A 288,358-nucleotide genomic window follows, 5' to 3' on the forward strand; every position below is an offset into this window, starting at 1 on the left:
ATGATTGGGATGTGGGGCCAATTGTAATATTTCCAAATTTGCTGATGAGACAAAACTCGGTGGGAATGTAAGTTATGAAGAGCATGCAAGGAGGTTTCAAGCAGACTTGGACAGCTAAGTGAATGGGCAAGAACATGGCAGATGGAATATAATGTAAATAAACGTGAAGTTATTCATTTTGGTACAAATAGGTAGACTATTTAGAACACAGAAAAACTACAGCACAAACAGGCCCTTTGGTCCACAAGTTGCGCTGAACATATCCCTCCCTATTAGGCCTACCTACAACCCTTAATCCTATTTAGTCCCATATTTGTTTAATGATTGGAGGTTGGGAAGTGTTGGTGTCCAAAGGGACATACCTGTCTTTGTTCATAAGTCACTTGTGGGTGCAATAAGGATGACAAATGATCTGGTGTTCTTCATCACAAGGAATCAGAGCACAGACATAAAGGTGCAATTGTATAAAGCCTTGATGAAACTTTATTTGGAGTCCTGTGTACAGTTTTAGCTGATTATCTAAGCAAGGAGCGAGTGCAGAGTTTCACCAGACTAATCCCTGGGGCAAGATGATCATCTTCTGAGGAGAGTTTGAGGAAACTAGGCCTGTATTCTCCAGAGTTTTGAAGAATAAGAGGTGATCTGAGACTTACAAAATTCTCACAGGCTATGAGAGGGTAGATGCAGACAGATGTCTCCCCTGGCTAGTGAGTCAAAAACCAGGGAAATTAACCTCAGAATAAGGAGCAGGCCATTTAAGACTGAGATGAAGAAGAATATGAATTTCTTCACTCAGAAGGTATGGAAGCTTAATCATTGAGCATGTTCAAGACAGAAACTGATATTAGTCTCCAGAAACCTAACATCAAGAAAACAGAAAATGATCATTGGGAGATTTAAAAAGAAATTTAAATATTTTTCATCTCTTTCATCTTTCTCCCTCAGTCAATCTTTATTTTCTTCATATTTAAAATCAAGTGCTTCATTGTTTGGATTTTGTGCGTAGCCAGAGAAGATTCTTCAATTTGATTGATAGAAAAGTCTTTCTGTTGTGGCCTGATCACAATCACTATCATTATCTCAAAAATAGTAGTGTTGGGCAAGCTAATAAGGCTAAAGGTAGACAAGTCTCCTGGCCCTGATAGAATGCATCTCAGGGCATTAAAAGAGATGGCAGGGGAAATAACAAATGCATTGGTAACAATTTACCAAAATTCGCTGGACTCTGGGGCAGTTCCAGCAGATTGGAAAACAGCAAATGTGACGACACTGTTTAAAAAAGGAGATAGACAAAAGGCGGGTAACTATAGGTCAGTTAGTTTAACTTCTGTAGTGGGGAAAATGTATGAATCCATCAAGGAAGAAATACCGAGACAACAGGATAGAAATTGTTCCACTGAAAAGATGCAGGATGGATTCATGAGAGGCAGGTCACATTTAATTAATTTACTGGAATTCTTTAAGGACATTACAGGAGTGGTGGAAAATGGAGAACCGGTGGACGTGGTTTATCTGGATTTCCAGAAGGCATTCAACAAGGTGCCACAAAAAAAAAAGCTGCTGCATAAGATAGTGGTGCACAGTGTTACAGATAATGTATTAGCATGGAGACAGGATTGGTAACTAACAAAGCAAAGAGTGGGGGTAAATGGGCATTTATCTGGGTATCAGTGACTAGTGGTATGCCTCAGAGATCAGTGTTGGAATCACAATTGTTTACAATTTACATAATGATTTGGAGTTGGGGATCAAGTATAGTGTGTCAAAGTTCGCAGATAACACTAAGGTGAGTGGCAAAGTGTACAGAGGACACAAAGTCCGCAAAGAAATATAGATAGTTTAAGTGAGTGGGAAAGGGTCTGGCAGATGGACTACAATGTTGATAAATGAGGTCATCCATTTTGGTAGGAATAACAGCAAAATGGACTATCATTTAAATGGTAAAAAATTGCAGCATGGTGCTGTGCAGAGGAACCTAGTGTCCTTGTGCATGAATTGCAAAACGTTGGTTTGCAGATGCAGCAAGTAATTAAGGCGGCAAATGGGATTTTGTCCTTCACTGCTAGAGAGATGGAGTTTAAAAACAAGGAGGTTATGTTGGAGTTATATAAAGGTGCTGGTGAGGTCACACCTGGAATATTGTGTACAGTTTTTATCTCCTTACTTAAGGATATACTGGCACTGGAGAGAGTGCAGAGGAGATTCACTAGGTTGATTCCAGAGTTGAGAGGGTTGTTTTATGAGGAGAGACTGAGTACACTGGGACTATACTCTTTGGAATTCAGAAGAATGAAAGATCAGCCATGATCTTATTGAATGATGAGCAGGCTCAAGGGACCAGATGACATATTCCTGCTCCTAATTCTCATGTCCACCAAAAATCCTGTAGAGTGTCCTGTGGTAGCAAACTAGGGGAAATTTCCACTGACAATCCCGTAAAAAGTTGTAGGCAGTTCTCAACGAGGTGAAGGGCAAGTGCAGATTCTTCCCCACAGAGAAACTCTGGGCTAATGTAACTTCAGACAAACTATTTCAGGTCTTACCAACCTTTTACTTAGAAACAGTGTACAGTTCTGATTACCCTATTATAGAAAGGATATTATTAAACTAGAAAGAGTGCAGAAGAGATTTACTAAGATGCTACCAGGACTTGATGGGTTGAGTTACAAGGAGAGGGTGGATAGAGTGGGATATTTTCCCTCTGGAGCATAGGAGACTGAGAGGTGAGTTTAAAGAAGTCTATAAAATAATGAGGGGCATAGATCAGCTAGATAGTCACTATCTTTTTCCAAAGGTAGGGAAGTCTAAAACTAGAGGGCAGGGATACAAAAGGGTCCAGAGTGGCAATTTTTTCCATTCAGAAGGTGATGAGTGTCTGGAACAAGCTGCCAGAGGTAGTAGAGGCGGGTAAAATTTTGTCTTTTAAGAAGTATTTAGAGAGTTCCATGGATAAGAAGGGTATAGAGGGATACGAGCCAAATGTTGACAACTGGGACTAGCTTAGGGGTTTAAAAAAAAGGGTGGCAAAGACAAGTTGGGCTGAAGGGCCTGTTTCCATGCTGTAAACCTCCATGACTTATGATTCTATAACAGAGAATCCCTACAGTGCAGAAGGTTGTCATTTCGCCTATCAAGTCTGCATTGACTCTTACTCTGGCTTTCCCTGTAACCCCACATATTTATCCCACTAATTCCCCCAACCCATATTTGGGGCAATTCAGCATGGCCGATCAACCTAACCTGCACATCTTTGGAGTGTGAAAGCTAACTGAAGCACCCGGAGGAAACCCACGCAGACACAGAGAGAACATGTAAACTCCACACAATCACCTAAGGCCAGAATCAAACCTGGGTTCCTGGTGCTGTGAAGGCAGCAGTGCTAATCACCTTGATAATGGCATTTAAAAAATTGCCGTGCTCTCTATGGGGCCACTTTTTTGGCAGTAACAAGACTGCAGCGCAGGGCCTAATTCCCTGATCCTGTCTGCATTTGGCGTGCTGTAACTCATTGAATCATAGAAACCCTACAGTGCAGGAAGCAGCCATTCGGCCCATCAAGTCGGCACCAACCACAATCCCACCCAGGCCCTACCCCCATATCCCTCGAACCTACACATCTCACGACATAAGGAGCAATTTTCAGCATGGTCAATCAACCTAACCCGCTATCTTTTGGACTGTGGGAGGAAACCGGAGCACCTGGAGGAAGTCCACGCAGACATGAGGAGAATGTGCAAACTCCACACAAGCAGTGACCTAAGGCGGGAATCGAACCCAGGTCCCTGGAGTTATGAAGCAGCAGTGCTAACGTGTTACCCTCTGGAGGAGTTGGGGATATATATTCAGTACTTCTGTCCAAAAAACCACTGGGGGCTCACCTCCTTAGAACAGAGTTGAGGATGAACTCCTTCACTCAAAGGGTGGTGAATCTTTGGAATTCTCTGCCCATTGAAGTGGAGGAGGCTACCTCGCTGAATATATTTAAGTCACGGGTAGATAGATTTCTGATAGACAAGGGAATTAAGGGTTATGGGGAGAAAGCGGGAAAGTGGAACTGATCCACTTCAGATCAGCCATGATCTTATTGAATGGCAGGGCAGGCTCGAAGGTCTAGATGGCCTACTTCTGCTCCTATTTCTTATGTTCTTATGACTCCATGACATACATAGGATCTAGAGAAAATTTACAAGATGTAGCGTGCATTAAGCCATGCCCCAACAGGCAGAATGCAAAGTAGCTAGATCTGCATAAAGCTTTTTTGACAATGCACTGGGAAAAGTTTTCTAAAGAATGTGGATTCAGCTACATGAAGTTTATTCCTAGCCCCACAAACATTTTCCTGTCCATTTCCCCTTCCTTGCCATTGTCTGACCATCATCCTTGCTCTATTCTGTGGAGGAATTCAGCCTCACATTCCTGACTCCCAAATTTTCTGATACCTTTCAAGTGAGGTTTAACCACAAAAACAGGTTGGGCCTTTCGTGAAGCTCGTTGGACAGTTACAGACTGTACTTTGTCCACTGTCCTTTGGGTGAACACGGTAAAGGGTCACAAAAATCTCAACGATAAATCACTTTATACAAAAAAAATGGTTTGTCCTTCATATTAAACTGAAAGCCTCCCATTGCACAACTAGTTTTATTTATTCTCTTGCTGTTAACAGAGCCAAACATTCTAAATGGGAACATTCTCTTTTGAAATTTATAACAACTAGTTCATTCTACGTGGTTTGACTAGGGCAGGTTTAGTGCAGTTTTAATAGGGAAAATTATTATGCACCAGTTGTAAACAACCTGGGACATCCATCAGTGCTGAATTTATTTGTTGATGAATAACTCTACTTGTGTTGACCCTGTAGAGTCAAGGTCCCACAGTCTCCTACGAGTTGGGTTCCAATACTCAATATTTCCTTAAAATCTTCTAGTCACGAATTAATGAAAAATATTTTTCCATAAAAATGTGTAATTGTGCAACCAGTTCATGATTGTATGAGTCTATGTACTTCTTCAATCAATTCATATTTAATCCATTAGCCAAAGAAAGGTCCAGCACCAGTTTCTCATCCCTCCCATAGATGAGACAAACTTGCTCTTTGAGCTATGCTCAACTATGAATACAAGTGAAGTTGAGATTTGAAGTCTGGATCTCCTGGCTGAGAATGTAGGGTTTGTTCTTTGTTTGAGAGATAGAATTTGTCTTCACAATGCAGGTGGTAATCTGCTGGAATGGATTACCTGTCTTTATATATGAAACCTGACTTATTTTCATCCTATAAAGTACAATGATCTGCTCCATTGGATTACCTTTGGTGATTAAGGTAAAAATCTTACATTGGAATTATTTTATATATTTTCCAGTGATATGTCTTGCTTCAGATTGAGATAGTCTTGTAATAGTGATAGTTATGGCAATATCAAAGTGATTTGAATCCAGATATTGTTCACTACTGCTATCCAAAGCAGTAGAGAGACAGCACTTAAGGTTGAGGACAGTGCAAAAGTTAAAGAGAGCACACTTAATAGTAAAGGGAGTGTCAGTAATCCCAGTACTAGACAGATCAGACAAAAGCAGGGCAGAGAGCAAGGATGTCCAGATTAAATTGCATTTATTTCAATGCAGGAGGCCCAACAGATGAAATCAAGGCACGGATGGATATGTGGGACTGGGATATTATAGCTATTATTGAAACATGACTGAGGGATGCACAGGATTGGCAACTCAATGTTCCAGGTTATAGATGCTATAGGAAAGATAAAACAGGAGGTGAGAGAGGGGGGGGGGGGGAGGAGGAGGGAGAGAGAGAGAGAGAGAGAGAGAGAGAGAGAGAGAGAGAGGGAGAGAGAGAGAGAGAGAGAGAGAGAGACAAGAGGAGAGTTGCACTTTTGACTAAGGCAGCACTGAGGGGGGATATTTCTGAGGGTACACCCACTGATTCTATATGGGTAGAACTGAGAATTAAGACGGGGAAATCACTGATAGGATTATACAATAGGTACCCAAATAGTCAGCGGGAAATTGAGGACCAACTATGTAAGGAGATTACAGATAGCTCCAAGAAAAATAGGATGGTAATAGTAGGGGATTTTAACTTTCCCAATATCAACTGGGACATCCATAATATTTGGGGCTTGGATGGAAAGAAACTTGTTGAGTGTATTTCTCATTCAGTATGTGGATGGCCTGACGAGAGAGGGGGCAAAATATGACTCCTCATGGGAAATAAGGAAAGGCAGGTGGTAGCAGTTTAGTGAGGGATCACATTGGGACCAGTGACCATAATTCCATTATTTTTCAGATACCTATGGAGAATGATAGGTCTGGCCCAAAAGCCAAAATTCTAAATTAGGACAAGACATAAGAACAGAAGAAATAGGAGCAGGAGTAGGCCATCTAGCCCTTCGAGCCTGCCCCGCCATTCAATAAGATCATGGCTGATCTGTCGTGGCTCAGTTCCACTTTCCCGCCCTCTCCCCATAACCTTTAATCCCCTCTCTTATCAAAAACCCATCAACCCGCGTCTTAAAAATATTTAGCGAGGCAGCCTCCACCACTTCAACGGGCAGAGAATTCCAGAGATTCACCACCCTTTGAGTGAAGAAGTTCCTCCTCAACTCCGTTCTAAACTGCCCCCCCTTTATCTTGAGGCTGTGCCCCCTAGTCCTACTGTCTTTTTTGAGCGGGAAGAGTCTCTCCACCTCTATCCTATCCATCCCATTCATCATCTTATACATCTCAATGAGATCTCCCCTCATTCTTCTAAACTCTAACGAGTACAAGCCTAGTTTATTCAGCCTCTCCTCATAGCTCAACCCCCTCAACTCTGGCATCAGCCTAGTAAACCTCCTCTGCACTCCCTCCAAGGCCAAAATATCTTTGCGCAGGTGCGGCGCCCAAAACTGCACACAGTACTCCAGCTGCGGCCTCACCAATGCCCTATACAGCTGCAGCAAGACCTCCCTACTTTTATATTCAATCCCCCTCGCTATGAAGGCCAGCATCCCATTCGCCTTCCTGACCACCTGCTGCACCTGCAAGCTGGGTTTTTGCGACTCATGCACAAGGATCCCGAGGTCCCTCTGCACCGTCGCCTGCTGCAGCTTTTCGCCACGTAAGTAATAGTCCTTCCTACCATTCTTCCTACCAAAGTGGGCCACCTCACATTTGCCAACATTAAATTCCATTTGCCATTTCCTGGCCCATTCGCCCAGCCTATCTAGATCCTTCTGTAGACTCTCCACACCCTCCGCACAATTTGCCCTTCCCCCAATCTTGGTGTCATCAGCAAATTTCGACACTCTACACTCGGTTCCCTCCTCCAGATCATCTATATAAATGGTAAAAAGCTGAGGCCCCAGCACCGACCCCTGGGGCACTCCACTAGTCACCATCCGCCAATCCGAATAGCACCCGTTGACCCCCACTCTCTGCCCCCTATTTGACAACCAATCCTCTATCCACGCTAACACCCTACCCCCAACTCCATGTCCCTCGACCTTCTGCAATAATCTCTTGAGGTACTTTGTCAAACGCCTTCTGAAAATCCAGAAAGACCACATCCACCAGCTCTCCTCTATCCACCGCCCTAGACACATCCTCATAGAACTCCAGTAAATTTGTCAGACACGACTTCCCTTTAATGAAACCGTGCTGCGTCTGCTCTATCAAGCAGTTCCCTTCAAGATGCCTCGCAATTTCCTCCTTAATGACGGATTCTAACATTTTACCTACCACAGACGTTAAACTAACCGGCCTATAATTCCCCGCCTTTTGCCTGGCACCCTTCTTAAACAACGGCGTAACATTAGCCGTTTTCCAATCCTCCGGCACTTCCCCGGAATCCAGCGACGTCTGGAAAATAACCACCAAGGCATCCACTATCACCTCCGCCATTTCTTTCAGAACCCTCGGATGCATTCCATCCGGTCCTGGGGACTTGTCCACAATCAGCCCCTCCAGTCTGTCGAGCACCGCCTTTCTAGTAACAGTAATGTCATTAAGACCCTCCAGTCCTACCACCTTTCCATCACTAACACCCGGCAAATTATTCACGTCCTCCTCCGTGAAGACAGAAACAAAAAAGTTATTCAATACCTTAGCCATATCCCCATCCCCTACCACTAGGTCCCCTTTCTCATCCTCTAAAGGACCAACATTCACCCTAGCCAGCCTCTTCCTTTTTATATATTTATAAAAACTCTTGCTATCCTTTTTTATATTAAGCGCTACCCAGCTTCATAGTTTCTCCTACCCTTCTTTATCAACTTCTTTGTCAATCTTTATTGACATTTAAACCTCTCCCAATCCTCTTCTCGCCCACTACTCTTAGCTACTCTAAATTCCTCCACTTTTAATTTAACACTTTCCTTCACCTCCTTCGTTATTCACGGCTTATTACCTCTCCTCCTACTGTCCTTTTTGACCATCGGAATAAATTTCCGCTGAGCACCAAGAAAGATCTCCTTAAAGATCCTCCACTGCTCCTCAGCAGACCCTCCCTCCAACGCGCTCCCCCAGTCCACATTCGCCAATTCTTCTCTCATCCTACCGTACTCCCCTCTATTCAAACAAAGTACGCGCGTCCGGGAACCCACTTTCTCCTCCTCCATCTGCACCAGAAACTCCACCATACAATGATCACTCTCCCCAAGAGGATCCTTCACCACAAGGTCCCTAATTCTACCCGCCTCATTACATAGCACGAGATCCAAGATAGCTCTCTCCCTCGTCGGCTCCAACATGCACTGTTCCAGGAAACTATCCCGGCAGCATTCCAAGAACTCCTCCTCGAGCCCACCGCGTCCAACATGGGTCGACCAATCAATATGCAGATTGAAATCCCCCATAACTACGGCCGTCCCATTCCTGCGCGCCGCACTTACTTGCACGTTAACAGCCCGCCCCACCTCCAGATCATTATTCGGGGGCCTATAGACGACACCCACCAGCGTCTTCCTCCCTTTGCTGTTCCTAATCTCCACCCACAACGATTCCACCCTCTGCTCCTTGGCTCCAATATCATCCCTTGCTACCACCTTGATGCTATCCTTAATCAGCAGAGCTACGCCCCCACCCCCCCCCCCCCCTTCCCTCCTGCCTATCCTTCCTAAACACTTGATAGCCCTGTACATTCAGCTCCCAGTCCCTGTCACCTTGCAGCCACGTCTCTGTAATGGCCACCAGATCGTATCCATTTGTGTTGATCTGCGCCACCAGCTCATCCACTTTATTCCGAATGCTTCGTGCATTCAGATAAAGCGCTTTCATCCCAGCCAGACACGAGATTGTTTTGGCAGATAAGCAAAGGAGAATCCAAAGAGATTCTGCAAATACATAAAAGGACAAAAGAGTAACTAGGCAGAGAGTAAGGCCTCTTAAGGATCAACAAGGTGATCTATGTCCAGATCCACAGGAGATTGGTGAGATCCTAAATGAATATTTCTCATTATTTACTATTGAGAAAAACATGGATATTAGAGAACTTGAGGAAACAAACAGTGATGTCTTGAGGAATGTACATATTACAGAAAATGAGGTGCTGGAAGTTTTAAAGCGCATCAAGTTCGATCAATTTCTGGGACCTGATGAAGTGTATCCCAGAACCTTGTGGGAAGCTAGAAGTAAATTGCGTATCCTTGAGCAGAGATATTTGAATCATCAATAGCCACAGGTGAGGTGCCTGAAGATTGGAGGGTGGTAAATATTGTGCTGTTGCTTAAGGACGGTTGCAGGGAAAAGCCTGGGAATTACAGGCCGGTGAGCCTAACACCTGTAGTGGGTAAGTGGTTTGAAGATATTCTGCAAGACAGGATCTACAGGCATTTAGACAGGCAAGGACTGATTAGGAATAGTTAGCATGGCTTTGTGAGTGGGAAATCATGTCTCAAATTTGATTGAGTTTTTTTGAAGGCGTGACCAAGAAGATAGATGAGGGCAGTGCAGTTGATATTGTCTACATTGACTTTAGTAAGGCCTGCGATAAGGTACCGCATGGTAGGTTTTTCCATGAGGTTAAACCTTACGGGATTCAGGATGAGGTAGCCAACTGAATACAAAATTGCTTTGATGACAGAAGGTGGTTGTAGAGGGCTGTTTTTCAAACTGGAGGCCTATGACCAGCAGGGTACCTCAGGGATCAGTGCTGGGTCCACTGTTGTTTGTCATTTATACTAATGATGTGGAAGAGAATTTAGGAGGCACGGTTAGTAAGTTTGCAGATGACACCAAGATTGGTGACGTAGTGGACATTGAAGATGATCATTTAGGATTGCAACGGGATCTTGATCAATTGGACCCATCAGTTGGGCTGATGAATGGCAGATGGAGTTTAACTTGGATAAATGCAAGGTGATGTATTTTTGTAGATCAGGCAGGACTTACTCAGTTAATGGTAGGGTATTGGGGAGAATTATGAAACAAAGATCTAGGGGTACAGATTCATAGCTCCTTGAAAGTGGAAGTGGAATCACAGGTGGACAGAGTGGTGAAGGCGGCATTCAGCATGCTTGGTGTCATTGGTCAGAACATTGAATACAGGAGTTGGGGTGTCTTAAGTTGTACAAGACATTGGTAAGGTCACACTTGGAATACTGTGTACAGTTCTGGTCACCCTAATATAGAAAAGATATTAAGCTAGAAAGAGTGCAGAAAAGATTTACTACAATGCTACCAGGACTTAAATGGTTTGAGTTATAAGGAGCAGTTGGATAGACTGGGACTTTTTTCCCTGGAGTGCAAGAGGCTTAGGGGTGATCTAGAGGTCTATAAAATAATGAGGGGCATAGATCAGTTAGTCAGTCAACATATCTTCCCAAAGGTAGGGGAGGCTAAAACTAGAGAGCATTGGTTTAAACTGAGAGGGGAGAGATACAAAAAGGCACAGAGGATGGTGAGTGTCTGGAACAAGCTGCAAGAGGTTGTCATAGAGGCAAGTACAATATTGTCTTTTAAAAAGTATTTAGACAGTTACATGGGTAGGATGAGTGTCGAGGGATATGGGCCAAACAGGCAATTAGGATTAGCTTAGTGATTTCAAAGAGGGCAGCATGGACAAGTTGGGCCAAAGGGCCTGCTTCCATGTTGTAAACCTCCATGACTCTATGCACTGGTATCTCATATAGTAGATCAAAGCACACTTAAAAGGATGTTCAACCTTGCATTGAGAGTTGAATATCCAACACTGAAATGATATTGCAATATAAATATTTACATTATTAGAGTTACACATAAATGAACTTGGCAGTACCTGCTATAACGGTGTCTCCTTCTTGTAGTTAAAGCTAGGGTCTGTCCCTTCAATTTGTAATTTTAGTGCTTGCTTCAGACTCAGTTCAGTCTCTGCTAATGGATAACCTTCCAAACATTCAGTATGCCCTCTCTCCTGTCCACTTCTTGGAACTGCAACCCTGCCCAGGAAAACTGGATTCCCTTGCAAATAATTTGGATTTGTCATTATTCCATTTCTTTTCTTTTGTTCACTGTGTTGCTGAATTAAGAACTGTTGCTGAGCCCTTGAAGTTTCCTGTGGACTGTGTGGAATCAAAATTTTGCATTGTGACTCAGGGGGTACTTCTTTTAATGACACTGCATTATTCTGTACCATTTTATTTATGGTTGTTCGTTTATCTAGTTGTGTCATTTCATATTCCAAAACCTTTGGCTGAGATGAGCTGTTTTGCTTGTTTTGAGCTGATCTCTTCCCAGATGAACTAATTTTGGTGGAACCTTCACTGGGCTCAATGTGTCCAGTTTTGCTACTTTTATTCGATCTCATATTGGGTTTCATTTGTCCCCATTCACAGTCACTCGCTGTAGAACCAGCATGTTGCCCTATGGAACGTGTAGTAGATGACGGAGATACAATAGACTGCCTGCTTCGACTACGTGGCAAAGAATGCTGCTGTATCTGCTCTGTGAAGGACATGCCATGGAAACTGTCCATGGGTACAGTTTGGGCTGTTGCTGTGGATGATGTTGTACGAAGAGAGGAGTTTTTGGAACTCTTCAGTGAATTATTGGACAGTGAAGACTTTTGTCGATCAACTGTTGAATCCGGAGATTCGGAGGGTGAACTGAAAGGATGTTGAGGGCCATTAGAAAAACCACGCATGGCAGACTGCAGATCTCCTCCACCAGTGCTGCCAGAGCTATTGGATTTAATTGTCAAGGAGTGCATTTTCACAGTGACAGATTGAGGGGCTGTCTGTTCCATCGTGTGAACTGGAGACGGGCTGCATCCATTTAGACTTGATGCTCCATACTTTTCCAATAACTTTATAATCTGCGTATGGCCACCTTTTGCTGCAACTCTCATTGCAGTGCGTCCAAATTGGTCTGCATGGTTTGGATCAGCACCATGTTCCAGCAATGTCTGAACAACATCCACATGCCCTTCCTGGGCTGCAATACAAAGAGCAGTAGCACCCTGGTTACATGTGTGATCCACCAATGCTCCATGGTCAATCAGCAACTGTACAACCTTCACATGACCCTGCCATGCAGAAGATTGCAAAGCTGACCGCTTCTCATTATCAGCAGAATTGACATCAGCATGATAATTTATCAGAAGTTGGGCCATTTCCAAATGTCCCTGCCAGCAGGAGACATGAAGAGCGGTTCTCCCCTCTGCATCTGTGCTTTCCACGTTTGCTTCATTTTCTAGCAAATACTCAGCCATTGCTAGTTGATTTTCAAGTGCCAAGATGTAGAGTGTTGGCCGGCTGTCAGCATCCTTGTAATTCACATCAGCCCTATGGCTCAAGAGTAGTTCTACTATATCGCGATGACCTTCTAATGAGGCAACACGTAATGCATTCCTACCATCGTAGCCTCTCTGGTCCACATTTGATTTGTTTTCAAGCATAACCTGCACACAGTCATAATGGCCCTCCTGACCTGCAAGTATTAGTGGGATTCGACCATCATTGTCCACCTCATTAGTTCTAGCACCTTGTTCAATAAGTGCTTCACAAACTAATCGGTGACCCTCAAATGCTGACATATGCAACGGAGTCCAACCAGCATCATCTCTGTGATTCTCATCTAGTCCTCTGTCCAGCAGAGTACGCACTACCTCAACATTTCCTTGTGCTGAGGCTATGCTCAATACTGTTCTTCCTTCACTATCAATAGTATCTACAGCTGCACCCCAAAACAACAAAGTATTTACAACAGATGCATGGCCCATGGACGCGGCAGCCAGAAGAGGAGTACGACCATTGTTGTCTGTGTGATCCACATCTGCCCCTCCTTCAAGCAGCAAATCAACAACATCCACATGACCTTCATAGGCAGCTACTAACAGTGGAGTCATACCATCTTTGTCACAGTGATCAACTTCTGCTCCTCGGTCAATCAGTAAGCTAACTACTGATGCATGACCTTTACTTGCAGGGACACACAATGCAGCTACTGATAGAGCTGTTCTTCCATCCACATCTTCATGATTGATCTCTGCACCATGATCTACCAGGTGTTCTACTATCTCTCTATGCCCCATGTATGCTGCTGCGATAAGTGCAGTTCTTCCTTCATTATCTGCTTTGTTAACTTCTGCTCCATGTTGAAGCAAATTTAGAACAATGTCCTCGTGTCCTCCCCATGCTGCAGCCCTGAGAGCAGTTCGACTGTCTGCATCTGCACAATCCACCTTGGCTCCAGCATACAAAAGTGCAGATACTACCTCCGTATGCCCTCCCCAGGCTGCTGATCTTAATGCTGTCCAGCCATCTTGATCAGTGTGATTTATGTTGGCGCCATGTCCAATTAGGCAATTAATAACCTTGGTATGACCTTGCCTTGCAGCAAGTGTAAATGCTGTCTGCCCATGATTATCTTCAATTTCCAGATCAGCATCCCTAGATATCAATAGGTTAACAACATCCAAATTGCCACTGTAGGCTGCACTACCCAACAGTGTTCTTCCATTCGAGTCACTCTGATTAACAGAAGCACCATTATCTAGTAAAGTTCGTATGGAGTCCTCCCTCTCTAGTGCCTGCCGTACAATACATGATGTACGGTCATCATCACTGTTCACGTGAGCCCCTGCTTTTATTAAAAGCTGTAGTATTTCCTGTTCTTTAGGAACTATTGTTGACAAAGCTCCTTTTACAGGTGTGCTGTTCCAGATCATCCACAAAGCTAAGTGATATGGTTCCAGCTGCAAGTTAGAATTAAGCAGGTGCAGTGCAAACTCCTGGACCTCCAAAGGGGAGAGTTCTTTTGCATGACATGTGTAACTCATAGCAAGCATTCTATGGCCCTCTGCTGCATTACATAAATATTTTTGTGTGCAGTGCTTCACATCAAGCAGCCACTCTGCGAAACTGTAATGAAACAGAATTTTAGTGCTCCCCAAACCATCCACAAGAACCTTCGATAATATATCTAATTTCCGTTGAAATTCTTCAATTGTCATGGTCATGTTTTTTGTCCAGACTGCATGATACAATTCTAAAGTAGTTAATGGCCTACAAGCAGCCAAAATTACATTTAGAATAGGCTGCACTTTTGCAAACTGTTTTCGCACAAAAAGCCTCTGACAAAGCCAGAGATACAGTCCATTCAACGTTCCTGGAATATCCCTAATCTCTCGAAGCATAATAAAACTTTCCACCACTCCATCAAGGACACGTTCAAGATAAAGAAAACAGCCACTGCTTTTAATATGGAGCTGGTTTAACATTTCAGCTGTTTCTTTTGTCAGATGTTGTCTCAATGCTTCTTCCTGGTCCAAACGATACAGGATATACTGCTGTACGTCTTTTACAATGTAGGCTTTACGCAGATCATCCAAGCTAATTTTTCGGAAGCCTGAAAGAAAGAAAAAAAAGATTAAGTAAATATGCTGCGTGTAGCTATATAAGAACATAAGAAATAGGAGCAGGAGTAGGCCATCTAGCCCTTCAAGCCTGCCCCGCCATTCAATAAGATCATGGCTGATCTGTCGTGGCTCAGTTCCACATTCCCGCCCTCTCCCCATAACCCTTAATCCCCTCTCTTATCAAAAACCCATCAACCCGCGTCTTAAAAATATTTAGTGAGGTAGCCTCCACCACTTCAACAGGTAGAGAATTCCAGAGATTCACCACCCTTTGAGTGAAGAAGTTCCTCCTCAACTCCGTTCTAAACCGCCCCCCCTTTATCTTGAGGCTGTGCCCCCTAGTCCTACTGTCCTTTGAGCGGGAAGAGTCTCTCCACCTCTATCCTATCCATCCCATTCATCATCATATACGTCTCAATGAGATCTCCCCTCATTCTTCTAAACTCTAATGAGTACAAGCCTAGTTTATTCAGCCTCTCCTCATAGCTCAACCCCCTCAACTCCAGCATCAGCCTAGTAAACCTCCTCTGCACTCCCTCCAAGGCCAAAATATCCTTGCGTAAGTACGGCGTCCAAAACTGCACACAGTACTCCAGCTGCGGCCTCACCAATGCCCTATATAGCTGCAGCAAGACCTCCCTTTTATATTCAATCCCCCTCGCTATGAAGGCCAGCATCCCACGTTGAGCTATTGGCTGCCTCTTTCATAAAACTCCCTTTTGCACACCTTGATACCCAACAACTAAGTACAATCCTGACCATCTAATCCTTGGACTCTTTGACCTTGCAAATTACTGCCCCATCTGCAATCTCTCTTCCAGCTTCAAAGTTTTTGAACATCTTTCTACAGCTCCATCTCTTAACATGTCCCATCACATTTCCTATCCTTCCAAATGGCTCTGATAAATACCATAAATAACATCCTGTGATTGTGACAATGTTGCACTCTCTCTCTTTATTCTTCTTTACCTCGTTGCAGACTTTGACACAATAAAAAAAAGGAAAAGCAGAGTAAAATAGGGGATGGAAAATGAATCAATGGAAGAAATTAAAATAAATGGGGTGAACATGGAGAGTTCACAGTCTGAATTTGTTAAACTCAATGTTTAGTACAGAAGGCTGTAACATGCCTAATTAGGAGGTGAGGTGCTGTTCTTCCAGTTTGCATTGGGTTTCACTGGAACATTGCAGCAGGCCAAGGACAAACATGTGGATATGAAAGCAGAATGATGTGTTGAAATGGTAAGCAGTAGGAACATCTAGGTCCAGCCTGTGGACGGACCAAAGATGCTTTGCAAAACAGTCATTCTGTGTTAAATTTCTCCAATGTAGAATAAATGGCATTGGGAACAGTGACTGCAATTGAAGGAACTGCACGTGAAGTACTGCTTCACTTGAAAAGTTTGTTTAGGCCCTTGGATGATGAGCAGGTAGGAGGTTAAAGTAGCATGGGTGAAGTGTTGGATATGATGGAGGAGTGGACCAGGGTATCCCGAAGGAACTTGAAGAATGCTGACAGGAAGTGAGGGGAAGATGTTTGGTGGTAGCATCATGCTGAGTTGGGGGGAATGGCAGAGGGTGATCCTTTTAATGCAGAGGCTGGTGGGGTGAAAAGTAAAGTCAAGGATGTCCTTATCCTGGTTCTGGGATGGAGGGGAAGGGGTGAGACCAGAGGCACGGTGGATGGATCAAGCACTTCGAGTGCCCTGTCAATCGCAGTGGGTAGGAAACCACGATTAAGGAAGGAGGACTATATGTCAGCAGCACTATTTTGGAAAGTGGCATCATCGGAACAGATGCAATGGAGGCAAAGGAACTGAGAGAATGGGAGGGGGTCCTTGCAGGATGTGAAAAGTTGTAATCGAGGTAGCCATGAGCTCGTAATGCATTCTAGTGGATAGTCCAGCTCCAGAAACAGAGGCAGAGTTCATGGAAAAGAGAAGTGTTGGAAATGGACCATGTGAAGATGATACAGAGGTGGAAATTGGAAACAAATTTGATATTTTCACATTCATATGAGAACACGTAGCCACACCGAAACAAGTCATTGATGCACCCATAAGAGTTGTGGGAGGAGCTGGGATATGACTGGGACAAGGAATATTCCACATATCCCCATAAAGAGGCAGGTAAAACTAAGACCCATACAGATACCCTTGATATCATCTTTTGTTTGAAGGAAGTGAGACACGTCAAAGAAATTGTTCAGTGAGAAGACCAGTTTAGCCAGATGGAGAGTAGTGGTGGATGGGGATTGTTCCAGCCTCTGTTCGAGGAAGAAGCTGAGAGACCTTAGACCATCTGGTGGGGAATGGAGATATAGAGATTGGACATCCATGGTGAAGACAAGAAAACACGCTTCCTTTTGCTTGAATTGAGAAACTACGGGTTATCAAGCAGCACGACACAAGTAACCTTCTGGCTGAGCTGCTAACATACATCAAGAATATGGGCAATTCCAACAGGCAAGGCATGCCATTGGGAACAGAATGTCATATAATCAGCCATGAGATGTCTATACTGTGTGGCATCAAGTAATTCTTTCCCTTCCTCAAACTCAGGGAAGCAACTCAGCCATATACAAAAGAAAAAAAATGATCCCAGGTCCAATTCCCGAATTGTGTTCAGGTAGTCCATCAACTTGAAGATAGACAGGTACATTATGCATAACCTCAATGCCCACATTTAGGGCGGGGAAAATTAACTATCACCCGAAATGCTTTTCCCTGTCTGGTAAGCCCCTTTGAAAACGTGTAAATGTGTGGGTGAAGACAATGCTAGGCTTCTCTGTGAAGCAATCTTCCTGCTCACTAATGATTGTATAACCTGCAACATTTACTAGATAGCCTCACAAATGAATAAAAGCCACACAGCCAAAATAGCGTTTGATACCAGTTGCTTGTAGTTCTATACACAGCAAGACGCCAAAGGAGAGCATGAGGAGAATGAAAATGCATATCCCTTCTATATTCTATTAATGGATCACTTCCGATTCCAATGGAGCTCCACAATAAGGCAATCACTAGTGATCCTAAGATATAAAGTAACTTCATTCTCAAGTGTACTGACTTTATTATACAAATATACCCATCTTTAAAATCTCAGATTGGATGTGCCTATATTTGAACAATTTTGAAATACTGCATTTTGACTTTTCCAAAAGGAAATAGTTTAAAATGTTTCTACCCCAATGTTTGGCTCCCTAGACCGTTTCAACTTTAGAACTAATAATAGCCGATTTGATTTTTCTGCTGCTGCAAATCATTACAAGACTCTATTTAAAACTTTTATTTCAAGTTTTTTGGTTGTGAAGCTCCCCTGATTTTTTTTAAACAATGTAGTTTGACTTTATGGCAAATCAGGACTAAAACATGACAGCTTAAAAGGTTTCTCTCGAAATAGGATTTGAAGTTTTGTCCAAATCAGCATGAACATTGACTCAAGAATAGGAGGTTCTTCTATGTATGGCATAAGTCTCTTAAAATCATGCACCAGCAGCAAAAAGCTCCTCACACCACTACTTGATTCACCATTCTAGATTTACAAGACATAAAAACTTAAACGTGATATGCATCACATTTTCATAACTTCTGTGATATATTTAATTTCTTTTTAAAAGAAAAATATCTGGCCGACAGTGTTTTGAAAGAAAATACTTCCTTACCATTTAAATGTCAGCTTTAGAGCATACTGTTCACTGGTCAGTGCATCACTTTAGCCATTTACAGTACCAATCAACAATTAAGTGCACACAGACTGCTCCAATAAGTCACTGATTACCATCTAAAAGCAAGACACCAAAAGCGGCTGTACAACAAAAAGAGAGATGTATTGTGAAAAACTCAAAAGCAATTATATCCTGAAGGGTTTGTCACAGTAAATGTGCTTATCCATGGATGTTACATTCTTAAGTAATCAGTACCAATAAACCATCTAGTGTAACACACTAACGCTGTCATGTAACGGGCTAAAGCGGGACAATACTGCAAAGGATTAGAGCTATTGACAGTGCTGCAATGGTAATACAAATAAAGCAATGCTGGGCACGTTTTTTGCACAAGAGCTGACTAGCTCAGAAAGCAAGCATAGGATTTTCTTTTATATTTTGTGTACTGAGTTATAAAAAAAACTTTGCAAATTTGGCAACAATGTGCATATTTGAATTAGATGTGACAGTAAGAACAATTATCTGATTCTGTACTTCTCTGGAAAGAATTTTGCATCAAACTTTAATCAATCAAGGGATGAAGCCTATGTGTGGAAATGGAAGTCTTTTAAACTAGTCAAACACATTCAAAATGAGTAAGCAGAAGGAAGAGCTACTAAGTCTCTAGTGGTTTCACACAACAACTTCCAACTCTCAACAGGAACATATTTAATAATCAATACACAGTGAAACCTATCTATAATGACTACCCTTGGGACTAGCGTCACTGTGTCTTTTTGGACAGATGGTTTCAATGGGAAGGTTCAAGTCTGAATGGCTTATTTATACTGTCAGGGTGGATGGAAACTGCTCATTAGGCACTTCTCATGTTGCATTCCTTTTTTCTTTTGCTGTCTTTGAAGATTCTTCCTACCTCATACTTCACCTTCCGCCGAAAGATACTAAAAATGTGTGGTTTATGAGATAAATAATTGATTACAAAATCAAAACTTTTTTTGGTTAAAAGTACTGGCTTATGCTGAGGTATAATTCCAAGAGTTTTAAGTACATAACACTTTTAACCATATGCCACCTAGATGCATGAGTCAAACACAAAAGCAGGGGAATCATGACAGAGACCAAATATGCACTTACCAATTACAGTTATTAAGCGCAAAAACGTGATTTACTGTTCGTCTACATAAATGGTGAGAATGTGGAAATTAGGGCTACATGAAATAGCTGAAGTAGATAACAATGGTGTATTTAAGGGGAGGTTTATTGCATACATAAAGGAGAAGTGAATGGAAGCATAAATGAATACAGATCAGTTGGGCCAAATGGCCCAATTCCATACAACTATCTAGCTTGGGAGTGCCATGGACGTTGTTGAACAGTTGTCAATGGAATCCTACTATGAATGCATGGCTGAGCTTCAAACCTCACGACTGTATTCCGTTTTGTGAAGGTTGTTTACACACTACAAAGCTCTTTTTGGTTGACTTTTATGAATTGAGATAATTGTCCATTTTTAAAGTGTTTTTTGATTGCTTTATGACTAAGCCTTTTTTGTGGGCAGCTTTAATGGATGTTTATTAATTTTCATGATTTCATGAGCATTTCAAAGTCAACCCAATGTTATTGTATAGCTCATGAATCCTGTCCATAGTGGATCCTGAGTGAGTGAACATAGAGGATGCATGAATAGTTTGGAAATGGAATAAGGGTGGGTGGGTGAGGGCTCGGACGCTTATTAATATTCATTATCCCTTGTTTCTTTAAATCTTCTACCATTGTCTCAATAAAAAAAAAAAATCAATTCTTGAACCTAGGTGATGTTGCAAACTATCACATCTCTCTCCAAAGTACTTGGGTATATTTTTGTACGCCCCAATCCAAACTGATCTTTGCTGGGATTTTAAAAATTTATTTGTCCATGGGATTGGGTGTCCACTGCTAGGCCAACATTTATTGTCCACACCCTTAATTGCCCTCGAGGTGGTGGTGATTAGATGCTGCTATGTGGTGCAACTAAACAAACAGTACTGTGAGGGAGTGAGTTCTGGGATTTTGACTGAGTGAGTGAAAAAATGGCAATATAATCCCAAGTCAGCAGGTATTTGGCATGTGCGGTAACTTTGTCAGTGATTGTGTTTCCAGGCATCTGCTGCCCTTGTGCTTCTAGGGGTAGAGATTGCATTTGGAAGGTGCTGTTGAAGGAACCTTGGTAGTTGCTGCAGTGCACATTGTAGATGGAAGAAAGGGTAGGAGGGATAGCCCAGGTAACTATAGGCCAGTGAGCTTAATGTCAGCGGTAGGTAAGTTGATGGAAAGGATTCTTAGGGATAGGATGTATGTGCACTTGGAACGTTGCGATCTGATTAAGGATACGCAGCATGGCTTTGTCAAGGGGAAGTCTTGCCTTACGAATCTGGTAGAATTCTTTGAGGAGGTGACAAAAACAGTCAACGAAGGACGAGCCGTTGATGTTGTCTTTATGGATTTCAGTAAGGCGTTTGACAAAGTCCCTTATGGTAGGTTGGTACAGAAGATTAAAGCTCTGGGATATGTGGTCAGGTATCTACATGGGTAGAGAACTGGCTTGCAAAGAGGAGTAAAAAGTCTGACAACACCAGGTTTTAGTCCAACCTATTTATTTGATAATATACTCACAAGCTTTCGAGGGACACCATATTATCAAATAAATAGGTTGGACTAAAACCTGGTGTTGTCAGACTTTTTACTGTGTTTACGCCAGTCCAACGCCGGCACACCCACATCATTGCAAAGAGGAGTCAGAGAGTAGTTGTGGAGGGGTCTTTTTCTAGCTGGAGGTCTGTCACTAGTGGTGTGCCGCAGGGCTCAGTACTGGGACCTCTTCTCTTTGTAGTGTATATAAATGATTTGGAAGAGGGAGTAGGTGGTGTGATCAGCAAATTTGCTGATGACACCAAGATGGCTGGATTGGCGGGCAGTGAGGAGCAGTGTCTGGCAATACAGCAGGATATTGATAGGCTGGTTGATTGGGCAGATACGTGGCAAATGGAGTTTAATCTGGATAAATGTGAGGTGATGCATTTTGGCCGGAATAATGCAGGGGGAAGTTACATGATAAAGAGTAAGCCCGTAAGGAGTAGAGTCGCAGCGAGACCTGGGGGTGCAAGTGCACAAGTCTTTGAAGGTGGCAGTGCAAGTGGAGAGTGTGGTGAAGAAAGCCTATGGTATGTTAGCTTTTATAGGAAGGGGTATAGAATATAAGAGCTGGAGTCTAATGTTGCAGTTGTACAGAACGTTGGTTAGGCCGCATTTGGAGTACTGCGTACAGTTCTGGTCGCCTTAATACCAGAAGGACGTGGAGACTCTGGAGAGAGTACAGAGGAGGTTTACCAGGATGTTGCCTGGTATGGAAGGACTGGGGTATGAGGAAAGATTGAAGAAATTGGGGATCTTTTCCCTTGAAAGACGGCGACTGAGGGGGGATCTAATAGAGGCATATAAGATTATGAAGGGTATAGACAGAGTAAACAGAGGCAAGCTACTTCTTATAATAGAGACACGTAGGACAAGGGGCCATGGACTTAAGGTGAGGGGGGAGAGGTACAACACAGATATTAGAGGGAGGTTTTTCAGAGGGTAGTGGGGGTATGGAATGCTCTGCCAAATAAGGTGGTGGAGGCAAACATGCTAGAGTCCTTTAAGAGTAACTTAGACAGGCATATGACTGAGTTGGAGATGGGTGGATATAGGAGAACCTTTTAAATAAGGGTGATTAGCATTGGGGCGTCCCTGGTAATGTAAATGGGTATAGTATGATAATAATGTTTTTTTTTCTCTTTCATTCACAGGTTTTAAGTCGGTCCACCTCATGTCCAATGGGGGGCATACAGGCGATGGTCATTCTGGGGCTGCTCTTGGTTGTTCGAGATTGGCCTAGTGCTTCATGTTGTTAGTGTGTGCCTAAACTGGACAAGATACTGGGCAAGACGACAGCTCAGTGACTATCGCTGATTGCTGTGCAGACACATGGATTTGGGCCGGTGTCTGTGGGAGTTTGCGCATTCTCCCCATGTTTGCGTGGGTTTTCTCTGGGTGCTCCGGTTTCCCCCCACACCCCAAAGATGTGCTGTTAGGCTGACTGGCAGGAATAAATTGTCCCTAAATCAGTTTCCCTCAATCTGGATGGCCATAAAACATTAGATAGGGGTCATGAGTAGAGAGGTGGACTGGTGGTGTTGAGATGGCAGCGTGGGCTTGTTGGGCTGAAGGGCCTGTTTCCCGGGCTGATTTTGTTCTTTGTTTCACCCCAACATAGTACTGAAAAAGCACTTATCAAATTTCCATCTGACATTCTATGTGATAGTGACAAAGGTAAATATCCATCTTCGTCTTTCTTGACCCATCTGCACACTTTAACATGGTTGACTATATCAGCTTCCTCCAACAGCTCTTCACCATGTCCAGCAGGGTCAGACTGCACTTGTTCCATTCCTATCTGTAATTGTAGTCAGAATCTCTCTTGCAATGTCTTCTCTTCCTGTCCCCATATTATCATCCTTGGACCCCTCCAATTTCTCATCTTCATGCTACCCAATGCATCATCATCTGGAAGCACAGTACTGTTTTACACATGTGCACTGACAACATCAAGCTCTACTTTACCCTTGTTGCTAAATTATACAACTGCTTACCTGATATCCAGTACTGAATCAGCAGAGGTTTCCTCCAATTAAATGCTGAAAAGGCTGAAGGCATTTACTTCGGTCTCCTGTCCAAACAGTGTTCTGAGCGACTGTCTCCACCTCTCTCTCACTAATAACAGTCTGAGACTCAACCAGACTCTTTGTAAGCTTGAAGTCATATTTGATCCCCAAATGAGCTTCGAGCCACATATCCGCATCTTCATTAAAAATATAATTTCTATCTCCATAACCCGACTTTGCTCCTGCCTCAGCTCATCATCAGCTGCTAAAAACCTCAGTCATGTCTTTGTTACCTCAGGACTAGATTATTCCAATATATTCCTGGCTATTCTCCAATATTCTACATTCTGTACATCTAATGTCATCCAAATTCTGCTGCCCATGACTTACAGTACCATTCATCAATCATTCCTGTGCTCACTGATCTGCACTGGCTCCTGGTCAAAAGTTCTGCCTAAATTTTACATTTTTCATCTTTGTTTTAAAGTTTCTCCATGGCTTCATTCCTCCTTATCTGTGTAATCTACTCCAGCCCTACAGCATTCTGAGATATCTGTTTATCTATTGGTGGCATTTTGGCATCTTCAAACCTTCAATTTCAACTGCTCCACTACTGGTGGTGAGGTCTTCTGTTACCTAGGCCCAAAGCTCTGGAATTCCTCCCCAAAAACACTCCACCACTTTACCTCACCTTTCTTCTTTAAGCAATCTTTAGAAGCTACTCTTTGACCATCTTCCTTAAAATCACTTTATATGGCTCCATGTCTAATCTCGCTTTAGAAGAAAACAAGAAATGAAGATAGCAAACCATTTGATCCTTCAAGATTGCTATGCCATTCAATAAGATCTTCTCTGTCAACGTCACCTTCCCACACCATCCTCACACATCCCTTATTTCCTGAGTACTAAACTTCTATCAAACTTGTTTTGGGTACTGTCATGAGGATAGGTTTTCTGCCAAATTATAATTTTTAATCCACTAGCTGGAAATGTGAACTGAACTTTTAAAAAATTAAAAGCAGACTAAAGCGACTTGAACATTCAACCAAAATGGTTGCCTAATTTGCATTACTCTACATTCACATTCCAACCCCACTGACAGGGAGATGATATATCTGGAAAAAAAAACCCAAGATGCAATTGAAACACATTTCCTATTCTATTAACACAATGTTCAGATATTCAACTGGGTGGAGACAAACTATCAAACCCAATTACATGAACAATGGTCCCCCAAGTAAGAACAACCCAGGCCTGACTTAATCAAATTAGGTTTGGAATACAATCATCTTCAAATCACTAGTTGGCTGTCACATGACAAGCCAACACTATGTTTTAAGCATGGTTTCTCAGCAGAACTGTGTATAAACAGCTCAGAAGCTGTGATCCTTCCTCTTTCTCCACCCAGCTTGCAAGTTTTTGGACTCTGTCTGCTGTTGTTTGACTCTGTTGCCATGTAGAGATTTTAACGAACTAACTCAACTCTCCAGCTGTACTTCCAGGACAGATAGATCACCCATCTGTAACTTTAAACTGCCTTGATTCTGAAAGCAGAGGGCAATTGAGTGAAAATTGCAAGACCTGAAGCCAGCCAAATCACCAAACTACTCATCTTGAGTCCAAACAAGTCATTAACAATAGAGTATATGAAGGACTTTTTACTGCAGCCTTCTTCAACCTTTTAACTCTTGTAAGTCTCCAATTTGACTGGCCAATCCTTTCCCACTATATAACCTGTACGTGTATGTGTGGATTTTAAGAGAGTGTATGCTTGTCTTTTGTAGCAATAAGTGGGTCTTTTTTTTGAAGTGACAAACAATGATGAGTAGGGTTCTGCAGGGGGTCAGCCCCAGCTATCCACAATACACATCAATGGTCTGGATAAGGGAACCAAAAGTAATATCTCCAAATTTGCTAATGACACAAAACTTGGAGAGGTGAGTGGTAAGGGATATACTAAGACGCTTAAAAAGAACGCTGTCAGGATAGTTTGCAGATGGAGGATGAGAAAGTAGGGTCCTGAACCTGTGTCCTCAGTTTGAACAGAGGGGAGTACGATAGGATGACAGAGGAATTGGCGAATGTAGATTGGGGCGCAGATTGGTTGGTAGGATGGCTGAGGAACAGTGGAGGATTTTTAAGGAGATCTTTTTCGGTACTCAGCAGAAATATATTCCGATGGTAAAGGAGGAATGTAGGAGAAGGGATAACCAGCCATGGTTGTCTAAGGAAATAAAGGAGAGTATTAAATTAAAAGCTGATGTGTTCAGAGTGGCTAAAAGTAGTGGGCGATTAGAAGATCGGGAAAAATTTAAAAATCAACAAGGAATGACCAAGAAGGTGATAAAGAAAGGAAAGATAGATTATGAAGCTAAACTAGCACTAAATATAAAAAAGGACAGTAAAAGTTTTTACAAATATATAAAGAAGGCTGGCTAGAGTGAATGTTGGACCCTTAGAGGATGAGAGGGGGGATTTAGCAGTGGGAGATGAGGAAATGGCTGCGGTTTTAAACAAGTTTTTTGCCTCGGTCTTCACGGGAGAGGACACAAATAGTTTGCCAGATCTTAAAGATAGAAGGATGGTAGGAGTTGAGGGCCTGAATGCGATTACTGTCACTAGAGAGGTAGTGCTTGATAGACTAAGGGGACTGAAGGTGGACAAGTCCCCAGGACCGAATGGAATGCATCCCAGGGTTCTGAAAGAAATGGCAGAGGTGATAGTGGATGCCTTAGTAATTAATTACCAAAATTCACTGGATTCCGGGGAAGTGCCGGAAGATTGGAAAACAGCCAATGTTACGCCGCTGTTTACAAAAGGTAGCAGACAAAAGGCAGGGAATTATAGGCTGGTTAGTTTAGCGTTTGTAGTTGTAAAAATGCTAGAATCCGTCAAAGAAGAAATAGCGAGGCACCTAGAAAAGAATGGTTTGATAGAGCAGACACAGCATGGATTCGTTAAGGGGGAATCGTGTTTGACGAATTTATTGGATTTCTATGAGGATGTGACTAGTGCGGTAGACAGAGGGGAACTGGTGGATGTGGTGTTTTTAGATTTCCAAAGGACATTTGATAAGGTGCCTCATAAAAGGTTGCTACAGAAGGTTAGGTTGCACGGAGTTGGGGGTAAGGTGTTAGTGTGGATAGAGGATTGGTTGTCTAATAGGAAGCAGAAAGTTGGTATCAATGGGTGCTATTCTGATTGGCAGTTGGTGACTAGTGGAGTACAGCAGGGATCGGTGCTGGGGCCTCAGCTATTTACCATTTATATAGACGATCTGGAGGAGGGGGCCGAGTATAGGGTGACGGAATTTGCTGATGACACGAAGATAAGTGGAAAAGCAAATTGTGTGGAGGGTGTGGAAAGTCTGCAGAGGGATCTGGATAGGCTAAATGAGTGGGCGAGGACCTGGCAGATGGAGTATAATGTTAGCAAGTGTGAGGTTATCCACTTTGGCAGAAATAATAGTAGGAGGGATTATTACTTAAAAGGCAAAAAGCTGCAGCATGCTACGGTGCAGAGGGATCTGGGGGTCCTTGTGCATGAGTCGCAAAAACCCAGTCTGCAGGTGCAGCAGGTGATCAAGGCGGCGAATGGAACGTTGGCCTTTATAGCGAGGGGGTCAGAATATAAAAGTAGGGAAGTCTTGCTGCAACTGTACAGGGTGCTGGTGAGGCCACAGCTGGAGTACTGTGTGCGGTTTTGGTCGCCGCACTTGCGGAAGGATATATTGGCCTTGGAGAGAGTGCAGAGGAGGTTCACTAGGCTGATACCGGAGGTGAGGGGGTTGGACTATGAAGAGAGACTAAATAGACTGGGTCTGTACTCGGAGTTTAGAAGGATGGGGGGGGGGGGTGGATCTTATAGAGACATAGATAACGAAGGGGATGGATAGGGTAGAGGTAGAGAGATTCTTCCCGCTTAGAAAGGATAGCAGGACTCGAGGGCACAGCCTCAAGATAGGGTTTGGGGGGGGGGGGGGGGTGCAGTTTAGATCAGAGTTGAGAAGGAACTTCTTCACTCAAAGGGTGGTGAATCTCTGGAATTCTCTGCCCATTGAAGTGGTGGCGGCTACCTCGCTAAATATATTTAAGTCACGGGTAGATAGGTTTTTGATAGACAAGGGAATTAAGGGTTATGGGGAGAGAGTGGGAAAGTGGAACTGATCCACTTCAGGTCAGCCATGAGCTTATTGAATGGCAGGGCAGGCTTGAAGGGCTAGATGGCCTACTTCTGCTCCTATTTATGTTCTTATTATGTTAAAGTGATTTGGACAAGTTGAGTGAGCGAGAAAAAAGTGGCAGGCGGTAGGTGCAGTATAACAGATAAATGTGAAGTTACCCACTTCAGAGGGAGAAGCAAAATGGCAGATTATTATTTAAATGGTGATAGATTGGGAAATGTTGAGGTACAAAGGGATCTGGGTTTCCTGGTACACCAATCACTGAAAAAAAGCATGCAGGTAACAGGAAAAGTTAAGGTGGTAATCTTAGCTTTCGTTGCAAGATGACTTCAGTATGAGGACGTTTAACTGCAGCTGTACAGGGGCTTTATGAAATCACACCTGGAGTATTGTGCAGTTTTGGTCTACCTAATTAAAAAAATTATATTCTTGCTACTGAGAGGGTACAATAAAGACTCACCAGACTGATTCCTGGGACAGAAGAATTGTGGTATGAGAAGTAGGGTGAAATGGGCCTGTATTCACTGGAATTTAGAATGACAGGCAATCTAATTGAAATGTATAAAATTCTGACAGCTGGGCAGACTAGATGCAGATACGTTGTTTCCTCTGGCTAGCTCTTGAATTTCTTCTCACTGCACCAAGAGGGATGGTGGTCATCTCTTGAGTACAAACAAGCCAGGTCACTAGAAATAGAATATATAAAGGGCTTTTTACAACAGCCTTCTTCAAGCCATGAAGAAATAACGACTTGCACTCCTATCTGGATTTCAAGAGCAAGAAAATCAATGTCACTCTTTTTCAGAGAGATGACTTTGTTTAATTGATATCAACTTGCATTGGTTTTTCTACTGATGGAGTTCTTTTCAATACGTTTGTGGCCAAAAGTCTCATAAGTGCCTTCATTATGGTGTAAAGATCCAGATAAAAGGAATGCTCATAATTCTGGTAATTTCAATGCTGGCACAACTGCAAAGACTTAAAAAGTGAAAGCTCTTCCTTCAGACTGCCACTTAGATCCTTGCGTGCAAATTACTTGCAAGTCCCATCCTGTTTTAATGAGTATGTTCCCTCCTGTTAGTTTACTTATTTATCTCTCTTCTGTCCTGCTTGGTCCAGTTTGCATCACTTCTCTCCCATTTGTCTCACTTTTATTTCTTCTGTTTATGCTTCTGTGAGGTGGCACCATAACAGTGGTTAGCACTCTGCTTCATGGCACCAGGGACCTGGGTTCAATTCCCAGCTTGGGTCACTATCTGTGATGTTTGCATGTTCTTCCCATGTCTGCATGGGTTTCCTCCGGATGCTCTGGTTTCCTCCCACGTTCTGAAAGACATGCTGGTTAGGTGCATTGACCGGAACAAGTGCCAAACTGTGGCATCTAGGAGAATTTCACAGTAACTTCAATGCAGTTTTAATGTAAGCCTTACTTGTGACTAATAAATAATAAATAAACTTTAACTTTATTCTCATTTCTTGTGCCAATATTTTTACCCTTGCTACTGCAATTCAATTTTGTTGACGCCGATCCATTGTTTTTAGCCAGTTTCTTCTTACTGAGTCCTTTGATTTTCTAATTCCAAACCCTATCTCACAGCATCATAGAAATCTACTCTGATAGCAAACAACTCAAACTTTTCACTAATAATTCTGTATAAACAGTGGCATTCACTGAAAGTTTGCATCAAACAAGCAAACAGATATTTAAGATGATCAAATCAGAGAGCTGAGGATTGTATGTACTTTTAAACTAACTTGGTAGGGGTATGGGACACAGTAGCTGTACCAGTTGGAGTGAGGTTCAGTCAGATATAGAAGGAAAACTAGATTAGTCCATCAGGCAGAGAAGGCATGGCCATGATAAGATACATGGGAGGACTGGAAAGCTAATTGCATCTACTTTAATGCAAGGAGTCTGTCTGGTAAATCAGATGAACTTGAGTGTTAATCAGCATGTGGAAATGAGAGATTGTTGCAATCACTGAAAGGAGGGCAGGACTGGCAACTGAATTCCAGGGTATAGAAGATTCAGGCTGATGAGGAGAATGTAAAAGAGGGGGATTGTATTATTGATAAAATAGACCTCAGAGAGGATATCTTAAAAGGTTCTTCAAATGAGGCCATATGGGTGGAGTTTACAAATAAAAAGGGGAGATCACTTTGTTGGGATTATAACACAAAAAGGCCTCCCAACAATGAGAGAGAGAATGAGGAGCATGCATGTAGGCAAATCACTGAGGTGGGTGCAGGAGTAAGGTTATAGTGGTAGGAGATCTCAGCTTTGCCAACATTAACTGGAATCACCTTTTTGTGAAAGGATTAGATGGATGGAATTTTTAAACTGCATCTAAGGGAGATTTTTGTACCAGTACATAGACAGTCCTACTTGGAGGGGGCAGTGCTAGAACTAATCCTCGGAAATGAAACTGGGTAAATGGTTGAAGTGTCAGTGGGTGAGCATTTTGGGGATTGTGATCATAGCTGAAGTTTCAAAGTCATTATGGATAGGATATTATGTATAGTCCAGAAATCAAGTGTCTGAACTTGGAGGGGTTCCTCTAAGAAGGAGAAGGGTGGCAAGTCTAGGGACCTGTGATGTCAAGGAATGGAGAGTTCAATAAAGAAAAAAGGATGCCTACGGTAGTGCAGAGCATTAAAAGTGGGACCCTTCAGAAGTATGAAGTGTGTTTGGGGCAGGAGAGGGCATTTAAAAAATTAGGAAGACAAAGAGGAATATCATTGGCAGGTAAGATTAAACAAAACTCCAAGGCATTTTATAAGAGTAAGAGGATGACCAGGGAAAGAGTGGGGCCATTAGAGACCACAGGGACAATGTGTACATGGAGTTGAGGACATGGTCGAGGTCTCAAATGACTATTTTTCACCTGTATTCAGAGGAAAAAGGCATTACAGCTAGAGATTTCAGTTGGGACAGTGAAGTTCTAGAACATGTTAAGATTAATAAGGAGGTATTAGATGTTTCAGTGGGTGTAAAGGTGTATAAATCCCCAGTTTCTGATCAGATGTATCCCAGGCTGCTATGAGAGGTAGGAGGAGATTGCAGGACCCCTGACAGATAGTTAAATCTTTGCTGGGCAGAGGTGAAATGTCTGATGACTGGAATATAGCTAATGTGGTACCTGTATTCAAGGCAGCAGCAGGAATAAACCAGGTAATTACAGGCCAGTTAATCTGTCAGTTGTGGGAAATTATTAAAAGAATTCTGAGGGACAGCATTAATCAATATGTGGAAAGGCAGGGATTGCTCAGGAATAGTCAGCATGGATTTGCTGGTGGGAGATCCTGTACTCAAATTCAATTGAGTTTTTGATAAGGTAACTAAATAAATAGCACAGGTAAGGTGGTTTACACGGACAAGACTTTTGGCACGGTCTCACATGGAAGGCTGGTCCAAAGGACTCATGGGATCAAAGGCATGTTGACAAATTGAATCCAAAATTGGCTTGTTAACAGGAAGTAAAGGGTGATAGTGGAGGGCTGCTTTTGTGATTGGGAGTTTGTGATCAGCAGTGCTGGGACCCTTGCTATTTGTTATATACATTAACAACTTGGATGTGAATGTGGAAGATATAATTACGAAGTCTGCAGGTGACACGAAAATTGGTGGTGCTGTTGATAGTCTTAGGTGACAGACTGATATTGATCAGCTGGTAAATTGGGCAGAGCAATGACAGATGGAATTTAATCCTTATAAGTATGAGGTGATGCATTTGGGAGATCTAATAACTGTAGGATATACACAATGAACGGTGGGAGGTCCTTAGGGAGCACAGAGGAACAAAGGGACTTCAGTGTACAAGCACATAGATCCCTGAAGGTGGCAGCACAGTTTGAGTGGATGATGAAGGCATATGGAATGCTTGCCTTCACTAGCCAGGGCACAGAACATAGGAGCAGGGAGAGATGAAGTACTGCATGCAGTTCTGGGTGCCACACTATCAGAAGGATGTGATTGCACTGGATAGGATGCAAAAGAGATTCATCAGGACGTTGGTTGGGTGGTTGGGTGGGGGGGTGGGAGGGTGGTTTAATAGAGGCATAGAAAATTATGAGAGACATCGAGAAGTTAGACTGTAAGGATCCATAACATCTTAAAGTTATGAAAAGTCACTATATAAATGAAGGTCTTCTCTTTCCATAAATTCTGGTACATATCTTTTAAATGCAATACTTATGGCTCTCATCAACAGTTATACATACTTGAACATTCAAAGTAACTTGTAAAGAATTGTTGAAAGCAGAACTTAAATTAATCTGTATGTGTAATTAGATGCAAAAAGTTCCACTTCCTACATTGCCAAATCTTCTCAAATGTACATAATTCCTTTGTAAAAGACATACTAAATTTAACAAAACAAGCTTTAAGATTGGCACAACTCACTAAGAAGTATGTTCAATGATCTCTACAATCCAATTCTTTTCAGGCGATTCCAAAGAACCCAAATACGAGGTATACTTTTAAGAATTTTAACTGCACAAGTATTTTTGTAGCTCTTCTCTAGCTCTGTGCCCATGCAAAGCATACAGCTGCACATAATTTTAAAGACAGAATTTAAATTCAATGCACAAGTTACTTCATGTAAAAAAATATAGTTCATTCCTACTCCAGAATAAATCTTAGTTACTTAGAACTCTGATTCAGTAGAATTGAACTGCAAAATTGTATTGAATAAGCAAATAACAACAAACAAAAACATATCAAACAAATGTGGACGGCACGGTAGCACAGTGGCAAGCACTGCTGCCTCAGTGCCAGGAATCTGGGTTCAATTCTGGCTTCAGGTCAGTATGTGGAGTTTGCACATTCTCCACGTTTCTGCATGGATTTCTTCTGGATGCTCCGGTTTCCTCCCACAGTCCAAAGATATGTGGGTTAGGTTGATTAGCCATGTTAAATTGATCTTAGTGTCAGGGGATTAGCAGGGTAAATGTGAGGGGTTGCAGGAGTAGGACGTGGGTTGTGCAGGCTCAATGGGCTGAGTGGCCTCCTTCTGCACTGTCGGGTTTCTGATTCTATTGGTGAAGATTTTCCATGTCTGCTGCCTTCCTGCTGCCACACAATTTTGCCAGGGGCCTATCTAGAGCTCAAGTGAATTAACACCAAGGTCTCTTCCCACCTCTACTGGCATTTTACCATGGCAGGAGGCACAGCCCTCAGATAAGGAGATCAAGTAAATCCTGGCATTGTTTGGCCCAAGAAAGTGCTTCTCCAATGCACAGAATGCCCCTCAGCACTGGCACTAGCTGCACTCAGCAGCCCCTCCTGTCCCCTTCTCTAACCCAGCAAGGCCTGCCTGACTGCCCTCAGCACCTCAAACTTACTTATTTGACTGAGTGCACATGCCCATTGATGCATCTTTGTCCTCCAGCTACAACCCTAGCAATGGCCACTGATCCTGATAGCTAAACTGACTCAGTAGCACTGTGACTGGATTGTAATTAAGAGATTGCCTTCCTTAATTGAATGGCAGCCCCAGCAGCAGCCACATAATTGGCTGATACTTGTAAAATGTTGCCTTATGTCCTCTACCCACTGAAGCTGGTTCATCACATCCCTGCCACTCATCCTGTTATCGGCCTAGGTGGCAGTATCCTACAACAAAAACTGGCCACTGAATTTATTTCCTTGAAGCAATTTATTGCTTTCGATTATTGTATTTGCACAAATTATTGTATTTGCACAAGCTCAGATAATCCCATGTCAAATTTGTTTGCAATTTCAAACAAATAACAATGATTATGTTTTTTAAAACTTAATGTCAATAACTGAACACAGGAAAACCTCAGGAAGTATATTATAATGTTAGACACAAGAGTCCAACAATCAAATTAACTATGTTCAGCTACATTTCAATTGAAATGCATGTAATGGGTGAAATTTAATGCCTTCTTCTGAGGTAGATTTGAGGAGGGTGTTCATTTATTGGGTGCGAGTGTACCAGATTAGGGTTGTGCTGTCTTCCTGCCTGTACAGGACAGGCAGGCTCACGGTCAGTCATGAATGTCAACTTAAGAGCCTGAAATTCAATGAATGACAAGTTAAATATCACTAGAGATCTGCATTTATATTGCAGCACCAACATCTGTTATACAAAGTCCCACCACAGGATGGTTGCCTTTTGCAAAGAGGTTTATTTTTTACATTTATTTGCACTTCCTGCAATGAAGCATGTAATGATAAACTCAGGGCTTAATGGTCACTGTATTAACCTAACCCAGGGTTTAGATGATATTAGATCCTGACAGTGGTTTATAATGGTCAATTAAGCTTCAATTTTTGTGTTTCATAAATGCAAACTTTCAGTAGTTGCTAGAATTATCAACTAACAGCACAGTTCATGGTTAACAGACTGGGACTAGACATATTATTGCATATTTAGAATCACAAAGCATTTTGAAGCTGCTGAGAAATTTCCAAAGCTCAGTGATCATATGTCAGAGAAACCAAATGCAAAGCCTTTGTTGCACTGGGATGAGTGTTCCTGTGCAACTGAGCTATATCGCTTACATCATTATGGAAGTCACACCTCAAGATTTGCTTGGGTCGTATGCTGAATTTTATCTATAGCACTTTGGTCTGTGGAAGGAATGAGATTCCTCCTCCTGGAGTTAAAAATACTTCCATATTTGCAATAGGATGACTCTTTAACTGATATCCCTCAGAGCTCCTCAAGGCAAATACATGCTTTATTTTGCTAAACATCTATTCGTTGCAGTAGAGTTCCCATTGTTTTGTGCACATCAGCAGACAATTGCATGCCAGTCATAACTTACAGGTCTGTAACCCTGCAACTTCTACATAATTATTCAGTTTTTTTATTAAGCACGCCATTTCAATATTCAAAAGGAACTCATGCTGACAGATCTATTAATTTCTTTTGCTTTTCCATAAATAATCCTTACTCAAATGCATTTTCTGGTTTCCCTCGGAGGACCTTGGATATCAGAGAAATGCTTTCAATCACAATACTCCAGGGCAAGGCATTCATCTCATGAGGACTCAGTCTCTTACATTCCTCTCCAAAATAATTCCATTGCAATAATAGTTACTTTAAAGTTCCCAACTTTGCCTTGCATCTAGGCCTTCCCAATCCCTCTACATAAAAGAAAAAACATAATATTTAAGCTTCCATCAGCACCACCTCAAAATTATAAAGATATGTGGCGTAAAATGTAATAAGGCTTAAGACTCAAAATACTGGTATGTTTTGTTGGGCTAAGAAATGAAAACGTAGGTCACCATTTTCCCATCCCACTACACCATTTAGTGCAGCGTGCCAGGGGAATCTCGCAGTAGGCGATGTGTGGGATTCGCACATGCTCCCACCCCAATAGCACTGGATTTCCGGTGGCGCCTGCTCTACGCCAGAAATTGGGAGGGGGTGCGGAAGTAAGTTAAATATTTATTTAAATATATTTTAAATGTGATTAGTGGGCCAGGGACTGAAGTCTCTGGGCCCGCTTGCCTCTTTCTCTCCTTCCACCACCATCCCCCCAACCTTGCTTCCCCCTGACCCAAGATTGGTTTACTGCAGTGGGGTTTAGAGTCACCCCACCGCCCCGCCCCGCCCACCCCGCCCCCCCCCCACCCCCCACGCCACCCCCACCCCCCACGCCACCCCCACCCCCCACGCCACCGCCTAATAGGGAACTAGTGGCCTGACCAGAGTGAAAGAGGGATGGGGTGCAATTAGGACCCCCAGACAGTTGGGCAGTGGGGGAATGGTACACCCCAGCATTGGTACTCTGGCAGTGCCCTCAGCCATGGGGCAATTGGTGGGTCCCGCTGTCACTCTTTATAGTGATTGGCGGGGAAAGGAGGCCAGCAATCAGGGTGGGCCACTGCGCATGTGCCAATGTCAGTGCATGAGAAGTGGCCTATTCCATGCACTGATTTCAGCCTCTCCAGCAGGAGGTATCTAGTTTTTAATGATGCTCATGCTTGTGGCCTCAGCAGTGCAGATGTGGGAGATCCTTCTCTGAACTCCATTGAAAAAAACTAGCATGAATTACTCCAGTTTTCATGCAAATTCGACACTTAGAATTTTTTTGAGGCGAATTTCAACTGTAGCCTTTATTTGTAATAAAGTACATCAACAAGCTGAAGCAAAGCAAATTAAATTCCATCTATGTCACCCATGCTAATATAACAAGATTATATTCTTCCTTACCACATCAGTTTTCTTTCCTCTCCTTAAAGTGGTGACTCACGATACAAAACAACTCTGCAGATGTTGACAATGTTTGGCTTCAACTAATATTCACATTTAAGTCTGGATAGTGTGTTGAATTGCTTTTGACTCAGTATTGTGTGGCTGGGGTTCATTTTCACATTACTGAGCGAGAAGGTTGTGTGTTCAAGTCCACTTCTGAAACTTGAGCATAAAATGTAAACTAACACTCCAATGGGGGTGCAAGTTTTGGATGAGATTTTAAACCAAGGTCCTTTTAGGTGAATATTAAAGATTCCATGATATTATTCTGAGGAGAAGGGGAGTGAATCTTGATGTCCTGGCCAACATTTATTCCATAGTCAATATTTGGTCATCTGCATGATATCTTGCTGTGCAAAAAATGGCTCCTATGTTTCCTACAATAGAACAGTGGTTGTACTTTGAAAATATTTAATTGGATGCAAAACACTTTGGGACATTCTGCAAAAGGTGCTAAATAAATACAAATTTTTGTTTTTATTATTTTGGGTGGAAGGGGAAGGTATTATAGTTTAGGCCATTCATATTCATAACCAGATATCCACAGTCTCAAATTCTTCAACTGAGATTACTCAACAGTAATAACTAAAAATAATAGTTAACATTTCTCCTCATCAATATAGATGTACTCAGCATAACTAAGACAAGTCATGCCACCAGAAATAAAAGCAGCCAGGCCAGCACAGATTAACAGCTGTATATGGAAGTTTCCTGGTCAATATAAAATCACATAGATGGAAGCATTTACTCAGAGCTTTTGGAGAAGTTTCAGATCATAATTCTTTTCTCTCAAACCTTGACAGACAGTATAGCTTATGATCAGATGGTTAGCAAAGTCAAGATCATTGTTATCCCCTCTAATTCGCACACGTGGGCTGTTTCAGCAAATTATGATGGACCATTATCCATTACTGTGCAATTAACAACAGACTGGAGGCTGGATATGGAGAAGTAGAACAGAAATTCAAAAAGCACACCAGGAGTTCAGACTGAATGCAAAATGAATGGGAGCCAAATCAAAGGAAAAATCAAAAAGTAGAATTCAAGTAACATCAACTCAACAGTGCACAGAAACAAAAACAGGCTGGGGATAAGTATAATGTTAAGCTTTTAATTTAATGTAAATTAAATATAAAGGAAGACTAGATTAATTTATTTGTATAAAAGCTAAAATCTAAGCCAATTTCATAATTTATCACAATTAAAATCAGCACTCAATCAAATCCAGGAGATGACATTCAAATTAAATAATAGGAGATAGTAAAACAAAAAGGGTATGGATTTTTAAATGATTTAAGGTTTTAGGATTGAAGGTGGCAGGACAAAAATGTGGTTAATAAAAATGACAAACTGTGTTTTACAAATAGGGACAGACAGAATACAAAATCAAGGCAGTAACTGAAAAATCAACATAAAATACTGGTTCAACCTCAACTGGAGCTTGTATCTAGTTCTGGACATGGCACTTTGGGAACGATGTGAAGACATGCTTTTAGTTCCGACTTCACAAAGGAGGACACAAATAATGTACAAGAAGTGTTTTGGAACACAGGGTTTAGTGAGAGGGAGGAACCAAAAGAAATCAATAATTAGTAGGGAAATGGTGTTGGGGAAATTGATTGGATTGAAGGCTGATAAAACCCCAGGGCCTGATCATCAGAATATTTAAGGAAGTGGCTCTAGAAATAGTGGGTGCATTTGTGCTCATCTTCCAAGTTTCTATCATCTCTGGATCAGTTCCTACAGATTGGGTGGTAGCTAATTTAACCCCATTATTTAAAAAGGGAGGTAGGGAGAAAACAGAATTACAGACCAGTCAGCCTGATGTCGGTAGTGGGGAAAGTGCTAGAGTCCATTGGAAAAGATAGCATTTCTTTCTGCAAAATTACATTTTTACGCACTTTGTAATGCTTTTTCAGGAGAAATAGTGTGTGATGTTTTGAATCCAGTACAAACAATAAAACTATTCTGACAAGAGTAAAAGAGTAATGAAGGCTAAAATTTACCTGTGGCAATAGTAATAGGAAGCTCGTCTTTTAAAATGCTTAATGCATCCATGAAAATTATGGACAGAGATGTCATGTGAATTTGTCAGTTGTACATCCATGTTGGATACATAGTAATTTCTAGCCTCATGTCTTAAGGTTTCAGAAACATGTGTTGATCAGCATTTAAAGACAGACAAATAGGTTTACTGTGATCTTGCCAATGATACTGATTGACCCTTACTCCTACTGGAGTTATTTAAAATTATTTGAAACTGATTTAACATACCCACATTCAAATTAAACACCCAAAGTATGTTGCGCTGGGATATGAGAACGCAATGAGGAACAAGAATAAATAAAGGCAAAATACTGCAGATGCTGGAATCTGAAACAAAAACAAAACACTGGACAATTTCAGGTCTATAACAACATTGGTGGCAAGAGAACAGAGCCAACGTTTCATCCAGCTTTAAAACATTGGCTTCATTCTCTCTCCACAGATGCTGTCAGACCTGCTGAGATTTTTGTTTTAAGTAACAGGAATAAATATATAGATTTTTGCCTTATGTATTCTACATTCACAGCTGGCTAGCATAGCAACTGGACCCTGCACTCAATTATATTTATATCACAGCTTTCATATTCATAACAATTAAAATATTTGTAATCCTACGAGGGGAATACTTCTTTTGAAAGACAGAATTATAGAAGGCTCCAAATGCAGAGAAATAGACTATCAAAAATAACACTGCTGCAGCTGAGACTTCACAAATATATATATAATGGAAGTTGCCCATTTTAGTAAGCCTGTTTCTTAATGACTTTGCTCCAACAAGATAGAGTATCTAATGAGGTGCACCAAATTGAACAATTCACTGAGGAGGCATAGTGGTAATGTCACTGAATAGTAATCCAACAGGCCAGGTTAATGTTCTGGGATCATGGGTTCGTTCCAACCACAGTAACTTGTGAAATTTAAATTCAATTAATGAATCTGGAATTTAAAAACTAGTTCAGTAATAATGACCACAAAACCAGTCAACTGTCAAAAATTTATCTAGGAATGTACTTTAGGGAATGAAATCTGTGGTCCTTTCCTTGTCTGGCTTACATGTGACCCCAGCAATATGGTTGACTCTTAAATGACCCAGTAAGCCACTCAGTTGTATCAAAGCCTCAACAAAGTCTCCAAAAAGGAATGAAACCAGTTGGTTCACCCAGCACTGACCCAGGCGCTGAAAATGACAACAGCAAACCCAGCCCTGTGGACCTTGATAAGTTGTTCTTAGTCCCAAGGCCTAGTCAAGCAACAGCCTGACATAGCCATACTCATGGAATCATATCTTACAGACAATGTGCCAGATACCACCATCACCATCCGTGGATACATCTTATCCCACCGATTAGAGGTGACACCACAGTTGCATTCAGTCAGGAGCCCCATCTTCACATTGAGGCAGCCACCTCCTTTGCAATCTTTAGCCTGCCACCAGAGGTGGTGGACCCATAACCCAACTTCCTTCTTAGAAATGAAATATGGCAGGCAGGACATCCTTAGTGGAGTCGGTTAGTGGGTCGAATAGGATATACCCAGGGATGATAGTGGTGGTGACTGGCACATTGTCTGTAAGATTTGATTCTATGAGTATGGCTATGTCAGGCTGCTGCTTGACTAATTCTTGGGACTAAGAAGGACTTCTCAGGTTGACAGGGCTAGATTTGCCCTTGTTATTATCAGTGCCTGGGTCATTGCTGGATAAGCCAACTGGTTTCATTGCTTTTTGGAGACTTTGTTGAGGTTTTGATACAATTGAGTGGCTTGCTAGGTCACTTGAGATGGGTGTGCAGAGTTGGGAACTTTCCAGATTCACACCTCCAGTCGCTTTCATGACAAAGATCCTATAAGGAGGACTTGGGCAAAACTGTATAACATCTTGTAATGTAAATGATTGAGAAATAGTAGTTTTGGGCATTATAATTTTTTTTGTATTTTGAACAGGATATGTAAAGCGATACATAAATAAAACAAATATCTACAAGGCATACATGTTTCAGTATCAGTAACATGCAGGATAACATAAGCATGGTAGCCAGCAGTTATGGCATTGGACCAGTAGCCTAGATATCCCACTGACAAACTGTTACATTCAATAAATCTACCAATTTATAGTACAGAAATTGATGAGGTGAGCTGTAAGTTTGTTCTGAAAATCTAACTGGTTCACTGATGTCCTTCAGGGAAAGGAACCTGCCAGCCCAAAGCATCTAGCCTACAAGCACAGAGGACACTGGGAAAACTCAGTAGGTCTGCCAGCAACTATTGAGAGAAAAAAAAGAGTTAATGCTTTCATCAGAAGAGCCTAAGTGCTCTACCTCATCCAATGCCACATTAAATGCTATTGGAGAAGTCCAGGATGGGTTTGGAAAAAATATGCTCCTTACCAAAAGTTAAAAGACATTTTTTTTTACTTTTACTATACATCAGGTAATAAGTTGCCATCTTCTTTTACCTGTCTCTATAGTCTTCATGTTGCTGTTTTTTTCTATGCATTGTGTTTTTTTAAAAAACTGAATAAAAAAATGTTCAAATAGATTTTTCTTCATTTTTTTGATGCCACAAACCATCACATCCTACTTTAATGAAGGCCGACCTAACTATCTTTTGTCAGTACAAAGACACTCATAACAGGAAGCTCAGCTGTAAATAAAATGTAGGAAAAAAATTTGCCTCTTCCTCTATTTTTCTCTGATATGTACAGGAGTTGAATATAGGAGTTGGGATGTCTTGTTAAAGTTGTACAAGACATTGGCAAGGCCACATTTGGGATACTTGTGCAATTCTGGTCACTCTATTATAGAAAGGATATTATTGAACTAGAAAGAGCGTAGAAAAGATTTACTAAGATGTTACCGGGATTTAATGGATTGAGTTTATAAGGAGAGATTGGATAGACTGGGACTTTTTCCTCTGGAGCATAGGAGGCTGAGGGGTGATCTTAGAGGTCTATAAAATAACGAGGTGCACGGATCAGATAGATAGTCAATATCTTTTCCCAAAGGCAGGGGAGCCGAAAACTAGAGGGCACAGGTTTAAGGTGAGAGGGCAGAGATACAAAAGGGTCCGGAGGAGCATTTTTTTTCCACAAAGGGTGGTGAGTGTCTGGAACAAGCTGCTAGAGGTAGTAGTAGAGGCGGGTACAATTTTGTCTTTTAAAAAGCATTTAGATAGTTACATGGATATGAGGGATATAGGCCAAATGCAGGCAATTGGGATTAGCGTACAGGTTTTCTTAAAAACAAAAGGGACGGCATGGACAAGTTGGGCCAAAAGCCCTGTTTCCATGCTATAAACCTCTTTGACTTTGTTACCAAACGTGATAATCAATCAACTTCAAAAACACGTGCCGTTTTAAAAACTGTTCAGTCCCTCACTTTTGTACAACTTGTATCTATCAGATCCCAGTCTCTCATACTCCCTTCTCTGATCCCAGAATCATACATCTTTCTCTCGATCAATCCCCAGTTTAATACACCATCTTAAGTTCAGAATACAAAAAGCTGTAACAGTTATATAATCACTACAGTAGAAAGTAATTCATGTTAATGAGAACGAACACTCTTTTCTCACACAGCCTCTATTCATAAATTTGAGCCCAATTAATCTTTCGAAATTTATCATATTTATCAGTAGTTGATTGAATTGTGCCAGGTAGATTAAAATAATTAGGCTAATAAAAAAAGAAATATTTAATTGTATTGTGAAATATGTCATCATTAAATTTTTTTATTTAAATCTTAATTTCAGCATCAACATTTTTAACTACAGAGGAAATATGCATTTTATATCACCTTCCATATGAAGAAACATTCTAGATGCCCCACAAAAGGTTTGCTTTTGGTAATGACAGTGCGGGAAAGGTGACTTTAGGGTTGCAGGCTAAACAGGAACGTAAGTGGCAACGGGGAAGATGATTGAAAGCACAAGAGTTTACTTAAGAGGCAGCTTTCAAGGTAGGGAGAAAATAATCAATATTGAAAAGAAAATTAGCTTTGTCCAAGGATGAGGAGGAGGGTGATGGTAGAGTGAAAGAAGAATATTGCGTTACAATCATGCATGTATTGGTAGAAGTGCTTTGAGGATTAAGAGCTTTTGCAGGATCACGCCTATGACTGTGTGGCCAAATTCCCCTCCAACTCAATTTTCAAATTTGCTGATGATATTACTGTAGTGGGTCAGATCTCAAACAATGAGCCAGAGTATAGGAAAGAGATAGTGAATCTGGTGAATTGGTGTGATGGCAATAATCTCTCCCTCAATTTCAGTAAAACAAAAGAGATAGCCATCAACTTCAGGAAGACATGCTCCTGTCTACATCAACGGTGATGAAATGGAAATGGTCGAGAGCTTCAAGTTACTAGGTGTCCAGGTTAATCATCACCATCTGTCCTGGTCCCTCCACTCCAACGCTATAGTTAAGTCAGTCCACCAACACGTCTACTTTCTCAGAAGGCTAAGGAAGTTCAGCATGTCCGCTTCGACTCTCATCATCTTTTACAAATGCACCCTAGAAAGCATCCTTTCTGGTTGTATCACAGCTTCACATGGCCCCTGCTCTGACCAAGACTGCAAGAAACTACAAAGGATTGTAAACAAAGCCCAGTCTATCTCACAAACAAGCCTCCCATTCATTGAGCCTGTCTACACTTACCACTGCCTCGAAAAAGCAGCCAGCATAATCAAGGACCCCATGAACACTGGTCAGGTGCCAACCAACTCAGGAACAGCTTCTTCCCTGCTGCCAGACTTGTGAATGGACCAACCTTGCATCAAGTTAATCTTTCTCTAGGCCCTAGCTACGAATGTAACACTACATTCTGCACTCTCTCCTTTCCTTCTCTATGCACAGTCTGCTTTGTGTACTGCAAGAAAAAATACTCTTCAATGTATACCAATACAGGTGATAAAAATCAAATCAAAATCTCTGTTGGACCTAATACTTTGACTGCAATGTAGTTCACACCTATTTATTTTTGAAGTCTTATTTGGTTTTGATTTTGGTTCATAGAAACAGGTCAAAACCTGAGGTAGAAAAGGTACATGCAGTCACTCTGATTAGTAAGTTTGCAGATGACACAAGGTTGGATTTGCAGATAGTGATGAGGACCATCAGAGGATACAGCAGGATATAGATCGGTTGGAGTTTTGGGTGAAGAGATAGCAGATGGAGTTTAATCTGGACAAATGTGAAGTAATGCATTTTGGAAGGTCTAATATAGATAGGAAATATACAGTAAATGGCAGAACCCTAGAGTATTGACAGACAAAGGGATCTGGGTGTACAGATACGGAGGTCACCGAAAGTGGCAATGCAGGTGGAGAAGGTAGTGAAGACAGCTTTCATCGGCCGGGGTGCTGAGTTTAAAAATTGGCAAGTCATGTTGCAGCTTTATAGAACCTTAGACTGCACTTGGAATATAGTGTTCAATTCTGGTCACCACACTATCAGAAGGATGTGGAGGCTTTGGAGAGAGTACAGAAAATATTTACCAGGATGTCGCCTGCTATGGAGGACATTAGCTATGAGGCGAGGCTAGAGAAGCTTGGTTTGTTCTCACTGGAGCAACGGAGGTTGAGGGCTGACCTGATAGAAGTCTGCAAAATAATGAGGGGCATGGACAGAATGGATAGTCAGAAGTTTTTTCCCCAGGGTGGAAGAGTCAATTACTAGGGAGCACAGTTTTAAGGTGCAAGGGGCAAAGTTTAAAGAAGATGTACCAGGCAGATTTTTTTTTTTAAACACACTGGTGGGTGCCTGGAACGCACTGCCAGGGGAGGAAATGGTAGAGACTTTTAAGGAGCATTTTGACAAGTACATAAATAGGATGGGAATAGAGGGATATGGTCACTGGAAGGGTAGGGAGCTTTAGTTAAGTCAGGCAGCATGATCGGTGCAGGCTTGGAAGGCTGAAGGGCCTGTTCTTGTGCTGTAATTTTCTTTGTTCTTTGAAAGCCTTGCACCAAAAGTTTCTTTCTGACCACAATTAGAGATTAAATCATTAACAGCATTTCCTATAATACATCTGAGCTCTGAGAACAAAAGTCAGTAAAATCTTCTACAAGATATCTGGTTTGCTTTACTCTTCCTTCCCAGAAAAAAAATCACTTTTGTTAAGAAAACCTTTTGTATAAAATGCTAAAGTGATAAATAACAATTTTGCCTCAGTTAAAACAGCAGTAGAGAACTAAAAACTGTGTTTTCTTCACCTATCAAGGATAAGTAATTCAAAAGGTAGTATTTTTCTGCTTTGCTAGTAACTATATAGAAAGAACAAACTTAATAAAATACTTAATGAGAATAACTGTAAAAATCCATAAACAACAGTAGCAAAAAGATTGAAGCACAATTGCTTCTGTTACACATCACTCTGCACATCTATTGCAATCTATCCACAACAGGGCTGGATAGAATATGCACTGAGTATATTAATCTTATTCTTAATTCCTCCATAGAAGTGAGCATCCAAACCACATTAGAAAGACATCCACTCAAGTGTCCAAGCTGGCTGAGCCTCATTCTAAATCAACTGCTTCGACTGCATAAACTGGAACAAAGCCAAAGGTGCCAAGATACAATAAACGCTCACAAAATAAATTCCACACAGTTCAACTAATTAATCTTCCAACGATAAGATGCATGCAATTTTACATTGGTATTTTATAGTACTATGCTCTAGTCACTTCCACCGACTGTAATATCATTTGCACATGCCCAACTGCTATTTCATCCTAATGATAAAATAACCAAGCACAGATTGAATAAATGAAGCCATTGCACATGTTGCCAGGCACTAAAAGAACAAGACAACAGCTGAATTATCAATTTCTGAACTGATGTATTGTTTTAAAGTGGCATAGATTAGGAATAACTAATTTTTTTCCTGAAACACTCACAATGCTTACACTGCATTCACACGTAGCATCTTAAAATAGTACCTTCTGTCAAAATGCACGTGTTATTAACAGCATTTACAATATTTAAAAATAGAAAGACAGAGAAGCCCAATGAAAGCAGTTCAGCTGGAACTCAATTTAAACAAAGACAGATTAATCACAAAATAAAACAGTGATACTTTGTTATTAATGCTAGAAGCCACTGTTATATAGCATGCTCAAACTAAGAGATTCAGGAACTTGTGTTAAATGTGAGCTATTAATCTCTCTGGTAGCCAAGGCTTGCAATGGCTGTATTAAAGGGAATGGAGTTTAAATAAGGGGCAGGTGGGGGTGAAGTGGGGATGTTCTTTGCATTACACTCAAGCAGTTCAATCGTAGTGTACTAAATGCGGCGTTAACACCATGAAGAAGTTTCGAGGATCAGTTCTCAGGTTAGATTGCACTGTAAAACTCAGAACTGCTCAACAGATCCCCAATTGCTGTTTGAACTTTTACAATGCATGCGTTCTATTCACCTGATATTTTTACTAAGAATCAAATGTTGAATAAAATCACTAAAACATGTGTATAAATTTGGTAATGTTCGTAACAAGACTTATTTAACACTAATGGGTCTCTACTGGTATTGGAGGAGAGTCAAACGTTACATTATTGCAATGGAGGAAGCACATAGCTATTGAAAGGATTTCAAAATGAATCCCGAGTAACGTCCACAGGCCACAAACCAAGCAATTTTTGTTCCAGGCATGGGAGAGAGAATCTTCCTTACCGTGTACTCAGATTATACTGAAAAAAAAAGTCAAGTAAATAATCACACCTTCTCACTCTGTGAAGTATTGGATGGAATTTTATCAGTGGTGTATTGTTTTGCCAAACAGTAGGAAAGATGGAAAGGAACAAATTTGCAAGGAAATTGCAGATAGGTGCAAGAATTATAGAGCAATTTATAATGGGGACTTTATCCAAATATAGACTGAGATAGCTGTGTAAAGGACAGTGGAGGTAAGAATTCCTATGGTATGTTCAGGAAAATTTTCTACAGCAATATGTTTCCAGTCCAATGAGAAAGGAGGCATTACTGGAACCAGTTCTTGGGAATGAGTTTATAAGGTACTTGCATGCAAGGATACTGAGGGAGTGGAAATTGTAGAGCACTAGCTATAATATTCATTAAACTCAGGAGTACTATCAGAAGACTGGAAATTGCAAATTGCTTCCAGTCTCTTGCTCAAAAAAAAGGGCAATGGTAAGCCCAGAAACAGTCAATTTAACTTTGGTGGTGGGGAACCTTCTAGAAAATTATAATTAGGGACCACATTAATAGTCATTAGGGCAAATGCAAGCAAATTAAAGAAAACCAGCATTATATTTTTAAGGGCAAATCATGTTTGACTTGCTGGAGTCTTATGATAAGGTAAGTGTTGACAAGGGTAATGCAATTTGTGTTGTACATCGATTTCCAAAAGACAATCGATGAAGTGCCACAGCACATTTGTGAGCAAAGTTACTGCTAATGGAATGAAAGGGCCAATAATAACATGGAAATGAAATTGGCAGGGTGACAGGAAACTAGTGTTTACTGTATGTTTTTCAGATTGGAGGAAGGCTTGTCATGGAGTTCCCCAGGTCAGTGTTAGGATACTTGCTCTCCCTGATATATTAATGACCTAGACCATGGTGTACTTGGCACAATTTCAAAGTCTGCACATGCAATTTGAAAGTATTGTGAAGTATGTAGGGGAAAGTTTTGAACTTCAAAAGGATGTAGACAGGTCGGTGGAATGAGCGCAAGTGGCAGACGAAACTCAGTCTAGCAAAGTGTGAAGTGATTTGTTTTCGTCAGAAGAACATTAAGAAACAACAGAATGTAAAGGATGCAACTCTAAAGAGGATGCAGAAGCAGAGGGATCTGGGTATACACAAGGTATTGAAGGTGACAGGACAGGTTGAAAAAAAATATAGTAACCTAGGTGGCAAAAGAAGATGTGAAGACGTTAGAGTGCTGATAAGATTCATAAGAATGGTTCCAAGGGAGGGGAAACTTTAGTTAAATAAATATATCGGAGAAGTTGAGAATTTTTCCTTGAAGTGAATACTGAAAAGAGATTTGATAGAGATAATCAAAGTAATGGGATACCTGGGCAGAATAATTGGATGAAATTGTTCTGATTGGTGCAAGGATTGAGAACAAGGGAGCACAGATTTAAGATTGTGTGCAAAAAAAGCAAAGAAGACATGAGAACTACTTTCACTGTGATTGGGATCTGCTTGAATGTGCACGGCAACAGATTCATTGAAGGCATTCAACAGGGAATTGGATTATTTATTGAAAAGGAATAATGTACAGGGCTGCAGAGAAGGCTGGGAAGTAGTGTTGTTTTAAATTGCTCCTTTGGAAAGTTGGGAAAGACACAACGGACCGAATCATGACCAGCGCTGCAACAATTCTGTGATTTAATTGTGCAAGTAACATTGACATTTCAATAAGACCAAATATTTTAAATAGTAAAGCATCACAATTTAGTTTCCAAACACTTTAATCCAGACCAACTGTTGAACTTGAGAGTCCAATTTGAATTGAATTTGAGCCAGTTGCAAAGGACTTCATGGAATGAGTTTGGGCCACCTTAACACACTCCAGCACATGGAGCCAAGGCACAAAACAGCTTATTTGAGAATAAGTTGGCAATCTCACTTAGTCTGCAGACAGCTGGTGAGTGAAATGAAAATTTCCACACTAGTGCAGTATCAAGTGATATTTTCAAGCACTTTTTAGGATTGAGTATCTAATGGTGTCAGCTGGTCAAAATAAAGAAGTGCCTCACCATCTAGCATTTGTGCTTTAACAGTTGCAATTTGCAATTCAAAGACTGTTTGCATAAGATAATGTCTGAATAAAAAGAGTGGACAAATAACCCTACATTTCTAGCATGATTTCTTGTTAGGACTGCATCACTTTGCATTGAAATAGGAATAGGCCATTCAGCCCCTTGAGCCATTTAGTTACGTAATGGTTGACCTGTATCTCAACCTCAATCCTTTTCATTAAAATTAGCTCTCTACCTTCGATGTCTGAGGAAATGCAGCCAAACTTGTGAAATCTCATTTAACCCTTCAAGGCTTAGTTTGAAAAAGGTAAATGCTCAATACATTTCTTTAAGATTAATTATAATCACTTGTAACTGCTGCATTATCAGCTAATGGTGGGTTTCGCCAATGAAAAACAATTCCTGTCATGAAATTGCATGTCTCTCGTGCACACTGCTAGCATTTCAAATATCTTAATTACATGGGAAGTTGGGAGAAAGCAAGAAAGCGGAAGCTTGCAAATAGATTCTGCCTTAACCACTCTGGATATGCTGCCATTCCTTCACTACCATATTCTCCTTAACCAACACTGCTGCCCCTTCCCTGAACACCTTGTACCCGAATATTTAATCCTACCCTTCGAGCCAGGCTTCTGTTATAGCTAAATCATATTTCCAGACGGCAATCTGCATCTGTAACTCACCGATGTTATTTACCACACCCCACGTATTCATTTATATGCACAGTAAGTTAATTTAGACATTGTTTCTCACCTATTCTGAAACCACCTAATAACTTACTATTTCCTCTCAGTATTCTTTTTTACTTCCTGGCTCCCACATCTCTCCCAGTTGGTTTAAACCTTTCCCAATCGCACTAGCAAATTGCCTTGGATGAAATTGGTGCTAGCTCTGTTTAGGTGCAAACCATCAGCCCATACAAGTCCTCTCTCTCCCAGAGTCAAACCCAATATTCCAGGAATCTAAAGTCTTCCCTCCTGCACCATCTTTCCAGTCAAGTATTCATATATTTCACTGTTGTATTTCTATACTCATGTGATGCTGGGAGCAAACCAGAGATTACTATTTTTGAGATCCTATTTGTTGATTTCCTAACTAGCTCCCTAAATTTTGACTACAGGACGACATTTCCTTTTTAGTCTGTCATTGGTATGAATGTGAAACATAACGGTTGGCCATCCCCTTCTGGATGCATCTACAGCCAGTGACATCCTTGATCCTGGTACCAGGGTAACAGTGCACCATGCTGGATTCACATCTGTGGCTACAGAAATGCCTTCTATTCCCCTATTAAATCTCCTATCATTATTGCTCTTAATTTTTCTTAATGCCTTCCTTTCAGCTCAGCCAACCATGGTGCATAGACTTGTTTCTGGTTGCAATCCCCATAGGAACCATCAATTCTGGTTGCAATCCGCAGATGAACCATCAATTCTATCAGTGTTTCTTTTTTCGACAGTCTAGTGGTCTCTCCCAGTATAATCTTGAGCTGCGGGGTAACCACACTTATAAAGATAATACCCATAAAGCTTTTAACCTCACAGATGATGTGCTGCAACGATGTCAGCCTCTGCTTGTGATGCTGTAACCACAACACTTCCTACACGTGGGATGCAGAAAGTGTGGAGTTCCCATCTTGCACAGGATATACATTTAAGGTCAGCACAGCCCCACTATTCCTCTAATAAACCTTCCCACTACCAGTAATGTAGCTTCTATTAATAAATCTTACTTCTACTAATAAACCTTAAAGCAATAATAAACACTACTACTACTAGTACTACTAGTAGTACTAGTACTAGTACTACAACAACATTCTTTTAAATTAAAGAAAAAGGAAGACTTCCTTCTGTTGGTGTCATTCAAATGTAGGGAAGCTAACTGTTTGCCTAACTGATATTTTTAATGCTTTTAATCCACCAGCTATTTAGACTCATTCCCTAACTTTGGAGCAAGGGAAACAGTGCAATAATCATCAGCCAGCCAATCAATTCATTGCTTTCCTGTGATGTTACTGTTTTATTTGATTATAATCTCCCAGAATATTTTTTTCCAAGGCATTGCATTAGTTTTGTTCACTACTTCTCAACCTTAGATTTTTGAATGCTTTCAGCATGAAGATGTTGTACTTTGTTTAAATTCAATCAAATGCAGTGCTATTCCTCATGTAGAGAATTGTAAATGTGTATATGGCTGTTAATTCATTCCATTATGTATGTTATAGATAGAAACATAGACATAGAAACCCCTACAGAACAGAAAGCAGCCATTCGGCCCATCGAGTCTGCACCAACCACAATCCCACCTAGGCCCTACTCTCATATCCCTACATATTTACCCAGTAATCCCTCTAACCTACACATTTCAGGACACTAAGGGCAATTTTTAGCATGACCAACCAACCTAACCCGCACATCTTTGGGCTGTGGGGGGAAACCGAAGCACCCGGAGGAAACCCATGCAAACACAGGGAGAATGTGCAAACTCCACACAGACATTGTCCCACGCTGGGGAACTGAACCCAGGTCCCTGGAGCTGTGAAGCAGCAGTGCTAACCACTGTGCTACCGTGCCGCCAGTTATACAGCTGGTAGATTTGTGAGCAGTCTATAGCATAAACAGGTATCACAGATAGATCCAAAACCTATATATAGACTGGGAACCAATACTGGCCTCAGCTGGGATGGTTGCCAGGGTGCATCTCATCCAAACATTCTGGGATTCAGTACATTCTTGACATTTTAATTTTTCTTCCCCTAGCAAGTATTCAATTCACAATGAATTTGAGAGAATTGGCAACCTGACAATTAAAACAGTGAACTTCTTTGGATGGTTTATTTCTTCATGGGTGAAAAAGACTCAAAAATGGTTTTGTTGCTCAGTGAAGCAGTTTTGCAATGCTTGCATAGACCAGAATGGAATACTGGATTGCAATCAAGCAAAAGGTATCTCATTTCACTTACTGACTGACTGTACAGCTTCTCAAAGCTTAGGAATAAAATTAATGAAATGCCAATTTTAACATCCCCTGGGTCTCTTAAGAGTTTGATTTTTTAAAAAATAAGATCTCCACAGACTCCCTACCACAATAGGCATTTTGTGTCGGCCTTGATACTATGCAACAAGGCGAACAGATGAAATAGCCTACATACAAGAGGCTACACAAGCTCAGAGAGAGTTAATTGGGTATTGAATTATGCTGAAGTCCTTTTAAAAATATTAAAGCTGTTTTAAAAAAAAATGTTTTTAAAATAAAATTTATTCTTCAGAAAATCGTTTAAACATCCACCTTGGCAGAAAAAATAGGTTTAAAATCACTTCCATGGAATCTGGGGGGGCGGGGGCACTGCCCTTTTTCTTTTTTGAACATCCATCCCAAATAGACAATTTCCAAATTATCCACCAAGCAGTAATTTAAAAACTATTCTTATCAGGTAAATGATAATTGGGAGAAAGAATAGAACCCCTGCGCAGGAGGCCATTCAGCCCATCAAACCTGCACAGACAACAATCCTACCCAAGCCCTATTGCTGCAACCCATGCATTTGCCCTGCTAATCCCCCAAATTTATGGGCAATTTACCATAGCCAATCAACCAAACCTGCACATCTTTGGACTATGAGGGGAAACTGGAGCACCCAGAGGAAACCCACGCAAACCTGGGGAGAACATACAAACTCCACAGAGACAGTCGTCCAAGGCCAGAATTGAACCCAGGTCCCTGGCACAGTGAGGCAGCACTGTGCCACCCCATAATGTAATGATCTCCTATAAATAATGTCAGACCTGAGTAGTCACAGAAATCATAGAATCTACAGTGCAGAAGTAGGCCATTGGACCCATCCATCAAGTCTGCATTGACTCTCTGGAAAAGCATCTTACCCAGGCCAGGCCCACCCCCCATCCTGTCCCCTTAATCCCATGTATTTACTCCATTAATCACCCCCCTAACCTACACATCTTGGAACACTAAGGGGCAATTTTAGCATGGCTAATCAACCTAGCCTGCACATCTTCGGACTGCGGGAGGAAACTCAACCACCCAATAATAGTCCCTCCATGAGAAGAACTTAAAAGTGAAACCAAGGCGCATGCAGCAAATAATGACCCGAATCACATGTAAACCATGGGCAGCACATGTTAACCTCCCTATTTAATTCTTATCTATTGGAATTCAGGTTTCTAATGGTATAGATAGGGGCCTGATAGCATTTATCCTAGGTAGCTTAGGGAGGCGAGAGATGAAATTGCTGGGCCTCTGACGCAAATCTTTGTCTCTTCTTTGGACACAGGTGAGGTCCCAGAGGACTGGAGGATAGCGAATATGGTAGCGTTGTTTAAAAAGGGTAGTAGCGATAACCCTGGTAATTATAGACCAGTGAGTTTGACGTCAGCGGTAGGGAAGTTATTGGAAAGGATTCTTAGGGATAGGATGTATACGCATTGAGAGTGCTGCGATCCGATTAGGGATACACAGCATGGCTTTGCTAAGGGGAGGTCGCACCTTACGAATCTAGTAGGATTTTTTGAGGTGACAAAAACAGTCGACGAAGGATGAGCCTTTGATGTCGTCTATATGGATTTCCGTAAGGCGTTTGACAAAATCCCTCATGGTAGGTTGGTTGAAAAAGTTAAGGCTCCTGGAATACAAGGTCAGGTATCTAGATGGATTGATAATTGGCTTGGTAATAGGAGGCAGAGAGTAGTAGTGGAAGGGTCTTTTTCTAGCTGGAGGTCTGTCACCAGTGGTGTGCCACAGGGCTCAGTACTGGGACCCCTTCTATTTGTAATATACATAAATGACTTGGAATAGGGAGTACGTGATGTGATCAGCAAGTTTGCTGATGACACGAGGATGGCTGCACTGGCAGACACGGAGGAGCTGTGTCAGGCAATGCAGCAGGATATAGATAGGCTGGTATATTGGGCAGATGAATGGCAGATGGAATTTAATCCTGATAAATGTGAGATGATGCATTTTGGGAGGAATAATGTAGGGGGCAGTTATATGATAAAGGGTAGACCTATAAAGAGTACAGAAACACAGAGGGACCTGGGGATGCAAGTGCACAAGTCTTTGAAGGTGGCAGTACAGGTGGAGAAGGTTGTGAAGAAAGCTTATGGTATGCTTGCCTTTACAGGAAGGGGTCTAGAGTATAAAAGCTGGCGTCTAATGTTGCAGTTGTATAGAATGTTGGTTAGGCTGCATTTGGAGTACTGCGTCCAGTTCTGGTCACCTTACTACCAGAAGACATGGAGACCCTGGAGAGAGTGCAGAAGTGGTTTACCAGGATGCTGCCTGGTATGGAAGGACTTGGTTATGAGGAAAGATTGGGTAAATTGGGGCTGTTTTCCTTAGAAAGACGGAGAATGGGGGGAGATCTAATAGAGGTGTGTAAGATTATGAACGGTATAGATACAGTAAACAGTGGTAAGCTTTTTCCTAGAATGGAAATAAATATTACAAGGGGCCACGGGCTTAGGGTGAGGGGGGACAAGGTACAATTCAGATGTTAGAGGGAAGTTTTTCCACTCAGGGTTGTGGGGGTATGGAATGCTCTGCCAAGTAAGGTGGTGGAGGCAGGCACACTGGAGTTGTTTAAGGGATACTTAGGCACATGAGTGGGATGGCAATGGAGGGATATAGGAGACTGTTTTAAAAAAGGATCACGAGCCTTGGGACATCCCTGGGAAACAAATGATTCCTATGGACCGCCCATCATATTTTCTGGCTCACTTGTTTTACTTTTGAGCTTCTGGGGATTCCCTTGAAGGTTTGCGTAATGATGTGCTTGTTATTGAAGTTTTTCTCTTTCAATCCACAGGTGCTTCGGTCCGCCTTGTTGTCCAACATGGGGCATACACGCGGCGGGTCATGCAAGGGCTGCTCTTGGATGTTTCGAGAGTAGCCTAGTGCTTCACGTCGTTAGTGTACGCTTAAACTGGACCAGCTGATGGGCAACACGACAGCTCAGTGACTATCACTGTTTGCTGTGCAGATACATGGATTTGGGCCAGTGTCTGTGGGAGTTTGCACATTTTCCCATGCTTGTGTGGGTTTTCTCCAGGTGCTCCGGTTTCCTCCCACACCCCAAAGATGTGCTCTTAGGCTAATTGGTGTAACAATTTGTCCTTAAATTAGTATCCCCTCAATCTGGTTTCCAATGTGGAGTGCCATTAGCGTAGGTAAGGGTCATGGGTAGAAGAGGGATTCACAGTGTTGAAATGGCAGCGCGGGCTCGTTGTGCCGAAGGGCCTGTTTCCCGTGCTGTGTTGTTCTTTGTTCTATCTATACACCGAATAAAAATGCTGCATGGGAGGGGTTGGGAGCTGGGGCCTTTTCTCACCCATTTCATTATGCCATTAGTTCTTATTCTACCACAACTATGGTATATTCTCAGACAGAATAAAACTTGGTCTCTGTCACGAGTTAATGTCAGTTGGCAGCTTTAAATAATTTCCAGACCTGAATCCAACTGCTTTTTCAGACTATACTGTAAACTAAAGCTAATGCTTTCTGTGATTGTGTAACGCCACTGTTGAGAACAGCTTCAAGATGGGAATAATCATATGCTTCAGGGAGAAGTAATGACAAATTATGTAATAAAATCTACAATTAATGAAGGACTATAACTGTTAAAATGGAAAACACCTTTGAGAAAAAACAGTATTCAATGCTTCAGAATTAAGCCCTACAGTGACCGTGTGCGCGCTTGACAATATATCCTGTGATCGGAAGTAAAAATAAGAGAACATAAGAAATAGGAGCAGGAGTAGGCCATCTAGCCCCTTGAGCCTGCCCCGCCATTCAAAAAGATCGTGGCTGATCTGAAGTGGCTCAGTTCCACTTTCCCGCTTTCTCCCCATAACCCTTAATCCCCTTGCCTACCAAAAACCTATCTACCCGTGTCTTAAATATATTTAGCGAGGTAGCCTCCACCATTTCAACGGACAGAGAATTCCAGAGATTCACCACCCTTTGAGTGAAGTAGTACCTCCTCAACTCCGTTCTAAACTGCCCCCACCTTATCTTGAGGCTGTGCCCTCTAGTCCTGCTGTCCTTTGAGCGGGAAGAATCTCTCCACCTCTACCCTATCCATTCCCTTCATCATCTTATACGTCGCAATAAGATCCCCCCTCATCCTTCTAAACTCCAATGAGTACAAGCCCAGTCTATTCAGCCCCTCTTCATAGTTCAATCCCCTCAACTCCAGTATCAGCCTAGTGAACCTCCTCTGCACTCCCTCCAAGGCCAAAATATCCTTGCGCAAGTGTGGTGACCAAAACTGCACACAGTACTCCAGCTGCAGACTCACCAGTGCCCTGTACAGTGGCAGCAAGATCTCACTACTTTTATATTCAATCCCCCTCGCTATGAAGGCCAGCATCCCATTTGCCTTCCTGATCACCTGCTGCACCTGTAGGCTGGGTTTTTGCGACTCATGCACAAGGACCCCCAGGTCCCTCTGCACTGTAGCATGCTGCAGCTTTTCGCCCTTTAAAGAGGTGCAAGTTGTGTTTTTAAGGACCGAACAACAAGCCACCAAACAGTACCAGTTTTCACTTTGCCCCTTCACTCCTCTTTTACAATATTCCAAGTGGTTGAAATTCAATGACATAACTCAGCATTTATCCATCCAATTTACAGAAATACCAAGATGAGAATTCTAATAAACTCTCCTGTGATGAGCATTTTTAAAAAGATTTCAGAGGTATGTATTTTTCAAAAGTAGCAGTTTTATAGAGGCAAGAGTGCTACCCACAGCCACTATCACAGTTCAAGTCCCACTATAGGACTTAAGCGCAAAAACATCATGATTGAGTTCTATCAGAGGTGCTGTCTTTCAGATGAGACATTAAACTGAGATCTCATCTGTCTGCTTAGGTATAAAAGATCCCACGCTACTATTTCTAAGAGCAGGCCAATATTTATTCTTCAATCATAAAAAGGAGTTATATGGTTATCACCACATCGCTGTCAGCTTTCTGTGCATATCTTTGTTGTCACATTTCCTATATGAGTGACTATGCTTCAATGAGTACTTAATTGACTGCAATGCATTTGATATAGCCAGTGATGTGAAAAACACTTCATAAATACAAGTCTTTCTTGCTTTGAACACAATGCAAGTTTCTTTAAAAAAAATGGATAAATAGAGGTCTTATGGCAACAATAAAATGTGATCAAATAATCACCAAAAAATTGCTAGGACGGAGAAATGAAATTGGTCTTACACAACAACACCTGATTTTTCTTTTCAAAAGATAACAGGACATGGTGCAAAATAGGTTATCAATTTGTTATGAACCCATGTGCCACTACTAGCGAAATTCACTTTCACCTTGTCATGTAATAAGCTACCAATCGTACAATCAGTACCAATAAAAGCCAATGTGACCATTAGTCTTAAACTGATGCATGCACCAACCCCCCCTCCCCCATAAGCAAATGGATATCTAGGATATTTAGAGGGGCAATATTTGAGGGTGTATGACACTGAGGGATGATGGTCCAGTTATATTATGCAGTAGCCATGATCATGAGAGTAGATTGACTCATTTGTTAATAAGCATTGGTTCAGTGTGGAAATTAGGTTACAACAATTGTGAAAATTAAAGTTCCACAATTATCAATAAAAGCTGTCAAGTATTGGAAAATGATTAGCCAAACACAACCTTCAGTCATGCCAACACTGAAGTATGCAGGATAAAGTGAGTATATCTAAAACCTTGTTCCATAAACACTGCATTCCAGGTTAGGACAGCAGGATGAAAACAATGAACAAGTTACCATGGCGCTTACCAAATAGCAAGATATGGGGACATATTATGTTAATGAAGATTGGTTTTCTATTGAATTAGAGAGGGCGAAAGGCTATGCTATGATTGGTAGATATGTATGTCAATAAAAGATGTTATTTGCTGTAATTGACTATAATGGCTGAGCTGTTTTTCTGTAATCTCAGAACTGCTCTGGCCATTCTGCGTTGGCCATAGCGAGTTCTCCTTGTGCACAAATAATTAAAGACCTTGCATTGGATGGATGGTATCCAGCGCTGTTTGTGTAAGGAGTTGACAAATTGCCTTTAGATTACTCTTGACGTCTACCATAGTATTAATTACTTGTGTATCCTGTGTTGTATCTTCGTGATTTCTGGCTTAAAATAAACATTTTTTCTAATAATTGGTCTCCCATCAGTAAAATGTTCCAAGTTACATCAGCATTAAACACAAGCAGAATCAGGAGTGCTAGACCTGTGAAATCTTTTCTTGATTTTCATACTAAACAACTGTTTCTCCTTTAGCTTTTCAGTCTGATTTCATGTTTCAAGGATAAAAATCAATAATCTTCACTTCTTGCTTTCTGTTGGAAAACTGATTTTGAATACAGCTGTTGTATTTACCAACAGAAAACTTCCAGCACTTCACAATTAAAATTTCCCATTGTGCATTGGAGGATTTTTTTATATTGAGCTTTGTTTGCATATTTAATTGCCATCAACAATCTATTCAAGTTACAAAAATGCTCCAGCAGCCTCGAACAACAAAAATTAGATATTGTTAGGGTAATACCAAGCAAAACTGGAGGTCTTGAGAAGGGGAGATTCTCCGCCACAATCCTATCAAAATCAGGCAGGATCTTGGTAGAAAATGTAGGGGATAAGGTTGACCACATGCAAATTGCAATGCAAGGAGAGGTAAGGTCCAAGTTCCCAGCAAATGCTCACATTTACTGTCAATTTCCAAAGCTGCTACATGGGAAGCGATGGTGGACCTGAAGAAAGGGAACAGAATTCTCCAGCCATGTCTCGGTAGGTTTTCCCATGGTGGATGTGGATCACCATTGGCCGACAGTAGGGTCTTCTAGTCCTGCTGAAGCCAACAGCGAATTGCATTTCACGCGCATGCTGCTGTCAGGGAACTTGCAGCGAGGGTCAACTTTGACAGGATCGGAAGATTCCACTGGAGAGAAGGCTAGGAGAATTCTGCCCATGGTGTTTAAAAGCCCTACACTATCCATTTTCCCCAATGAAGGGAGAAGGCCATGTGCAGAATCCTCACCTATTAAAATGGGCCAAGTATATACTTGCTAAAAGACTCTTTGTTGGTATCTTTGCAATGCTTCTGCCCCTCTAATGTCCTTGGCACCTTTTCTGGAGCTACAACAGTATCCCGACTGGGATTTTAATTTTGCAAAAGTGCACTCCTTTGTGACAATGGAAATCCCTTGGGAAGGCTCACCTGTCATACAAATTGAACTCCAATTCAAAAAATAAGACAACATTAGGGTAGATCCAGATGGATGGGTGAAAATCCATATTACTGGAACATAATCCAAAAGAAAATTTACTTATCTGAAGAGTTGCATGCTTGGCTAAGATCAAGTACTTAGTAACTATAGACCTGCATACCAAATTGACCCATTACATATAAAAGTAAGCCCATCAGTGACAACACAAATGAGTCAGTATTTCCTGAGATGAAAAGGAAAAGTAAAAGATTGAAAACTAGGTAATCTGGCTCAGTTGTCAAGTGCTATAACGAGCTGGATAGCAGTCTTTTCCTATTCATGGAGGGCTGTTTAAAATTACATTTCATCAGATACCACATGAATATAGGTTTACTGTTACTCAGAAATTTCAAGAATGTATTCATAGGTGGAAACTTGGACTCATTTCCTCTTCCATTTCAAACCTAGAACAATCATGAGTAATGCACTAAACATGCATGCAATTATTTGCCTTAGTTCTATCCTAAATTTTGTACTTCTAATTCCTTCAATTTTGGGAAGAACTACAATGGGGACTGGGTGGTTTTGACCTATGCTACCACTAAGACCAAATGTCTGCAATGATTACATGTATTTGCATTCTTGTTAATGTTTATGTTGCTGAAAGGTCAGGGAGTTAGGAAAGTAAACCAGCTCTGACAGTTCTTATATGTTTATTGAAACTGTGGGTGGTTTTAATTTAATCATTACAAGTAGGATTTCATGATAGGTTTTCAAGCTGGGAGACCATTCCCTCAAAAAAATTCCAAGTGTTGAATTTGTGTAACTGGAGTAAATGATGCTAGTTTTTTCAGCAGGAGTTTCAAAATGAATCTCAGTGCACTGCAGACTGCACTAGCATGAATCATGCCAGAAATTAGGGCTGCGACCTATTCTTGCCAGAGAGGCAGGCAGCATAGCATTGAGTGGGCCACCGCTCATGCTTCGAACTGCAAATGCCTAGATCAGCACTTGCGCAATCGCCCGTCAGCCTTCCGAATGCTAGACAGCCCCGCGACACTGGCTGTGTGAACTCTTCTCCCCCCCCCCCCCCCACCCACAGACTCCCATGGCCTGATCACTAGCCCCAGTGTGTCCACGCCCAGCCCTGACTCCCTCCTCCTCCCCTAACCAATGCCCCCTGGGCATTGGCAATTTGCCCCTTGGTCAGTGGTGGGGGCCCAGGCTGGCATTGCTTAGGTGACACCCCCAGTGCCCAACCCTCTGAGGAGCCGCAATTGCCCCCCTTTACTCCAGCACGGTCAGGTCACCAGCTCCTTGCAAGTGGGGAACTATAAAAAAATTCCCCTGGAGTGAATCACTCCTAATCGGGCGGGCGGTAGAGACAGGTAGGTGGGTCTGGAGACTTCAGTCGTGGGCCGCTAATGATATTGAAATATTTGACGTGGCTTCTGATCATATTAGGCAGCTCTGCGCCAATTTCTACAAAAGCAGTGAGATGGGAGAATGACAGCACACCCCATCTTTGCATCAAAAATGAAAGACATAAAAAGTATTAAAAGCAAATTTCACATTCACAACAATCTAATACAAGTAATTTGTGGAGGGAAAGGCTCATGATATAAATGCCATGTTCAATGATAAATTGCTGATTAAGAATTTAACTGCATGCCTGAATCAAAATCTATGCAAAAATTATTTGAACTGTTCTATCAATTACTTCAGTTAATTCTGTATTCATAGGCTCGTCACTGAGCAACGTTTTGTGTATTACTGCACCTTCTTATTCTGGTTAAAGATTGCAACATTCCCATATATTTTCTGCACAAACAAACTTTATAAAATAGTCCATTACAGATTGGGCACAGGTAAAGTCCAGACTATCACTAGCCACTGCCTAGAACACATGCAAAATCATCTCATATATATGCTGAAGACAAGCTTTCCAATATTATGTGTTGAAAGCAAAACATCTCAAAGAGCTAACAGTCACGGTACAATGAAATATAGCACAGGACTCACCTTGTCAATTAATAACTTAATATGTATTAGTGTTAACCAAGTAAGTTTTGTGACACAGTGGGTAACATTCTTGCCTGTCACCAGCTCCGGTTCAAGTCCCACTCAAGGACTTGATGGCCATGGAAGATGTGTTTGTAATGTGATTCTTCAAATATGCCTATGGCAGTGGGTGTAGAGTAGTACCTTCATGCTACAGATTGGCAACCTGTTCCAGGAAAAACAAGCCATACAAACACATATGCTCTGTCTGCCTCACGTGCCATAAATAAAGATAAACCAAATAAAGAGACAAGATACCAAGAAAAGTTACACCAAGGAAAAGATAGAGAAACAAAGCAAAGTGAGAGGAAAAGAGGTTAGTAGAAAGTAATAACTGAAGAAAATAGAAACATGTGACAAATTTAAAACAAATGTCAAGAACTTAGTCTCCATGAATCAAGACTTTGGATCAAGACACCAAGCCTTGAAGCACCCTCTCTTGAAAGGCCTGGCTTTGAACATGTCCCCTTATCCTAGGCTCCCCCACTAGTGGAAATATTCCTGTCTCTTTATAAATTCCTTTTGCTATCTTAAGGGCTTCAATAAAATCACCCCTTAACCATACTCCAGGGAAAACAATTTATGTAATGTCTCAAAATCTAATCTTTGGAAGCCTAGTAATATTCTGGTAGATCTTCAACTTGCCCTTAAGTTGCAGTGCTCAGAGCTACATATTTAGTCTAACCAGGGCCCTGTATAGTTGTAGCAAAATTTCCTCCTTTATATTCTAGCCCTAAAGCTAGAAAACTAACTTCAATTAGCCTTTTTAATTTTTAAAAATACCCAATTCTTACATTTAGCAAGTTGTGCACGAGTAACTCATCTCCTGACTCCCCAAAGCCTATCCACCATCTAGAACGCACAAGTCAGGGCTAGAATATAAAGGAGAGGAAATTTTGCTACAACTATACAGGGCCCTGGTTAGACTAAATATGTAGCTCTGAGCACTGCATCTTAAGGGCAAGTTGAAGATCTACCAGGATATTACTAGGCTTCCAAAGATTAGATTTTGAGACATTACATAAATTGTAAATCTCTTTGAATTGCCATTGTTCCTAGCTATTCACTATTTAAAACCAGGAACTACCTTTCTTTGGTCCAAAATGGATGAATTCAGACTTGCATTGAAACTCAGCCTATCAATGTCTCTTCATAATGTTATGCTCCGATATCACTATTTAGAGATTTTAGGAAAATAATTTTAAAAATACAGCTGAAGTTGTTCCATTTTTATTGAGCAGTGCTCAACCCTTTTAGTACTTGAGGCAACACTGATGTCAATTTGCACCAAAATATGTCACTATCATATTAACACCAAAACAAAAGAACTGACTTGCAGGTATTCACTTTCTGCAACTACAACAATGCTGCATAGTTGAGATGGGTAGCTGTTAGTGGTTTGCGGTATGCACCTTAAACTATTGTGCAATAACTCCAGAGGGAAAGTGATCTAACAAAGTAGTTCAGCAGGAAATTTCGCCTTTTTTGTATATTTTTATTTCAGGTCATTAGAACCGTCACCCCTAAGGTTCATTGAATCTTTTAATAATCCTACTTTTTGGAGTTTAGCAAATGCATCTGACGTGTGATATACCCGGTTAGGAAATCTTTACAAATACTGGGCATACCATAAGGAAAAGCTTTCAATTGTTAGGACAAACATCTTATCACATGATTAGAAGTATTGTAGAGATGTTGTAAGTTAAAGGATGTATAGATTCTGTACAGGCTACTGAAATAATTATCGACCTATAACTAGAATTTTCTGGATCAGGTTGAGTCCAGTTAGTTAGACCCTTCAGCTCTAACATGTTTATGCCTGGCAAGTTGGAGTGAGTTACACAACAAAGGCAAATGGGCATTTCGGGCTTGGTGAATGATAGGATCGGTGTATTTCATTATCCAATTGAAATTAAAAATTTGGTGAGGACTTGATAAGGTGAGTGAATTAGAGTAGATGAGTTCAATGTCAAATCAAGCACAGAAAGGGAAGCATAGATATAGAGAAAGATTAAGAGGTAGAAAAGGAGGCAACATAAAAGAAAACAATTAGAATATAAAATTTGATATTTTAAAATCTCCAACAGTAATCATTTAAAATGAATGAAACATCACACTTTCAATTGTTCATTTACTGGGTCAGAGATTGAAAGTCTTTGACAATGTCATTAAAACATTGCACAATTCGCAGAATTTTAGGCTTAAAAACTTTCTGTAGAATGTTAAATGGGAAGTTAACATGCACCATACAAATGCCAGGTAATGACCATCACCAACAAGAGACATTCTAACCATTACCCCTCGACATTCAATGGTGTAACCATCACTAAAGCCCCCACTGTCAACATCCTTGGGGTTACTATTGACCAGAAGCTCAAATAGACTCACCACATTAACAGTGGCTACAATAAGTCAGAGGCTAGGAATACTACAGCGAGTAACTCATCTCCTGACTCCCCAAAGCCTATCCACCATCTAGAACACACAAGTCAGGAGTGTGATGGAAAACTCCCCACTTGCTTGGATGGGTGAAACTCCAACACCATCCAGGACAAAGCAGCTTGCTTGATTGGCACATCTACAAACATTCAATTCCCTTCACCATCAACGCTCATTAGCAGCAGCGTGTACTGTCTCAAAGATGCACTGCGGCAATTCACCAAAGATTCTTAGACAGCACCTTCCAAACCAACCACCACTTCCATCTAAAAGGATAAGGGCAGCAGATGCATGGGAAGACCATCACCTGCAGGTTCTGCTCCAAGCCTCTCACCATCCTGACTTGGTAATATATCACCGTTCCTTCGTGGTCGTTGGGTCAAAATCCTAGAATTCCCTCCCTTATGGCATTGAGGTTCAACCTACAGAAGATGGACTGCAGGGATTCAGGCAGCAGCTCACCATCACGCTCTCAAGGGCAACTAACAATGGGCAATAAAGCTGGCCAGCCAGTGACACCCATGTTCCACAAATGAATAAAAATACAGGAACTTCACGTAACTCAACAGGAGATTATGATTAAGATGATGTTTTTGTGAAACTAATGGTGAAGTGGTGTAAATCAACCAACTTGAGCTGATTCACAACCCACAGGGTATCCCTGCCTCACAGGATGCTGACAGATTTGCATATTAACAGCAGTGCACATAGTTTACACACGACTATTTTTTCAACAAATTAAGTACATTATATTTGTACAGTAGATAGAATTATATTGCATTACAACAGAAGTTTTCTGTAACATTGAAAGTTTAATGTGTCACATTGTAACCTAGGGTATTCCTAGAATTCTAAAATTTGCACCAAATCAAAACACATCTTTTACTTAAAAAAGTATATTGAAAGGTACAAATGCTGGTGAATAGAGCATGAAATTTCATGTCCAGTATCAACAAATATGCAATAGATATTATTTATCTAGGTTCCCAAAGGCTTTTAATAAGGCAGACATAATAGATTAACGAGCAAGGTCAAAACTTGGAGTCTGTGGAAAAGTAGCAGAAAAGATAGCCAGCACAGGAACCAGTGAGTGAGAGTAAAGGGTAAGTATTTGAATTCAGTGAAATCCCATAGCAAATTCAATATTGAGGATGTATGCAGTAAATTACACGAAAGCATTAATAAGCTTACCAAACAGGCCTATAACTTGTTAGCAAATTTCACCACAGGTAAGGTTGCGAGGTAATAGATTTTGGTAAGAAACGTAAAGTGGTCACACCACTTGGAGAATGAATCTAAATCAGATAGAGCAACAAGTAGCAATCAGGTTAACAAATATAAGATTTGTTTCTAGATGGATCAAAATGTGGGAGGAGCTAACTTAGAGACAATGGAAGATAATCACCAAAAATCAAATAGGGAATCGAGACTGATAAGAAGAACTTACTATCAGTGGGAATAGTTGAGAAAGACAAGATACATGTGTTAAAGACAATGTTAGATAAGCATGGAGGGGGAAGAGAAGACAGGATTATACTGAGAGTTAAATAGGAAAGACAGCACCATGAAGGCAGATTGGAGGATATCTCCAACTACTGATTAGGTCTTATGCTCTTCTGCATATTCTATTTAATAAGCCAAGTAAAGTACAGGAAGATGTGAGTATTGCTCCTTCAAAATAAACAAAACACTTCCTGCATTTTACAATTTTTCACACCAATCTTTTGGAGAAGGCATAATCTAATGTTTATTTGAAGTTGAATTTGGGTCAAGTGAAGTTTTCCCTGTGTTGCCACATGCATGAATTGCACAACCCGTTATAGGCAGAAAAGGGCTAGAGCAGGTACCAATCAATTGCACCATTTAGCCCTGTAGCCTTTTTAAAAAAATTACAGTTTTGATTTGTTGACACGACTTGAAAAGCATTTCAGTCAACTGATGTTGTGCATCTCCAGGATAAATTATTGGCAGGTTATTAGCTCCTGTTTGATTTACCTCAACATAAACAATGAGATATTCTGTAAGAAATCACTTCTTTCTTTTAAGTTATTAACTCATGGCATACAGTGTTCTCCAATTCAAACACCCACCTACAGAGTGGATTCTAGCATTTTCACAATGACAGATGTTAAGCTAACCAGCCTATAGTTTCCAATTTCTTTCTCCATCCTTTTTTGAATACATTTACATTTGTGGCTTCCACAAGCTAGAGAATTTTGCAAGATTACAACTGATACATCCACCATCTCCGTAGTGACCTCTTAAGACTCTAAATGCAGGCCATCAGGTCCAGGGGACTTGTTAGGCTTTATTCCTATTAGTTTTCCTTCTATTTTTTCCTCTAATGGCTAGCTTGTTACAAGTTCCTCTCTCCCTTTTTCCCCTGCTTTTTGTGTCTTTTACTGTACAGACGGAACACAATACTTGATCAAAAAGTCTTTGCCATTCTTTGTATCCTGTTATTAATTCCCCAATCTCACCTTTAAGGGACCAACTTTCACTTTCATTGCTCTTTTCCTTTCTACATAGAGTAGCATTTACTGTCTGTTCTTATATTCCTTACTAATTTTCTCTCACTCCAATTGTTCCCTCTACTTTTATCAAGATTTGTTGGTTTCTAAATTTTTCACAACCTCCAGGCCTACCTCTAACCTTTGCAGCATTATACATTGCTTTTTCCAATTTGATACCATCCTTAGTGAGCTGCGGATGGTGCATGCTTCAGAGATATTTTCAATGGAATATATTTGAGTCATAAAATATCTCCTAAAATGTCTGTAAATCTTCATCTACCATTTAACCTTTTAACCCATTTTCCCAATCCACTTTAGTCAATATTTAAGTTTCAGACACAAGGTTTCAAACTCAAATTTCTCACTCTGACTGAATGTGAAAGTCTACAATGTCATGATCGCTCTTACCTAGAGGATCCTTTAATCACATCATTTATTAAGCCTGTCTCATCACACATCACAGCTCTAAAATCACCTCTCCCTGGTTGGTTCCAGATGTATTTTCTAAAAATTCTTCCAAATACACTGAATTCACCCTCCAGACCACCATTGCAAATTTGATTTGCCCAATGAAGATTAAAATCCTCAACAATTCTTGCAGTACCTTTCCTGTAAGTACCAATAGTTCTTGATTTATACTTTTGAGCTACAACATAGCCATTGTAGGGGATTCTATAAACCAGTGATGACTTCTGTTTGCTACTTCTCATCTCCAAGCAAACTGATATGATATTTTGATCCTCTGAACCAAAATCATTTCTCACTACTGTACTGATCTCATCCTTAACAAAAAACTTTCCCAAATCCTACATAAAAACTAAGAAATAGGAGTAGGCCATTCAGCCCATTCGAAGGCCATACCTAATCTTCAACTTCAACACAATTTTCCTGCACTACGCCCATATTCCTTGATGTTTTTAAATATGAGGAAATCTATTGAACTCAATTTTGATTAGATAACGACTGAGGCTCCACAGCCCTTCTGAGCAGAGAATTCCAAAAATTCAACATTAAAAATTCCTGCTCATCTGAGCCCTAAATGGCCTGCCCCTCATTCGGAGACTGTCCCCCCGGTTCTAGAACCTCCCCGACACAGGGACACATCCTTCTTGCATCTACCCTGTTCAGCCCTGTAAGAATTTTGTATGTTTGAATGAGATCACCTCTCATTCTTCTAAACTCCAATGAATAAAGTCCTGTCAATTTAATCTTTCCTCGTAGGACAATGCCTCCATCTCAAACTAATTTGATGAACCTTCAATGTACACCCTCTATTGCAAGTAGATCTTTCCTTAGAAAAAGAGATCAAAACTGCATACAATGCTGAAATGTCTTACTAAGGTTCTATACAATTGCAGGGAAATATCTTTACTCCTACTCTCAAATCCTCTTGCAATAAAGGCCAAATTCCATTTGCCTTCTTAATTGTTTGCTGTGCCTGCACGTTAGTTTTCAGTGTCTCATGGTCAAGGGCACCAAAGTCCCTTCAACATTTCCCAGCCTGTCACCATCTAAGAATTATCCAGTATTTCTGTTTTTCCTGCTGAGGTGGATAACCTCACATTGCATTCCATATCAAAATTTGTGCCCACTCATTTAGCTTTTCCAAATCCTGTTGAAGCTTCTTTGCATCCTCCACACAACTCAGATTACATCATTTGCAAAATTGGAAATATTACATTTAAGCCTCATATGTCCAAATCATTGATATAGATTGTGAGTAGTTGGGCCCAAGCGCTAATCCTTATGATACCCCATTAGTCGTAGCCTGCTAAGCTTGTGGCACAGTTGTAATACAGAGATTACCTTTGAGATTCTGCTTTAGTCCCTAGCTTCTCAAACTCCAAGTGTGCCTCAGTCACATCCGCCTGTCTCAGACTATGGACCAAATCTGAAATACCCAATATAACAGGTGTGACTGTCTCCTGGAACAATGTGTCTAGGTAAGTTTTACCCTCCATGATGCATTGCAATGTGCAAAGCTCAGACTCCAGCTCATCAACTTGCGAGTAGATGTTCCTCAAACTGAAGACAATTATTGCAGATGTGGTTACCATGGGTCACAAAGGTATCCACCAGATCCAACATGCTAAGCCGAAATACATCACTTGTCCTGCCTTTTTATTTTTAGTTAACAGATTTAAGTTTCAAGTTTAGATTATCACTCAATGTTTATCTATAATTTGTGATGATACTCTGCCCTCAAGAAATGTATTTGTACCATGCTTCTTATGCAGGATTTTTTTTTAAGAATCAGTTCTAATTACCAGTGCCATTTTGTCTATAATTGGCAGCCTACAAGTTGATACTGAGAACCACAATTGATTTTAATTACTGGAAATTTTGTTTTAATCTGTGTTAATGTAATTTGGCTATTTTTGTGTTTTCCCCTGGGGTTTCAGAGTGGAGCTTGATTATATTGATTGACAGGAAATATTATGTGGGCAGGGCTAGGCTCACAGAGACACACAAGCTCAATTACTGCTTAGGATCTTTAGAGAGAATTAGTTTTGTGCGTCACTGTCTCTCTCTGGACATTGGGGACTGGGACCTGACAGAAAATAGGTCTCTTCCTCTAAAGATCTGTTTGAAGATGGATCTTTCTCTGAAGGCTGCTGTATGAGAGTCAAAAGACGTGCAACTTTCCATATCGCTGTCCAGCAGGGTAAAATGATTGGAAATTTAGAACCACGTGAGCATATCTGTTTTCGTGTTAACTGATTCTGAAGGATGTATGTCTGTGGGAATGTTTTTAAATTACAACTACAGACAGCTAGCTGTTAATTATAACTTGTCATGTTTAAGTTTTTTACTCTGTAAAAATCATTTTTATTTATTAAATCTTTTTATTTAACAACACACTTAAAAATATAACTGTTTTAACAAAAGCTTTCTGCATGTTAACAGGATGACACCTGGAGCAAAATATCTTATGCTTGCACTAATGTCAAAATCATAGAAAGTTGGGTCTAGGCTAACTTAATATACCTTGGAGTTTCTGATCAAGTCCCTAACAAGTTGTATTATGGAGTTTATCTAGTTATGCTCTAACTTTAATATAATATTCATATCTCCCCAATACTATTTTAAACTACTGTCCCAGGTTATAGGGAAAAAATTACCTGCCTGAAAATCTACGAATGGGCTGGGCTTTTCAGCTTTCGGTTTTGCTGTCTCTGAACAGCACCACCTTCCTTACTACCAAATTCCCAGATTTAAGTCCTCTGATCTTGCTGTATTCAGTATTCAACTGCACCTTCAAGCAACTTAGTTTGTCCAAAATTTTGTATGCTCATACTAGATCAAATTCCAGTGAGATGAGTTAACCACTACTGGTTTGGGAGTTCTAACAACCCTGCAGGTTCCTCTAAGCAAGGACCTTGTTAATCACAAACTAAGACTGAAAGAAACAACAATTTCCCATTACCAATAAGTTAAAGGCCAAACACAAATTTGACAAGATTTTAGAAACAGGTCAACCTCTAACTCCTTTACTAAGCAAACTCCCAAACTTTGGTTTCACTGAACCAGTGTGTGACATCATTGATCTGAATAAATAACCAAAGATGAATGAAAACCTAGTCACCTTTATGGAAGATATATTAACACTATTTGCCTCCCATTATGTAGAACTCAACTGTCAATTATCTTCACACCTCATCAACATGAATAAATAATTGAAGAAATTTTTTTGGAAAATCATAAAATAATTTCATTCAATAGTAGAAAATCAAACAGTCATCACTGAACCAGCCAAGCTACATAACATCTGCATTCTAACTATTTGAGATTATAGGCTTTTAAAAAAAGTTTATTCAAAAAAAACATTTAAATTAGATTCTTAGTAACAGAAGGTGGGAGGGACTGAGGCACTAATGGCACTACACCATACGGAACAAGCTTTTTTTTTAAATAAGTATCAAACCTCTCAAATCTAATGAACAGAAAAATTTGAAATCTTTCAAATCGGTCTATAGCTAATTTTTTCCCCATGGTCAATATTATGTTTACGAGAGAATATGCATATTTTATCAGGCTATTGTGATTGTGTAATACTTTCCAGCACTTCATTAAAAAAAATAAATATACCCTGTTGTGTTAAGAACCACAAGGCAGTGTACAGTGGTTAGCGCTGCTGCCTCACAACACCAGAGACCTGGGTTCATAAGAACATAAGAACATAAGAAATAGGAGCAGGAGTAGGCCATCCAGCCCTTCGAGCCTGCCCCGCCATTCAATAAGATCATGGCTGATCTGTCGCTGCTCAGTTCCACTTTCCCGCCCTCTCCCCATAACCCTTAATCCCCTCTCCTATCAAAAACCCATCAACCCGCGTCTTAAAAATATTTAGCGAGGCAGCCTCCACCACTTCAACGGGCAGAGAATTCCAGAGATTCACCACCCTTTGAGTGAAGAAGTTCCTCCTCAACTCCGTTCTAAACAGCCCCCCTTTTATCTTGAGGCTGTGCCCCCTAGTCCTATTGTCTTTTTTGAGCGGGAAGAGTCTTTCCACCTCTATCTTATCCATCCCATTCATCATCTTATACATCTCAATGAGATCTCCCCTCATTCTTCTAAACTCTAACGAGTACAAGCCTAGTTTATTCAGCCTCTCCTCATAGCTCAACCCCCTCAACTCCGGTATCAGCCTAGTAAACCTCCTCTGCACTCCCTCCAAGGCCAAAATATCTTTGCACAGGTGCGGCGCCCAAAAATGCGCACAGTACTCCAGTTGCAGCCTCACCAATGCCCTATACAGCTGCAGCAAGACCTCCCTACTTTTATATTCAATCCCCCTCGCTATGAAGGCCAGCATCCCATTCGCCTTCCTGACCACCTGCTGCACCTGCAAGCTGGGTTTTTGCGACTCATGCACAAGGACCCCGAGGTCCCTCTGCACCGTCGCCTGCTGCAGTTTTTCGCCTCGTAAGTAATAGTCCTTCCTACCATTTTTCCGACCAAAGTGGACCACCTCACACTTGCCAACATTAAATTCCATTTGCCATTTCCTGGCCCATTCGCCCAGCCTATCTAGATCCTTCTGCAGACTCTCCACACCCTCCGCACAATTTGCCCTTCCCCCAATCTTGGTGTCATCAGCAAATTTCGACACTCTACACTCGGTTCCCTCCTCCAGATCATCTATATAAATGGTAAAAAGCTGAGGCCCCAGCACCGACCCCTGGGGCACTCCACTAGTCACCATCCGCCAATCCGAATAGCACCCGTTGACCCCCACTCTCTGCCTCCTATTTGACAACCAATCCTCTATCCACGCTAACACCCTACCCCAAACTCCATGTCCCTCGACCTTCTGCAATAACCTCGTGAGGCACTTTGTCAAACGCCTTCTGAAAATCTAGAAAGACCACATCCACCGGCTCTCCTCTATCCGCCGCCCTAGACATCCTCATAGAACTCCAGTAAATTTGTCAGACACGACTTCCCTTTAATGAAACCGTGCTGCGTCTGCTCTATCAAGCAATTCCCTTCAAGATGCTTTGCAATTTCCTCCTTAATGACAGATTCTAACATTTTACCTACCACAGACGTTAAACTAACCGGTCTATAATTCCCCGCCTTTTGCCTGGCACCCTTCTTAAACAACGGCGTAACATTAGCCGTTTTCCAATCATCCGGCACTTCCCCGGAATCCAGCGACGTTTGGAAAATAACCACCAAGGCATCCACTATCACCTCCGCCATTTCTTTCAGAACCCTCGGATGCATTCCATCCGGTCCTGGGGACTTGTCCACAATCAGCCCCTCCAGTCTGTCGAGCACCGCCTTTCTAGTAACAGTAATGTCATTAAGACCCTCCAGTCCTACCACCTTTCCATCGCTAACACCCGGCAAATTATTCACGTCCTCCTCCGTGAAGACAGAAACAAAAAAGTTATTCAATACCTTAGCCATATCCCCATCCCCTACCACTAGGTCCCCTTTCTCATCCTCTAAAGGACCAACGTTCACCCTAGCCAGCCTCTTCCTTTTTATATATTTATAAAAACTCTTGCTATCCTTTTTTATATTAAGCGCTAGCCCAGCTTCATAGTTTCTCCTACCCTTCCTTATCAACTTCTTTGTCAATCTTTGTTGACATTTAAACCTCTCCCAATCCTCTTCTCGCCCACTACTCTTAGCTACTCTAAATTCCTCCGCTTTTAGTTTAACACTTTCCTTCACCTCCTTTGTTATCCACGGCTTATTACCTCTCCTCCTACTATCCTTTTTGACCATCGGAATAAATTTCCGTTGAGCGCCAAGAAAGATCTCCTTAAAGATCCTCCACTGCTCCTCAACAGACCCTCCCTCCAACGCGCTCGCCCAGTCCACATTCGCCAATTCTTCTCTCATCCTACCGTATTTCCCTCTATTCAAACAAAGGACGCGTGTCCGGGAACCTACTTTCTCCTCCTCCATCTGCACCAGAAACTCCACCATACAATGATCATTCTCCCCAAGAGGATCCTTCACCACAAGGTCCCTAATTCTACCCGCTTCATTACATAGCACCAGATCCAAGATAGCTCGCTCCCTCGTCGGCTCCAACACACACTGTTCGAGGAAACTATCCCGGCAGCATTCCAAGAACTCTTCCTCGAGCCCCCCACGTCCAACATGGGTCGACCAATCAATATGCAGATTGAAATCCCCCATAACTACGGCCGTCCCATTCCTGCACGCCGCACTTATTTGCGCGTTAACAGCCTGCCCCAGCTCCAGATCATTATTCGGGGGCCTATAGTGTGCATATACACACACGCGCACACAATTTTAAATTACATGAGCTACATATGCTCAGAATAAATTTTCCAGTCCTTTCCACCAGCAAGATCTTCTGGTCTCACTGAAGGCGACCTGGTGACACAGTGGTTAGCATTGCTGCTTCAGTGCCAGGGACACTGGTTCAAATCCAGCCTCTGATCAATGTCTGTGTGGAGTTTGCACATTCTCCAGTGTCTGCATGGGTTTCCTCCCACAGTCCACAGTCCAAAGATGTGCAGGTTACGTTGATTGGCCATGCTAAATTGACCCTATTGTCAGGGGAATTAGGGGTTCCATTCCCAGCTTCGGTCACCGTCTGTGCGGAGTCTGCATGCGTTTCCTCCAGGTCCTGCCGTTTCCTCCCACAGTCAAAGCATGCTGGTTAGGTGCATTAGCCATATTAAATTCACCCTCTTTGTACCCGAACAGGCACCAGAGTGCGTCAACTTGAGGATTTTCACAATAACTTCATTGCAGTGTTAATGTAAGCCTACTTGTAACATTAATAAATAAACTTTAAAACTTTTATTTAAGGAATTTAAATCTCCAAATTGATACAATATGGCTATTTGGGAAAAATAAAAATTAAGTGACAAAGGAAGCTGAGAGCATAGTTCGAGCAATTAACACTGACTAAATTACACATCATCTCCACTTCCAAACATAGTCAACCTTATTTTTAATAATGTGCATATACACACACGCACACACAATTTTAAATTACATGAGCTACATATGCTCAGAATAAATTTTCCAGTCCTTTCCACCAGCAAGATCTTCTGGTCTCACTGAAGGCGACCTGGTGATACAGTGGTTAGCATTGCTGCTTCAGTGCCAGGGACACTGGTTCAATTCCAGCCTCTGATCAATGTCTGTGTGGAGTTTGCACATTCTCCAGCGTCTGCATGGGTTTCCTCCCACAGTCCACAGTCCAAAGATGTGCGGGTTACGTTGATTGGCCATGCTAAATTGACCCTATTGTCAGGGGAATTAGCGGGGTAAATGAGGAGTTAAGGGAATAGGGTCTGGGTAGGATAGTGGTCGGTGCAGACTTGATGGGTCAAATGGCCTCCTTCTGCACTGTAGGGATTCTATGACCCTTTGCAACGTGTTCCTTGGGAGCATAACCAACGTGCAAGACAAATGGCCATCGACTTCAGCAGGCCAGAAGATCCTGGCTATAATCTTTTTTCCCCTCAACATCAATACATCTTAATCAGAATTTTAATTATGGTACACCACCAAAACATTAGGATGTTACATACATTAGCTGTTCTAAAATATTCTGTAGATTTTTTTTCTATTTCCTGTTCCTCCTGCTTTGGTTAGTATTGGATTATTCAAGTATTCCAATACCTTAGGACATTAGTCTCTGCAATTCTGCCAACAAAACAACTAACTTGCATCTTCAACTCTCCCTTTGACTCTTCCAAGTACTGACTGTCTCTACTTACGAAAAGTGTAACCAACTGTTGCCTGAATTTATTGAACAGTCAATGAAACTCAATCAGGTCTTTCATTTTCAAGTCTTTTTTATGAAATAGTATTAGTTCTTTGAACCTTTTCCAAAATCATCTCGCTCAAGAAAGATACAGAAGGCTGTCTTCCGAGTCTGTAAATTAAATAATCTCTTCCAGTGAACTGAGATTCAACTTTCTCAAATAAGTACATAATTTATTTCCAGCATCCATTATTTTTATTCTACTATTCTTCCAATGTAAGATTAACTTGTATTTGTTTTGATTCTCAGGTTTCCACTGTGTTCGAAAGAACACATTCGAAAGGCATTTTTTGATGGGAACTGACTAGTTTGTTTTCATTTAATTCACTAGAAAATGGTCTTCAACCATTAAACCATAAAGTAAAATAAGTTGTAAATTGCGTCTTGCTGCTGCTCTACTGGATAGTGACAGCTTTGGAAATATGTTTCGCAAATATGGACTAGTATTGATTCAAGAGCAATCAGTTGCTCTTGTTATTGCAGATCTCCAAACATTTGATGCTCAGTCAAGCAACTGTGAAGTGATGAGCAGAACCAGCTAATAGGCTACCATAATGTCATGTGATGTGCAGGATAGGTAAGCAGCTTTTATCATGCCAAATCATCTTTATTTTATCTGGGACAATATTATTAAAGTGTAACTATGGGCTGTAGAAAGGCAACAAGGAAAATGCTTTTCTATGAATTTGAAATCAGTCATACTACTTAAAAACTCTATTTATGTTACAGGGCTTCATGAGAAGCAAGTGATGTACATTGACATGGCACCTTTTATGACCTCAAGGCCTTCCAAAATGCTTTACATTCAATGAATACTTCTGAAATTTAATCACTGGTGTAACGTACAACTAGTCCATCATGCTTGCATTAATCTGCTAACCTGACATTTTCAATGCACTTGTCTTCTATTTGTCTATCCAACTTTGTAAAACTTGATTGACTTGGCTTCTGTAGTTACCTGTAAATGCATGCCATATTCTAAAACCTTACTATATTGGGGAGAGAGATTCTTTGTACTGCTGTAATTTCCATAAAACTGTCTGAATGGTGTAAATTCTAGTGCCAAGTTTCAGTCTGTTATTTTAATTATAAAGCTGATAGCCTAGAATAGGGGTTTTTAACTTTATTTAACTAAAGATCACTTTTAGTATCAAAATGCAACACAAGGTTTACTCTTAAAAATTCAATTTTACTAACCCACACCCCCATTCCACATGTACATATGTATAATACTCACCTATTCTTAGCATGACACCTGTGTTTGCAAACTGAGTACTGTGAAGTCTGGGTCATAGTATGACATAGTCAATCTTATACAGCCCATCAGATGGACATGTGCGAGATGAGTGTGATGCTTGGACTTAGTGATTTTCATCTGGGAAAAGAGGTACCTGGAACCAAAGTAAGACTTCACCTTGAAGGCACATGTCAGACAAGGATGTTTTTCTGTTCCAAAACATTTGCCCCTTGACCTCACTTTCAGCTATATGCCATTTTGCATGGTAATTATTTCCACGTCCACTGCTTTGTTCAAACATCTACTGAAAGTTTGCTGTCAGTTCTACAATGTCTATTTGAAAACAAGGATTTGAGGCAAACATTGATTTGTACCACCTCATCTAACTCCCGAAATCTGTTCAATTCCTTTCCAATTTATTCAGGTAGTTACAGAATTTATTTGGATGGAACTCTGTTTGACCTGGCGTTGCATTTTCTCCAGATTTGGGAAACACTCTAATTTTGTTCTTTAACTAGGAGGGCCCCAGGCCCAGTTTCAACTTGAATACATTCACTACACCACTCCTTCCCTTGCAGTTCACGATTTGGCTCATTTAATTTTGGACTCAAGTCTAAGAAATAACAAATCTAGCAATCACAGATTATCTGACAGCTCGCTGTACACCTCATTTCTTGAATTAAAAAAAATGACAATTTCAGACAGCAGATCCAAAATCTCCAGAGGATTTTCCCTCAACTTAACCACCTCACACGTGGAGGATTAGCTTACCACAGAGGGCATCAAGCTCAGAGTAACAATTTGATCAGTGATGCTGCATAGTTCAGGTACAAATTACTTTGCCAATCTTGACAATAACTGTCATTACATGAAACAAGTTAATAGCCTTGCTAGCTACCGGTTGTTGGTGGATAACAATGATAATTGATAAAGAAAGGGAATTCAGGATCATTTCTGCAAAGTGCAACAAAGCCTACATTGGCACCAGCATTAATGATGCACCATCAGTTGTGATTGAAACTAGTACCTTGACTGGAATGCTTTTCTTAATCAGATATCTTTTAAGTTCATTGTACACACCCTCGCCTCTTGTCCACTGAGTGGGCAAAGTGAGGAAGTCCTTTATTTTTGCACCTTCGAATGAACAAAAACCATCAGCTGGTCCTGAATACCAACTCAAATTGCAGTGAGAAATATTCACAACCTGATAAATCTTATATTTGCTGAGACAATCCTCAGACAACAATTCCACCCTTCTGGCTGCTGCTAACACACCAAGTGGCATGCCCCTAATGGCTGTCATAATTTAATCTTTATTCTCAAAATCTTTGAACAAGGAGGCAGCAGTAATCATCATAGCTTCCTTGATAACCATCTGCTGGTGAAACAAACTGTTCACCAATGGCAACTGCAAAAAAATGCCTTTTTGCTATTCTTGCCTTTAGTCACAGGTTTTGAAAACAGTGACTTGTAAGCTTCCAACATTCCCCTTTAACTGCCAACTTTCTTTCCTGAATAGCACTATTTTAAAGCAAATATTCTTGAAAATTTGCATGCATCATCTCATGATAACGTTCCAAATTACCTCTTTTAGTCAAGACTACACCGACAAATAGTCTTGCTCTTGACATTTGTAAAAAAATTCACTTTCCCATTCCAGGTGGAAATTGTAGGTTTTTGCCCTCTTGGGGGTCCCTGGGTCCTTCCACATCATTTTGTCTTCATCCAGCTTAGTTCATGTTTTTTTTTGGTGTCTGCAGTTTGGCAGTCAATGAGCTGTTTCGCAAGAAGACCAAGTTCTGCACATTTCTGGCACGATTTGGCATTCAACAAGCCAATTAACTTGTTATGAGGAGCCAGAAATCTACTTTGGCTGTCATAAGAACATAAGAAATAGGAGCAGGAGTAGGCCATCTAGCCCTTCGAGCCTGCCCCGCCATTCAATAAGATCATGGCTTATCTGTCGTGGCTCAGTTCCACTTTCCCACCCTCTCCCCATAACCCTTAATCCCCTCTCTTATCAAAAACCCATCAACCCGCGTCTTAAAAATATTTAGCGAGGTAGCCTCCACCACTTCAACGGGCAGAGAATTCCAGAGATTCACCACCCTTTGAGTGAAGAAGTTCCTCCTCAACTCCGTTCTAAACCGCCCCCCCTTTATCTTGAGGCTGTGCCCCCTAGTCCTACTGTCCTTTCTGAGCGGGAAGAATCTCTCCACCTCTATCCTATCCAAAACTGCACACAGTACTCCAGCTGCGGCCTCACTAATGCCCTATACAGCTGCAGCAAGACCTCCCTACTTTTATATTCAGTCAATGAGCTGATTCACCTGACATCTCAAGAAGCCATAGTCCTGCGCAATTTCAGCAGTGACTTGACAGCCAATGAGCTGATTCGCCCCTCATCACAAGATGACCGTGTTCCATGCATTTTTGGCAGCCAATGACAATTGACTATTTGGACAGCACTGGACTAGAATCACTATCAAATAAATTTAAAGGTTATAATTGCCATCCAATGTGATCAAAGCAAGTAGCAATGAGTTAAACGACTAGATTATTTTCTTTAAGAGTTGTTTGAGAATAAGTGTGAGCCAGCACCATTGGAAAATGCATCTGTTCTTTGAATAGTGCCATGGGATTTTTCAGTTCAACATCCAAAAGACAGCACATTTGATAGTGCAACGCTCTATTAGTACTGCACTTAAGCGTCAACTGAATATACCTGAGGCCATGTATGCATCTCTGGTTCTGAAGATGTTATACTGTTCATAATAAAAGTAAATATCTGCCTTCACCAATACAAAATAGATCAGTAATGTGACTTTGATATTAATGGCCCTTTAATGGATCATTTCCCAAGAATCAAGAATGGGAACATCGGAATCTTGACTTTGTAGCAATTCTGCATGCACACAATTACCTTCTAAATCACAACTTTTGGGCAAGTATGCAGCTAAATTAGTCTCGCACCATAAACAGGATCAGTGCAACTATGTAGTATTTAGTCATAGAGTCAGAAGTTCACAGTGTGGAAACAGGCTCTTTGGCCCATTCCGCCTTTTTATTTTAGAAAACCCCTAAGCTAGTCCCAATTGCCTGCATTTGGCCCATATCCCTCTTACCCACGCAACTGTCTAAAACGCTTTTTAAAAGACAATTGTACCTGACTCTACTACTACCTTTCGCAGTTTGTTCCTGATCTCATCACCCTGTGTGAAAAAATTGCCCCTCTGCACTCTTTTGTATCTCTCCCCTCTCACCTTAAACCTATGCTCTCTAGTTTTAGGACTCCTCTAACTTTGGGAAAAGATATTGACTATCTAACTGATCTATGCCACTCATTATTTTATAGACCTTGAGAAGATCACCTCTTAAGCCTTCTACACTCGAGAAAAAAAAAATCCCAGTCTATCCAGCCTCTTCTTATAACTCAAGCCATCAAGTCCCGGTAACATCCCAGTAACTCTTTACTGAGCTCTTTCTAGCTTAATGTCTTTTCTGTAATAGGGTGACCAGAACTGTACACAATATTCAAAATGTGGCCTTACCTTCAACAAGACATTCCAACTCCTGTATTCAATGTTCTAACCGATGGAACCAAGCATGCTGAATGCCTTCTTCACCACTCTGTCCATCTGTGACTCCACTTTCAAGAAGCTATGAACCTGCACCCCTAGTTCTCTTTGTTCTGTAACTCTCCCCAGTGTCCTACCATTAAATGTGTAAGTCCTGCCTGGTTCAATTTACAAAAACGCATCACCTCACATTTATCTAAATTAAACTCCATCTGCCATTCGTCAACCCACTGGCCCAACTGATCAAGATGTCATTGCAATCCAAGATAACCTTCTTCACTGCCCATTATGCCACCAATCTTGGTGTCATCTGCAAACCTGCTAACCACGTCTCCTATATTCTCATCCAAATCATTAATATAAATAACCAACAGTGGATCGAGCACCAATCACTGGGACATACCGCTGGTCACAGGCTTCCAGTTTGAAAAACAACCCTTTACACCACCTTCTGCCTTCTGTCATTAAGCTAATTTTGTATCCATCTAGCTACCTCAGCATGGGTCCTATGGATCATATTTAAAACTACTTTCATTTAGCATATAAAGAGTGTAGCATGCTCTATTCCTAACTACATTTCAGAAGTAAACAATAAAGTATTTTGGGACATCCATAAGCCATGACAGATGCAATATCAATTCTTTCCTGTTACTCTTTATATTGCTTTCAGTCCAAGCTGTGCAGTAAAAATGGGAACCAGGAAGCTGCTTTTTAACTTTTTTCCAGCAGACCACTGCTGTTGGAGAAATCACAGGCAACAGCTTGAAAATAATCCTTCATGACGCATTTTGATCACGTTCACTTGGAACAAGGTTAGGATGTCATGTAGGGAATCATAACACAATGATGAAATTTTAAGCTTCGGTGTTTCGAATGAAGAGGAGGAGACAGAAAAAAGACAGGGTCTTGCTCATGATCACGGCGTGGGAGGCTGGTGCTGTAAAGTGCACTGTGATATGTCTCACATGGTCAAATCATCCAACACATGAAAATGACTATTTGAGTGACATACTGGTCAGTTAATATGCCTGTGGGAATAAGTTCCAGCGTGTGCTCTCAGAAATGAGAAAATTAAAGAAAATTTCAAATATTTGATTAAATTTTAATGTTGAATGTTACCAGATCATTGAAATTTTGTGTAAAAACTGCTGCCAAATGCATTCACTTGGCATTGTAATTAGGCTGCAGTGCAAATTTATTAATACACCAGAACAAAATATCCAAAAGAAATTCACTAACATTGAAAAGGAAATCATTTTGGTTTCTCAAATTCAATTTTGAGAACTTCTGAGATATTTCAGCAAGCACCTGAGAGAAGCTTTAAGTGACCAGCATTCCCGTGTCTGCATGGGTTTCCTCCAGATGCTCCAGTTTCCTCCCACTGTCCAAAGATGTGCAAGTTAGGTGGACTGGCCATGCTAAATTGCCCCTTAATGTCAGGCAGACTTGCTAGGGTAATTGTACGGCGTTATGGGCATAGGGCCTGGGTGGGATTGTGGTTGGTGCAAACTCGATGAGCCAAATAGAACATAGAACATTACAGCGCAGAACAGGCCCTTCGGCCCACGATGTTGCGCCGACCAATTAAAAAACAATGACCCTCTAACCTAAACCAATCCCTTTTCATCCATAAACCTATCCACGGATCTCTTAAACGCCCCCAAACTAGGCGCATTTACAACTGCAGCAGGCAGGGCATTCCAATCCCTCACCACCCTCTGGGTAAAGAACCTACCCCTGACAACCGTCCTATAACTACCACCCCTTAATTTAAAGCCATGCCCCCTCGTGCTAGCTTTCTCCATCCGAGGAAAAAGGCTATCACTATCCACCCTATCTAAACCTCTAATCATCTTATATGTTTCAATAAGATCCCCTCTTAGCCGCCTTCTTTCTAGCGAAAACAACCCCAAATCCCTCAGTCTCTCCTCATAGGACCTCCCCTCCATACCAGGCAACATCCTGGTAAACCTCCTCTGCACCCTCTCCAAAGCCTCCACATCCTTCCTATAATGTGGGGACCAGAACTGCACACAATACTCCAAGTGCGGCCGCACCAGAGTTGTGTACAGTTGCAACATGGCGCTGCGACTCCTAAATTCAATCCCCCTACCAATAAACGCCAAGACACCGTATGCCTTCTTAACAACCTTATCTACTTGACTCCCAACTTTCAGGGATCTATGTACACATACACCTAGATCCCTCTGTTCATCCACACTATTCAAAGTCCTCCCGTTAGCCCTATACTCAACACATCTGTTATTCCTACCAAAGTGAATTACCTCACACTTCTCTGCATTAAACTCCATCCGCCACCTCTCGGCCCAGCTCTGCAACCTAAGTCTCCCTGCAAACTATGACACCCTTCCTCACAATCTACCACACCTCCGACTTTGGTGTCATCAGCAAATTTACTAATCCACCCAACTATACCCTCATCCAGATCATTAATAAAAATTACAAACAGCAGTGGCCCCAAAACAGATCCCTGAGGCACACCACTCGTAACTGAACTCCATGACAAATATTTACCATCAACCACCACCCTCTGTCTCCTATCTGCTAGCCAATTCCTGATCCAATTTCCTAGATTACCCTCAATCCCATACATCTGCATTTTCTGCAGAAGCCCACCATGGTGAACCTTATCAAACGCCTTACTAAAATCCATATATACGTCAACTGCCTTACCCCCATCCACCTCTTTGGTCACTTTCTCAAAAAACTCAATAAGGTTAGTAAGGCACGACCCACCCGCTACAAAACCATGCTGACTATCTCCAATCAATTCATTACTCTCCAAATAACTATAAATCCTATCCCTAATAATTTTTTCTAAAATCTTGCCCACAACAGAAGAAAGACTCACCGGTCTATAATTCCCGGGGAAGTCTCTGTTCCCCTTCTTAAACAATGGGACAACATTCGCTATCCTCCAATCTTCCGGTACTATACCTGAGACCAACGACGACCTGAAGATCAGGGCCAGACGCTCTGCAATCACCTCTCTTGCCTCCCAGAGAATCCTAGGGTAAATCCCATCCGGACCAGGGGACTTATCTATTTTCAAACCCTCAAGAATATCCAGCACATCCCCTTTATCAACTGCAATACTGTCTAGTTTACACCCCTGCAACCCAGTGTTCTCCTCAGCTACATTCATGTCCCCCTGCGTGAACAGCAAAGAGAAATATTGGTTCAATGCCTCTCCAATCTCTTCCGGTTCCACACACAACTTCCCTCTGCTGTCTGTAACTGGCCCTAATCTTGCCCTAAATCAACCTTCCGTTCTTAACATACCTATAGAACGCCTTAGGATTCTCCTTAATCCTATCAGCCAAAGTCTTCTCATGTCCTCTTTTAGCCCTTCTTAACTCACTCTTCAACTCCCTCCTAGCCAATCTAAAGCTTTCTAGTGCCCTACCTGAGCCCTCAAGTCTCCTCTGAACATAAGCCTCCTTTTTCTTTTTAACCAACGAATCAACTTTTTTTAGTGCACCACGGTTCCCCAGCTCTACCAATTCCTCCTTGCCTGACAGGGACATACCTATCAAGGACTCGCAGTAGCTGCTCCTTGAAAAAAACTCCACATTTCGGACGTTCCCAGTCCCTGTAGTCTCCTAGTCCAACCTATGCTTCCTAATTCTCTCCTAATAGCCTCATAATTACCCTTCCCCCAGCTAAAACTACTGACCCGAGGTTCATGCCTATCCTTTTCCATCACTAAGGTGAACTTAACCGAATTGTGGTCACTATCACCAAAATGCACACCAACTTCCAAGTCTAGCACCTGGTCTGGCTCATTTCCCAGCACCAAATCCAATATAGCCTCACCTCTAGTTGGCCCATCTACATACTGAGTCAAAAAACCTTCCAAAATGGCCTCCTTTTGGACTGTAGGATTCCAAGATTCTAGGAAAGAAACAACCTGTTAAGCTTTTTGGCAAGGTCCCATTCTTTCCAAAGGCAGGGTTTCTGCCAGGTATGACAGAAATACTGCAGCATGTTCAGAGAGTGTCCTGTAATATGCTTTCTCTCCATGTAGATTCCTATAAACACTAATTTTTAAAGATTGTCACTAATTAAAATTGACACTTAAAACAGAACCTCAGTAACCCAAAAGTAGTGGAACAAACAACTTTGCATCTCTGGATCAGATACTGCTTTGATTCAGCATAAAAACAGCTTAAATATCTGACTAATAGCTTCTTAAAAATAAAATATGTGTTGGATTAGCAGAATTAAAATTTGCTCTTTTTTATGCCAACATTAAAAGACACGAAGCTTAACCAAGCCTCGTGGAAATAAAATGGAGCATTTTGCTTTGGATGCTATTGTTGCAATTAATGCAATTTTATACACAATTATATTTTTGCAATTTTATACACAATTCCCATTAGACTCTATACTTAAATCAACCTAAATTGTATTTTCCTGCTTAAATTCAGCTTATTCCCTTAATCAGAGATAAATAAATTCTCAACATTTCTCTTCAAACAGTGGCTAAGAAAATAATTTCACACAATTATACATTAAAGAGTTTATTTAATAATGGGAGTTAGTTCCTGCTCCAAGTACTGTAAGTGACTCTTTCCAACTTGAGTCAGGTCTTTGGCCTATAATCCTTAAAATTCATGTATAGTCTGCATAATGATGGTTGTAGATATTTCATTTCAGCTTTAATGTATCCATAGAGTTTTAGATTTGGAATTCTACTCATAAGAATTAAAATTGCTCCAAATGCACCAAGTAAATTGGAACAGGTATTGATGTTAATTTTGTTAATACATCTTTGGTTGCATAATTACTTATTCATTCATTATGAATATCAAATAGTCTGCTGTGAATCAGGATGCTCTGTGTCCTGAACACATTTTTTATTACGTAGGAAAATCACTTTTGAAGAGCTGATTTACTTTTATTCTCTCCTTTTGGTATAGATAATGTAACAGGGCAAAATGCTTTGCCTGACTTGCCCGATCAAATGTGCCAAGCTAAGCTGTTATGAAGATTCCACAAAACTAGATGGGCTACTCAGCGTCAACTGAGGCACAAGATATAAGTTGACCTTGCAAAGGCCTCCTCACCAAAGCACAGGGGACTGGTATCAACACTGGGGAAGGTGTTCCAGAGACTAGCCAAGTAAAGGCCTAATTTAGTCATATTTACAGAAGCGTACCTTGAGACTCCATCATCATGACCCCTAGGTACGCTCGGTCCCATAGACAGGACAGAACCACTAGAGGTGATGTCACAGTGGCATACAAATCAGAAGTGAGCGGCCCTTGGAAGTTCTCAGCATTAGTTCCAGGCTCCATTAAGTCTCATGGCACCAGATCAAATACAGGAAGGAAACCTTCTGCTCATTAATACCTACCACCTTCCCTCAGCTGATTAATCAGTATTCCACCATGATGAACACTACTCAGAAGCAGCATTGAAGGTAGGAAAGGTACAGAATGTATGCTGAGTGGGTGACTTCACCATCCATCCCCAAGATTGATTGGTAGCATCACTACTGACTGACTACATCCTGAAGGACATGGCTTCTAGACTGCATTTCGACAGGTGGCCTGTGTACCAATATGAACAAAAAATATGCTTCTGCATGTCCTGACCAATCTACCGATCACAGATGAATCTTTCCACGGTTATATTAGTAGGGTACTGCACAGTTCTTGGAAGGCAAAATTCTTCATTTATACTGAAGACACCTCAGTGTTGAGTAGTATTACCATCGTACTGAGTAGGATAAATTAACTATCTTGCAATTCAAAACCATCCATAAGGCATTGGGAGCTCAGGAGCAGAACTGTATTCCCCACATCTGTAACTTCACAGCCCAGCATATCCTTCCCTCTCGTGTTATCATCATGTGAGGGGATAAACTTTGTTTAAATGCAGAGTGTAGAAGAGGAGCCAAAAGCAACACAAGGCAAGCAGCTGAACAGGATATATAATGTTAAATAAAGGAAGATCTATGCAAATAGACAGGACTTGGTGATCCCACAATTAAGTGATTAGATCTTCACTTTATTGCCTTACAACATTAAGCCTTGAATGATCAACAATTAAACTACTACTGGGAGGAGGGACATACCCACCCTCAGCCTTGGCAGAGCTCAGAACCACTGCAAAAATCAAGGCTGAAGTGTTTTCAACTAATTTCAGTAAGAGGTGAGAGTGGATGATCCATCACAGTCTCCTGAGATCTCCACCATCAATGAGAATAGTCTTCAGCCAATTTGATTCACTTGACATGTTAAAAATGACTGAGTTCACTGGATACAGCAAAGGCTATGAGTCCTGATAGAACCCAGGCTACAGTGCCAAAGATTTCTGCTCCAGGACTGGCTGTGTCTTGACCCAGCTGTTTCAACAAAGTTGCACTGACATCTATGCAAAAAGTGGAAAATATCCGAGGTAGAGTAGGCAATTCCATACCAGCTATGTTATACTTCAGAAAGTAGGAAGACTCACAACACCAGGTTAAAGTCCGACGGGTTTATTTGGTAGCACAAGCCACCAGCTTTCGGAGTGCTGCTCCTTCATCAGGCGATATCCCACTCACTTGATGAAGGAGCAGTGCTCCGAAAGCTAGTGGCATTTGCTACCAAATAAACCTGTTGGACTTTAACTTGGTGTTGTGAGACTTCGTACTGTGTTTACTCCAGTCCAACGCTGGCATCTCCACATCATACTTCAGAAAGCCAGTTGAAGGAGGATAGAACTGGGATCAATCTTTATACACTGTTACACATTTCTATCATGCAACCGCTAATCCAACAGCTGCTATTTATAGTAGCAGAAGTGAATCGACAGTTAATGTACACCACCTGCAAATAATTGAACACCGTTAATGCACAACTAACAGTGTGCCCATAATCATGAAAACAGTAATGAAAGATACTGCCACTGCTACCAAATGCCACTAACCAGCATTAAGTTTGGATTCCACCAGGACCACTCAACTACAGGCCTCATAGCAGCCTTTGTCCAAAAATGGATAAAAGAGCAGAATGACAATGGTGAGGTAAAAGGAAGTGCTCCTGACATCAAAGCAGGTATTGTCCGAATGTGACATCAAGCAGCCCTAACAAAATTGAAGTCAATTGGAATAAGGGAAATCAGGCACAAAGTAAGAGGGTTGTAGTTGTTGCTGCAGGTCAACAATGTCAGCTCCAATACATCATTTCAGAGTTCATGTTCTCAGCTCAACCATCTTCAATAACTGCGTCTGTGATCTTTCCTCCAACATGCTGATGGTGACTGCACAGTGTTCAGCTCCATATGCAAATCCTCAGATAATGAAGCAGTCTATGCTCACATACAGAAAGACCTGAACTCTGTTCAGGCTTGAGCAGATTTGCACCACAGAAATAGAGAGCAATGACTATTTCCAACAAGAGAGTTTAACCAGCTCAATGGCATTTAAAAATCACTAAACCAATCCCAACCCACTCACTTCCATTTTTAACAGAGTACGGGGACTGGCCATTACTTCTCCAAGGTGGTGGATTGAGCATTTAAACACTATAAGCTGATTGCATGCCTCAGGTTTTACTTGTCTTCCAAGTTTAATGCTAGGGAAATCCAGCAGATAAAGAGAAAATGATTATTTTGTGGAAGTGGTAGATGTTCTCACAGTACTGCTTTTGGGCCAGGAGGGATACTTTCCCCATGTTCATCTGGCCATGTTAGGATCAAGGACTCCCAACACTCCGCCTCTCGAAAAGATATTGAGCACCCTCCCACTTCCTAAACCTACTCTTGCAACTATGGTCTCCTTTTCCCCACCTGGCAAGGAACCAAGCCTGTGAATCAACTGGCCTCTGGGTGAAGACCATGTTTATGAAAAAGGTGCAAACTGACATCAAAACACTACAGCTTGCAAGACACCCAACTCCCCATCCATCCATCTAGAGTCAACTGCTTTTAGAGGCAATACAGGCAGAGACTGAAATCAACAGAACCTGCATGCATGCCATACAACATACTCTTTTGGTGGATCAGAAAACATCTTTCAGAGTTAAAGTTTAATTACTGTAGTTCAAGATTTAAAAATGATATTTCATAGCATATCTAGTTACTATTCATACCACATTAAATTTCCAGAATTGTCTCAGCATGCTAATACTGTTATCTTTAGGCACAAACTCACTTGATAATAAGCCATGCACACCACTGTGCGTATATTTCTGATGACAAATATTTGCTTTTAAATCCTAGTGAGGCAGAAGTGCACCAAGAGGTTTCTCACTGCAGCGTGGGCAGAGCAGAAAAGTAAACTACGTGCAGTGTCTTCTCCACTAAATCAATTTTGCCTTGTCTTGGCAACAATAGGACACAATGTTCGAATACTGAGTATTGTCTTCTAATAAGGCTTTGTTCAGCTCGAGGCAACATTGAGGTAAGTACTTTTGAAGTCTGGAATGTATATCCAGAGTCTGGGATGTGCTTGAATTTATTCATGAAGTTCTGGAACTACCCAAAGCAAAACATTTACTTATGCAACTGCATGTAGGTTTATATAACTGTCAACGAACTTCTATAAGGTAGAAAACTGCTAACAAGTGGTTAGGATAATATAAATGAAGATGCAATAGGGAAAACATCCAAAGGTGCTATCAGTGCTTAAATGTTAAGATCACACCTAAATTAACTATACCTGAATTCCAATCATTTGTACTGATTTGCCAGTATTTTAGAGAAAAATAGGTGATGATCCAATTTGGTTCCCTTCTCCAAAGAATGTACATATCCCCATGAAGGGTCAACTTGCAACATGTAAGTCTCAATGCACTGACAGCAATTCCCCAGTGTAAATAATTTGATCTTCTCATTCTAGCCATTATCAATTTTATGGTTCTTTGAATATGTCATAGGAACGACTAGCTCTGCAGATCCAAACTGGTACACAGATTTCAAATATAAATGGGAGCATATGTAAGCATTGCTCTCCCCCAACCTGGACTACACTGATGAATGACAATGACATCAGTTTTTTTTTAAGGCATGACTAACCCCTCAATAAAACAAAAAATGAAAGGACACAAGGAGGAGGAGTTTGGAAATCAGAGCAGATGGAGCAGAAAAGATAACCTATGACAATTCTGTAGCGCTAATCTATTTTGGGGAATTATGAGCAGATGGCATATTATGTTAAAATTTGTGTACTGGACAATAATGGTCACAGAATTGTTATAGAAAAAAGTGTGACATTTGTTCTGTAGTGTTGCTGTGAATGAACAATTCACCTAGTACCATTCCCCCATCTTCTCCCCATAACCTTGTATATTGTTCCTTTCCCACAGTCCAAAAGACACACTGTTTAGGTGTATTGGCCATGCTAAATTCTACCTCAGTGTACCCAAACAGGTGCTGAAGTGTTGCAATAAAATTTTTTACAGTAACTTCAATGCAGTGTTAATGTAAGCCTACTTATGACTCTAATAAATAAACTTTAAAGCTTTTCAGGTAACAGTCCAATTCTCTTTTGTAGATTTAATTATCCACATCTACCACATTCTCAGGCAGTGAGAATGCACATTCCATAACATTGGTCTGTGTAATAAGCAGGATTAAGTGGGAGAAATACCTCACCTGTGAACATTTTTGTCACCATTTTACTCTGCTTCCTGGCAGAGCAGATAAGCAACAGCCATGGTGGGAAAAATTCATGATGACTTGCCAGAAGCTCCGCTATAGTCCGCGTCAGGCCTGGTTGCCTTTGTTCCCCTTCTGCGTAATTGCAGCCTTCATCAACAGAATCTACGACAATGAAGAGATTCTGTGAAGGTGGTTTTATTCCCAACAACGGCAAGAGTACACATCTGAAAAGAAAAAAAGAGAGATGTTACTTGAACCTCATACAACTTTAAAGACACACCATCTTTACACAAAGAAACGATGGACTTAAATCAGCTTTGATTGTAACATTGATCAAATCTTGCACACATATACATGCACCTTCCTTTTTATCTATAAACACTCCTTCCTCTCTTACACCTGCATGAACACAAATATCTTGTATTCTGTCACTCATATCCCTCTCTGACCATGATGCTAATGTAGGATTTGGGGAGAAAATGGATATTCCTGCATAGTTCCCATCCCAAATTTTTCTTTAACAAATTATTTTTCCTTGCTAGTCTGGAGGTATGTTCCCACTTACTGTAATTATCCTCAGCTAGAAAGGGGCTATGCTTATGGAAATAAAATGAGGACAGGATTAATCTCAGTTGCGAATCCACTCAAAAATGTTATACTAATACCAAACTACTAATACCAAGCCATACTCACATTTGAAAAGAAAAATGGCCACTTGAACTACAACTACAAGAACCTATGAAATTTATGTCAACATATTGTAAGTCACTGCTAATGAGCTTTTGCCATCTTTTCACCATCTTACTAAATAAAGATTTGCGCCGCCTTCACTGGGTAGCTCTATAAGAACCAAATTGAATTGATTTGATGTTAGCTTTCTTAATCCCACATTTTAAAACCACACTTGGTTAAATATATTCATTAAAATCATAATGCACTAAAAAGTTTATACATTTAAAAAAACCCTTGCAACAGGGAAACAGAAATTGGCACGAATGAATTTTTGTTAGAAACATCAAGCCGGAAGTGGCCACAACCTCGGAATCATTGGTATATAGTAAAATCAAGTTAACTGAATGCCTATACTTAGAAGTTTTTTTTATTATTAGTACTAGCCCAAAAGTTTACAACATGGTTTTCAGTACAGTATAAAACATTTTCCAAAAGATTAGTCAATCTTTACTGAAAACCAATTTGTATGATTACATTGAATGATGGAAATCAGACAAGCAAAATTGAAGTAAATGAAATTCAAACAAGCTTGGAGTTAACTACAGTTAAAAGCTAACCAATGTTTACCTTACAAGGTCAGAATTGATGGTAAAAAAACGAGTGACCCATTTCTGGGCTACTGGGTAGAGTCAGGGTGTCCGTCATTAACTCCACAAAAGCTAAACGCTAGAAATTTTGAGAATAAGGGCCGTAAGTCACAATTAGTTATTCCTATGGGTTACAAAATCAGTTACGTTGAAGGGAAAATAATTAATTTGCATTTTTGGTTGAATTGTTCCAAAACATGTCACATTATCAGAGATAATATTCAGGGTGGAATCTTGGTTAAAACTCTCTTGCATTTCATTCATCGTTTGCTGTCAGAAATGGGCAGTTCAGATTGAGTACAGACAGAAACAGTTCAGTTTGAATTTCATGAAGGGTTTTGCTTTAGCTTGCTGTTGGGGGACAAAATCTATAGCAGTCCTCACAGAGCCTTGCAACAGAAAGCAATCAGCTTGAATCATCGGCTGTGGGATTAGCAATTGTACAGAAGTTGTAGAAGCATAAAGGGCACATTAGGAACAAGAGGGTGTTCTGCATGAAGCCCATGTTTGAACTGAGGGGGGAAAAAAACAAAATCAATATTCATGAGGTCTGTAAATAAAGTGCAGAGGGTCACGTCACCAAAAACCTAATAAAGATCCCCAAAGAATCTTACCTTGAACCCTGGGGAGAATTAATGTGGCATACCATTGGGCCTGTCCCAGGAAAAGTGAATGAACCTTCAAGGTTTCCTAAGATAAGGGAACTCTTTGGAAGGATGTGGGGCACAGGAGCAAATTGAAAATGAAAAGTAGATCGGAGTTTATAGTACAGGTCTTTATAAGCTACAGGGTTAAGTAATAGCGCTCAAGTCTCTAATATACAAAAAAACTCTTTTGCCTTAAGTGCCATGCAATTTTTCTCTCTGCTATCTGTGCTGCTTTCCTCCCCGAGCACCAAGTAATTTCTCATTCTGGAGTGGGTTTAACCAATTCATCATGTTCTCTTCCCTCTGGGTTCACGGCCCTCCTAAATCTCTCCTTCCATGTAAACTGCCCAGCCTATATTTTCAGCTCCCCAGCCCCCTCCAGCACTTGACTTTGCTATCTCATGTAGCCTTGCAGCTCTATAATACCAAGCAATGAGGTGGTAATTTCTGATCATTTCTTAACATCGCTTGGGTCCTCTTCCCAACACTACCTCCTGTGTCCAATCCTGAAAAATTCTCAAATTCACTTAGAACAGTATTTTCAAAATCACAATGCTAATATTTGGCCCTCCTTTCACTATCACATTTCTATTGCTACCAACCTACTGAATCACACCCTCATTTCACCTATCAAATTCCCCATCCCCATTAAAACCATTACTTTACCTCGGTTCTTTCTGACCATTCTTCTGGTATGGTCTCATTTCTACTTCCTAAGTCTAAGGGACAGACTTGAACAAAGATAATGGATAATAGATTCAGTCATTCATTGCCAGATCTTCTGGATGGCATTAAGCAACATAGGATCTTGATCTCATCTGGCAAAACTGCTCACTATCCCAAGATCATCCTGGAATGAAAAGGCAATCCCTTTTGGCTTTTTTTTAATGCAAACCATCTTCTTTAACCTCTTGTTTTCTCCATCCTCACTTGCGACAAATACAAGCAGCTCATGCACTTATCAAAATTGAAATTATTCAATTACTTCTTTCCCCTAACCTACCAGATCAAACTTCCTCAAAGACTCCCTCCTGTCCTACCCTTGAACTGATATTTCTGTAGTTTCTTCTAACTCCCATCATGCCTAGTCCAAATACATGTTGGCCAACAGACCACCTCCTGTTCTGTTGACCCTATTCTGGCTGAACTACTAACCAACCAACTTCCAACATCAGCATGGTTCTCCCTGCTCGGAATCTGCTCCCTCTCCTTCAAATCCATTATCACTGTCACCTAAAATCAAAATAATCCTTGACCTTTCCACATCTGTAAAGTACTACCCTTACCATTGAAGTGCCTTGTTACCCCCCAAATCTGTGACCATTTCCCACAGAACTCCACATTTGAATCCCTCTGATCAGATTTCTACCCGACAGTACCAAAACAGTTCTAGTCAAAGTCACAGATGGCATCCTTTTTGACCAGTTTACAATCCTTGATCAGAGTATCACACCATCCTCTTACAATGCCTCACCACTGACATTCAAGTTGGCAGGACAGCACTTCAATTCTATTTCATCTAATCATAGCCTGCGCATCACCTGCAGTGTATTTTCTTCCCACTCCCACTGAATTAGCTCTGATGAGCTCAAATGATTTATCATTGGTTTTATCCCATTTGTTACCTACAAGCTACCCCACAGCAACATCATCCAAAAACATTGTCAGTTTCCACATATACAGAGATGAAACCCAACTCAACCTCACCTTCTCACTCAACTCCTCCACTGTCTAGAAAAATTCAGACTGCTTGTCAGCAATCACATGCTGGATGAGCAGAAATTCACTCCAATACTGGGGAGCCAGTGTCTTTGGATCCTTCCACAAACACTGGTTCTTAGCCCCTAAATCCATTCTTCCTGGCAATAAATGGAGGTTGAATCAGACTATTCGCAACCTTGGGATCAGTTATGACCCACAGGATTAGCTTGACCACAGAGCTATTCCATCATACAGACCACCTATTTCTGCCTCTGCAATTCACTTCACAACTGCCTCAGCTCATTTACTGAAACCTTCATCTTCCATACCTTTGTATTTCTAGGCTCAATAATCCCAACTTTCTCTCAGTTGGCTTTGCATATTCCACTGTCTATAAACCTAAGGTCACCCAAAATGTGCTACCTTTGTCCTAACACAATCTGTTTGCTGGCTCTTGGTTAAGGAAATTCAATTCTCACCCTTGTTTCCAAATCCCTCCATCTCCATAATCTCCTCCAGCCCTACAATCCAAGGTATTTCCTCCACCATTGGTGGCACTGCCTTCAGCTGCCAACGTCTAAAGATTTGGAATTCCTACCATAAACCCCTCAGCATTCTACCTCATTTTCCTCCTTTAAAACATTCCCTAAAATCTACGTCGTTGCCTAAGCTTTGTTCATGTGCCCTAACACTGCCTTATGTGGCCTGATACCAAATTTTGTTTTACACTATCTCAGTGAAGCACAACACAATGTTTTATGTTAAGGGTATACAAGCTGTTGTTGCTGTTATTGTTCTTCCTGGCCAAATGGCTATACATCTATACATCACTGACAATGAACAACTGACAGTCTATGTTAGCACAAACAGAACAAGTGACTCAGTAAAATTATAAATTACCAGCAGGATTAAAAGCTAAACCAGGGGTTCAGGGGACTGCTGCAAACTGTTTCACATTTTGCTCACAATGTTACCTGGATCCCACAATCAGATTACTGAGCTTAATTTTTCTCAAAATTCCTAAAAATATTACATCACATCAGATGAAGTCCCTTGGCTGTTTGTACAAATTCCTAAAGTTTTGAGGGTTGGCTTAGCGCACCAATGCTGATTGGCCAGAAAAAAAAAGTTCCCTTAGTCTTATTCAGTCTGGATGCTGTAGCCCAATCCAGCTTTTCTGCCCCTACTAATATCAAATAAGGTAAAAGGGAATGAGTTATTTTGGGAGGATAGATCAGATGGTCTGTTGAAAATTCAAGCCTCATTGTTTTTAAGTTATCTTTGAAGATGAAATATCTATTAATTGTAAGGCGATTATGATTTACCAGAATGGAGGAGACAACACATACAAGTCCGTTAGTCTCACTTTCATTCAGTGCCAATTGATAAGTATACCTGAGGATTATCTGTATACTGATAACCTAGTAGGCAAGACAATACAGACTCAGGTGAGGGATGATCCTGCATAACTGCCTTGTTTCAAGAAAGTAGTAAGTTCTCATTGTAATTACTGCAACATGATGTACCTCAACTTCAAAAAGGCTTGCAATAATATTCAACAGGAAAGATTATTTGTTCAAAACAAAGCTATAGCTATTCGAGGGAATATTGGGAATGGATAAGATGGCTAATGGGTAGGAATCCCAAACCAGTATGTCAGAATGGAAATTGCAGTAAGTCTCTGTATTGGGATTGCTACAGTTTGCAATTTCTGTACAAGAGGAGATTCAGAAATTCAATATATTCTTTAGTATTCCAGTATTCAAATTTGATACAAGTAAAGACAAAGTGAGTTGGGGAGTCAGTCCAGAAAACATTGGTGTGCTGCATTAAGCAAGCAAGCAGGCACAACAGTGGCAAATGAATTTCAATGCTGACAAAGTGCAGTGCAAATGAATGCAAGTTAAACATCTTTGGACTGTAGGGGGAAACCAAAGCAGCTGGGGGAATATCACACCGACAGAAGGAGAACGTGCAAACTCCACACGTGCAGTTACAAGAATTGAACTGTCCCTGGTCAAGATCATAGGACCACACCATTGTAGCTCTTCAAGCTCCTCTAATCCTACAGCTGCACAGGTTCTTTGAATTCAGCCTTTCCAGTTATACAGGTACTGCTCTTAATCTCTGTAGACTTCATCTTAACACCATTAAATATCTTTTCAAAACTTCTCTTCAGCTAAGTCCCCTATGTTTTTACTTCATTTTCCTTTACTTGACTATTCCCAACACCCATCTGTGGAGCGTGATGGGATATTTTAATGGTTTAAAAAGAAACATACAAATGCGAAGTATTATTATTGAATATGAAATAGGAGTGTGAAGACATGAATCATAGTGGATTGCAATGATAAACCAAACCTCAGCTCATGGTTATTATTTGCACCATTGATTGGATTTTAGAAATAATTAAGTAATCAATAATTAAAGCACCTCAACAAGGCGGCTTTGACAGAGTTGGCTGCTGAGATCAGCAGACATAACCTGGCCTAACACACCTGGATCCAGTGCCAGAAGAGGTTCAACGACTTCCTGTGCTCAACTGGGGTGAGTGAGCACTGTTCAGTGTGGGCACTGTTCAAATGTTCAATGCAGGCATGGCATGCCAATGGAAGTGACCAAGTTGACTCTAGGATTCTGCACTTAATTGCAGGTGAAACAGCCACAACAACCAGGACAGACCAGCCAGGATAGCAAAAAGAACTAGCCATCCTCTCCAGCTATGAGATGGGAGCATTGGAGTTCAAGTGAGTGGGGTTTGCCAGGTCACAGTGAGTTTGATGTCAGAAGGCGAGAATACATTGGGCAGAATCATGACAGGATGAGGCTGATGATGAATGGATGCTTCAAGTCCTCAAAACAGCCACTGCCTCCTGCTGGCTGGCTGTCGGCTGGAGGAAAACCAGAAAGTGGGCACGAGGTCATGAAAGCTAGATGTAGAACTGTTGACCCCAGGAAACCTCGAGGGTTTACCACGGTTGGAGGACCGTGAAACCCTTCTTTGAGTCTTCATCGTTCTGGTGGGAAACCATCAAAGGCAACATCAGAAGGTTCTTCATTCGCAAAGGGGTTCAGAAGGCCAGGGAGAGACGGGGGGAAATGTCCCTACTCCAGAAAAGCATGCAGGAGCTACTCCAACTGCATTAGATGGGGGTTGATGTCAGGGAGGATCTCCAGGAGGTGAAGAGCTAGCAAGCCTCGCTCTTTGCCTTGGAGGCCGCCAAGGTCACCTTCCGGTCTAGGGTCCGCTCCGTGGAGCAGGACGAAAAGTGCTTGCGTTTCTTCTTCCAGAAGGTACACAGAAAAACCTCTGATCAGCAGCCTGAAGGAAGACGGTGGCTCTGTAAGGTCATTGCAGTCTGACATTGAGGATCTGCAAATCCTTCTATGCCAGACTGTACGACCAGAAGCCAACAGACAGCACAGCCTCCCAGTCTTTCCTGTCGTCTATCACGCAGGTCTTAGACGGCAGCGAGCAGGACAGCCTTGACAAACGGGTATCTCTGGACGAGCTGACGAAGGCCGTTGAATTCTTTCAGAAGGGTAAAACTCCCGGAAGTGACAGCTTACCAGCTGAGTTTTACTTGGTGTTGTGGGACTTGACAGGCCTTAACCTCCTGGAAGTATACAAGACCATGCTTCTGGAATGCAGAATGTCAGAATCCATGAGGAAAGGTATCATTACCCTCATCTACAAGCAGAAGGGGGAAGGGAAGAAATTAGAAACTGGCGACACATTTCACTATTGAACGTGGGATTACAAAATTCTGGCCAAGGTCATCGCCAACCGGGTCTAAATCTGCTCTGGGGTCAGTGATCCATCCTGATCAAACTTGTGCTGTACCAGGCAGGAACATCTCTGATAGCCTCGCTCAACTCAGGGATGTGATCGCCTGCGTGCAGGACAGACAGGTGGATACATGTCTCATCAGCCTAGACCAGGGAAAAGGCGTTTGACAGAATATCCCACAGCTACACGATAGATGTGCTCTCCAAAAAGGGCTTTGGGGAGGGAATCCGCAATTGGATCCAACTGCTCCACAGAGACATCAGTAGCACAGTTTCAGTCAAATCGGTGGGAATCAGAAAGTTTTCAAATCAGGTCTGGAGTCAGGCAGGGCTGCCCTCTCTCCTCCATCCTTTTCGTGCGTTGCACTGAACCCTTTGCCGAGGCCCTCAGAAGCCACCTAGGCATCAAAGGGGTAATAATCCCAGGCAGCGGAGGCATGCAGGTCAAAGACTCCCGGTACACGGATGACATGGTTGTCTTCTGCTCGGACCCTTTGTCTGTTCGCAGGCTCCTCCGGGTCTGCGAGCAGTCCGAGTTGGCCTCAGGAGCCAAAGTCAACCAGGGCAAGAGCGAGGCCATGTTCTTTGGGAACTGGGCTGACAAATCCTTTGTCCCCTTCACCATCACAGCAGAATACCTGAAGGTGCTGGGGATATGGTCTGGAGCGGCACGGGCATGCGCCAAAACCTGGGACGAGTGCATCGCGAAAGCCAGGCAAAAACTGGGCTTGTGGGAGCAATGCTCCCTCTCCATCACAGGAAAAAACCTGGTGATCCGATGCGAGGTGCTGTCCGTGTTGTTGTACGTGGCCTAGGTGTGGCCTATCCCCAAATCCTGTGCCGCAGCAGTGACCTGGGCCATCTTCAAGTTTATCTGGAGATCAAAGATGGATCATGTCCAGAGGGAGGTGATGCACAAATCTCCAGAGAACGGAGGGAAAAACGTTCCATCCTGATAGCCACCTTTGTGTGCGGCTGCATCAGTTCTCAACTTGACCATGATGCTATTACTGCTGGGAGAAAATGGTGGGGCTTAGGAAATCACATTTTCTTATTTAGTAAATAGCAAGTCTGCTACAGTTTGTAAATCCTCAAGTTAATATAGGTATGGTTAGTTGGTTCTGATTGATTCATTTTATAAAGTTTATCATGGTTCCATCTGGAAGCTCCAAGTTGTTCAAGGTAATGCTCATCTCTGGTGGAAATTGTCTTTAACCAATCTGCACTATAGAAAGTTAACAAAACTGAATTACTCCAGTACTGAAAAATTATGCCCATCAGAAAAGCCTGAACAAGCTGGTTCTCTTTTTCATATAGAAAAGAGAAGACTGAGGGGATAACAGACAGTGGCCTTTGAGCTTATGAAAGGTTTTGATAAACTAAGCATAGGATAGAAACTTGCACTTGAGACCAGAACTCATGGAAAGTTATTAATAAATTCAATGTGGAATTAAAGAGAAACACTTTACCTAGAGTGATAGGAATCTCTACTAGTAGTTATGCTGAATAATACACCTGCATTTAAGGGGAGGCTAACAAAAGAGGGAGAAGGGAATAGTAAGACATATTGGTGAGATTAGATGAAAGGGGAGGTTTTTTCAGGCACAAACATAGTTGTAGGCCTGTGAGAGTAAATGGCCAGGTTAGGTTTCTGTGTTGTACATACTTTGTTGCAAGCACAATGGAAATACAAATTACAGCTACAATGAAAGTTTAAGCATTTTCTTGTTAGTATATTAAGAGTTTTATTTCAGTATTAGAAGCAATGCCAAGAAACTTAAGATTATGGTCAAAAGGGGCTTCAAAAAATATCAATCTTATTACTTTATCTTTACTGGTAATTTTGCTCACTATTTATGCTTTTAAAGAATATTCCTAAATGCAGATTGTTCAATTTTTTAAAAATTTCCAAGACACTTCATATTTCCATATGAAAAGCAATGGGGTTAGAAAGAGAACAGATGTTAATATGTGGTAGGAGATATTAGTAATTGAAAGCTCAATGTTAAATATCTTTATAAAATGTGTATTTTGAATGGGAGCATAAAAAAGGTGAAAGGGTTGAGGTTAGGAGTTCAGGGAATAAGGTCAAAATTTGTTACTATCGGTGAGCCAAAGAGAACAGGGAAAAGCTGCAAGACTAAAGAGAAAACAAGACTGGTCGAGGTTGTGGAGATACAATGCATTAGACCATAGAGAGCTCTGAAGACAAACAGTAACTTAAATTTACTGCACTGGCAGAAAACAGAAGGCCAATGGTCAAAGTGTACATGGATGATATTTTAAAGCTGAAGAGTATCCAGATGTGAATGAAAAAAGGATGAAGACAGTTGAGTTTAGGACATGTTGGAATTTATAGTATTATGGTAGGTGGATTGTGGGAAATCAATGACTCAAAGAAATTGAATCTGCAGTATAAGGATTGTAATGTGCTACAAAGCTGGAAATAAGCAGCTTGAAGGTGGATGTGATGTGACATTTTGAAACAAGGTCAGAAACAAACAGGATCAACATTTTACACCATTTGGTTCAACTTAAGCATGCAGCCAACAAAAATGAAGTTGACAAAAAGGAAGTGGAACAAGGAAGGTATGAAAACAAAAGATATCAATATTCAGTCTGCTGACATGTCAATAATCATGAGATTGAGAAAATAGGAGGCAAGGTAAGGTTGGGTGTCATCAGTTAATTTCTGGAGGCTGACTCATGCCAGTGCCTGATGCTACCATGGGACAGGCAAGAAAAATAATATGTCTGTATTAGAGTTCAATGTTCTGTGCAATACACAAAGAGGAATACAGCCATATGTGAGCAATCCTGAACGTTCCAGACAATAGATGAGGGGTGATGGTGGAGATGGCAAAGTTAATCACTGCACAGAGGGAGGGATAAAGTACTATGGCAGTTGTAGAGGACATTTTTCATGACTGTCCAAGATACTCAAAAAAAATCAGAATTGTAGAACCTTACAGCACAGAATTCTACAGGAAAGAAAATATTCAAACATGAAAAACTGACAGAAGCTGGAAAGCAAAAGCAGATTCAAGAATCTTAAGAGTATCATAATAGGAGATTAGTGATGAGGGAGCAATGAGTGATAGGTGAGTTTTTTTTTTGAAGAACCAGCGCAAGTGCATAAGTACAATAGGCTATTTCTTCTGTGCTTAATTTAAGCTTTTATGATTTGGAAACTGATTTGCACCACATCTCCTTTAGCAAATATTGTCAAGTACTTAACATTAGTGGTAAAGCAATGTAAATAATCCATAATGGTACAGACCTTCCAGAATTTGCTTATGTTAATAGTTTTTGTTTGGCTTGTGTTTTGAGTCAAATTAAAAGGAACGGAGGTGGTAGCCATTTAGAATTTACTACAAAATAGACGGAACAAACATGCAAATTGCAAAATGTTCTTCACAAAAGCAACTTATTGAATTTAAATAAACCCCTCAAATCTTAACAATCTTGTCAACATTAATCTCCCAATGTGTGGAACTAATTTATGGTAAATCCCCAGGACCGCATAACCTACACCACAGGGTAAACTGCCTTAGTGACTCTTTACTATCTCACCACTCAATTTCACCTCGTTTTGTGTCATCAGCAAACTTGGAAATATTACATGTGATTCTCTTATCCAAATTGTTCATATATAGGGAATAATTGGGGCATCAGTACTGATTCTACCTTGCTAGTCTCTTTTGGTTTCTACCTCAGACATTGCCTTCAATTCCAAATCACATGTAATATTCCCAAGTTTGCTGATGACAAAACTGGATAGAACTGAAAGTGGCGAGGAAGCAAAGAAGCTTTAATGCAATTTAGACGAGTTGAGTGAGTAGGCAAATACATGGCAGATGCAGTATAACGTGGATAAATGTGAAGTTATCCACCGTCGGAAAAACAGAAAGGCAGAGTTCTATTTAAATGGCGGTAGATTGGGAAATGCTGATGTACAAAGAGACCAAGGTCTGTGCACACCAGCCATTGAAAGTATGCAGCTGCAGCAAGCAGTTAGGAAGGCAAAGGGAATATTGACTTTCATTGCAGGAGGATTTTGGTTTATTATTGTTGCATGTATTGGGATATAGTGAAAGGTATCGCTTCTTGCATGCTATAGAGATAAAGCATATATAGATGAAAACTTGGAGCAAGTGAGTAGTTTCAAATACCTAGGAACACAGTGGTGATAGAAGATGGAAGTATGGAAAAGAAAACTGAGCAATGGATAAGCTTTGGCTGGAGTAATTGAACGAAGTGCAGTGGAGCGTTATATGATAGCAAAATATTACTGAAACCGAAAGGAACACAAGGACTTGAAGCTGGAGAAAGCCATCCAGCTCCTTGAACTTGCTCCACTATTTGATAAGATTATGGCTGATCTCCCAATAGCCTCAACTCCATTTTACTATTAACATTAACCCTCGATTCTCTTGGGGATTACTAATCTGACGCAGCCTTGAATATATTCAATGACTCAACTTCTGATCTTTGGGAAGTGAATTCCAAAGACTAAATATTCAAAAGAAAATTCTTCTCAGTCTTAAATGGGAGATGTTATTCTTAAACTCCCTCTCCTAGTACTAACTAGAGGAAACATCCTCAGTATCCACCTCATCAGGTTCCCTCAGGATCTTAGATATTTCAATAAAATCACCTTTTGTTTTCCTAAACACCAATGGATCAGGCCCAGCCTGCTCAACCTTATCTCATAAGCTAACCCCTTCATCACAGGCATCAGTCAAGTGAACCTTCACTGAATTGCTTCTAATTCAACTATACCCTCTTCTAAAGAAACCAAAACTGGACAGGATATTCCAGATACAATCTCACTAAGACTCTGTACATCTGTAGCAACATTTCCCTGTTTTTAGACCCAATTCCTCTTGCAAATGTCAACATTCGCTGTACCTACATTGCATCTTTGTGATTCATGTACCACCACCCAGAATACTCTGTACCACAGGGTTCTGCAGTCCCTTCTCATATACTGCTTTTGTATTCTTCCTGTCAAAGCGCAAAATGTTCACATTTTCCCACATATTCCACCTGCCAAATTTTTGCCCAATTACATAATCTACCCAAATTCCTTTGCAGATTCTCTACCTCCTCTTGACAACTTATTTCCCTATCTTTATTTCAACAGCAAATTTAGCAACCATAGATCCAGTGCCTTCCTCGCATTTAGTTGATCTTTCTCTACACCTTAGCTATGACTGTAACACTACATTCTGCACTCTCGTTCCCTTCTCTGAATGGTATGCTTTGTCTGTATAGTGCACAAAAAACAATACTTTTTATTATATACTAAAACATGTAACAATAATAAATTCAAATCAAACACTTAGATTGTGAATAATTTAGACCCTAGCATTGATCCATGAACAAGGCAGAGCACCAACGTGGAAACACAGTGGAGTTACAGAACTGCCAGAAAAGAGAACGGGATGGCTTCAAGCTAGATGGAAAAGGTGTGGTGACAAGATACTTAAATGCAGTGAGATTGGAACAGGGATTAGTGACTCCACATTGAACACTGGATAATCAGCTTTAAGTAATAGCTGAAGGATAAATATTCTACACCCCCATCCACTGCTCTTCATCCAATAGCAACTCTGGGATCTTCTACACCCATCATGACAGATGTGGCCATTGTAACTTTGGAAAATTCCACTTTAAGATTTCCATCTTCCTTGGGACACTCCTACACTGGGAAGGTTGGCAGAAGAAGTGGATATGTTTATTCCCTTCAAATCCAACCCCCTCCCACATCTGTAGCAACATTTCCCTGCTTTTATACCCGATTCCCCTTGCAACAAATGGCAACATTCTACTTGGTGGTGGGGGGGCGGGGAGGGGGGTGTGTGTGTGTGTGTGTGTGTGTGTGTGTGTGTGTGTGTGTGTGTGTGTGTGGGTGTGGGTGCGGTGGTGAAGAGAGAGAGGAAAAATATAGGAGTCGGTGGCTGTGCATCCCTGTCAAAATCTGACCAGAGAACGAGAGATTTTTTATTCTGTTTCAGGCTGACCATTCACCTCCAACAGGTGGTGATGGGTGATCAACCAGCAGTTTGATGGCCCCAAGTAAAATGGGAGAAACCACAAGTATAACAAGTTTAGTCATGAAATTTTGCTCCATGGATGAAAGGCAAAATCTACTTAATCTACTGGCTCTGTCATTCCTGTAGCAGAACTTTATGTCACAAGTAAAGAATACAAAAGGGATGCTAGAAAATTCAGTGCTACAATTAAACATGCATTTATTGATCTTAAATTGCTTACGCGACAATAGAATGCTCCTTAGCTGATAACATTCCTGTTTGATATATTAGCTGGAAATAAAATTGCATTTTCCAAAACAGTGTTGAACTTAGTATATTTTCACATATAGGCAAAAGTTGCCAGAAAACTCTATTACTAGCAGATTTCTATATAAAATCTGGCCTACATTTGTGGATGAGGTATTACTAATGGTTTTTGCATCAAGCTCTACTATATTAAATACATAGAGAATATCTTGAATGTGTCAGCAGGTTAAAAAGCTACTTCACAATGTGTCCCAGTAATGAGATAAGCAGTTGTAGACAGAAGAATACATAGTCCTGCCAATAGGAAACACTTTCGGTAAATGATTGCATTATCCAGGGAAGTCATACATATGTTAATCACTAGAACTCCAGAAGCTGAGGGGACAGACAACAGATACAGTGAAATATCAAAGGGAAACAATAGTATAATTGGCAAACTTTTTGTTGTAGCGTGGAGGCAGTATCCATCTAGCAGCAACGGGCAGATTACATCTAGCAGCCTGCAAGCCAGTTCTAGCTAGAGACCAGAAGTAAGAGTGCAGAAACCTTTGTGGGGTAGTTAAAATCATATCTTTGCAGAATAACTGCACAATCATATATAGTGTTGTAACTATAAGATGGACTGTACTTATAGATCAATTAAATTGGATATTGTTTGAGGATAGGAAAGTCCTGAAAGAGTCCAGATTTCACAAATGTACTTTTGAGTTAGAGGTAGATAGGGTACTTTGAACTTTGAGTGTTATTAGAGTAAGTGGAGAGAATTCCATCACACTCCTGACCTGAGCCTTGTAGATGGTAGACAGGAGTTGGGGAATCAGATGGTGAGTTACTTGCCACAGAATTCAAAGTCTCTAACCTGCTCTTGTAGCCAGCATACTTATATGGCTGGACCAATTATGCTTCTGGACAATGATAACCCCCAGATGCTGATAGTGGGAAATTCAGCAATCATAATGCCATTAACTGTTGTGGGAAGATGTTTAGATTCTCCCCTTCTGGTGGTGGCCATTGCCTGGCACTTGTGTGGCACAAAGCTATTGTGCAATCCAGTTGTCAAGGACTGTCTTTTCCAAATGAAAAACAATATACAATGAGTATTCTATGAACCAGCATCTTAATTAACAAAATGTGCACATTCAGTACTGCATCCTTCCCATTATTTGAATTAAACATTGCTCAGTGAGATATATTAAGTGACAACATGCCCTTAAAACTTTAATGGTCCTTGATGATTCAGTGAGCAAACCAAATAGCGAAGTGCCTGGTTTGATCATATCCATGCTAACTTTGCTCAAACTAGCCAAACCCAATACAACAAACTTGGATCACTGTGCCCTACGTTAGGAAAGATGGGAAGGCAAAAAGTCAAGGTTTGTACTGACAATTATTCTTCCTTTTGGAAGTTTGGATGTGGATATTATGACCACATTACAAACCTATAACTGCAACCACCAAGAACAACAAGGGCAGCAAGTCCATGGCAATACCACCACCCACGAGTTCGCCTTCACGTCACACACAATACCGACATAGAAATGTATCACCATTCCTTTATGGTCATTTGGTGAAAATTCAGGAACTCTGTACCTAATTTCATTGTGGGTGCATCTATATGATACAACTGCAGTGGTTCAAGAGCAATTAGGAATGGGTAATAAACGTTGGTTATGCTAGCAGTGCTCACATCCTATGAACCAAAAAAACGGGAGATAGCTCAACGGTCATGATCTTACCATTAAATGACATGCCAACAGTTACTGTCAAGACATACATAATAACAATACTTTTTCAGCAAGGCTTGGAGGATGGCTTGCATCTCTTGGAACAGTTTTACAAAGAAGCAGTGCCTTACGAAAGTGAAGACTAATGGGAATGGATGAACTTTTAAAAATTAAAAAAAAAACACCTATTGCCAACAGGGAAATGTGATATGGTAACATAACCCTTTTGGTTTCAAGACCAGTGAATAAGATGAAGTTAGATTAATTGATTCAAGTTTCATTTCTCTACTTTTGTGAAGTCTCTTTTGGCCACGAGAGAAAGAAATTGTCCAATAGTACAAAGTATGTGGTGAATTTATGTCAATCCAAGCACATTAATCTTCTAACTATAAAACACCACTCATAATATATCAAATTGACAAGTCTCACTCAGGAGAGAGACAAATCTGTCAGTCTGAAACAAGAATGGACAAACTTGCACTTCTGAGAATATGGACCTTGGAGGGGTTCAGATTGATCCACTCATACCCTTTCTTCTGAGCTATAGTTCCACAATGTGTCTCCCACTTGTTTTTCTTCTTCAATTTCAACTTGTAGCAAGGCCATCTTCCTAGGTTGGCATTGATCAAGACATTTGTTTACTTCAGATAATGCTTGAACATCTTTTGTTTACAGTTTTGAATCATGAGGGAAACTAGTTTAAATACCACAATTATGTATATTAACTTTATAATTTTAAATGTAATACTTTTGATCTAAGCAGGATTCTCTAATTATTGTCGACCATGACAAGGTGATTTTCTGCTAAAATAACAGTCATACCAGCTTGACAATTATTTGAACCACTTAGAACTGATTCTCTTTAGGCTCAAGTTGTTGTTCCATTTATTGTGCAGTGTGAATTCCAAGCAATGGTGTCAGAGAAAAAGAAATTCCAAGATTTACATCGATATGCAACAAAGCAGTAATGTACTGTCGCCTTATCTCATATCTAAATAGAATGCCCAGCCAGTGTCATTTTGCATATTTATAAAAATTCTGAAGGCCAGGCTCAACAAGCAAATCTGAGACAGAAGCTGTATTCATATTGTTCTTTTCATCTGGATTTTGCAATTTTATATTCATAAGCCACTGCCCTGACACTTACACTGCTAAATTGATTTTCCATTATATATCAAGCTCATACATTCAAATAAAACTACTTGAACAATATCAACATTTTTCACAACCTAGAAATGGTCTTAAACACAATGGAATATCAAAAGACTGCAGCAATCTGAGCGCTTCAGATCATTTGAGGCATGAGCCATTCAAAAGCACCTTCAACCCAATTGATCCTGTAAATTAGGACAAGAGCAGCCAACCTGATTGGATTACACTCATCATTTCTTGTAGTGCCTCAGCAGAGGTCAAATGGTTCTGCTAAGTTTGGGCTTCCTGTATGTCCGAGTCATATCTACCCTTTTCCCCTGCCAGCAAAAATGGGATGTCAGAAATGGGGTGGGGCTTCCAAATCCAGGTTTTGCTGGCATTTTTGTTTTAAAGTTCTGTGGAGTATGCACCACTCTGCAAAATTTGGGCCATTGTGGAGAAAAAATTACATCCTTAACGTCAGTGTCATTAGCAGGAAATCAATGTAATAGCTGCCAATACATTACTCAATGTTCACGAGATTTCTTCCTTGAAACATTGTGAGCTTGCACATAATTGGATCTCTTCCATCATCAGTTCCATGTTGGCTTAATTCTTTACAATAGATTTTCCTTCATGTGGTCTTAAACACAATGTGCATAATTTCTCCTAGGCAATGTACAAACACTACTTATATTCTACTGCTTCCTATTACTCCTTCATTTATTGCTACACAGTATTAATGTTGGGAAATGACAGACCAGAGACTTGTGTGAAGGCCTGCACTACTTTGGTTACATGCTAGATATGCTAGTGTAAATTTTTGTTTCTAGAAAGAACCCAAATGAATCCATGGTATAGATGAAATTGTGAATTTGCAGTTTCAGGAATTATAGGTGCAAACTTCCATGATACAACATAGTCATTACATAAAAGATATCAGCGTTAGTTCAAGCTTATAAGGCAAGTATAAACTCTTTGCAACATTCATCCTTCAGCTCGAAAGACATCAAACTGCTGGAACTTCAAATTGACATTTGCAACAATGCACTTGGAACCTTGTTAAGTGATGGGATCTGTAGTCTGTTTCCTTACCCAATGAAATTAAACAATAGGAAAACAAACAGAGGACGAAATAGGGTGAAAATGATTTAAATTAAATGCAGGAAGAACAATTTTCCTTTCCCAAAATTAATTTAAGAGGCTGGGAGAGAATCAGCAAGGAAAAAGAATTTTAAAATCTTCCAAGAACAATTTGCTACCTATAGCAATAAAGGTCCCGCTATTTCAAATGTTCCCTTTCTGGAATGGAGCGGTTGAATGGCATTGCAGAAACATAAAACTAGTAATTAAAAGGGTCTCGACATTGTCACATGCCAACCCTAATTTTCTGTGGTGAGTTTAACTAATTTTAACAGGGCAAAATAAGAATTTATGCCATTCTGGCAGATTGATGACAAGATCCTGATTTTGCATGGCTAAAGATAAGAACATAATAAGAACATAAGAAATAGGAGCAGGAGTAGGCCATCTGGCCCTTCGAGCCTGCCCCGCCATTCAATAAGATCATGGCTGATCTGTCATGGCTCAGTTCCACATTCCCGCCCTCTCCCCATTATTTTGATAATCCCCTCTCATCAAAAACCCATCAACCCGCGTCTTAAAAATATTTAGCGAGGCAGCCTCCACCACTTCAACGGGCAGAGGATTCCAGAGATTCACCACCCTTTGAGTGAAGAAGTTACTTCCTCAACTCCGTTCTAAACCGCCCCCCCTTTATCTTGAGGCTGTGCCCCCTAGTCCTACTGTCCTTTCTGAGCGGGAAGAGCCTCTCCACCTCTATCCTATCCATCCCATTCATCATCTTATACGTCTCAATGAGATCTCCCCTCATTCTTCTAAACTCTAACGAGTACAAGCCTAGTTTATTCAGCCTCTCCTCATAGCTTAACCCCCTCAACTCCGGCATCAGCCTAGTAAACCTCCTCTGCACTCCCTCCAAGGCCAAAATATCCTTGCGTAAGTACGGCGCCCAAAACTGCACACAGTACTCCAGCTGCAGTCTCACCAATGCCCTATACAACTGCAGCAAGACGTCCCTACTTTTATATTCAATCCCCCTCGCTATGAAGGCCAGCATCCCATTTGCCTTCCTGACCACCTGCTGTACCTGCAAGCTGGGTTTTTGCGACTCATGCACAAGGACCCCGAGGTCCCTCTGCACCGTCGCCTGCTGCAGTTTTTCTCCACGTAAGTAATAATCCTTCCTACCATTATTCCTACCAAAGTGGACCACCTCACACTTGCCAACATTAAATTCCATTTGCCAGTTCCTGGCCCATTCGCCCATTAACCCGCCCATTAAATATTAACTGCGGAATTAGCCTGGCTTGGATCAGCTAAAAGACACTGCAGAGGAACAGTTCCACGACAGACCTTATCCCTTCAATTTCACTTGTGACGGGTAGCTCGGCGGTTTCAGTTATTGAGAAGAAACTTACGGGTCGTTGGATTTTGGTATCATGGCCCCCAGCTCTTTGATTCGATCATTGGTGCAAATTTTCGATTGATCTGTGATTTGCAACTCCCCATGCATCTTTTTCTTGTCCAATTATTCTTAGTTATATACTAATAAATATGCAGATGAAAGACACAATGAGCTTCTCTAGGAATGTCTGAGCTGATATATTCATTCACAACTCTATTTCAACTGCTCCAATGAGAAGTGGAACATCTTTCTCACACCATGATATTAAATGGAAAAGAAATATCAAGGTTACAACTAATGACATTCTGGCAGCAGCTTCTCGTTCATTCTTTTAAAAGATATCACCAGAAGAGATTAGAAATATTCTTCTAGACATTTCACTTCCTAGGGTATCTTGACAGAAGGTGAAATGCAATTCTTTCCATCCATTACCACTGAATGATCCACAGTGACCAATGTACTTGCATACTTTGTTCCCTTCCCCCAAAAAGGATCCCTACTACAAAATACTACAGGGAAATAAAGAGTGGGTAGTAAGTCACTTATCCACATCAGTCCATACATCAGTTCATGATTTTCCTTATACTTCCTCCTCCCTAGTGATATCAATTAAAAACAAAAATGTCTAATGCAACTTCAACAGCTGTGCACCAGATGAAGGCTACAAGGAGCCTTTGATCCCCACCATCCCCCCTTTCTGCAATCACTTTGCTGATAAAATTCCAAAAAAGGCAAAATTGATTAAGATTTCATGAACACAAACAGAAAAATTGCTGACGAAATGATTTAACTCCCTTCCACAGAAATAAAGCACTAGTAGTATGCACAAATACTATCAATGGTTTTCAGTGCTCCATAACCTTGCAGACCACTTTCCTCAAAAACATTGGTTAAACTACATGCCAGATCAAAAACTAAAAACCGCAAGGGCTGGGAAGCTGCATGTCATACGTCAGAAGATTAGACAGAATGTAAAATACAGCAATGATTAAAAGATCAATAAGGGTAAGTATGAAAGAAAGCCAGCTAAGTTTTTAAAGTTTATTTATTAGTGTCACAAGTAAGGTTTACATTAATAGTGCAATAAAATTACTGTGAAATTCCCCTAGTCGCCACATTTCGGCACCTGTTCAGGTCAATGCACCTAACCAACACATCGTTCAGACTGTGGGAGGAAACCGGAGCACTTGGGAGGAAACCCACACAGACATGGGGAGAACGTGCAAGCTCAACACAACGACCCAAGCCAGGAATCAAACTCAGCTCCTTGGCGCTGTGAGGCAGCAGTACTAACTATTGCACTGCCCCAAATGTGAATTTCTATAATGTTTTTTGAAAAGATAAGAGTGAACAAAGTGAACGTTGATCCTACAGAAAGCGAGTCTGGACAATTGATAAAGGAAATGGCAGCTGAATTGAACAGATATTTTGTATCAGTTTTCATTATTGAGGATACAAGTGACATCCCAAGTATAATGGTGAATCAGGAAATGGAAGGGAGGGAGGGGGTCAAGCAAAGTACAACCACCAGGGAAGTGGCACTGAGCAAATTGTTGGAGACGCAAGCTGGCAAATTCCCATACTGATGGAATTCATGCTAGAGTCTTAATGGAAGTGACTAGTGAGATGGTTGACGAGTTCGATTTTCCAAAACTCACTACATTCGAAAACGCTCCCATTAGACTGTAACATGTTAAATGTAACTCGTTTATTCAAAAAAAATGAGAAAGCAAGAAACTGTAGGCCAGTAAGCTAAACATGTATCATATGGAAAATGTTAGGAGCAATTATTAAAAAGGTGTTGTAGCACTGTCCTTGGAAACATTCAAGATAATAAGACAGATATGGTTTTGTGAAAGGGAAACAATGTTTAACCAAATTATTGGAGTTTTTTTTAAAAATTGTAACATCTGCTGCGAATAATGGGGAATCAGTGGATATACATTGATTTCCAGAAGGCACTTGATCAAGTGCCACAAAAGGTTATTGCCGAAAATTAAATCTCAATGGAGGGAGCAACATATTGACATGGCTAGATTATTGGCTAGCAAACAGGAAATAATAGGTATAAATGAGTCATTTTCTGATTGGCAAGATGTAACAAATGGTGTGCCAAAGGGCTGCGGCTTCAACATTTTACATTTTATAGAGATGACTTAAAGAGAAAAGATATGGTTGATGTAAAAAAAGGTAGGAAACTAAGTTGTGAAGGCGGCAAGAGGAAGCGTCAATGGAATAGATATAGATTAAGTGAGTGGACAAAGATCTGGTAAATGGAGCATAATGTGGGAAAATGAGAAATTACCCATTCCCACAACGAAACGAAAATCATGAGATTTTTAACAACGTGTGTTCAACTGCAAGTTGGTCCCAAACTTCTTCACTGCACCATTGACAGACCTACTACAGAGAAAAAAAAATCAAACGTAGTATGAACCAATAAGTACCGTTTCTTTTGAGAAACAAAGCCACTTCAATAACCAAAACCAATACTAGCAGCCCTAGACATTAACGAAGCAACTGAAGTAGCCATCAATGCTCATGGCTTCACACTAGAGGCTGTCCACCTCAAGAAGAACGAATCAGAAACAGAGACTTAAATCAGGTACTTTGCCCAATCAAGCTGAAAAATATCAAATGTTATTCCACAGTAGAAAAATAAACCCAACATTTTTACCAGTTCCGAGACGTTGAGAGAAATGGATATAGACAGACCATAGCCTTTTATCAATTATACCCCTTTGACATTTGAGAACTTCAAAACTCAGAATGCAAGATTATTCCAAAGGAGCGCATCTCTAGCCATAACACCCAAAAATCACTAAATTTTTTTGTTTACAGCCTGTCTAGAACTTGGAGGCAGTAAGAAGTCTCACAACACCAGGCTGAAGTCCAACAGGTTTATTTGGTAGCAAAAGCCACTAGCTTTCGGAGCCCTGCTCCTTCGTAAGGTAAATGGGAGTTCTGTTCACAAACAGGGTAGATAAAGACAAATTCAGTTTACAAAATAATGATTGGAATGCAAGTCTTTACAGATAATCAAGGTGCGGACAATGAGTGGAGAGAGTGTTAAGCACAGGTTAAAGGGATGTGTATTGTCTCCAGACAGGACAGTTAGTAAGATTTTGCAAGCCCAGGCAAGTTGTGGGGGTTACAGATAGTGTGATATGATCCCAAGAACCCAAGACGAAAGAAGCCATCTCCTAAGAACAAGCCCTCTGTATACACAGGATCTGCTCAGACAAGGAGGATCGCAACAGACATCTCCAGATGCTGAAAGATGTCCTCATAAGAGAAGGATATGGATTTCAACTCATTAATCGACAGCTGACGCGCCACAGCGAAAAACCGCAGCGAGCTCCTCTGAAGACAAATATAGGACACAGTGAACAGAGTACCCTTCGTCGTCCAGTACGTCCCTGGAGCGGAGAAGTTATGACATCTTCTCCAGAGCCTTCAACATGTCATTGATGAAGACAAACATCTCGCCAAGGCCATCCCCACACCCCCACTTCTTGCCTTCAAGCAACTGCACAACCTTAAACAGACCATTGTCCACAGCAAACTACCCAGCCTTCAGGAAAACAATGACTATGACACCACACAACCCTACCACATCAACCTCTGCAATATGCACTGGATCATCAACACAGATGCTATCATCTCATGTGAGAACACCATTCACCAGGTACACGGTACACACTCTTGCAACTGGGCCAATGTTGTCTACCTGATATGCTACAGGAAAGAATGTCCCGAGGCATGGTACACTGGGGAAACCAGGCAGACAGTACGACAATGGATGAACGAACACCGCCTGACAATCACCAGGCACGAGTGTTCCCTTCCAGTTGGGGAACATTTCAGCGGTTACGAGCATTCAGCCTCTGATCTTCGGGTAAACATTCACCAAGGCGGCCTTCACGACACACAATGCAGAGTCGCTGTGCAGAGACTGAAAGCCAAGTTCCACATGTGAGAATGGCCTCAACCAGGATCTTGGGTTCATGTCACTATCTGTAACCCCCACAACTTGCCTGGGCTTGCAGAATCTGTAACTGTCCTGTCTGGAAATAATACGCATCTCTTTAACCTGTGCTTAACACTCTCTCCACTCACATTGTCTATACCTTTATGATTTGATTACCTGTAAAGACTCACATTCCAACCATATTTTGTAAATTGAGTTTGTGCCTTCATATGCCCTGTTTGTGAACAGAACTCCCATTTACCAGACAAAGGAGCAGCACTCCAAAAGCTAGTGGCTTTCGCTACCAAGTAAACCTGTTGGACTTTAAGCTGGTGTCATGAGACTTCTTATTACATTTACCCAGTCCAACATCGGCATCTCCACATTAGAACTTAGAGACCCTGAAAATTCATTGGACACTCCCAGCCAAGAAAATGAACAGAAGTGAATGTCTTTTTCTTTGTTGTGATTTTATATGCTATAAAGAAATGAAAGTGAATCATACTTTTTTTCCTTGTGATGGGGAGATGATATGTGGCCATGCCTCTACTTTAGAAAATAAGGTTGCATTGCTCATCACTAGACATCAATACGCCAGAAAAAGTTACAGCTTGTCCATTCAAGTGACAGTGAATCTTCAATAGCGTTGACGTCTTAATTACTGCCAAAAACACCTTCGCTGCATTGAAAATTTAATTCCATCAACATGGAGTTTCAGATTAATTATTGGAGATTTTTAAACATTGAAACATTAATGTCCTGTTTTACTTTACAATTTTCATCTTTCGCTTAATCCCATCTTTCTTTCCCTTTACTTTCTGCACGTGATTGGGCATGAAATACTTAGCCCAAACTTCCCAGTTTAGATTCTGCACAGCTCCAAAAGGATTCTTCAATTTAACTGGTTAAGCAGACACACCATAGCTTGCCTTGTTCATACATGTTCCAGATGCCCTGTATAGGTTGTCATGCTGTTCTGATTTATGAATTATTACAAATCACAGTGCAAAGTCCACAAATAATCAGTGGATAATTCTAAATATAAAGAATGGCAAAGGGCTGGCCAACCAAAAAGTCCACACCGTCTTACTAAACATGCTACCCAGAACAGATAACCAAATGCATGGTTAAATAAAGGGGAAGAGACTTTAAAGGTGTGGCAGAGTAGCAAGGTGAAAGAACTTCAGTACCATACAAACAGCAGGACTGATGCAGCTAAACTTTCCATGTTCCTACATTCAAAGAGAACATACAAAGAGAACATTTTAAAAAAGGACAGCAAAAGTTTCTAAAAGTATATAAAAGACAAGAGAGTAGCTAAAACAAATGATCATCCTTTGGATGATGAGACTGGGGAACACAAATGGCAGGGATGCTATTTTGCCTCAGTTTTCATAATGGAGGACATGAGTACCATCTTAATAGTAATAGGTAACGCAGAAGCAAATGGAAGGGAGGGACTTAGAACAATCAATAGAGAAATAGTACTCAACAAGCTATTGGGATTGAATGCAGACAAGTCCTCGGGGCCTGATGGCTTACATCCTAGGGTAAAGGAAGTGGCAGTGGAGATAGTGGACACATCGGTTATAATATTCCAAAATTCCCTGAATGCGGAAAGTTTCCAGTGGATTTGAAAAATGTTAACTTAACACCCTTGTTCAAAAAGGGAGGAGGTAGAGGGAAACTATAGACGAGTTAGTTTAACATTTCTTGGGAAATTGTTAGAATCCATTACTAAGGAAGTAACAGGACATTTGGAAAGTCAAAACACAATCCATAGTGGGCATTGTTTCATGAAACATAAATCATGTTTGATTAATTTGTTAGAGTTCTTTGAAGATGTAACAAGTAGATAATGGGAATTCTGTAGATGTAGTATATCTGAACTTCAGGAACGCATTTGATAATGTGCTGCACAGAAGGTTAATATACAGCATAAGATCACATGGGGTTAGGTGTAATTTATTAGCTTGGATAGAAGACTGGCTAACTGATAGAGGCAGAGTGTCGTGATAAATGGGTCCTTTTCTGGTTGGCAAAATGTAACTAGTGGGGTGCCACAGGGTTTGGTCCTTGGGCCCCACCTATTTACAGTTCATAATGACTTGGATACAGGGATGACGCAAATAGGTGGAACAGTAAGTTGCAATAAGACAATAAGAAATTTACAAAATGGATGTAGATAGGTTGGTGAGTGGGCCAAAACGTGATGGATGGAGTTACGTGGATTAGTATGAGGTTATCTATTTTGGTCAAAAAAATGGAAAGACAACTTATTATCCAACTGGAGAGAAACTTTGGGATGCTTCAGTGCAGAGGGATTTGGGTATTTTAGTGCATGAGTCATGAAGTTTGTCTTATGAAGAGAGATTGAACTATTAAGACCTCTGCTCTCCAGAGTTTAAATGAATGAGGTCAATTGAGGTGAAGATGATAAACAGATATTGACAAAAGAGAGAGCACATGCTTCTTATGAGGTAATCTAGAACAAGAGGTCAATAGAAACTGTTTCTTTCAAAGGGTTGTGTATCAGTGGAATTCACCACCCCAGAGTGCAGTGGATACCAGGACATCGAGTAAATTTGAGGAGACACAGATTTTTAATTAGTAATGGGTTGAAAAGTTATGGAGAACAGGCAGGAAAGTGGAGTTGAGGCTGAGATTCGATCTGCAATGTTCATACAGAAGGTGGAGCAGGCTCATGGGACTGAACTGCCTATTCCTGCTTCTAGTTCTTACTACAAGATTGTTCATTTTATATATAATCAGTTTCTGGGAAAATCCATGCCCAATACTGAATATATATTTTCTTGGGGAAGTGGTTAAAGTGTTAGCAAATCCTCATTGACTTCACATGCTAGAACTAGAAACAAGTTCAAACCACATTTTTTTTCCTTTAACTACATTTTAAAATGAACTATTAGCATAAGGTGACACTTTATTTAATGAACTGGAATAAAACTTAAAAATTACATCCATGCTAGTAGGCCTGTAAAAAAAAAAATTGTATATAAATGTAGAATTAAATAGATTCATAGTATTTTGAAGCATCAAAGAAAACAGACCAAACAGCTGATTTTGGCATATCTGAACTGGTAACACTAGTAGGCAAGTCTGCACAAATCATTCAAGGATAGAAAACGCACTAATATACAAAAAAAGCTGATTATAGTGTACGGTAATTTCATTCAACATCTGCCATACAGTGAGAATGTGACAAAGGATAAACACACCCTATCGTAATTCATAACATTTAGCAATGCAGACTTTCCAGCAGGCCATCAAAAGATATGCCATAAAGGCTATTTCCATATTAAATATAGAAATAACTGAAACCATTACTTTATCCCAACATATCTGGAAACACTATTTCTTTATCGTGCGCACAAGTACATCATATTACTTGCAGGTGTCATGACTGAAGGCACACAGCTGCACTCCCTTCCCTGGCATAAAAACAACACCTTCTTCAAATTAGTTTGAAACCAAGATATAATTTAAATTCAAACACAAATTAAATAGAACCCCAAGTTAGCATTTTAGTTTATGCATGTCAGAACATGACCCAGTTTCATATTTCTAATGCTGATTAGGTATTCACTTTATAGAGCGTTTACTTATGAAGTTATGTTTGGTTCTGAATTCTTACTATTTTTGTGGCAGACAGGAGGTGAGAGATCATATTGCACTTCCTTAAGCATCATTAAACACAGCACGAAAACACAAATTAAATACCGAAGGCATGTTGCCTCTACGAGTTCTCAGGCCAGACCAGACAGCCATTCCAAGAACGCAGCCAAAAAGATGATGCCATTTTGGCCACCAGAAGAACAATTCAGACTTAGCAAACCAAATAATCTAACATTGGCTTACAGTATGGATTTCTGTTCTTATAAAAATTACTGCAAAAATATAACAATCCTTGATGATATACAAAAACCATGAAAAGATATGACTAAGAGAACGAAAATAGCTCAGTGAAATATCAATGAAGTGAAAATGTTACAGAATTAAAAAATGTAATACGCTTTATCAAATATAATTGCAGCTGACCTATTTGTACTGTGCTTAATAAACTTACTAACAAATGCCTAAAAAGAAAAAATGACCAAAATACAAAAAACAATTCTGAAGTATTAGCTTGAAGATCAAAACTTACTTAAAATGTTACATTAAGTAGACTTATACCCCCTTTTATTTTACAAGTTTTGAATGAAAGGTTTGCAGTTTGTTCTTTTGTTTGGTCAGGCAATCAGTAAGTGTATCAAGCAGAATAGGAAAAATTGAATTAGCTGCAATAGATATTAGTGTTTGTAATTTGATTGATTCCTGACCGCTCTCCTAGCTTCCGTTCTCCATCAACTTGAGCTCATCCAAAATTTTGCTGTGCATAGCCTAACTTGTACCAAGTCCAGTTAACCCATCACACAACTGTTCATTGACCCATCGGTTCCTGGTTTCGCAGTAGCTGAATTTTAAAGTTCTCAATATTATTCGAGTTAATCCATGGCCTTGCCACTCCCTATCTCTAACTTACTCCAGGCCTACAGTCCTCCAAGGACACTGCATTCCTCCAAATTCTGGTCTCAAGCACATCCACAATTTCTGGTGGCTATGCTAGACCACAAGTTCAAAAACTGCTTTCTTAAGCTTCTTCATTCTGCCTCTTAAGAATCTACCTCTGACCAAATTTTACATTGTCTCTCCTGTTATCTCATGTGGTTCAGTGCCCAATTTTGTTCAATCCTGTGAAGTGTCTTGGGACATTTTACTATGTTTGAAACACTATATAAAATGTACAGTGCCATTACTTGTTGCTTCCACTTTGCTTTTGCTGTTGTCCATCTTCATTTATACTGCAGGACCGATTTCACCGATGTCAAGCAAATGTGACACCACTAGGCCAGGGGATAGTCGTTAAGGGGGAGCGGGGGGTATAAATCGGATACTCACCCGGGGACCCACCTCATTGTTCTCCGGAGCATTGAACCTGGTGGCTGTGGCTGTGGTGAGTGACTGATTTAAAGTGAAAACCGCTTTTTTCCTGTACTTCCGGTTCTCGGGGCTTGTTAGAGTGTAGTTTACTTCCGTACCGGAAGTTAGGCCAGGGGATTGTCGTTAAGGGGGAGCGGGGGGTATAAAAAAAGGGGTAGCAGTATAGAGCGGGCAGCGTCGGGAGCGGGCAGCGGAGTGAGTGGGAACTGAGTGAGAAGGGCTTTGGCTTGCTGGGCTTAGGCGAGTGCAGGCTTGGAGAAGGTGAGTGACAGATTTCTATCTTGGGCACTTACAGGAGGTTGGGACATGGCAGGGAATATAGGGAGGAATGTAAGTTGCGTCCGGTGCCACATGTGGGAGTTCCTGGTGGTGTCACGGGTCCCCAAGGTACACATCTGCAGTAAATGTTTAGAACTGCAGCGATTGAGGGCCCGGATCAGGCAACTCGAGGGGCGACTGGAAGATGCGTTTCTAGTTAGGGAGAATGAGGAGATAATGGCTGGGAAACATGAGCAGGAGGAGGTCTCAAGGGCTGAAGATAAGGGAGGATGGACGACTGTTAGGAGGGGAAAGAGGAAGAAGAAGAGTAGTCAGGGTCCCCCGGCCTCCCCGGAGGCCCCCCAAGGTTCGTCGGCAGGGGCACAGAAAAATAGGAAGGAAGGGGAGACTGATTTAGAGGGACAGAAGGGGGCTGGTAAGGTGATAGTGGTAGGTGATGGGAGGGTCCGAGGGATTGATAGGAGGTTCTGTGGGCAAGGGCGCGACTCCAGGATGGTGGTCTGCCTCCCTGGAGCAGGGGTAAAAGATATAATGGAAAGGGTAGAGGGAATTTTGAAAGGGGAGGGGACCCAGGCAGAGGTCATAGTACACGTAGGGGAGGGGGATATAGGAAGGAGTAGGGGAGAGGTCCGTAGGCAATTTAGGGAGTTGGGGGCCAAACTAAAGAGCAGGACCTCTAGGGTGGCACTGTCTGGGTTGCTGCCCAGTACGAGCAGGGCTAAGAATGACGAGATCATGCAGTTGAATGCATGGTTGAGGGACTGGTGTAGGGTAGAGGGGTTTACTTATGTAGATCAATGGGAGGTGTTTAGGAGAGAAAGGCAACTGTACAGGAGGGGTGGGGAGGATTTGAACGGGAGGGGTACTAGTGTCTTAGCAGGGAGGCTAGCTGGGGTGTTCAGGAATGATTTAAACTAATAGGGAGGGGGGGTGGGGAGGTGGCTGGGAGAGAGACGGGTGAAAGGAAAATTATAAGGGAGAAGGTGGTTCCGAGGGACATTTGTGGGTTGAACTGTGTCTGTTTCAATGCTAGGAGTGTGGCAGGGAAAACGGATGAGCTTAGGGCCTTGATGTTTGTGAGGCAGTTGGATGTGGTGGCTGTAACGGAGACGTGGTTACGGGAAGGGCAGGACTGGCAGCTGAATGTTCCTGGGTACAGGTGTTTTAGGTGTGACAGAGGAGGGTTGAAGAGAGGTGGAGGGGTGGCACTGTTAGTCAAGGAAAACATCACAGTAGTGCAGAGGGAGGGCGATATGGAAGAGATAGGGATTGAGTCGCTGTGGGTGGAGTTGAGGAATAAAAAGGGAGAGATCACACTGCTAGGGGTGTACTATAGGCCACCCAACAGCCCAAAGTCAGTGGAGGAGGGAATTTGCAGGGGCATTTTGGACAGGTGCAGAAAGAATAGAGTGGTTGTAGTGGGTGATTTTAATTTTCCCGGAGTGAATTGGAGGGGGCCTAGAGCTGGGGGTACGGAGGGAGAGGAGTTTGTGAAATGTGTTATGGAAGGGTCGCTAGAACAGTATGTAACTTGCCCGACTAGGGGAGGGGCTATACTGGATTTAGTGTTGGGAAACGAGCCAGGGCAGGTGGGTGAGGTAGAGGTAGGCGAACATGTGGCGAACAGCGACCACAAGTCTGTCTACTTTAGGATAAAAATGGAAAGGGACGAGTGCCGTCCAAGCGGGAGTGTGCTGAATTGGGGAAAGGCGAGCTATGGCAGGATTAGGAGGGAGCTGCAGCAAACTGACTGGGAGGGACTGTTAGCTGGCAAGTCCACGGTTGGCAAGTGGGAGGCTTTTAGGGACAAAATGAAATGGTTGCAGGGGAGGTTTGTTCCGGTTAAGCGAAAGGATAGGAAAGGTAGGATTAGAGAGCCGTGGATTACGGGGGATATTGAAGACTTGGTTAGGAAGAAGAGGGAGGCGTATGTTAGGTCAAAACAAATGGGTACGGAGTGTGCGCTGGAGGAATATAGAGAGAGTAGGAGGGAGCTAAAAAGGGGAATTAGAAGAGCGAAGAGAGGGCATGAGATGGCTTTGGCCGGTAGGATTAAGGATAATCCTAAGGCATTTTATTCCTATATTAGAGGCAAGAGAGTAGTTAGAGGGAAAATTGGTCCTCTTAGGGACAAGAGTGGAGAGTTGTGTATTGAGTCGGAGGGAATGGGGGAGCTCCTGAATGAATACTTTGCGTCGGTATTCACGAAGGAGAGGGGTTCGGAATCGTGCGGACTCTTGGAGGGAGCGGAGGTTCAGTTGCAGGATATAGTTATTACGAGAGAGGAAGTGCTAGGGCTTTTAGGTAGCGTAAGGACGGATAAAGCTCCGGGGCCTGATGGTATTTATCCCAGGCTGCTCAGGGAGGCGAAAGATGAAATTGCTGGGCCTCTGGCGCACATCTTTGTCTCTTCTTTGGACACAGGTGAGGTCCCAGAAGACCGGAGGGTAGCAAATGTGGTCCCGTTGTTCAAAAAAGGTAGTAGGGATAACCCTGGGAATTATAGGCCGGTGAGTTTGACGTCGGTGGTAGGGAAGTTAATGGAAAAAATACTTAGGGGTAGGATGTATGAGCATTTGGAGCGTTGCGATCTGATTAGGGATACGCAACATGGCTTTGTTAGAGGGAGGTCTTGCCTTACGAATCTGGTGGAATTCTTTGAGGAGGTGACAAAAACGGTTGACGATGGGAGAGCCGTTGATGTCATCTATATGGATTTCAGTAAGGCGTTTGACAAAGTCCCTCACGGTAGGCTGGTAGAAAAGGTTAAGGCGCATGGGATACGAGGCCAGGTAGCTAGGTGGGTTGAGAACTGGTTGGGAAATAGGAGACAGAGGGTAGTTGTGGAGGGTACCTTGTCGGGCTGGAGGCCGGTGACCAGTGGTGTGCCGCAGGGCTCGGTACTGGGACCTCTCCTCTTTGTAGTCTACATAAATGACTTAGAAGAGGGAGTAGGTGGTGTGATCAGCAAGTTTGCTGATGACACCAAGATGGCAGGGTTGGCGGGTACAGAACTGGATTGTCAGGTGATACAACAGGATATAGATAGGTTGGTGCAGTGGGCAGATAGGTGGCAGATGGCATTTAATCCTGACAAATGCGAGGTGATGCATTTTGGAAGGAATAATGCAGAGAGGAGCTATGTGATAAAAGGTAGGCCGATTAGGAGTATAGACGTACAGAGGGACCTGGGAGTGCAGGTCCACAAATCCATGAAGGTTGTGTCACAAGTGGAGAACGTTGTTAGGAAGGCTTATGGGATGTTAGCCTTTATAGGAAGGGGCTTAGAGTATAAAAGCTGCCGTCTAATGCTTCAGTTATACAGAACGTTGGTTAGACCGCATTTGGAGTACTGCGTCCAGTTCTGGTCACCTTATTACCGGAAGGACGTGGAGTCTCTGGAAAGGGTGCAGAGGAGGTTTACCAGGATGTTGCCTGGCATGGGGGGACTGGGTTACGAGGAGAGACTGAAGAGACTGGGGCTATTCTCCTTGGAAAGAAGGAGATTGAGAGGGGACATGATAGAGGTATATAAGATACTGAAGGGAATAGATAGAGTTAATAGTGAGAGACTGCTCCCTAGACTGGGTACGAACACAAGAGGTCATCACTTAAGGGTGAGGGGGGGGAGGTATAATTTGGAGGTAAGAGGAAGGTTCTTTACACAGAGTTGTGGGGGTCTGGAATGCTCTACCGAGTAGGGTGGTGGAGGCAGGCACGTTGGACTCGTTTAAGATGCAGTTAGATAGGCATATGAGTGAAACGAGAATGGAGGGATATGGTAGGGGCTATTAAATAGGGTTAAACCTCAGGAGACACCGGAAGGGCAGGCTGTATGATTAATATGTTTTGTCTTTATTCCACAGGTGGAGGTCCACCTCGTGTCAAGCGAGGGGCATGCACACGGCGGGTTGTGCGTGGGCTGCTCTTGGAAGTCTGGGAGTGGCCTAGTACTTCATGTCGGTGTGTGTGCTTGATCCTGGACCGATAGACGGGCTCCACAACAGCTCAGTGACTAGCACTGCTAGCTGTGCAGATACATGGATTTGGGCCTGTGTCTGTGGGAGTTTGCGCATTCTCCCTGTGGTTGCGTGGGTTTCCTCCGGGCGCTCCGGTTTCCTCCCACACCCCAAAGATGTGCTCTTAGGCTAATTGGTTTCCACCAAATTGACACTATTTCTTCCCTGAATCTGACTGAGTAGGGTCCCATTCGTAGACATGCAGGGTAGAATAGGTGTAGGGTGATGCGGCGGCGCGGGCTCGTTGGGCCGAAGGGCCTGTTTCCCGTGCTGGATTGTTCTTTGTACTAATGCCATTTATTGCAAGTTAACCTTAAAAGACCTAAAACATACAAACCAGAATATAAGGGACTTTCCTCTCGTGTTAGAGTTTACACATTTATTCTTTGATGAATGCTATGGGATCCTTTACATCCACACAGACATGCAAACAGAGTTTGTTTAATACCTCATCTGAAAACTCCACACCATAGTATATGGATGCAAAAGAGAAGATTGCTTTTTTCCCCCCAAATTATTTTTGGTTATTTCTTAACTAACTTGCATGTCAATTTTTTTCAGACAGTGGACTCAAACTGAAATAGCCATTGCAAAAAGCTTCATTACAAAAGCTGTGTTCAGAAATTTGATATGTATTTGTTAAAGTTGTCATCCTAAGTCACTTTAGATTGAAACCATTTCCTCAACAGAATTGGTTCCTGTTAATGTTAACTCTACACATTTAAGTATTTTAAAACAACTACACATTAACCAACTGCATTAACTGCAGTGGGTGAAAAGAGGGCCCGCACGTCCCTTTGGAGACAGACAGACAGAGCCCTGTGAAGGAACAGAGCCGACAGAAGATAAATAAAGCCTGAGGAACACATTCTGGAGCACTTAACTTCAGGACAGGTAGGGGGCAGATTTGCAGGAGAAACACAGCCGTAAGGGGCAAGAGCTTGCCTACTTACCTTCGGTAGAGGAGCAGAGACAACTGCACTGAGTTTGAAACAAAAAAATGGAAAGTGACATCATAGCAAAGTTGTAAGGTGAATGGCTAGTGAGTTTTGCTGCTTAGGGACTGAGTTTTTAAATCAACTCTGACTATAAAAAAGTTTAAAATATTAACTTTAATAACAAGTAGATGGCTAGCCTTTATTATTCAATAAAGTTTATTACCACTACTAATTGTTGGCAGGGTTGATCAATATTAGTAAGGTTTATTAATATCGGTAATGCTTTATTAGTATTATTGCAAAATTGAACAGAGTAATTGTTTACAGATTGCTAGGTAAAAAGCATTTCATGGTCTGTGCTTTTCTTATGCTTAAATGCAAGTATACCTAGAGCCCCAAGCTGAAATATTTGTATCAAAAAGCCAAGCAGCAGTGTAACCAAGGCAACAAGCTTTCAGGCTTTTGAATTTTTTTTTAATTCAGCCAATTAATTTGAATTAGGCACTTAAGATACCAATAACCTATTAAATTTAAATCTAATGGTTTTGACAACCTAGGACCAAACCTATTTTGGGAAATATTGAAATGTTGTCACAGGTCTAAAAACAGGCAGGCATTGGGACAAAAGGAGAGAGCAATTGCCACCTGCCACAGCTCTTAGCTCAAAGCCCCATTCAGATAGCAAAGGTTTCAAAGAAGAATCAACAGAGAAGGCCCAGAATATTCCAGATGAGACACAACCTGGTTGCAATTTAGAGAGTAATTTTTTTTTGTTAATGAGTGGGAATTGTATTTATGGGAACAGCATATCATTAGAATCTTGTTTTAATTAGTTCGCTAATAGTTTAGTAAAGTTGTTCACTGTTAAATAAATTGTTGAGTGTTGATCTGAGCGTGTCAGGGGCTTATTTTGTATTCAATCACTGGCAGCTGAAGAGCAGGTCACACCACTTCACACACTTTTTACAGATGAGGTTGAGGTACTTCTGAGGGTTTTGGGGGGGAATGGGGGGAAGAAAAATCAACCTCCGCTTTATAATAGCATTGCTAAGCTTTATCACCAATAACAAGGGTCACCCACAACAAAATTATATCAGTTAACTAGAAAAATCACAGGAGTGCCCATTGTGTGCAATGTAGGGACTCCAGGCTGTTTCTCATGTCCTAAATAACCATTTGCACATCAGTGTCTTCAGTTGCAGTATCTTGAGCTCTGGGTTTTGGAACTTTAACAACAGATGGTGTCACTGCTGTGCATCTGTGAGGTTGAAGCTTACATGGATAGCATATTTAAAGGAGTGACCTCCCAGCAGTTTAACAGTATGCATGAAAAGGAGAGCTTTAAATTCCTGGGGCATTAGGATTGGTTCCAAGGGAGGAGGAATTGTACAAGTCAAATGGTTTGCACTTCAGCGCTTGGACATGGGGAAGTTTGCTGAGGGGGATGGGAACCAGATGGGACAATCCAGAAATGGAAGACAGAATATTAGTGAAATGGTTCTGGAAGGTCGAGGAAACAAAGGTTAGAAAATAAAAACAAGTTTGGCAGTGCTCAAGAGCACAAAAAACTGATGACCAGAGGGTACAGATAAAAATGTTGTCATATATCACTGCTATTATATGGCGTTAAAAGAGAATGGATCCTCATAACAGGGTTTTCAGTCAATAGACGAACTAAAAGAGGGGTTGGCAATTTTGTTCCAAGAACCAACACCCAACACAGCTGAGAGGAGGGAATAAATGTTAGAAGGATCGCCAAATAAGGCCACGTTTGAACTAAACAAAAAAGCGGCATTACATTACTCGGAGTATGTTATAGACCCCTAAACAGTTGAGAGCTAGTGGATAGGCAAATCTCTGAAATCAAGATCAAGAGGCAGAAACAGTAGGGGATTCAAACTACCTCAATATTAACTGAGATAGTTTGTGTGAGAAAGTAATGGAGGGAGCTGAATTTGAGGTGCATTCAGGAGAAGATTTCTGGCCAGTACGTCCAAGAGAAAATGTGGTTCTAGACTTAGTTTTAGGAAATTAAGTTGGGCAGGTGCAAAGAGCAACAGTGGAAGAGTATTTTGGTGATAATGATCATGATTGGTGACCAATCTTACTAAGCTGAGGAAAGTGGGTATTTAAGGGATTCAATCCTATCTCAGACATCAAGAACTCAAAACTAAAAAGCAGAGTATATGCCAAAGTGAAATCAAAAGGAATGTAGTAAGCTGTATACAAAATTGGCTCTGTGGCAGGAAACAAAAGGTGATGGTTGGTGGGTGTTTCTCATGAGGTTCTGCAGAGCTCAGTACTAGATCCCCTGCTTTTTGTGGCATATATTAATCATATTGATTTAAACATAGGAGGCATAATCATGAATTTTGCAGATGCCACAAAAACTGGCCATATCATTGATAGCGAGGAGGATGATGAGCTGGTCTGATGGGCAGAAAAACTGCAAATGGAATTCAACCTGGAGAAGTGTGACATGATGCATTTAGGTAGGTCAATCAAGGCAAAGAAATACACAATAAGAAAGAAGGTAACAGATGTTGACAAAGTAAGGGACCCTGGAATGCATGTCCATAGATCCCTGAAGATAGCAGGACAGGTCAAGAAGGTGGTTAAGAAGGCACATGGGATACTTCACTTATTAGCCAAAGAACAGAACCACAGAGCAGGGAGGTAATACTGGCACTATACAAATAGTTAGGCCACAATGGGAGTACTGTGTACAGTTCTGGTCACCTCATTATAGAAAGTATTAACTGCACTGGAGGGTACAAAGATTTATGAGATGTTGCTAGCATTGGAAAACTGCAGCTATGTGGAAAGGTAGGTTGGGGCTGTTTTCTATGAAACAGAGACAGAAGGGGAGATTTCCCTGGAGTGTATAAGATTAAGGTGCCTGAAGAGAGTGAAAGGGAAAGACAACTTTCCCTTATCAGCAAGGTATGAGACTCAGGGCACAGATTTAAATGATTCTTAGAAGATCTAGAAGGAAGATGAGGAAAATACTTTCATTGTGGGGGGTGGGGAGGTGGAATTCTCTGGCTAAAGGGACAGCAACTCCTTAAAAGAAATGCCTGGATATGCACCTGAAGTCCCAAAACCTCCAGGTCTATGGACCGAGTGCTGGAAAGAAATCAGTGATTTCTTTAATGGCCAGTGCAGAAATGATGGGTGGAATGGCCTTCTGTACTGTAAATTATTCTACATTTTATATGAGCTGCTCCTTCAGGGATCCAGTACAGATTTGCAGTCTTTTTCTGTGCTATAATTTGACGATTTGCAACAATTTCATGGCTGATATTCTACATATATGATACTTTTTATTTACTCTTTTGTGGGATGTGGGTGTCACTGGCGAGGTAAGCATCTGTTACCCATTCCTAACTGCACCTGAACTGCATGGCTTGCTAGGCCTTTACAGAGGACAGTTAATAGTCAACCACATCACTGTAGCTTTGAAGTCACAGATAAGCCAGACCAAGTCTATGTGAACCAGATGGGTTATGACAATAAATGATAGTTTGATGATCACCATTACTAAACATCTGGAATTGAAAGCTGGTTAAGTGAATTTAAATTCCACCAACTGCCATAGTCAGATTTGAACCCATGCCCTCAGTATATTACCGAAGAGTCCAGACTAAAAAAAAGAGATCAATGGTTGTTCACTGTACAGAACTTGAAAAGACAGTCAAAGCTAACATACAAATTAGGAGCAGGTGTAGGCCATTTCACCCCTCAAGCCTGCTCTGCATTCTATAAATCTTGGTTGATCCAATTGTGCCCTCAAAGGCCACCTTGGGTAGCCAGAATATGAGGATGACTCCCTCGATCAAAATTCTTATTTATCTCTGCCTTAAAAATATTCAACGACACTACTTCCACCACTTTCTGCAGAAACTTTTCATCTTGCACTCATCAGGCCAAGCTCAAGAGTGCTAAATTTCAAACAATCACAGCAAAGCAACCCTTTCTCTTGTAGTATAAACTATGTTTGAAATTTGATATTCTTGTGTCTGTACTGATGAGTGCAAGGCAAAAAATTCAATGTCTTTTGTTTCAGCAACAATTATTTTGAGGTATTTATGACTTATTGATTTGACCCTGACATTGGAGTAAAGGTCTACACATTAGCAGTACGGAAACTGCATTGCTCGTCCACTCTGCCTGCAGACGGACTCAAAATAGCAAACCAGATGACGAATGCTGTTGGCAGGAGCTATTTAACATTGCTGCCAACTGATTTTTTTTAAAGGGCTTTCAGTAACCTTGCACTTGCATTGTACAATAATAGTAGCCTCAGCTTTCTGGCATGCTGCTTAAAACATTTTTGATTTGAAGTGGAAATTTCAACAAGTTTTTCCTTATTAGCAAGGCGTTTTTACCAAGGTACCACTACATCAATTTCAGCAAACTGGTTGGGGAAACATGTAACTTATTAGCCCCACCACTGTCAACATATTTCTAAAATATATGGGACTATTCAAGATCCTAAATACATATGTCTGTACATACTTTTTGGTTATAGGGCAATGTTATCCAAAGGAACTTGTAAACTTTACTGAACCTTTTGTAAAACAAATTCTAACAACATTTCTTCTGCAGTTGATGCAGAAATGGGAGTCAGTGATGGTTTATTGCAACCCAGGCTAAACCCTTACACCTTCTGACAGGTGCAAAATAATGCTCAGCTTCTATACCAGTGTCTATGCACAGCACCTATTTTTTCTTCTATTCTTCATAGGTTATGGGAATCACTGGTTATGCCAAAATTAATTGGCCATCCCTAGGAACTCAAGAGAGTAGTGGTGAGTTGCCTTCTGGAACTGCTGCAGTCCCTCAGGCATCGTAGGTACACCCACAGTGCTGTTTGGAAGGAGTCCCAGGCTTTTGACTCCAAATGCTGCAATATGACAATATATAGATTTCCTTTCCAAAATATTTGAATAGTGAAATTGAAAATCTTTATGTTTTTGATAGAAAAGTGATATAATAGAATGATAATGGCTTCTTCCAAGGAAGAAGACTCAAACTTTGAGGCAATCTCCTGATTTCTGCACTTCTATTATACTTTGCCTGATCATATTTCTAGTAGTGTAGAGATTATTTTAAAGCTGCCAGGGCACATTTAACTGGTTAATCATGACCCAATGCTACTAGCTAGATCAATACATCAGGGCTGCCATTGATTTTAGTTTCATCTTCTAGGCCAATAATAAGATTTGAATGTCAATGTCCACAATAACTTGCTATTCAAAGTACATCTAAACTCATGAAATCATGAAAATAAATCGTCATTAGTCATTTAAAAGCTAGAAATAATGGTAGTAACAGACAAGGCAAGAGAAGTATTGTTTTGGGGGGGGGAGGGGGGGGAAGCAAAATGCTTGTTTAGAGGAATGGATGTGGCAGTTATCTTCTATGCATTGTCTTGGACTTTGCTTTCCTTTCGTCCCAGTTCAGCAAAATATTCTAGTTAGTTCACATACATGGCTCACAAAGTTCTCAATAAAATGATAAAGTTTTCTGACAGGGTTAGAGGAAAAAAGGGGGAGAAAAAGTGTCCTCTTTGTTGTTTTAACTGATCAATACCAGTAGGCTTACTGGGCAGGTCACAGAACAGAAGGTCTCATAAATGTCAGTAAACTAGTGCTGTTCTGCAAAGGGTCAACTGATGAGCACTGCAACTTATGATTGATTTTTCTTCCACAAGAATGAAACATAGCAAAATGTCACTACCAGAAAGTGATTCATTTCACCAGATTTCTGGTCAGTAACACAGAAGTTACAATAAATTCAGTCAATTTACCATGCTCTTTTTCATGGGTGGCAATGATAGAAAAGGGCCAAAGGCCAAAAGAGATGAAAAATTTTATTGGTTTTAGAATGATCACATTGAATGTATAGTCTACCTGAATTCCCAGTCCTGTAGATTGGCTATACTTTATCCTTTGACTCCATTTGAACAAGTTTCACGTTTACAATTCCTCAAAATATGGCACATTTACATGCAAAATTCACCAAATCAAATTTTAAAATACAGCATGAACCACTGCATTGTCTGATACCACCTTTACTTTGCACCAGTTACTTTGCAGCACAATTACAAGTGACAAAGCAAACTTTTAAAATATAATCTTTAACTTGTTAGCAAAGCATTGATAATCAGCAGTATTGACATGCAATTTGATTCTAAATATTGATAACAGGGCACTTGCTTCTCAACAGCAAAAATTGTCAGATAGGGGTACAAAGGGGTGCTAGCCTTAATTGGGTAAATGGAATTGAGATGCAGTTGTTCTACTTCTGAGTGTAACAATGTAAGGGGTTTTATGACCTTATTCCGTTCCTATGTTCTGGTTAGAGAATGAGGAGTTAGGAGTACAATTTACACTGCCAGTGTCTAATGACAAGTACCTATCTGACACCGGCACTTTAACAGCGTTAAATCGGTATTGTAAGTGAGCAAGAACCAGAGTCTTTACTTTTTTTGGTTTTGTTTTTAAATTGACCTCTTTGGAACCAGCACAATATTTGAGTTACAAAGATACATGTGTCTTCTGAACTATTATGGAAAAACATACGTAAATAAATAATTACATATGATTAATAATCATCCACACCACTACAGGACGATAGACCAGATTAAAAGCAGGACCATCAGCAAAATACTGTATATTATTTTACTATTATGTACCTTTTAAAGGCTTCCCCGGGATTTCTCTCACATTCGCCAGGCTGAAGCACGCTATGAACGGCTGGTTCTCGTAATTTTTCTTCATACCCCTGGACCAAGCTGCTATCGCGAATCTGGGAGACGAGGTTTCGAATGAAGTTGCCAACACAGAGTGTGTCTGCGTCCTGGGCTTTACAGAAGTGAAAGGCAAGTGCCTGACGATGCAAGCCCCGCTGTACCAGCTGTGGGCAAGTGGGCCAAACCAGTTCAGTGCACAGTGCTGTCTTACCGCTGCCGGGACCGCCAATGATCAGGATACCTCCGATACCTCCAGTGTTTTTCCCAAGGAGACCACCATTCCCACTGGCATTAGAGCTCCCAAACGTTTTGCCACTGTTTTTTTCTTGAAGACAATGCTGGAGTTTATGGAAAACCCACTCCCTACAGAAAAACCTCTTTCCTTGTAATAAACTCTGAGACATGTTTGCGTGCAGTGATTTTCTTTGTCTGCTACGTTATATGGTATATGCACGAACGAGTTAACAAAGTGTATTAAAAGACGAAATTAAAGACAGCTTTATCTGAGAATTAATGTTCTGTTCTGCTGAAAAAGTCCACAATTTCTCGTTACTATTCCTTGCAGTAAAACACCTGCAGCGAAATTTGAGCCATTTTCTCTCGATTTTATTTCTCTTTTGTCGATTAAAGACTTCCAAACCCAACCAGCATTTTTACTGTGTAATATACATTGGCCAAATAGTACCGAGTGATCGTTGGATACAATATCCATCCATTGTAGTTTATTTTTCCCTCGTTGTCCGGGCGTTTGATGTTATTTTTCCATGGATCCAAAACCGATAAATATCCTCATCCTTTTCCTTGCCGTACCTTCACCGTAGCTCCATCCAGATTATTTAACCCGCAAACCTACTGCAGTTGTCCATGATCTTCTGGGGCCATCCGCATCGTAAATCCAGCGCGACAAAGCTTTTTGAAGAAGCAAGGTTTCAGTGGTGTAGGACTGGTATCCTCCCCACTCTCACGTCAAATGTTACATTCAGGGTTCACACGATTGATAAACTGCCAGCATCTCAAACCAAGTGCTTCCCTCCATCTCCTCCTACGAGTTCAGCGAGCAGACCGAAACCCTGAGTTTGGGATGAGGGTTGTGTCAGCGCAGCTTGTGTACAAACACTTTAAACCACTCGGGGGAGTGAATCCATCGACAGTTAAAATGAAAGCTGCCGGGCAGACACTTGTCCTGAGTTAACCTCGGCTCAGACTTCCCCGATCCCCGGACTGTGTCCCTCCACCCCCGTTTCCCTCACCTTCCGGGGGGTTCGTTCCTTCTCTCCTCCCGGGAGAGAGAACTAACTTAGTCCTGGTTAAACCCTAAGCTTATGAGTGGGACTCGGTGTCTCTCTGTCCGGTGCTCGGTGTGTGTGTGTCTCTCCCTCTATCCGGGATTCGGTCGGTTTCTCTCTGACAGGGGCTCGTTACATCTCTGTGACCGGGCTGTGTCTCTCCATCCGGAGCTCGGTGACTCTCTGTGACCGGGTTCAGTATCTCCGGAGCTCGGGCTATGTGTGTCTCTCTCTTTGCGTGTCCGAGGCTCCGTGTCTCTCTCTGTGACTGGTGACTCGGTGGATTTTTACACTTGTGTGTCGCTCTCTATCTATCTATCCGGAGGTCGGTGTGTCCCTCTCTCTCTCTCTAAGCGGGTGTCTGTCTGTCTGTCTGTCTCTCTATCTCTAAGCGGGTGTCGGTGTCCCTGTCTCTCTCTTTCTCTCTAAGCGGGTGTCTGTCTGTCTCTGTCTCTCTCTCTAAGCGGGTGTCGGTGTCTCTCTCCGAGCGGAGAGCCTCCCCTCCCCCCCTCTCAGCCGGCGACAGTTACTGAACTGCACTCAGAAGCTCGCGCTCCTACCGTCCACCTCTCGCGCTCCCCTCATCTGCCTTGCTTCGCCTCGCGCAGCAGCCGTTCCAGCTCTAAACTGCTGTGGGGCTGCGCGAGCCAGTGAGCCCTAGCTCCCGGTCCCGCCCACCCTGCTGCACTCTGGGACTTGTAGTTCTTTTCCCCGCCAACACCTTCCCCAGGTGGACGGGACAGGCATCAGAGCAACCGTCCTCCCGGCATGCTCCGGGCGGCCTAGCACGCGCGCAGTGTTTTGGGAGTCGCAGTACCATCCAATCGACCAGGATAGCAATGCCAATGGGGATAGACAATGAAACAAACTACAACTCCCGGGGTACATCACCCAGCAACCCCCGGCCCCCTCCCCTCCCCTCCCCCCCCCTTCCCCCTCCCCCTCCCCCTCCTGGCACCTGTGCAAATCCATAGCTGTCTTCAAAGTTTTTTATTAGGGTAAGAAAGTAATTGACACTAAAGTGATTAGAATTGTTGTATTTAGGAAAACAAAGAAAACGTGAAGAAAATAGCTGGGAACGTTTCTTTCGTCACAGATGCTGCCAAATGTGCTGAGTTTTCCAGCACTTTATGTTTTATTTATGAAAAAAAGTGAATCTTTATTAGTTAGAGTAACACAATTCAATGTAACTTGATCTATTTAAAATCATGAAAGGATGAGACAGGATAAATAGAAGCAGATTGTTTTCAGTGGTCAGGAAATGAGAAATACAGGATTAAATGTAAGATATGATTTTCACTTCCAGCCTTTGTGGCCAGAGTAGAAACAATGCCAGCATCTAGGATTAGATTGGATAGGTGGATGGAGGAAATGTGATTGTAGGATTATAATACATGGATTGAAACTACTTACACAACTACTTGGGTCCTATATGGCTTCTTTTTGCATTGGAACGTTCATGTGTTTTGTGCAGGTTACTGGTACTCAGTTATATAAAGTGAGCACCAGATCAGGTTGGGAATGTAAAGAAATAAGAAGGGTTGAGGCCATAAAAAGATTTGAAAATTAGAATATGAATCTTGAGTGAGGGATATTTTTCAATTGAGAGCCAATATATAGATTCGTAAGCACATGGATGATGGGTAAGTAAGTGCAGACTAAGATGGGAGCTAACAGAGTTTTGGATTAATTCAAATAAATGGAGGGTGCAGAGTGGGGAGCTAGCCAGGAAAGCAACTCTCCTTGCTGTTCTGTTTGTCTTTGACTCCCAGTCTCATCAATTATTGAGTTAGATATTCTTAAGCAATAAACTGTGTCAATGAATATATAATATTTATCAGTTAATGTATTTTGTTACAGGGCTGATGCTAGTGAGCAAACCTATATAAGGTAGAGACTGGTTTAGAAAACTATACTAGAAGTTGCAACTCATTGGAATATCTACCACCCATTAAATTCTAGTTTTAGGCCTAAATCCAAGGTAAATTTGCAAGCAAAAAAATGCTGCTCACCTAATATGCTCAATCATTTTTAGAACATATGCTTCACTAGCCTATTAATGTTTGCTAAAATAGATGCTAACCTGCAATCGCAGGAGAAATAACAAATCCAAAGGATTGATCACAATAGAAATTATTTATACTTGAGTTATACGACACTATATTACTATGACAATGGTGACTCTTAAAATCTGCATTAACAAAGTTAGCTATGAATTTTGGTGTTATACAATCATAACAATACCTTTTTAAAAATAGTTGGTGAAAATATGTGTTCAGTGGATACCCAAGCAATGTTTATCTGTTGGGTTCTGTTTTGTTCTTTTTCTGTGGCAAATCCATTTGCTGATGACATCACCAACACTCGGTAGAATACAACAGCTTGTATTTACATAGAGCTGTTAATGTCATTCAACAGCCCAAAATGTTCAACACAGCAGAAATTGAGGGATTAGAAGAGATGAAATGGAAAGTATAAGAGCATGTTGGAGAGAACATGTGATCAATCAAAAGTCATCATTATGCCAAGGTAGGATTCTAAAGCCTGGAAATTTCACAAGACCCGGAAGGCTGAGTGAATTTTGGCATTGAGGTGTAGTTTAAAACTAATAATGTAATTCAATATGTACCCAGCAGATGGAGTCTGTCAATGAGGTAATGCTTTCATTACTTCAGTGTGTGTGTGTGAATAGCTAATGAGAATATGTGCTTTTAAAAAGCATTCTGTCAAAGATAGTAATTACAACACAAAAAATTTATTTTCAGCTTTATTCGGAACACATAATATTGGTGATGTGGTTTATAGCACCATCAGCTACAATAGATGAGACAAATAAATCTATGTGTATATATGATCTGCATGCCTTTTAGGACCTCATTGTTCCTTGTCCTACTTGCATTTGGTACACGCTCTCATCTGACCTTGTAGATCACTGAAAAGTTAGCTAAAAGGGGTTTGATGAGGCAATGATTGCCGGGGGGTGGGGGTGGGGGGGGGGAGGAGGTCACGTGTGAGCAGAATACTATTATATCTCTGCACACAGAGTATTTTGACTGTCTAACCAATACATGTGATAATGATAGTGCCAAAACACTACCTAAAGATCTTTTCACACTTCAGAAAAATACAATAAAACAATCTTCTTTCTTCAGATAGCAGATAAGATTGGTTAAATGGACATTTGACAGTAAAACATGGGTTCCTCAACATGAATTTGAACTCCCAAATGCTTATCATAAAAGGAACAAGATCCGTGTTAAGTATTGCAGATAGTGAAGTCTATGGAATTATTAAAAAGTAGTGCAAAAGAATTGTCAATAAGTCACTGAGGAAGTCATTGCAGTAATGCCAATCTCACCATCTCATAAACCATCAAGGAAACTATTCAAAGTCAAAAGATTTGGTTTTAATATTGTGAATTGTTTTTCTAGCGTAAACCCAATATAGATTGATTGTTTATAAACATCATTAATGGCTATATTTATGGTATGCATAATATTAGAAATGAAAAATTTGTATTAATGTATTTTACAGATTATAGTAAGGAGTTTAATAAGATAAAACATGAAGAACCGATGGGCATGTTAAAGTCTCTCGACCTTGATGGCAAAGATCTTCACGTGATAAGAAATCTTTACTGGGGACAAACTGCAGCTGTAAGAGATGAAAATGATCTAAGTGATTTTATGAAGTTTAAAAGTGGGGTCAGACTGGGATGTGTTTTCTCCCCAGATTTATTCGGTTTGTACGATGAAAATATTCTTAGAGACATTGAAGACCTCCTTGGATTATTGATTGGAAGTTACAACTTTAATAATGTAAGATACGCCGATGACACAATTCTTATGGTGGACTCTGGAGAGAAAGCGCAAAACACTATGAATAGAGTAACGAGCGAAAGTGAGAAAAAAGGGCTGAGCATAAATTGTAAGAAAACAATATTTTTATTGGTGTCCAAAAGGAGGATCATACCAAAATATAAGATCACAGTAAAGAATGAAGAGGCCAAACAAGTAGACATATTTTGTTACCTAGGAAGTATGTTAACATCGGAATTAAAGTGCAACCAAGAAATAAGAGAAAGGGTTGGAATAGCCAAAGATGCATTTCAAAAAATGAAGAAGATTTTGATCAACTTCAAATTAGTGATAAAATAAAAGCTGGGATGCTAGATCATACCAATTCTGACGTTTAGAAATGAGAGTTGGATGATTAGAGAAGCAATGCAGAGAAGAATTGAGATTGCAGAGTTGTGGCTTTTGAGATGAATAACAAAAATACCCTGCACAAGTAACACTACCAGTCAAGACATGCCAGGAAAATTGGAGACTAAAAGAACTCCGCTAGACTGAGATCAGAAAGAGACAGTTGGAATTTCTTGGACACATAATAAGAAAGATGATTAGGAAGTCTGATGCTGCTGGGAATGATCAAAGGTAAAAGTGATCAAGATGGACAAAGAACAAATGTTTCATAAATTGAATGAATGTACCACCAATTAAGTTGTTCCATCATTTTTGGCATTCAGGCTAAGATCAAGCATCAGATTAAGCCCAAGGTCAGGTGCAATGCCTTTCTTTGTCAGCTTGGTTCTTGTATATCTCCCTTGTGGGAACTCTGAATTGAATTTAATTTGAATTGAATTCAGTTTTTGGAGCAAGAAAGGAGATGGATTTGGGCTTGCCTGATCCATTCCGCACACTGGTTCTGCAACTTTAAGAATGGGGTAAAAATTTAAAGAAAAGCACTGGTTCCATGGTCTAAAGCAAGATTAACATGGTGGTCCATGGTCACCAATGTCCTTTTAGGCATGGTATCTGAAAAGAGAGAGAATAGCTTAAAATTTATTTTTTAAATCTGCTTATTATACGTGTTAAAAAAGGATTGAGCATTCCACAAGGTCATTGTTCACTGAAACAGCTGACTCCTTTATGCGATGAAATCTCGACCACATGCCCAAGAGAAATAATTATCCTCCAGATTTGAGTTATTCAAAATATGGTAGTGGTGCTTAATTTAATGAAAAGAATGTGAATAATAATTGACAGCCAAATATCCTTTGCTCTAGTCAATTGCAATACCTTGTGTGGAATTTTCCAAAAAAAGTCAAAAGCCGCGATCTTACCTTCTTGTGCCATCAGTTGATGGGTGGGGCAAGCCGGTAAAATCACAAGACAGCCAAGAAATCAGGTTCATGACTGATTTCTCACCTCTCGCGATCTTACTGGCGCTGGATATCCAGTGAGATCAGCCTCGTGCCCAAAAAGGGCGTGAAGATGATTATAATATTTCAATTCAACGCAAAATATAATTTAAATATAACAAGTGAGCTTGGGACAGAATTGGCTGAGCTGATTTGCCTCTGCAGCCTCACCAGTGAAGGTCCTCACTGGCGAGGATCATGTATGGTCAGCGGGACCAGACAAATTGCCTTACCAGTAAGACCAGACGCCATTGAGGCCCTCTCAGCAGGTTGGAAGTGAAGGAGGTGCCCTTTGGGCAGTTCCAAGCTGGGCACTGCCCACCAGGCACTCTGGCAGTGTTCACTGGGCACTATGCAGTGCCAAGGGGTAGGGCCTGAGAGGTGGGGTGGGGTCTGGGAGATAGGCCAAGCTGAGCAGATCAGGTGGGGGGTGGCGGGGGGGAGCATGTGGTCACTCCACAACAGTGATTGGGGGGACACACTGCACATTCTTCAACCGGCAATTGATCAGTCCATGCACGGTGAGGGGTACCCGCCACTAAGCCCTGCAATAGCAGGGGGAGACGAATGGGGGCATCTGGTGGACAGAGCCCGTGTGAGTGAAGGTGCTGATTGGTCCAGGTTGTTGGAGGCAGGGGGATGGGGGGCAATTAGTCACAGAGGACAGTGATAACTGGGGGTATCTGTCTTCTGAGCATCCACAGTTGTGCCCTCTGCTGCTAGCTGCCAGTTTTCAGCAAGCTTAGGCCTGCCACCTCCCCCTAACAGCAAGCAACAGGCTTGATTCCAATTTTTGTAAGATTCCACATTTAACTTGCCTAAAAAAAGCACAAAATTTCTCCCGTTTTCATGCTCGTTCAGCACTTCAAGTTTTTTTTGGTAAGATCGCCCCAAAGTGTCAGGGTCTGACTGAAAACTGGCCTGTTTCTCCAGAGACACCTAAGCTTTCTCTCCAGATCACCTGACACTGTCAAATAAAATGGGCAGGGGGGGCAGGGGGTGTATTTTGTGGCATCATTCTTGAGGGATGGAGTCTAAAGACACCACCTGTTGCCACTGCTAAGGCACCCCGGACAAAAACACGAAAAGAAACATCCGGGCTGAACTAAGATAATACCATCAGCAATGCAGAGAAGACACCAGCCCTGCTCTCTTTGAGATAGAAAGGTCCTATAGGATTTGAAGTGTGGCAAGACAGCAGGATATGATAATATCACACCAAGATCTATGAAACACCTGAGGCCCTGAGCTCTTACCTAGCTGATCCAATTCTACACAATGGTCATAAGTTCCAACATCATTGCAAAGAAATGGTGGGCAGCAAAAGTAATCGCTGCACCAAAACCCGGACCATACTTGCAGGTAGCTACCATCCAATCTCTCTCCTGTCGGTCCCATATGAAATCCTTAAATGCTTCATTCTTCAGTGTATATCCCCAATCATAGAAGAAATCCTTAGTGTTGACCAAGCTGATTTCCACAAGGACCGCAACACAGAGGAACACGTACTGGCCCTTATAACTTTCATTGAAAATGGCTTTCATAAAAACTTCAAGACAGCTGCTATGTTCCTCAACCTCACAGCCACTTATGACACTGTTTAGCAAACTGACCTCCTGAAGCTGTCATGAACCTCCCCTCCCCTTGATGACTAAATGCATCAGAATACCGTTGAACAATCAAAGATGCAGTGTTTACCATGAACAGGCAAAAAGTACATAGAAAAGACAAACCAGTGGACTTCTGCAAGGTTCAATAATGGCTCCGACCCAATTCAACTTGTACATAAATGATCTTCTAAAAACTGTCCCCCGAAAATTTATATATGCCCACGACATCTGCCTCGCAACTCAAATATCTGAATTTGACACCTGGGATCAGACCATAAACAGGGATTTGTCATAACTTGAACATTGCGACACATGGCGACTTAAGCCAAGTCCTGCAAAAACAGTATCCAGCTTATTCCATCTTCACAGTGCAAAAGCAAGTAAAAAGCTCAACATCTGAATGAATGGCCACAAGTTGAAATACCACCCAGCTCCAACATACATCAGATTGATCCGAGATAGGACATCTAAAAACAACTGTAGCAAAGGGGAAGTCTAAAAACAACTTGATTTCCAAACTAGCTGGCTCAACGTGGGGTGCTGCTACCACCACCTTCTGAACTTCAGCACTCGCTGGTCTCTCATACTGAGTAGCAAAATACTGCACCTTGTTTGGTCAAGATCATCACCCACACACAGGGTTGATATCCAGCTGAATGCTACCATGCACATAACTACTGGAACACTGCGCTCAACGTGAATCCCTTGGTTCCCTATCCTAGCAAACATCACTCCCACATATTTGCTGACTTGCAACAACCCACAAAATGATACAAAAGTTTGCAATGTCCCTACGCGCCATTTCATGCTGACTTATTTAGCCCTCCAAGATACGACTCCTATCAAGAAGGCCAGTCTGGAAAAGCCTTCCCAGATAGGACTTTGACGTGCCTGGACAAATGAATGGAAATCATTGGACACAACAAACAAGTACCTGGTCTCAAATCCAACTCAACAGTGCCTGTTTTTAACCTTCCAACGAAAGAGTGGGCCACTCTCAGTAGGTTAAGGACTGGCCATGGACCCTTCTTGGCCAATCTTGACAAATGGGGCACGAGTGCCAACCCCTATATACCTGTGGGACAGAGCAAACTTTGATCCAGTTCATAGTAGAGTGTCCAATCCACACTGTCAATGGAGGCCTAGACACACTCAATGCAAAAAGATCAGAAGAAAGTGCTTGGGATTTTCCATTTGCTAAATAAATGGAGGTAATGAATTACATCCATTAATGAAAAGCTGCCTTATTGGTGTGACCGATTTGCACTCCTTGGCATTGACACCCCATACCGTAGTAAAGAAAGGTTCAACTCCTATGACTAGGAATAGGAAATCCTGGGGGAGGGGTCGTGGCATATGGTACTGCCACTGGACTAGTTCAAATCCCACCATAACAGAGGATGAAGTTTGAATTCAATAAAAATTTGGACTTAAAAGACTGAAGACTGTCCCCTCTACTAAGCTCCTGAAGTGTTTGTGATACTTGAGTGACTCTTAAATGGCCTGGCATGCCACTCCATTTTATCAAATGACCACAAAGTTAGTAAAAAGAAATTAATGGACTACCCAGCATAGACTTAAGCACCAGAAACAACAACAGGTAACCCAGCCCTGTCAATACCCTCATCCTTACTAACATTACTGTGCCAAAATTAGGAGAGCTGTCTCAGACTAGTCAAGCAACAGCCCAACATAGTCATATTCACGGAATCTTACCTCACACGTAATGTCACAGATACCACCATCATCATCTCTGGCACCATCCTGGCACCATGTTTGGGCAGAGATGTCAGTACAGTTGAGAGGGAGTTGCCAGATAGCCCTCAACATTGACACTGGGCCCCATGAAGTCTCATGGATCAAATATCGGCAAGAAAACCACCTGTTGGTTACTATGTACAGCCCCCATCCATCACCTGATGAATAGGTACTCCTGGTTGAACAGGAATTGAAGGAAGCACTGAGAGTGGCCAGGGCACAGAATATACTCTGGGTGGGGGACGTCAATGCCCATCACAAAGAGTGGCTTGGTAGCATCACGAAAGACCAAACTGGTTGTATCCTAAAGGACATAGCTGCTGGACTGAGTCTATGGCAGGTAGTGAGGGAACTAACAAGAGGCAAGAAGTACTTGACCTCATCCTCACCAACATACCTGCTATAGATGGATCTGTCCATGACGGTAATGTGACTACCACACAGTCTTTGTGAAGATAAAGTCCTGGCTTGAGGATGCCTTCCATTGTGTTGTTGGCAGTACCACCATAAATGAGATAAAGCAAATCTAGCTACTTCAAGCAGATCTGGCTATTCAAGGCAGGGCATCCATGAGTCATCAGGAATGGCATCATAGTACTTAACCACAATCTATAATTTCATGGTCTGGCATATCCCCACTCTGCCATTACCATTAAGCCAAGTGATCAGACGTCTTTATTTTTGTACTCCAGTCCCCTTGCAATAAAGGCCAAAATACCATTTGCTTGCTAATTGCTTGCTGTATCTGCATGCTAACTTGTGTGTTATCCTTATGGAAACACATCCAAGTCTTTTTGAACATCAACATTTACAAGTTTCATACCTTTTTAAAATAAAGTCTGTTTTTCTATATGACTAAAGTGAATAACTTAACACTTTCTCATTATATTCCATCTGCCATCTTGCTGCCCACTCACTTAACCAGTTTACATCTCCTTACAGCCTTTCTGTGTTCTCCTCATAGCTTACCTTTCCACTCAGCTTGTATCATCAGTAAACACAGACGCATTACATTCTGTCTCCTCAACCAAGATATTAATATAGCTTGTATATAATTGAGGCGCTAGCAATGATCCTTATGGCACTTCACTAGTCTGAGCCTGTCAACTTTAAAATGCAACTCTCTGTTTCATGTCCATTAACCAATCCTCTATCCATGCAAATATATTATCCTTAACTCCTCGAGCCTTTGTCTATTTATCTTTTGTGTGGCACCTTTTCAAATGTCTTTTGGAAATCTAGGTATACCACATCTACTGGTTTCCCCATTATCTATTGTTACATGCTCAAAAAACTTGTCAAACACGATTTCCCTTTAGTAAACCCTTGTTGATTTCTTCGAATCATGCAATGCTTTTCTAGGTGCCTGTATTTTACTTGATGCCATGAGACTGCTTGGATTGCAAGGTCATTATTGAGCAATCCCAGGGTCACTTCACTTCTATATCCTGTATACACTGCTGCCACTACTATTTGTGGGACAATACATATGCAGGGATGTTGATAAGCAGTGTGGGATAATGCCTGTAAAGATTGATTATCACATTGTCTGTGGGACAGCTCTCCTGCTTTTGGCAAACATGTTAGTAAGGAGCATTAGCAGAGTTGACAAGGCATTGTTGTATCCCATGCCAAGATTGATGCTGAGTGATGTGTCTGGTTTATTCTTATTTAACTTTGTTGTGACACTGGCCGTTTCAGAGTGCAGTTAAGAGTCAGCCACATTTCTGTGGGTCTGTAGGCATGGGGTAAGTCAGATTGGAAAAGGGCAACAGATTTTCCTGCCCTGAAGGACATTGGTGAACTAGATGAGTTTTTACAACAATTTGGTAGTTTCCTAATCATTGTTACTGATACTCACTTTATATTTCCAGATTTATTAATTATTTGAATTTAACATCCCTGAGCTGTTAGGATTTGGCCATGCTAAATTCTTTCTCAGTGTACCTGAACAGGTGCCGGAGTGTGACAACTAGGGGATTTTTACAGTAACTTCATTGCAGTGTGAATGTAAACCTACTTGTGACGAATAATAAATAAAACTAAAAAACTAAAACTAGTCCTGGCCTCTAGATGATGTTTCTGGTAACATTATCACAATGCCAATATTCCCAGCTGGTTTAGCTGTGTGATGTCAGAATAGCACCAATTCAATAAGTTTGGGTGTATGGAGGAGACACAACTGCAGGGTCCATGTCAATTAAGAATGCTGAGCAGATAGCAGCCTGCTGTGCTGCCTGTCGCAGGAAATCAAGGCAGGCTTATATGCAAAATAATTTCTTTCTCTGAGATTTTCTACTTTTCTAATGCTCTGAAGATATGAGTTAAAATCCTATCGTAGTAGTTAAGAGATGTGCAGTTATAACCTGGGAATACCTTTCTTGATGCACATTGTATTGTGAGTGTATAATGTCTTTAAACTGAGAATATTACCTTATATTTATTATATTGATATTTTTCCATTTTTAATATTTATTCATGACGCTCTTACTTAATTATTTACCGAGGAATAACTACCAATTGACCCAACATTTTGTTACAATTTATTAGTAACTTTTACAAGGGCAAGTGGATATTTAACTTTGTTAGTGTCAATGTTTTGAGGAAAGAACTATAATTCAAAGAGCTCCATAGGGACTTAATAACTGAGCAGCAGAATAACATGCATTATTTAGTGTTGTGGTTAGTTGTAAAAGCACATTGATTGCACAATAGAGATATGGTGTTGAATAAACTGGACAAGGATACCAATGTGCTAGCTGACCAGATATTGAAAATGTTGTCATATTGAATGGATGCAATTTTGTTTAGTTAATAAAATGCAAAGATATATGGTTACATCATTGTGTATACAAGCACTCCATTCCATACACATAGTATATGGAATACCATGTTCAGTTTTTATTGAAAAACATAGATACACTTGAAAAGATTCAAAGAAAGCCAATCAAAATGGTTCCAGGTAATAAGCTATAGATGCAAGTTATACTATTATTTGATGAAGGAGGAAAGTTTGATCCTTTTGGAAAAAAAATGGAGGAATTAACTAAAAATTCCTAACATTATATGGAGAATAAAAAGACTACAAGAAAATTTGTTGATAGTTAATTAAAAACATATTGCCAATGCATTTTTAGCTGACTGATTGCCGTATACATGTTGAATTGCACTTTTTTGGTCAGCATGTTTGCTAATCAGTTTATTTAAAATGGGTTAATCACTTAAAATCGTGCAACCTACAGAGATGGGCTCAAAATATGCCAAACAGTGTTCACAGGAATTTCAACAGCCTACAGTTGTTATTTATAGATTGGCTATCACCCTTTATAGTAAATACTGATTGAAGGAAACTTTAAATAAGAAAAAGATTGAGGACAGCTGCCGTGTCAGTTTATAGACTCTATGCCTCGAGTTAAATTGAGACGAAACTGATCAGATAACTATCAAGTCAGCTAGATGTAAGGACTTTAATGAGCAGACACAAACTTTGCTGTTGTTGTTCTAAGTCAACATCAAAATACAGGCTATAGCTTAGAATATATTGCTTATTTGGAAGACTACAGTACTGCCATGGAATAAGTGGAAAAAATATGGTAGTGTAGTAAATGGTGATATACTGAGGCTCAACGCAGCAAAGTAGGGGATCTTGTTTATCACAGCTATACAAAGAATCATGATCTGCGCATATTTGATATTGACGTTCGGTGACAACAATTAAAATTTGTTCCAGTATGAAAGCCTTTGACAAGTTAAAAATTCATCAACAATTCCAGATTTGAAAAATAAAAGAAGAAATATGCAAAATCTTGATAAGTGTCAGGCAGCAAAATTGAAGGGAGATAAAAATGGAATGTATGGAGGCTTAAAATGGAGTGAACTGGTTGGATAAGGAGCTTTTTCTTTCCTGCTTTTCTCTGCTCCTGTGAATGCCAGATACGATATTCATAAAATTCCGTCATGAATTATCTATAATCAGTTAATCCATTATCTGTCACTATAGACCAAAAATGCACACTTCCTGTGATCAATTTTAAGCTCCTGTCATTCTGTTCCCAGCTATAAGTCTGCATGATTCGTTTTGTAAACACCAGGGAGATCACATCACCTAAGAGTTTTGATAGCGTAGCCTAGGTTTCTGGACACATGCATCAGCCAGGTTTTGAAAAGCACAGTGCTGTAGATGAAGTGATACTGTTGCCATTAGTAATGATCTAGGTTGCTCTCTGATTTACTTTTTTGAAATGTTCCAAATAGATGTTGTGGTGAAAGGGATTTTTTAAGCAGCTGCAGATCACAGAAGTGAATCCAATCTGATTGGAAACCATTCTGAGATTTTTTTTACTTCCATTCACAACACAAGGCAGGTGTGAGGCAACAATCTGATACCGCCTAACGATCTCCTAAATTCAGGGACTTGCTGCAGTGTAAACAAAATCAAATTAGTTTTGAGAAATAGGTCCAAACTGTACTTGACCTAGAAATATGAAAGTATTTTGGGTAAAGGAGAGCAGTAGAAAATATTTTGGTATGTAATAGTATACTTGCAGTCCCAAATTATTTGATTAGGATTAGGTACATGATCCAATTTTTATTGGGTTGTTGTGAGACTAATGAAGAAAACAAAGTATCAGTTATCACCACTGAATAAAACGTTCTAAGAAATCAAAATTTGACTCCCCCGAAAGTTTAGTGTGCAACTGCACTGTATAATATGTTAATAAATCATTGTGGACAAGAAAAGACTCAAGTTTGATCCTTCACCTTTGCTGAGTTACATATTAGTTGAGTAAGGTAGCAGATGATAAGTTCCATGACACAGCAACCTAGCATGTGTCATTGTATGCATTAGGCAGAAAAGACAATGAAAAGAAAGCGGAGAAAAATATGAAAATTAGCTGTTTTACGTATAATACATACAGTACTAAATAGCTGTCCAAGTATTAGGTGACAATTATTTAATCTCAAGCATTTTTCATACAGTTTGTTCTTTCTTCTGAATTCCTTGAATAAATTTGTTTTTATTTGATTTTGGAATGTGTGCGTTCTGAATGTGTGCATTGCTGGCAAGGCCAGTATTTATTGCCTATCCGTAACTGCCCTTGAGAAAGTGGTTGCAAGCCAATTTCTTTCAATGTTACGATCCATGTGGTGTAGTGTTTGAATATTTATATATATTTATAATATTTATTGCTTATCCCTAACTGCCCTTGAGAAAGTGGAATCGAGCCACCTTCTTGCAATGTTATGATCCATGTGGTGTTGTGTTATAATATTTAAAAAGGTTGCAGGTTGCTTTAAGAGCTGGTCACATGATTTAATGGTGCTGTCGTTTGAGTGTTGCGGAGGTTGCTGTTTTACTTTGTTTGTATTCTGTGCGGTGCAGAGAACATGTCTTTCAATAAAATATGTTGCGTATTGAGACGTATAAGATGATGAATGGGATGGATAGGATAGAGGTGGAGAGACTCTTCCCGCTCAAAAAAGACAGTAGGACTAGGGGGCACAGCCTCAAGATAAAGGGGAGGCGGTTTAGAACGGAGTTGAGGAGGAACTTCTTCACTCAAAGGGTGGTGAATCTCTGGAATTCTCTGCCCGTTGAAGTGGTGGAGGCTGCCTCGCTAAATATTTTTAAGAAGCGGGTTGATGGGTTTTTGATAAGAGAAGGGATTGAGGGTTATGGGGAGAGGGCGGGAAAGTGGAACTGAGCCACGACAGATCAGCCATGATCTTATTGAATGGCGGGGCAGGCTCGAAGGGCTAGATGGCCTACTCCTGCTCCTATTTCTTATGTTCTTATGTTCTTATGTATTAGTTTGAATCTATGTGTGTAAACTACATATTTTCTTACTGTGCAGAAGCCCACAATTCTAACATAGTTAGGACATTGCATGTAAGTACACCCACAGTGTTGTTAGAAAACATTCCGATTCTTCTTATAGTACTTTCCCGTGTGATTTGTTTGGATTTTAATGATCTGCTGTTTTAACCTATAAAAGCTGCATTTATTCATTAAGACTACTGTAGTTGTTTCAGACAACTTAATGATACATAAAAAGTCTATTCCTGAATAATGTAAATGGTTTTAGCGAAGTGGGACTCATTTTAAACCAATACCTGAGTAAGATTGTTTGTGTTTTAATGTGAGATTAGAGTGACTGCGCTGCCCTTGATATTAAAGCAGCATCTGACAAGTAGGGCACATTGATCCCAGCAAAATGAAAGTCAATAGGAATTGGGGGGCAAAACTTTCCACTGGTTGGAATCATACCCAGCACAGAGGAAGATGGTTACGGTTGTTAGAAATTATTTATCTCAGTCCCAGGACATTACATGAGGGATCCTCAGCCCAATCATCTTCAGCTGCTTCACCAGTGACCTTTCCTCTATCATAAGGCCTGAATTGAAGATGGTCACTGATAATTGCATTGCGTTCAGTACCTTTAGTGACTCCTCAAATGTTGAAGCAGTCTGTGCCTGCAGGTAGCAAGACCTGGGCAACATTCAGACTTGAGCTGCCAAGTTGCAAAAATCATTTGCATCACACAAGTGCCAGGAACTGACCATCTTCACCACGCAAGAATCTAACCATCCCCTTTTGACATTGGATAATGTTATCATTTTTGAATCCCCTACCATCAACATTCTGAGGGCGACCATTGACCAGAAACTTAACGGTATCAGCCAAAAATTACTGTGGCAACAAGAGCAGGTCAGAGAAAGGAATTCTGCAGCAAGTAATTAACCTCTGGTAAAATACTTAAATCCATTATTAAGAAGATAATAGCAAGACATTAGTTTGACGCACCTGGAATATTATGAATAGTTTTGGTCACCTTATCTAAGGAAATATATACTGGCATTGGAGGCAGTCCAGAGCAGGGCTGATCTCAGGAATGGAGGGATATTCTTATGAGAAGTGGCTGAATAGGTTGTGCCTGAATTCACTGGAGGTTAGGAGAATGAGAGGGTGCTTCATTGAGACATATAGGATTCTCAGAGAGCTTGACAGGGTAGATGCTGACAGGATATTTCCTCTTGTGGGAGAGTCTAGGACAAGAGGGCAGAATTTCAGAGTAAGGGGGTCACCTATTTAAGGCAGAGATGAGGAGGAATTTCTTCTCTCAGGGGTAATGAATTTGTGGAATTCTTTACCGGAGGGAACTGTAGAGGTTGAGTGATGAAGTATGTTCAAGGCTGATATGGACAGCTTTTTAATCAGTAAGGAATCATGGGTTATGGAGATAAGGTGGGAAAATTGAGTTGAGGATTATCAGATCAGTCACAATCTCATTGAATGACAGAGCAGACTTGATGGACTGAATGGTCCATTTCCCCTCTTATGTCTTATGGTTGTAAGATGTGTGTTGTTCACTAGGTTTCATGAAAAAGTTCTGAGTCTTGTATAGTTGAACATTAAGTGTGTATGAACTATGTTTAACTAGATACATAGGTCTAAGTGAGGAGCTATCTCCAAGCTTGCTTTTATACACATCTCTGTGCAGTACAATACTGCCCCCTAGATTCAAGTCATGTCTTCTTTTACTTCACACTGTGAGTGGTACTATACCCAGTCCCATATTAACCCCTTCTCTGCCAGACCCTTGTGCCATACCTCCTCCCAAGTCATTATCCAACAAATTTACAATGCATTCCTTTCAGCCAATATATTTATATTCATTTTATTACCGCCCCTTCCCTGCCTCAGGCCTGTGTTTTAAAAAAATCTGGTATTAAAAATTTAATGACAATCATGAAACCATTATCTGTTGTTCTAAAAACCTATCTGATTTAGTAAAGACCTTTACAAAAGGAAACCTGCTCTCCTTACCTGGTCCAGCCTACATATGATCCTGGAGCCACAATAATGTGGTTGACTTTTAAATGGCCTAGCAAGCCACTCAGTTGTATGCAACAGCTACGAAGTCTACAAAAAAAGAATGAAACTGAATGGACCACTTGGCATCGACCTGGCCACCGGAAACGCCGGTGGCAAAACCAGTCCCGTCAACGCTACAAAGTGCCCCTTACTAACTGGGATTGATCTTCTTAGGTCAAGGGGAGATTTACAGAGGTATTCAAATCATGAAGGGTTTTAATAGATTAAATAAGGAGAATCTGTTTCTCATGGTAGAAGATTTGGCAATCAAAGGACACAGATTGAAGGTGATTGGCAAAAGAGCCAACAGAGATCTGAGGAAACTTCTTTTTATGCAATGAGTGGTTATGATCTGGAATTCACTGTCTGAAAAGATGGTGGAAGCAAGTTCAGTAATAACTTTAAAAAGGAAATTAAATACAGACTTAAAGGCAAAAATCTTTGAAGGCTTTTAAGAGGAAAACGCAATGGCATGAGACTAATTGGAAAGCTATTTTGAAGAGCTACCACATGTACTATATAGGTCAACTGGCCTCCTTCTGTGCTGTATTAATCTATCAATCAGGAAAAGGTGTGAACAATGTCTAGGAAGATTATGACTCACAGAAATTTGATGTCTATCACTTCTTATCTGGTTATTAAACTGTATTGACTGAAGGCTAGGAATAAGTTATGCAGCCAACCTTTCAACCAAGGAATAATTTCTCACGTGGGAAATGGTTCTTAAAGATAAATATAAAACCAAATTTTTAAGAAATTAAAACCTAACAGCCAGTTGCTTACAAATCATCAATCAATGAATTCTCGGATGTAAAATATGCAAAAGAAATATAAGCACAAAATAACAGAATTGAAATGATAATTGCAGATAAAATAGGCTGCAGAATTCACCTCCAAGCTTTTTCCATGGTGCTGCTTTCAGCTGTTTCATACAAAAAGACTTCCAGGCAGAAATTTGTAATTGACGTTTTTTTGATGATCTAATTGATTTCTTAGACTGTGGTGGGTAAAAGAACACCTGAGACTCTTCTGGTACCTGCTCCAACATGAATTGTGCAACCACTTCATAAGTAATTGCATTTACTGTTGACTCCCAAGTTACTTCCTATCTGTAGTCTGCTTTTAACACTGTATACTGCATTGTTCATTATGTTACAAAATGCTTGTGAGGCATAATTTTCTGGTGGCATCACGTCACCAATGTTGTTTAAAAAATATATCAACTCAACAGTTAGAAACATAGAAATATGCAGAAATAGGAAGGAACCACTGGGCTCTATTAAGCTCATCCCAAAGAGATTTTTGAAAAACTAACAATTGTTTGTTAAATATATTTATTATACTTCTGTAATTTTAAAATTATTGCCATGTTTGTGTGTATCACACACACATACACATATAAATCTGTGTCTATAAATATGTATGTATGTGTGTGTATGTATAAATATATATAAAATATATCATGTTTGTGGTTGGAGCAACATTTTTACATTTGTAGAGACTCCATGGGATAAGTTGATTGCCATCACGATGCTTTGTCATGTGTAACTCCTAAGGAAGGAGATTGCTGCAAGGGAAACCAACAGAAGATTGCTGACTAACTTCAGCTTCTAGCATAGCTGCTAGGGATTATGTGTTATTGATAGGGCCAGTTAATCAATCTGCTGTTTGGCTGGGGGACCGATGCAAATTTCAAATGAATCTTGAAATGGCTGTCTGGCTGCAATTTGGGTACCTCAGTGCTGCGTAAAGTAAATACGTAGCAATGAAATCATCCTTGATATGCAGGACAATATTTTACAATGGAAAACCAACAGGATTTCAGTGTTTTACCATTAGTCACATGGAAATCAGGTTCAACTTTGGACACTGTTAATTTAATGCCTGAAGGAAAAATCAGTGTTTGTGGATGAACATCACCATCATTGTCCACGTGATCTTGACAGACTGCTGGTCAGATTCTGTGACATGTGGAGTCACAATGACTGGTATCTCTTTGCTGTTCTAGCCTTCTTACATTTTCTCAGCCACTGAGGTGCACACTCTTCCTTCACCTGTTTTGCTAGTGTGGACTTTTCAGATCACAGTTTGTCCAGCACATTTCCCTCGACCTTGTTGCCATGGATGGCCCTATCAGGAGCATGGAGCTCTCAATGGCATCGCTCAAGGGATTGTCAGAGCGCACAAGCCTTTCCTTCATGCCAAGGTGTTGATTCATGGTGGGGTTCATCACGTCCCTAATTATCATCTCCAAATTCCACTTTGGCTTTTCTTACCTCTTCTATATTGTCAGGTCATCCTTGGTTTTGAGCATCTCAGGCTTAACTGTCTTGCCTAACTTTACTTTGAAATCTTCATATAATGCTCCCCGAGATTCATGGTTCTTTCATCACTAAAGTCTCCAGCCTCCTGTCTGTTAATTGTATAGTAATTTTTTTACAGTTTTTTTTTACTTTATTCCAATCCAATCAAGTCAAATTAAAGCCAAGTCAGAGTCCCAACAAGTTGGGACATTCCCGATCCAAGCTGACAAGACAGGGCTCTCACCTCCAATCTTGGGCTTGATCGACATGATCCAAGCTGATTGGAGTAGGTGTAGCTCCTCCCCCAAGGCTTGATCTAATTTGCATCTTAGGCAAAAGGCCTAGATGCCGCTTTAAAAAATTGCTTCAAATGAAGCTGAAATGTAACCAGATACCGCTTTAAAAAATTGCTTCAAATGAAGCTGAAATGTAACCTAATGACTTCAACCAAGTGTAGCATGTCTATACTACACTTGATCTTAGCCAAAATGTATTTAAATGTGTTCAGGTTTGGGTAGTAACTGGAAATACACAATTCACATTGATTATCCCATATATGCAACCACCTCTTCAACCTAGTGTTTAAAATGGGGTATCATTCTTCCAAGGCTTTTATCTGTTAGATCACTTTAAGAGCCCTTTCTTATCTCCCTCTTAATACATATTCCCCTGAAATCCCAAAACACTTACATTTCTGTCATGGAAAACAATTACATCTAAACTCCCTTATTAGCATTTTCTTAAAAACCAGCATTGGTTAGACCCAGCACCTCTGAAGATTTTCATACTTGTTGACTTCCATCCTACAACCTCACCACCTGCAATGACATTATCCCCATTAGAATTAGGATATCTCTGACACCTGTTGATTACTATCTAAAGTCATCTCTGTTACTTCAAATTTACAACCATGAGCTTGAATGGACCTGGCATGTAACCAGTCTGCACTTCACTATGGATCTGGCTGGAAGATCTGAAGATTTAACAGGTTTCCTGCCTACATCTTCTGCTTTATTTGCAGAAAATAGAAGCAATTCCATTTCTTATTTTCAACTACAACCATCTGTTTCACCCAATTCCATCTCTATATTCTGTGTACACATGCTGGGCAGAATTCTCCCATTCCCCCACAGCCCATTCAATGGCAGTGGGGAATTTGACAAAATTCACAAAATCAATTTTATGTGTGAATTTCTTGTGGGACTTTCAGCTGATGACTGTCATGGTGGATTGGGAAACCCATTGGAGGCTGCCATGAAATTGATATGCGTCCCATGAGTGAGATGCAGATGAAGGCCCAAGCAGAATCTTTCACCCCACATCCAATTTTCTATGGCCAACAGGGAAACATGCCGGTTCAGAACATGTCTGGGACAATGAGGGAATCACCTGATCAGTGCCTGGGGCTGCTTCTGGAGTCTGGGACAGAGCTGTGACCACCCTTGGACTGCAAAGCACATAGCAGTGAATTGGGGGAGCAGCTTTCAGGTGGAGCTTCTAACTTCAGTTAGGAGGTCCATCATCCAGCCTCAGAGTGTTCCTGGAGAATCATCTTCTTTCTTCAATGGTGAGTCAGTGATGTTGGGGACCTTTTAAATATAGCACTCAGATACGATGGCAGGACGTGAGCCATCTTGCCAAGGAATGTGATGCAGGAATCCTGGGTGCATAATTAATTAGCTCAGAGCCAAAAGATATGGCATAGTTTCCCACCAGCCTCCTCAGTGGGTAACACTTTCTATTTTGCTTGCATCATGGGATTTAGTTCTAGATGGGAACTAGATAACACCCTGCTGTCTCTCCTTACATTCAAAATATGAGAAGATATTACATTACATCCTGTAAAACAGATGATCTGCAGCATATAGCTCCAGGCCTCATTACAGCTGTAGTCAAAACATAGACAAAATAGTTGAATTCAGGAGGTGAGGTGAGAATAACTGTCCTTGCTATCAAGGCAAGTGAGTCATCGAGGCATCCTAGAAAATTGAAGACAATGGGAATGGGGTGAGGGAGGGGAAAACACTTCACTGGGTTGGAGTCATACCTAGCACTAAGGAAGAAGGTTGTGTTTGTTGGGTAACAGTCATCTCAGTCACAGGAGTTGATGGTGGAATTCCTCAGGGTAGGGTCCTAGGCCCAATCATCTTCATCTACTTCATCAATGATCTCCCCTTCATCATAAGGACGGAAATGCAGATGATCACTGATTATTGCACAGTGTTCAGTACTATTCACAACACTTTAGATTCTGAGTCTGTTCGTGCCCACATCTAACAAGACTTGGTAACATTCAGGGTTTGGCTGATTGGCTGTTAATATTTTGCCACCTACATGCCAGGCAATGACCATCTCCAATAAGAGGGAAATTAACCATCTCTGTTGACATTCAATGGCATTACCATCGCTGAATCCCCTCCCATCAACATCCTGAGGGTTACCATTGACCAGCAATTTGATTGGAACTACAGGAAAGGTCATGGGCTGGGAATTCTGAAGTGAGTATTTTGTTTCCTGATTCCCCAAAGCCTGCCCACCATTTACAAGGTACCACTCGTGAGCGTGATGGAATATTGTCCACTTGCATGGATGAGTGCAGTTCCATTAACACTGAAGAAGCTCGACATCATCCAGAACAAGACAGTTTATTTGACCAGCATTCCAACCACCACCATATTAAATATTCACTCATTCCACCAATGGCACACAATGGCAGCAGTATGCACTATTTACAAGATGCACTGCAGCAACTTGCCAGGTCTCCTTCGACAGCATCTCCCAAACACACGACCTCTAGAGGTGAGGAGAGACGAAGTCAGTTAGGATTATATTCACTGGAGTTTAGAAGAGTGAAGGGGGGAGAATCTCAAGGAAACTTATAAACTTTTATATTCTATCCCCCTCGCTATAAAGGCCAGCATTCCATTTGCCTTCTTGATCACCTGCTGCACCTGCAGACTGGGTTTTTGCGACTCATGCACAAGGACCCCAGGTCCCTCTGCACCGTAGCATGCTGCAGCTTTTCGCCCTTTAAATAGTAATCCCTCCTACTATTATTTCTGCCAAAGTGGATAACCTCACACTTGCTAACATCTGCCAGGTCCTCGCCCACTCGCTCAGCCTATCCAGATCCCTCTGCAGACTTTCCCCACCCTCCATGCAATTTGCTTTTCCACTCATCTTCATGTCATCAGCAAATTTCGTCACCCTACACTCAGCCCCCAGCTCCAGATCATCTATATAAATGGTAAATAGCTGAGGCCCCAGCACTGATCCCTGCGGCACTCCACTAGTCACCAATCGCCAATCAGAATAGCACCCATTGATACCAACTCTCTGCCTCCTATTAGACAACCAATCCTCTATCCACGCTAACACCTTACCCCCAATTCCATGCACCCTAACCTTCTGAAGCAACCTTTTGTGAAGCATCTTATCAAACGCCTTTTGAAAATCGAGAAACACCACATCCACCGGTTCCCCTCTGTCTACCGCACTAGTCACATCCTCATGGAAATCCAATAAATTCGTCAAACACGACTTCCCCTTAACGAACCCATGCTCTATCAAACCATTCCTCTCCAGGTGCCTCGCTATTTCTTCTTTGATGACGGATTCAAGCATTTTTCCAACTACAGATGTTAAACTAACCAGCCTATAATTCCCTGCCTTTTGTCTGCGACCTTTTTTAAACAGCAGCATAACATTAGCTGTTATCCAATCTTCCGGCACTTCCCCGGAATCCAACGAATTTTGGTAAATAATCACTAAGGCATCCACTATCACCTCTGCCATTTCCTTCAGAACCCTGGAGTGCACTCCATCCGGTCCTGGGGACTTGTCCACCATCAGCCCCGTTAGTCTATTAAGCACTACCTCTCTAGCGACAGTAATTGCATTCAGGCCCTCAACTCCTACCATCCTTCTATCTTTAATATCCGGCAAACTATTCGTGTCCTCCTCTGTGAAGACCGAGGCAAAAAACTTATTTAAGGCCTCCGCCATTTCCTCATTTCCCACCATTAAATCCCCCCTCTCACCCTCTAAGGGCCCAACATTCACTCTAGCCAGCCTCCTCTTCTTTATATATTTGTAAAAACTCTTACTGTCCTTTTTTATATTTAGTGCTAGTTTAGCTTCATAGTCTATCCTTCCTTTCTTTATCAACTTCTTAGTCATTCTTTGTTGATTTTTAAACCTTTCCCAATCTTCTAATCGCCCACTACTTTTAGCTACTCTGAACGCATCAGCTTTTAATTTAGTACTCTCCTTTATTTCCTTCGATAACCACGGCTAGTTATCCCTTCTCCTACATTCCTTCTTTACCATTGGAATATATTTCTGCTGAGCACCGAAAAAGATCTCTTAAAGATCCTCCACTGTTCCTCAGCCGTCCTACCAACCAATCTGCGCCCCCAATCTACATTTGCCAATTCCTTTCTCATCCTATCGTACTCCCCTCTGTTCAAACAGAGGACACAGGTTCGGGACCCTACTTTCTTGTCTTCCATCTGCATCAAAAACTCAACCATACTATGATCGCTCATCCCAAGAGGATCCCTCACAATAAGATCCCTAATTCTTCCTGCCTCGTTACACAACACCAGATCCAAGATAGCTTGCTCCCTCGTAGGTTCTGTCACACACTGTTCAAGGAAACTATCCCGACAGCATTCCAAGAACTCTTCCTCAAGCTCACCGCGTCCGACTTGGGTCAACCAATCAATATGCAGATTGAAATCCCCCGTAATTATCGCCGCTCCATTTCTGCATGCATCATTTATTTGCTTGTTTATAGCCCGCCCCGCCTCTAAGTTATTATTTGGGGGCCTATAGACCACACCCACCAGCATCTTCCTCCCCTCAAGCTTCTTGAGTGTTGTTGGAGCTGCACCCGTCCAGGCAAGTGGGAAGTATTCCATGAAGAGTATTCTATCACACTTCTGGCTTGTGCCTTGTAGATGTGGATTGGTTCTGGGGAAGCAGGAGGTGAGTTACGTGCTGCACTATTCCTAGCCTTTAACCTGCTCCTGTACCCACTGTGTTTATGTGGTGAGACCAGTTGAGTTTCTGGTCAATGCTAACCTCAAGAATGTTGACAATAGGGGATTCAGTGATGATAACACCATCGAATGCCAAGAGGCGGTCATTAGAGTGTCTCTTATTGCTGGCATTTGAGTGGTGGCAAATGGTACTCACCACTTGTCAGCCCAAACCTGGATATTGTCCAGATCTTGTTGCATTTGAATATGGACTGTTCAGCATCTGAGGAGTTGTGGATGGTGCTTAACTTTATGCAAGTATCGGCAAACATCCCCACTTCTGACCTTATGATGGAGGGAAGGTCATAGGTGAAGCAGCTGAAGATGGTTGGGCCTCGGACACTACCCTAAGGGATGTTACGGAGCTGAGATAACTGACCCTCCACAACCACAACCATCTTCCTATGTACCAGGTATAACTCCAACCAACGGAAAGTTTGCCCTCAATGCTCATTGATTTCAGTTTTGCTAAGGCTCCTTGATGCCAAACTTGATCAAATGCAGCCTTGATGTCATGGGCTGTCACTCTCACCTCACCTCTGAAGTATGTCCATGTTTGAACCAAGGCTGTAATGAGGTCAGGAGCTGAATGACCCTGGCAAAACACAAACTGGATGTCACTGAGCAGGTTATTGCTGAGCAGGTGCTGCTTGTTAGCACTGTTGACCCTTTCCATCACTTCACTGATGATTGCCGAGTAGACTGGGCGGCAGTTGACTGGGTTAGATTTGTCCTGCTTTTTGTATACAGGACACACCTGGATAATTTTCCACATTGGTGGGTAGATGCCAGTGTTGTAACTGTATTGGAAGAGCTTGGCTAGGGGAGGGGCAAGTACTATTGCTGGAGTGTTACCAGGATCCAGTATCCAGTGCCTACAGCCATTTCTTAATATCATGTGGAATGAGTCGAATTGGCTGGAGACTGGCATCTGAGATTTTGGGGACCACTGGAGGAGGCTGAGATGGATCATCCATTTGGCACTTCTGGCTGAATGTTGCTGTGAATGCTTCAGCCTTATCTTTTGCACTGATAGAACATAGAGCAGTACAGCACAGTACAGGCCCTTCGGCCCTCAATGTTGTGCCAAGCTATGTCCAAACCCAAGCTATGTCCAAACCCAAGATCCCATTTGCTATAATTCTGGTGTGCTCCATGTGCCTATCCAATAATCGCTTGAAAGTTCCTAAAGTGTCCAACTCCACTATCACAACAGGCAGTCCATTCCATACCCCAACCATTCTCTGAGTGAAGAATCTACCTAGGACATCCCTCCTATATCTCCTACCATGAACCTTATAGTTATGTCCCCTAGTAACAGCTACATCCACCTGAGGAAATAGTCTCTGCACATCCGCTATATCTATCCCTCTTATCATCTTATAAATGTCTATTAAGTTGCCTCTCATCCTCCTCCGCTCTAAAGAGAAAAGCCCCAGTTCCCTCAACCTTTCCTCATAAGACCTACCCTCCAAACCAGCCAGCATCCTGGTAAATCTCCTCTGCACACTCTCTCCAATGATTCCACATCCTTCTTATAGTGAGGTGACCAGAACTGAACATAATATTCCAAATGTGGTCTCACCAACGTCCATTATAGTTGCAGCACAACCCCACGGCTCTTAAACTCAAACCCCCTGTTAATAAATGCTAACACACCATAAGCCTTCTTCACGGCTCTATCCACTTGAGTGGCAACCTTCAGAGATCTGTGGATATGAACCCCAAGATTTCTCTGTTCCTCCACATGTGCTGAACTCCTTCATTATTGAGGATAGGGATATTTGTGGAGCCGCTTTCTCCAGTGAGTTGCTTAATTTTCCACCACCATTCATGATTGGTTGAGGCAAAAACACTGATTTCAAGAAGAAATTAGATGTAGCTCTTGGGGCTAAAGGAATCAAGGGATATGAGGGGAAGGGGAGATCAGGATATTGAATTTAATGATCAGCCATGGTCAAAATGAATTGCAGAGCAGGCTTGAAGGGCTCCTGCTTCTAGTTTCTATGTAAGGAGAGCAAGGGCAACAGATGCATGGGAACACCGCCACTTCCAAATTTCCCTACAAGCCACACAGTATCCTAAAGGAGCTATATCACCATTCCTTCTTCGTCACTGGGTCAAAATCTTGAAATGTTGATAACATGCTTGGCATATCGATACTTGGCAGATTCCAGTGATTCAAGAAGATGACTCACTACCTCCCTCTTAAGGGCAATTGGGATTGAATTGCAAATGCCAGCCTTGTTAGCAATGCTCACATCCTATGAAAAAAAAGATTCTGATGACAGCTGGTTACTGATCCACTGCCAAAGGAAACAGCTTTCCCCTACTTTATTAAAACTGCTTACTTACATCTACAAGGCCCACTACTAACTTTATCTACTCCAAGGAAAACAATCTCAGCTTCACCAGTCTCTCTACATAACTGAAATCCCTCAGACTTTGTAAACCCCCTCTACAGCCTCTCCCAAGCCTTGATGCCCTGTCTAAAGTTTAGTGACCAAAAATTGTACACAATACTCTAGTTCACGTGTAAGTAGTGATTGGTAAAGACTTAGCATGACTTCCTTGTTTTTGTATTCAATACCCCAATTTCCAAAGCCATGTCTCTAACCTATGTGCTTTTGTAACTGATTTATCGACTTGATCTGCCACCTTCAAGGATTTTGAGTATGCTCCCGAGATGACTCTGTCTTGCAGTCCCCCAAATCAAAATGGTACCATTCAGATTTTAAAGCCTCTCACTGTTGTTTCTTCAAAAGCACACAATTTCACCTAAATTAAATGCATTAAGTTGCATTTGTTGTGTCTGCCCATTCTGAGCTTTGCCCAGGCAACAGTAAAATGGGTAGACACAGGCAGAGGTTTAGTCTTTGGTACTCTCATGCTCACATTTGCTCTGTTGCCAAGTTTTGTACCACCTGCAAAGTGGTCTCTACCCAGACTCAATCCCTGCAGTGTGCTAAATGAATTGATCTTAGCCATGTTGATGATGAGAACATTCCCAGCTGTGTATGTAATTTACATTGCTGAGGAAATAGTTGGATTCTATTGTGAGACATATGCACTACAACAGCTTTCTTGCATTATTTAAGCTCACATTTGAAGAATGGCCTCTAGAGTGACCAAGAATTCATGTGTTAGCTTATTCAGCATAGAAAGAAGTCTGGAACAAGTGATTGTAAAATGTGTCAACCCAGTTCCTAAATGAAAATTGCTCTCAAGACAAGGCTGGTGGTCATTTGGCACTAACTGAAATACATACTACAGAATAGCTGATGTGGGAAAATGACTTACTAAGGCAGCAGGAGGTACAGTGCTCTACTAAAGCTTTGGCTCTAAACGTAGTATTTGGACTAGAAAATACACCGCATTTAACTTGTGCAACATCAGAGTGTATGCTTCTGATACTGGGTGCCTGTTTTCTTTAACTGTGAGTCTTTCACTATAAGAAGTATTACTTCACCAGAAGAAAATCTATATAACTGATAACATTCTTGGGATGTTGAATACAATTGTGTTTCATGTTACTGGCAGTTTAATCACACTTTTACCTGTTGCACTCCATTGTTACCACGTATTTTACTACCCCCATCAAAACATTATTGAATAATAGTTTATCTCTTGTAGCGTCAACTCGATAGATCAGAGAATATGATCATTCTTATCCACGTCTAATGCCTTTGTGTCATTGATACTGTCATGTCTTTTTCGTCTTCTCGCTGTTTTCTGCTGCTTTTCTCTGCTTAACTTTTCTTTTTGCTTTTCTCTGTCTTTTTCTTCTATCTTTTAAGATTAGAGTTGTTGGGTGGTATAATAATGAAAGGAACCACCAGTAGATGTAGGATGCATTTAACGTGAGCATTTCAGGAGAAAGGTAGCTCCACTTCAATGGACCTTCCTTCAAACCCATCATGTCCTTTACTCTTTTACTTATCATTTCTTCATTCCTCTTGCAACCCATTCCTTTTCCCCTCATCCCACCCTTCCTCCTTATTATGCTGTCACTCACATCCGTCTGTTCCATTCCCACCTCTTTTGGCACCCACTGTTTAAGAAAAGATGAGAGATTTCCTCATCTTCAAACAATTTGCAATCCCCTTCTCCTGAAAATGAAATTCGAATAGAATGATATAACCTGGTATCTGCTCTTTCTGTTATTTATTTTTCTGCATCTAACATTGGTTTTAGACCTTAGAACCTGTTGCACAGATGAATGTGATTTGACTTAACCTTGTCCAATTGTTGAATGGAGAAAATTGGTTGGCTTCAATATTTTCTTTTCATGAAAAATGGAAATAACCACACAGGAAGAAAGCACAAAGTATAATGTTTATTTTCTTTTTCTCACCTACTTATCATGCACAGACATCCTCCCTGTGAATGAATATTTCTTTCAAAATAATGTGAAGACAAATTACTGAGCAGAATATGATAGGAGATACAATAAATATCCGAGCAGTGTAGTTTACTGAATTATAATGTTGCAAGCTGTGAAATTATGTATACTGAACATTGTTAAAATGTACAACTTAAATACAGCTTAGAGTCACAGCTCTTGCAAAAATATCAAGTCTGAGCCCAAGATTTAGGAGAGGTATATATTATCAAATAAAAACTTTTAATGAACACATTAAACACAAAGGACAATTCAGTGGATAAGCTTACTCGTATTATTGTAAAGTACATAATTTCTTAGAGCTTTTTATTTTAAATCTTATTTTGGAAGTTAGAAATTTTAGTTATTGTGACGAATATATATGCAAACTGCAAAGTAGCACCTATTGAGTGTCACAGTTGAAAAAGAGCTATTAAGGCAGCTGTAGAATAAAAACATATGAACTAGGAGCAGGAGTAAGTCACTTGGCTGCTTGTATCTGCTCCACCATTCAACAAGATCCTGGAAGAGAATTCCAGAGGCACTCAACCTTCTGAGAGAGAAAAAGCATTAATCTTTGTCTTAAATGAGTGGCCTTTTTTTTAATGTGACCCCTAGTTCTAGATTCTCCATGAGTGGAAACATCCTTTCCACATCTATCCTGTCAAGCCCCCTCAGGAACTTCAGTCAAGTTGCCTCGTAGTCTTCTATGCGCCAGTGGATGCAAGCCTATTTTGTCCAATCTTTCCTCATAAGCCAACCCTCCAAATCCAAATATTAGTCTATCAAAATCATTGTTGAATTGCTTCCGAAACACTTGCATCCTTCCTTAAATAAGGGGACCAATACTGTACATGATACTCCAAGACAGAATCTCATCAATGCCCTGCATGTAACCACTTTTCCCATTTTCCCACATTGCATTCCATTTGCCAAATCTTTTTTCCTTCACTTAACCTATCTATTCCCTCATAGCCTCTTTATGTCCAACTTACATTCACACCTTTCTTTATGCCATCAGCAAATTTAGCAACTATATCTTCAGTCCCTTTATCCAAATCATTTCTAAAAATTGTAAAAGGTTGAGGACCCAACAGCACTAATCTGTGTGGCACACCTCTCATTACATCTTGCCAACCAGAAAATGATCGATTTATGCCTATTCTTCTTTCTGCTACCCTATCTTCTATCTATGCCAATATGTTACCCTTCACATCATGATCTCCTATTTTGCACAATAACTTTTGATGTGGTACTTTACTGGATGGCCTTCTTCTGAAATGGGGGTAGAGTACGTCCTGTTTCTACTGCACACCACCCAGCAGTTTGGTCAGGCTCCCATCCCCTGGAATAGATCTGGAACAAGTCCTGGGGAGCTGCTTATATGGAGCACCACAGTGATTGCAGCAATCAAGTTATGGCAGGGTGGGCGAATCAAGAGGGAACATGCCGTGAGTGCAGTGATTCTTGTGCGTATAAACATTTTTACTAATGAGACACAAGATTCAGTCAGAAATACCATCACTAATTAACAGAGCTATCCCTCCACCATTTTCTCACTTTTTCTTCCTAAATATTCTGTACTGATCAATATTCATAGAATTGTAGAATCATAGAATACTTGTAGTGCAAAAAGAGGCCATTTTGCCCATCATGCCAGCACTGACAACAATCCCACCCAGGCCCCTAGCTAATCCCCTGACACAAAGGGTCAATTTAGCATGGCCACTCAACCTAATCTGCACATCTTTGGAATGTGGGAGGAAATGCACGCAGACGTGGGGAGAATGTGCGAACTCCAGACAGACAGTTACCCAACTCTGGAATTGAACCTGGGTCCCTAGTGCTGTGAGGCAGCAATGCTAATCACTGTGCCACTTAGCTGCCCCAGGTCCCAATCTAAGAATTCTTGCTGCCTTCTCTCTCTAATAGATATCAGATCTTTCTTATTTCTAAATACACTATTAGATCATCTGCTTTGTTTTGAACGCTGCTTCCATTTAGATATAGCACCTCCAGCTCAATGACTCTGAGCCATAGTTCCTCAAGCTGCAAACACTTACTAGAGAAATGTTTGCCCTGAACCATAATGGCATCCAGTATTCTGACACTTTACAGTCGTGACACATAATCTGTCCAGCAATCTTAATGTGTTTTAATTATCTACTTAATTAGCTCTTCAGTTATTTATTTTCTTTTTATTTATTTTATTAACCTGACCAAAAGTTCCTGTACTTTTTAAATCTTAGGACCTGATACTCCCAGATTCTCACCAAAAAGCTAGCTTCTGCCTGGCAGTGGAGTAAGAATCAATCTCTTGAAAAAGTTAGAAAAAGCAAAGGAGTATTTCCTTTCTTCACTCATCGAACTCCCTCGACTGACCAAACTTCCAGCACTCTATTGAGGTTGCAATCCAGTGCGAGGTCATGCTGAAATGCTCAAAACTGCTGGTATTTTCAATGAAGCATGAACTCTGTGCAGCAAATTTAATATATGGTCAATATATATCTACTCAAAATACCAGCTGACAATAAATCAGTCTTGCAGATCTTCTGACACCCCAATGTATGTTGTTGAGATGTGCTTGATTGACTTATCACCTTGCCAACCATTTATTATCCTACATGTAATTTATTCTGTCATGTTAACACCACATCATTAGATCACTTGCTACTGTGTAAGTACATTGTTGTTGCATTTTGTTCTCTCCCTAAAAGCATTACCCAGTAAAACTACAATTTTTATCTATAAGAGTGATAAATTGTCATCTCTTTATCTTTGTTTCTGCCGTTTAGGAATTTGGAAGTTAGTCTTCACCTACTTAAATATTAGTGTGGTGATTAAATGATGCAAGATACTGTAAATCATTCCTTTGTTTAGAATGTTTGTGTTAGCAATGGTTAGTGAAAGAACATTGGCCCAGAATTTGCAGACAAATTAACGGTGAGTTTTATGGCACTCACTATTATTAATGTGCATATTGTCCAGCAACTTCTACTGAGGAAGGCATGTCCTGTGAATTGCAAATTGTTACAATTTGCTCTGCCATTAGCTTGGTGAAAACAGCAACTTGCCCTCAAGCCCTTCTGTAGTTTTAAAGAACTTGTTGGATTAACATGATAAACCTGAAATAAAGTTGCTGCAGAAAATAGGAGCTGTCATTTAACAACACAACTACCTTTTTAACGTTGTGATAATTATTAACGTAATGCCAATTAACTTTTCAAGCTCAGAAGGAGATCCTGTAACATTTATGCATGGAATAGATTAACTTTTTAAATTAAATTTTTTATTTTTTTTCTTGCTGTCTCTTTTTCTAATCTAACCACCTAATCCAATTTTATTTTTTTCTCTCTCTGTTTCTCTTTCTGCTCACACATTTCAATTCACTTGGTTTAATGCGCAGCCATTATTCATTTGTTTCTCATTTTCTCAATTATTAAATCGCAACATTTAAACATTGTTCTGTGATTTGCTTGCATCCCAGATGTCTTTTTCCTCTCACCAGTTGCTCCAGCAACTACAGAGCAATGATTCCAAGATGAATGATGCTGCAAGAAGCCCAAAGGCACATTACACAGGATATCAGATCTAGGTCATTGTATTACATGATGAGTTTGTAGGGAGCATCCAGGAGGGCTCCTTGAAACAGTATGTAGATAATCCAATTAGGGAAGGTGCCGTGCTGGATCTGGTATTGGGAAATGAAACCAACCAGATTGGTGATGTTTCAGTAGGGGAGTAGTTTGGGAACACTGACCACAATTCAGTAAGCTTTAAGGTACTACTGGCTAAAGATAAGTGTAGTCCTCAGGTGAAGGTACTAAATTGGGGGAATGCTAATTACAGCAATATTAGGCAGGAACTAAAGAATGTAGATTGGGGGCAAATGTTTGAGGGCAAGTCAACATCTGGCATGTGGAAGACTTACAAGTATAAGTTGATAGGAATTCAGGACTGACACATTCCTGTAAGGATGAAGGAAAAATGTGGCCAGTTCCAAAGGAACTTTGGATAATGAGAGATATTGTGAGCCAAGTCAAAGAGAAAAAGGAAGTATTTGTCAAGGCTGAGAGGCTGGAACACATGAAGCAAGTGTGGAATACAAGGAAAGTAGCTCCTATTTCTTATGTTCTTATGTTTCCTATGTTCTTACGTTACAGAACTGGATTGGTCATAAAAGACAGAGGGGAGCAGTAGAAGGGTGCATTTCTGAGTGGAGAGCTGTGACAAGTGGCATTCAGGGATCCTCAGGGATCAGTGCTGGGACCTTAGCTGTTTGTAATTTATATAAATAATTTGGAGGAAAATGTAACTGGTTTGATTAGTAAGTTTGAGGACGACACAAAGGTTGGTGGAATTGCGGATGGCGATGAGGACCTTCAGAGGATACAGCAAGATATAGATCGGTTGGAGACTTGGGTGGAGAAATGGCAGACGGAGTTTAATCTGGACAAATTGAGATAATGCATTTTGGAAGTCTAATATAGATGGGAAATATATAGTAAATGGCAGAAACCTTAAGAGTATTGATAGGCCAAGGAATCCGGGTGTACAAGTACACAGGTCAAGTGGCCACACAGCTGGAGAAGGTAGTCAAGAAGGCTTATGGTATGCTTACCTTCATCAGCCGGGACATTGAGTTTAAAAATTGGCAAGTCATGTTGCAGCTTTATAGAACCTTAGGCCACACTTAGAATATATTGTTCAATTCTGGTCGCCACACTACCAGAAGAATGTTTTGATTTGATTTGATTTAATATTGCCACATGTATTAACATACAGTATTGTTTCTTGCGTGCTACACTGTGTTAACATACAATATCGTTTCTTGCGTACTATACAGACAAAATATACCGTTCGTGGAGAAGGAAACAAGAGAGTGCAGAACATAGTGTTACAGTCATAGTTAGGGTGTAGAGAAAGATCAACTTAATGTAAGGTAAGTCACCCAAAGGTCTGACAGCAGCAGGGAAGAAGCTTTTCTTGAGTCGGTTAGTACATGACCTCAGATTTTTGTATGTTTCTCCTGAAGGAAGAAGGTGGAGGAGAGAACGTCCGGGGTGTATGGGGTCCTTAATTATGCTGGCTGCTTTGCTGAGGCAGTGGGAAGTGTAGACAGAGTCAATGGATGGGAGGCTGGTTTGCATGATGGATTGGGCTACATTCACAACCTTTTGTAGTTCCTTGCAATCTTGGGCAGAGCAGGAGCCATACCAAGCTGTAATACAACCAGAAAGAATGCTTTCTATGGTGCATCTGTAAAAGTTGGTGAGAGCCATAGCTGACATGCCAAATTTCCTTAGTCTTCTGAGATTGTAGAAGTGTTGGTGGGCTTTCTTAAGTTTAGTGTTGGCATGGTGGGAGCCAGGACAGGTTGTTGGTGATCTGGACACCTAAAAACTTGAAACTTGTGACTCTTTCTACTTCATCCCCATTGATGTAGACAGGGGAATGTTCTCCTTTATGCTTCCTGAAGTCAATGATAATCTCCTTTGTTTTGTTGACATTGAAGGAGAGATTATTGTTGCCGCACCAGTTTACCAGATTCTCTATCTCATTCCTGTACTCTGTCCCGCCGTTGTTTGGGATCCGACCCACTACGGTAGTGTCGTCAGCAAACTTGAAAATCGAACTGGAGGGGAATTTTGCCGCAGTCATAGGTATATAAGGAGCATAGCAGGGGACTGAGAACACAGCCTTGCCCAGTGTTGAAGATGATGGTGGAGGAGGTGTTGTTGCCTATCCTTACTAATTGTAGTCTGCGAGTTAGGAAGTTCAGGATCCAGTCGTAGAGGGAAGTGCCGAGATGAAGGCTTTGGAGATGATTCAGAAAAGATTTACCAGAATGTTGCCTGGTATGGAGGGCATTAGCTATGAGGAGGGGTTGAAGAAACTTGGTTTGTTCTCATGGTATGATGAAGGTTGATGGCGACTTGATAGAAGTCTACAAGATTATGAGGGGCATGGACACAGTGGATAGTCAGAAGCTTTTCCTCAGGGTGGAAGAGTCAATTTCTAGGGGGCATAGATTTAAGGTGGGAGGGGCAAGGTTTAAAGGAGGTGTATGAGGCAAGTTTTTTACAGTAAGAAGTCTCACAACACCAGGTTAAAGTCCAACCAATTTATTTGATAGTGAATTCACAAGTTTTCGGGGTTTACCCCTTTGTCAGGTGAATGGAGAGTTCTCCAGAGCAAGTTTTTTACACAGAGGGTGGCGGGTGCCTGGAACTCGCTGCAGGGGGAGGTAGTGGAAGCAGATACAATAGTGACTTTTAAGGGACATCTTGATAAATGCACAAATAGGATGAGAAGAAAGCAAGATGGTCTCTGGAAAAATAGGAGTTTTAGTTCAGTCGGGCAGCATGGTTGGTGCAGGCTTCGAGAGCCAAAGGGCCTGTTTCTGTGCTGTAATTTTCTTTGTTCTTCTTTGATGCTTGGTAAGAAACATTGGCTTTGTTGTTGAACTATAAAGATAATTTTGCAACTGACATTTTAAAAGTCAATTCTTCTTTTCAGAGAGTGCAACTGAAATTGTCACTACTGTATTGCTATGATTTTAGCAGCATGATTTCTGTGATTGCTCTATGTAAATGTATTAAAGTTGGATTTTTAAAAAAACATAGATGATAATCTTGCCATCTACCTTGTGATAACATCAGTGAACACAGCACTGAGTTTAATTAAGTAAGCCATTCTCACAAAAGTAGAATCAAATTGTGCATCATACCAGCATTAAAATTAACAATTTTAGGGCTGAAAATCCAAGCAGTGAAAATTTCAATTCAGTGCTGTAAATTAAAGACACAGAGACCTTAATATTTTTTCTTTAAGATCACAAGAATTTCCTTTTGAATTTCTAATTCAGAAGAAAATAACCTTTAATTAAAGAGGATTATAAAGTAATCTGATGCAATGAGTGCAGTGAAGCAATGGAGTTGAGCCCATGACAGAAATTCTTATTGCTTAATCTATCTATAGAGGAAGAAGCGCTTACTTCCTTGTCAGCTCAGTATTATAAATTTGATGACGTGGAGATGCCGGCGTTGGACTAGGGTAAACACATAAGAAGTCTCTCAACACCAGGTTAATGTCCAACAGTTTCATTTGGTAGCAAACACCACTAACTTTCGGAGTGCTGCTCCTTCATCAGGTAAGTGAGAGTTCTATTCACCAACTGGGCATATAAAGACATAAACTTTATTTATAAAATAATGGTTGGAATGCGAGTCTTTACAGGTATTCATGTCATAAAGGTACAGACAATATGAGTGGAGAGAGGGTTAAACACAGTTTAAAGAGATGTGTATTGTCTCCAGCAAGGACAGTTAGTGAGATTTTGCAAGTCCAGGCAAGTCTCTGCCTGGGCTTGCAAAATCTCACTAACTGTCCTGGCTGGAGACAGTACACAACTCCTTAACCTGTGTTTAACCCTCTCTCCACTCACATTGTCTGTACCTTTAAGACTTGATGACCTGTAAAGACTTGCATTCCAACCATTATTTTATAAATTGAGTTTGTGTCTTTATATGCCCTGTTTGTGAACAGAACTCTCACCTGACAAAGGAGCAGCGCTCCGAAAGCTAGTGGCTTTTGCTACCAAATAAACCTGTTAGACTTTAACCTGGTGTTGTGAGACTTCTTAACGTTATAAATTTGATGGCATGGATAGAATTTTGAAATTGTTTACTCTCCAATCAGAAGTAAATTAAAAGGCTGAATTTTGAATTTGAATCAAGGAGGCATTCCGTGGAATGGTCCAGGCAGTGTGGTACCTCATTTTCAGTACCATATTGTCCTCTCGCTCTGATGGAGACACGACTCCAATTGTATTTCTGTTCTATCTCTGTCCTAGGGTGTCAGGGTGGCACCATGAGCCTCCTTTTCAGTGTGTTTCCTTTGTCATCCAGCACCCAATTATCCAGCTAAGCTGAAGCAGCAAACAGCCTTGGCACCTGTGAGTGTTGCAGTATGTATGCATCATGCATGAGGATACCTCACACAGATTTGCTGAAGCTTGGTCCCGTGGTTACGTACCATCTGTATGTTCATGGGGCGGCACAGTAGCACAGGGGTGGTTAGCACTGCTGCTTCACAGCTCCAGGGACCTGTGTTCAAATTCCGGCTCGGGTCACTGTCTGTTTGGAGTTTGCACATTCTACCTGTGTCTGCGTGGGTTTCCTCCTCGTGTTCCGGTTTCCTTCCATAGTCCACAGATATGCGGGCTATGTTGATTGGCCATTCTAAATTGCCCCTTAGTGTTCCTTGCTGCATAGGTTAGAGGGATTAGTGGATGGAAATGGGGATAGGGTCTGGGTGGGATTATGGTTGGTGCTGGTGTGTCGAATGGCCTCTTTCTGCACTGTAAGATTCTATGATTCTATGAGTGGCGATCCTTCCTATTCACAAAGGCATCCAGATGGATCCACACATTCATCATTACTGGAAGGACCAAGCCAGCCAGGCTAAGCTAGCCAGAGGCTTTACAGCTATTGTAGGGTTCCTGTGCATTCATAAAGCCATCTAGCTGACCATTGGCACCTTGATGGTGATATACATGCAGTCTATGGCACCCTGGATGCAGGGGAACCCTACAAAAGCTGTGAAGCCTCTGGATCACTCAGCCTGGCTAGCCTAGTCCATCTAGTAATGGATGAATGTGTTGATCCCCCTTAACAGAGCATCAATTAAGAGCTTGATGCAGCTATGGGCAGCTGATTGGGACACTCCACTCAGATCTTGAGAACTGCAATGGGCAGAAATTTTCCAACAGAATTACTACAACGAAAGAGTCCTCAGAACAAGGTTAACTGGCAGATACCTCAAAACACTAGAGGAAAAGATCTGAAATTTTACCAGTAACACTGCAGCAAACTCTCACCAGAACTCCTAGCAACTCACACAGCCAGTTTTCCTGCCCCCTTTTATCCCACCCTTGGATGCAAAAAGTGAAAAACAGGGTGGCCGCCTGCTCATGTTGATCATGACCCAACCTGAAAATTGCACAGGTGACATAAAATTCCAGTCAGTTGGACTTTTAATCCCTTTAATTGGCTGCTTAATCATCAGTGGCACACAGCCGACTCCTGCTTGCACCCTCCATCTGAAATATCATATCAATGCATGATGATGTTCAGGAACACCCGTATTCTCAGGTGATTTCAAGTACTTCCAGATTGGGCATGCACCAGCTTTAGCAACATAAAATTCTGGCTGAAGTGTTGGAAATACTCAGCAAGTCTGGCAGCATCTGTGGAGAGAGAAACAATCAATGTTAAAACATTTGCTTTGTTTCTCTTTCCACAGATGCTGCCAAACCTGTTGAATATTTCCAGCACTTTCTGTTTTTATTATATACCATGTATGCAATTTTCACATTACAACTTATATTGACATATAAAGTTTCAACTTTTACTCAGCCTGTTTTTTTTCAATTAGCAGAAACAGCAATTTTACTCTCAGCATCAAAGATGACAGTTTTCTATTCTTTAGGACTGGACACAGATGTTCACGAGGTAAAAACCCTACTTTTGTTATCAGTGTAAAATAATCAGATTTTAAAGATACCATTAAGAACATAAGAACATAAGAAATAGGAGCACGAGTAGGCCATCTAGCCCTTCGAGCCTGCCCCGCCATTCAATAAGACCATGGCTGATCTGTCGTGGCTCAGTTCCACATTCCCGCCCTCTCCCCATAACCCTTAATCCCCTCGCTTATCAAAAACCCATCAACCCGCATCTTAAAAATATTTAGCGAGGCAGCCTCCACCACTTCAACGGGCAGAGAATTCCAGAGATTCACTACCCTTTGAGTGAAGAAGTTCCTCCTCAACTCCGTTCTAAACCGCCCCCCCTTTATCTTGAGGCTGTGCCCCCTCGTCCTACTGTCCTTTCTGAGCGGGAAGAGTCTCTCCACCTCTATCCTATCCATCCCATTCATCATCTTATACGTCTCAATGAGATCTCCCCTCATTCTTCTAAACTCTAACGAGTACAAGCCTAGTTTATTCAGCCTCTCCTCATAGCTCAACCCCCTCAACTCCAGTATCAGCCTAGTAAACCTCCTCTGCACTCCCTCCAAGGCCAAAATATCCTTGCGTAAGTACGGCGACCAAAACTGCACACAATACTCCAGCTGCAGCCTCACCAATGCCCTATACAGCCGCAGCAAGACCTCCCTACTTTTATATTCAATCCCCCTCGCTATGAAGGCCAGCATCCCATTAGCCTTCCTGACCACCTGCTGCACCTGCAGGCTGGGTTTTTGCGACTCATTACAAGGACCCCGAGGTCCCTCTGCACCATTGCCTGCTGCAGTTTTTCGCCACATAAGTAATAGTCCTTCCTACCATTATTCCTACCAAAGTGGACCACCTCGCACTTGCCAACATTAAATTCCATTTGCCAGTTCCTGGCCCATTCACCCAGCCTATCTAGATCCTTCTGCAGACTCTCCACACCCTCCGCGCAATTTGCCGTTCCACCAATCTTGGTGTCATCAGCAAATTTCGACACCATTCACTCGGTTCCCTCCTCCAGATCATCTATATAAATGGGAAATAGCTGAGGCCCCAGCACCGACCCCTGGGGCACTCCACTAGTCACCAACCGCCAATCCGAATAGCACCCATTAACCCCCACTCTCTGCCTCCTATTTGACAACCAATCCTCTATCCACGCTAACACCCTACCCCCAACTCCATGCCCCCTTACCTTCTGCAATAACCTCTTGTGAGGTACCTTGTCAAACGGCTTCTGAAAATCAAGAAAGACCACATCCACCGGCTCTCCTCCAACCACCGCCCTAGACACATCCTCATAGAACTCCAATAAATTTGTCAGACACGACTTCCCCTTAACAAAACCATGCTGCGTCTGCTCTATCAAGCAATAACTTCAGTGATCTTTTATTTCTTCCACTCTGTTACTTTTTATTTGGAGTATTATGGATTGACGACGCACCATTAAGGTATCTGAATTGGAATGCTGTAATTACTTAATCTGATGAAATAAAGAAGATTAATTTAATGCGCAGTTAAAGTTGAAGCTCTTCTGTTTGTTGACTGTACATAGATTAACTGAAGGTAATTAACCCACCACAGTGCAAGTTCCAAGGCCATATTCCCAAATGCAGTGTACAAAGGCAAATGTTAACCTTGAATGATAATCTGTTGTAATGTACTGACTTTATTGTTAACATATCCTTACATCAACGGAACACTTAAAACTGGAAACTAATGATGTCTGTTGACAAATGCAAATGCTCATCTCTTAATTATTTATCTTATATGAGTCAGTTTATGCTTTGTCATTTAAGAAGCAGTGCAGTCTTTCTTTAAGGCAGTGCTTGAACTGCTTTAACACATTGTATTTTTTGTTCTTAGGAGCAATTGTTATGCACCACTCTTCCTTGAATAGGTTTGCTGTTGGGTGTGAGTTTTTATAGGGCAGTTGGTCTCCCCTGTGTAATGTGAAAGCTCAATTGCAGAGCCTGCTGATGTGTAGCACTGTTTCCCTGAGCTTAGCTTGAGTGATGGCAAATGCTTAGTCAAACGGCAGAACTGAATTTTGACCGTAATGCCATTGTTTCTCTGCACATGGAAGGCATAGCTGACAAAGGGAATACTGTATATTTGTTTCTCTCTAATGTAAAGCTGTTTTTATATGAGACTAATGACTTGAAATTGATGTATGGTTAAGTGTCTTTTAAAGGACAGTGCCTGGATTTGATTTGTTCCAAGAGCCATCAGTAGATGAGAGTTATTGATCATATCAGTCCTCAAAATTCCAGGGATGCTGCTATCAAAAGATGTGCAGTGTGGAGAACCTGCTAGCATGCACCAGTATGATTTTCACAGTGCAACTGAAACACTATCCTTTCACAGATAATATAATTGATTATTATTTTTCCAAATAATTTGGAAAAAAGACTGGAAGATGCATATTGGAAGCATTCTACCTGAAAGTAAAAGGTGGAATTTATTGCACAAACTGACCTTGGATTGTGTACCTTTATGATCCTGTCCATTGGGTTTTTTGCCCCTAGACCCTCAACAAATCAGCAGTTCATGAAAATGAGATCAGGATAAGATGAGACCATCCTGCATGATTACTTGTAATTTCAACCTCCCTACATTGCTCAAAACGGAATGGAGATGGGCATGAAGCATTCGCCCACAATCTCTTCAAGCTAAGCTTCCTTGGACTGTCATGTAATAGCTGTTAGGTTAAGGTATGAGTTACAATTTAAGTAATAGTAAGGGCCTAGCCAATCATGACAGCCTGAAGTTTGGCGTTGTGACTGCATTTACAGCTAAACATTATGCCTTTAATAATTTCCACTCTTCACCTGTATGATGTAATGAAATGGATCTAGTGAGCACTTGGTGACTTATAAAACATCTGTTAGGCAGCCACAACTGTGCAATATTATAAATGTGTATCATCTCATGATGCTGGCCGAAGGAATCTAAGCTGCTGGTTTGCTCCTGAAGATCTGGCTAGCGTGGCTTGACAGAATCCCTGTGCTAATTCTCAGAAGGGCAATTGACATGTTTATCTGGTTGTGACAGAGCCATCAGTGTCCTAGGCTTCCTTGTGTATATCTTAATCTGTGGATAATGTGGAGGCTTCTAATTGAATAAGAGCAAAGCTCTAGTATATATGCTGTGTGCTGTTTGTTATCAACAAAGTTACTAAGTAATGCTTAAATGTGGTGTCAAGTCTGACCAGGCCATCTCACTTCCAGAGACCAAGGCAATGCTAGGCATAAACTTGTGAAGCTCCAGATGAAGGCTGGATCACGTGTGCATGTGAATGATCACATAATGATGCTGCCAACACTCTCCGTGTGCAAATGTAACCTGATTCGTAGGCTCACAACCACGATTGACAGTGACAGATTACAGTGTCCTGAAGAACAGTCAGATGCTGGGCACTCTGAGGGTGTGGCCAGAACATTATTCTTGCATGAGAGATGGCCTTTGGAGAGATGCCACAGTCCAAGTTCAGATCAGTCACCGGACAGTTAAGCAAGAACCAATAATTGATGGTAGTCTTCCTTGAGAGACCTTGCAACGTTTCAGGCATACTGCTGTAAGTTCACTGATGTTTGCAATGCTATTCCTGCTACTTGAAGGCTGCCGTAGGCAGTGAAATGTTGGTGCAATGATTGAAAGGATTGCACCTTGTCTACTTGCTTCATAGTGAATGCTAGTCAAATTTTTGTCCCATTACAGAATGGACACATGCTCCATCACTATTTAGCTTCCAAGAATGAGGCCATTGACAGGCCAGATTTTGACTATTCATTCTGAGAATGATGTCCTTCATTGAGATATTGAGGATAGTAAAGAAGGTATTCTTGCGTAACCTGCATCAAGAGGACAGTTGAAATAGGCTCAGATGAATGAATCATCTTCACTGCCCTGAAACCTTGTCAATATAAGGTTCTCACTTAAATATCTGCCTTGCCTAGCCTGTGCTACAGCCTCCTCCTGAGGGCCATCATCATCCTTGACGTCTTTGAGGTCATGCCTTTCAATATCCATTTAATCGAAAGAGACATACATCTCCTCCGTCTCTCCATTTGGCCACTCATCCTCCCTTTGCAACACCACATTGTGTAGAATGTAGCAAATGTCAATTGTCCAGGATATCCTCTGGGTTGAGTACTGGAGAACACTGCTTAATTTTTCTAGACATCTGAAAAGGACCGGATGGAATGCGTCCGAGAGTTCTGAAAGAAATGGCGGAGGTGATAGTGGATGCCTTGGTGGTTATTTTCCAGATGTCGCTGGATTCCAGGGAAGTGCCGGAAGATTGGAAAGCGGCTAATGTTACGCCGTTGTTTAAGAAGGGTGCCAGGCAAAAGGCAGGGAATTATAGGCCAGTTAGTTTAACATCTGTTGTAGGTAAAATGTTAGAATCTGTCATCAAGGAGGAAATAGCAAGGCATCTTGAGGGGAATTGCTTGATAGAGCAGACGCAGCACGGTTTCGTTAAGGGGAAGTCGTGTCTGACAAATTTATTGGAGTTCTATGAGGATGTGTCTAGGGCGGTGGATAGAGGAGAGCCGGTGGATGTGGTCTTTCTTGATTTTCAGAAGGCGTTTGACAAGGTACCTCACAAGAGGTTATTGCAGAAGGTAAGGGGGCATGGAGTTGGGGGTAGGGTGTTAGCGTGGATAGAGGATTGGTTGTCAAATAGGAGGCAGAGAGTGGGGGTTAATGGGTGCTATTCGGATTGGCGGTTGGTGACTAGTGGAGTGCCCCAGGGGTCGGTGCTGGGGCCTCAGCTATTTCCCATTTATATAGATGATCTGGAGGAGGGAACCGAGTGCATGGTGTCGAAATTTGCTGATGACACCAAGATTGGTGGAACAGCAAATTGCGCAGAGGGTATGGAGAGTCTGCAGAAGGATCTAGATAGGCTGGGTGAATGGGCCAGGAACTGGCAAATGGAATTTAATGTTGGCAAGTGCGAGGTGGTCCACTTTGGTAGGAATAATGGTAGGAAGGACTATTTCTTACGTGGCAAAAAACTGCAGCAGGCGACGGTGCAGAGGGACCTCGGGGTCCTTGTGCATGAGTCGCAAAAACCCAGCCTGCAGGTGCAGCAGGTGGTCAGGAAGGCTAATGGGATGCTGGCCTTCATAGCGAGGGGGATTGAATATAAAAGTAGGGAGGTCTTGCTGCAGCTGTATAGGGCATTGGTGAGGCCGCAGCTGGAGTACTGTGTGCAGTTTTGGTCGCCGTACTTACGCAAGGATATTTTGGCCTTGGAGGGAGTGCAGAGGAGGTTTACTAGGCTGATACCGGAGTTGAGGGGGTTGAGCTATGAGGAGAGGCTGAATAAAATTGACACTATTTCTTCCCTGAATCTGACTGAGTAGGGTTCCATTCGTAGACATGCAGGGTAGAATAGGTGTAGGGTGATGCGGCGGCGTGGGCTCGTTGGGCCGAAGGGCCTGTTTCCCGTGCTGGGTTGTTCTTTGTTCTTTGTTCTAAACTAGGCTTGTACTCGTTAGAGTTTAGAAGAATGAGGGGAGATCTCATTGAGACATATAAGATGATGAATGGGATGGATAGGATAGAGGTGGAGAGACTCTTCCCGCTCAGAAAGGACAGTAGGACTAGGGGGCACAGTCTCAAGATAAAGGGGGAGTGGTTTAGAACGGAGTTGAGGAGGAACTTCTTCACTCAAAGGGTGGTGAATCTCTGGAATTCTCTGCCCGTTGAGGTGGTGGAGGCTGCCTCGCTAAATATTTTTAAGATGCGGGTTGATGGGTTTTTGATAAGCGAGGGGATTAAGGGTTATGGGGAGAGGGCGGGAATGTGGAACTGAGCCATGACAGATCAGCCATGATCTTATTGAATGGCGGGGCAGGCTCGAAGGGCTAGATGGCCTACTCCTGCTCCTATTTCTTATGTTCTTATGTTCTTATGTGTCTTCAACATGTCAGTGGTCTGCTCAATTAAGGAGTGTGTTGCGGATTGAGTTACATTGTACCTCTCTTCTGATGTGCTCTGTGGCTATTCAGTGAGTGTCATCAGCCATGCCATTTGAGGGTTGTCTTTGTCACTGATGATCCAACCAAGAATATGCTGAGGGCCCTTGAAGATCTGTGGTGCCTACAAGTGACTCAACATGTAAGTATCATGTGAGCTTCCAAGGTACCTTGAAAAGACCTACATAATCTGCTTTCAGTGATCACAGAGCAGCTGCATGTTGAGAGATTAGAAACTCTTATAATTGATGATTAAAGATTAAAAAGGAGCGGGCCAATGATCTGTTTGACAGACAGTTTCATCATACGTCTAAATGGGGACAAGGAGAACCCACAAGTCGAGAACTGAATAGTGAGGGTGATGTCTCAGCTGATCGAAGAGTCATTAGGGAGTATGGTAGGAGCCGAATGTCCACTTGGAGGAAATAATGTTCCAGGAGACACGAAATGGATGAAGGGAATGCTTGTGATGCAATATTCTGTTCGATCAATGGCTTTATGGTGAATTTAATTGGGGAAGTGGAAATATCCAAATAGACCAAGGAAGAATGAGAGTGGTGCCTCACTTGGGGAGCCCATGCCCCTGGCTGTCTGAAACTTTGTTTCCATATTTAGAAGAGGGATTCCAGGAAAGTCCCTGAACAGCTACACCCTTGATGAGGAAACTACTTTGCCCAATTTTAAATCAAAAGGAACCTACACTGCTGCTAGTAAAATACAAAAGATCATGTATCAACTGATTCAAAAACAGCTTCTTCCCTGCTTCCATTGGACTTTTGAATAGACCTACTTCATATTAAGTTAATCTTTCTCTACATCCTAGCCAAGACTGTAATATTACGTTCTATACGCTTTCTGCCTTTCTGAATTTGGAGGCAGACGAGGAAGGTGGTGATTGATTCCACTGACCATTTCATCACAAATTTAACTGTGGAGCAGAAAAGTTTCCAAATTGGCACTGTGGGATTGAGGGTGATGCCTCACCCAGATGAAAAGCCACCTGGAGATAAAGCAAAAACTGAACCTCCGCCTGAGGGCAGCATATGGGTCAGATTGGGTGAAGATCCTCTCCTAAAAGAAAGGAGAGTCAATTTTCAAGTTTGCTGATGACACCACCATAGTGGGTCAGATCTCAAACAACGATGAGACAGACTACAGGAAAGAGATAGAAAATCTGATGAATTTGTGCAATGACAATAATCTCTCCCTCAATGTCAACAGAATGAAGGAGATAGTCATCAACTTCAGGAAACATAATGGAGGATGTGCCCCTGTCTAAATCAATGGAGATGAAGTGGAAATGGTCGAGAGCTCCATGTTTCCAGGTGTCCAGATCACCAAATACCTGTCCTGGACCCCCCATGCCAACATAATAGTTAAGAAAGCTCATCAATGCTTCTACTTTCTCAGGAGGTGAAGAATATTCAGCATGTCAGCTACGACTCTCATCAACCTTTACAACTGCACCATAGAAAGCATCCTTTCTGGTTGTATCACAGCTTGGTATAGCTCCTGCTCTGTCTAAGACCACAAGAAACTGCACAGGATCATGAACAATGCCCAGTCCATCATGTAAACCAGCCTCCCATCCATTGACTCTGCTTGTACTTCCCACTGCCTCAGAAAAGCAGCCAGCACAATCAAGGACTCCAAGGACCCGGACATTCTCTCTTCCCACTTCCATTGGGAAAAAAATACAAAAGATCATGTACCAACTGATTCAAAAACAGCTTCTTCCCTGTTTCCATCAGACTTTTGAATAGACCTACTTCATATTAAGTTAATCTTTCTCTACACCCTAGCCAAGACATTGCTATGTTAATCTTTCTCTACACCCTAGCCAGAATGTAACATTACATTCTGTACTATCTCCTTTCCTTCCCTATGTATTGTTTGCTTTGTCTATATAGTGCAAGGAACAATACTTTTCACTGTCTACTAATACATGTGACAATAATAAATCAAATTGAATCAAAGTCTACCCCGAAGAAGATGAAGCGTGCAGAAATCCTGGGGAAAATTGCAGGAAAACTCTGATAAACCAAGTGTAACCAAACAAGCTATAGACCTTGACCAGGACTATGTTGATGAAGGATTCACTGAAAGCAAAATGTTGGAATCAGAATCCCTACAGGAGGTGGAAATCAGAGCAAAATCCACAAATCTCCTAGAGCAATCAGACCTTTAAAAGTCCTTGGGTTTGAACCAGCCAATTCATTGGTCAAACAGGTAGGCAAATAATTAAGCCTGATTGGAACAGCTCATTGGGTTTCCCAATCTGCAGTGGCAGGCACATGTGGAAGGTCCTGTAGGAAATTCATGCTGGCATAAAACCAATTTCTGGACTCCCGCCAAATTCTCTGCCCACTTGCTTTTGAACCCCCTCCAATGGCATGGGAGAACTCCGCCTCACATTTAAGAAACCATATACTTGCATTCTAGGCAGTACAGTGAAGGTTTATTGATCTCTTGGATGAGAAAGTTGTCCTATGAGAGGCTAAGTAAATTGGGTCAAAATATTCTCTGGAGTTTCAAAGAAGGAAAGATTATCTCACTGAAATATTTATGATTATGAGGGATCTTGACAGGGTAGATACTGAGATGTTGTTTCTTCTAACTGCAGAATCTAGAACAAGGGTACTTACGTGGCGAAAAACTGCAGCAGGCAACGGTGCAGAGGGACCTTGGGGTCCTTGTGCATGAGTCGCAAAAACCTAGCCTGCAGGTGCAGCAGGTGGTCAGGAAGGCGAATGGGATGCTGGCCTTCATAGCAAGGGGGATTGATTGTGGACAAGTCCCCAGGACTGGATGGAATGCATCCGAGGGTTCTGAAAGAAATGGCGGAGGTTATAGTGGATGCATTGGTGGTTATTTTCCAGACGTCGCTGGATTCCGGGGAAGTGCCGGAAGATTGGAAAACGGCTAATGTTACGCCGTTGTTTGAGAAGGGTGCCAGGCAAAAGGCGGGGAATTATAGGCCGGTTAGTTTAACGTCTGTGGTAGGTAAAATGTTAGAATCCGTCATTAAGGAGGAAATTGCGAGGCACCTTGAAGGCAATTGCTTGATAGAGCAGACGCAGCACGGTTTCATTAAAGGGAAGTCGTGTCTGACAAATTTACTGGAGTTCTATGAGGATGTGTCTAGGGCGGTCGATAGAGGAGAGCCGGTGGATGTGGTCTTTCTGGATTTTCAGAAGGCGTTTGACAAGGTACCTCATAAGAGGTTATTGCAGAAGGTCAGGGGACTTGGAGTTGGGGGTAGGGTGTTAGCGTGGATAGAGGATTGGTTGTCAAATAGGAGGCAGAGAGTGGGGGTCAACGGGTGCTATTCGGATTGGCGGATGGTGACTAGTGGAGTGCCCCAGGGGTCGGTGCTGGGGCCTCAGCTTTTTACCATTTATATAGATGATCTGGAGGAGGGAACCGAGTGTAGGGTGTCGAAATTTGCGGATGACACCAAGATTGGGGGAAGGGCAAATTGTGCGGAGGGTGTGGAGAGTCTGCAGAAGGATCTAGATAGGCTGGGCGAATGGGCCAGGAAATGGCAAATGGAATTTAATGTTGGCAAGTGTGAGGTGGTCCACTTTGGTAGGAAGAATGGTAGGAAGGACTATTACTTACGGGGCGAAAAACTGCAGCAGGCGACGGTGCAGAGGGACCTCGGGGTCCTTGCGCATGAGTCGCAAAAACCCAGCTTGCAGGTGCAGCAGGTGGTCAGGAAGGCGAATGGGATGCTGGCCTTCATAGCGAGGGGGATTGAATATAAAAGTAGGGAGGTCTTGCTGCAGCTGTATAGGGCATTGGTGAGGCCGCAGCTGGAGTACTGTGTGCAGTTTTGGGCGCCGCACCTGCGCAAGGATATTTTGGCCTTGGAGGGAGTGCAGAGGAGGTTTACTAGGCTGATACCGGAGTTGAGGGGGTTGAACTATGAGGAGAGGCTGAATAAACTAGGCTTGTACTCGTTGGAGTTTAGAAGAATGAGGGGAGATCTCATTGAGATGTATAAGATGATGAATGGGATGGATAGGATAGAGGTGGAGAGACTCTTCCCACTGAAAAAAGACAGTAGGACTAGGGGGCACAGCCTCAAGATAAAGGGGGGGCGTTTTAGAACGGAGTTGAGGAGGAACTTCTTCACTCAAAGGGTGGTGAATCTCTGGAATTCTCTACCCATTGAAGTGGTGGAGGCTGCCTTGCTAAATATTTTCAAGAAGCGGGTTGATGGGTTTTGATAAGAGAGGGGATTAAGGGTTATGGGGAGAGGGCCAGAAAGTGGAACTGAGCCACGACAGATCAGCCATGATCTTATTGAATGGCGGGGCAGGCTCGAAGGGCCAGATGGCCTACTCCTGCTCCTATTTCTTATGTTCTTATGAATATAAAAGTAGGGAGGTCTTGCTGCAGCTGTATAGGGCATTGGTGAGGCCGCAGCTGGAGTACTGTGTGCAGTTTTGGTCGCCGTACTTACGCAAGGATATTTTGGCCTTGGAGGGAGTGCAGAGGAGGTTTACTAGGCTGATACCGGAGTTGAGGGGGTTGAGCTATGAGGAGAGGCTGAATAAACTAGGCTTGTACTCGTTAGAGTTTAGAAGAATGAGGGGAGATCTCATTGAGACATATAAGATGATGAATGGGATGGATAGGATAGAGGTGGAGTGACTCTTCCCGCTCAGAAAGGACAGTAGGACTAGGGGGCACAGCCTCAAGATAAAGGGGGGGCAGTTTAGAACGGAGTTGAGGAGGAACTTCTTCACTCAAAGGGTGGTGAATCTCTGGAATTCTCTGCCCCTTGAAGTGGTGGAGGCTGCCTCGCTAAATATTTTTAAGACACGGGTTGATGGGTTTTTGATAAGTGAGGGGTTAAGGGTTATGGGGAGAGGGCAGGAATGTGGAACTGAGCCACGACAGATCAGCCATGATCTTATTGAATGGCGGGGCAGGCTCGAAGGGCTAGATGGCCTACTCCTGCTCCTATTTCTTATGTTCTTATGTTCTTATGATAGGGGGCCATCATTTAGGACTGGGATGAGGAGAAATGTGAGGTGAAGCTCACATGATTCTATGATTCTATGTGATTTGGAAGATCTACCGTAGTAGGAAAGTATACAGTAAATGGTAGAGCCCTTAGAAATACTAGTATACAGAGGGATCTAGGCATGCAGATCCACTGTTCCCTGAAGGTGGCAACTTAGGTGGGCAAGGTGGTCAAGAAGGCATCTGGCATGCTGGCCTTCATTGGGCAGGGCATTGTGTACAGGAATTGGAAAATCATGTGGCAGCTATATAAGACTTTGGCTGTGAATGTTTAAAATTCTTTATCTTAGGGGGTTGTGAATCTTTGGATTACAAGTTCAATGACAATACCACTACACCATTGCCTACCCTGCAATATATCATTATTGAATATATTCAAGGTTGAAATAAATTTTTGTTGTCTCAGGGAATCGAAGGATATGGGGGCTGATAAGTGAGAAGGCGGATCCGAAGTTGGCAATCAGTCACATTGAATGACAGAGCAGGCTCAATATTTGTATGATCTACCGTTCCTATTTCAAAGAACAAAGAACAGTACTGCACAGGAACAGGCCCTTCAGCCCACCAAGTCTGTACCGACACAGATGCCTCTCTAATCTAATACTTTCTTGCCGCTACATTGTTCATATCCCTCTATTCCCTGCCTATCATGTATCTATCCAGATGCCTCTTGAATTTTGTTATAGAATCTGCTTCCACCGTCTCCTCTGGCAGCACATTCCAGACAACCACCAACCACTGTGTGAAAAACCTGTCCCTTACATCTCTTTTACACTTTCCCCCTCTTACTTTCAACTTATACCTCCACATAACTGACTTTTCGATGCTGGGAAAAAGACTTTTTCTATGCACTCTATCTAAGCCCGTCATAATTTTATAAATCTCTATCAGGTCCCCTCTCATTCCCCAATGCTCCAATGGGAACAATCTGAGTTTATACAACCTTTCTTCATAGTCCATATTTTCTAAATTAGGCAACATCCTGATAAATCTCTTCTGCATCTTTTCAGATGCATCAACATCCGTCCGGTATTGTGGCGACCGGAATTGTACACAATACTCAAAATGCAGCCTAATCAAAGTCTTATACAGTTGCAACATGATTTTCAAATTCCTGTACTCAGTGCCCCGACTGATGAAGGCCAGCATGCCATATGCCTTCTTGACCACCTTGCCCACCTAAGTTGCCACCTTCAGGGAACAGTGGATCTGCATGTCTAGATCCCTCTGTATGCTAATATTTCTAAGGGCTGTACCATTTACTGTATACTTTCCTTCTGCAGTAGACCTTCCAAATCGCATTACCTCAGATTTGTCCAGATTAAATTCCATCTGCCATCTTTTGGCCCAGGTTTTCAGCGGATTTATATCCTGCTGTATCCTCTGACAATCCTCTTCCCTATCCACTACTCCCCCAGTTTTTGTAGCATTTGCACATTTACTAATCAGACCAAATCATTTCTTCCAAATCATTTATACATGTTAAAAACAAGAGGCCCCAGCACTGATCCTTTGGAACACCGCTTGTCACAGACCTCCAGTTCGAAAAGTAACCTTCCACTGCTACATTCTGCTTTCTATGCTCAAGCTAGTTTTGTATCCCTCTTACCAGCTCACCTTGGATCCCATATCACTTCACCTTCTGTATCAGCCTGTCATGACGAATCTTACCAACGGCTTTACTAAAGCCCATGTATACAACATCCACTGTCGTCCCCTGGTCAATTTTTCTTGTCACTTCCTCAAAGAATTCTATCAAGTTTGTGAGACACGATCTCCCCTTCACAAAACCATGCTGCCCTTCGCTATTAAGCCTGTTCTCTTCCAGATTTGAATACATCCTGTCCCCAAAAATCTTCTCCAATAATTTGCTCACCACTGATGTGAGACTCACAGGCCTGTACTTTCCCAGATTGTCTTGTCTGCCCTTCTTAAACAGAGGAACGATGTTAGCTATTCTCCAATCCTCTGGCGCTTCGCTCGTGGCTAAAGAAGATACAAAGATTTTGGTTAAGGCCTCAGCAATTTCTTCCCTTGCCTCTCTCAGTATTCTGGGGTAGATTGTATCTGGCCCTGGGCACTTGTCCACCTTAATGTTTTTCAAAATCTTCAATACCTCTTTCCTTTTTATTTCAATATGTTCTAGAATGTCAACATCCTCCTTTTTACCATCCATCCATCACATCCTTCTCCTTTGTGAATACTGATGCAAAATACTCATTAAGGACCTCACCCACTTCATCTGGCTCCACACACAAATTCCCTCCACTGTCTTTAATTGGATTGACCGTTTCCTTAGTTACCCTCTTCCTCCTTATATATGCATAAAAAGCCTTGGGATTCTCCTTGATCCTGCCTGCCAAGGACATTTCGTGGCTCCTTTTTTTTCTTGAGGTATCAGTTATAAGAACATAATTTCTTATGTTCATAACTGACCCCTTATTCTGAGTCTGTGACTTGTGTTCTAGATTCCCCAGACAGGGACAACATTTTTTCATCATCTACCCTGTTAAGCCCCTTAAGAACTTTATGTGTTCCCATTAGATCATCTCTCATTCTTCTAAGCTTCAGGGATATATGTCTAGGCTACTTTATCATTGTAGGACAATTCCCTAATCCCAGAAACCAGTTTTGCAAACTTTCATTCCCTCTTGGGCGACTGTATCCTTCTTTTGGTAAGGTAACCAAAACTGTATGCACTATGCCATGGGTGTCCTCCCTGTATAATTGTAGTAACACAGTGAAAAGTCTGACAACACCAGGTTTTATTTTGTAGTAAGACTTCTTTACTCTTGTACTTAATTGTTGTACCTACTTGTTAACTTTATGTGATTCATGTGTTTCCTTTGAATGCAAACATTGTCTCCCTATTCAAAAATGTTCAGCTTTTTTAATTTCTTTACCAAAATGGATAACTTCACACATTATATTCCATCTGCGATGTTCTTGCCCACTCACCCAGCCTATCTATATGTATCTGCAGCTTCTTTGTGTCCTCCTCAATACTTACAGTACTTTCTCAACTAATTTTGTATTGTCAGCAAACTTGGATGCATTACATTCAGTTCCCTTTTCCACATCATTGTAGATTGTAAACTCACAGTTCCAACTAGTTTTCCTATGAATCCCATCTTTCTCAGCCTTTGGGGCCTGTTATATATTCTTCACTAACAATTCATTTACTAATTATCTTAGTATTTTGTCTATTAATTGTGAATAATTGCCTTTATACAATCCAGTTGGTAGCTTAAGCTCATGTTTAATGCAACTGATGCTAATTGATGTATAATACATTTCCTGATTCAATTACTTCTAGCCCATTAACCCTTTTGTTGGACTGGGCAGTTTTTTCCTTCAGATTGTGTTTTTATGTCTTTATATAGTAGTTTTTTCTCTGAGGAAGAAGTATCATGCCTTCTATCCCTCTTCCATCATCACAACCGATGCCTTCTTGTTTGCTTTCTGTATGTCATGAACATGATTGGAGGAAAGCTCTTGATTTGAAATACTACACAGAGGCGAGATGCTAAGAGATTCTGATACATTCTTGATTCTCTTTACAGACTCACTGCTTTATGTGTCTTTAATACTTTTTCCTTTATATTTTGTCAGTTTTCTGTCTTATGTTTTAATTCTACTAATCACTTGTAGCCACATATTTCAATTCCACACCCACAGCAAGGCATGCATTACTTACCTTGGGCATAATCCTTGTGTTTTTAATATTGGTTTTGATAATCAAATATTTAAACATTTTATTAAATGCAGGTGTTTTCAGTGACACATAATCATAGAATTCCGATAGTGCAGAAGGGGTCATTCGGCCCGTTGAATCTACACTGACTGACAGAGTATCTTTTACCAGGCCTTCTACCACACTATCCCGGTAACCACACACATATACCATAGCTAATCCATCTAATATACACATCTAATTTATAAATGGAATGTATTTTTATTATTAATTTTGTTTTATGTAATTAAGTTTTAATATTTTTCAAAAGTTATGTAAGGATATTTTGGCCCTGGAGGGAGTGCAGAGGAGGTTTACTAGGCTGATACCGGAGTTGAGGGGGTTGAGCTATGAGGAGAGACTGAATAAACTAGGCTTGTACTCGCTAGAGTTTAGAAGAATGAGGGGAGATCTCATTGAGACGTATAAGATGATGAATGGGATGGATAGGATAGAGGTGGAGAGACTCTTCCCGCTCAAAAAAGACAGTAGGACTAGGGGGCACAGCCTCAAGATAAAGGGGAGGAGGTTTAGAACGGAGTTGAGGAGGAACTTCTTCACTCAAAGGGTGGTGAATCTCTGGAATTCTCTGCCCGTTGAAGTGGTGGAGGCTGCCTCGCTAAATATTTTTAAGAAGCGGGTTGATGGGTTTTTGATAAGAGAGGGGATTAAGGGTTATGGGGAGAGGGCGGGAAAGTGGAACTGAGCCACAACAGATCAGCCATGATCTTATTGAATGGCGGGGCAGGCTCGAAGGGCTAGATGGCCTACTCCTGCTCCTATTTCTTATGTTCTTATGTTCTTATTGTTAACTCAATGAAGCTAGACACATCTTGTGTTTAAATAATCATCAAGGTTCATACTTGGCAAAATAATAGTTAATATTACTTATCAACAAAAGATATTTTAACTCCTGTGCAGATTTATAAGAAAACAGAGCAAAACATTTGTCATATGCTATTGTGTCACTCCATGTAAATTTAAGAAAACTTCCCCAATTGAAAAAGAACCAAACGTACCTTTAAAACTTAAACAATGTTTTCCAATACAAATACATTCAGAAAAATAATTAGCTTCTCCTTTTCTTCCAATTTTCAAAACATGAACCATAAAATTACCAAAATGATTCCATTTCTTTGAATTAGGCATCTATTAAAAACCATAGAAATTGTTACTAACACCTCTGTCTCTTGTCCAGTGCCAGTATGCCCTTTTCTTATCAAACTATTTTTGCTATATTCAAACTGGACACAAAAAGCTGAAAATGTTGTTGCGTGAGCTCATCTGACTTCTTTTGAGGTTTGAACCCACTCCCCTGTCTCAAGAAGGAACAAAAGGAACATTCCAGACTGATGTAAATCAAAGCCGTTTCCTGAAACCAATTCAATAGGGTATTATCAGCTTGAATAGGTCATTCAAAAACAAAGGCACTGACTGTCTCAAACCCTCAAGGTGTTAAACCACAACACAAGATTTTGGAATTAACATAAGCACCACCATTATCTGGAAAAGAACTTGGACTTTCAGAAATTCACACGATGAGACATCCATGTTTGCTTTTCAAAAATTAGCACAAAGTATTTGCAGGCAGATTTCAGTTCTGTAAGGTGTAGTGGTGGCAGAAGGCTACTGTTACTGGAGGTATAAGAAACATAAGAACATAAGAAATTTTGAGTGAAGAAGTTCCTCCTCAACTCCGTTCTAAACCGCCCCCCTTTTATCTTTAGGCTGTGCCTAAATATTTAGGTATTCCAGAGGCTCAGGAAAATGATCTGGAGACACTGGTTTGAATCTATCATTGTAAGAAGTCTCACAACACCAGGTTAAAGTCCAACAGGTTCATTTGATAGTAAACTCACAAGCTTTTGGGGTTTGCCCCTTCATCAGGTGAATGGAGAGTTCTGGCCCCAGACAGAGTTAACGTGATGTTGTGAGACTTCTTACTGTGTTTACCCCAGTCCAACGCTGGCATCTCCACATCACTGAATCTATCATAGCAGCTGGTAGAATTTATATTCAGTTAATAAATTTGTAATAGTAACGAATGAATCGTTGTTGTAAATACTGATCTAATTCACTAATGCTCTTTATGAAAAGAAATCTGTTGTCCTTAGTTGATCTGACCTACATGTGACTCCAGCTCAACAGCAATGTAGTTTGATGCTTCAGTGCTCTCTGAAATGACCTCCAACCCTTGCTTACATGGTTCCCACAAACCTCTTTCAACCACTCCTAACCTGTACTCAAATCTCCCCGCAACCTCCTCCCCAATACACCCCAACCCTCCATCCCAACCTCCTCCAACTTCCACTCTAATCTTCCCTGACCTGCACTTAAACTTCCCCTCAGCCCTCCCCACCCAACCACTCCTCTAACCTCCCCCAACCCCTCCAAACCTCGCCACAGCACCCTTCCCCCCCACAAGCCCCTCACCCCCACACACAGACAAATCATCAAATTAGTTCTAAAATAGCAGGATTTCACTTATCATTTCTCACGGAAGACTCTGCTGACAGTTGCTGGGTTGCTGTTGACCTTCAAGCAGCTTTGGTTTTCTGGCGAACTTTTCAGAAAAACAATTGGACCCACAAAGCTGTCTGAAAGTTGAAAGCAGCAAAACAGCAGCTCAGTGAAATTGACACCAATACTAATGGAATTGCTTAAAAAAGAATCGTAACTTCCCCGTTTTGATTTTTTAAAACCCGGTGTGTGGTTTTGGCTGCCCAGGCTTGATAATGAAAACCTCCATTTAAAACACAGAGTGTGAGCTCCCCCCCCAGCCCTGCACCCCGGTGTTTAGCACCATCTACACCTCCCTCTTGAGGGGCCTGTTGATAAGTGGCAAATACCATTCACCCCACGCAAGTGCCACTCAATAACCACCTCTAGCAAGAGAGAATCTAACCATTTCCCCATGACTTTCAATCGCATTATCATCAATAAATCTCCCACCTTCAATATCCTAGGGGTTGCCATTGACCAGAAACTAAACTGGAACAGCCATAAAACACCATGGTTACTCAGCAGGTCAGTGGCTGAGAATTCTGCAGAGGTATTTCAGCTTCCGACTCCCCAATATCTATCCACCATCTACAAGACATAACTCAGGAATGTGATAGAATACTTGCCTGAAATAGTGCAGCCTCAGCAATATGTAAGAAGCTTAACATCGTTGTGGATAAGGCAGCCCGCTTGATTGGCACCCCATCCAGCACCCTCAGCATCTACTCCCTCCCACTGAAGGACAGTGGCAACAGTGTGTATTATCTACAAGAGGCACACTACAGCAACTCACCAAGGCTCCTTTGGCAACATCTTCCAAACCTGCAACCTTGAACACCTAAGGACAAGGGCACCAGCTGAAAGTTGCAAGCCATGCACCACTTTAACTCCGAACTAGGGTGACATAGTGGTACAGTGGCTAACATTATTGCCTCACAGCGCTAGCACCAGGGACCCGGGTTCAATTTTGGCCTTGAGTCACTGTCTGTGTGGATTTTGTACATTCTCCCCCTGTCTGCATAAGTTTCCTCCTGGTCCTCTGGTTTCCTTTCATACTCCACAGATGTGTGGGTTAGATTGATTGGCCAGGTTCAATTGCCCCTTAGTGTCAGGAGGATTAGCTGGGTAAATATGTGGGGTTAGGGGGATAAGGATTGGATGGGATTGTTGTCAGTGCAGGCTCAATGGAGCAAGTGACCTCTTTCTGCAATGTAGAGATCCTATCATACAATGAATGATGTTGCGTTCCTTCACTTTCACTGAGTCAATCCTGGAACTCCCTCCTTACCAGGACTGTGGGTGTACCCACATTACATGGGATGCAGCAGTTCAAGATGGTGCCTCACTATCACCTTCTCAAAGGCAACTAGCGATAGGCAATAAATTCTGGCTTAAGCAGTGATGCCCACATCCAATGAGAGAATAAAAAGTATATTGGACTTGAAGTGTTAATTCTGCTTCTGTCTGCACACATGCTGCCAGACCTGATGAATTTTTCCATTAATTTTTGTTTTTATTTCAGACCTCCAGCATCTTCAGTACTTCGCTTTTGTTTTAGAATCCAGAGTTATGGTGGGCAGACAAGAAAGTGGAATTAAGAACACAATTGAATTAGCCATGATCTCATTGAAAGGTAGAGCAGGCCGAACAGACCAAATGGCCTACTCAGGCTCATCTTTCTTATTATTTTAAGGTTGAAGCCTATCTTCTGAAAACAAAATCCCTTTGTGCCTTAAGTAACTTTCAGCCAAAATAACCATATTTTAATTTAAAATATAATTCAAATTTTCCCCAATTCATAATTGAACTTGAAATTTAATATATTTAATTGACTATATTAATATGTGCAAACACCATAGAAACATTGATCTATGCAATGGGTTATAAATTCAAAAGTCCAAATTTTTATTTGTTATTCTCTGGTTGTGAGCCCCAATAATATTGACATTCACATTTGGAAACTGTCTTTTTTGAAGTAAAAACGCTTATTCTATTTCTTTCTCATCGAAATTTGGCTGTGCTGCCTTTTAACTTATTTCTCTTTTCCCTAATCCTTTTATTACTGATCAAATATTCAACCAAGGGTTTTTTTTTATTCACTGCCACTGCCCCATTGCCATCACACTGTCAATCTTTTTTTGTTGGCTTATTCTTTTCCATTTGCATGAAGATTATCACACTTCATTATAAAGGTACCGTAGGCATCATTGGCATTTCCCTCCTTCCCTAGTGTGTTTTTGGATATAAATTTCTGCCACACCATCCATGATAATACCCCTTTATCATTGGCGTGCATTTTACTTTTTTGCAGCTGTTCTTTGTTTGGCCTTCTCCTTCTTGAATTCTGCCATTATTGTATTTTACAGCTGTTTTCTATTTGGCTTTATGCTTCTTAGACTTGGTCTTCATATTTTTGCAGCTGTTCTCCATTTGGCCCACACCTTCTTAGACTCAGCTTTTTTGGAGATGATCACTCTTCATTTTTCCCATTTACAACAAATCTCATTTAATGCCAGTTGAATGTAATGATTGTATGGTTTTACAATGGTCTCCCAGACACTTTCACATTAAAAGACCATTCAATTTTCTATTTGGTCTGCTTGCTTAACAATTTGGATACTACTCGCAGGTAAAGTAAAAAGTAAAGTTTACTTATTAGTCATAAATAAGGCTACATTAACACTGCAATGAAGTTACTGTGAAATTCCCCTAATCACAATAGTCCAGTGCCTGTTTGGGTCAATGCGCCTAACCAGCACATCTTTCAGACTGTTGGAGGAAACCGGAGGACCAGGAGGAAACCCATGCTGACATGGGGTGAACATGCAAACGCCACACAGACAGTAACCGAAGCCAGGAATTGAACCTAGGTCTCTGGCGCTGTGAAGCAATAGTGTTAATCACTGTGCTACCATGCCACCCCAAGATTTCAGGTGACAGGTGTCCTTCATACTGTTTCTTGCTGCATAGTCGCCAAAGTGGTTTGCCAGAGGTGGAAGTAGTCAACCTCTAGTTCTAGGACTCATCTAAATCAAATCCTTGGTGGTTCAGCCTTCACTCAGTCTACTGTTGACAGTCCTTCCTCCCCCTCCACTCAGTCTGCTAATGACAGCCCCTCCTCCCCCTCCCTGCTCCCCTTAAAAAGCAACAAATTCAGACTTGTGCTTGGTTCACAAAAATATCATTAAAACTAAAATCTTTATATAGTTCATTTGGGCAGTAACTAAGTCAAGTGGTTATTATATTCATAGTTTAACTTGAACATAAAAAGTTATTCACGGTTATTCATCATACGTGGAAATGCATGCTTCTACTGTACTGTCTGAACAAAGAAAATGCTTAGACTGATCTTTCAGTGATTGTTCTTCTACTGCACATTGCATTATGTGATACCCCTTTGCTTAGTTATGAATAAACTTCACAACATGATATTCCACATGATGATATTTGTTTGTTCGGTTCATTTCAGCAAGTTTTTTGTTGCTGCTACCTTGGTCAACAATGAACACATTATATGACAGCCCTATTTTTATCCTTTTGCTGACATCTCTCCTTTCTCAGGTGCTCTATCTTGAATATCAACAAAGTGGAACCCTGGTTAGCATCAACAAAATAATAATGTTGTGGGTATAACATAAAATCTGTCACTCATGCACACTTTGAACTAACCTACCATTGCAAATTGTGATGTATTCTTAATTTCTTTGCTATCTTTGATAAAGGTGACAACTTTGACTTCCTGTAATGCTTCTCTTCTACTGTCCCCCTCCATGCACTGAACTCAGCTCCGGTCCTATTGGACGCCATCAAGCCACTACCTCCCCTGGTTCTTTTACCCAGAGTCATTCCCATAATCCCAACCTTGATCAACCCCCTGATATCATCTACATGTTATCCCACACTGGGAGCAATAAAGAGCCAGCTTCCCACCATACCCAGATAATATCCAAGTTTATTTCTCAGCCTCCAACTTAGATTCCATTGCTGTCGCATTCCTTCACAGCTGCCTTTTGATTTTGAGGGCGAGATGAGTAATAATGTCATTGCAATCCCTATAGAGACAGATAACTGTTAAAGAAAGGAATCATTTGAAACCAATGAAAAGGAAACTGATGGGCATGATTTCACTTTTATAAACTTTTATTGTAAAAGACCAATTAAACGCATCATTCAAACATTAACTAACAGGTTAAGGACATTTTAAGTTTAAAGTTAAATTTCACCTTTGTAAGTAATTAATACAATTAAGATACACCTCACGTAGTTAAAAGCACTCAGATCGCAACCCGCACGAAAGTGATATCACGGACAATCTCACAGTCTTTCCACATTTGTAGAATTTCTAACTCCCCACCAAATCATTTTGCCTCATGAGTTATGTTCACCAGTATCCTTATTCCACCCAAAGTTCCAGGATATGGAAAGCACTGACAAGGTGTACATCTATGAACCTTCTGTCATTTGGGTCACAACAGTCCTGACTGCATAGAATCCTCAGAGACTGCTTCTGAATTCTGTTTAAATGGCCTGGTGGATTTTGGAAACACTGTGTGTTGGATGTTATCCAATCCACAATCCCTGATTCTTCCCATCTTCAATTCTCTCCTCTTTTCAATGGGATAACATACAAAGTAACACAGCTGCTGTTCTATTCCCAAAAGCCTATTTTGACACCAAATTCTGATCAAAGACTACCAAACATGAATTGTTCCCATTCAGAGAGAATCTTGCTTGTTTCTTCTTTACACAACTTCTCAGTTTGTCCTGAACTGCCAAATATAAAACACTGGCTAACCTAACCCCGATAACGTAAGCGTTTTGTTCATTGTTTTGTTTCTTAGCTGTTCATCTGCAATGACAACCTTACGGTCACATAAAAATTTCTTGAAATCTTATTATTTCATAACGAGAAAACCAGCTAATCTTCTTTCAGAATACTCCTCAGCCCACTTTCATCTTAAAGGGGCATCACACAAAAAGAAAATGTGTGTTTTCTCAACTACATGGATCATCACACATTCCACCCTCAATAGAAAAAGTCTTTATTGAATTTAAGATGTCTTCATAATCCTTTCAAAATACAACATGTTTTTACATTATAAATAATTCAACAAAGACTTTAATAAATATTCTACAGATAACTGAAAGGCAATACCAGTAGGAAGGGTGAGAAAATCCCACCCAAAAGTAGGGAGGGAAGATTCTGAAATTGTTGAATTCAATTTTGAATCCCTAAGACTGTAAAGTGCCTAATCGAAAGACATGATGCTGCTACTTAAGTGAATGTGGAAGGGAGGCGCGGTGGCACAGTGGTTAGCACTGCTGCCTCATTGTGCCAGGGATCCAGATTCGATTCCAGCCTCGGGAGACTGTCTGTGTGGAGTTTGCACATTCTCCCAGTATCTGCATGGGTTTATTTCTGGTGCCCTGGTTTCCTCCCACAGTCCAAAGATGTGTTGATTAGTTGGATCGGTCATGTTAAATTGCCCCTTAATGTCCCAAGATGTATAGGTTAGGGGGATCAGCAGGGTAAATGTGTAGGGTTACAGGGATAAGCGAAGTGTAGGCCTGGATAAGATGCTCTGTCGGAGAGTCAGTCCAGACTTGATGGGCCAAAAAGCCACCTTCCGTACTGTAGGGATTCTTTGATATTAGTAGAAAAATGATCTATAACTGCTAAGTTTCTGCATATTTCCAAAGAGAAAAGTATTTTCAAACACTTTAAACTTCTATTCATGGTTTGACGCCCATCCACAACAGGCCAAGAACAGAGATGATAGTGTGAGAACAAGATTCCCAATGATCATACACTTTCTTTATGGAATGCCTTTCTAAAATGACTGCACATAGCCTTCATACATTTAAAAGCTTCCTTAAAACGTTTTACTTCCTTGTTCAATTTTACTATTCACTCTTTTATAAAATGAAATGCTGCAGTGCCTCTCTGGTGCCTAGGGACCTTATTAGTTCTTGGTTTTCTATCCAATTTTTATTACAGAACTGCTATCACTGGTTGCTGTAACTCTGGCAGTAGCACTGTAATATAAATCTGCCAACAGAGAGGTCAATAGCAACCTAAGGCAATTGTAACCTGATGTGCCGTGAAGACAAAATTGTTGATGGTGGCCAGCGCAGATGCATGCTATGAAATCTGTAAACTCTCTGATTTCACACCATTTTCTGATTATTGAATGTTTGCAGTGCAAACCTAATTTTCCAACATGTGCATAAAACTGGCAGTGAATCAAAAGGAACAGTGGAGGCGGGGGAGAGGGCCAGTATACAGCAGTGGTAGTAAAGGGGGGGTGGTGTACACCAGTGGGGGTAAGGCAGGGAGCAGTGTACTGCAGTGGTGTTAGGGGTGGGGGTTGGGGGGGTGGTGTACAGCAGTGGTGCTGGGTGTTGGGGGTGTACAGCAATGATGGTGGGGGTGGTGAGGGCGGTGTACAGCAGTGATGGTGGGGTGGGTGGGGTGTGGCATACAGCAGTGGGGGTGGGATGGGGGTGGTTGGTGTTGATGGGGGGTGGGGCGGTGTGGTACTGATCTGTAACTGCTAAGTTTCTGCACATTTCCAAAGAGAAGAGTATTTTCAAACACTTTAAACTTCTATTCATGGTTCGGGAGAGACTGTGTTTTTACGTCCATTCACAATCATAAAGAGCAGCACATGGGCAATTATGCAATATCATTCCTCAGTTACTTTCAGTGCTGTGGAATCTAACGAATAAATAAACCTATTTTTAACCCATTTTTCCTGCATATTCCCAAGAGGGGAAATAGTATTCTCTTGCATTCATCTCAGAATCTTGTACACATTCTGAGGGATAAATCAACAGGACATGGGTATTTTTGGATGTTTGATGAGATGTATGAAATAGTCTTCATTGTTTTCACAACCCCAGCAGATTAGTCCAGCTTTTTGCATTCTCCATAGCTTTCTTTCAGGTATCTCTGATACCTTTCCAGGTGCAAAATTCTGTGTCCTTTCAGGAAGGTTTGTCCATATAATCCACACAGCAATTTTCCATAAAGTTGTCCCTTTGCAGTAACAGCGATCTTTTAGTTAGTGACTCACTTATTTAAAAAAAACACAGATCTTTCTCAAATCGTTCAATATGTCCATAGGTATTGAGGAAGCTGTAGTTGGCTACTTTTGTGACATGACTTTATGGTCAGAGTCTATTTCTTCCCTTGTTTGGATGTTGAGCCAAGATAATCAATAATTAGGGCCAAAGTTGTGTGCTAAATCTAGACTTGCACCTTTTGACCAAAATAGCCCTCTTTTTTCTCAACACTACTTGCACTCTGAAAACTATATTGAAAGCAAACCTGCTATTTGCCATGTCCGAGTCCTTCTGCTTGAAAGCACAACTGTTATGGTCAGCTTGGCGACAGAAGAAAGAGCTGTTAACAGGGAACTATGGCCGGCATTCTCCGGAATGAAAACAAAGTGCTGCCACCAGCAGGGAAACCAGAGGGTTTCCCGTTGGTGCTGGCAATGCTTGCCAGGTGGGATTCAATCAACCACTGAGGTGGCACAGTAGTTAGCACTGCTGCCTCAGAGTGCCAGGGACCCGAGTTTGATTCTGGTCTTAGGTGATTGTCCGTGCAGAGTTTGCACGTTCTCTGTGTCTGCATGGATTTCCTTTGGATGCTTTGGTTTCCTCCCACAGTCCAAAGATGTGTAAGTTATGTGGATAGGCCATGCTAAATTGTCCCTAAATTGTCTCCATATTTCCCAATATAAGGAGAAGTCGAGCCACGAGACCCCCATTCTAGGGGGAGTACAGAGGTCAATCCAACCACACACACACACACGCACACGCCCTGCGCCCCGCTCCCCCCACCCCTCCCACCACCCCCCCCCCCCCCCCCCCCCACACACACACACACACACACACACACACACACACACACACCCCGGTCTGAGCCCATCCAACTCCCAGGACCTCTGGAGGATCCTCCCTCTGCAGCCTAGCACTGGCAGAGGGGCACATGGGCACACCTCTTTGCCCCCCCTCAGAGTCCAAGACACTAGGTCCCTGCTTGTCAGGATCTGCACTGTTTGGCTCCCACAGGACTTCTGATAGAGCAGGAGCATGACTGGAGAGAGTTGAATCAGGGCTTCTGCCTGCAAACCACTTGCAAATTTATGTTAAACAGCTGACATCACGTTCTTGCCTGCTCTGTCCGAGAACCTAATTCTTAAGGATGTAGCAGACTGGGAGACTGGGAATGCGATTGACACCTGGTGGGAATACTGATTTGGCCCTCTTGCCAGATTTGATGGACCATCAGGATTCCCACTTGGACTAGCAGGCCCGGAGAATTGCCCCCTACATAACACCAATTCCTAAATGACTCACATTGTTCAAATCAGATATGAAAGGGCACATGATGTGAAGATCACAGTTAACACCTGAAAGCCTAGTTATCCAAGTAGTTCATAGTTTACCATTGCTAGGTATTAGTTGTGTACATTATAATGGAGGAACTGTAATCCAGGTAAATTAACTGAAGAATAGACGAGCTGCTAACAGCTGACGGGGCCATGATTATTTTGGGGCAGGTTTCTCTGCTCACTGATACCGTGAAGGTAAATGCAAAGTAGACATCTCAGTGGCCGAATAACTGGAGTGTCTAATATTATTATCTAATTGTTCTACATGAGTAAGATGGGTATGGAGGAATATGGGCCAAATGCAGGCAGCTGGGACTAGCTTGGTGGTAAAAACTGGGCAGCATGGACAAGTTGAACTGGAGGGTCTGTTTCCATGCTGTAAATCTCTATGACTCTATGTTCCCAGTATCAATATTTATTTGAAGTTCAATAGCACCTCCATGGAGGACATGGGCCCTATCTAAAAGCATATTGAAAAGTTAAAGAAGCAATTTTCTGCTTGTCACCATCTGCCGTAGCCAACAACAGATCCAATTCAAGCAGCAAGTGCGGCTGAAAAATTAAATCATTGCTCATTTTATCATTTGTGGGGTTGATAGGAGAGAAGATTTTTAGAGAAGACAAGACACTGCTGAAGGGACACCCTGCTAAGTTGAAGGAGTTGGTGGAGTGTGAGATAAAATTGGTGTGGGCGAGGAATTTCTGGAACAGGAAAGATGATTACTGTTGAGCTTTAACGGAATGTGTCCTATAGCTCACTGTGCAAAATTCCACAAGACACCCACTAATATATAAATGATTGCCTTCTTGGCAGAGCTGGCTGGCTCTTAGCAAAACTAGATTGCATGCTCAATCCTACAGCTAGATACAGATAACTTTAAACAAGAAAAAGGCAGGGAAGATATAATCAGTTTCTTTTACAAACATGATTATTGTTGACAGCACCATGAAGAACAGCAGAGCAGCAGTAGTTATCACTGCTGGTAATGAGTGCTACTGTGAGAATTCCATTAAGATTAAATAAAGTGAAAGGTACTTGAGGGGTTTCAGAAGTTACTGTGCTTTTTATATAGTGCGCCTACCTGTACTTGAATGAAACATTTATTAATATTGGCTGAGATAAAGCATTAGAACAATGTTGTTGAAAAAATTGAGACTGGGCACTTGCCAAGTTTTCTAACTCAGCACCGATTGTATCAAGAATTGCAAAGCTTTCATGTGAAGAAAAGCAAATGCAGGTACTGTCTATGTTTTCATTCAACACTCTTCAAAGATGTGCAGCGAGATTTAGCAAGCCCATTTGTCACAGACTCAAGTCCCATTATGGCCATTAAATATCGGGATTTGCACTGGCAAGATCTTGGTTTGAGATCTTCCCCGCCCCTCACCAATGATGTGATCAGATTTATGGTGTGAAAGGGCATGAACCTGATTTTCATGATTTTAAATGTTGTTGCATCTGGCCCTGTTGAATGCTCCCTCCAACCAGGTGTGATGTCACACCAGAGGGAATCACTATTGGTTTTCAAAAAGGATGACCACATTGAGGGTGTGGAGGGTGAGTATAGCCTGGAGGGTCATGGTCAGGCAGTATCAGCAGAGGGTCACCCTGATACTTGCATGGTGAAGGGGAATGCCTCCTCACCATTGAGTGGTGGGAGGGTGTACCCCTCTGCGTGCGACTGTTGTGGACGTTCCCTTTGTCTGCTGGAGGTCCCATTGTCCACGTGGGGGAGTCCTGATGTCCATGGGCTCTGTAACGCCAGAGTGATGATGCAAACCATGCCCCTTGATTTTTCTTTGACATTGTGCCAAAGATCTGGTGAGAAAACCTGACTGAGTTTCTGGAGAGAAACAGATCTATTTTCGGTCAGAACCTGACACTTTGCCATTTTTCTACGAAGTTTCATCCATGGCGGGCAGCTGCCAAATGGATCTAGCACAAATGTTTCTTAAAGGCCAGGCATCTAAAGTGGAGATAAGGTCTTTTTTGATAACTTCTTATTGCAAAGTGCTTGGACATATTCAGAATGTTTTTGGAGACCTTTTGTATTAAGCTCCTGGGATTGCTGCGGAGAATAGCTGCACCTACATAGGGAGGGAAGAGGAATATGTTGTTTGTGCAGACAAAGCCACAACAAGTAGGACTGCCAGTGTCTCTGGGTCTGCAGGAACATGGGGAAATGTAGTAGAAGATGTGCAGAGGGCAAGCTGTGCATAATGCCAAAACGTACTGCTGGTCCTCTGCCAACTTGTTTCCAGACTCATGCTCTTTGGCCCCATCAGAAGGCTCTTTGACAAAGCAGCCGAAGCATCCAGAGTCTCGGTCTTCAGCATTCTCCTGAGGTTCTCACCTGCATCTTCTAGAAGAAAACTCATCTTTGGCCTCACCCTCTGGGAAGATGGTAAACTAACCATCCTTTACACATCACCTGATTGCAGCACACTGGATGGCCAGATGATTCACCATGTAGTGATCCCAAAGCTATTCTTGCCTACAGGGTATGTGCAATGCCTGGACCTGAACTAGCAGCTGAAAATATCAGGTTGATTGACAGGACCTCTTAGTCAGTACCATGCTGCTGTTTGCTTTCTTCCTCTTTGGGCATCCAATGCTGGGTAAAGGGCAGATTTTGGCTGTCTGAAAACAGGAAATCTGAAAGGGAAGGTCAGCTACACCATTAAAAATTAATTATCATGCCAAATCTCGGGATGGGGGCTGTGCTGGGAATTGAGAACATGCCCTCACCTTCAATGTTCTCAGTGATATCAGATGCCAGATGCTCATTAGCTGAGAGCCATCTCCACCATAGGGCTTAGAAAATACAGGCATACACTGCTAGTTGTGCTCATTTCCATTTTATTCTGTGTCACCTCGTCCTGAAAAAGGGAGGGAAAATGCTGGTGATTTTACAGCACCGTTTTTGTTGCTGTGTCTATCATAGTTGAATAACTGAAGATAATTGAAGGTAGTGAGATGCAGTGTAAGGCTGCCAGCAATGGTAACTGTGTGATGGAGTATCTGGATATTAGACTTGAATCCTAAATGGTTGAGAGTGCTGCTGGGTGAGTGATGCTGATGTGCTGCACAAATCAGCAGGAGCAGTTGGTGGTGTGGAAGAAGTTGGTGGCGTGCATTGACTGGCATTGATCACCTGGGTGAGGATGTTTTATCCCTTGGGGACTGCTGCCAGGTCAATGAGTCCAGAATCCAGGAGTTGATATCCCTGCCTACCTACTCCCTTTCCCTTCTTAGGGTGGTTCTTTAGGGTCTCTTGGCCTCCTGTGGAATCATAAGGCCTCTCCTTCTGTCCACCTCTACCATTAGTACCTCCAATGTTGCATCCATCACTCTTATAGATAAATTTGCGTGTTTCCCACGTTGCCCTGTACGGGTGCAGGCAGATTACAAATTGCAATACCTGTGCCAAAATTATAGGATCATCGAAACAAAAATCTAATTTTGATCCTATAAACCCTCAGTTCCCACCACAGCACCTTCCTTGTCTATATGGCTTACCTACCAACTGTCTTAATCAGTTGAGTCACTGAAGAAGTTCCAGAATGATTGCTGAAGTTTTGTTGTTGTGCATGTAATGTTTTAAAATTTAAAATAAGCAATTTTTTAATCAATTAGTAAGACACTCTTTGGAGAAAGCTAATTCTACTATTCACTAGGCCTTGAATACAGAATGAGTAGTTTTGAATCAGTTTTTTTTGTTTTTGTTCCAATTCAATTAAATCAGTCCAATTCAGATCTCAACAAGTTGAGACATTCACAATCCAAGCTGACAAGACACGGCTCTCACCTCCTGACTTGGGCTTGATCTACATGATCCAAGCTGATTGGAGTAGGTATAGGTCCTCCTCCTAAGCTTGATCTCATTTGCATTGTAGCTAAAAGGCCGAGATGCCTGTTTTAAAAATTGCTTCAAATGAAGCTAAAATGTAACCTACTGACTTTAACCAAGCACAGATGTCAATACTACACTTGATCTTGGCCAAAAGGCAATTTTATTAGCATTGGGTAAGTACAAACTTTAAAGGGTGAATCTCATTAGAGCTTTTAAAAATATCATCAAAGCTATTTTGAACTGTCACATATCAAAACACTTCATGCAGTTATGTATTGATAACCATATGCCCTTAACACTCAATCATAAACACTGCATAATTCAATTATTCATTGATGGTGAGAGCATCAGAGCAACATGACAAGGAAGATAACTAATCAAACTTATTTTGGAGCTAAGGTAAGAGACATGGTCAAATATATTGATGAGTCAAAATGGCCTTTTTCATTCAAAGTTCTCTCACTTTTTAAATGAGTCAAGATTGTTCAAGTTTAAGCATAGGAGACAAAGGGCATGCCACTTCTGCTTATGTAGCAGTGGTGCAGACAAAAGAATAATATACAGAATTATAACTGTGGACACTGGAAAAAGATCAATTATCCACAGTGGATACAATAAGTAGTAGGGTTAGATGAGTTGATTGTATGTGTTTCAATAGTCAGAGGGGTAGATAATGTAGATAAGGAGCAGTGTGGCACAGTGGTTAGCACTGTTGTCTCCTAGCGCCAGGGACCCGAGTTCAGTTCTGGCCTTGGGTCAATGTCTGTGCGGCGTCTGCATGTTCTCCACGTGTCAGTGTGGGTTTCCTCTGGAAGCTCCGATTTCTTCCCACATTCCAAAAATGTGCAGGTTAGGTTGATTGGCCAGGTTTAATTGCTCCTTAGTGTCCCAAGATATATAGGTTAGGGGGATGAGTGGGGTAAATAAGTGGGGTTATAGGCATAGGGCCTGGGTAAGATGCTTTGTCAGAGTTGGTACAGATTCAATGGGCCAAATGGCCTCCTTTTACATTGGAGGGATTCTGTGATTCCATTCTATGGTAACGTCTTTTGTAGATGTGATACAAAATTTTGAATTATATTTTGTTTCAAAGGTGCCAGCATGCAGGGAATCTAAGTACGAACATATATTTACATGGAGAGGATGTGCTGAAGACCCTCTTGTACAGTAACCTTTCTATTATTCTCTATGATCACATGATTCTAGTATGGGAGGACAAGCAGCCAGAGGTTGTATGAACCAATTACATGGATAGGAGTTTGTTTGAGACTCTGCAAAAGAGATATTAAGGAGATAAATTCCAAGTAAGGAACAGCACCTATGTCGTAGTAATCTCTGGATTATTCCCAGTACCTCCTGCTGGCCCAGACAGAGGGGGAGAGAGAGAGACCAGCATTGTCGATTCAGGAGTTGCTGAAAGGTTGGTGTGCAAGGTTTTGGATTCCTGGGACACTGTGACCTTTTTCACCAGAGAAGATTGTACAGATAGGATATCTTGAAAGGACAAGTAGAGCAGAGCAGGAAAATTAAAATTAATTAAGTGATGGGAATTGGAAGGGAAAATACATGTTGTAAATCAAAATGTGTGCAAACTAGACCCATGGTTACTACAATAGAAAGGAGGGACTTTGGTAAAGAGAGTGGACAGTTAAAATAATATGGATCTGGTCAAAGAAGAGTAAAAGATGCAAAACTCTGGTAGAAGTCATCTACAGACCTCTTGGTAATAGTCATGTAGTGAGGATATGTCTAAGTACATAGATCGGTAAAACATGTAACATGCCAAATATTGTTATAATGGGAAATTTAAACTTCCCCATGGACTGAGAGAAGCAGAAAAATAGAAAAGGCATTTAATTTCTAATAGGCACTTAGGGCAGTTTTCTGAAAGAATGGGTAGAATCATTTGGACTTGTTGAATGTGGGCACAAATCCTGTAATGGCTGTTAAATCCCACGAGAGACAAAACACAGGATTTGCACCAGTGAGATCTCAAAATGAAAACCAGTCATGATGTCCGCTCTAGGGACATGGATGGGTCTATAGCCCCTGGGGGTTGAGGGACGTGCCAGGACATTGCCCACTGGCAGCTGACAGGGGGCACTGGTAGGAAGGGTTACCCTTCTCCATTGGACGGGAATTTCCCTTTTCCCTTTCTGTGTGTGTGGGGGAATTCCTCCTATCCATGGGAGGGGGGAATGTGGGTTGGGGTGTTTCCCTTTTCCACCAGGGATGATCACAATGTCCATGGAGGGGGGAGAGGGTGTTCTTTAACTAAACTTTAAGATCGGGGCATCTTTTAAAAATAGTGCCCTGATCTCGGATTCTAGGCACTGCTGACTCCTTTAGGCCCCACCCCTCCAGCTGGCTGCGTGATCCTTGCCAGCACTCTGAAATTGCACAGAGTGTTGTTAAATCAGGTGAGTAAAGGCAATGTGAAGCCAATGAGCTTCAGACGGCTTTTCTCATCTGATCTAACACTCCGTGCAATTTTGGAGTGATTCTGCCCAATATGTGTTAACACTGACATGTGAACAAGCCATACCATGTTTGTCAACATTCCAGCTGATCTTTCGTCATGGAAAGTCTCTTACCCATTATTTTCAAGACTGTCTTCACCTTATCTCCATTGGAGATCTTCAGTCTAGGACCTCTAATTTCATGGTTCCATCAACCCTGCACAGATTGCTTCTATTTCTTTCCCAAGATCCACAAACAGGACTGACTTAATAGACATTGACCTAACTTACACCTTTCTATTTCCGCAGAACTTTTTCCGACTTTAATGCATTTTTTTCTCTCTGTCCTGTCCTTTTCCAGCTACGTATTCTTCTGATACCCTATTCTGCTTGAACAATTTGCAGTTTGCTAAGCCTAATCATCCCCGTTTCACCATGAACTTTCAATCCTTCTGCATATCCAATCCCACCAGGTTGATCTGGGGCTCTCTATTTCTTCCTTGAATAGAGGTGTAACCAGTTCCCATCCACCACCACCACCACTCTCCTCCATTTGGCTGAATGTTGTCCCATTGAACAACTTCTCTTTTGACTCCAGTCATTTCCTTCAAATAAAAAGTATAACTATGGATATCTATATGGGTTGTTTCTATGCCTACCTTTTCATAGGACATATGAAAATTGCTTTGTTTCAGTCCTACTCAGGTCACTCCCTCACCTCTTTTTCTGGCATGCTGATGACTGTCTCAGTGCAATTTCCTGCTCTTGCTCCAGATTAGAAAATTTCATCAGTTTTGATTCCAATTTCCACCCATCCGTCACCCTTGCATCATTCATCCCTGACTTTTCCTTTCCTGAACCTTTTTATCTTCATCTCTGGGTAAAGGCTAACGACTAATATCCACTATACGCCCAGTTGAAGGAGGTGCTGTATCACCTGAAATGAATGTTTGGCCCTCGAATAGTGGGGAGGGAGTAAGTAAATGGGCAGGTATTGTACCTTCTACAACTGCATGGGAAGGTGCCATGGGAAGGGGATGAAGGATTCAGGGCAATGGAGAAATGGAACAGGGGATCACAGAGGGGGTGGTCCCTGTGGAATGCAGACAGGGGGTAAGGGAAAATGTATTTAGTAATGGCATCATGCTAGAGTTGGCAGAAATGGTGAAGGGTGATGATCCCTCGAATGCAGATGCTGTGAAAGGTTAGAGGGATCCTATCATGGATCAGGAATGGAGGGGAATGGGTGAGGACAGAGTGCAGCAGATGGGTCGGATACGGTTTGTTATATCTGATTTTGCTATTCATAAGAACAATATTTTGTTTCTTGGCATATTACCAATTCCTTTCGCCTTGCACCATCATTTCTTTTGTTTCTTAATCAATTCTATCCTTCATCCTGTCACAGGATAAACTTAAATAAAACCTGCTACAGGTCTAATCTTTTACAATTCTGATGAAAGGTGATCAAGCTGAAATGAACACTTTATTTCCCTTTGCTGTACTGCTTGACCTTCAGAAAAATTCCTACATTTTCTGCTTATATTTCATGTTTCTAACATTTTGCTTTTTTGTACTATATCTAGTAGTGGGTAACAAACCAGAAGTAGGTAACAATCTAAGGGTGAAAGATACAAAAAATGATCAGCTGATCACTGAGAAAGATAGGTCATGCCTGAATGATTGTACTTTTTCAGAAGGTCACAGGCGTGATGGATAGGGGAGTTTGTTGTTGATGTAGACTTAGAAAGCATTTGATTTGATTTGATTTATTACTGTCAAATGTATTAGTATACAGTGAAAAGTATTGTTTCTTGCATGCTATACAGACAGAGCACACCGTTCATAGAGAAGTAAAGGAGGGAGTACAGAATGTAGTGTTACAGTCATAACTAGGGTGTAAAGAAAGATCAACTTAGTGTGAGGTAGATTCATTCAAAAATCTGCTGGCAGCAGGGAAGGAGCTATTCTTGAGTCAGTTGGTACATGACCACAGACTTTTACATCTTTTTCCTGACAGAAGAAGGTGGAAGAGAGTACGTCCAGGGTGCTTGGGTCCTTGATTATGCTGGCGGGAAGTGAAAGCAGTATCAGTGCATGGGAGGCTGATTTGAGTGATGGACTGGGGTTCGTTCACGATCCTTTGTAGTTTCTTGCAGTCTTGGATAGAGCAGGCACCATACCAAGCTGGGATATAACCAGAAAGAATGCTTTCAATAGTGCATCTGTAAATGTTGGTGAGAGTTGCAGTGGATATGTGAAATTTCTTTAGCCTCTTGAGTAAGTGGAGGCTTGGTGGGCTTTCTTAACTATAGCGTCAGCATGGATAGGATGTTGGTGATCTGGATACCTAGAAGTTTGAAGCTCTCGACCATTTCCACTTCACTCCTGTTGATGTAGACAGGGTCATGTCTTTCATTACACTTCCTGAGATCGATGACTATCTTTCTCATTTTGTTGACATTGAGGGAGAGATTATTGTTGTTGTACCAATTCACCAAATTCTCGATCTCTTTCTGTACTCCGTCTCATCATTGCTTGAGATTCAACTCACTACTGTGGTGTCATTAGCAAACTTGAAAATCGAGTTGGAGGGGAATTTGGTCACACAATCATATGTATAAGGAGTATAATACAGGGCTGGTGCACAGCCTTGTGGAGCACCGGTGTTAAGGAAGATTGTGGAGGAGCTATTGTTGCTTATCCTTACTGATTATGGTTTATAGGTTAGGAAATCTAGGTTCCATTCACAGAGGGAGGAGTCCCAGGCCACGGAGTGTGGAGATGAGTTTTGTAGGAATAATGGTGTTGAAAGCTGAGCTGTGCTCAATAAATAGGAGTCTGACATAAGTGTCTTTGTTATCCAGGTGTTGAGTGTAAGGCCAGGGAGGTGGTGTTTGCTATGGTCCAGTTGCAGCGATAAGCAAACTGTAGCGGATCTAGGCAGTCTGGGAGGCCAGAATTGATTGGTGCCATGACTAACTTTTCGAAACATTTCATAATGTTAGATGTCAAAGCCACCAGAGGATAGTCATTAAGGCATATTGCCTGGTTTTTCTTTGGTACTGGGATGATGGTCATCTTCTTGAAGCAGATAGGAACTTCAGATTGGTGTAAGGAGAGGTTGAAGATGTCTGTGAATACCTCCGCCAGCTGGTTTGCTCAGGATCTGAGTGCACATCCAGGTACCCCATCCAGGCCAGTTGCTTCCCGTCGGTTGACTTTCAAGAAGGCTGCTGTGATATCTGTGATGGTGACTTCAAATAGAACAGAGTTGAGGAGGAACTTCTTCACTCAAAGGGTGGTGAATCTCTGGAATTCTCTGCCCGTTGAAGTGGTGGAGGCTGCCTCGTTAAATATATTTAAGACACGGGTTGATAGGTTTTTGATAGGCAAGGGAATTAAGGGTAATGGGGAGAGGGCGGGAATGTGGAACTGAGACACGACAGATCAGCCATGATCTTATTGAATGGCGGGGCAGGCTCGAGGGGCTAGATGGCCTACTCCTGCTCCTATTTCTTATGTTCTTATGTTCTTTGGCCAAGGCTTCTGGAGTGGAGGGCTGATCTTTTGCTCAAAACAGGCATAGAATGCATTGAGGTCACTGGGGATGGGGTGCATTGGTGCTGACAATTTTACATGCCTTCATTTTGTAGTCTGTTATGTCTTGCAGACCTTGAGAGGGTAAATGTGGGAACACAGAATTGGAGACAACTTTGTGACACATATCATGATTGGTTAGGTGATTGAAGACAGTGATAAATTCAAACGGCTGGATGAAAATGGGCCAAGGATTCACAGTGCTCGATTAACCTGCATTCATTGATGGAAATGCAGTCAGCACACCAACTTCATATTGCCTGCTCATTAGAGCGATCACTGTGTGCAGTAAGCACTATCCACACAGTTCATTGACTATACACATCAGCAAGGAGCCAAAAGTCATAGACTGGAACTCTAACACCTTGCCCGCCATGGAATTGGTGCTGGTGAGGGCCCAACAATGGAAATCTCCACTGATATCAGGCGGGAATTTCCAGTCTCGCCCGACAAGACTGTAAAATCCTGCCCATAATGTCCTTGCACCATTTAAAATGAATACAAAAGTAAAATGCTGCAGAAAATGGGAAATCAGAACTTTCCCTTTCTTACCCAAACTGCAAGTTTCATCGCCTTCAGAATTAGAGGGCCTCTTTTTGATCCTCCAGCATCAAGACCCCACCTATTAACCTTAATTGGATGATGAGCCTGCAAATTGACCAAGTCAAAGAAAAGCAATTGTCTGACATGGTGTTGGGTACTGAATCCCATTTGATGTTTACCCTGACGTTGGGGCCAAAATCCAAAAACAAAACTTCCTGGCTCCGGTCTCTGTCAAAAGACAATGAAATGTCACTAGCTATCTTTGAAAACAGAGCTTCAGCTAACATGCCTTCGGCAACAGTGGCAGGAAACTATAAGAGGTTGCAAATTTTGTCAGTCTGGTCAGGTCCTGGAGTATTAGATTTGATTGCCACTGTCAGCTCTACAGCCACTGACAGGTTGCATAAACTTGGTTTGTATTTCTTGAGTTTAGTAGGTGAGGATTATCTCATTAATGTTTAAAATATTTAAGAGAATTGATTGGGCAGAAAAATACTAAGTATTTCCTCTGATGGTGGAATCTGCAACAAAGTGGCACAATCTTATAATTAAACCTATGCCTTTAGGAGTGGACTCTGTAAACATGTTTCCCCACAAAGGTTGGTTGTAATCCAAAACTCCCCCCAACTGACTATGATTGTTTGGCTAATTTTTCAAGACTGAGGGACTGTAGACATTTTTCACATATGGGATGAAACCAAGTGGGTAAATTGAATTATGGAATATACTTAAGTGGCTGAATGGTCTACTCTATTCACATTTTTTTTCTGCCAGCCTTTATCCTACCAGCCTGGACCAAATTCATATTCAATTCCAAGGTTAAAGGAATAGTATTTCAATTCATTGTGCAGCTGGTCACCCCATAGACATATGATATAAATAAATGGTGCCTCGTGTAAATCTTTAACTTTAATCCATGACTGGTATGTCCTGTTATGAAAACATCTGATTGTTTACTATTTTAGAACATCTTAGTGCATCAAATCTAAAAAGATTCCATTGTATACACTGAAAATGACAGTTAAACAGTTCCAATTTTGTATGTTTAGTATGGTTGATATTATATTTACACAAGATATATAATTTCACTCACTTTTTTCACTTATATTCACTGTTATTTTAATATTTGGTCTGTCTGAAAGAGGAAAGAGAGGGTTAAAAGAACAATTGAAAGACTGAGCTGTTGACTTTTCCAGGGAAGATGTGACCTATTGGTTTGAACTTTCAATTAAAGCTAATTATGTTAGGGACCACTGAGAATTGTCTCCATTGACTGAACTCATTTGACAATTATATAAGGCAGCATAAGTGAACCAACTTATTGGTGGTTAAATGGGACAGAATCTGACAGTGTCCTGATCAAAGTTCTAAAATTTTGCTTGCCATGGAGTAATCTGAAATACAATTTTTCAATATTGTCAAGTTGCCAATGTGGTTTCATAGAATCATAGAATCCTACAGTGTAGAAGGAGGCCATCCAACCCATTGAGCCTGCACCGACATCAATCCCACCCAGGCCCTATCCCCTTAACCCAAAATACTTACCCTACTAATCCCCCTGACACTGAGAGGAATCTAATGTGGTCAATCAACCTTACCTGCACAATTTGGTGTGTGGGAAGAAACTGGAGCATCCAGAGGAAACCCACGCAGACACAGGGAGAACGTGTAAACTTCACACAGACAATCACCCGAGGAATAGTTATCACATAAAACAGGGCTGGGAAACATTTCTTCTTGGTCCACACAGACAGTGACCCAAACCAGGAATTGAACCTAGGTCCTTGGCACTGTGAAGCGGCAGTGCTAACCACTGGGCCACCGTGCCATACAACAAATAGTGAGCTGTGCAAGAATCAATGCTTGCATCTCATTGTTTACAATCTATATTACTGAATTAAATGAAGGCACTAAGTGCAATGTATCCAAGTTTGCTGCCAAAGTTAGATGGCAAAGTAAGCTACCACGAGGACACAGAGGTTGTAAAGACCAGCTAAGTGACTGGGCAAGAAGGAATAATGAGGAAAAGTATGAAATTATCTACACTGATTAGAACAATGTAAAAGCAAATTATTTTTAAAATGAGAGATTAATAAAAACTGGCATTGAGAGGATTTGGAGACCCTTTTAAACAAGTCATAAACATTGTGGTGGCACGGTATCACAGTGGTTAGCACTGCCGCTTCACAGCTCCAGGGACCTGGGTTTGATTCCCAGCTTGGGTCACTGTCTGTGTGGAATTTGCACATTCTTCTCATGTCTGTGTGGGTTTCCACTGAATGCTCCGGTTTCCTCCCACAGTCATAAGAACATAAGAAATAGGAGCAGGAGTAGGCCATCTAGCCCCAGAGTTGTGCAGATTAGGTTGACTGGCCATGCTAAAAAAATACACTTAATGTCCTGAGAGGTGTAGGTTAGAGGGATTAGTGCATAAATATGTAGAGATGTGGGGGTAGGGCCTGGGTGGGATTGTGGTGGATGCAGACTCGATGTGCCGAATGGCCTATTTTTGTACTGTAGGGTTTCTATGATTAACACACAGTTACAACAAGCAACTGGGAAGACAAATGGTTTGTTAACCTTTGTTGCAAGAATGTCAGGGTGTGAGAGTAAGGAAGTCTTCTTGAGATTTGATGAAACCACACCCAGAATACTGTGTGCAGTTTTGGTCCCCTTACCTGAGGAGGGATGTACTTGCCATTTTAATATTATTATCATATCCTTCCATAGCTTCACCCCTCCCTACCTGTGTAATTTCCTCCAGCCTCATGGCCTTCCAAGACTTCTGCACTCAAATAATCCTGGCCTCTTGAGCATCCCTGATTTAAATTGCTCCGTCATTGTCATCCTGCCTTCAGCTGCCTAGGCCCAATTAAAATCTACCCTTCAGCTTCCCTGGCCAGAATTCTTTGGCTCACCTGCTGCCAGGATCTTCCAATTCTGCTAAAGTTAATGTATTTTTGATTGGCCTGCTGGATCCCCCACAGCAGGTCCCACCATGACGGGGCTGGAAAATCTTATCTCTTTGACCAAACTTTGAACTATGTAACCTAATAACACCTTACATGGTTTGATGTCTAACTTTGGTTTATAACATTCCTTTGAAACCTCTTGGGATGTTTTATTATGTTATAGGTACATTGTAAATATATAATGTTTCTTGACAGGAGATGCAATAAGGCTTCATTAGATTGATTCCTGGGATGAGAAGGATGTCCTATGCAGAGAAGGTAAGCAGAATTTGTTCGACTTGACTTAATTTGATTTGATTTGTTATTGTCACATATTAGTATGCAGTGAAAAGTATTGTTTTTTGCTATACAGAGAAAGCATACTGTGTATAAAGAAGGAAAGGAGAGGGTGCAAAATGTAGGGTTATAGTTGTAGGGTGTAGAGACAGATTAACTTAACATAAAATAGGTCTATTCAAAAGTCTGATGACAGCAGGGAAGAAGCTGTTCTTGAGTCATTTGATACGTGACCTCAGACTTTTGTATCATTTCCCTGATGGAAGAAGGTTGAAGAGAGTATGCTGGCTGCTTTTCCGAGGCAGTGGAAAGTGTAGACAGAGTCAGTTAATGGGAGACTGGTTTGTGTGATGGACTGGGCTTCATTCATGACCCTTTGAAGTTTCTTGTGGTCTTGGACAGAGCAAGCACCATACCAAACTATGATATAATGAGAAAGAATGCTTTCTATGATGCATCTGTGAAAGTTGTTGAGAGTTGTACGGACATGCCAAATTTCCTTCGCCTCCTGAGAAAGTGGAGGTTTTGGTTGGCTTTCTTCACTATGGCATAGGCATGGAGGCACCAAGACAGGTTGTTGGAGATCTGAACACTGAGGAACTTGAAGATCTGGACCATTTCCACTTCATCTCCATGGATACAGACAATTGCTCAATATTCTCTGACATCTAGAAGAATAAGAAGTGACGTTGAAATGTTAGACACGGTTGACATGGTGGATGCTGAGAGGCTGTTTCCCATGTCTGGTGTGTCTAGAATGACAGGGCATATTCTTAGAATGAATGAGTTGGTCATTTTGGATTGAGATAAAGGAAAATTGTTTCTCTACCCTGGAAGCCTGTGGATTCTCACTTGGTGAATATATTCAAGACTGGAATGGATACATATTTGCACACTAGAGGGATCAAGGTATGTAACATGCTGACTATAATATTCAAAAATGAAATACTTGAATTTAATTTTTTGTATTGCTATTATACAGTAAATAAAATTTGGGTACTTCTCCCTAGTGTACTTGTTTAAATCTATCTCAAAAAAGCAACCCATGATGATGCATCTCCACATCATGACTACCATCGACACCGCAAACTGCCAGCTCCAAGCTCCCACTCACCTGACGAAGGGGCAGCGCTCCGAAAGTTAGTGGCTTTTGCTACCAAATAAACCTGTTGGACTTTAACCTGGTGTTGTGAGACTTCTTACTGTGTTAACCCCAGTCCAACACTGGCATCTCCACATCGTGATTATCATCGACACTGCAAACTGTCGGCTCCAAACTCCCACTCACCTGATGAAGGGGCAGCACTCTGAAAGCTAGTGGCTTTTCCTACCAAATAAACCTGTTGGACTTTAACCTGGTGTTGTAAGATTTCTTACTGTGACAATATAATCCGTGTATAACATAATGTGCAGTTTTCATCTATGTGGTTTGTGTGAATGTGATTGTCAATTGATGCTGCCTTTGGAGGCAATTTTGCAATATCGATATATATCCACTAAGAATCCTGTTTCTATTACCAGAAATAGAATTACCTTAGACTTAATTACAGCTACCAAAAATGAAAGATATTTACCTTGATTTCTCTGAGTTGGGTATGAACTCGAGAGTAGGTGTTAAAAGACAAAGTTCCAGGGTGATGGCATGTAATTCAGTGGGCTATTCCCTTAACTGATTAACATGCTATATGACCTGGCAATTTTTTTTTCAGAATGGCACAAAGTCCACATTAATCCTGGTAGGCTATGAACTTGGATAGTTAGACTTAATTTCATGGAATTTTTTTTTTAAATTAAGTACAATGGTGGGAGGCTCTGGTAGCACCCTTCCTGCTGGCTGGAATGGCGGGAACACTCAGCCAAGTTCATGCTTGGAACTTATTAATTATGCACCTGTGAGTATCAGGCTGAATTACTGGATGGGCTGAGAACTGATTGGTCTGGCTGCCATCAGCCAGTGGACTCAAAGGTCCCAGTGTCACATTTAAAGTCCAGTCCAACACGGTCTCCAGTTCACCCATCTCCAACATCTCAGGAAGCCAGAAGCATAAGTCGAGCAGCATCAAGATGAAAGCTGCTACACAGTTCAGCCACCAGGCTTTCTCAGCTTTGATCTGAAGAGTCTGGATGCAGAGCATCCAGACCCTTCTACCCAAGGGACTGTTCCAAGAAGCACAGCAACCTTATGTCTATACGAGGGAGGTAATTGACAAGGAGCTCAGCACAGTTGGGAACCAGGCCTGACTGAAGACATTGTGATTTTGTACTTTGGGATCCTTTTATGTCAAGCTTGAGCCATTCTCCCACTCAGTGATAGTGTATCACTCTGAGATTACCATTCATGTGAGCCTCAGATGAACTCGTCTCTGTACCCTTGAGCGTTGTTAGGGAGATATGTTTTAATATTTATTAGAAGTGTATGATGGAACCATTTCTAACCTCCCGAACAGGCACAGGAGTGTGGCAACTCGGGGATTTCACAGTAACTTCATTGCAGTCTGAATGTAAGTCTATTTGAAACTAATAAATAAACTTTTAACTTTTCTTCCTCAAGGGATACCAATGAGTGAAGACAGTTCATCAGCACTGACACTCTAGTGGCATGTGTGTCTCCACAGTGCTAGCACCCAAATCTAAGACATGCACACTTGTATGAGATCCCTGACCAGGCCCTCATCTTAGTTGTGGCAAAGTTAGCATCATTAGATGGTGGTGAAAGTGTCAAGGTTTGTCTCGGATCGCTCTTGTTCCCCAGTGGTCTATAAGTTTACAGAATGTGCACATTAACAGGGCACCTCTGACCAAAGCTGTGATAATAACCTAGAGAATCACAAGGCCAGAATGTGTAAGCCTGAATACAGGCTCGTTCTCTCAATGATTGCATGGATATCTCCGAGATGTCAGAGAATACCTTTGAGGGCTAGGGGTGATGTAGACATATGACCTCACTTAATGCTATTCTTTCTGAAATCTGTAATTATATAATTTAAGTATCACAGGCACTTCACCCACATCTTCCTTCCTGCTCGGCATCAGCACGCTCATACGCTGAGCTTCCAAGACCTCTGCATTGTCATCTTCCAATGAACTCTCACCTTCCTCCAGTTTATCCTCTGGCAAGGACTCACCTCCCTGTATAGCCAGACTGTGAAGGGCACAGCGCACTGCGATCATGTGGGAAAATTTATATTGGGGCTGAATTTTCGTGAGCCAACTGATCAGTCCAAGCATCTGAAGCACATCTTCAGACCTATGGTCTGCTCTATAAGTGAGTTGCAAGCAGCATTGTACCTCACCTTGGCACAGCTGTGAGGGCGATGCATTTAACCCTTATCCCTCAGCAGCCATCCCTATAAATGTAAGAATCATGACAACTCCCAGGGTACCATGCACACACGTGCAATATGTGCTTCCAATAATCTCACACACCAGTTGTACGTTGATGGAATGGAAGCCCTTGTGGTTTATAAACATTAGGGGCTGCTGCTATGGAGCTCGAATGGCCACATGAGAGCAGTTTATTGTACCCTCTTGGAATTGTGACATGCAGGACCAGGGAGAGAAATCATGAACTCTGGTACTTTTCCTGTTTTTGGGCAGCTTATCTCCATGCACCCACTATGCCCACACATCATTCACATCCTTCAGGTGCCCAGAATTGGGTACCTTAGGCACAGTGGAGCCCAAAAGTTTAACCGTTAAAAAAATTCCTTGGCTTTTGTACTATATGTATTTATTTATAAAGCCTGTCGAAAGCTAAGGTTTCAGAATGATACAGTTTAGGGTTTTGTCAGATAATTACACACAACTTCGTCATTTATGTTGAGAGAGACAGAGAGAGAGCGGCACGGTAGCACAGGAACTTGGGTTCGATTCCCAGCTTGGGTCACTGTCTGTGTTGGTAAGCACATTCTCCTTGTGTCTGTGTGGATTTCTTCCAGATGCTCAGGTTTCCTCCCCCAGTCCAAAGATATGCTGGTTAGCTTGACTGGCCATGCTAAAAAATTACCCCTTGGTGTCCTGAGATGTGTAGGTTAGAGGAATTAGCGGATAAAATATGTAGGGATATGGGGGTAGGGGCTGGCTAGGATTGTGGTTGATGCAGACTCGATGGGCCAGATGGCCTCTTTCTGCACTGTAGGTTTTCTATGATTTCTATGATTCACCTTCTGGCAAGGGCTCATCTCCCTGCATAGCCAGACTGGAAAGAGCACAGCACACTGCAATCATGTGAGAAAGCTTATATTGGGACTGCATTTTATTGAGCCAACTGATCGGTCCAAGCATCTGAAGCACATCTTCAGACCTATGGTCTATATGGACTTATGCTCTGTAAGGGAATTGCAAGCAGCACTGCACATCACCTTGGCACAGCTGTGAGGGCAATGCATTTAACCTTATCCCCAGCAGCCGTTCCTGTAGATGTAAGAATTATAGCAACTCCCAGGGTACCATGCACACACATGCAATATGTGCTTCCAATAATCACACAAACCAGTTGTATATTGATGGAATGGAAGCCCTTGTGGTTTATAAACAATAGGGGCTGCTGCTATGGAGCTCGAATGGCCACATGGGAACAGTTTATTGCGCCCTCTTGGAAGACCTGAGATTGCTGTGAAACCTGTGAATCTTTGAGTCTAGCTATCTTCATTCTGAGGAAACCTGACACAATGATGATCTTCCGCTAAAGGATATTGATGATTTTCTTTGTGCATTGGTGTGTGGTGGACTGAGATGCTGTGTAGGTCCCGTGGTGATCCCTGGAAAGACCCAGAGGCAAAGAAACTGATTGCTGCTGTCACCTTCAAAGCCTCTGGCAGGGGGAAGCCTCCAAACCCACATGGTGTCAGGTCTTCACAAAAAATGTGGCATATGTTATATACAAGGTCATGGGACAAAGACGGGCATGTCCAGCACTGCCACATACCCATTTGTAAGTAAGACTCTTTGACGATAACTTCTCAGTCTGATGAGTCACCTCCGTGATCTGAGTCTGTCCTCCTCATCCTCCTGTTCATGCTCTGGCTTCCCTTCACTAAGTCCCCCAGCAGAGCCTCCTGCTGAAGCTGTGCTCGTCAACAGCTCTCCTTCCTTCACCCAAAGGTAGGGGAGTCTAAAACTAGAGGGCATAGGTTTAAAGCGAGATGGGAGAGATACAAAAGTGTCCAGAGGGGCAGTTTTTTCACGCAGAGGGTGGTGAGTGTCCCGAACAAGCTGTAGGTAGAGGCGGTTAGTAGAGGCAGGTACAATTTGTCTTTTAAAAAGCATTTAGACAGTTACATGGATAAGATGGGTATACAGGCAATTGGGACTAGCTTTGGGATTTACAAAATAAGGGTGGCATGAACAAATTGGGCCGAAGGGCTTGTTTCCATGCTGTAAACATCTATGACTATGACCTCGCCCATTGAATGAGGACATTGAGAAACATTGAGCCCTGGATCCATTAGATCCTTCTCTCTGAATTCAAATATTGCACACAACAACGATTAAAAGGTGAAGAAAGAGAAGTTCTCATTTTGAAACCAACGGGAAATGTCAGGCTGCCTTACTTGCATTGTGCCTGATACAGTTTTGCTCCTGAGATGGTAGCACACCTCGAGGTGATTAAGATACAATTTCCAGAAATGTGGGCCCCGATCATCCCATCACCACCCACAACTTTTCTGGCGGGTCGCGTGGGAGGTGTGTGTCACCAGCCTTGTACCGTGATTTGCACACGTGCCAGGAGCACATGCGCATCTCCCAAAGACAGCAAACAGTCGCTGGTCAGACCATGCTGGAAACCAGCCGGAGGGCCCATAAGTGATTTAAATCTGTTTTAAATGTATTTTAAATATGTTTAACAATTCATTATCGGGAACTTTCAGGTCCCAATTGAATCTCCCACCCCACTTGGAGTACTTCATTCCGGCGAGGTTTAGAGTAGCTCTCTTGTTCTGAGAACTAGTGGGAGAACCTGCCTGAATAAAGAGACGGGGCAATCAGGACACCCAGGAGGTTGGGCGGCGAGGGGGCTGGTGCTCCCTGGGCATGGGCACCCAGCAGTGCCAGCCTGTGTCCCTTGGCACTGCCCAAGGGGCAAAATGTCCATGCCCAGGGGACATCTTGGCACTGCCCATTGGGCATCGGGCAGTGCTAAGAGGTCAGGGCCTATTGCAGGTGGGGCCTACGGGTGATTGGTGGGTTTGGGGGCTGCTACTCTGCAGACAGGATCGGTGTGAGATGGAGTGATAGGGATGGGCTGGGGGGGTGGGGTGGGGTGGTCAGCTGGGCAGAGGCATGCTTCCTGGGGGGGTTTGACCCCAGGGGGGTTCAGCGGTGGGGGTGGTCTGCCGTGGTGAGGGGGTGGGGGGATTGCCACTGCTGGGGGTTTGGACTGTGCACTGGGGCTCTCCGGGACAGTGGGGGTTCAGGGCGGATGTGGGAATTGTGGGGGCCGCGATCGGGCTGTGGGGGGTGCTGGAAGGCCAGCACTGCAAGGGTCCTGGACTGGCTAGCGATCAAGCTGACCAGGAAATGGGAAGAGTGACAGATCAGGACCACTGCGCATGCACAGAGTTCCAGAACTATCAGCCTCCGGTGCAAATCGGCCCCACCAACTGAGACCTCTGCGCTGCACAGAATGTGGAGATTCAGGTGAGAAGCTGAACTGACAAAACAGTCATGATTAGAAACAGTTTTCCTGCCAAGGCAACACTTTTGGAAGAATCATTACCATGATATCTGGTGTGTGGGGGGTAGTGGGGAGGGAGTGTAATAAAGCGTGGATGAAATTATTTAACCAAAGTAGCTTTGCACTCCATTCTTTGAAGTGACATACAAATGGCCTAAGATCAAAGAGTGGAATCCACTGGGCTAATGTTGAATTGCATTTATTGTGAATCCGTGACTACCCTTCATTGATGGGATGCAAGGTATGATGCAGTTTTGACTTCTCCCTATTGCCTGCATTCAGCAAATCTGCACTACCATCTTATACTCTGCATTATCACCTTATACTCTGTCGACGCTGTTGTTTTGAAGTGAAGCTAGTAAATTTTGTCTGTCGCTTTAACAGCATTGAAAGATTGGCTTTCAGTTGCTTCCTGGGCAACGAGATCTCTCTCTCCTTTCTAACTGACCTGGATCCTGTAGTGGCAGCAACAAATGACAGTTTGTCCCAAGATGGGATCCCATATTCCAGCATTACAATCCTCCCACACTCCCTCATCCCCTCCTGGGCAGAACAAATGGTACTTTCATTTTTGCTGGACACGATTGCTCTGGGACCTCAAAATGGTCGAATGGGAAAATTCTGCCCAATGTTTCAGGTCTACGGTATATACTAGTTCTGACTTCAGTTTCCCTCTGCCAGATGTGTTGAGCATTTTCAAAACTTCCTGCTTCCACTGGAGCGAAAATAATCTCTTTTGCCAGCCCTTTAAAAAGCAATCACACTTTTGTGAGCCTCTCATTCCTCTCAGCAGGAAATGCAGCAGCAGCTGCTTGAGGTCTAGTTCAGCACAACATTAAACATGGGCTGATATCTTCCAAGCTCTGGGGCAGTGTATCTGGGGACTGTCCCAAAGTTACACTGATGAACATCCCACCTCCCCTATAATCTACCAGGTAAGGATTGCACAGCAAATTCAGAAAAAAATTAGAATTGAAACCATTACTAGCTTACGGATAACAATAGTACTGACCACCCCAATCACCCACATAACTGTCCCCACCAAGGGGCCAGAAGACTATCCTCAACTTTTGCACCCCCTTCCCCAACTACACCAAACTCAAACCCCCTATGAGACCTCCAACTGCAAGTCACCCTCCAACTACTCTTCCCACCCTCCAACTACCTTGCAACTGCCCATGAAACCTCCTGACCCTCCACAGAGCTCTGACAAAGGGACATACAGACTTGAAATGTTGGCTGTATTGTCTATCCACAGCTGCTGTCAGACCTGCTGAGTTTTCCCAGCGTTTTCTTTTATTGTTTCAAATTCCAGCATCCGCAGTATTTTGTCTCTAAGCAGAACACAAATCTGACAACATCCAAACAGAAGTCCGCAAGGAGGTAGGCATGAAAAGAAAGGGTTGGAGAATCTGGTTTGCCCCACTGTGCTAATGATTACTGCTGTTCAGAACAACAGCAATTGTTGGCCAAGTGGCCTGCCAATCAGGATGTTCTGCATAGTAGATTGGCTAATTTGGACTCTTAACTATCTAGAATGATAGGCTATTTGGCCAATGAGCATAGGCCCTGTGATTAATATTGTCTGCACCCTCCTCTTCCAGGTCCTGATGACAGATATTGAGAAAAATATGCTGTAAAGGACTTAAAAGCTTTTTCAGTTGTGGCATCAGAATCTTGGAAACACAGATGGAAGAAGGGGTCACTCATTAGTAACAAATGGTAGAGCCTTAAAAATAGCTCAGGAGGTGTAGAAGAAAGTTGCTTGTAGTGTGAATGCCAATTCCACAGCTTTTGCACATTGAAATAGTTTAGCAAAAGTTCAATGACGTTAATCAGGTCATGCTAGATATGAGTATCCACTGTAAACTTACATTGATGCAACATCCTAACCATTACATCACTTACAATTTCCTCAAAAATACCTTAACATTTCAACATTTATTTTAAATTTCAAGAGATGTCATGATGTTCCATTCACCTTAAGTCAAGTGTGTTTTTTCACTCACTTTCCCATCCAAAATCACCCTACAAAAAATTTGGGAAAAGGACAGGAAATGGGACTAATTGGGTAGCTTTTTCATGGAATTGGCACAGTTATGATGGGCCAAATGACCCCTGTGAGTGCTACATGAGTACATAATTCTAATTAATTTGCTATTGCACGTAGATTGTAGATTGGTTTCAGCATAGCATGAGGCTAGTTGGCTGGTCTTGTCCATGTTGGCTCTCTGCAAAAACAACTCAACTGTCCTTTTTCCCGTAGCCCTGCAATTACTCTTCAGATGATTATCCCTTTTGAAAGCCAAATTGAATCTACCTGGCACACTCTCAGACAGTGCAATCCTGGTCCTAACCATTTACTGAGTTAAAAAAAAGTTTTCTTCATGTCAGTTTTGGTTCTTTTGCCTATCACTGTACAACAGTGTCTTTTAGTTCTAGTGGCTTTTGCCAATGGTAACAATGTTTCCCGATTTACTCCATCCATGCTCCTCATGATTTTGAACATGTCTATCAAACCCCCTGTCAAGTCTTTGTTTTCTGAGGACAACAGGTCCCGCGTCATTGAAGTTGCCCTCTCCAAATTAATTGTATTCTGGATCATTCCTTTTCCATAGCTAATCTAAACTTTATGATACTATGAACACTATTCTCTAAATGTTCCTCCACTGATAATTAATCCAATTAACCCACTCATTCCCAAGAACCAGATACAGCAATGTCTCGTTCATTATTGAGCTAGAAACATAATGATCAATATTCTTCATTATCTCAAGTCTATACAGTTTTTGTACTCGCTGTAATTTCCCTGAAAATCTGCTCCTATATATCATAAGAACATAAGAAATAGGAGCAGGAGTAGGCCATCTAGCCCTTCAAGCCTGCCCCACCATTCAACAAGATCATGGCTGATCTGAAGTGGATCAGTTCCACTTTCCCGCTTTCTCCCCATAACCCTTAATTCCCTTGTCTATCAGAAACCTACCTACCTGTGACTTAAATATAGTCAGCGAGGTAGCCTCCACCACTTCAATGGGCAGAGAATTCCAGAGACTCACCACCCTTTGAGTGAAGAAGTTCCTCCTCAACTCTGATCTAAACTGCACCCTCCCCCCACTTATTTTGAGGCTGTGCCCTCTAGTTCTGCTACCGAAGAACAAAGAACAACCCAGCACGGGAAACAGGCCCTTTGGCCCAACGAGCCCGCGCCGCCGCATCTTCCTACACCTACCCTGCCCTGTGTGTATGTGAATGGAAGCCGTAATGTATCCTTTCTAAGCAGGAAGAATCTTTCTACCTCTACCCTATCTAGCCCCTTCATTATCTTATATGTCTGTATAAGATCCCCCCTCAGCCTTCTAAACTCTAACGAGTACAGACCCAGTCTATTCAATCTCTCTTCATAGGCTAATGATGGGGATATCATGGGGATATCTTCATGGGGATATCATCCCCACTTATTGATGACCTACAAGTATATCCAGTAGATGATAGTGCTTCTATTGTTTCTTAATTCTAACCAAATAGATAGTGTAGTTTACCCCTCCAGGACATCCTCTCTCTCCCGCATTGTTATATTCTTCTTAATATTGTCATCCATTCCCTTTTCTTTCCTTCTTAATCTTTCCTGAACACTTTGTATAGAGGAACATTTATCTAACATCTCACTTTCCATCTTGTTTTCACCCCCCCCATCCCACACCCCACTAAGGCCAACTGCCACATTCCTATACTCTGCACCTTTGTTCTGCCACTTACACATTCCAATCTCTTAATGGACGCTCTTAGAACTATTCTCAGCCTTTATCATCACCATTTACATTCCCTTTGCCCCCTTTGTCTATGGCATTCCTATCAATTATAGCTCCTTCCCCCTCACCCTCACAGTATAAATCTTATCCAATTTTCCTTGTCTTCAGATTTGACGAAGAGTCATCATTCAAAATGTTGGCTCTTTTCTATCTTCACAGATACTGACAGACCTGCTGAGATTTTCCAGCATGTTCTGTTTTTATTTAGTATCCTGTCCTGTTTTGTTTTAAAGTTGGGTCTCTGTTATCACTACAACACCTTATTCCCATAAGGTAATCTTTGTTTATCTTTCATAAAATAAATGTTCTTGATTTTTTAAAAAACTGAATATAAGTGATGCTTTACTGCTTTTAAAGACTGAAATAATATCATATGATGTTGTTGATTAAAAGTGTTTTAAGATGGGAGAACCAAATAATTGAGGGTAAGCTGATTAGAAAAGAGACCAAAACGTAATTGCTATTATTCTTTCCTTTACGCACATCAATGCGCAAATTGATGGATGCTGCCTGAAACTAGGGAAATCTTATTGATAATTGATAATCAGAAAGAGAACAAACCTCATGTTAGAGTTTCAATTTTTATTGCTTTACATCAGCAATGCAAGTGGAATACCATTCGGTCCCTTGTTTTATAACAAGATTGGTAGTATAGTCTAGTTGTTTCTACATTATTGTAGTTGCTCATACCGCAGGAACTTATTTCAATTAATTACTTTCAATTTCACTAGACCCCAGTCAAAAATTACTTTTGCAGCTGGGTATAAAGGCTGCATTGCACCATTATGTTGGGATTCGATTCGGGGGTAAATCCGGTCTGCTTTTCATTGCATATTTCTAAAGCATGGTATATATTTCAATGCTATGGTAGATTACTGTTCTGAAGTTTTATACTGCTTATGAGCCTTAAATTTAAAAAAAGGCAAACACACATTTGCAGAGTTACTTCCTCCAACCTTTACATATGAGAAAATGATATTTTTACAGCCGTTTGGGTTGCTTATTTTTAAAGGCACTTGCGTTGGTGTTTGGCCAAAGGGGTGGTCTCATGACTTTGAGAAAATAGTTTCTTTAAAACCATGAATACCCACAGGCCTTTCTATGTGATTTTAATGCAACAAAGACTTTTTTCTTGTCTATTACTGAGTTCCTTGGAGACTCGTGGCCCATCCAAGGTCACTATTTTCAAATTATTTTTGATTTAAAGAATTCCCCTTACATCAATGAAAATGGGAATCATGTGAGTGATAAACCTTTTTGGGACATGGGAGTGACATAAATTGCACAGCATTCTTTGGTAATAAGAATGAGACACCTATCCTGGTAATTATGGAAGTTAAGTGAATAAGCAGTCCTGCCTTTCACATCAGGAATCAATTTTGATGAAATATTTGCTGAAGTATACAGGAATTCTAGAGCCCTTACAATTGGCATGAAAACAGTACCGTTATAGATCTTTATAAAAATTAACCAGTTCAAGTTTGAGTTGTGCTTTTTTTCTATACTCTGAAAACTTTTAAGTGAGTTAGCTGAATAGAATCTCTCATTTTAAAATAAACATTCTGTAGTACATAGTGCATGGTACATTGGAGTATATGAAGCAGAATCTTGTGGAGGCCGTTTCAGAAGACAATTGTGGATGCTATTGTCTGTTCTGGAATATACGTTCGGTGACAGGAGTAAAAATGAAACTGACTTCCACTCGGGAGCAGGATGACTGATCATGTGCGATTTCATGCTGTTCAGCTCATTACATTTTACATATACATGCAGGAGGAGCTCGGAGAATCTCATGGTTCATGGAGGACAAGAAGTCACTGACCCCGTTCTTATCACAGGGAGTTGAAAAGTCCTGATGCCATATTCAAAGGACACTCAGCTATTCACTCACTACTAGCCAGGAGCTCCAGATTCTGAAACCATCAGGAAAGATGTTTCCCAGGGAAGGCAGCAGCAGGCCTTCCTGTCTGACTAGGGTGGCTTAGGTGGACATCACAGTGGAGGTTAGTGCCTATGGGACCCACAAAATATTCTGTCAGCAGCGCAGAAAAGAGATGAATGATTTAATTTGCTCCCCGAGGATACTATCTATTCATTGTAAGAGCATAACATTGGTATAAGCGTGCAAGTGCGGAGGGGTGTAGGATAGGAATTTGGATTACAATTATTGAAATGAAAGCTGAAGTAGGCCATACGGACATACTAATTAGGAGCAAAACAAACTGAAGGAACAGCACCTCATCGTCTGATTCTTCTGAGACTTCTGGATTTAACATTAAGTTCAACAACTTCAGACCATGAACTCTCTCCTCCATCTTGATTGCTTTTTTTAAATTCACATTTGTCCTTCCATAACCGTCTTCTGTAATCTTCTAGCCTCTGGATGTAGCATCTAAATTTTGAAGATGTCTTCTTCATTCCTTCCTGGTATTATCTAAGTAGTACGAATGACTTTTCAGTTTAAGAGATCTTTGTACTCTATCATTCCTGGGGCCTGTTGGTGCAAAGCATGTACCTCTGGATGAGCCCCAATGTGGTGCTGTCCCAAAGACCTAACAGTGGCCTCACATTCTGGTCAACTATATGAAACTTGAAGCTGCTCTGTGTGCAATGGAGAATGGCCATACCTTCAGTGTGGATGATTGGTCTGCCATAGGCCTCAAGACCCACCTAGATATTGGGGTTCAGTGCTGCTTATTGATCTATTTTCAGTTGCTGGGCAATAGGTTACACTTTGTTCCTCTCTCAGTCTTTACCTTCAGTTTTGCATTGCTGCAAATCATGTTCAAGGTGGTGAATATCTCATCTCTTCTGTGATGGTGTCTTTTTGGAGTTTCAGTGTTTTGGGTGCTCTACCTGAGTTCACATTCATTTACTGACACTGCTAACCTTGGAGAACTGACCGGCTGAAATTTGGCTGGTGGCAAAGGAAAACTACTGTGATTTTGACCTGCCGAGTTTTGCAAAATGATTCTATTTTACACATTTATTGCAGCGTTTATCCATTCACCAAACATACTGCGCTGTTCTGATGGCGATGGCCACCACATTTGGGGCAGGCTATGCCCTGGACTGCAAAAACCTCAGTTTCTCACCTAGATTCCCAGTTTCTCTTTTTAGACTGTTCATTTAGGATGCAAATGCTAATGACTATTTGTAGTGTTAAATCTTTTTCTCACAGCAGCTGCATGCAGACTAAATCACTGTGGACCCAACAGACTACTCGATCCCTCACTAACTCATCAGCAAGGGTGCCAAACACACATTTCTCTGTTAAGATTTTCAAGGTTGCCATATATGATTGTATTGATTCATCAGATCTTTGATTTTTTTGAGTTAAACACATGCCTGTTGAGTATTACATTCTTCACTGGCAGGCAAATGGTATCAAACTTTTTAAAGATTATTTCAGGATGCTTCTTCTCCTCCTCCATTTGAAAGACAAAGTTTCCAACAGCCTCAGGGACTGCTAGATTTAGTGAAGTGTATCTTGTACTTTATTTGATTTATCCAAAATCCAGCACTGCAATATATATGCCATGCCTTTTCAAACTTGGCCCAGTTGTCGGGAATATTTTCATTGAATATCATAAAGTCCTTGTGCCATTCTGCCGCTCCAGACACCATGATAAAGTGCTGGGTTCCAATGACTGGGAACCAGGGACCCATTATAAACAATAGTTTATTCACTAGTCTGAGCAGCTATCACTTGTTTGTTGCTCATGTTCCAGGAAGAGCTCCTGCACCTCCATCACCTGACCCTTAAATATTGCATCATTATGTCTACATAACGATTGAAAAACACTGAGTCTTCCAAAGAACTCTGTAGAGGTCTGTCAGGAATGCAAATAAGATTCAGAAATTGGGTTATGCCTTGAAATACTGGGATGCAGCTTGTTTCCATGTTGGTAATATGTCCAGCTTCCCTCTCTTTCAAATATTTGCATCTGAAGATACATGGCTAAGAGAAGGTCTGGGAAAGGGAAGCTAACGGAAAATAAATCGGTTGGACTTAAACCTGGTGTTGTCAGACTTCTTACTGTGTTTACCCCGGTCCAATGCCGGCATCTCCACATCAAGGGAAGGTCTCCCAGGCCTGATGTTCTTTTTTTCCTGCTCTAAGAATCTGCCAGTATGTGACATGCCCTGTGAAAGCAGGTTCATTGGTCTGCCAGCCAGTGCTTATGGAACCCACATGCAATGTAAATAAAGCCTTAAAATTTTTTATATATGTTCAAAAGCTGATGGAGCACTATGGATACATGCCTGAGGATTACTGTTGAGTGGCACCTCATCTTGATGGCAGCCAGTGCCATATTTTGTTTCCCACCTACTAACAGGCACCTGAGTTGTGCCCCTAATTGTGTGATCCCTCAGCCCCTGATTTAATTAGAGTATCTTCTCTTGGCCCTGCATTGCTCACAGATTTTCAGGGCCATAAAATGTCTTTCATCCAGCATTCCTTTTGTCACACTTCAGATGTTGCACTTTGTTACAGATGTAAAACAATCTTAAAAAGAAAGAATGCCAAGGATTTCATCTGGCTTTTTCTGACCAAAAGCCTGAAATTTACAAGCAATTTACTGACCTCTAATTCCTGTCAGGAATTTATAGTTGCAATTATATGGATTCTAACAGAGGGTACAGGAATATTACCCTTAAAAGGACAGGTCAGATTAACCACTAAACACCACAACAATACTCCAGACCTCAAATTATCCATGACCAATTGCACCAGGAGATCTGTCGTATATTTATTTTATCGTGGAAGAAATGTTTTAACAGTTCTCAAAAGATTGTTTAACTATAATAACAGCCCTTGAGGAGCAGGAACACATTAAGCATCTCCATGCAAGATTCCCAATTGGATTTTCAGGGCTGATGTTCGTAAAAACATTTATAAATTCATTACAGCATGAGTAAAGAGGAAAGTTTCAGGAGTTTTAGCAGACCCAAGCACAGCTTTCATATCTCTCAACATCTTGGCATTTATTTCTTAAAAATAGAAATACAAACAGATGTCACAGCTTTATCCAACTCATATCCATTTCAGTCATAACACAGAAAATTAAATCTTTATCTGAGAAATGCAAGCACATGATATGAAAATGCTCAATATTCTGAGGTGAGTGAAAAAGGCAATTGTATAACTGATTGTGCTCTGGATTTAACATTATGCCGAATGTTTGTGTTAACAAAATTGGATTCAGGTGCGTATCAGTCTTGAACTTAAACCCCATCAAACAGCCTGTCAAACAAAAGTTCGTGATGAGTGACTTTTAAACAATGCAAACAGTCTTAACCAGTAAGGGGATTATTGGCCAGTGAATTTAAACCTGGCCTTAATCTGCTGGGCACAAGTGCAAAATCTTTTGGTGGTTCCTGACTTGTTTCTTCCAATGTTCTCCCCACCTGTTCTGAATGGATCAACTGCTCTTGGTATTCCAGTAAACTCTGTGGGATTTTTGGGGGTTTAATCTTCTGATTGTTTACTTAAGTCATTTATATTTTCTGGGTTTTAATCCAAATTACAGCAGGAGATAAGAGGACTCCATAGATATAGTTAACCCTGGTGGTAGATCAAGGAACTCACGTGGATAAAAAATTACAAAGGTGATACCAGATATGTGTGGGTATACATATCAGGAAAGCTTTAACAGTCTATGCTCCTTTTCTCTTCATAGAAGAAGGCTGAAGATTGACCTATGATAGAAATGTTTAAAGTTATGGAAAGTTTTGATAGAGAGAATTCAGAAAAAAATGTTTCCTCTTGTAGGGAAGAGTTTAAGTAGGCCATATAGTCACCAAGAAACCCAATAGGGATATTCAGAAGAAACTTCACCCAACAAGTGGTAAGAATGCTGAACTTACCACCACAGAGATCAATAATATTGATAAATTTGAGGGGAAGTTAGATAAACATACGAGGGAGAAGGGAATAGACTGTTACTATGACATATCTCATTGAGGAAAGATGGGAAGAAGCTTGAGTGGAGCACACACACAGCAGCAAAGACTGTTGGGGTGAATGGTCTGTTTCTGTTCTTACATCCTATGTAATATTATCACTCCTGGAGATGTTGGAGAATTCCCAGTTATATTCCAACCCTGGGCAGGAAGATGGAACTCACATAGATGTTGGGCGAGATTCTCCAATCTCGTTTGTCTCACCCCTGCTTCCAGCAAGAATGGAGAATTTGGCACGCAGCCAAAACTCCATTCACTGCAGAAGCACCAGAGAATCCCATTTGTTGATGAAGTGAGGGTTTTGGGCGATATTTACCTCAGGGTTCGTGTGAAACCTTGGTAAGTGAATCAAAGTAGGTTTTTTAATCAATGGGGCCATCACAACAAAAACTGATGACCGCACTGGAATTGGGGGCAATAAAGCCCGTCCTTCTGGCAGAGCCCTGAGGGACATTGTTGCTAGACTGGGTCAGCAGCAAGTGGTGAGGGAACCTTCAAGAGAGAAAGCCATACTTAACCTCATCCTCATTGACCTCCCTACTGCAGATACTGCAGCATCAGTAGGAGAGACCACAAAGTTCCATCTTCACATTGAGGATACCCTCTATCATGTTATGTGCATTACCGTGGTAAGAAATGGGATAGATTTTGAACAGAACTAGCAACCAAGATTGGGCCCATGGGGCGCTGCAGGTCATCAGTAGCAGCAATGTTGTACTCAACCACAATCTGTAACCTCACAGCTCAGCATATCCCCAACTCTACCATTACCACAAAGCTGAGGGATCAACACTGGTTCAATGAAGAGTGCAGGAGAGCATGCCAGGAACAGCACCAGGCATACCTAAAAATTAGGTTCAACCTGGCAAAGCTACAAACAGGAATACTCGTATGCCTAACAGCATAAGTAGCAAATAATAGAGCTAAGCGACTCTATAACTAATGGATCAGATCTAAGCTGTGCAGTCCAGCTATATCCAGTTGTGAGTTGTTGTGGACAACTAATGAGTGGACAATTGAGGTTGGACAATAAATGCTGCCCTTGGCAGTGACACCCACATTTAAGAATGAATTTAAAAAATCTCCACACAGATGAGAAATTGAAACTGAACCTCCTGGTCTGACCATTTTGGTGTTACAACAGGCAAAACTTTTGCTTAAATGAATACAGCTGAATAAATGCACAGAACGTAAACACTCAATGAAATATGTTGACCTTTCATTGGAATGTAACATGGCATTTTGAACCAGGTGGATCTCATTGAATACCCTTTATTTATTGGTTTCTGTATCAATACAGAGGGATTAGCATTGTTTTTATACTGCATGTTTATTCAACATGATGAGTCTTTTAATTCATTCAATTTAAACAATTGAACAATGCAGGAGTAAAATATGTTCATTCTGCTGAACCAATACTGGTGTTCATAATATAACAGTTTGTGACTGTTAAATCACCTGACATAATGTTCATCTCCTCAAGTAGTTAGTACATTGTTAATAAATAATATTTATATCAATATTTAAGCAATTTTTTTTGTTAAAATTCCACATGGTGTGAAAGCAGGAAGTGTTTTGTATTACTAGCTCTGGTCTATAGTGTAGTGCAGTTTATAGGAACGGTCTGTTCTTACAGAAGGTATCTTCAAATTTTCAGCAAGATTAAACACTTGACTTTAGATTCGACTCATATAGTTAAATTAATTTACCTATGAGCAAAAACCACTGGAAAGTAGTGACAATTTATTTCACTTTGTGCAGTAAAACTGTAGGTTATTTTAACTGCATATTGTGTATAACAATGCAATATTGTTAAATCTACAATTAAATTGTTTATGAGCTTCCCAGTTCACTTGTCCACTGTTGGGCGTCCACATTTGAATGCATTTAAATAACATAAATACTTATTAAAACCCAGCTCGCTGGAATTGCACTCCCCTCCTCCCCCCGCCCCACTTCAGATGAAATGGCTACTCCAGCTCTTGGTCAGTCACAATATAATGTGCCTCAGGATGGGGAAGGGTTTGATCTACGTGGGGCACTGAAACAGCAATATTGAACGGTTCAGGGGAGGACAGGGATATCAGTGACTATAATGATGGGATCAAGGATTGGATGTGGAGGAAGGAAAGTGATTTGAGGGAGGGAACCCTGTACATGATGCTGTTCCAGCATGATGAGAGGGCCGTGATAGTCACAGTGGGGTGTTGGAAGCAGGCCTCATAATAAAACCTGATGCAATGACGCAGTTCAAAAACAAGGAAGGAAAAATATAGCTTAGGACGGTACTCAGGGTTTGTGGAAGGAGTCTACTATTGCAGTTCTGGGCTAATTGAAGTGGTACCTCACTATTTTCTGCTTTACCAAATGGAGAAGAAGATACTTCAGAAATGTTCAGAACAATCAAATGTCAATTGAGCAATAATTGCACCTTAATTCATGCTGCGCATTCTTGCAAGAGCCCGTTCCTGATTGGAACCATTTTTGGATTGACTTGCAAATACCTTTTGTATCTCTTAGGAAACGGCGAGGGTAAGAAGCAATCAACTGTAAAGGGACAGCGACCAAATTGCATATGCCTAATAGCCCAAATACCTGTAAACTTTGCAGCTGCAGGTTCAACCTTGGTACTTGCCCCAACACCACCCAAACCCTCCCCACCCACCCCCAGAATACTGTTATAATATTAGTGTAAATTGAGGCACCTGTGTAATCCAAAAGATTCAGTCTGACAGTGTCCTGACTGAGGCTGCTACAGACTGACAGCATTCATTCAGAATTGAGAGTTGAGATTGTGAAATCCCTGTCATGGCTGTGGCATTTTTGGGGGATTGAAGGGGGAAGGGTGGGGATGGTGGTTGGCTTACTGATGTTCCTTAAGGCAAATAGAAGAGCAGGCCAGGACCCTCCAGGCCTTGGCCCTCCAGGGGACATGCACCAAGGTCATCACTGACAACTGGGCGCAGCAGTCAGCAAGCTGTCTCCATCTCTGCTGCGGATGTCAGGGTCAATAGAGTGGATAGGATGAAACTTTGTCCCCCCATAGAGGAGTCAATAACCAAGGGTCATAGATTTAAGGCAAGGAGCAGGAGTTTTAGAAAGGATTTGAGAAAGATCTTTTTTACCCATAGTGTGGTGGGAATCTGGAACTAACTGTTTGAAAAGGTGATAGATCCGGGAACCCTCATAACATTTAAGAGGCAGTCAGATGTGCACTTGAAATGCCATAGCATACAAGGCTACGGAGCAAGTGCTGGAAAATGGGATTAGGATAGACTGTGTTTAATGGCAGGCACAGACACGAGGGGTGAAAGGGGCCCCTTTTCTGTGCTGTAAAACTCTATGGCCAGAACGTTACCACCACTCATGCTGACAGGATTTTCCCATCCTGCTGTAGTGAGCAGAGATTTGGCCAGGTGCCAAATACTCCGATCCCACTGCAGCGGGAGCGTGGCATGAATGGCTGGTAAAATCGCACTCTATGGATGGAATTTGACCAGCTTGCCCCACCCATTGATGGGTGGAGCGAGTCGGTAAAAAAACACATGAGAGCCGAGAAATCAGGATCATGCCCAATTTCTCGGCCCTCGCAAATTTATGACAGCGGATTTCCGGCGATGTCAGTGAAAGGTTGAATAATATATTTAAATATATTTAAATATGAATTTGAATGTGTTTAGTCTGGGCTTACATGCCTTTATGGCCTTGCAGGAAGGAAAACACCTACTACCTATGAACCAGGAACAGTCCTGTTGGCCTCGCCGAAGGCCATTGAGGCCTTCTGGGGAGGCGGAGAGCAAGGCGGGTGTCCCTTGGCCAATGCCAGCCTGGCAGTGCCACCCTGGCACCTAGGCACTGCCCACAGGCCGGTGCTGGGGCAGCACCTATAGGGCAGGGCCTTTGGAGGAGGGGGGACCTGTTGAGCACTCTGCAATAGGATCAGAATGGGGGGAGGGGGCCCAGTGCGCACTTTGAAATGAATCAGATCAGAGGGGGCCTGCTGCTGCCCTGCAGTTGATATCAGATCGGGGAAGGGGCAGCCCAATCACTGGCTGCTGAGGGCATGGGGTGAGCAGGCAGTGGGGGCTAGATGCCCATTTTTTGTGGGGGTCATGATTGGCCGCGGGCTCTCACAAATGTGGTGCAGTAGCGGGGACGTGATAGCTCACTCACTCTGTCTGTCAGACCACTGCAGTTGCTATTAAGCATGTGCTGAATCAGAGGTCTGCACGTGCATAGTAGCTCCCTCGACAGATTAGCTGGTGAATTAAGCCCAGCCCACAGCCTGCAGCAGCTAGAAATGGTCTAGACCATTTTTTCATTGACGAAGTGCATAAGATTGAGTGTGAAATCTCACCCAAAAAAAGGTTCTGAAATTCTCCCATTTTCATGTTAGCTAGACATTTTAAATCATTCTTGTAAAATTCTGGCCTATGATTCTAATTATGACTTCTATCTGAAGATATGCCCTGTGATTAGTCAGGTGTAATGATGCTACCCCTCTTACAGATGTCCTATTGTGTGCTTCAGTCTACAGTATTTTGCACCATCTCATAACAGTACTTGATTTGTATCTGCACAGTTGTGACATGATTGAAACCACTTTCTCTAAGAATTTGGTAGAAATTGGCGTGGAGCTAATTGTCATAGTGAAACCAGTATTTCACTATGTCTAGTGGGTCTGGACTTTATTCTCCAAGCCTACTAGTGTCTCCTCACCCTGCTGGGAGTGGTTCCCTCCAGCAGTGTTTACAACTGCTCCCCCCTAGCAATGAACAGGTACCTGACCTCGCTGGATGGAAGAAAGGCCATTGAGGCCACTTAGAAGGCTGGGAGTAAGGGGATGTGCCCCTTGGACAGTGCCAGCCTGGCATTGCCAGCCTAGCACTCTGGCACTGCCCAAGGGGCAAAATGGCACTGCCCACCAGGCACCTTGGCACTGCACACTGGGCAGTTTTAAAAGGGCGAGGCCTACTGGGGCAATTGGTAGGGGGACCCACTGCTACTCTGCAAGAGGATCTATGATGGAGTGATGGTGTCAGGGCTATCGGGGCAGCCTATCAGGGCTGGCCATCGGGGTGGAGATGTGAGGAATTTAGATGTGGTGGCAGTGACGGAGACTTGGTTAAAGGAAGGGCAGGACTGGCAGCTGAATATTCTTGGGTATAAGTGTTTTAGGTGTGACAGAGGAGGGTTGAAGAGAGGTGGTGGGGTGGCGTTGTTAGTTAAGGAGCACATCACAGCAGTGCAGAGGGAGGACAATATGGAGGAGTTGGGGATTGAGTTGCTGTGGGTGGAATTGAGGAATAGAAAGGAAGAAATTGCGATGCTAGGGGTATACTGTAGGCCACCCAACAGCCCAAGGGCAGTGGAGGAAGGTATTTGTAGAGACATTTTAGATAGGTGCAGAAAGAATAGGGTGGTTGTAGTGGGTGACTTTAATCTTCCTGGAGTGGATTGGAAGGTGCCTAGAGCTGGGGGTACTGATGGGGAGGAATTTGTAAAATGTGTATTGGAAGGGTCCTTGGAGCAGTACGTAACTAGCCCGACTAGGGAGGGGGCTATCCTGGATTTAGTGTTGGGTAATGAGCCGGGGCAGGTAGTTGAGGTTGCAGTAGGCGAACATGTGGCTAACAGTGACCACAAGTCTGTCTACTTTAGGATAAAAATGGAAAGGGATGAGTGCCGTCTGAAGGGGAGGGTGCTGAACTGGGGGAAGGCGAGCTATAGCTGGATTAGGAAGGAGCTGAATGATGCTGATTGGGAGGGGTTGTTAGCGGGCAAGTCCACAGTTGGCAAGTGGGAGGCTTTCAAGGGCAGACTGATAATGTGGCAGGAAAGGCATGTGCGGGTAAAGAGGAAGGATGGGAAAGGCAGGATTAGAGAGCCGTGGATCACAGGGGATATTGAGGACTTGGTCAGGAAGAAGAGGGCGGCATATATTAGGTCGAAACAACTAGGAACGGAGAGAGCGCTGGAGGAATATAGAGAGAGTAGGAGGGAGCTTAAAAGGGGAGTTAGAAGGGCAAAAAGGGGGCATGAAATGGCTTTGGCTGTTAGGATTAAGGATAATCCAAAGGCATTTTACTCTTATATTAGGAACAAGAGAGTGGTTAGAGGGAAAATTGGTCCTCTTAGGGACAAAGGAGGAGAGCTATGCATCGAGTCTGAGGGAATGGGGGAGATCCTGAATGAATACTTTGCGTCGGTATTCATGAAGGAGAGGGGTTTGGTGTCTTGTAATGTCTTGGACGGAGCTGTAGATCATTTGAGGGAAATATCCATTACGAGGGAGGAAGTGTTAGGGTTTTTAGGTACCATAAAAACGGATAAAGCTCCGGGGCCTGATGGTATTTATCCCCGGCTGCTTAGGGAGGTGAAAGATGAAATTGCTGGGCCTCTGACGCAAATCTTTGTCTCTTCTTTGGACACAAGTGAGGTCCCAGAGGACTGGAGGGTATCTAATGTGGTACCGCTGTTTAAAAAGGGCAGTAGGGATAACCCTGGTAATTACAGACCAGTGAGTTTGACATCAGTGGTAGGAAAACTGTTGGAAAAAATTCTTAGAGATAGGATGTATAAGCATTCGGAGCATTGCGATCTGATTAGGGATACACAACATGGCTTTGTTCAGGGAAGGTCTTGCCTTACGAATCTGGTAGAACTTTTTGAGGAGGTGACAAAAATGATGGGCGAGCCGTTGATGTCATCTACATGGATTTCAGTAAGGCGTTTGACAAAGTCCGTCATGGTAGGCTGGTAGAAAAAGTTAAGGCACATGGGATACAAGGACAGGTAGCTAGATGGATTGAAAACTGGCTAGGCAGTAGGAGGCAGAGAGTAGTAGTGGAAGGGTCCTTTTCTGGCTGGAGGTCTGTCACCAGTGGTATGCTGCAGAGCTCAGTACTGGGACATCTTTTTGTAATATATATAAACGACTTAAAAGAGGGCGTACGTGGTGTGATCAGCAAGTTTGCGGATGACACCAAGATGGCAGGATTGGCGGATACTGAGGAAGATTGTCAGGTGATATGGCAGGATATAGATAGGTTGGTATACTGGGCAGATAGATAGCAGATGGAATTTAATCCTGACAAATGCGACGTGATGCATTTTGGAAGGAATAATGCAGGGAGGAGTTACATGATAAAAGGTAGACCAATTAAGAGTATAGAAATGCAGAGGGACCTGGGAGTGCAAGTGCACAAGTCTCTGAAGGTGTCATCACAAGTGGAGAAGGTTGCAAAGAAAGCTTATGGAATTCTAGCCTTTATAGGAAGGGGTATAGAGTATAAGAGCTGTCGTCTAATGCTTCATTTGTACAGAACGTTGGTTAGACCGCATTTGGAGTACTGCGTCCAGTTCTGGTCACCTTACTACCGGAAGGACGTGGAGACCCTGGAGAGAGTGCAGAGGAGGTTTACCAGGATGCTGCCTGGTATGGAAGGACTGGGTTATGAGGAAAGATTGGGAAAACTGGGGCTCTTCTGCTTAGAAAGACGGAGATTAAGGGGGGATCTGATAGAGGTGTATGAAATAATGAAGGGTATAGATAGAATCAACAGTGGCAGGCTTTTCCCTAGATTGGGGACAACTATCACAGGAGGTCACAATCTAAGATTGAGGGGGGAGAAGTATAATTTGGAATTTAGAGGAAGGTTTTTCACACAGAGGGTCGTGGGGGTATGGAATGCGCTACCAAGTAAGGAGGTGGAGGCAGGCACGCTGGACTTGTTTAAGGTTTACTTACATAGGCACGAGTGAAACAGGGATGGAGGGTTATATAAGACGGTTTTAAAAAGGGTCAGAGCCTCGGGTCGATACTGGAAATGTAATAGTACATGTTAATGTTTTTGTCTCTTTTAATCCACAGGTGTCAGTCCGCCTTGTTGTCAAATGAGGGGCATGCACACGGTGGGTCGTGCGTAGGCTGCTCTTGGATGTTTCGAGAGTAGCCTAGTACTTCGTGTCGACGTGTGTGCTTAAATCTGGACCAGCAGATGGGCACCACAACAGCTCAGTGACTATCACTGCTGGCTGTGCAGATACATGGATTTGGGCCAGTGTCTGTGGGAGTTTGCGCATTCTCCCTGTGGTTGCGTGGGTTTCCTCCGGGTGCTCCGGTTTCCTCCCACACCCCAAAGATGTGCTCTTAGGCTGATTGGTGTACCAAATTGACCCTACACTATTCTCCCCTGAATCTGGCTACAGTAGGGGTACCATTTGCATTCACATGGGACAAGGTAGGTGGAGGAAAATGCTTCAAAGTGGCAGCGCGGGCTCATTGGGCCGAAGGGCCTGTTTCCCGTGCCGGGTTGTTCTTTGTTCTTTGTTTCAAAGTCGGGGTTGTCAGGGCATTGGGGCTGGCCAATGTGGGGGGAACAGTGGACGCTGTCGGGGAGGGGTCGGGGCTGGTCACTGGGAGGGGTCAGGGGTGGGGTTGGCTGGGGAAGGTGGTGGGGACATTGGGGCTGGCCTGCGGAGTTCCAGGAGGGCAGCGATCGGTTGGGGGCGGGGGGTGCGGGTGATGGAGGGCAGCAATCAAGGAGATTATGGGGCTTGCAATCAGGTAGCCCAGCAGTCAGGAGGCCGGTAAGGAAGAAGGTGGGTGAACTGCTTATGTGTCAATCTTCTGACTGACAGAGCGGCACATGTGCAGTGACTCACTCAGTGCTACGCTGCCAGCCTCTTGGGCAGGAATAGGCCCCACCCTCTACTTTCCAGAGTGAATCCTGCTGAAGCATTCTACTCAGAGTGTTGGAGATTCGCCCTGATAAGGACACTAAAGAAACCAGCGAGTATTACTACCATTTTCCCGTAAGTTGGTCGTTTAGATTTTTATGGGGAGAATCCTAACTGAGATCTGCACTGTATTTTTTTGTTATAGCAGAAGAATTTTGGGAAAATTTCACCTGAAGTTTATGGTTACCAAATCCAAAAAAAAGACATGATCTCACACACACACACACACACACACACACACACACACACACACACACACACACACACACACACACACACACACACACACACACACACACCAGAGGTAAGCGAGTTAAATTCCAAATAAAAGTTAGAAGAATATATGATTAATTTCTTCTTCTTGTCCATGAGGCATAGTTTATTGACTGTTTGAACTGCTTGAGGTGAACACTTTTCCTTTTAAATCCTGAGGTGGAATTGTCCCTCTTTTACACAGAGTGCTGACTGAGGCGAGAAAACAGCTTACCAGCTACACAGCCGGTTTCCCTTGCCACATTATTCAGCATGCTGTGCAAAACAAATCTGCAGCCGTGGCCCACAGTGTTAGGGTGGCGGAACTGGCAAAAAGAAACAGGTCCTCTTTGATCATTTCAATATGTCTTTGGTTAACTGGTGAAGTTATTGATAGATCTCATGCTGTTATCATTTTGGTGGGTCACAGCTGCTTCGTAGGTTCTCCCAGCTCTTCCAGTCCACATGGGAACAAGGGGTCCTTCTACAAGACTTTAAAGATACTTCATTGTTCATATCTACAAACGCAAAGACAACCACCAGTCCAGTGACAGTGACAGAGAAATATCTCCTGTCTATTGCTGGAAAGATCCTTGCCAGAAGCTTTCAAAACCAGCTCACATTACATTTTGAGCAGAATTTACTTCCAGAGAACCTTCTGAGGGACCATCGACATGATGTTTGCTGCTCACCATCTGCAGGAGAAGAGCCAAGAACAAAATGCTAACTGATACACCACCTTTGTCAACCAAACCAAAGCTTTCAACACTGTCAGCCGCTAAAGGCTCTGGAAGATTATGAGCAAGTTTGGGTGCCCAGCCAAATTCACTCCGATGGTTTGACAGTTCCAAAGTGGCATGCATGATGACCTTGATGACAGTGAGACTTTGCCCCTTTCCCTGTCACCAATAGAGTGAAACAGGGCTGCATACTGGCACCGGCCCTCTTCAGCATCATGTTCTCAGCCATGCTTACTGACATTTTCCAAGATAATGACATGGGCATGGAGGTCAACAACCAAATAAATGGCAAGCTCTTCAACCTGTAACATCTACAGACCAAGACCTCATTGATAGACTATGTGACCTACTATTTGCTGGTGACTGTACACTAAAAGCTGGAATTGAGATAGGTTTACAGTAATTATGAACCTATTCTCCACATCCTGTGATAACTTCAGCCTCACATTAGCACAAGGAAGATCAAAGTCTTGTTCCAACCTGTTCCAGGAAAGCTCTATCAGTAACAGTATCAGCACAGTAGCACAGTGGTTATCACTGCTGCTTCACAGCTCTAGGGTACCGGGTTCGATTCCCAGCTCGGGTCACTGTCTGTGTGGAGTTTGCACATTCGTCTCGTGTCTGCGTGGGTTTCCTCCAGATACTCTGGTTTCCTCCCACAGTCCCAAGATGTGCGGGTTAGGTTGATTGGCCATGCTAAGAAATTGCCCCTTACTGTCCAGGGATGCACAGGTTAGAGGGATTAGTGGGTATAATATGTAGGGATAGAGGGATACGGCCTGGGTGAGATTGTGTTTGGTGCAGACTCGATGGGCTGAATGGCCTCTTTCTGCACTGTAGGTTTCTATGATTCAGTAATAGACAGTGATTGTAAATGACCAGAAGCTGACCACTATGGACGACTTCACTTACCTGGGCAGCATGCACTCACACTGTATTGACAACCAAGACCGACGCCAGAATTGCCAAGCCAATGTGTTTTTTGGAAGACTTTGCTATTCAGTATGGAAATGTAGAGGGGTGTGCCTAAAGACTAAGCTCAAGGTCTACTGAGAAATCATCCTCTCCACTCTTCTCTGCATGAGTAAGACCTGGGCTGTCTACCAGCGGCACACAAAGAAAATCAATCACTTCCACCTTTGCTGCCTCTGCATGCCCCTCGACATCAAGAGGCAAGACAAATTCCTAGACACAGAGGTCCTTGGGAGAAATGGCATGATAAGCATTTTTATAATGTTACAACATAAACTGCTCCAATGGATTGGACACATCACCAGGATATCTGACAACTGACTCTCTAAGTGAATCTTCTAGTGAACTGCAGGGCAGTGCATTCTCCTGTGGTGGGCAGAAGAAATGTCTCAAAGATACCGTGAAGGCCTCCCGCAAGGACTTTAAAATTGACACTGCATCAAGGAAGATCCTTGCCCAAGATCGCTGAGCCTGCAAGAGTGCAATTGCCAAAGACACATCAGCAAACAAGGAGCGATGGATAGTGTCAGCCCGAAATAAGCACAAAGCACGTAAAAACCATGAGAGCCTCTGACTACCTGGTAGCCTCATTGTCCTGTCCTCCCTGTAATATAATCTTTGTGCTAAGGTAGGACTTATCAGTCACCTTCACACCCATACAGCCCAACCCCTGGATAACAAACAAAAAAGGAATTAGACAAATGATGATGATGATGGTGAATTTTGAAAGAAAAACAGGTCAAGTTTAAACATTTCAATATGTTTTGGTTAAGTGGTGAAATTACAGACAGGTTTCACACAGCCATCATTTCCCATTGTGTCGTGACAATTGTATATTTATATATAATGTAGCTTGATAAATGTCTCATCTTTTACCACAATTTAAGATAGTAATGTGATAAGCTTTTAGTCCAGGTAACCATGAGCAAAATTTATATTAAACCCCGAGTATACAGCAGAAGATTGTCACTTTTTGTTTTTAATATGCTATCTGTTTGTCTCAAAACTGAATGCAAAATGCAAAACTATTGGAGAGCTGTTACACCTTCAGCTTTATGTGAAAGGCAGACTACAGTTGTATCAGTATGACATGCTGCTTACTTAGCTATTTGAATGCTGATAAATATTCTACTGTTAGTTTATAACTTCAGTGGGCACAATTTACCCTTTTGCACTCTAAGTGCTCCCATCAGCACGAAACCTGGAGTGTTTCCCATTGGCATTGGTTGTCAGATGGGATTCACCCAACTTAACCATCTAAATTTATGCATAACCTGAAATATGCTGGCTAGTCCAGCTTTACAAAAATTGAGGCCCCAATCTCTGCGCTCTCTAACAGCCCCTTTCCCCCTCCACACTACCACCCCACCCCCGCTCCCCCCCCCTTCCAGCCCACTAATTACATTACAATGAACAGCATTGCATAATCAGCATGTTCTCACTTGCTGTGGGCACAAACCTGATTGGGGCTGGCAGGGCAAGCCGGGAGCAGCATGACAGGTTTGCCGCCTAGCGGGAATCCTGTTTTAGACCCAATGCCCGATTCAATGGACCGTTGAGAATCCTGCCAGGCTAGCAGGACCAGCAAATCCCAGCCAACATTTGGGATTAGTGATATTTGTTTTGGTTTTGACAGAAACTAGGAAATTGAAAATTCAATGTAGCTTGTGGTGTATCTTCAATGTATAAAAGAGGGGCTGGAAAATATAATGGAGTTTGGATGATCATTCAGAGGAATTCCTGGTTTCAAGGACAAACACAATAAGGTTAAAGTTCAACAAGTTTATTTGTAGCAAATGCCACTAGCTTTTGGAACTGGCTGTTCCTTCGTCAGGTGGGTGGGCGTTTGCTACAAATGCACCTGTTGGACTTTAACCTGGTGTTATGAGACTTCTTACTGTGTTTACCCCAGTCCAACGCCAGCATCTCCACTCCAAGGACAAAGGTAGGTTTTTCACTCATTCTGCCTCACCTGCCAAGTGATCTTGGCTGGTCGTTTCTGTACCACCCAGTCCAGCCCTGATTCTGTGAGCAGGCATTATTGGAATGTGATGGTCAAAAATGAAGGAAGGTGCATGTAATTGCATTCTTGCAGAGACATCCCAACAATTTTGATAAGAGAGCGGCAGGGTAGGACGGCTCTGCAGCTGGGGAGATGATTGCTGGATATCCCATGCTGTGTCAGAATAATATGGTGTCAATAACGATGTTGGTGATCCATTCCATGTGAGACAATGACCCCCATCCTCGCAGTAGCTTGGGGTGAGACATTCTAGTTCCATTTTACCACACTTTGGCTGATGGAGACTCTCAGAATTTCAAATATACAGATATTGGATTGGGAAAAGGCTAAATCATTGCTGCTGTCAAAAGGAAAATATCTGAGGTATATAATTAATTGTCCAGAGATTTCTGTTTTCACTGGGAAGAAAAGGGCAGTAATGGGACAGGTAAATCAGGCGGGATGTCAAATTGGTGGCTAACCTATTCTCATTACAATTAAAATCAACCCCACTGTGATCATAAAAGATAACATAACCCACAGTATTTCAGCTAGCTGGGCCAGACTGCTTGACTGGAATTCCATCATGGCATTATTAACTGACAGAATAAAGTAGAAATGATTTATAATATGATTTGAATCCTGAGATTAGGTTGCTGCTCTGTGTCACTTCTGGGTTTTTGTTATGGGCAAAAATTAGATAAAACTACCCTCATGAATGTCCATGTAAATTATGTCTATTTATAACCCTCAAACCTAACCCAAACCCTTCCTCTGAAAGACCGCTAGAAAACACAGGATCTACACAATTAACAATGTACTTCATGACAAAGGACGGCAAAACAAACAATGCAATTGGTTCTTTGCAACAGGGGTAACTAAATTAATGGGTGAGCAAAAATAATGTGTTTCAAGATCAGCCATGATCTTATTGAATGGCGGGGCAGGCTCGAAGGGCTAGATGGCCTACTCCTGCTCCTATTTCTTATGTTCTTATGTTCTTATAACAACCAGTTCGCACCTTCTGGAAAGAGTATATATCTCACATTCTGAAATGTTAGAGAGATAATTATTTTCATCAAGAACAGACACTTCTCTAAAGATGGAGGATATTTAAAATCCTTGAACAGTTCAGTCCAATTTAATCTGTCCCATCCAGTATTCACTGCACCACTAAATCAGGTCAAGATTCTGCCGACAGCCTGCTGGTGTCGATTTCATTGCCCTTGTAAACCCAATTGTGATGCTCGCTTCACAAAACATGCTTGAATGGTTTGTTTACAGTCATGTGCATGACTTGCATTTGGATGGGCATCCCTCCTGGTACTGTGGCCAAATCAGTGTTACCTTGTTAAATTGGCCACTGACAGCTCATTTTAAATGATTACAGAAGAAATATCTCATTAATAAATTATGGATCTGATTCTCTGACCTCTTCAGATATCCAGTGGTGCCCAGGTGATTGGGGCATCGGCCAAAAAGCAGGAATCTCGACAAGTGTGAGGCCTCTACGGATTCATCTGACATGCCCTACCAGCCCTGATCAGGTTCCCATCCAGAGTGGATGGCAACCCAATAATGATGCAAAGTATCTAATTTGTTGTAGAAGATTACAATATACCAGTTGCATCATGTGGCCTAATAGATGCTTGTGCCATTTCTTACCAATAATACCAGTGCTGTACAGCCTACATGGATTAGTCACCAACAACTATTGCCTGACACCTCAGCACGTTTCACAGAACAATGTTCACCATTGACTTACCTTGAATTCATCAGAGACATTTTTGTTGTGTGTAGTTTGCCTGCAAAGAACCATTTGTTACCACACAGACAATTTTTCCATATATTCTTCCACTTCATGTTTAGCTTCTAAGTGGATTTCATTTTTGTGCCTTCAATTTCTAAATGGACAAAATTCTAGCCACAATGTTTTAGCTCAATGACAGCATCCTTGCTACTGGGCCAGAAACCATGGGAGTGATTCTCCTATCCTGCTCTGCTAATTTTTTAACGCAACAGGCTGGGAGATTCCAGCCGAGCCCAATGCACTGGATTTGTGCTGGGCATACTGGCCCATTAGCGTTTCCCAGCGCTGGATTCCAAAGGCACCAGAAATTGGTGGGGTGGGGGGAGGGGCATAAATTATGGTAATATTCATTATCATATATTTTAAATCCTATCAGTGGCCCGGGCTGAAGTCTCTGGGCCTGCTAGCCTCTCCATTCCGCAGGGTTTACAGTAGCTCCTCATTTTCAGGGAGCTAGCGGCCCAACCCCACTGGACTGAAGAAGAAGCAATTGGGGCTCTTTAAAAGGTAAAGCATGGAGGGTGTGGGGTGCCCCCTGGGTATTGGCACCATGGCAGTGCCAGCCTAGGTCCCCAGGCACTGCTCATGGAGCAAGATGCCAAGGCCCGGGGGAAACTTGGCACTGCCCATTGGGAATTGGGCAGTGTCAAGGGGAGTGGGCATGGGGATGGGGCCTAGTGAGTGGGGCCTCGTGGGCAATTGGTGGGAATGGGGGTCCCACTGCCACTCTGCACAGAGATTGTTGGGGGAAGGAGGGAGGGCGACGATGGGGCAGGCTTGGGAGGGTGGTAGCCATGTGGGGGAGGGTGGGGCTGCTGGGGGTGGTCAGCACTGCAGGGGAGTAACTGTCGGGCAGGGGGGCGTGGAGATTTGGACAGGCCAGGAGGGGAGGGTTGGGTCTGGGCCCAGGAATGGTGGGGAGCCAGCGATCAAGCCATGGGGGGCTGGAGGACCAGCAATGCAGGGGTCACGGGGCTGGCTAGCAATCAGGAGGTCGTCAGTGCATGTGCCGTTTGCAGTGGCCCACTCAGCACTTTGACTTCAGCAGAAATAGGCCCCACCTCCTAGTTTTTAATGATATTCACACTGGTGGCCTCTGCAGTGCACAGAGTGTGGGGGATTCTTCTCTGAATTCCCAATGAAAAGAACAACCTGAATTACTCGAGTTTTCACACAAATTTGGCACTTAGAATATTTTTGGGAGAATTCCAGCCTATGTGTTAAAGCGCCACCCTAGGTTTTTTTTTATTTGCTCGTGGGACATGTGAGTCGCTGGCTGGCCAGCATTTATTGCCCATCCCTGATTGCCCTTGGGAGGGCAGCTGAGCGTCAACCAGATTGCTGTGGCTCTGGAGTCATATGTAGGCCAGACCAGGTAAGGATGGCAGTTTTCCTTCCCTAAAGGACATAAGTGAACCAGATGAATTTTTCCAACAATCGACAATGGCTTCACAACTATTTTTTATATTGAATTCAAATTCCACCATCTGCTGTAGCGGGATTCAAACTCAGGTCCCCAGAAGATTAGCTAAATTTCTGGATTAATAGTCTAGCGATAGTACCACTTGGCCATCGCCTCCCCTTTTGAGGCAGGCAATGCAATATTGTGAGAATGCATTGTTGGAAAAAGTAGCCCTCTTCGAGGTGGGTTTGGCGGTGGGATACACTTACTCAGGCAGGTGGATGGTGGTGGTGGCCTATGGGCAGTCTTCCTGCCCATCACCAATTGAGGCCCTTAAGTAGACAATTAATGCCCACTTAAGGGCCTTATTCCCCCACTGCTGGTATCCACCCAAGGCAAATGGGTGATTTGCCATGATTGATCAAGGGACCCAACAAGAAGACAAGGTGGGGGGGCACTGAGAGTTGCACTCCTGCCCTTGCTTCTGACCCATCTCCCCAGGAATCTTCAACATTCTCCCACCATCACTCATCTCTGCCAGGGTCCCAAAGCACTCCTCAATTCCGAAGAATTGTAGTACCATTAGGAGCGTCCACATCCCTGAAAATGCTGCAAATTAACGAATAGCTGTTAGTGTCTGCTTAAACACAGTAAAAAGTCTGACAACACCAGGTTTTAGTCCAACCTATTTATTTGATAATATACTCGCAAGCTTTCGAGGGGTTACCCTCTTCGTCAGGTGAATGGAGAGTCTGCTTAGCCAGCATTCCTTGGCAGGGCTTCTGCATGCAGGGTCCTTGATCCTGTTTGACACTTAATTCAATAGGCCTTTCCAAAAACAGACAACATAGGGCTATTGCTGGCTCTTCAGTGGGTGAGATCCCAGTCACCTCTATTAAATAGCACCCAGTCTCTTTTGGATGAGATATTAGAACAAAGCCCCTTTTGCTCTCTCAGACATATGCAAAACACTCCACATTGTTTGATCACTTGCAGGTGAGTTCAACTGGTGTCCTGACCAATATTTAACAGAAGTCTCACGACACCAGGTTAAAGTCCAACAGGTTTATTTGGTAGCACAAGCTTTCGGAACGCAGCTCCTTCATCAGGTGAGTGAGGAACTGTGTTCACAAACAGGGCATATATAGAAATAAACTCAATTTACAAGATAATGGTTGGAATGTGAATTTTTACAGGTAATCAAGTCTTAAAGGTACAGACAATGTGAGTGGAGAGAGGGTTAAGCACAGTTTAAAGAGATGTGCATTATCTCATGCCAGGACAATTAGTGAGATTTTGCAAGCCCAGGCAAGTCGTGGGGGTTACAGATAGTGTGACATGAAACCAAGATCCTGGTTGAGGCTGTCCTCATGTGTGTGGAATTTGGTTATCAGTTTCTACTCAGCGATTCTGCATTGTGTGTCATGGAAGCTGCCTTGGAGAATGCTCACTTGAAGATCAGACGCTGAATGCCCCAACACTCCACTCACATTGTCTATATCTTTAAGACTTGATTACCTGTAAAAACTCACATTCCAACCATTGTCTTGTAATTTGAGTTTGTGTGTGTATATGCCATTTGTGAACACAGCTCCTCACTCACCTGACAAAAGGACAGTTCTCCGAAAGCTTGTGCTACCAAATAACTTTGTTGGACTTTAACCTGGTGTTGTGAGACTTCTTACTGTGCTTATCCCAGTTCAATGCTGGCATCTCCACATCAATATTTAACACTCATCCAATACTATTAAAATAGATTGCCTGGTAATTTATAATATTGCTGTTTGTGGGAACTTGCTGTGTGCAAATTGGCTGCTGCATTGCCCAACATTATAAAAATAACGACAATTCTAAAATAATTTATTGGGCGCAAAACAATTTGGGACACCCTGGAACTATTTGCTTTTAATTCTTTCTACTCTGGATTTTTTGTTTGTTTCTGTCAGTTTCTTCATTTGTCTCATTCAGGATGAACTTTTGAACAATTGCGTGATTGCTTTCTCTTTCAGTATAAAGTAAGACTGCAACTAGTCATTTGCAACATACTTCTGTAGTTTCTCCTTCCCAGCTATTGTACCAATGGTATGCCTGATGATCTCTTTGACTATACTGCCATTCATGTTCCTCAGAAGTTTGTGTTATTTAACTGTCATGCTACAGTTATTCTGTCTAGCCAGTGAAAAAATCGGAAAGTTAATTATGCAACCACAGCTAAAATATTTTTTTCACAACCAGCATGGCCTGTTAGCTGATTTTTTTTAATACCAAGATGTCAGTGGGGAGTCAGTGATAGAATCTAAACAACAGAAGGAGGCCATTTGGCCCATTAAGACTACGCTGCAACAATCCCACCCAGGTCCTATTCGCGTAACCCCACATATTTACATATTTACCCTCCTGGCCCTCTGACACTAAGGGACAATTTATCATAGCTAATCAACCTAACCTGTACATCTTTGGATAACCACATACTTCAGAAAATAGTGGTTTAATGTACAGAAACCCATGGCTAGCATACATCTATTTTCCAATCGAGCAGCCAGTGAGTCAGCTTTCTACAGGCAGCAATAGGTGCTCCATTAAACTGACGTGTGCTGATGCCCTGAATGATTGATGATTAATTTAATTGCAGCAATTTAACTTCTAGGAAGTGAGGTAAATCTATGACAGACATGACTAATTTTAGTGGCACATAGGCGGCACAAATTCCAACTAAATGAGCTTCCAGAGAGCAGAGTGCATCACCTAAATTTGGAATGTTTATCTTAGGAATCTGAAACCTATGAATCCACTGTCTCGTGGTCAGGTTCTGAACAACTGGAGAGCCACTTACAAAATTGATAATAATTGTCAAATAAATCCAGTATTAGATTACATCCAGTATGAATAATGGGAATTTCATGAATATTTTTGTGCCTCCACTGCTTTTAGGTGGCAATATATTATCCACAAAATTCTCCCTCGTGAACTTTCTTCCCTTCAAATTCTGGATGTTAAGTAGGCTAAATGGTAAACTGAAATGGAGAGAAAGAGAGATCCTGAAACAGAGAAAAGGACAGCCTGAAATAGGGAATGGAGGTGAGTGTGAAGCGGGGGGAAAGCATAAATTTGCAATAGAGAGAGGGAGTGCCTGGAACTGGGATAGAGAGTGAGTGTAGAATAGAGAAATAAAGAGTACCTTCTGCAGGGTAAGGTAAAATAAGAGTAGAGGGAGGTTCAGGAAGATAACAAGGCTGGATAATGATGCTGAGCATTGGGAGAAAAGGGGGTTAGGGTGGTGGGGGTGGAAGGGAATCCTGGAGGAGAGAAAGAGAAGTGGCAGAGTGGCAGCAAAGCAATATCTGTAGGGAGAGAGAATCTAGAATGCAGAGACAGAGTCTCGAGCAGACAATGAAAGAGAGAGAGAAGCTGCAGCTGAGGGAGAAAGGGAGGGAACCATGAGCTGAAGAAAACTGAAACTGAAAGAGAGAGAGTTTCTCCCTACATAAGTAGGGAGTGAAAACCTAGAAGACAGCCTAAAGAGATAAAAAGAGAGCTTGAAATATGGAGAGGGGAAGACATTGTGAAGATAGTGTTCATATTTTCAGGCAGTAAGCACCTAAACAGTTCATTCACTAGTTGGGAACTTTATTTTACATAACCCGAAGAATCTAATGCAGGTAGAGGAAAAGTAGAATGCATATTGGGCCCAACCTCCAGTGAAACTGGAGCCTTGGCAACTCTAATATTATTGGCATTTTGCTTTAATTTCTACAAATACAATCAGAATATTGGCACTAAACCAATGTTTTGCTCCAAAATTACACATTTTGGCTCTCAAAGGCAAAAATATGAAAATGTGTTTGTCTACTGGTTTCTTTCTATAAAGGGAACAGCTGCAGCCCAGAAAAGCAGTACCAATGTTGCTCCTCAGCACAGCTGCTGAGCTCTTATGTTACGTTTTGCATAGAATAACTCTGGTCATCTTTGAGGCATGTAAAATAGATCGACATAGAAAAACGTTCAAAAGTGAGATATTCAGACTGCCATTTATAGAGTATTACTTGTGACCATGGGTTATTTGTTATTAAACTGTCATGTAAATTTGCATAAAAGGTACTTCTTCAAATGCCACACACTCTATCAAGTTCTCCCTATTTTAATGTTAGTTAAATGCTTGTATAACCTTTCCAGACTTCTTCCTTTTTAGAACCATACACTCACCTGCCAATACTCAGTTTTGTAGCACCTCAGGCTGCTTATCTAATAGTGAATTAGGTGCATCAGGTAATACAGGACAGTTTGCTTTCCATTTATGCAAACAGCACAAAACATGATTTTAGTGCTGAGAAAACTTCATACACATGATCTGCTTATCCGATTCATTGAAAACACAGGCGTGCTAAGTTGTATAATAGCCCAGTCAGCTTTTGGATCATGTGTTTTCAATGTTAGGGTAATATAGTGCTATAATGCATAACATGATCATAATTTCTAATAGTGGCTAAACCTCCCTTTTTATGAAACAGTGCCAAAGTGGCTTAATAAGAAGGCCTGCCACTATCGTTTGAGGGGAACTGCAGATGGGCAGCAAGTGCGCCCATGCCAGCTTCAACCGCACTCAAAAAACTAATATAAATAATTACAAGGCCTTGATATTCAAACAGATCTGGGGATAGAGAGGACAGGACAATACCGAGCAATGATTGTGCAACATTGCAGGATGGAGAGGAATATCAGAGTTCAATGGGAATGCCTAATTTTCATTTAATTTCTGGTATTATGTGTTATGATTTCTGTAACTTTCATTTTGGATATCTGCAAACCTAATTAATAACTAAAAGAATGAAGCCACAAAATTCACTATATTAAAACGTGCAACAAACAAAAAGCACGAATTCGTATAATTACATTCTATCTGAACTAGTCAGTTACATTAAAAATATTAAATATACAATGAACACAATTATTTGTACTTCAAACTGAAAATCTTCGCTCAAATTTCCTTCTGCACACATTTGACTTACGCCTGGAAAACACTCAAGTTAGATACTCATCAGATTTGATTCCCGGCTTGGGTCACTGTCTGTGCAGTGCCTGTATGTTCTCCCCGTGTCTGTGTGGATTTCCTTTGGGTGTTCTGTTTTCATCCCACAGTCCAAAAGTCATGCTGATTAGGTGCATTGGCCATGCTAAATTCTCATTCGGTGTACCCGAACAGACACTGGAATGTAGTGACTAGAGGATTTTCACAGTAACTTCATTGCAGTGTTACTTGTGACACTAAGAAATAAACTTAAGAAATATCTCCAATATGTAATGCAGACCCATATAATATGATTTCTCCATGACTTATAAAGGTCCAGTTCAGTGATGAAACAAAGGAGGAAGTTTGTAGGTAGGTTGAAAAATAATGGACTGGAAGGATAATATTTATTGAGAAAGCTGGAAGGAGGCCAAAGGTTGCATGATGTGTCATCGCTGGATATTTTATTGGGCGTAGTGGGGCCAGCGGGTAGTTTCTTCTGAGCAATGGGTCAAAGAAACCTGTCACTACAACAAAGGAGACATGGCTGGAGGTGGCATAGAAGGGAGTATCAGGAGCGTCTCCATGAGATCCTGGATCCAACGAAGTGAGATGTCGCCAGTTGAATTGAATAGTTTAAGTGAACAGGGGATGAGATAAGTGGAACAGATGTGATGAGTCCAAGAAGTCTTGTCTCTGTTTCATTAACGACTTCTCCAGAACTCAGGAAGCTCAAGCTGCACCAGGTCAATTCAACTGTGATTCCAACAGAACCCTAATTTGATCATGCTAATACGGCTCTCTTCTCTCCATGGTGAGGTAATTGGCGGTGGCATATACACAGTGGGTTAGGATTAATTTGTGCAGTTTTAACCCCTTTCTTGACCTTTGCCCATCCTTTGTTGCCCAAGTGGCTGCATGAAATGTACATGCATGTTTTTAGTTCAGCAATTGTTAATTGAAATCATGCTATCCAGTTTTCATTAATCATCCCTTAAACTATACTGTCTGGCTCAAAATCACAGCATGATTTTAACTCCTGGCAGGAGCAGTTGACAGTCCCACGCTGGAGTCCATGCCAGAGATTCAGTGATTCTGTTTTCCAAACTGCATTTGAATGAAGTTGATTACCCTGTTTTGGCTAAAGTGCCTATTGGGCAGCAATTGATGTGGGCTGGAGATTGTCTTTTATGACAAAACCAGTGGTGATATAATAGAAAAAGAATGATGGGCAGGGACTAGGAAAAGTGGACTCTCAATTTTAACCCCTTTCCCAATTTTTTCCACTAAAAGTTAATATTTCTCCTCACATGTTTTGTCACCCTAATAAGAACCATAAGCATAGTTGGACAGCTGAATTTGTACGTGTCGCCATGTGTCTTAGAGGTTTCATAACTAATGTACGGAAGATGAATCTTAATTTCTCACTGGAATTGAAGTAAAGCAGTTTACTTTAATTATAATTATATTCACATGCTTATCGATTTTACTTCTCCTATATATGCATAGACACATATGTGCGCAACATTTGCAGATGCATATTTCCACAGTTTCTAACAATGATAAGGAATGTAGAAATAATGAGACTCACATACTCACATTCCACCACTCCCCTAACCATGCATGACAATTTTTTCCAAAATGACTGCAGTCATTTTGGAAAAAATTCAAGAGACAGTACAACAGTCTTGAGGCAAACTGTCAGAATTAAGCTAACCCACTCCTTCAGAATATTCTATATTAATAGATGATTAATCTCACTAACACTGCAAAAATAATTAATACTATGTCAGATAATTGCTCTCTAGTTGTTTGGAGGTTTAACAATTCTAGGGTGGACACTGAATAACAAAATTTGCAGAGATATCACTTGGAGATGAAGTACAAACAAGGGAAGCAGAAGTACATCACCAATATGCCATCAAGAGCTGCACTCCCTTTGAAGGAGGTAGATGATGCTTGCACAGAGCATGAAATCTTCCAGATTGAGCAAGAGGTAGCAGCACAACTTCATTTGGAAGACACCAATCCAGTAGAGACTTTGATGAACAAGTGTCTTGCTCAGATCAAGCAGACTATACAATAAGATGCAACTCTTTAAGGGCTACAGGAAGTTGTGATCAAGCCTGAGCCTGTTAAGGACACACTAGTTGCTTTAAGGAAGTATTTCAACATACAGAGACGAAATGATTGCTGAAGATAGCATCTTGTAGGAATGAATCATTATACCTCAAGAGATGAAAAGAAATTTTGAAGTGTATCTATGCAAAACCATTAAGCAATTGGTCCAGTTTGAAGAAAGCAAAGGAAATGTGCAACTGGTCAAACTTGAGTAAAGAGATGAAGGACCTCAGTGTACTGTTTGTAATGAACATCAAGCTAGGCAGCTACAGAACTGCTCATGACTCATGACATTCCAGAAAGACCATGGATGCAGCTTGAACATAGGAATATAAGAACTAGGAGCAGAAATAGGCTATTCAGCCCCTCGAACCTGTTCTTCCATTCCAAGTGATATTTCTGCAAATTAAATAATGACTTAGTAAATGTTTTGAGGCAGATTAAAGAAGTTTGAGAAAGATGCTTGTGGCAGACTTGACTATTTTTCTCTCCCAAACAAGTAAGGATTGAAAGCAAATATAATAGCCAGGCATGTTCCTTCATCTGTTTTGCATTGAGTTTGCATGAATGCTCTTGATGCAAATGCAATTGGTTGTATTTGCTGCTTTTGTCTCAGCCTGAGCTCCACTTTCCTGTCCATTCTCCATAATGCTTCAACCCATTACTAATGATCTTCTCCTTAAGTTACGTCAATGTCCTACATTCACTGCATTCCGTGATAGTGAATACTGGAGATTCAGCATCCCTTGAGAGAAGTAGTTCCCCCCATCTCTGTTTTTAATCTGCTACCCCTTATTCTAAAACTATGACCTCTTGCTCCACAAGAGGTAGCATCCACTCTACATCTACTTTGTCAATACCTGTTATCATCTTATATATCTCAATGAGATTCTTCTAAACTCTAGCGAATAGTGGTCTAAATTCTCAGTCTCTCTCCATAAGACAAACTCACCATATCTGGAATCAATCTAATGAACTTCCTCTGAACTGCCTCTAATGCCACTGCATCCTTCCTCAAATAAGGGGAGGAATTGTGCATAGTACTCGAGGTGCGGTCTCTCCACTGCCTTGTACAGTTGCAGCAACACTTCCTTACTTATATACTCCATTCCTCCATTTCTTTCATTATTGCAATGGAGAGGGATAGGGCTATATCACATCTTGTCTCCTCCATTGAACCTCTAACACCTGATACAGATACTTTATGTTCTATTCCCCATTGTTACCAGCTTGCCTTAGGTAAACATCTGTTTGGAATGCTGATAGGCTTATCGATGTACTAAAGACCAGTTCTACTGATCTAACTAAATTGTGTCTGCCCTTAAGCAACCTGCATCTTCCAATCGATTTAAAAAATATATAACCAGCAGAGAACATTCCAATTTGTTGGATTTTCCTGATTTTTCATGGCATCACTATTTTTCCTGACAACATCCTCCTGTGATATTGAATATTCAAATCTTATTTTTGAATCTTACTTTCCAAAGTGTATCGTAAGTAGTCATTCCATTTTTTTGACCAAAATGGATAACGTCACACTTATCCACGCTAAAATTCATCTGCCACATTTTGGCCCTCATACTTAACATGTCTATATCCATTTGTAAATTTCTTATTTCTTCTTTGCAACTAATTATTCCACCTATTTTAATGCAAAGTTGGCTATAGTAGCTTCTATCCCTGTTTCCATGTCATGATGTGGAGATGCAGGATGAAGGAGTAGCCCTCTGAAAGCTTGTGATTCCAAATAATCTGGTGTTGTGAGACTTCTTATTGTATCCAAGTCAATAACATAGTTAGTGAATAGGCGGGGCCTGAGGACCAAACCCTGTGACACCCAACTAGTTACATCTTGCCAATCAGAACAAGACTCACTTATTCAGACTCTGCCTTCTTTCAGTTAGCCAGTCTTCTATTCAAACTAATAAATTGCCTCTAACCCTATGTGATCTTACCTTGTGTATTAACCTTCTACGTGGCATCTTATCAAAAATCTTCCTGAAGTCCATATATACTACATCTACAAAATCCTCATTGTCCACTTGGCTTGTTACAAAGAACTGTAGCACATTAGTCAAATATGATTTATCCTTCATAAACCCTTGCTAAATCTGATGGATTGTATTTTGACTTTCGAAATGTCTAGTTATTACTTCCTTAATAATAGATTCTAACAATTTCTCAACAACAGATGGTCTAACTGGTCTGTAGTTTCCTACTTTCTGCCTCTCTCCTTTTTTGAATAACAGCATTAAATTAGCATTTTTCCAACCCACTGGAACCTTTACCCATCCAGGGAATTTTGAAATATTATAACCAATAGATCTAATATCTCTGCTTTAGTATGCTAGGATGTGGGCCATCAAGCCCTGGCAACTTCTCTGCCTTCAATCCCAAAAGCTTGTTGAGTTCTATTTCCTTATTTATGATGATTGATCTAACTTCCTCCCTTTCTATTACCTCTGTATTACCCATTACTATTGGGATGGTACTCATGTCCTCCACCATGAAAACTGAGACAAAATATTGATTTAGCATCTTTGCCATTTCTGTATTCCCCACTATTAACTCTGAAGTCTCAACCTCCATGAGACCAACATTCACTTTAGCTGCTCTCCTCTCTTTTATGTACTTGTAGAAGCTTTTGGTATCCTTTTTTATATTTTCTGCTAGTTTTATTTCATAATTTACCTTTGCTCTTTTTGTTACATTTTTAGTAACTGTTTGTTGATCTTTAAAAGTTCCCCAATCTTCCAGTCTGCCACTGGCCTTTGCAATATGGTATGGCTTAGTTTTCGTCTTTATGTTGTCTTTGTCTTCCTTGCTTAGCCATCAATGTTTCTTTCCTCTCTTACAATCTTTCTTCCTCTCTGGAATATATTTTAGTTGAATATCTCTTTAAACAATGGCCAGTGCCATTGCTTATCAACTGTTCTACCTTTTGGCCTTCCTGCCCAGTCCACTGAGGCCAAATCTGTCCTCATCCACACATAATTACGTTTATTTAACTGCAAGATGTGAGTGTGGGATTCTAGTTTCTCGCTCTCAAACTGAATTTTGAATTCTATCATACCATGATCACGCTTCTCCAGTGGATCCTTAAATTAATCCCTGCTCATTGCTGATTACACAATATCAAATCTAGAATAGCCTGTTCTCTGACTGACTCCATGACATATTGCCTCAAGAAACAATCCCTAACTAATTCAGTTAACTTTCCCTCAAGGCTACTCTTGACAGTTTGATTAATCTAGTCTTTGTGCATATTAAAATCATTCATGATTATTGCCATATCTTTCTTACAAACCCCTAGTATTTCTTGGCTTATACTGTGCTCCACTTTAGAACTACTGTTTGGGGACCTATAGACTACACCCACCAGGGACTTCTTTCCTTTACTATTTGTTATTGCTACCCAGACTCATTCCACATCTTGATCTCCAGTGCTTACATCATTTGTCACTACAGCACTGATCCATTCCAAAGTAGTTCCAAAGAAGAAAAAGCGAGGCACCTAGAAAAGAATGGTTTGATCTAGCAGACGCAGCATGGATTCGTTAAGGGGAAGTCGTGTTTGACGAATTTATTGGATTTCTATGAGGATGTAACTAGTGCGGTAGACAGAGGGGAACCGGTGGATGTGGCGTTTTTAGATTTCCAAAAGGCATTTGATAAGGGTGCCTCATAAAAAGTTGCTACAGAAGGTTAGGGTGCACAGAGTTGGGGGTAAGGTGTTAGCATGGATAGAGGATTGGCTGTCTAATAGGAAGCAGGGAATTGGTATCAATGGGTGCTATTCTGGTTGGCGGTTGGTGACTAGTGGAGTGCCGCAGGGATAGGTGCTGCGGCCTCAACTATTTACTATTTATATAGGTGATCTGGAGGAAGGGGCTGAGTGTAGGGTGACGAAATTTGCTAATGACATGATGATGAGTGGAAAAGCAAATTGTGTGGAGGGTGTGGAAAGTCTGCAGAGAAATCTGGATAGGTTGAGCAAGTTGGCGAGGCTCTGGCTGATGGAGTATAATGTTAGCAAGTGTGAGGTTATCCACTTTGGCAGAAATAATAGTAGGAGGGATTAGTATTTAAAAGGCGAAAAGCTGCAGCATGCTACGGTGCAGTGGGACCTGGGGGTCCTTGTGCACGAGTCGCAAAACCCAGTGTGCAGGTGCAGCAGGTGATCAAGAAGGCTAATGGAATGTTGGCCTTTATAGTGAGGGGGTTAGAATATAAAAGTAAGGAGGTCTTGCTGCAACTGTACAGGGCACTGGTGAGGCCACAGCTGGAGTACTGTGTGCAGTTTTGGTCGCCGCACTTGCGGAAGGATATATTGGCCTTAGAGGGAGTGCAGAGGAGGTTCACTAGGCTGATACCGGAGATGAGGGGGTTGGACTATGAAGAGAGACTAAATAGACTGGGTCTGTACTCGTTGGAGTTTAGAAGGATGAGGGGGGATCTTGTAGAGACGTATAAGATAATGAAAGGGATGGATAGGGTAGAGGTAGAGATTTTCTTCCTGCTTAGAAAGGATAGCAGGACTAGAGGACACAGCCTCAAGATAAGGTGGGGGGGGGGGTGCTGTTTAGATCAGAGTTGAGGAGGAACTTCTTCACTCAAAGGGTGGTGAATCTGTGGAATTCTCTGCCCGTTGAAGTGGTGGAGGGTACCTCGCTAAATATATTTAAGTCACAGGTATATAGGTTTTTGACAGACAGGGGAATTGAGGTTATGGGGAGAAAGTGGGAAAGTGGAACTGATCCACTTCAGATCAGCCATGATCTTATTGAATGGCGGGGCAAGCTCGAAGGGCTAGATGGCCTACTCCTGCTCCTATTTCTTATGTTCTTATGTTCGTTCGTTTACTAGCAAAGCTGTACCACCTTCTTTCTCTTTCTGCCCTTTCTGAAATATTGAATACTCTTGTATAGTCAATTTCCTGACCTGGTCTCCTTGCAACCATGCCTCAGTAATCGTCACCAAATCATTCCCTTTATCTTTACTTTCACTGTGAATTAATTTTGTTCTGAATGCTTCATGTGAGTTTGTTCTATTATCAATTTCCCCAACTCTTGTATAATTTCTTGTTGCAAAATGTTGTTCAAATATTCTGTACCTTCCTTTTATTTTCTGGTGACAATACATCTCATCACAAACCTGCACTCATATCTTCTCCTTTAATTCTGATTTTCTAATTTTCCACACAGTTGAACCCTCCCTCCCTCCCTCCCTCTCTCCCTCCCTCCCCCCCTCCCTCACTCCCTCCCCCATCCCATCTTCCTTCCCCCCTTCCTCCCCTACTCCCTCCCCCCTTCCCACCTTCCTTCCCCCTCCCTGCCCCATTCCTTCCCCCCTCCACCCCATCCCCCTCCCTCCCCTTCCTTCCTGCCCCCTTCTCCCCCCTCCCTCTCTCCCTTTCCCTATCCCCCTCCCTCCCTCCCTAACCCCTCCCCGTCCCTCCCTCCCTCTCTCCCTCCCTCCCCTCCCCTCTGCCTCCCTCCCTCCTCCCCTCCATCCCTCCCTCTGACCCCTTCCCTTTCTCCCTCCCTCCCTCCCCCTCCCCCTCCATCCCTCCCTCTGACTCCCTCCCATTCTCTGTCCCTCCCCCTCTCCCCCTCCCCCTCTTTCCCTCCCTCCTCCCCTCCCTCCCCTTCCCCCTCCCTTCTCCCTTCCTCCCCCCTCCTGTCCCCCTTCCTCCCTGCTCCCCTCTCCCCTCTCCCTGCATGTGCCAGGTGTTACGGATAGTGGAGGAGAAGTAAATTGAACCCCCCCCAATTTCCTTCCCTTACTTTCTGCAATGAACATGGTTGTTTTAAAAGTGTAGATTTGTGTGTTTCTAAGCCTCCTTTAGCATGAGGTCAATTTAAAGAGACAGTAGCAAACTTCCATGAGTTTAAAAATAAAGAAGATTATTTATTCACACACTCACCCCAAAAAATTGAAATGCTACATCATTCACATAACACAAACTCATGCAATTAAAGAAGACAGTGCACACCTACAAGTGTTAAACCAAAAGAATAGTTGATACATCATGTGTTTAACTTTTTGTTGGAGATTGTCAGTGTTAACTCAAAGAGAACATCTTTTTTCACTCTTGATTTGTAGTTTCAATGGATCCAAAGTAGCTGAAGGCAGTTATCTGGATTGTTGCAGAATTCCCTTGAAGACATCAATGTTTAACAGGTCACAAAGTTACAACATAGAACATAGAAAAACCACAGCGCAAACAGGCCCTTCGGCCCACAAATTGCGCCGATGATACCATACCTACTAGGCTTACCTATAACCCTCTATTCTATTAAGTTCCATGTACTCATCCAGAAGTCTCTTGAAAGACCCTATCGAATTTGCCTCCACCACCACTGACGGCAGCCGGTTCCACTCACCCACCACCCTCTGAGTGAAAAACTTACCCCTGATATCTCCTCTGTACCTACTCCGCAGCACCTTAAACCTGTATCCTCTTAGACACTAGTGTTTCCTTATCAGGAGATCAAATCCCATTATAGATGAACTTAAGTGTTTTGCAATCAGACTGGGAGGCTTTTGAAGGTTTTACAACCTCCTGCTTCTTAAAAAGGAAAAATGACAGACACCGCCTTTTGTAGCCACTGCATGTGGCTGCTGTCTCTTTGGGTCTTGGGATAATAAAGAATTTCACTATCAGAAGGCAGTTTTGGTCACAAAGTCAATGGTCATTGTCCACCCAGAATGAAATAAAGGCCATTGGTGCACAATAGAAAATAATAAATGGTAGCCTTTCACGCTCAACTTGTGGATAATTGGTCTTATCAAATTTCCTCTGTCAAATTATAAATCTGGAGACATGGGCCTGAATTATCATCCTCAGCGGGAACTGGTTGGGCTTATCCACCTTGGGAGGAAAGTGCCCGCATTGTTGGGATTTCTACTGTTGGGAGTTGGGTGGGGGATATGTGGGCTGCAGTTAGCCAGCCAATCCAGGAAAAAGTTTGAAGGTAGCCACAAGGGCTGCCAGGTCTTGAGGTCGGTGGGTTAAAGGATCTGCTTCAGTGCCATGAGATTTTGTCCCAGTTGAAATAAAAACAAAAGGCCCTCACCCTCTACATATTCTCTTTGCTGTATCCATGCCAGCTTATGCCCCCCAAAAATCCCTTGGGCCCTTCCTGCCCTCCACACCAAGTTATAGGACTTCCATGCCCATTCACTCACTGTACACTGCATTGAAATAGTGAACCTGATAATGACAGGAGTATGTGTAAAAAATGCTTTAATAATTAATAAGAAATTAAGAACTAGGTGCAGCAAGAACTTGAGCCTCTCGAGCCTGTTCTACTATTCAGTGAGATCATGGCTGATCTTTTCATGAACTCAGTTCCGCTCACCATAACCTTTAATTCATTTACTGTTCAAAAATCTATCTTTGCCTCAAAAACATTCAGTGAGGTAGCCTCAACTGCTTCATTGGGCAGGGAATTCCACAGATTCTTCATTCTTGGGTGAAGAAGTTCCTCCTCAACTGTGTCTTAAATTTGCTCCTCCTTATTTTGAGGCTAAGCCTCCTAGTTCTAGTTTCACACGCCAGTGGAAACAAACTCCTTGCTTCTATCTTATCTATTCCCTTCATAATTTTATATGTTTCTATAAATCCGCCCCCCCCCCCATTCTTCTAAATTTCAATTTACTCCAGCCTAATAAAAGTGTCAGTCATCCAGACCCTTTAAATTTTCAACAAGAGAAATTGCAAATATTTGAAATCTCTTGTGTGAATAAACATTATGTAATTGACAGCAGAATTTAGACAGCCAGAGCAATCAGACAAGCAGGACAGGATTTTCCGACCATGCTCACCCCAAAATCGGAAAAGCCCACCCAAGGTCTATGGACCTTTACATGATCCACCTCTGCACCTCCACCACCCCCCCCTCCTCCCCAGGATTGCCTTGGCAGATGCAAAGGGAACATTTCAGTTGGCGTGTTTTCCTTCAGGCTCTGGTGTTTTAGTACAATAATAGATGCCTGAGCTGTCAACCAAGAATACACAATGACACTTGGCTAAGAGTCCAGGCATCCTTAGCCATACTTTGGCATAGGGACATGAAGAGAATCTTTTAAACTTAACATTTAAAGGGCAAGCTAGCAGGGAGCCTTCCCCCAACCAGGGTGATGCAATTAGAAGATTCCAGAAGGCAGAGATACTCTATTGAATAAGCAGAAGTCTCCTAACCTCCTGGCAGCCATCTTAGCATTTCATCTCCACACCTCCTCACTCTCCAAAGCCTGTAGGCTCAAGTCAAGGGTCAGACTCTCCACTTGCCTGGATGAGAGCACTCCAACAATACCTCAACACCAACCAGGATATAGCAGCCTGCTTGATTGGCACCCTCATCCACAAAGCAGCCTCTGCTTTTACACTTGGTGTTGGTGCTGGTCATATTGACCCTCATTTGAGATCCAATCTCAGGCAGCTAAGGTGCCACGTATTCTGGTGCAAGTGAGAAAATCTCCAAATAAACTCCCTGCAATATTATTGTCAACAAATCCTTTCCCCGCAGCAGGTAAGGTAGCAGTTTTGAGCACTGAATGTGTATTCAGTAATTCTATGAGGTTGATTCAGCCCCCTCAAATATCACTATACTCTTGTTTTACTTTCAGTGGCAAGTTTGAGAAACTACTTGATGCACCATGATATTTAAATGTCAGTTGAAATATTGCTCCAATTCAGTTACTCGGATAAACTAATACAGCCCCATCTAACTTGGGGTAAATTGTGTACAAGCAGTCTAACTTGCTCCAATTAAACGTGGAAGTTGGAAGTTTGGAACTGACTTTCCCACACACTGATATTTTTGTTAAATTGATATACCACCACCCCCCAGGTTAAAATGACCCTCATTTTTTCTAAAGGTTTTGACTGTGTTGCTTTAAATCCATGCTCCCCCACTTTCAGAGAAATGAAACCCTTTTACAGAATCAGTTAAAATTTCTGTTCATCATGTAATACCGGGGAACGTTCTTTTTGTGAGATCTCTGCTCTTTATGACTCATTTGAAAATTGTATTACCTCCTCAGTCTTTTTTGATTTATCTTGGGCCTCTGACACAATCCTTCATGGCACTTTATTAATCAAATTTGAAAATGCAACCATCCCTCAACTTCTTTTAAACACTTTTAAAGTGACTTCCCTCGTATCTGAACTCATGTGAGTGGTTCAGCACCTGTGCACCTGTTAGCGTTGCTGTTTTCTTTGCTGAAGGTTCTGAATTAAGCTTATCTTCCTCTTGGTTAAAAATTATTTGTACTAATATTGTTGTGAGATATTATTTAAATATACTACCCATGTCCATCTGTCCAAGTTTTTGTGCTCTCCTGTGCACTGCTCATCCTTTCATCTCATTTGTTTTCCACCTTCTGCTGTATACATCTCCAATCAATTCACCAGTTTGTCTACAGGTCATCTTTCAAAACTGGCCCAGAAACTTACATGTGAATTTTTTTTAGCTCATGCCCTTTTCTCAATTCTAACGTAAGAAGGCATCTTGTCTCTGACGTGCAAGATGATCTGTGGCTCATGTTCAGCTCCTAAAGCTCCTTCAGTAGTGGAGTGTGACGTTGAACAAGGGTGCTGGGAATTTGGTGAGTGAGGGTATTTAAAGGTCTTCCTGAAAATCAAATCTTTAGAACATGTGAATTAGGAGAGGAGTAGGCCATCTGGGCCTTTGAAGTGTGCTCATCTATTCAATAAGATCTGATCTGATTTTAATCTCAATTTCATATTCCTGCCTATCCCAAAAACCTTTCACCCCCTTTCTTATCAAGAATCTAAATACTTCTACTATGAAGATATTCAAAAATGTTGTTTCCACTGCCTTTTGAGGAAGAGAGCGCCAAAGACTGACAACCCTTTAAGTGAAAGTGTTTTTCCTCATCTTTGTATTAAATGGGCAATTTTTTTATTTTTACAGCCTCCAGTTCTAGATTCTCCCACAAGAGGAAATGTCCTTTCCACAGTTACCCTTTCAAGACCCCTCAGGATCTTACACACTTCAATCAAGTTGCTTCTTTACTAAACTCCAACAGGCATATGCCTACACTGTCTAGTCTTTCCTCAGAAGACAATCTGCCCATACCAGGTATTAGTTGAGTAAACCCTCTCTGAACTGCTTCAAATGTATTTATATTTTTCTTGAAATAAGGAGGCCAATGCTGTACACAGTACTCCAGATATGATCTCACCAATGCCCTGTGTAACTGAAGCAAAAACTCCCTATTTTCATTTCCTCTCACGTTCTATTAACTTTCCTAGTTACTTGCTGTACCTGCATACTAACTTTTCATAATGTATATGCTACAACACCCAGACCCCTCTGCATTGCTGTGTTCTGCAATCTCTCACCATTCAGATCTTGGGCCGAATTTTATGGCAGTTCATGCCGGTGGCATTTTGTGGTCCCACTACAGTGAACGGAGATTTGGCTGAACATTAAATTCTCCATCCTCGCTTGTAGTGGTGATGGGGCATGAATGCTGGAAAATTCCAGCCAATATGTCTTTTTATTCTTCCTGCCAAAATGGACAATTCACATTTCCCCACATTACACACTATTTGTTCACCCACCTAACCCACCTATATCTCTTTGCAGCCGCCTTATGTCCTCTTCACAATTTACGTGCCTACCTATCATTGTGTCATCAGCAAATCTAGCAGCCATATCTTTTAGCAACCATATCCAAGTCTTTTATATAAATTGTAAAATGTTGATACCTAGTTCTGATCCCTTTGGCACACCTTTCATGACATTTTGAAAACCGGAAAACGTCCCATTTATGCCTCTTCTATTTTTCTTGTTAGCTAGCTAATCTTCTATCCATGCCAATATGTTACTCCCACAACATGAGATATTATTTTCCATATTAACCTTTGATGTGGTACCTTCTCAAATGCCCAGTCCAGTACATCCAGTCATTCCCCTTTACCCACAGTACACATTACTTCTTCAAATAACTCTAGTAAATTGATAAAACATGATTGCCCTTACGCAAAACCATTTTGGTTCTGCCCAATTACCTAGATTTTTTTCTAAGTGCCCTGCTGAATTGTCTTTAATAATAGCTTCTAACATTTTCCCTATGGCAGATATTAAAACCGACAGGCCTGTGATTTTTTGCTTTTTCTGCCCCTCCATTGTTGAATAAAGGAGTGGCATTTACTATTTTCCAATTTAATGAAACCTTCCCCAAATCTAGTGATTTTGGACGGTTAAAACCAGTATCTCACCAACCACTTCTTTTAAGACTGTAGGATGAAGTCCATCAAGATCCTGAGACATCACAACAATTTACTCTGGACCACTTCCATAATGATAGTAATTTGCTTGAGTTCCTTCCTCCCTTCAATTCCCTGATTTACATCTATTCCTGGAATGTTACTATTATCCTCTATAGCGAAGACTTATGGAAAACACCCTTTTAATTGAACTTCCATCTCCTTATTTTCCATAATTAATTCCATGGTGTCATGACCAAGATGTCAATGCCAGGGTGCTATGGGGCAGTGCAAGATTGATATTGCCAATGGGCAGGGCCTGAGCAGAGCAAGGTATCAATATCTTGTGTCAATATCATACCAGAGTGTCAATTTTGGGTGGGGGTGGGGGGTGTTTGAGGCCTCTGGCTGGGAGGGGGAACGAATATTCACTTTGATAACTCATCTCTTTTTAAAATATCTGCAGAAACTCCTACTACCTGTTCTTTTATTCCTAGCCAGCTTTTTCTCGTAGTTTAATTTTTCCTTTCTTATCAACCTTTTGGTCTTTCTTTCCTGATTTTTATATCCTATCCAAAGTTCTGACCTGCCACAATTGTTACATAATTATATGCTTTTTTTGTAAGTTTGATACTAGCTGCAATTCTCCCTAAAAAAAAGTTTCTTGCTGGCATTAGCAGTGTCTGCCAGATGGGATTTATCCACCTTTAGTATTTTAAAATATGCAGAGTGCAAACACGCCAGCCAGTCCAGCTTTACAGAGTTGGGGCATAATTTTTAAAGGGTCCCCCAATCTCAGGGTTGAGAGACAGGCCCCTCTTCCACTCCACCATGGACATGGTGACCTTTCTCCCCCACTGACCAGGGGAGCATCCCCAAACCCCACAGCACAGAGGGGCAACCTCTTCCCCCACTAAAAGGATGGTCACCCCTGCCCCCCCAACACACAATGCAAGCATGAGGATGACCTATGCTCACCCTCCATCCCCAGCAAGAGGCCGTAACCCCCTTTGCCCCAAAAGTGACTCTCCGATTTGAGTGTCCTATGGTGCTCCCCCGCTCTGACCCCCTCAGGTCCTGCCTATTGACAGTGCCAACCTTGCACTGTCCCCGCACCCTGGCATTGACAGCCTGGCCATGACAATTTGACCTAGCACTGGGACTCCAAGATGGGGACAAGAAAGTAAGTAATGCGCCCATATACCACTCTGCCACTGTCAGACTGCTGAGGGAGAGTCCCAAAAGGGACTGGGGATTGAGTGCTTTGGCTGGGTGGAGCAGCTTCACCTTGGGACTGTCCCCTGGGATGGGGGGGGGGGTGTCTTGTGGCTGGACTGCCCCTTCTAGCCCTGGGAGAAGTGGAAATCACTCTTAGTGTGGTGATTACAGGTACCTTGCTGGTTACTATCTTTATTCCTGTCTGTGTACTGTGAAACCTTTGAAGAATAAAGAACAGTCACAGGAACAGGCTCTTCAGCCCACCAAGCCTACATTGATCATGTTGTCCTATCTAGACCAATCTCTGTATCCCTCTATACCCCACCTATTCATATATCTATTCAGATAAGTCTTAAATGTTGCTAACATATCTGCCTCAACCAATGTTGTTCGTCCATCATCATCGCTGAGGATCTTGACACCATTAGACATTTTGAGGCTGGTTGCGGTGTGTCCGAAGATGACTGATCAGGCCAATTCGGGCACGGAATGTCCTGGCACATATTGGACAGACTTGTGTAGACACTGTAGTTGTTGCACTAGTGGCTCTGGACTTGTGCAGCTCACGCTTAAGTTGTGGTTCAGCAATACACCTTACTTCATGAGCTTGACAGTCTTTGTGGATGAGGAAGCGCCAGGTAGGGCTGTTTTGTGCCAATGTTTCCCCCAGGTGGTCGTGTCAATGTCAAGTGACTTCAGAGAGGCCTTGTGTGTGTCTTTGAAATGTTTCTTCTGCCCTCCATGCAAGCGTCTTCCAGCAGAGAGTTCCACAAAAAGAAGCTGCTTGGGTATACGCTCATCTGACATACGGATGATATGACCTGTCCATCGGGTCTGCGCTCTTGTCAGCGGTGTGTGGACTGATGGTAGACTTGCTCTAGAGAGAACTTCAGTGTCTGGTACTTTGTCTTGCCATCGGATGCGAAATATTCTGCAAAGACAAGTCATGTGGAAATGATTGAGCTGTCTTGCATGCCTTCGATACACAGTCCACGTTTCACAGGCATACAGAGAGTAGTGAGTACCGCGGTGCTGTAGACCTTTAGTTTTGTTGCTGGGCTGATCCCTCGATGTTCCCATACAGTGGAGCACAGTCTTTACCACTTTTTCCACCTGTTAAGGAACTGTGGACCTGTACTCCCAGATCTCTCTGTGTCTATGCTGGCCTGATCACATGAATATCCATGTCTCCTGAACACCTGGAAGCCTTAAAAATAACAGTAGGACTTATTTCCACAGAAGGGATTCCCGTTGCTCTTTCGCAAAAACCACAGGTGTGAGCAGACCCCTTTGAAGTCCTCAGACTGACAGGAAATGTCATTTCCACTGGGAATTCCACTTTGATGTAGCTTCACTAGGGGAATTCCTTAGTTTCCATAGTCAGTTAGGAGCATCCCTACTGCCCCTGATCAACCAGAAAACTCTTTTTCAACATACTTTATTGGTTCGCTTCAGTCTCTAAATTCACTTCCTGATAGCTTTGCCCTAATGAAAAAGCCATCATTGATTCTCTCACTCAAAGTTGAGCTTGTTATTGCAGTCAAACCTGATGACATACAAAACCCTTAAAGATTGATCCCATCCACTTATGGCAGATGTCCTTTCTAACCCAATTTAATGCTGTAGGTGGCAAGATCGGAGCAGGAAGCCAGTGGTTAGGCATCTGGTTTCCTCTGGACAGTTGGGTGTGGAGGGCTGGTGTTTAAATTCCCTTCCACACAGGTGACACTGTGAAGTGTGTATTATGAAAACAAATATACTCAGAATTAAGTTAAAATAGAAAAACAGTACTTAACTGTTTCTGAAACCTAAATAACAAGGTATTTTGAAATTCTTGCAGTCCCTTACTCAGAATTCTTTTATCTGAATGTTTTGATGAGCATTTTATATGTGTGCATGTCATGGCAATCACAATGTCCTGCCTTATTGCAGTGACCTGGAAATATAGTTGTTCCTTGTGAACCAAAAGTAAGCAATCATCTCAAGATCTTTCAAAAAGCCTTTCATGTCACAGGTGCTGATTTTGTACTAACAATTGCCTCCCCAGCAAAATATTTCTCCCAGAGCAGCCATTACGGATCTCTCGCAGATGCAAGTTGCTAAATCTCTGTTTGTGCAAATAGGATTCTACTTGCAATGAATTAAGTAAAATCGAGGTGGTCAGTACTTTGCAGCTAGCATTAATATTCCAGACATAGGTTTTGTATTTGCCTCCACCATTCACACTAAAAGACAACAGGGAGAATTTTGAGCCTGGGCCATCAGTGAAAACAGCAACGCAGGTGGAAAATTTGGCAAGATTTAGTAAAGTGATTCTCTCTGGCAAGATTGTGATTTAAAATTTGCATCATTGCATTCAAATCCTAGCCCACCCCAATCTCTATAACATTCTCCACCTCCCCTCCTCCTCCATAAGCCTTTGAGATTTTTGTACTTTCCAATTTTGCACATCTCCAATTTTAACTTCTCCATCATTGACGGTCATGTTTTCAACTATCTAGTCTCCAAATTCTGGAATTCCCTCCCTAAACCTCTTCACCTATAACCTCTCCACATCCTTCTTAAAGCTTTTTTTAAAGCCTACCTGTTTGATCAAGATTCTGTTCACCTAATATTTGGTGGTTTGGTGTCAAGCTTTTAGACAATACTCCTGTGAAGCACCTTGGGACATTTTACTATGTTAATGTTGCTGTGTAAGTGCAAGCTGTTATAGTTGTTTACTTCTACATCAGCTTGAACTTTGCTTGGTTAGTAACTGGACAAAATTTAACACTCCCAAGTCTTGCTTTTCAATTCAGCTGCTAGCTCTTGATCGTCTTTAGCAGGATTCCCTACCTCTTCCTTCTTATGCTATTTGTTATGATGTGGACTGTAATAACTATTTCATACCCCTCCTTTCCCATGTTACTTAGCTAATCTAATAGAAAAAATGCACACCTGATTATTACTAACTACATTCTCCTCTTTTTATAACTATTTGTCTTGCTATGGAAGTCTCTCCTTTAATCCTCTGACAATTTCCCAAGTTGATAGTCTAATGATCTGCTCCCAGCCTTTGCCAATGTCACTCTTAAACTATCCCCAGTGGCCACACAAGAGCCATGAAGGCTTTCAATTTGGTTTTCTTTTTCTTCCTTGGGTGAACACATTCCCAAATGATCTGGGACTCACCATGTGAGATAATGGAGTATTGTGAAATGGATTCTGCCTTTAAGTGTGTTGAAAAAGTGTGCAAGGCTGTGGTCATAGAAGATTGATATATTTTTTAAGCTGTTTGCTGAATGCTTATCAACAGCCATATATATCATAAGTTAGATCCGAACTGACAACACAGCTCAAAAAACGTTATTTTTGTTCAGTGCTTTTTAACATGACCACCACCTTTTGGGGCTTTGTAGCCACCCGGGATAAAGGATCAAAGTCTAGTTGTGGAGCAAAGCTGTATGGGGGCACAAACAAAGACACCTGGAATAGTTCATACTCATATAAGCATGATGTGTGGGATAAGGGTACAAAAGCTGAGGCAGCTGCATTAAGTACGGAAACAATAATGCACAATGACTGGCAGGAATGCATCTTCTTAAATAGGAATGGGAATATGTGCTGAAAACGTAGTGTTAAATACAAGCTAGTTCACGGTCACGATGATTGGTAGTCTCTTCTGTATAGTTCAAAGATGTGGAAATTTTCACAGAAAGATTGGAGGAATGTGAGCCCACAGGAATATCTAAAGAATCCGTGATTGAATGAAGCGAAGCAACAGTTGGACAGAGACTAAGCCAGTTTCCTAGTAGTGATAGGAACCATTCCATCCAATTATCTATTGTTGTCTGGTTATCCAGAACTGAAACATAACTTCTAAATATTCAGAAAACAACTAGAAGCCCTAGGACTCAAATCGTCTGCCATAAACTCCAGCTGAGACAAACAAATCCCAAATCAAATAACAAGCACATTAAAAAAGTTATAATGGTTAGGAAGACTATAGAATAGAGAAATGATGATGAAGGAACTTTTAAAAAATAGTGGCACGGATTAACAGGAAACAAAAAGCCCTGAGAAGGTAGTGAACATGACAGTGTATTTTGCATATTTAAGGGTTTTTTGTTACTACACTTTTCAGTTTTCAGCCCTTTTGTCCTGAAGAAACTGGGGATATTTTTTGCCACTTGGTGATCATCTGCCCTCTTCCTCCAGAGAACCCACCCAATCAGACAGACTGCATTAAAGGTAAATTCTATAAAGGAAAATTTCCATAGAGGGTGCATTCCACAGGGTCCTGTTATGGATAGGTTTGAAAGAAAATGGGTTTTATGAATCACTGAAAGAATAGGTGCTTTGTTCCTTAATAGATTTTTTTTTAGCTGTGTTTTTTAGAGGGCGGTTTCTATCGAGAGAAGGTTCTTTGACAGGTGATTTCTAGAATAGATGAGTCTATGGCACCTTACTGGATGAGTTTTGTCATGGATGGGTTCTATATTAAATAGATTCTAAGGTGGGATCTATGAAAGGCAGGTTATGTAAAGGGTAAGTTATATAATATGTGAGGGTGATTTCCGTAAAGATCCACTCCATCTGGTTACTGTCCAGGCAATGGTGATAAGAAGCTTGTTGAACCTTGCTGGTTTCTAGTTCTACAAGCAATTTATGCCTTCCAGTGGCACCCATTATTGGAGATCCTTTCTGCAGAAGCACTAATACTGAGTTTCACTATTCTATCATTGTGTAAGGACTATTTGTACTTAACTAATGTCCATACATATATTTTCACCAGGGTTATATTGTTATTTATTATGAATGAGAACCCTGGTTGCCTTAGCCCAGGATAGCATTCCCACATCTCATATAACTGAGATTGGTGAACAGCACAGACTAAAAATCAAACATGGAACTTTATGGTCTGTGTGTTTGTATGTAGAAACATGTGTTTTGTATATATATTGGGTTGGAAAAACAAAAGTGCTTCAGAAAAAAGAGAATGAAGATGCACAAAATTATATATAACATTATTTACATTTTAAATATTGTTCCAGTTTCACAAAAGAATGATTAAGTTGTTCAGTTTTCTCTGGTATGCACACAAGTGTATAGAAAGTGTCAACAATTAAAAAAGATTTCACTTTAAGTTTGTTAGTTATCTTAAGGGACCAAAGCCCACCTTTGCTTTTGGAATTCATATTCAAGCTTAACTTAATTATAATCATAGGGAATGAATTTGTGGGAGTATTCCTGATTGTCTGCCATAACTTCAGCAGAAGAGTTACAAAAGCCCCGGGAAAATAATTCTCTTTTTAAACTATTTATATTAAATTATTTATTTATAAATCATTCCTTGAGCTGAACATTATTATTTCTATTATCCAAGAAGTTGGGTGGTGGGTGGTAATGGGCGGTATTTTACCATTTTTGTCTAAGTGTTGGGAGGACTTGAAACTGGGAGAGTTTCAGATCTGTCTTTTGGGCGTGTTGCTCGCTGCAGAAGCCTGTGGGCAGGGCTTAATGCACCCGAAGACTTGCAGAGGCTTCTGATGCTGCACTTGCGCGTTAGCAGTAGCAGGGATCTGACAGATAAAGAGAGAGCTGTCAGGCCCTTGCTACTGCAGCAGCCTGAAGAAACTCCCCCCTCTGCAATCGTGGGGTACCACGGCTGTGGATGCAGTCCCCACCAACCCTTCCACAGCCAAGACCGATCACAACCCTGCTGTCCTCCCCACTGATCGCTACAGTGGCAAGCAGGCGCCCTCTTCCTTGTTCCCCCCACCAGTCGCTGCAGAGTGGCAGCTGGCCCTTTCTTCCGCCCTTCCATCACTAATCACTGCAGAGGGGTAGCAGGCCCTCCCTCCATCCTTGCCCCCACTGATTGCTGCAGAGTGGCAGTGGGCCTCCTCTCCCTCCCTCCCCCCCTTGATCACTGCAGAGTGGCAGCGGGCCCCCTCTCCCTCCCTCCCTCCCTCCACCGATTGCTGCAGAGTGGCAGTGGGCCCCCTTTTCCCACTAGCCCCGTTCCCACTGGCCCCGTCCCCACTGCCCCCCGACCATGCCCCCATTAGCCCCACCCCTGGCACTACCCAATGGGCATTGCCCAAGGGACACCCCCCTTGCCCTTGGATTCCCCGGGGGTCCTCAATGGCCTCCGGTTCCCCTGATGAAGCCAAGTCGACAGACCCCCATTCATGGGGGGCATGTTTATTCCTTGCCAGTGAAAACCTTTCTGGGTGTTTGAGTGCCGGTCTCACTAATGACATGTAAATGCTTCTTAAATTAAATTTCAATAATTAACCTGCCTCTCGCCCATTCCCAGCAAGAGGCTGACCGTGCCTGAAATCCGACGCTCGTAAAATGGCACCCGTCGCAAAAACTGACACCATTCGCACTAATCGGTTTATACACCACTTTACAGCTGCATCGTGCTGGAAAGCAGGCACAACGCAATTGTAAAATCCCGGCCAATGCTTCAGCTACTGGAGATAAATATGCTGGAGACAAGATCCTGGGCTGGATGAACATGTAAATTGGTAATTGTTCCTTTGCAGAGCCAGCAATGTCGAGAGGCCAACGTGCTTTGAGATCTTGCTCTAGGCACACCCCAACATAAGTTCTAATGAGTTCCAGGTCACGCTAAAGAAATGCCTGTTGCCCCCGGACGCAGCCGAATGCATGAAGGATGTGGGATGACGCTGCCAATACTAAAGACTTTGCAAATGCATTGACACCTGTGAATTGACAGATGAGAGTCAACCTCCTTGAGAACACCATCATTGGGATTTTTGCCAAGCAAGGGCAACTTGGAAGACTTTTAAAAGTCTTCTACTTCCAGCGGATCCAATTTTTGCTGGCAGGGTTACAGGGCAGGGCATGTATCAGACAGGTGAAAATCCAAATTCAGCAGGACCATTTGATTTGACTGCTGAGAACAAAACAGTCAATTTCTGTTGTGCCAATGGCCTTAATCAGCTGTGTGGGAATCACAATTTCATGGAGGAGGCATAAAGGCTTGTTAAGGGCAGATTTAAGATCTGTAGTTACAGCTAGCAGTTCAAGAATGTTGCCCACCACCACCTTCTGTAGGGCAAGTAGAGAGGGATAATAAATGCTTAAGTTACTGTGATGACTTCAGCCAGGCTAATGAGGTTGGCTTGCTGTTTTCAGTTTCCTTTGGACTTTGGTTTCTGTTTGGGCCGTCCCTCCTTCCTTTTTGGGGGTGCTGCCCCTTTTAATTTGTCCCTAAATTAATTTGAGTTTGTTTACTTGTTAGGTATGCAAAAGAGGTACCTGATGAGTCCTAGTTGATGGTGAAATCACGGAGCCTCATGCTCCCTATTAAAAACAGGTAATGTCAGACTCCCAGCCTGCATTCAGCAGGGAGCAACTGGAGAGCTGGCTGTATGCAGATGTATGTGTAAACAAAATAATTTGATGATGGGACTTTCGCCTCTGGAGTTATTACAGTCACTAACTCTTAAAACCTTTTTAACTCTTTCGTCAACTTAACTCCTGCTCACCACTTCCTGTCTCCAGCTCACTGCACCACTCAATTTGCCACTTCCCTCCACAGTACAGAAAACGTGGAAACCCATGACCAAAGGATGCCTGATTCAATACAGCATGTTCACAAATACACTTTGGCCTTGCTGGGATAAACTAAGCATTCCCGGGGAGTCATTTTTAAAGGCAGGCAAGTCACCATACCAAAATCTTTATAATCTGATATTCTTCAACAGCTTCATCACTCACACATGGGCATAGATTGGATGTGAAGACTCACAAAAGAGACAGTCTATTGGCCAGGTATGACCAAAGACGTTGAAGTTATCGTCATGAAGTGAGAAGCATGGCAAGAGCATGTGCCAAGTCAGCACAAAGAACTACTGATTCCAAATGAAGTTCCTATCCATCCTAGGTCCAAAATCCAATCCAACCTCTTTCATGTCATAGAACAGAATCATCCTACAATCCCTACAGTACAGAGGGAGACCATTCAGCCCATTGTGTCTGCACCAACCATAATCCCACCCAGGCCCTATTCCCGTAACCCTACATATTTACCATGAATCCCCGACACTAGAGTCAATTTAGCATGGCGAATCCACCACAATGCACATCTTTGGAGTGTGGGAGGAAACCCACACAGACGTAAGGAGAATGTGCAAACTCCATATAGACTGTGAGCTGAGGCTGGAATTGAGCTCAGATCCCTGGCGCTGTGAGCCAGCAGTGTTAACTACTGTGCCACTTTGTTACCCATGTCTTGGCATTGACTTCATTGTCATCATTGACTAGTTTTCCAAATGCCTCATCGTTCGGCAAATGCACACTGCATCAAGCACAGCTGTTGCCCACACTCTAAGTGCTATTTTCAGTTTATTTGACGTACCTACAGAGATTTCATTAGAATTAGCTGTTCACAATTTATTGGCGATCCATTTCAGGAAATATGTAAAAAGTGGAGTATAGTCACATGACTTATTTTCCTCATTACCCCAGATCGAATGGCCTTGCTGAATGAATGATTCACACAACAAAATCCCTAATTCTCAAATGTAGATAGACCAAGCAATGTTGCATGTGAGAGTGATATTTTAAAGTACAACTATTTAATTGCTGGCAGAGCTCATGTCTGGCAGACCAGTATGTACCAATTTATCTACTCTTACCTTCTGCCCTCTCAGAAATTAAAGAACAACTTGTAAATTGAAGACAGGATGAGGGGACAGAATTGCCAAGTCCACAACTGGGACCACATGTTTGCATCCAAGATCCCACAGAAGGTACGTGATAACCAGTTGAGATGACAAGCATTTGTTCAGAACCAAGTCAACCAACTTATGAAGTCATAAGCATAAAGATGCAAGGGTGAAATGTAACCAAGGATAAATCAAATTTATTTCAGTTCCTAAACCTCTGTGCAGTTCTATTGCATTAAAGACAAAATCCCAAATGCAACCTGAAACAATATCCATGAATGACAATCCCACAGATCACGGAGAATAATTAAAGAAATCTCCAGACAGTGCTACCATTACAAGATCTGGGCATTGTAGCAGATTACCTCTTAGAGACTCATAGGTTCACTAGCCCGATACACTTACGTTGTGATAACTAAATGTTAACATGTATCATATATAGTTAAACATAGAACATAGAAACATAGGAAATAGAAGTAGGAGTAGGCCATTCAGCCCATCAAGCCTGCTCTGCCATTCATGTTGATCATCAAAATCAATATCCTGATCCCACCTTCCCCCCTTCTTTGGAAGGGAGGAAAGTATCCTTAAAAAGAAAAAGATGTTCTGAAATATCTTTAAGGGATATCAGCATGAAATTAATAGAAGGGAGGTATATCATGTGATCCAGATCACAATCTATGAGTGATCAGTACTTATGTTATTGATATAACATACCATAAGTGCAAGTTATTGTTATTATTATTTTGACTGATGGACAATGGACTCTATTGCTATCCAGCCGTCTATTGAATTATTTGGGAGAAGCCACCCAGAACCTCCATTTGTGTGCCTGTTGCTAACATCCTTGTCTTCCTGGTAAGATCGCCGAGATTATCATCTGTGCTCTCTTATTTCCCACTGTTCAGTTACATCAGCCTTCAATTTCACATCTATTTTTCCTGGCTTTCTTGTTCTCTGAGCCTCACCTTAAACCAATTCCTCATGGAGAAAAAGAGAATCCATTTGTTTTTTTACTGCTGTTTGCAAGGGCGAGGATGAATAATGAAGAAGGTGTATGAATTGAGGGAGGTGTATGACAACGAATTAAGAATCAAAAGCAAATGTTGGCCATGCCAGCAATGGAAAATTCCATGAATGAATAAATAAACAATCAATTCTGCCACAGTGAGCAGAGATTTGGCACTTCCTCATTATTGGGAAAATAGAAGGCCACACAACTGGTGACCAGGCATATTGCAACATAAACAGAAATCATCCAGGATTCTCTTGCTTTCCTGACTTTTGGCTCAGTATGCTAGTGTTTGAGGCTAGAGAGAAGGAGGATAAAAATACTGTAGCAGAGAGGACAGTCTAATGGTGTGGTGCATATGAGTACTAACATATGTGCTGCAACACTAGTCTTTTATCCTGCATGTTGCTAAGTTTCATTATGTGTTGTGCTGCTTTTGTGAATCATTATGTTGAAGCCAGGGACCTTCGCTCTGGTGGATAGGTCTTTCCAGTGGGAACCATCCTGGGAAGCTGTTGTCAACCTCCCACTGGCAGTCTTGAAGGAACATTGGTAGTGGCTTGGGGCAGGGCATTGCCCTTCCACTGAATGGCAGAAATGAAGGGGATGAGGGGAAGCATGGCAAGCTGCTACCCTCACAAGAAAATTAAATAGAGAAAACCCTTTTGAGTAAATTCCTAGACATCCTGGATAAATATCACTTCTCCCATCCATTTCTGATAATCTTATCAAAACAAAATAAGTTAAAAATATCCATTTCTGTATTATTTGAGCTTGTTTCTGACATTGGTAGTCAAAGTTTACCTGAAAGATCTCATTTACTTTGTAACAAAATGTATGATCAATCTCTATTAATCATTGACTGTCACAGAAAATCACTTTTATCTAAAACATTTTGCAGTATTATAAAATACATTTTCCAGCTATCATTGTAGTAAAATATTTGTATGGTTCCTTTTTAAGCTAGTGGTTAAATTTTTGGAATACGGTGCCACTATCAAGAAAGGCTGACACCAAACAGCAAATAACAATTTCATTGACATTATTGTTACTAGAGAGGCGGTGCTCGACAAGCTGGAGGGACTAATTGTGGACAAGTCCCCAGGACCGGATGGAATGCATCCAAGGGTTCTGAAAGAAATGGCAGAGGTGATAATGGATGCCTTGGTGGTTATTTTCCAAACGTCGCTGGATTCCGGGGAAGTGCCGGAAGATTGGAAAACGGCTAATGTTACGCCGTTGTTTAAGAAGGGTGGCAGGCAAAAGGCGGGGAATTATAGGCCGGTTAGTTTAACGTCTGTTGTAGGTAAAATGTTAGAATCCGTCATCAAGGAGGAAATAGCGAGGCATCTTGCGGGGAATTGCTTGATAGAGCAGACACAGCACGGTTTCGTTAAGGGGAAGTCGTGTCTGACAAATTTATTGGAGTTCTATGAGGATGTGTCTAGGGCGGTGGATAGAGGAGAGCCGGAGGATGTGGTCTTTCTTGATTTTCAGAAGGCGTTTGACACGGTACCTCACAAGAGGTTATTGCAGAAGGTAAGGGGGCATGGAGTTGGGGGTAGGGTGTTAGCGTGGATAGAGGATTGGTTGTCAAATAGGAGGCAGAGAGTGGGGTTAATGGGTGCTATTCGGATTGGCGGTTGGTGACTAGTGGAGTGCCCCAGGGGTCGGTGCTGGGGCCTCAGCTATTTACCATTTATATAGATGATCTGGAGGAGGGAACCGAGTGTATGGTGTCGAAATTTGCTGATGACACCAAGATTGGTGGAACAGCAAATTGCGCGGAGGGTGTGGAGAGTCTGCAGAAGGATCTAGATAGGCTGGGCGAATGGGCCAGGAACTGGCAAATGGAATTTAATGTTGGCAAGTGCGAGGTGGTCCACTTTGGTAGGAATAATGGTAGGAAGGACTATTACTTACGTGGTGAAAAACTGCAGCAGGCGACGGTGCAGAGGGACCTCGGGGTCCTTGTGCATGAGTCGCAAAAACCCAGCCTGCAGGTGCAGCAAATGGTCAGGAAGGCTAATGGGATGCTGGCCTTCATAGCAAGGGGGATTGAATATAAAAGTAGGGAGGTCTTGCTGCGGCTATATAGGGCATTGGTGAGGCCGCAGCTGGAGTACTGTGTGCAGTTTTGGTCGCCATACTTACGCAAGGATATTTTGGCCTTGGAGGGAGTGCAGAGGAGGTTTACTAGGCTGATACCGGAGTTGAGGGGGTTGAGCTATGAGGAGAGGCTGAATAAACTAGGCTTGTACTCGTTAGAGTTTAGAAGAATGAGGGGAGATCTCATTGAGACGTATAAGATGATGAATGGGATGGATAGGATAGAGGTGGAGAGACTCTTCCCGCTCAGAAAGGACAGTAGGACTAGAGGGCACAGCCTCAGGATAAAGGGGGGGCGGTTTAGAACGGAGTTGAGGAGGAACTTCTTCACTCAAAGGGTGGTGAATCTCTGGAATTCTCTGCCCGTTGAAGTGGTGGAGGCTGCCTCGCTAAATATTTTTAAGACGTGGGTTGATGGGTTTTTGATAAGAGAGGGGATTAAGGGTTATGGGGAGAGGGCGGGAATGTGGAACTGAGCCACGACAGATCAGCCATGATCTTATTGAGCGGCGGGGCAGGCTCGAAGGGCTAGATGGCCTACTCCTGCTCCTATTTCTTATGTTCTTATGTTCTTATTGAGGAGGACTGCTGCTATTTATAAGCACTGAACATCTGATTCAAATGTTTAACATTAAATTGGGATAAAAGAACAATGTATTTTTCTCTCACTGACTGTGGTTAGGAAGATATCAAAATTGTCCTGATTAAAAACTAATAAAGGTGTTTTGAATGATAATTGCTGCATTGGGAATAGGGCCTTATACAAGTTTGCTTCAATTGCCTCTGTGCTCACTAATGCTGTTATCTGAAATTCAGCCATATAGAAATGAATACAAGAAAGGAATAAATTAATCCTTTGATACCAGTGGGAGCTAATGCCCAAGGGCTGGGGAACAGAGGGGGAAGGGTTGGCAAGCTGCAAGAGGACTCAAAGAATCAGTCGCAGCAAAAAATCTGTTATAAGAATTACAAGATGGTGAGTAACTTTGTTTCTCTCATGTTCATGAAAGAAAGGGAAGTGATTAATGCCATGCTAGTTAGGAACTGAATGTTTTCTATATTGATAATATGGGCCATATGTAATGAACTGTGCCTGAGGGTGAAATACAATAATATCTGTGAAGTATACAAAACATTTTGGTGGTAAATGTGCGCTAAATTCAGTTTATGGTTTTGCTCAGTTTAATGTAGAAAAAATTCAATTCCTATGTATCTTTCTGCAGCAGCTCTATATTGTATCACCACTGTCCTTAAATACAAAAGATCAAAAAAGAACATTGACACCTTCTTCTTAAATGATAGATCGGAATTGAAAGGTGTCTCAGACATTGTCCCAAGAAGCCTCAGCCACTTTGCGTGGGGGTGGGGTGGGGAAGTGTCACATTCCAATTTTTCACACATTTGGGAGAGGGGAGATGAGCAAATTTTGAAAAAGATAAGGCCGGAATTTTTCAAAAAAATTCTAAGTGTAAAATGGGCAAGAAAACAGGAGTTTTTTTTGTCCGTTTTTTCAATGATTGGTAATTTACAGCACTGAGGCCGTAATGTGATTCTTGCCAGTTGACGGGGGGGGGCGGCGGGGGGGGGGTGGTGGAGTCTCAACTCAATGAAAAGCTTGCCGCTGAGCTCTAGGGGTGCCCCAATCTCCCATCTTGTGCTGTGCACAAGATTGTGGAAGATCTGTCACACCCCCACCCCCCATGAACAATGATCACTTCCCCCCCATGGATATAGCCCTCCTGATCACTATCTCAGTGATTGCACGACCCCCCAATCACCGCTCGAACATTGCTCCCACCAATGACCACCCCAGACCATCAAGGCCCTGAATATCGCTGCCCCCCTCCCCCCGATCATGTTCCCAGCTTATTGCAGCTCGCACCCCCCCCACCCCCCCCACAGTGATTGCTGCCCAGCTGGTAAACTGCCCCCCATTCCCACTCCCCCCATAGAGCTCACCCCTGTCTCCCACCATCATGGCCCTGCTCCCTTAGGCCCTTCGCCCATCAGGCCCCATCCCCCTCAGGCTCTACCCACTGCCTGGTTCCCGGTTAGGAGTGCGAGGCTGGCACTGTCAGAGAAGCACTGCCTCCATCCACCCAGGAGGCATGATTTTCCCACCCTGCTGTGCTACTCAACCCGTTGGGAAATTTGAATGGAAACCAAAAAATAAAATTCGCGCCCAGCATTTTGTGATCTTCCTGGGCCACTTTTTATGAGGTGATCAGCCTCACGAAGGGGAAGGGCATGAGGCTAACTTAAATATTCATTTGCTCATTTAATGTGTCTAGCAAGCTCTGGATGCTGTTGCCTGGGCTCATTTGGTTTTCCGACCTCGCTGTTGGAGTCCACACCAGAGGGGATCACATATGGTCCCCATCAATGGGGAGCAGACATGATGGCCATGCCAGTGGGATTGCAGGTCAGGGCCAGGGAGGCAGTGCCAGCTTGGTACTGCCAGCCTGGGATCCTGGCAGTGCCAACCTGGCACCTTGGCAGTGCCCACTGGGCACCTGGTACTGCCATCCTGACACACTGGCAGTGCTCACTGGGCACTGAACAGTGCCAAATGGGTCAGACTTCACAGGGGCCAGACTGGGTGGAGCCAGTCCATAGAGGGCCAAGGTAGATGGGAAGGGAAGAGTGGAACTCTGCATTGGGGAGTTGGCAGTGGTGAGGGCTAGTGGTACGACTGGCTGTTAGGGGCCAAGGTCAGTGATCAGGGAGCCTGTGATTTGTGGCTGGCAATTGGGAGGTGGGCAAGCGGTGGGAGGTGATCAGGAGGCCGGTGATGCCATGTGGCAGCCATTGCCCAGGGAGGGTGGGGGTAACGGAGACCATGTCCATGTCCATGTGTTGGGGGTGGAGGAATGTAAACAGATCTCCTAGTAAACACAGACACAAATACACACACTCAGCCTTCTGGCTCACACACACATCCCTCTCAAACACACATGTCCATTCAACCCTCTCTCGTGCGCACACATATACATACTCACCCCTCTCACACACAAACATTCACACTCACCCCATTCTCTCTCACACAAATGTTCACTCATCCTTCTCTTTGACTTTCACACACACACGCATACACACACACACACACACACACACACACACACACACACACACACACACACACACACACACACACACACACACACACACACACACACACACACACACGCTTCTTCCTCACTCTCACACACATTAACCCATCTCTCTCTCTTGCACACATACCTGCCTCTCTCTCACGCATACTCAACCGTCTCCCTTTTACATACACATTCACTTCCTATTCCTCCTCTCTCTCACAAACAGACTCCTCTTTCTCTCACACACATTCACTTACCCTCGCTTTCACATATATTCACTCACACACACTCACGCCTCTCTCAAATACAGACAGACACTCACCCCTTTCTCTCTCTCACTCATATACACATTTGACCCCTCTCTCACATGCACCACACACACACACACACATATACACACACACACATACACGCGTATACACACACACACACACACACACACACACGCAGTCACCCTTCTTTCTCACACATACATTCACCCCACTTCTCTGTGTCTCTCTCACACATACATTCTCACCTCTGAATCTATAATCTCGCCCACCCTTATTCTCATCCTCACCCTCATCCTACCTCTCTCCTACCCAGTCACCCACCTGCATGCACACTCACTCACCCATCCCCACACAGACTCATCCTCTCTCACTAAATTGGCTGGGGGAAGGGTGTACTGGGTGGAGGGGGTGTGGTTATGTGCGATGAGGGTGGAGGGGAGAGCTGTAATGAGGTCTGAGGCCTAGCGGTGGCCAAACATGAATACCACCAAGAGCAGTATCAAGAACTGGAGGGATGCAGTTTGAACTGGGGACTCAGCTGGAGCTGAGGGAAAGGGGCTGGAGTCAAGGACAAGCAGATGGAACTGTACCAGAGCACTAGAAGGTGTGGAAAAGCATCTGGAGTCATGAGTAAGTATGATGAGTAGAGATCTCATGCACTTGAGTATCTCTTTTGCTCCCTCTCTATCTATTTCACATACTGCAGCTCCTGGTGTTCTCTGCTCCTCCAGTAACAACCTGTTTCTTTTGAAGTTTATTTATTGGTGTCACAAGTAAGCTTGCATAAACACTGCAATGAAGTTACAGTGCAAATCCCCTAGTCATCATACTCCGGTGCCTGTTCGGGTATACCGACGGGAAATTTAACACGGCCAATGCGCCTAACTAGCATATCCTTTGGACTGTGAGAAGAAACCAGAGGACTGGAGGAAACCCATGCAGGCACGAGGAGAACATCAGTCACCCAAGGCTGGATTTCACCCTGGGTCCCTTGCGCTGTTTGGCAGTAGTGCTAACCACTGTCCCACTGTGCCACCCTATTTCTCTACTTGGAACAGAAACATGCTGTGAATGGAGGTGCAGTCCCCAGCAGAAACTTTCAAACTCACTGATCCGTCTTACCGATATTTTCAACAATCGCATGGGGCCCACTTTGCAGCCCACAGGCCGCAGAATGGACAAGCATGCATCTTAGCTTATAAAATTCATACTGTATTTATTTTTACTAAGAAATCAATAAGATGGGTTCATTTGGCTTTTAAAAGCTTTGTGGAAAAGAAATGGAAGTCTGAGGAAGATAAGGTGTGTGTGGGAAGGAATCAGACAGTAAGACACCGAGCAGTATATCTTGAACTGAGGCATTTAGATTATGGACACATGTTGTGCATGACCACGAGTGACTTCTCCAAGCTGGCTATCACTTTATGTTGAATTTAAAAATACAGACGTTACAACCAAAAAATGCAGGATAAACTTATTAGGTTTGGCAGCCACTGTGGAGAGAAACAGAGTTTCGGATCTAAATGATCCTTCTACAATGAAGTTGATATGAAACATTAATATTGCAGGTAATTGAGCCCAATTTACTGGGACTTCATCAGAGACTTCAGTGTTGGCTATCAGAAGACAATTTGTATTAGGAATGCACAACCTTGACTGAGTGCATTGAAATGTAAAAAGAATTTACTTGCCACTTTGAGAAGAAACTTTCACTCCAAGTAGTATGGCTTGGGTCAGGCCTCAAAGGTGAAGTGATAATGTTCCTTTTGAAAAACAAAGCGGTTAATAGGGTTAGAAATTGTAAACGATCTGTGAAATAGATAATTTAATTGCATTGATCATCTATTGTTAAGCTAATGTATCACATTATATTACACTGAGCTTTACAGACTGATGTGCTCACAGTTTTGATCCCTGTTAAGTTTTAAGTTTATTTACTAGTGATACAAATAGGCTTACATTAATACTGCAATGAAGTTTCTGTGAAAATCCCCCAATGACCACACTCCAGCACCTGTTCAGGTATGCTGAGAGAGAATTTAGAATAGCCTATGCACCTAACCAGCACATCTTTTGGACCATGAAGGAAACCCAAGCACCTGGAGGAAGTCCACACAGACATGGGGAGAATGTGTAGACTCCACACAGGCCCAAGCTGGGAATCGAACCCAGATTCCTGGTGCTGTGAGGCAACAGTGCACTGTGCCACCATGAGCGAAAACAACAAGTGTCCTACATTCTGAGAAGTATCCAGCAATCACTGCTGGAATTGTGTACTCGTAGATGTAATTTGGGGTCAGACTATTCACAGTTGTGACCCTAATGGTTATTATGAAGCAATCCATTTGAAATACAAACTTTAAATAAGGTATGCCAAGCTTGGTACACTTGAGATATTTTGCTCTTTTGTAACTCACCTTGAAGAGGGAAAAGGAAAGAAAATATTTGCTGTTCTTGATTTTGAATTTCACTTATATCACTGAACAAATAACCTCAGAAGAGACAAATGCTGCCTCATGCATCATCACGGAGGTCACTTAGGAGACTGTGTTCCCAATATTTCTTGTGTAAGACCTCTGAAAAAATATTCTTTCTAATCATAACATGCATGTTTTTAGACCACACACATCGTGCAAAAAAAGTTAAATTGGGTGGGACAGGAATATGATGAATGTTTCTGCAAGTGGTGGTGCCTGATAATTCCAGCAAGATGGTGTCTCTGGTGTGTTATCAGGCTAGCTTACTTAGGGAAACATGTATTATTGCCCACTGATCCTCATACGGTATCCTTTGTCTTTGCTACTCTTTTAGTCCTAAAATGAGGTAGCGCGACAATCATACTGACAGATAATCACACCCCTACTTGTGTACATGATCTGAGACAGACTAAACTTCTCCCCTTATTTAGCCTTTCAAACAATATGAGTCAGTTTGTCTCTGGCATGTTTGCTCTATCAATCTTCTCTCCGCTTGTGTCAGAATACACTTGCATGACTTGAAAACAATTTAGAGTGTAAAACAATTTAATTGAAGCTGTGTGTATACATATACATCAACAGAATTATACAATAAAATGCGCAGACAAATATGAATTACATAGAACATGCTAATTCTTAATTTTCTGTAGAAGTGAAAATTAGTCTTAGAAGCTTATAATTAGATCAAACAAAAGGAAGCCCTGCAGCGCATTATGTCTTTTAACAAGAACTATCCAAATTGTCCAACTCTCCTGCTTGTTCCCCATCATCTTGAATGTTCTTCATTTTCAGGTATGTATCTTGAAATTTTTGAAGGTAAATTTCTTTTGAAAATGTCAGCATGTAAATAAATAGGAAATTGTTGAGTATTTCATTTAAATCAAGTTATTAATGTGGGGAACGTTTGTTGCCATTTATTAATTTTTACTTTCTCTATTTTCAGTCTGCTTGCTTTGCAAGTATCTGTCTTTTCTGGACTTTGTTTTATCTTTCTTTTGCCTATCTGGGATTATTCGATCCTGTATGTGTGCGTTGAAACCAAATGGAAACTCTACTAATTATAGGTGCTTTCTTCCTCGAGCCAATTTTTAAAGAATCATGTCGCCTTTAATTCCTGATCTGGTGTTAATCACCATGTGCTTGTAAGTCATCTTTTTTCAACTGCTGCATGCCTCTGAGAGTCAAATCCTCTCTTTCAACAAAGGCTTTAGCCTCAAAGGTACAGATATTGATTTCCCAATAAAATGTAGCAAAAGCAACTATGAAATCTTATTTGTTTAAATGCTGGAAAGTTCCATTTAATCAGTTTCAGTCTCTGGATTAATTCCCAGGCAAGTCCCCAGTTTTGTTACGATCCCCAGGGGGATCCATAAATCAAAAGATCCTAATTGATCAAATGACCTTCAGTTGAAAAAATTATTGGACAAGCTTTCACTTTTCGTACCTGTTCTGTAGCCACAGTATTTATATGGACGACCCAGACCGGTTGTGGTTAATGGTAAACCCAAGGATGTTGATGGTGGGTGTTCAGCCATGGTAATGCTATTGAATATCAAGAAGGAGATGGTTGGATGGTTGGAGATGGTCATTGCCTGGTTCATCAAATACAGAGAGGCAATCCATGCCCATTGGAGAGAGCATTTCAAGAACCTCCTCAGCCAAGACACAGGGGGTGATTTTCCCACAACAAAACTAAGTGCCCAACAGGTGGGAAAATGGGAGATTTCCAGTCTGTTTTTGGGTGTAGTTAGTGGTATGAATTTCTGACACTCTGTCCTTTACAGAGTCCACCAGGCATTCACACCAGTAAGGCAGGGGGAGGGGCAGAGTGATAGAGGGTGAATCAAGGATGAGAATTGGTGATGGACAGATCAAGGTGATGGGGGCATGTCCAATGATCTAAGTGTGATGGATGGGGGGGTACTTGGCAGGAATTCCAGGGATACTGTAGTAGTAGGTAGAAAGCGGGTGGCAACATCTCCATTCCAAAAACCTTCTCTCACAAAGGCAGAAAGTTGCTGCTGGCTTAAAAGGAGATGATGCTTACCTATGTGCAATTTAAATATGGTGCCCTGACCTTTGACTCACAAGCTAATGATGGGTTTGGCAAGTTCACCGCACAATTGGCCAGGCTCCACAGATCTGCAGAATAGGCATGAGTCATGTGATGTTGCATCTTCAGCGTGTTTGCCATCCTCTGTGGATTTTTTCCATCTCTTTTGAAGGATTTGTTGAAGAAAAATGACGTAATTTTATTCTGACATTGAGAAAGAGTGTAAATTCAGCATAGTGCATATCATGACATTTCAGTTAACGGTGACATCAATTGAATATGAATGGCTGTTAACTGTTAAATGGCAGTGCATTATCCAGTGTTGTCACCTGGCCTATGGGCTGTAATGACCTGTCCATCACCAATACCTGGGGGGGAGCCATTTTCTGATCTTCAGTGCATCATCCTCCAATGAGGTCAGAGTGGCTGTGGCAGCAGGTCTATAGTTATCTGGGGGCAGGATGATGAGTTGGAGTCCCCTTCCACCATTAACACAGATCATCCTCCCTGACTTGGACCCTCTCCATCAGGATATCCAGTGCCACATCCAAGAACCTGTACATTCTCTCACTCTGTCCCTGAACCCTTCTGAAATGTGCTACCCTGTCAACACATTTTACACCTGCAGTGAAAATGGATGTATATGGATACATATCCTGTTGCGTGAACAATGGGCCATAAGTTCTGGGATTCTCAGTGCTGGATCTGGGGGGTATACCAAAGAGGTGCTGGCGAATCCCTCTCAGAACAGATAAGCATTTGCACAGAATTGTCCAGAAGTGCTAACTTTCCTGGGCAATTACACTATGCTATGAATCATCCAATAAAAGCAATTTAAATCACTTTTGAATCGTTCTGCCAATGTTACGCTAATAGTTACTCAAAAAACATTAGAAGAAAAAAAACTTCTAAATTCTGCATAGCTTCCCCCTACAACCCTGAGCTCCCAAGGTCTCCCAATCCCCTCACAGTATTTCACGCCCTCCACCAACCTAGCTTTACCCACCCCCCTCCCTCAACCACAGACCCGACTCTCATCGCTGATCTGATCCCCTGACCCGGCTGCATCCTTTCCCCAAACGGTGGGCCCAACTCTCATTCCTGATCTCACCTGGCGGACACCCCAATGAACTAACTCGAGCCAACATGATACCATGCCCTCCCCACCTTGTTGATCACCACTGAAACACCTCACCTTCCCCCGCCCCATGACATGATCCCGTTTCACCCTGCGACATGACCCGACCATCTGAACCCCCTGACCTGACAACCCCCACAACTCTGACTCAGCTGATGATTGCTGCTCTACCATGATTTTGCCCAGCCTAACTGAGGGAGATTGGGCAAGACAGGAATAGAAGAAATTTGGTGTAGGTAAGTGGGTAAAGAGAGGTGACCATGATGTCCAATAAAAGCTTGAGTACTAATCCTGCTTTGCAAGTAGGACCAGATTACATGTTAGAACAGGTGTGTCTTATTAGCACAGTAGCCATTTATTGGCACCTGTTACTCTTTCCCCAAAATTACCCTCACTAACTCTTACCATAATAATTGGCCTATTGCAAAGCTTGTAAATTGAATATGTAGAATTCACAAACAGAAGACTGTTCAAATTCAGACTTACAAAATGCATTCTGTCCATTTTTGCGCAATGTAGATATTTATTCTTAAGGCCTTATTCTTATGATCACACATCTGATCTAATCGACAAATTCCACAACCTCATTGTCTGAGTGGAAACTCTTTCTCAAAGCAAGACTGTGATCAATGAATTTGCCCTTAAAAAAAACAGTTGAACTTATAAAATTATTTTTAGCTGACGTATTCTGTCAATACTCCTTGTCAATCATGTATCATTTAGTTTTAGTCACAATATCTAGCTGGCTACTTTGTTTATTCTGTAGGTTTAAATTACAAACATTTTGTTTACACACAAGTCTGTAATTTAAAATTACACTACATCAGACATATTATGTACCACAGAATATAACTTTAGTGAGATAATGTAAATGACCACGTTTCATGTTACACTGGTGAATAGTTGGCTAGTGTTTGAACACATGGAATGCTTTAGGGCTGTTCCTATAAACAACAGATGGGAATGGAACCTTAAGCTGCTGTAATTATGTTGGGCAGAATTTTACAATCACTCAGCTTGAGATTTGCAGCCAAGGAACCCATAAAATTCACCAGGTGATATTCCTGCTGCCTTTCTGTCCACCCCTGACTTATTTGCAATTTTACAGGGGGAGGGGGCGTGGTCATTTATTGGCCACTTTCTGCTGGAATTCAGGAATGGAGAGAGGCTGGAGTGGAGGAGTGCTCTGAAGGTCACCCTGCTTGGGCCAAGGGTGTAAGCTGGGGGAAAGCCTCCCTCACTGCCCTTCTTTCCATATGGGTACCCTCTCACCAAGGTCTGCCTTTTCGTGTGTAACCCTCCTCCCTGCCTTTCTATCAAGACCCTCATCCTCCTCTCCTCATCCCCCAGGCCTCACCCATTTCACTTATTGGGTCTTGGACTACAGGGCCTGCATTTTGTGCCTGTCAGAAGCACACAATCAGTGGACCCAGTAGCTGATGTAGAATCTGCTCCTGGCCAACATCAGGTTAGAAACATGATTTCATACTGGTTGGTCAATTAAGGCCCAACCAGTATGAAACACAACATTTTGTTAGTACAGTAGTCCACTTGGGGATGAGAGCTTGTCAGACACCAGGTGCAATGAGGACCCAGTGGGGAATTCAGCAGGAGCAGAAGCAGCTTCATGAAGGCTGACACTGTCCTCGGAGGAAGCTGTTCCACAAATTGAACTGAAGCCTCTAAAGATAGAATGGCATCTGCACCTGCTGGGTATGCCAGACGGGAGGCCAAGGCCAGTGGGCACTCTTGCCCCTGGTTTTCTAACAAGTATCTGGGCATTCCTGTTAAGGCAGGTAGCAACAGATGTGAAATGCTAATGCCCTGGGATGGCAGGAGGAGGCCACTGCACCTTGTCAAGAAGGCATGGTCAGAAATGCCAGCCCAGGTCAGCATGCATGGGTTGCCACATATGGCCACAGTCCCGCAAAAATTTTAACAATCTGTATTCTACAAGGGTGAGTAGCAGGTTGGCATGGAACTGTTTAGAGGTGTGTTGAGGGGTGGCTGTTTCTTGTGATGTTGAGGGTGTACAAATGTGTGAGCCAAATGGCATTGAAACTTGTGTCGGCCATGGCTGGGTGATCTGCTCATTTGTCCTGAGTGCATTGACAGACTGTCTGCTGCTCTGATGTACACTAATACCTGGTTCTCAAGGGTGGGGGTGGGGTAGTTGGAACGGTGCTCCAAGTAGAGGGTGGACTAATGATTTCTCTTCAACCTGTTCGGGAGAAGAGAAGTCATAATCCTGCTGAGTGATCAAGACCGAGTGGTGGGGAGCCAACTTACTATTCCTGACCAGATATGAGATATTCACCCAGGGGATGGAATACCATCATGGAGCTGGGTCCAGCAGTCGTGGAGAGGCAGCGATCTCTGAGGAAGGTAAGAATTCAGTGGACGGTGTGAGACTGGTGGATAGTGCAAAGATTGTAGGGTCGTCTCATCTCAAATGAGAAGTTCTAAACAGGTATACCCACTGATCCTCTAATGACAATGCCTCCATGAGGCAGTTGTCCATTGTCTCAGCAGCTTATTTTCCATGCACATTGATAATATAAAGACAGCGTTTGAGACCAGCTTGGTGCAACTGCGGGCAGCAAATTGGGACACACTCCCACTGACCCCTGGAAAGAACCGGTGGCAAAAATGCTGAAAGCTACTGTAACATTTAGAGCCACTGACATAGGGATTTTCTCCAATCCCTCCCCAAATACAATAGTTTATTTTTGTAATGAATCCTGACATTACTATACAGGTTTTCAGAATTTTCTTCACAGATATTTGTGAAGGCAGTGTTTTATCTTAGATTATAAAAGTTATCAAATCTTTCAAAAGCTCAGCTGTATTGAACTATTTTCCAGTATAGAGGAGAATCAGCGATGGGACCAAGATTCTCATCAGCATATTGCCTTTACTGAAAAGAGTCCTTTTTTATTGAATTTCACAAATTTGGGGAAATTGTTTCTGTCCATACAAATGCCCTTTTGTTTTGAATGTTTTGTTTTGTCTCTCAAAAGAGAAATGGCTAAGCTTTTTTGTTCACATATTCTTGTAATTGTTAATACATGATCAATAAACTTTTAAAATCAGGTTGAAAGAACCAAACTGTGAGTCTAATTATCCTTCAATGATTATTGGTTATAAAGGGTAACAGTTTAATGACTATGAAATCCTTGAACAAAGATATCCTTCAGCGTTTTGGCAAGGATGTTTTGGCGTTGGAGGGAGTGCAGAGGAGGTTTACTAGGCTGATGCCGGAGTTGAGGGGGTTGAGCTATGAGGAGAGGCTGAATAAACTAGGCTTGTACTCGTTAGAGTTTAGAAGAAAGAGGGGAGATCTCATTGAGACGTATAAGATGATGAATGGGATGGATAGGATAGAGGTGGAGAGACTCTTCCCGCTCAGAAAGGATAGTAGGACTAGGGGGCACAGCCTCAAGATAAAGGGGGGGCGGTTTAGAACGGAGTTGAGGACGAACTTCTTCACTCAAAGGGTGGTGAATCTCTGGAATTCTCTGCCCGTTGAAGTGGTGGAGGCTACCTCACTAAATATTTTTAAGAAGTGGGTTGATGGGTTTTTGATAAGAGAGGGGATTAAGGGTTATGGGGAGAGGGCGGGAATGTGGAACTGAGCCACGACAGATCATCCATGATCTTATTGAATGGCGGGGCAGGCTCGAAGGGCTAGTTGGCCTACTCCTGCTCCTATTTCTTATGTTCTTATGTTTTATTATTAAGTATAATGCAGTTTTATCATCACTTTCTTAATTACTATTTATTATTATTGAAACCTTTATTAAAGTGCATTTGATCTTGTTAGTTTAGCTTGTAGAACAATGTACAAAGATGTGAAGTGCGCTTTACAGCAAATTAAGTGAAACAGTAACTATGACCTGAATATTGGCTTCAACCATCTCGAGGATATTTCTTAACTAATGTAAACTCCAGCTAGTGCAGGAAATTATTCATGATGGAATTTCAGTTGGTTTTAATATAATATTAAATAGTGGCAAGACAATTCTTTTTATTTGTTAGTCACAAGTAGGCTTACATTAACACTGCAATGTAGTTACTGTGAAAATCCCTTAATAGTCACACTCCGGCACCTGTTTGGGTACACTGAGGGAGAATATAAGATGGCCAATGCACCAAACCAGCATGCCTTTCGTAATGTGGGAGGAAACCAGAGGAAACCCACGCAGACGTGGGGAGAGCATGGAGATTTCGCACAGACAGTGACCCAAGCTGGGAATTGAACCTGGGCCCCTGACACTGTGAGGCAGCAATGCCAACCACTGTGCCTTCTTGTAGTTTTTAAAGTGAATCGTTAAAATATTGGCTAATATGATACCCCTTGTTCATCTGTTTGTGTCTGTAACAGAGCCTGATAGCAACTGTAGAAGCTCACTTGGTTGGTTAAACTACTATCAATTAACAAAAAAGAATGAGAATTTGACCTTATGATTTCAGAGCAGGCAAAATAAACCCATCCAATCAACTCATAACATCTTAACCTCATCTTGGATGAATGTCCTTATGTCCTGGGCCAATTAGAAATCTGGTACATGGATGGTAATGACTTCCCTTTACTAAACTTCCCTGTCTAGCTATTTGTTTTTCTGTATTCCTCTACCTGAACCATGGTACTAGTATGGCTCTCATCACCAGGATTTGCCTTAGCCTATTGCTTTAGCATTTTTTGCTCATCTAGGCATCTCATCTTCATTCACAACAATTGAACTTCTATTAAAATCTTTTTTTGTTTATCACTCTCCCAAACCTCAGGCTAAAATTTACTATCCCTCAGTTAGCCTTTGCAAAAGGTGACTCCTTATGCTCAGCGATTCAAACCTTAACCTAAATCCCTTTTAGCTCCACATTCTGATTTCTCTACCATATTGTCTTAATTCCATTTTACCTCCCACTTCAACTCATGTTTTCATACCCACATAAGAAAGAGGAAGGAACCTGTATCTATATAGTTTCACAACAAACAAAGATCTCAAAACACTTTACATCTTGGATGAGGTTTTGAAGTCCAGTTACTGTTGTAATCTTGGAAATGGCGGAGATCTTGTGGTGCAGTGGTAGTGTCCCTGCCTCTGAGTGAACACTTCTGACTTCAAATCCAACTCTGAGACTTGGACTTGGTCACAAAAGTTGCAGTCATAACATGTTGATTATCGACCTACAAAAAATCTAATATACCTATGGCAGCAATGTCATTTAGGGAAGGAAATCTGCCATCCTCACCTGGTCTGACTTACATGTGACTTGAGAGCCACAGAATATGGTTGAATCTCTACTTCCCTCAGGCAACTAGGGATGGGCAATAAATGCTGGCCAGCCAGTGATGGCCATGTCCCACGAATGAATAAAAAAAGGAGATGAGAGTGGGAGAGTCTCCTGGTTAGCCAGAAACATGTGGTCTTTGCAGCACAACAGTCTCCCAAATCAAAAGACTCCATTTAGAAGTTCTTGCTGTGGCTCCATGGCAAGTGTCCTCTTGTCTTCAAGGAACTAAAGAGAGACTATATAGGAAACACAGCAGCCAATTTGCACATAGCAAATTTCCACAAACAACAAGGTGATAATAACCAGATCATCTGTTTTTTGTGATGTTGACTGATGGATAAATATTGGATAATGCATCAATGATACCTCCTGCTCTACTTCAAAATAGTGCCATGAAATCATTTATATCTACCAAAGCAGAAAGATGAAGCCTTGATTGAACATCTCAGCTCCACAATGCAGCAATCTCTCAATGCTGTACTGAAGTGTCAACCTTGATTTTTGCATTTAAGCCCTGGCGTGGGACTTGAACTGGAACCTTGTGAGGCTCGAGTACCATCAACTGAGTCACAGCTGACACAGAGTACCTTGATCTAACATCACCTAAACCTTCACCACTTAAATTCAAACTGTTGAAAATTCACGAATTCCCATCTCCTCCATTCACCCATCTATTTCTGTTCACTTCAACCACATACCCTTCCAATTCCACATGGCAAAGGTCCTGATTTCCAGGGTCAGAAGAGGAAGTCTTGCATTAAGTCCTGCCATAGGTGACTGTGTTGTGAATTACCTCCATTCAGTCCACATGCATGACCCCAAGTTTCCAGTCGCCTATGATTTTAATTCTCCACCACTCTGACCTAAGCTCAATAAATGGCATCTTATCTTTCAACTGGGAATTTTACAGTCTTCTGGGTTCAACATTGAGTTCAACAATATCAGATTGTAACCTTTTCCCTCATTTTGTGTCCTTTTTCTTTGTTGCTTTTGGCTTTTCTTCCTTGATTCTCTCTTTTTTTTGTTTACTTTGGGATGGTGCTATGATTGTACCATTCAGAGCTCCTCAATGCACAGCTTTTGTTTCTTGTTCTATTCCTGCTCCTTTTTACCTTATGAACACTTTTGTCATTCAACCTCTTCCACTATATAACAGATGTTCCCTTGTGTTTTTTTATGCCCTCCCCGCTTTCATTTGCTTTGAACTTAATGGGGGCGATTTTCCCCTCACTGGCCGATGGGAGGCTGAGCCAGTAAGATTGCACAAGAACCAAGAAATTAGATTTGTGCATGATTTCTTGCCTCTTGTAATTTTAACGGCGCCGGATATCCAGCATGATCAGCCATGCACCCATTTCCAGCACAAGGCTGAATAAATTATTTAAATTCAATTTCCATGTAATTTGAATGAAATAAGCGAGCCCAGGATGCAATCGTCTGAGCTCACTTGAATATGTGGCCTCGCTTGGAGAGGTTCTCTCCAGCGAGAATCACAGCTGGTTCACAGCAACAGGGACCAGACATAATGGCCTTGCCTCCATAATCAGTAGAACCAAGACCATTGAATCCCCCCAGGGAGGTCAGGGACAAGGGGGGTGCCACTTGGGAAGTGCCAGCCTGGAGGGAAAAGGGGAGGGAAGGAAGATTTCATGAGTTCTGTGGAGGAGACCACAGAACGTTGTGGAGGAGATTTTGGGCTGGAGAGGACATCAGGAAAGCATCAGATTCTTACGAGGGTTCAATTGGTGTGGAGATGAACAAGGCAGCTTGGATTCCATCTCATCCTGACCCACAATCCGTACTGGAAAGACATTTATCTGTTTCATCTATCACTCCTCATCTCCCTCCAGCTGCTAGGTTTCCTGTGACCTGGAAAACCCAACCAGCCAGTGTTAAAGGTGGAGCAGTGAAAACACCTTAAGAATGCAGCCTCAATTAAATATTTCAATGAGGGATCCACCACCTGAGAGCGGCTTGGTCACCTGCTACCATGCTCATCTCTGGATTGGATTTAAGTTTGGAAATATTTTACTTCAACTTCCCACCTAACTCAAAGCCACCCATTTTAGGGGGTTACAACTACCCCCTTGTTTAAAACAATCTGTAAGGAACTAACACCTCATAATGTATATTTTTAAATAAAATATCTATAGATATGCTCATTGCAAGTTTTAAAATTTTAAAACTAAACTGAGACCTTTACAATGATTGAGCTTGTGTCTGGCTGTGACACCGCTTTCCCCCCCCCCCCCCCCCCCCCAACAAAATAAACTACCTAGCAATTTCAGGAAAACCCATACCTTGTTATCTCTGAGGAGTTACTAACCTGTGGAAAGACAACCCAAATGCAGAGGCCATCTGTATTTAATTACCCAGGCTTGCCAACAGGAGATAGATTATCTGCTAAGACAAAGGTACCGCAACCTTTCTTTAAATTGCCAATGGCTGAGTCATCTGACAGTCTTTGGAATCTGAATCATGGGCACACATATTTTGTCAAAGACCTGGTGGAGAAGTGGAAGTTGCGACATGGGCCTCTGGCTTGTGGTCAAGTAATATTGCTTTGGTGAATTGCATAGCTGAGACTTCTGTTTACCATCTAACCAGCAGCCTCACACACAACGATCTCTGTCCAGGTGAAATACTATGTCCCAATCTACACTGCTCCTGCTGGTAATTCTGTACCATCACCTACAAGACCGATTCACTTAGCTCATTGTCAACACCACCAGGAAATTGAGTTGTTCAGTATCTGTTTTGAACTCACTGATTTCTGTGGAGAAATACCTCACTGAACTTTGATTCTGGACTCTGCAACTCTTGTAAACCAATATTTATTTTTTCTATGGTCTCTGTGCCATAACCTTTGTTTCTCTATCCATCTCTTTACTGATTATGGAGGCAATGCTGTGATCCCCTCTTTTTGTGGTTTGAATGCATACAATAAACTAACCTTTTTTAGTTCATCCTATCTTGAGTTTCCTGTGGGTTATTAATAGACAATTAGATCACGCAAAAAAAAACCAAGGGGCTGGGGAATCCACCTTTGCTTATGTAGAGGGAAACAATTCAAAAACATCTTTCTGTTTATAGATGGGCAGTGAGAGGAGAAATTAATGCTATTGAAAATAACAGACACCAGAACATCATATAACTGTGCTAAGTATTGAAATGGTAATATTGCCAGTGGTATTTCCTAAGTCATAAATTCTAATTAAAATGTTCCAGTTTAGTATTTAAAACAAAATCATTGCAAATGCAAATTTTGTATTTGTTTAAGCTTTATTTTGAAATCTACATGGAAACTTCAATGGTCATATGCAATGCAGTCATTTCACATTGTAAAGTAGATTTTAATGCTCTTGTGTACATTTGAACCATTTGTCTTTATTTTGATGGATATGCTAAGCAGCAGCTTGCGACCACTGATGCATTATTAATGCTCACCATGCATTGAATCGAGCCGACTGTAGTTAAAGACGCCAATCTGAAGTTTTGAATTTCCTGTTACATGGAATATATTCATACATTATCATTAATAAACTCATATTCACAATACACAAGGACGCAACATTATAATGTACCCTTGTCTTTTTCAATGACCCCTTTGTATAATGCAGATCTGCAATTTTTGGAATTTTCATTATTCCATTATTGTACCATTGACAATTTCAAGTATTCATATTTCAGACACAAATCTTTTTTGTACTAAACATACAGAAACTTTAGTAATGGACAAAAGTTTATTAACCCTGTCCCAGCCTAAGATATCAGAAATTTCTATTGTAATAGAACAGAAGAACTGGAGTGGGCCATTAAGCTCCTCAAATCCATTCTATCGCCATTCAATTAAATCAGATCATTGCTGATCTGTAATCTTTTAATACTCTTACCTAAAAAAGTTCATCAATCCCAATCTTGAAAATTTAAATTGGCCCCAACATCCACAGCCATTGGTTGAGCAGTTGAAGATTTGTCCTACCATTTTGTGAAAAAATGTTTCCTGTTTTCAGTCTTAAATGTCCTTGCACCAATTTAAAGATTATGCAACAAAAACAGAAATGCTGGAAAATCTCAGCAGCTCTGACAGCATTTATGGAGACAGAATTAAAGCCAATGTTTTGAGTGAGTATGACCCTTTGAAGGGCTTTTCAGATTTTAGCATCCTCAATACTTTGCTTTTATCATAAAGATTGTGCACCCTTAATTTGGATTATTCACCACCAGATAGAATTAGATCTTTATCTATCCTATCAAATTAATTTAGTGATTTTACATTTTAAAACATGGTATCATTCTAGTGAATCTACATTTTACCCCTCAAAGGTCAATATATCCTACCAGACATACAGTGCCAAAACTGAAGCCAGTATTCCAGGTAGGGTTTGACCAAGGATCTGTATACAGAAGCATAACTTCCTCATTTTTGAGGTGATGACCAGCATTCGGGGTAAATTTTCCAATCCCGCCCATGATGATTCCCATAAAACCACAAAGTAAATCTGTGTAAAAACAAAGCAAGTATGGCACAAACAGCCTGAATCATGACTCTG

At 41.9% G+C, this 288,358-nt stretch overlaps 1 protein-coding gene across 4 annotated transcripts; it reads right to left on the reverse strand.

Moving 5' to 3' along the window:
• Nucleotides 1–11,242: 11,242 nt before the first annotated feature.
• On the reverse strand, nt 11,243–129,266 carry ankrd50 (ankyrin repeat domain 50). 4 transcript variants are annotated; one of them, XM_080193689.1, is made up of 4 exons: nt 129,206–129,266; nt 127,303–128,429; nt 87,289–87,518; nt 11,243–14,811 (listed from the first exon to the last, which is right to left on the reverse strand). In XM_080193689.1, the coding sequence occupies exons 2-4, from the start codon at nt 127,761–127,763 to the stop codon at nt 11,246–11,248; spliced, it is 4,257 nt and encodes a 1,418-aa protein (XP_080049815.1). In that variant the 5' UTR covers nt 127,764–128,429; nt 129,206–129,266; the 3' UTR covers nt 11,243–11,245. The 4 variants fall into 4 exon arrangements, with proteins under 4 accessions (XP_080049815.1, XP_080049824.1, XP_080049835.1 ...); XM_080193698.1 differs by having other exon boundaries at nt 127,303–128,268; nt 129,206–129,259; XM_080193709.1 differs by lacking the exon at nt 129,206–129,266 and adding an exon at nt 129,181–129,203 and having other exon boundaries at nt 127,303–128,268.
• Nucleotides 129,267–288,358: the final 159,092 nt, after the last annotated feature.

Source organism: Carcharhinus amblyrhynchos, chromosome 1, assembly GCF_965287045.1.
Source record: "Carcharhinus amblyrhynchos chromosome 1, sCarAmb.v2.hapA, whole genome shotgun sequence".
Classification (NCBI taxonomy): Eukaryota; Metazoa; Chordata; class Chondrichthyes; order Carcharhiniformes; family Carcharhinidae; genus Carcharhinus; species Carcharhinus amblyrhynchos.

What these genes read in the sequence shown, in the direction of transcription:
- ankrd50 (XM_080193689.1), bottom strand. Translation starts at nt 127,763, where the DNA reads ATGTCTCAGAGTTTATTACAAGGAAAGAGGTTTTTCTGTAGGGAGTGG. An exon ending in CCCGGGGAAGCCTTTAAAAG is followed by an intron (nt 87,519 to 127,302) that starts GTACATAATAGT and finishes TTTTCTTTTCAG; the next exon opens with ATGTGTACTCTTGCCGTTGT. An exon ending in GGTGACAAAAATGTTCACAG is followed by an intron (nt 14,812 to 87,288) that starts GTGAGGTATTTC and finishes TCTTTCTTTCAG; the next exon opens with GCTTCCGAAAAATTAGCTTG.